General features: G+C 39.6%; 2 protein-coding genes across 4 annotated transcripts; both read right to left on the bottom strand.

Moving 5' to 3' along the window:
• Positions 1-45,151: 45,151 nt before the first annotated feature.
• DHRSX (dehydrogenase/reductase X-linked) lies at positions 45,152-207,812 on the bottom strand. Its single transcript, XM_053934433.1, has 7 exons — positions 207,508-207,812; positions 170,609-170,716; positions 157,871-157,939; positions 105,073-105,174; positions 91,777-91,984; positions 75,473-75,680; positions 45,152-45,613 (listed from the first exon to the last, which is right to left on the bottom strand). Exons 1-7 carry the CDS (start codon positions 207,617-207,619, stop codon positions 45,416-45,418), a joined length of 1,005 nt encoding a protein of 334 aa, XP_053790408.1. The 5' UTR covers positions 207,620-207,812; the 3' UTR covers positions 45,152-45,415.
• ZBED1 (zinc finger BED-type containing 1) lies at positions 198,310-207,594 on the bottom strand. 3 transcript variants are annotated; one of them, XM_053934431.1, is made up of 2 exons: positions 207,508-207,594; positions 198,310-200,667 (listed from the first exon to the last, which is right to left on the bottom strand). In XM_053934431.1, the coding sequence occupies exon 2, from the start codon at positions 200,614-200,616 to the stop codon at positions 198,529-198,531; it is 2,088 nt and encodes a 695-aa protein (XP_053790406.1). In that variant the 5' UTR covers positions 200,617-200,667; positions 207,508-207,594; the 3' UTR covers positions 198,310-198,528. The 3 variants fall into 3 exon arrangements, with proteins under 3 accessions (XP_053790406.1, XP_053790405.1, XP_053790407.1); XM_053934430.1 differs by lacking the exon at positions 207,508-207,594 and adding an exon at positions 206,824-206,946; XM_053934432.1 differs by lacking the exon at positions 207,508-207,594 and adding an exon at positions 201,559-201,622.
• Positions 207,813-288,358: the final 80,546 nt, after the last annotated feature.

The following is a 288,358-nucleotide window of genomic DNA, read 5'->3' on the forward strand; positions in this document are numbered from 1 at the left end:
TGACTGAACCTGAAGTTGATTTAAATTAACTCTAAAGTTAGACTTTGAAAGCATAGAAATGAGATCAGTGACTAACCAAATGCTTAAGCATGTTCCTCTAATTCCATTCAGAGAAATACCACCTGTTTTTTGTTTTTTTTTTTTTGAAAAAGAGGGCATGTACAAATGGAGGGGTGAGGGGAGTCACAAGCTTTTCTCAGCTGGTCTGCTAGTAGCAATTTTGACTTTTCTTTCTTAACAGAACTTTCAGAAGATGAAATGAAAGAACCAGTCCTTGGAAAACTCCAACAAATGTGAAGCATTTTAGAGAATATAAGCTATTTTTGGACAGTCCTTTTTATAGACTGATTGAATTATTCTTAACACAGAGCTGGATTTTCTGGTTTACATAAACAATGATTCATTGTTTTGTGATTTGCAGTTCTGTACGGCTCAATTAAACACTGTTTAGTGGCCAGGCATTGTGAAACTACTTTATATTATACACAGGTGAATTGAAGGTGAACTTAACTCACACATGATGAGAAGAAATGTTGATGACATACTTGATCAACTAACTTCTTGAGCAATTTACAGAAAATAACTACATGAATAAATACAACAGGCTTGCAGGAAGAAAAATGGGCAAGAAACCAGCCTGCCCACCTCAGTTATATAACTTGCACCTAGTATTTTCCAGTCCAGTGTTACAATCTTTTCTAGTCCTTTCTTATGTGCATGTGAAAAGGTGACTGAAAGCTTCCAGAAGGATAACTGGACTGACTTAGGTGCCTCTACTGAGGACCTGAGACCTTCAGAGATGCTTATTCCCCTCTTGTGCCAAAGGAATTGAAGCATTTCAGGGCTTCCTTCCATCTCAGCTCAAAATTTCTGCCTCTGCTATGTGCCTAAGCAACATAATGTTTTATTGATGCTTTATGGCCATGGAGTGGATCACATATTCAAAGTCTTTTTCTGTCCTACAAAATAGCTTTTAAACTTTCATTTTTTGAAAATTTGTCTGCAATTACTCAACCAGTAAAGCAGTGACTCTTGCCTTCCAAAAGTCTTTTTTATCCAGTGTGAAAGCAAAGTATTCAATGAATCCATACTTCCCAAGATGTCTCTTCTGTAACCTCCAATACGTTCTCAGCTCACTTACACAGCCACCAGTATTGCCATCCTTGCACACTGAGAACTAGATTCCAACTGCAAAACCTTTTTGCATTATCACTGGTAGGCTCAGTCACATACTACTCACTTAAGACAAATGTTGATTAACTGTTTGGAGGTCAAACCCCCAAACATTGGTAATTCCAGTTACAAGTCATTCACTATGCAGCAGAGATAGGCTCATTGCGCCTGGACACAGCTGTTTAATTTAAAATTAACTATTTGCTCAGTCAGGGGAAAGATATTTTCATTGGTACTTTTTGAGAAAGGGAGGGAGCACATAAAATCACTGAGATGTTTCACATGTTGGGAGGAGGAGAGAACTGCATTATGAATGAAGCAAAGTAGTCAACCCAACTGTCCTTTCCCCATCAGTTTCAGCTGCCATATAAATTAGGGATGCCCAACTGCTTGGATAAATAAAAATATGCAAAAATTTTCATTATATTTAAGATTTCCTAATTCAGAAATTTAAGGACAAAAAGTCTTTGATTTAGATTGATTTTTTTTAGTTCTGTGAATTTTCTTCAGGCTGTATGATTCTGTGGGAAGTGTATTTTTAGACCTTCATGCTGTGGGGAGTCCTCACCTGGATAAGAATGCATCTACTTACCAGATTATTCTGTGGTTTGCCATTTGTATTGTGAAAGCAGTGGGAAGAGAAGAAGCTAAAGTTAAAGGAGGGAAATCTGAAAACAGGAAGAGTTTTGAAGACATATTCATGATTTGATGGGTTTTTTTCACTCCCTTGAAAATTGTGCCCATCCCTGAAATAATGGAAGGAGATGTACTGTGGAATAGGGTTTGCTGCTGTCCTTGGTCTCTGCTTTTGGCAGAAGATCTTGGTTTCTTTGACATGGGATTGTCAACTTTCTGCAGTTTAAGGGAAGGACTCCCTGTAAAAAGATTTCCAATTTGAAAAATGACAAGGAAGTAGAAGGTGTCAAAGGTGTTAAATTGAGTGCACAGGGTTCATTATTTAAGTAATATACTATATGGAATATAAACTGAAGCTGTGAATAAGTTTGTGCACACACATGATCTTCACATACTTTATCCTCTCATAAAATGACCTTTTTTATATAAGGTAATACTGGTTGCCACTATAGTTGTACATTTCCACAATTTTTGTTTAGGAGAAGGCTGAAAACCCTTTATTTTCAAATATATTTTACTTTTACACTCAGCAATTAGGTTGACATGATTCCACAACAACAACTATGAGAAAAGACTGGATGTATAATTAGGCTGCTGTCTCCTATTTTAAAGCTCTCTTAAAAAAAAAAAACCGCAACTGGCAGGCATAGAGACTTAATGTTAACCTTGGCCAACAACTGAACACCAACCAGCAACTCACTCACTCTCCCATAGAGGGACTGGGGACACAATTTGAAAAGCAAAAGCAAAAGAACCTTAAAGCCTGAGATAAAGACAGTTGAAGTGAAGCAAATGGGGGAGAAAAAATGATGCAAAGACCAACATTTACTGCCTCCTAGTACTAGATCAATGCTCTGTCAGGTTCTGAGCAGCAGCTACCTTGGAAAATATAGTCCCCCTCCCCAGTTTTTACTGAGTTTAACCCAGTTTTTACGCATCCCACAGGGCATGGAATGTCCCTTTAGTCAATTTGGGTCAGGTGTCCTGGCCCACTCCAGATTCTTGCCAAAGCCCAGACTGCTCGCTGGTAGAACAGAGTGAGAAACAGAGAGCGCCTAGAGACAGTGAGTAAGCATTGGTCAGAAACAGCTAAAACATCCATGTGCCATCAACACTGTCTTGGTCCCAAATTCAGAAGAGCACTACAGGAGCTACCAAGAAGAAATTTAGCTCCACTTGCCTAAATTAATACCTGAGTCACACCTATATTTCTTTAGGTTTTCAGCCACTGTTTCACATGTTAAAGCATTCAAAACAATATAAAGTCAGATTGCAGTGTAGAGTGAAAATGGGTTTCGTGTGTTTGATCGCCTCCACTTGTATTGACCAGTTAAGCTCCTATGCTACGTGTTGTTTACCTAGACTTGACTTTCATTTTCACCACGTGGTGTTCTATGTGTTTTTCTAATAACAGATTACCTCTCACGTTCTCTATGCCATTCCAGTTGTCATAGGTCACAACTGCAGCAGATAGAAGCTGAGCCTCCTCTGTAAAGAGGCACAGACAGCCCTCTTATATTTAAGGTTATGTCTCAGACAGAACTTAGAAGATAAATTGCAGCTCGCAGATACTCTTAAACTTGCCAGCTTGGGTTATGACAATAGTGAAGCCAAGACATCAAGTGGCTAAGGATAGACTATAGGACGTATCAAGATCCCAAAATAAATATTTATGCAATCTCTATCAAACTAACTCAAGTATCTTTACAACTCAAAATATTTAAGTGTAGTAGTTTATTTACAGTAGAGAATAAAAAAAGCCATTCTAGCTGATGCCCTGTCATAGTTCTCCTACGTGGGAGGCTGAAACCGTGGGTAGATGTAACAGAAATAAGTTCTGGGAAAATCTTATCTGAGTTATATAGATAATCAAGGTGTTTGGAGTTTTATCTAGGAAAAATCTAGGAGCACAGAGGATCTAAGAAGACACTTTCAAGATGTTGTACTCAATGGATGTCTCCAAAATCTTGAAATCAAGTAGAACAGGAATGATAGGATATATAAAGATGTGGTTTAACAGATAAAAGAGTGTGCTTACAATAGATCCTGTTCTGAAATCCAATATCAAAGGTCCAGAGAACCCAATTAACTTTCCAGTTTTTTCTGTAATTATTTCTGTGAGTTTTCCCAAACAGAACAGGCACTGCATTAGCTTGTTACAATGAGAATAATTTCATTTTATTGAGTTCACTAAAAGACTTTTAATCCAGAGCATACATACTTGAACAGCCATCAGTGGTGTAGGAAACCCACATGCTCATTGCATATTTTGTTCTAAGGGCTGCCCATTAAATTCCACTGCTAATACAAATTTTAATTTCCACTAGCCTATGTTACTGAAACAGCTGGACATCTCCTCTGGAAGAGTTGATCAGGCTCTTTATGTGACCAGTGGACATGGCAGGCATCCCCAGAGCTCCTACATACCCCAGATATATCCAGTAGAATTAACAGGGAGTCCACAGATTCATTTGGACTACGTGCAATAGGCTAGATCTCTTCTCTGTGTGTCATGTTCACATTAACATTAGTCTGCAACATAACAAATCACATTGAAGACCCTGATTTTCCCAGGCCCACCATAGTACATCAGTAACATAAAAAAAATTGCTTCTCTGTCCTGAGTCTTGGCTAGCAGGGAGCTCAGGCCAGGCAGTAGACAAAATCTTAGATGTTTCTGAGGGAGAACTGGACTTCAGATACCTGAAACAAAACCACAGAAATTATAGTGTTAAATGTAAAATAAAGTAATAATGAATGAAGGATCTCTTGTTCTCTTTTGTTCTTTTTTTTTTCTTCTGCAGGTGAAAGAGACTTTTTTTTTACATTTCTTGCTACAAGAAATATTCTAATGAAGGTATCTTTCAAGTCTGTTTTGTTTCTTGTCAGCTCTTTTGGAACTAACAATGTCTTCAATTCTGGCATGACTCACATCTAAATTTTAAAACATATTTTGATTTATAGACGATGAAGGAAATAGTTCTATATACTGCAAGTTTCACAGAACTTTGTTTTTCTTAAGACAGCAGATTTGCTTGAAAAAAACCAGCTCTAATTCACTGAGTATTTAAAGGATGCTGTTGGCACAAATTATGACAAAAAACTAACTCCATTATGGTCCTGCTCTACAAATCAGGCTCTTTTTCCCCATGCTATGCAGAAAAGAATCTGAACAGTCATCTAAATGTTGACACAAAATTTCTTTGTATGTTTTAGACATGCAAGTAGCAATTTGTATATATACTACATTGAATGTTTGCTGTCTATAGCTAACCTTATGAGGGCTGTTTTAGATTTATAAGCTGACAGGCCAATCAAAGCATATATTAGTAAGAAGTTTCTACAGTTTTCTGTGTCAATTATGCTGAAATTGTTGTGAAACTCAAGGGAGTAAATTAGCTCAGGTAAAAACCTGCAGCCTACCCTGGCATTCTTTGCCTTTCTTCTCCTCCAAGGCCATCAAAGACAGCACAGGGATAGCAGCAGCTGCCAGAGCCCATTGTTTGCTGACTGTACAGGTAGAATCCACAAAAAAAAAAAAATCCTCTGCTTTCCACTGCACCAAGGAAACGTGTGTGTGGTGACTTTTCTGAGCTGCCTGTTTTGTCATTCAACAGTGAACTGTCTAAGGGTAAGGGCACAGAAAGCATGGGTTGCCAGGCTTCATTGGCAGAACTCCCACTTGGAGCAGCAGCAGAGCAGGACTCTGAGGACAAGGTTTTGAAGCTCACATCCTAGGAAAGTGGATGTACATCACTGACTCCTGTCCTGAATTTTGCTGTAGTCTTGGTAGTATGTAACATCAACTATATGAAAATGTACCCCTTAGATACAGTCCTTGAGACTTTGCATGCAGAATCACTAGAATTTGGACTGATCTGATGTAGTACACAATGTCAACAGCTTACCCATCATACTGCAAACATCCAGGGTTAGGTTAGGTTTTGCTTGCTAGACAGTGAGAAAAAGAGCCTTCTTCAAAACCTTGCCTCAGCCATTATTGCTGGATGGCCTGAATCTCCATACAACTGCTCTCTGTAGCTGAGAAGGCAGGGTGGTTTAGATGTCTAAAATAGGGATCTAAGTATGCTTTCTACCTACGAAAATATCAAGCATAAACACCTACATGGCTTCCATCCCTGTTCAGTGAAGATCCACTCAGTTCTTTGCAGCCATTTTCCATCTGTGACCCAGGCTGTTAACATCCAAGGAATTTTCTCTAAGTACTTAGCATTAAAGCAAAATTGCAAAGAAAACCCATATATCATGCTTGAGTCACATGGAACACAAGGCATATTTTCCTGATGCTCTGCAGCTTATGTGCAATTGAAAAACAACCTGCTCTTTTTTATTGGTAATAAAATATAGAGCAGAGAAAATGAAGACATATTATAAAAGATTGGAAATAAAGCATCTGTCTCAAAGCTTATCTACTTCTTTAATATATCATTTAAATACACTATTCCCTAGTCTTTGCTTAGATAATTTCATGTGAATAGCTTCAAAACTTTAATTCCAGTTGTCTTCATCAGCTTGCTGTATGGCTCTGTGCATTGTTCTACTGAAATCCCTGTCACACATACAACGAAAAGGGATTTGCCCTGTAGAATTCTTTTGACTTCTTATTGAAAAAAATTAATTTCATTTTTTGTCATTCAAAATAAGGAAACATTCCCTGTCTGTAAAACCAGACACATTCTGTCTTTAGGAATTTGCAGAAGGCTACACCTGAACAGTTTCAGTGGGAACTATCAGCAAAGCATCAGGATATGTTGAAACAAGGGATTAACCTTTTTGAGAATGGGATGCTGTTGCTAGGACTCCCAGCACAATATAATATTTCTCCTTGTGTTCCTTTGCTGTTACCAGAGTTTAAATCTCAAAAAAATACTGTTCATTCTGCATTATGTTGTTGTGGGATTCCAAATACCCCAGAATGATTTCAAACCAGCATACATGAGACTACTATAGAGATAACAATGGTAATTGTACTAAAGAATGTTAATGTTTTCAGTATGATGAACACTTCTGAATACAGTTACCCTTGGTCATAAAAAAACAATTAGAAAAGCATGTGTGATTTCAAGTGACAGCATAATAAAATTATAATGTCCTTATTTTTCAGTTTTATATTTTGCTGTCGTTCCCTCTTCTTTGTATTCATAATCCTCATTCCATTTCTTATGCCTAGTTATGAGCCTAGTTATACGTAGATATGTGTTTAAGCATAGTTATCTCTCCAAGTTCTTAAATCATCCTGTTTGCTGGAACAAAATGAGCTCTACGCAAAACAGCAGATATTTGTGTAAATGCCTGGCATCTGTCAGCCCAGGTGTGAAATCTGTGAAATCCTCTGTGAGTGTGGCCTTCTTTGTAAGAAGGTGAAGCTTCTAAGTGCCAGGTTAAGGGGGTGCCTGCGCCTGGCTCTCAGCGGCCATGGGATGGAGGTTGGCCGGCTCGCTGTCCCGCTGGTGGCCACAGGGCACACACGTGGCCGCCCCAGAGTCTCTGCTGAGACTGTCGCGGGTGGCGGTGATTGCTGCGGCGTGGGTAGCACAGCAGAGGCACAGGGCACAAGGAAACCCAGGCAAAGGAATAAGGGAAGGACACTTGTCTGAATCTCCAAATGTTTAATGTCGAAGTCGGGGCAGATCAGTCTGAACCTGAAGGGGCTGCTTTTATAGGGATGGGGGAGAACACGGGGGGGACACAACCTTTGACCAATAGGAGGGCATTAGGGGAGGGGTGCAGGGTAAGGGCTCCCCAATAGAAGCCAACGTGGGGAGGGAGCAAGCCCCACAACCCAATTCTTCCCTGAGGAAGGGATGAAAGACAGGGAACACTCTAGAACCAAAGGAGTGTGCTATCTTTGACAGACAGGGGTGAGACAGGGAACAAGGAATGTATACAGGTGGATTGGCATGTGGATTGCCATACATTTTGGCGGGGAAAACTGTGGTAAACAACTCAGGACTGAACCATTCAGAAGCCATATGGGGTACATAGACTGAACCATTACAAACTTATAACAAGGAATATTAAAACCTACTACAGAAGAACCAACTGTAAAATAACAGACCACCACAGGTGCCAAATGAGTTACAGAATGTTTCCAGTGATATTGTTAAGGAGTGATCAGCTAAACGTTTGAACATGATTATCATAAACTGTTTCACCAATCAATATTTGCAAGTTCAAGTGGCAAACTGCAATTAGAGGCTAAAGGCCAGGAGTCAGGTGGAATATGATGGCTGTGATGAGCCCTGTACCAGCCATGGCTCAGAGCTGCTAGTCTGTGTTTTTTCAAAAAGCTGGGAAACCTGGGGATAGAAAAGGAAAAGGTTGTTGAGTGACCAAACTCACAAAGTGTTTGGCTGGTGTAGTGTAGGTCTGAATTGCCAATAATGCTTGGCAGCTTAATGGTCCCTCACAGGAGAAATGTGAGTGAATGTACAGTAAAAGGAAAACAAATGCCTCTGGAGTATTTAGTTTAGGTATTTCTGGAATGCTTTCTATTTTATTCTACAAGTAAGAAGAGCTGGAGTTGAAATGTGAACTAATATCACAAAATGAACATCCCTGGGTCCTGCGGTATAAATATGAGCACACACCTGGACATTGCTACTGCTGGCCAAAACCTCTTTTTCCTTTCAGCTCAAGATTCTAAAAACAGGGGAAATTCTAAAACTGTGTAAGTATTTATTTCCTAGAAGGAGCCCTAGATGATTCCAGTATCAAAAGACCTACAGGCGAGTGTGAAGCAGTTGGTAGGATGAAAGGAGCAATTTTCTCTGAGTGGTAAAAAGCTTCTTCCTCTTTCTAGCTATCTCTGTCACTTAACCCATTCTCCTTGGTACACTGCCCCTGCCACTTGCCCTGCCTGGCAGGTTAGTGGTCAGAAGATAATGAGCACTAATGAGTTTCTGCAGTGAATGTTATGACTTGGCTGAGGTTAAATATTACAAGCAGCCACTTGAATAATGAATGATAAAGAACATGAAGGCAACCTGTAGTTAGCACTTTGGCCTTTGAATGTCTGAAGGTGCTTGCTATTAGTTCTGACATTTAGCACAGGTACAGCGAAGCCAGCAGAAATCTGCAGTAAAAGTGAAGTTGTTTCAATATGCAAGCCATTACATGCTTTGAAAACGTCTGTTCTACACTAGTTTAGCTTTTTTTTTTTCCTGATAATGTTATTTAGCTAAATTGTCTGTTTTGACTATTTAAGCTGATAGACTTGTGGGAAGAGCACTTCAAAATGAACTTGTCAGGGTTATTTTTGTTCTGTTCCCCTTCAGGAACAGCTGTGATATTTTTGGATGCAGTATGGAAAATAACATAACTAACAAAAGTGAGTTGTCATGAGCAGAACCTAGTGATTTTGAAGTTTGATACAAAAACACTGTTTAGGCTGATTCAAAGTTATTTTAAAATTCTAGTCAGAGTCTCAAAATAGCTTTGAACAAATAAAATTATATATAAGAAACTTTGAAAGAAACCATCCTGATATGTTCTAAAAGAAGTATCTCAAAAAATTTCAATGCTATTTCAATAAACCTGGAGGCAGAATGGAAGAAGAAATAATAAATATTTATTTGTCAAAGAATGAACTGAAAAGTCATCTAAAATGTTAGAATTCTTCCATGAGAAGTGGGAGGTTTTCATTTCAGTTCATGCTTCCTTTGCTATTAATGAGAAATTTTAAAGCTGCAGTAGAAGAGAATGAAAAAACTTTAACACAGAATCTCATATAGTCCCGCAATGAGGGTGTTCAATGATGGATGTATCGTAAAACTAGCTTTTTGGTTTTCTAAAAGTGTTCTTAGTTAAATATTTTGCCTATCCACACTGTTTTGATTAGATTATTGACAAAATTGTTTGAAGTCAATTTGGGAAAAAATATTTAGAAATTCTTTTTCAGTACCAACCAACCAAAAGCCCATTGTGGTCATAGCCATAACTTGTAAATGTCAAATATTCTTAACAGGGAAGGCATTCTTTTTACTCCCACCAAGAAAGAAGCAGAGCTAACTGTTAGAAGAAACAGGATTTTTTTTTTTTTTTAATTCAGGTGTCTGCCATCTAAATATATTGCTGTTTACCAATGAAAATTTGATTTCTTTGGTTTTCTGCAAGTTCTTGAGCATGGGAAAAAAAGCCAGGGCATCTATTTTACAGTGTTATACATAAATGAAATGTTTTGTGTTCACAGGCACAGCACTAGACAGGATTCACTCCTTTATTACACCACTTTTAAATGTAGACTTGGGGATGTGGGTGTGTGTGGATGCATGTGGTTGGTTGGTTTTATTAACACTGGACTTTTTTATATTGTCTTGGAGGTTTTTCCTCATAACCATTCTAAATTATTAATTAATCTTTATCATCAGAATCATATGAATTTAAAATAATTTTAATTAGACAGTTTTAGGCAAAAAAATATTTCCAAATAACTTTTCTTTAATTGCATGATGTGTTTTTGGGGAGGAGTAGTTAATTGATTGCCATTTCTTCAGGTGAAAATATTGGTTCTATTACCTTGGAGGGGTGGTAGGGGGCCTTCAATTTACTTTTATGTCTATTCATGTTTGTCATCAAAGTCTGACTGATGTCCATGCCTTCCTGCTGTGTTTTCTGTCTGCCTTCTCAATGTTTGTCTGTGGTATTTTGGACCTTTTTAATTCTCTATATCTCATTTGCATGCCAGTACTAAAGAAGGTGTTTCTGTATGGCTTAGTCTCTCTCTTCTGTTTCACTAAAAACAGCACCATTTCTTATTATCCATAAATTAAATATTTCATACCCATTATCTGAATATAAGGTGGTATTTATATATTATCTCTGCTTCTGAGTTATCAATACATCAATTAGCTTCACATCTTACTTTTGCTGTCTCTTTGTTTTGCACACCAGAGAGTGTTAGATTGAAGTGTTTCCATAATATAGCTATTTAAGTTTCCCTAATTATTATCTAATACATTTGCTACCATCATTATATAATATTAATGACAGCCATATTTCTTTCTGGACAGAGGATTATTGTTATTACTGCAACACTTTCTAGTATGATCTTGGCTTGTAGTGGAAAGAAGTAATAACAGTGCAGGAAAGGGCCAAAATGCTTGGTTCCTTGATGTATGCCAAGGAAAATAAATTCATTATTACCTTTCTTTATCAGGTAATCTTAGTGGTGCTGATTGGGGCATAGAGGAAATTGTTCCTCTGCCATGCATTAACAGCTGAAAGAAACCTCAAATACATTCTTATCCCAAGAACCAGAATCCAGAGGTTTAGCTCTTCTGCTTATTTTCAGTATGCTTTCCATGTGAGAGGTACAGATTAAATAGAAGTCCACCTGCCTTACACAGCCTGTTCCATTGAAACACAGACTTAAACATGTGTTTGAAATCTTGGTTTGTTGTATGCCTGCCCAAACTGCTTCTGATGGGGAGATAACACTGCTCTTACAAGTGGTTTAGGTTAACACTGAAAGTTGCATTGCTAACTGAATTTAATCTTTCCACGGCTAACTGATGTTTCTGAGTAAAAAAATCAAAGAAATCAGGTATCATCCATGACTCCCTGGACAAGACCATTAAAGACACTTAACAGTTTCCTTGTTCTCTTTACCCGCTCTGGTAGGTTGAAACAAATGACACCAATTTCCATCATCTCCTTTGCTTCTTATGTGTAAAGAACCCATTCACTTTTGTGAATATCTTTCAGATGTGTAATTGAGCTGACTTCTGGCAATTCTCACCTTCTTCAATCTCAGGTGATAAACATCTAGTAATTAAATCTGTCATTGAAGGCATAAATTTCAGTATTTAGACATATCTACAGTCATAATGTAGAGATCCTTGATCCGTGTATATATTTAACCCTCAGGGTTTTTCAGTGATTCATCAAATTGTCTCAGAAGAAATATTTTAACATCCTTTTCTACATAGTCTCCAACTTCTAATTTGCTACTGAACCCTCATTCATCTGAGCCCTCTTCAGCCAGGTTTTAATACTACAGTGATTCAGAAGTGTCACTTCACTTTTCCTTTCTTCCATTTCCCATTTTTAAGCTATCCACATCACAGCCCAGTATCCCTGACACCTGCATGGTGTCAATCCTTCAAGGTAAACTCTTTTTACCTGCTTGCCTACCTGTTACTGGAAGTCAGTTTTTTTTTCATCATAACCCACTCATGTTGTTTGTTTTTAATTCTTGTTGCTATGCACTTAGATTCCTCTCTCGGGAATGGATGAATTCCAGAGATATTACTTAAACCTTCTCTTCTTTGAACATTTTGGCCTAGTGTAGAAAGTCTTGACCCACTCCCGTGTAAGTTCTTGTCCTGATGCCAAGAACACTCAGTAGAGTCCTCCCTGATATTTTCAAGAACCCTAACCCAATCCAGCTTTTCAGTTTTTGTTTACTTTACATCAGCTTCTGTGATAGGATTTTAATTTTATAGGGTCTTTTCCTGGTACAAGTTCTGGTTTTCTCTACACTGGCTACCAAGAACTCCTTGGCTCTCTATTCCACTTTCTTTGGTGCACTAAATGTGAACATTCTCATTTTCCAATTTATCTTGTGTTCCCACCTCTTCTTTTTTTTTCTTCCATGAAGCAGATCTCTTCTCCAGCTCTGAGTTCTCTCTTTCCCTGTGTTTCCAGATTCTCTTTCTTGTTCTGGAGTTTGCCTTGTAGTTCTTCTATGCAGCACATTTGTTGAACATAAATATGCCCAAAATTCAAGAGATCTACAGCTCAAGCATATTGCCAAGTAATACATCTTTCCTCTCTTGGTCATCCTCAGATCCTGAAATCTGTCACCACCTTTGGTTGTGCCACTTATTTCTCTTCATTTTACTGAATTCCGGATGAAAACAGCCAAAACCAATATGTGTACTTGTATACTGCTGGCAGGAAAAGGCAAGGAAATTATATTTCCAAAGGTTTTAATAAAGTAATTCAGCAGACTTGGTCTTTACTTAGAGACTTTTTTCATGACAAAGGCCTTGTCAATGTCATGAACTCACATGATGTGCTGGAGTCTTGAAACACTTTGAATCATTATAGCACTAATGCATAAGTCTTTAGCTTTAATTTCTAATATGTGTAGGGTAATTTATATTTCTTCATGGGAGAGGGGTTAAAAAGAACTCTGATATATGTAATTTTTTCCCCTGCTTTATTTTCTTTCTTTTTTTTTTATGCTGCAGAAAAGCTAGTATCAGGTTAGGATCTGTGCAGCTATAAACCTTTGCCACTGGCAGGAATCTAGCAGTCACAAACAATTAGTTCTTTCTGTGAATGGTTCAAGGTTAATTTTAGCCTCCTAAACTGTCTCCTGCCAGATCTGATAAGTTTTCTGCTTTAGCTCCAGCTGTCTGGTCCCTGATGGGATTTGGCTACAAGGAGGATGGCATTATCAGCCCATTAACTATCACTAGCAGGAGAACTGTGATGCTGATGAATATTGATCACCTGTTCCACGGGGTTATCAGATGATGCTGAGTGAACCTGACACTTGGTTGTTTCTGTGGGCAGCTTTTATTTTTTACTGGCTGAGGGCACTTCTCTCCCTGCTTCTGCCGGTGGAGGAGAGAGCAGCACAGAGGGCACCTCTGCTTTTGTCACCAGCAGGTTATGTCTGACTGCAGGAAAGGATTGGAGTGAGGGCTTTGCCCCCCTCTCTGTCTCCCTTATCACACAGATGAGCAAAACATTTTTGTTAGTGATAGAGGGAAAGGCCCAGGTGGTTAGAAAGGAGTCTGAACGGGCTTGCAATCACTGGAGGGATCTGTGTGGTGCTCTCTAACTGAGGATGGTTTCTACCACTGTGGTGACTCAGCTGTGTCTAGGGTGGTTGGTGCATTTCTACTGAAGCTGTGCCAGGGAAGGTTTAGGCTCAACATTAGGAAAAGATTCTTGCTGCAGCTGGGCGCTGGAACAGCTCCCCAGGGAAGCAGTCACAGCACCAGCCTGACAGAGCTCAAGAAGTGTTTGAACAATGCACTTGGGCACATGGTGTGATTCTTGGGGCTGTCCTGAGCAGGGCCAGGATGGATTCGATGAACTTCATGGGTCCCTTCCAACTCAGGATATTCTACGATCCCAAAAGATGTGGAAGGTCTATCCAATAGGAGAGCAGTGTGCAACCCAGATTCCTGTGAACACTTGAAATCAGAGGGTGTTCTTGGTTGTTTTGTTTTTCACAGCAGACAATTAGGAAAAAAAAGCCCAAAGCTATATACTGCAAATATTTTCTTCCTAACCAGAGCAATATTTCTTAGGGCTATGTAGGCTAAACATTACTTTGGGGTTTTTTCCTAAACCAGTTTGGAAAAAGTAAATGTTTTATTACTTTTCAAGGCATAGCAATACAAATTCTGGGACTAGAATGAGGAACAATGCATTATTTATTAATAGATAAAATATCCTATCAACTAATATAGTCATAATTTGACAAAAATCCCTTATTTTGTATATTACTTCCCCTTTTATTTCCTTACTCTAGCAGTCACAATTCATTTGAGATGGGGGGAGATGGGAACAAATAATGGTTATCATATTAAGAGAAAAAGTCATAAACAAATATTTCCTAGGAGTAAGCAGTGCTTTGGACTAAAGACAAAAAAAAAAAAACAAAAACAAAAGACTTAGCATTATTTTATCAAAAAGTGGGAAGAAAAAACCTAAAATAGATGGTCTGAAATTTTCTGTGTTTTGAGGTTTTTTGTTTAATCTTGATCCAGTACATGGTAGGAGAGGAGTAGACTTTCTATTCAAGATAACTGAATCTCCTTTTAATCCTAAATGTAATGCTCAACAGATTTTTAAAAATCTTAGTAATAACAGATGCAATTTAGTCTGATAGTTTTAGGGATCATTAGAATAAAGTTGTATTGTTTTCTTTTTTCCTTATGTTTCTTTATACAAGCATCTAAGAAATATTGTCTTCATGTACAAGTATGATTTCTAGTATGAAAATTCTAGTAGCAATCAGCATTTCCTCAACTTTTTTTCCAGCTTAATCACTAAAATGGGTATCAGTTTTAGCATGGGAACATCCATATATGAATGATGGAAGAAAAAGAGATTATAGTGTCTGAAATGGAGATGATTTAAGTGTTGCACCTTTACTTTGGAAAAAAACAATCTGAAAAAAACCTTTCCTAATTTAGAAAGGGAAAAAACATTTCATGGCCTTCAGCAGGTGGAAGCTTTGGAAAGCTTGCAAGCTCCAGGTGCTGCCAACTGGCTGTGACCTGTAGGCAAGGCTTCCCCAGTATCATAGCAAAAGCTTGGCCCCTCCAATGCTCTGCATTTTGAGAAAGAAGGCGTGCCCATCAAAATTGTACCTCTGCTCTACTCAAAACACATCACAACCAACATGCTTTTACCAGTACATTTGTTTTGACACATCAGCCCATTTTATAAATATTTGGGTTTCTGTGAGAAAATGTTTTGTCAAGAGACTCAGGTACTTCAGTGTTTAAACTCAGCAGCATTAGAATGCAGAATGGCTGCTGAGAAATCGGGTGGGAAGAGAAACAAAAAAGAAAGAAAACAGAGTCTGTTGGGGTTTGTGGTTTTTTGTTGTTTTTTTTTAAGTTAGAGATCAATAACACTGAGATGGAAAATGTTTGAGGAAAGCACAGAAATGTAAATTGAAATGCTCAGCCACCAGTTACAAATGTGTTTCTCTTGATGTCAGATTATTTTCATTCCTATAAATCTGCAAACGCTATTTAGTTGGACTTTGCATCTCCCAGATTTTTGGCCATTATTGGCAAAAAAAAACCAACCAAACAACATAACCTTGAAACAAACCAAACGGAAAACCACCATGAAATCAACTAGCACAAAAATACTTGGAGGATGAAATAATTCAAACTCAATTTTTTTTGTGTGATTTCCATCCAAATTCCTGTTCACTACTATCTGCAGTGTTTTTCTTTTTACTAGCTGGGATATCTGCAAGATATAGTTGTGATAACTAAAACTTGAAAATCACAAAAAAATCTTTTTTGATCAAGTCTCACCTGTCATAAGAAGAAGAAATTAGGAAAATAGCAAGTAATTATATTTTTGACAGAAATGTAAAAAAGGAAATCTAATCTTCCTTTCACTTCTTGATTTTTGAAAGTTAATCTCTGATTATATATTGCAGTAACTCCAGTAGGATCCTGTCAAGCTCCATAGTGCCTTTGTAGAGCTTACATATATGTGTTCCTGTGTGAGTTTCCAAAAAGTCAACCTTTCAGGATTGCTAAATGATAGAAAAGTTTAATTCAATTAATACTTCCCTTTTTATGCTTGGAACTGCTCAGACCGGCAGAAACCAATCCACCATGGAAAGGGGGTTTTACCTTCACAAAGCATTTTTGGAGCCCAGAGGAAAAGTGAACAAATAAATTAGAGATCCTTGCTGAGTGGTTAAGGCTGGATACAGGATGTGCTTCCAGACCAAACACATTTGAAGGTGCATATATTTAACCATAAAGGATGGACTACTAGCAGCTCTCAGGAGGAGCAGAGCACCCAATATGCCAATGTCACAGCAATACAGTTCAGTATCACCTCAGGAGACGTGCTGTGACACCCACGAATTGTTCAAGAAAAACTCCAAAAGCAAAGAAGAAAAGAAACAGGAAAAACCAACACACACACACACACACACACACACACACACACACACATACACACACTCACTCTCATTCTTGCTTCACATTACTTTTCCCCTCTGTCTCAGACCATGGCAGAACACATGCTGGTATACGGATGCAGTCAATATTTTCTACAGTTTCTTAGAAACTCTCTGAGGACATCACTCAAATCCAATAGACCAGAACAACCTCTGGAGGTGACTGAGTTCTCTGTGCATTAGAGGACCACTAAATGACACAGACTTGAGCTGTCTCTGGAGAAATGCAAATGTGTCTCCCACACCTCATTAATTGTGTGACTGTGACTGATAAGGGACCTCAGTTAGGGACCTAAACAATAAGGCAGAATTTACTCTCATTCACTGATTTTTCATAGCTCATCTTAAAAAGAAAATAAAAACTGTCACTGTTCTGTTAGTTTCTCTAATAGAAAAGAATGCAACTTCTCTTTGCCTGGCAATACACATTCAAGTGTATTTCTATGCAAAAAAATGGGAATTGTGGCTCCCATGAAAGTATTCATATCTTCCAGAGTGACTTACGCTAATCTGGACTTGGTCCAGCTTCCAGCTGAGCAGGAGCAACTCAGCCATTCTGGAACAGCAGCATCCACCTATGGCATAATTCAGATGCAATAACCGTCCTTTGAATTCATAATTTTTTTTTAAATGTGATTTAGCTTTTAAGTGCAAAGAAGCACTAATCTACATGCAGTCAGGGATAAAAAAAAAAAAAAACCCACGAACAAATTCTAGAGAAATAGGACAGAGAAATATGACAAAAAACATCACAATAACCACACTTCTGGATGTCACCCTGCATTGGAAAAATTCAGGAAAAGTAGTTGATCACAAGTTTGCTTTTGGATAAAAGCTTCTTGAGCCTTTTGAATTCTGTATTTGGAAGCTTTGAAGTTGTTTCATCCTCTCATGCTGAGCTTTGTAAGGGATGGATGTGCATACTGTCTTTCTGGCCTTTGAATCTTCTTAAACCTTATACATGTTTAATGTTTTTTAAAAGCCACCAGAAAGCCCATAAAACACAATAGCTCAAGCCATAGCTATAGAATATACACTTCAATGGGGCATTACACATCAAAGAACTGTGACAGAGCAGGACTATGAAAACACTGATACTGGGACAAGTAAAATACAGTTTTAAAGTAAGACTGTTACTGTGTGACCTCAAAAGTCCTGGTTCAACAGGCAAAAAGAGTATGTGGTGAAGTGATGATTGTAAATGAAAGGCTCAAACATCCAGAAGCATCAATCCATTCATAACCTCTTGAAATGCTTTCTAGAATTTGCAGAATTAGCCCCCTTTTCTGATTAATCATCTGTTCAGGCTCTGCTAGGAGTGGACATATTGGAAACAAGGCACCACCTCTCAAACATGCATACTGATATTAAAGTGCAGAAAAAGGCAGTTCACACTACTTGAGGCTATTGTTGTGCTACCTGTTGTGCTCAGCTAGCCTTTGTTGATGGTTAACCTCAACACAATCAAGTTTGCACATACATCAGGGATCAAAGACACAAGTGAAATGGGCAAGGGGTCATTAATTTCTGTTCATTGATCTTGACATGGTAAAGAGATGGTGATTTTGGAGTTGGATACTGTGCCTGTTTAATGACAGTGTTTCCTACCCCTCCCTGCCCACTCCCTGTTATTGTCTCCCTTTGCTGTGAATATTTGCAGCATTTGTTTTAATTTGGATGCAGCGGCTGGCACTCCAGTGGGGAAGAAGCTGCTTAGGAGCTAGTTATTCCACATAATTCTCTGCCTCTTGGTTTGGTGGGGATTATTTAGCATAGGAGTGATTATGCAGAGAAGAACATTTCTGAGCTGCTGAAATAAAAGCTACTTTTCACAATGTATTAGAGTGCTGGAGGCTGAAAGGGGCGTGCTTAAAATGGTCTCTTCTGAGAAATAAGGAAGGCTCAAAGACAAAATAACTCTTAATAGCATAAAAAACTTTGGCAAACTGACACAGAAAGATAGAGCTCTAGAAATCAGTTCATGCACTAGAAAGGCACTGATAGAAATCACTGACAAATTACTGTGCCCTTAAAAGTTCTGGGAGTCTTGGACAGAGAGTGATTCTGCTGTTCTGTGTATGATGCCATCAGCACCTTGCAGCCACCAGTTTCCTTACCTCAAGTAAGTGCCCTAACCATTTGTCACAGTTACCAGAAGTCCATTCTGTCCTGAGGAATCCTTCTGAAAACATTTAATTGCAACCATATGTTTCCATCAGAAGCTTGAACAAGTCAGCATTTCCTTTGCTTGTCATCAAAGCTTTATCACCCAGCTCTAATTGCCAAATCTATCAGAAGGGGCTGTAGAGACAGCTAAAGGAGTGTATTGCTCATCTGCAATTAAACCTTTGCCTCAAAACTGATTGCAGGTTTGATTACTCTGGCCAAAGCTGCTGTGAGTCCTTCCTACTCAAAGCAAGGCTGATAGGCAAGCTCTGGTGTGGTCAGGGCAGAGGTAAGGAGAGGCCACCTATAAAAGCAAAGTAACACAGGGCATGTGCCCAGGAACTGACTGTTCATTTTTGCCCAAGGGTATGTCACCCACATTTGTTGTTTCTTTAGAAAAGTTGAACTAAGGCAAAAAGGTAGCAAAAAATTTTCTGACAAATTACTGAAACAGCAGAGTTTTAGCTGGCAGAGCAAGGAGAGCTGCCCAATGAGCTGTTGTGAGGACACAGCCGGAAAACATCACAGAGCCAGCCTTAGAGAATGCTGAGGACAGTGACAGATGAAGGTTTGGGGAACAAGATGCACAGGAATGCTTATTTGTAATGAAGGAATTTCTGCTTCTGTTCAGAACACTAACTTAAAATGGTGAGGTTATTTTGTTCACCAGCTCCTATTACAATTATTTCTTTACCCAAATTTGTTTAATTTCTACAGAAAGCAGATGAACATGTTTTGTATTGTTCATTAGATTTGTCCTGAATGATCTAATATTATGCTTATAATAACTGAAATAAAAAATACTAATTGATTCTTTAACCTCATTTCTGACCATTAATGGTACTTGCTTTTCAAAGCCATGTATACTTGTGATAGCTACCCTTGGGAAAGCCCCTGGCTATAGCTGTGCTTTCAGGCTGTACTTCCATCTGCTTAATCCATTTCTCAGACTTTAAAACTGTCACATCTTAATAATCTACTAAACCCCATAAAAGCTGTGCATTGCTTTTGTCTGTAACCACAGAATTTTCCCTCTGCATTAATCATGATCTGCTTGCAACACCAGTAAGGGAAACCTTTGTCAAATGATACTTCACTAATGAAATATGTGATGCTTGCAGAAGAAATAAACACAGAATCACAGAGTATGCCAAGTTGAAAGAGACTCACAAGGATCATTGAGTCCAACTCCTGGCCCTGCACAGCACCATCCCCAAGAGTCCCATCATGTGCCTGAGGGCATTGTCCACGTGCTTCCTGAATTCTGTCAGGCTGGTGCTATGAGCACTTCCCTGGGAAGCTGTTTGAGTACCCAGCCACCCTCTGGGTGAAGAACCTTTTCCTAAAATGTAACTAAACCTCCCCTGACACAACTTCAGGTCATTCCCTTGGGTCCTGTCACTGGTCACCATAGAAAAGAGATAAATGCCTGCACCTCCCGAGGAGGTTGCAGACTATTAAAAGAAAGTTACAGTATCTGCAATAATTAAAACCTTAGAATATTTTAGTAGTGAATAACATCTTTCAGATGATGGTGCTAGATTTATCAATACCAGCATTTTAGAGATTGAATAATGCTTTGATAGAGGGTTTAATGTCACCTGCTTCAACAGGGGTAAATAACTTTATCAAAGAAGTAATGTACTTGTTTTAAGGGCTCCAGGCACTTATTTTATCCTGTTGCAGTTTGCTTTGGAGTCAGATATTTCTACCAGGATAAGATACTGCTGGGCTAATCGTGTCCTGTGCTGCATCAAAAGCAGGGCAGCAGGGCAAGGGAGGGGGTCCTCCCCTTTTATTCTTCTCTCAAGAAACACTGCCTGGAGTGCTACATTCAGCTCTGGGGGTCCCAAATTAAGAAGGACATGGACCTGTTTGATCGAGGTCACAAAGATGATCAGAAGGGCACCTCTCATATGAAGTCAGGTTGAGAGCACTGGTATTGTACAGACTGGGAAATGTAGGCACACAGTTTGTGGTAATTGGGGGTGGGGCTGCAGCCCAGCCTCATCCCCAATGGGCTACAGTGAAAAGCAAATGAACAGTATTGAAAGCAATGAGACCTTCTGAAGAGGTCTGGCATTACTCTGTTTGGGTAAATGCTTAAAGCCTTCTGAAATGTATGGTGATACTTCCTATATTGTGGTTATCTCAACTGCAATAGGGTAAGTGAAGGCTTTGGGAAGAACTTGAACGTCCTTTGGTAGGTCTAGATGAGATATTAGGAAGAAATCCTTTACTATGAGGGGGCCACAGCAATACATTGCCCAAAGAAGCTGCAGAGGCTGCATCCCTGGAAGTGTCCAAATCTAGGCTGGATGTGGCTTTGAGAAACCTAGGCTAGTGAAAGGTGTTCCTGCCTGTTGCAGGGGGCTTAGAACTAGGTGAACTTTAAAGGCCCTTCCAACCTACACAATTTTATGATTCTGTTATATGATTCAGTCTGGTAGGTAATGAAAAACAGCACTTATGACATGACAGCTGTCTGACTGTCAAACTTTTGGCGTTTCAATTGAGGTAAGTTTTGAGAGGAAACTTGCATATGGACAGTGAAGCCACTTTGCAGAGTTTTCTGCCATGCAAAGTGAGAAACACAGGGAAAAAAAAACCAAACCCTTTGGCACATTTCCCAAGATGTAATTTTGAGTATTATGACCTCAGTTTTGGAAAAATATTTGACAGGATAGATAATGGAGATATCAGCCCCTGCCCCCCCCCCCCCCCCATCATGATCTGGGCTCTAAATGCTGCTGCAATAAATGGGGCAAGGGAAGGATGAGAATTTTCTGGAGGTTTAACAGAGAAATAATGTCATGAAATGAGGATGATGAATATGGGGAAGTAAACCCAGATCATGGAAAGGATTTATTGGCAAGGCTGTGAAGATTCAGACAGATAACTTCAGGGCATGTATGCAATGAGAAATCACAAATATCATGGAAGACCTACACTTGTTCTTTTTAAACTTGAACTTTACTACTGCAGAAATGAAAGAACAAGCCTCAGTATTTCTTCTGATTTCATAGATTTTAACTTAGTAACACATGTTTTCCTTATCTTCCTATCTCCCTTTGCCAAGTGAATAACTATAAAATGCTGATATTTTTATTTGGCTGGTAATAAGAAAATAGAAATTCTGAGACAATTGAAAAGAAGGTTAACTGATCCTTGTCCCCTTAATGGGGAAACAGAATAGACAGTATTACCTGTCATCTGATTTATAAGTATAGAATAATACTAAGGTTTCATTTACATCTTATCTCACCACAAATGGTAACTTGTCACAGGAAAAAGGTCCCTGAGGGAATCAAAAGGGTGGGACAAAAGCCTAAAGGGAGCTACTTTGCACCAGGGACTTAAAAACTACCCTCATTAAACACACCTTGTTTTAGTACTATGCACAGGAGAGCAGAAGCACCAAGCCAACTAGCTATAAACTCTCTAAAGATTTCTCACCTGCTCCTATCTGTAGGTTTTTCATTGCCCAGGTATACAAGGGCATGTCTGCTGACCCAAACTAGCCAAAGGGATAGTCCACACCATAGAATGTCATGCTCAGAATATAAGCTGGGGACAGCTGGCTGGGAGCTGCCAATCTCTGCTCAAGGTCAAGCTGGGCATTGGTCAGCAGGTAGCCAGCACTTGCTTTTCTCAGATTCCATTCCTCTCTCATTTTGTTACAATTCTATTACTAGTAGTAGTAGAAGTAACATTTTCATTTTATCTCAAGGATTAAACTGTCCTTATCTTGATCCATGGGTTTACCTTTTTCTCCAATTCTTCTTTCCATCCCACCATGGGGGCATGGCAGAACAGGGGTGTGAGTGAGGAGCCGCATGGGGTTTAGTTGCCACCAGGCTTAAATTAGTCCATCGATGACACTTCCAATGATTTGATGTGAATCAAGATAATGTTCTGTGCTATTTGAGGCCAAAATTAGAAAATTAAATAGCAAGGACATGTAAAAATATCTGGGTTTTTTTTTTTGTTTGTTTGTTTGTTTTATGCACTAGTGCAGCAGTGCAGTTAAAACTAAATGAGAATAACACATCAGACTTGAGGTCTGAGAAGTACTTTTTGTGAGATCTCTATTATGCCCTCTAGGATTCTTGCTTTGCAGATCAACAGCAGTAAGATCACAGGATACGACTTGTTAGATGCATAATTTCCATTTAAAATTAAAATAGTGTCAGTACTGACTAAGTCATTCCTGGAATTTATGTACATTTCCCAACCCAACTGACAACAAACTTCAGCCCTGTTATGCTTCTATGATCTTCCCTTCATTAAAATGTGTAAATAAATGATGTGGTAAATTATCTCATGTCTAACTCTTGTCTTGTTAGTAATCTAGAGGGAGATGAAGTTCTTAGAACAGGGCAGGAAAGACAGAAAATACAAGATGATTAATTTATCTTTTTTTTTTCACTAACAACACAATTTAAAAAAAATAGATGTCTATTCTTTAAAATGTTTTTCTAATTGCAGAGGAGTGATCCTTTTATGACAATCTCTTAGCTTGAAGTGGTAAAGAAAAACACCTTCTAATAGAGATTCCCACAAATTGAAATTAACCCTGAAGGAGTTCTCCAGAACCATTAGAGAAAGCAAAGGATGTTTTTTTTTTTTTACCTGATTATTTGTATTCTGAATAAAAATAGAACCCCTCTATTGCGTACTCTTATATTAAAAAATGCAAATATTATTTATTCATTGCTCATGCAGATGATTGTTGTTGCCAATAGGCAAATAAAATTAAACACTCTGTCCCAAAGAGTTTATAATTCATGTTTGCATTGAATGGATGGGAGAGGGATAAGTAAAATTGAAGAATAATAGCTACAGAAAAAGGTCCCTGTGGGCCCTTTGGTTTATTTTGCATATGTCAAGGTAATATGACAAATAAACATAAATCTGTGTTTGTATGTTGTATGAAGTATGCATAGCATGTAACCCTAGTTATGGTCTGACTAAGGCTGTGAGAAGATGCACCCTCTGCTTGTGGGCAAAGGACTCACAGTCACAGTGGAGAAGCCACAAAAGAGCGGCAATAAAATGCCAGTGGAAAAAAAGCACAAAGTTGCTGGGGAGGAGGAAGGGGGTAAGTGGGAATGGGAATGTCCCAAGAGTTGCTATCACAGGACAGGGAAGACTCATTCCTGCCATGCAATTTAGCTGGAGGAAAATCCATGGGCTGCTCCAGCAGATGTGAATTCCCCAATGATGCTCCCCTTCATGCTGTTGTGGGGAGTGGTCTCACATTCCTCATGCTTCCCCCAAGAGCCCAGAGCTTTCTAATGTTGACAGTACAACAACCTGGTGATGCTGAGCTCAGCTGTGCCAAGGTCCTTTACAGAAAAGGATCTCTTGGAGCTATTGTTAAAGATTCTTTCAGACAGAAGGAATAAATATGTTCTTTATCTATCAATAAAATATCAATTAAATAATATAATAATGGTCAAGTCACACACAGAGCACTCAGTACAATCTTCTTTGATGACTGAAAAATGAACAAAAAATATTCTTTCTGACAAACTAAATGAAAAAGTTAAATACCAGCATATTTTTTTCTATAGCTGCACAGGCTTATTTCTTTAATGAGGATTCCCCCTTTGCTCTCTTATGAAAGAGAGCTCATGAGAGCCAGGAAGCCAAACTTCATTTAAGAAAAATGTTCCTGTATCAGTGAAAAGGATGATTATGAACACAAACCCTGTGAGAAAAAAAAAAAAAAAAAAAAAAAAAAAAAAGAAGAAAGAAAAAAGACAAGAAAAACAAAAAACCTTCCTGGCCATGTTGCCTACAAGAGCAGACATCTGCCTTTGCATTTGAATATGACCAAGTAGTGCCAGTTGGCATTTTAGGTTGGCAAAATGTGCACAAGTAGGGCACAGGCTCAGAGTGGTTATTAGCCCACTGAAAGTGTAATGAAAAATCTGTGCACATGGGTGGCTTAAAGATATTTAAACATGATTAAATGTAAAATTACTGTAGTTTAAGAGTTTGTCTCAGTGGACATATTTAGTCTTGCAAAAATTCCAGAGCAACCAGGCTACTTCCTTAACTGCAGCTGTAGCTGGTTGTGTAGACAACTGAGGGAAGTTTAAACAGGCAACCCAGGATTGCACAGGCAACTGAGCATCAGACCAGGGGAATGGTGTAAATAGAAAAGGTGATTTAGCATTTCTATGCCCACCAGGGAAAGAAGAAATAAATGCCTCTTCTGCTGGGCCAGGAAGGAGGTCTAGAAGCCCTTGCCTGCCTATGATAATAACACAGCTTCTAACGGGGTCTGAAGAAGCAGATTTGTAATTGCTCACCAGGAGCAGAGGGAAGGGACAGGCTTCTGTCCTGGGCATTGGTGCTTCCCTGCCATGCTGAGGTGGGCATCTTTGAGGAACTCTGTGTTTGTGACCTCTACTGCTCTTCAGCCTCTTTGAATAATGGGGGTTTGGGAGAAGGGTCTCGAGAGACAAAAGGGCTCTGGTTGACATGTAGCTGACTCTGTGAAAGGCTGGATAAGGACATGGACAATGGCTGCCTCTCACTCAGGAGCGCAGCAATGGCAGCGTCTGAGCAGGACACACTGTTCTCCAGCTTCCCGTATCCCCAAAGTGGAAGGTATCCCAGAGGGCCAAGGCAGCTGCTTTTCCATACTTTTAGGCAGCCGTGGGATTGTACTTAAGAGATGGGAGAGAGGTGCAAAAGTTAAATATTCCATTGCCTTCAGTTTCCATCAGCCCCTGTTACATGCTTTCCTCACTGTGCTCCTGTTAGAAGACATTTCAGCTTGTTTTCATGGTTCACAGGGAGTGTACAGCAACACCTTCCCCACTGAAATGCAGCTGCTGTTCTGTGCCCTTCCTGCTCTGCTGAGAGCACCAAACCAAACCCAAAGGGATGTCCAGCAGCAGATCCACAAGGGAAGGGATGACCTTCCTTGCACACCTGGGCAAGGGCACTTTTTTTTTCCTGTGTGATGCAATACAGAGCAGAAATACATCTTTGCCCCACAGAATAAATCCTAGAAGGCAAAGGGCTCTGCAGTTTGCAGCCACCCAGAACACTGCAGTCTCTCACTGGTCAGCCAGAGACTTCTGCATTACGTGAAATACTGTAGCAACATCTCTATGAGGTATGGGAGCAATTTACTTAATTATCTAGCTTTTTCTCTTGATTGATGCTAAATTAGTTTATTTTAATGATTTTGAGGCAACACATGCAGAAAACAGTACAATGGTACTTTATAATTAGACTACAATCTTGTGCTTTTCTCCAAGTGCTGCAGCCTATTTCTGAGATGCTGAATAATTTCTGCTTTCAGAGGCCTGAAATTATTTTTCAAGACACAAATCAAAATAATTTTCTCTTTCAGCCTTTCTTGTGCCTAATGTTTTTCAATTTTATGCAATATTATTATAAAGGAATTTATAAAGCTTCTTAGTTTGAACCAGCCCTGCAAAAGCATTTTGGATATTGGATATATTAAAACATATTAAGACATAAAATATTATTAGAAGTGCCCATCAAAGAGCTGATAGAGATGTTTAGCTGTTATGCATAGTATTAATTTCATTGAAAACTGTGAAGTTGCTGATTTATATAAAATTAGTAGAGCAACTAAAATTGAAAACTGAATTTACATAGAAAAGTCATAGTTATGGAATCAAGTGATTGCAGTAAACACCTGAAGAGCAAAAGAACATTCCCCATATAATGTCTGGTATAGCAAATGTTAATTGAGAGGGATTGCCAAAGGATATTTCACTCCTGTAAGTGCCTTTGAAACACATGTTATTTTAAAAAGATCCTTAAAATAAAAGTGATTTCTTTTTCTTTCTGTTTTTAAAAACTCAAATTTTAAAATATATTTGTCTTCAAGCTTTTTCCATTTTTCTTCATTCATTCTTTACAATCTCTGAAGAGAATAGGAGTTGGACTTTGATGATGCTTGTGGATCCTTCAGCTCAGGATATGCTATGATTCTTCAAGAATGCAAAATTCAAAGTCTGAAACATGTAAAAGCAGGAAAAATCACAAGAAAGGCAATTTTAAAAAAACTATTAAAAAAAAGACAATCACACACCAAACCCCCACCTTCTTTCACTTAACTGAGCATGGAGAAAAAAAAAACAACACATTTTGGATGGAAAAAATGAAATTGTTTAAAAAGGAATTAAGGCAGCTAAAAATGTTCATTTCAGGGATTTATTTTTTTTCATAGTGTTTAGAAAGATGATTTTTTACTTTTTTTTCTCTTTTCCTATTGAAATAGTGTAAGAAGCAGATTTTTTTAAACTAGTTTCATTACTTTGTGCTGTAATGGTAAGCTCTGGCCAGCTAATCAGAGCCCTGTTCAGTCAGGCCCTGCATTCATTGGAACAATGTTGCTTAATTTGTAAATCTGACAGTAAAATAAGTTGGGTTTGTTCAGATTGGACAAAAATTATATAAGAAGGACAAAACATGAGTCTTTTGACAGACTCCTGGTAGGCAGTTCAAGGGTAATCCTCTCACTGGCAAATCTAATCATTTAACATCAATCCAGTTTGAATATTAAGAGCAAGCAGTCACTTGTAGGCAAAGAAATTTCTTCATATAAAACATTTACACTGAAAAACAAGAAGTATATTATTGTCCATCCTGTCTGTTTCTAAAAATTCATTGACATGATGTTGCATCAGTTCCCTTGAATTGAGAGATTCTGGTTTTAAGTGACATTGTGACACTTGCAAATGGGTGATGGCTCTGTCACCATTACTGACCTTATCTTCAAAAACCCAAAACCCCCCAAACTTCTCAGTAATGAGTTTGCATCTTATTTTACAAAAGTTCAAGGAATCTAATGGCCATAAAGAATGTGTGGTTCTTAGCCAAGTCTGTCTGTCTGAACAGACTGTTGGCATTGGCATTTTCTGGACGTTCTGTCTACTGGCTGGAATTTAATTGAATTTTAGTTCTAATCGTTATCTAATCATTAATGAAAGAGGGTGGTTGTTGTTTGGGTCTTTTTCCCCTTCTGAGGCTTCTGTAGAAATGAAAGCTGCTGTTGTGCATAGATCATCATAAAGCATATTCCTTACTTTGTATTCTTGGCTTCTATCCCTCTCCTACCCTCTTCTGAGGATTAGCATAAAATTTCATTGATGTGTTGGCTTTCTGCTGATCTTTTCCGTAGGGACAACCTTCCTGAATAAAACTTTTGAAAATACAAGCAGAATTAGTTTCACTTCAGGGATCAATGACAATTCTAAAAAGACCAATAATAAATTCTTTTAGGTTGCTTAACTGCACTAGAGCATATCTGAATCACTGACTCACTCCAGGCTACCACTTTCTGCTGAATAATTTTATATGAAAGTTATTTTAAATGTGACCTACAGTTTCCCAAAGTACCCCAGGCTCATCTGCTTTTATATTATAAACATCCTGTTTCTTGAAGACAACATAGTTATGCAACTTTTGAACAAGGATGAAAAAAAGGTTGAGGCAAACAAGCTGCAAATACAGCTCTTGTGTCACTGAAGGAAACCTTACACAGAACAGGTAGGCCTTATCATGTCAAATGCAAGGCACTTATTTACATGCATGTTTTAAAGGACTAAAATTTGGCAGTGGTAGAAATTGGAAGTGCTATCTTCTCTTTTCTGCCTTTAATATGAAGTATTCTCTAAATAGAAGATTTTAGCATGTTTCTAGCCTCAAGATAATTATAAAGGGGAACTTGGGTATTCACTGCAAATTATTTCCTGACACTGCAAAGGTCTGTGATTTTTTTGGCACCAAAGTACTGCTATGCTACCCTGTGATTTGCCTTTTCCCCTTGGTAATTCATAGTGACAGACTTTTAAACAGAATTACATCCCCCTAAGCAGTTTCCTGTTCTCTGGTAATGGGCAGGACAGCACAAACAATAAGGAAATATGACTGGAATACAGACATGGCTGTCCTTGTTTGGCATCCACACAAGGATAGGTGTTCAGCTTTTTTTTCCAACAATGAAAAAAACCCTTGTGCCCTCCATGCATTTTATTTTGGAGGCAAAATCAGTGTGTTTGGGAACATGCATAAAGAGGGAAAAAAGTTTAGAAAAGAAACCCTGAAGAGACCACTGTTTCTCAAAGGCTGAAGGTTGTTAGTCTCATGAGATCAGACCTTTAAGGCAGCTCAGCTCTTTCACAAACCTATTGTTGATATGCCAGAATGCTCTCATTGTGGACACATATTTTATCCAGTCTCCTCATCCCTTATGTCTGTGCTATGAGTTCATAATTGAGAGGCAATATAGCAACACACCTTTTTAAAGAGCTTCAGAATAGAATGCATTACTGCCACACATGGCTGAAATAGAACAAAAGCCTTTTTGAGCATTGATCTTCCTGTGGGGAAAGTAGGAACCATTGTCTTTTATGCAAAGAATAGTTAACATATAGCCTGGAACGTGCCATAGTAATCTTCCTCCAAAATCAGCACGTCTATAGGGAAGATAACTGAGTATTTTTATGTCGTTATGGCTTTGAGGAGGAAATAAAAGGATAAGCGTGTAGATATCTAGAAGTCCCTGTGGGGCAATCACAGACATTTACTATTAAAGAACCATTACATGTTTCATGTTATTTTGTATATATCTTCTCCATCTTTAACATACCATAAAAACATAAAATAATATCACAGTAACAGATTATGAACTGGTAAAACTTTATCCACTTCTATCTACTTCCATGATAGGATTTACTGTTATAAATTGATAAGACAGGTCTGACTCTAGCCTTAAACCATTTTTTCCACTTTCTCATCTAGAATGAAACAGTTTTTCCATTATGCCAGCCAACTATCTGAGACAGCAGTGAAAACTGCAAGAGAGAATTCATAATTAGTCTCTGTGGCTCTATTGCCAACAACCTTTTAATCATCAGAGATTCTTTCTGAAGAAATTGGTTTTTGCCCTTGTTGCAGAAGAGGAAGGATCTGATTCTGCTCATAAAATTGATAAGACTCTGTCATTAATTTATTTTCCTTTTTCTTACAGTTTTTTCATCCTGCAGCACAAGAGTCAAATGTGAACTTACGGTCAGACACAAACTCCTTATGGATTGCACTGCAATAGTATGGAAAGGTCACATACGGAAGAAAGCAGCAGGATGGGATCAACTGAAGCATTTTCCATGAGAAAAAAAAAAAACTAACAGAAATCTCTTAGGTAGAGCTCTGGTTTTGGATGGAAAACATGGAAGTCAGACTCCCAGGCCCCAGTCTCATCAAAGACCCTGGTGTCTCATGGTCAATTTTGAGGCTCTTGGTCCTCCAAAGCTGAACCCAGGCCTCTAAATAAGTCTCTGTTATAGTCAAAATTTGTTCCCTTACAAAGGGAACTAAAAGGGAAGGTTTGTTTGAGTCTAATGCTCTCTAATAGTTTGCATTAATGAAACTTTGAGCCTCATTTTCCAGGTACTTTATTCAGCTCTGCATTGAGATGTCTCTATTACAGATATGCAGCCTAGAAGACTGTCATAAATGTTAAATGCTGTTACCCTTCACATAAAAATGATGAAAAAGGCACACTGCTAGATTTCTGTGGACAGATCTCCTGTCATAAAGTTTAAGAACCATGGACTATATTTTGCCTGGTTTTAGCATACTTTTCCCCTCATTGCTCCAGGCTGAATGGCCAATTGAAGATGACTGGACCCCAAGCCATGTTTTTCCTGACCCACAGAACTCCTCCCTTCTCCAGGGGGAATCAGGGTGCTCTGCAGTGATATGTGGACCTCATAGTCTTGGTGAGCCCTTCCAAGTGGAAAGGATCTCTACAAGCCACCTGGTCCAACTCTCTGCTTAAAGCAGAATGAATTCTGGCTCAAGAAAACCTTTCTTGGCTTTATCAGTCCCAGGCTAAGATATGTCCAAGCCACTCTGAGCAGTCTGGAGCCTCTCAGAAAGCCACACACTTCCTGGCCCTGTTGAGTTACACCACTTCTGCTCTGAGCCTGCCTCTTTGGCAGGAACACCCAGAGGGAGATTCATCCAGCCTAAAAGCTGGGTATCTGACCAGGACCTCAGAAGGCTTCAGTCTGCCACAAAGAAATAGGTGCCTTTAAAAGGGAATTGTGTGCCAGTTTTCTCCCCTTATTATAGAGCTTGCAGCCTATTTAACTCCTCAGAGAAAAGCTCCTTTCCCAGGCTCAGGGGTTTCAACCTAAGCCAAACAAGAAGAAAACACCAAGCTGGCTTGAGAGCAGAATGTGGGCAGAGACATAATTAAAGCTAGCTGAGGAACTTTTAAGCTATTTTGGTGAAGTAATGTGGTAGCAAATTGGAGGAGTGGATCTCAGGATTACCATTTTGAACTAAAATTGAAATTTGGGAAAAAGACCCAACTAACCCAGCACTGAGTTGTAGTTTGTTTCACCATTTTTAGTTAAATATCTGTTAGTAACTGAAGCTTCACTTTTTCTTTCAGTTTCAGAAGCACAGATCGAGAGAATGTTTGCTTCAGTTCCGTGTTTCAGATTCTATGATGAGATCAGGGCAGTAATTTAAAAGTGGATCAAGCAAACAGAACATGTGAAGATTTTCTTCCAAAACAAACAGGACATGAGGAATAATTAGAGCTTCTCACTCTCTTGCAATAAAATAGTGATAAGCAAAAGGTGTTGCTCTCCAGACAGCAATGTCTGAAGCAGCCTTTCAAGACAAACAGAAGGTTTCTATTTGTTTACTCTGTTTTCTTCAAAGTGCTTAGCTGGGATTGTATTCTCTTTTCTTCTTCAGCTGCCTTCTCCACAGTCTCTTTTATCCTTGGCAGTTTACTTTTTCCTTCATAGATTGCATAATTCATATTTCTTTATCTCACCCTTTCTTAGAAATTTCTGTCCAACCTCTTGTTTTGTTTCTCAGCCAGCATACTTATTTTTTGCTTTTGTTTTCTGCTTTGTCTTTTCCCACTTTCCTATTGCACTTTACCCTTGGTGAGCTCCAGTTACCTAACACAGCCAGACAAGATCTCCCTCTGGGGAACTGCAGACTCCTCTCAGTCTCCACTGACTCTGTGGTGAGCAATGGAGTTACTGGAGTTCAGAGGCTGGTTTCACTAACACCCTGGAATTTAGAAGCGAGCTGGGTGAAGGGAACTAATATTTCTTGTCATACAGACTTTTTGAAGTTTAATCCCTTCATTCTACTATTTTTCACTTGTATCCTCCGGCTTTCTCCAGATTTTTTTTCTCCAACAGTTCCTACATCCCTTTTAAAACTGCCTGCATGGACAGCAAAGCCCCTCTCAAACTTGGATTGGTTTGAACAACTCACATCTGAACATAATACCTTCTTTCTTTGAAGCATTTCTGTTTCAGAGCTTCATTTCTGGCCCTGCAGCAATACTGGGGCACCACAGGAGAGCAAAGCCTCTGAACTCTGCTACAGTTCCCACACAGGAAAAGTAACTTGGATGCAGTAAGAGCATCTCCTTCTCTTTCTGCATTCATATAATGAATATATAATTCAGATACATAAGTGAAGCCTTTAAGTAAAAATGTTGGTCTTTTTTTCTTCTCTCAAATGCCATCTATTTTGCCTACTGTTAGGAATGACCCAAAGTCCCATGTGTTAGTCCATTTTTGAGCTGCAAATCTCTACCCTTTATGCCCACAGAATGTCTTTTTGTCCTACTTCCACTCATAAAAAAGTTAAAAAGGCAAAGGCTGTACCAAAAAAATTATCTCATCTGAACTCATATGATCTATGATGACAAACAACCATCACTCACTACCCTCATCTTTGCACACCTGCAGAAGGTGAGCAGGGACACAGGAGCACCCTGCCAGACCTAGTTTTCAAGAGTCCCTGCTGGCAGCACAGTGTGCTCAGTGCTATCTGCACCTCATCAGTCATATCTGAGAACATAATACCAAGAAAATAACCTACTTGGGAAGTGTGGGAAGGAAAGAGGCATTTCTATATAAACTTAGCCAACAAAAAATTCTCAGAACTGTATGACTGAAGTCAGTAGGAAAGCTGAAGGAGTTTTACCACAGGAGGTTTCCCAATTTCTTGGAATAGAGAGCACCAAGCTTTCACAACATCACATAAGGCTTCTGGGGACCTTCTAATCCCAAAAGAATCACCTATGACGTGATCAGAATATGTCAAAACCTGTATTATGTAGACATGGATTTAAAGCACTCAAAACCAGGATGTGAATTCAAGAGCAGCTAAACCAAATTTTACCAGACCCTACTCCCACCCCTATTCCCTCCCTCTCCTCATGCCCTGAGAAGCCTAATTCAGGCACTTACTGCTTAACTCTTTATGGGTTGTTTACAGGAATAAGGACTGAAAAGTCACCACAGAATAAGACTAGACACTGGTCAAAAGCACCCTTGTATTGTGCCAGAGATGAAGTTCCCTTGGAAAGGGAGGAATCTCAATAATAAAAGTAGAGGATTCCTCTGTTCCCTTGCTGTACTTGGATGCTGAGCTACAGCACAAGCCTCTAATGTGATTTAAAGGCAGAAACATTATTGCTTTCTGAATTACATTTCTAATAGGAGCCTTGTTAATTTCTACTTTCTGTTGCAATTCTAGTCAATGCAAGACATCTTTGCTGGTGGAAGACTTGCCCAGGGCTGTCATTCCTAAAAATCCTTCAACAACTTTCACGAGTAACCAGCATTCACCAGAATGCAAACTGCACTCCAGAAAAGTGTGATGTTAAATATGTCAAAGAATTTAGGTTTGCAAAAAGCCACTCATGTCATCAAGCTCAGGTCCACTGCAGTATATTTAGCCACCTCTGCTCTAATGGGACTCCAGATTTAAAAATACATTTCTTTAATTCCCCAAATCCTGTTAAAATATTCCTGGGACAAAACTCCAGATCATAAGAAAATTTCTACTGCTGTTCAGCCTTATTTATCCATCACTGAATTACTGCTCTTTGTGCCAACACCCCTATCTTTTAGCTTAAATATTCCTTTTCCCTACAGTGTTTACAAATGAGAGCTAGAGTTTCTCTACAAAGAAACAGGCACTGGGCTGTTTCAAAGGGACACTCCTGTACCCAGTGCAGCTGGGATGTGTTTAGACACCTACCATCTGGGTCTCACCTGACACAGATGCTGTTTGTAATTACCTGTATTCATTTGGAGGAAAGAGGGAAGGAGAACACACAGAGAAACAGTGTAATGGCCATCCCTTGCCACAGTTCGGCTTTTGTATTAACTTCATTTTATTTGCCAGGGATGTTTCTTTTGGGTTTGACTGCTCCTTGTGTCTCCTGCAGTTGATTTTCATGTTCTGAACAGGATTTTGGATGCCCAGGGCAGGCAGACACCCTTCAGCCCCCCACCAGCCCTGCACTACTTTCCCGCCAGCAAGCAAAATGATCTGGCTGCTCTATCACTATGCTCCAGTGAAAACAAACCAACCAAACAACCAACCAAAACATCTAAAATAAGATAGGGATGAACACAATAACATCAAAATAACCCACCAAAAATATTCCTGCTCAGGACTTGCCTAAATTTAGGAGTAGTCTAACTCATTAGAAGCCTCCATGTGTCACCTGGGATTCCCTCAGACACCCAGAAATCTGCTAATGTGCATGACAAGGACCTTCTCCATTTTGACTGTTGATGCTCCTCTATGAACTCTTTTACCCAGGAATTAGGCACATCCATGCATAAATCTTCTACAATCTGAGCTATATTCTGAGCTCTTCCAAGTTCTCTTGTAAGGTTTGGATGCCCACAACAAGCACTGGGGCTGTTTTGTTCATAAATTACCAAGCTCACCACCTCCTCAGTGCTAGGGGAGCGAGTTCCCCTTCTTTCCTCACTCTTCCAGTTAACCTCCCTCTTTCCAAGAGCACAGCACAAAAAGCAAAGGATTAGGTGCTCTGGGCAGGTGGACTCCTCTTTCACAGCCAGTGCTGAAGTTCTGCCAGGCTGCAGAACAACACAAAAGCAGGAGAAAACAATGTAGTAAGTCTGAAGCTCTGTAGCCTCCTGAACATGCACTCACCTGCAGCAGGGAGGTGCCAGGCCTGCTGCTTCCTGTTGTCTGGAGCATCATCTCAGCCCACATTTATTTTAAGCTTCTGTTTACTTTCATTGTTACTAAGAGAATTTGCACAGTACCTTACCCACATCTCACCCCACCAGACTCACCAATTTTTTTCTAACATTTACAGAGCAGTTTTCTTAGTTTTTGTTTCATCTCCAGCAACATTCAGGCCACTTAAATCCCATAAAAACTTGTCCTGCTCCTTGGTTACTTCTGTACAAATATCTCCATTCCCTGGGATTGAAAACTCTTGTTTCCTTTTGCCAAGAACATTTCTTCAGGCCCATAGCTGTCAGTAAAGTTTTTTAATTGATTAACATAATGAAGTTAAACTAAGAACAATTAGTCTCAGAATCAGTAATTGTATTTTTTTTAGACCCATAGAAGGCTTTATGAGCTTCAAGCCTGACTGTTTCTCCCCAAAGACATACCAGCTGGTCTGGAGAATGATGTGTACTTCATCTCACTCCTGTTTGTGATCCCGACAGCTATAGTACAGGCTCATCTCAAATACACAATTTTATACTGTGTTTCGTAACTTTATGAGCATTTTTGGGGAGGTGGAGGAAGAGATGGCAAGAGGCAGCTATTATTTTGCCTGGCAGAGAGCAGGTGGAAAGCAGGCCAGCTGCAGGTAGTCAGGGTGGAAAGCTGCTGCTGTGCCATTTTAGAATTGGCAATTTGCAATCGGGAGAGACATTTTTCTATCCTGCCAGCTGGAGGCTCTTGGCAATGTGGTTATGGTTTTAGAAACCAAACAAATCAATCTTTCTTAGTTTTCCCCAGAGTTTTGGATTTTACCTCATGAGATTTGGTCTAAAGCTTTTTATCATATCTGACTAACAAAAGACTTATTAAAAATTAAAGAGGACACAAGAAAAATAGGAGGAAGTACAACTGTTAATCTGTATTCAGCAAATCAACTGCTTTGAACATATGAAAACCAAGTGGTTCTGAATTTATTTTCCATTCACAAAATAAACCATTTCACTCTGGCATACTACGGTTACCACTCCAGTTTAAGTCCCTGTAAAGAAGTGCAGGGGTTTGAGTTGTTTTGTAGTACTGTACATAAAAATTCTATGCCTCTTGTCTTTAGCAAGCTTTGATGTATGGTTTGAACTTATGGTATATGATTATTTGTTCAACAACAGAGCTTTGGTTTTCTATTTTTAAAATATATTTTAATGTCTGTATTGTTTTTCTCTGGAAATTATGCAGACAATTATTTTCTGATTGAAATGGATTGAACTAAAAGGCATAACATTTAAACTTATCTTTTGTTTAGCATTTCTGTTTATGAAAAAACTTTCAAACATGGAGACCATTTGTCTTGGTTTTTATTTCAGAGAAAATTTAGCCCTCTAACTTATACTGTGTATTCTACCTGCTGAGGTGTGATTTCAAACCCTTTTTGTCACCTGTCCCACATTTGTAGCTCAACACACTGTAGCACCAAGTCAGTAAAGCACATGCAGAAATTTGAGCATATGCTTAAAAGGAATTGACTTATTAGAATATGCTCAAGCACATGCTTTTATACTAATGTGCTTTATAATTGCAATGTCCCAAAATATCTACTCTCAGGGCAATTAGGTCATGTAGGTTTATGGAACTTCATGGAAAGGAAAAAATTACAAATTCAGTCTAACCTATTCCCCAGATTTTTTCATGGTCTTTACAAGAATGCAGGATAAAACGGAATTTGTAGGATCAAAACATTGATAAAAATATTTTGCAGATACTCTAGTTCAAAAGCTGTTGTTTAGATGACTGTGGTGCTGTCTCCAGACCTCAAACCCTTTGAAAAAAAGAATTTAATGATTCTGCATGAACTTGTCACTGAATTAAGAGGTTGCTATTTCAAAAAAGAGCAACACCCAGCATTTGACCTTTTCAGCTGTACTGAAAACAGCAGCCACTTCATACTAATAGCTATGGTGAAACAAAGGTGAAGAAGCACAGAAGCCAAGACTCATTTTAAGAGAAGGTAAGTCATACCCTTAACAGATGGGACCAAATTTCCCAATTCTTCTGACCCTGAGAGCTACTCTTCAAGAATATAATCAAAACTGAGATACAGAATCACAGAATCACTTAGGCTGGATAAGACCTCCAAGTTTATCCAACCACAAACCTAATACTGCCAAGTCCACCACTAAACCATGTTCCTATGCCCCACATCTACAAGTCTTTTAAATATCTCCAGGAATGATGACGCAGCCTCTGCAGCCTGTTCCAATGTTTGACAATTCTTTCCATGAAGAATTTTTTTCTGACATCCAGCCTAGAAGAATCCCAGTGAACACATCACTTATATGAAGTACTTAGTCTGATTAAGATTTGGATAACTGCTCTTTTATTTTTGCTCCCTCCAATGGAAGCAAATTGCTACTAATTTCCTTCTCCTGTTTTCATGCAGCCTTCAGACATGAAACAAGTGGAGGTAGAGGAGATGAAAAATCAAGCATATATATTGTGTCCTCCTTTCTGGATCTTCATGGACCCCAGCAGTGTGATGTGGAAGAAAAATTTGAATCTTCTCCTATAGTTTAATTCATCAAGTCATCATTGTCAAAAGAAAAATTTCTTCTAAGTACAATTGCTGAAGATACAGAATTTAATTTTCAGGGCAGAATGAAAGACATGCCTTTCACTAAAGGCCTTTTCCCTGAGCTTAAGAAATAACTTAATTGCAAAATGCTGCACCATCTAAACAAAATATGAGGAACACAGTCATGTTGATCCAGATCACTTCAGACTTGAGTAAAATTTGGAAGATTGAGTATTTTGAGATTTTAGTAATACCATTGCCTTTTCAATCCTATCTGCAGGAAATACCTGCATCTCGGGTTTTTGTTCAGACACAGGATGAGAATTGTACTTTTCAGCATTTCAGACAATGAGCTGATAGTAAAATGGTTTCTGCTCTACAAGAGGATGCAGCAGCAATTGCATATCAAGCAAATGTGGTATGAAATGTGGTTTAGCGTTCCATAAAACAGATGGTAATGCTTCTCTCATAATAAGCAGAGAAGCTGTGAGTTTGCAGCTTGAATTCAGTGTCCAGGAAAAAGACCCAGCAGGGCAAGAGGGAATTACAATACTGCAATCACAACTGCTTTGCCAAGTGACTCCGTAGAACAAAACTTGTTTCCATCAGCTCTGGGAGGAGCCCCCCACCTTTACAGAGGGCCATAAACAGAAGTCACATATGAGAGGAAAACAGAGGTCAGAAAAAAAAGATTAATACTAAATTATAAAAAAGAAAAATCTCTGAGAGCCTAATCTGCTTTTCTAATTTACTGTTAGAACCAATGTTTGTAGCCAAGTTGCTGATGCTCCAGAACTGTGCTGAGGTATTTTGTAATTGCTGGGGGATCTCTTTGCTTCAGAGGTGCAGAGCAATATGCATTTATCCTGCTAGTTCTGTCTGGGATGAGAGAGAAACATCTTCTGGGAGATTCTGTCAGAGTGATAAATAACAAAAATAATTTCTAAATAAAGCAAATTACTGAAATTTGTTATGTTCCAGATAAAGCAAGTCACTGTGCACTGTTTTATCTATGACTTCAGCTGCTGAACTATGGAATGGTTTCATGATGTCAGTGCTCTGACTCTCAGTCCCTGTTGCATCTCCTGACTCAACAGCTCCAGAATTTTCTCAAGCACTCTTTAGTGCAGATTTAGGGCTTTAATGGTGGAAATAAATCACAATAAAAGAAGCATTTAGAGTTCTATTAGATCATGCATCCTGAAACAAATCAAGTGGGCTGTCTTTGCAGTCTGAAAAAGGCTTATAGAATCTCCAAATCTGAGTTCCTCTATGGTGCTTCAGGGAAGGAGGTCCATAAGGTCTTGGGGCATAGGAACAAAAGAAAAAAAAAAGAGAAAAAAAAAAAAGCTGACTAGTGAGGGTACATTAACAGTGTATATCAAAATAAGCTGCTAAAATCTCAAAAACAGGAGGAAAGTTGAAAAATCAGATAAGATTCACAAAGAGATAAGAAGATGGTTGCAAGACGTAAAACGTGACTTCCAATAAAAGATTCAAAGATCAAGCCAGTTTATCAAAAATATGCCAATAGGTGCCTTCTTTGCTGCCTGGCCATCTCCACCAGGATCAGAGCATGTGTTCTTCAGCCCAGCATGTAAAAGTGTAATCATCAAATAGCTGGGAGCTGAAAAGCTAGTCTAATTCAAAAGAGAAATAAAGCTCATTTTTTTTAAGCTGGAAACATTTTGTGGCTGCAAAGAACATACCTAAGGTGCTCAGTTTCACTGGAAAATTTTAAACTTGGGCTGACAACTATCTAGAAGAGATGATCCATCCAGTTTAAATCAGGGTTAGATGATCTTTGTTGTGCAGAAGATCAAACTTACTGTAAATTAGCTATGGTGCCTTTTGAGCTAAGATACTGTGTGGGGAGTAAGTTGAGGAAAGACAAAAAGAAAAAAAAATAGAAAAGAAAAACAACTTTTTCTCAGGTAGTTTTAGTGCATGGAGAGCTGGCTGAGACAACAAGAGCTCACACAAGTCCTATGGGGAGTGGTTGAGGGAGCTGGAGTTGTTTAACCTGGAGAAAAGGAGGCTCAGGGGTGACCTTATCACTCCCTAGAACCACCGGAAAGGAGGCTGTAGCCAGGTGAGAGTTGGTCTCTTCTCCCAGGCAACCAGCGACAGGAGAAGAGGACACAGTCCTAGGCTGTGCCAGGGGAGGATTAGATTGAACATTGGGAACAAGTTCTTCACAGAAAGGGTGATTAGATATTGGAATTGGCTGCCTAGGGAGGAGGTGCAGTCACTGCTCCTGAAGGTATTAAAGAAAAGATTGGACGTGGCACTCAGTGCCATGGTCTGGTTGACAGGGTGGTGTTGGGTTGTAGGTTGGATTTGATGATCTCAAGGGTCTTTTCCAACGTAATTGATTCTGTGATTCTACAATGTACAGGTACTGGGCATTTACCTTAGGCTACTAGTCTGTTTTCCCTCTCTGGACAGCCAGAGATACGGCATCCTGGCTCATTTCCCACTCAAATAGCAGACAGAGGAATTGTCCCATAGGAATATTATACTCACTGACCACAGATGGAGCCTAACTCATAGGCTTAGACCATCTATCCTACTTTTAGATGACTTTAAGTGAGATAAATGCTACTCTTCTCAATACACCATGTCAGTGGAATTTTTAGGTTGCACATTTTTTAGACTAATTTCTTTAAGACAAAGAGAGGATTTTAATATATTAAAATAATATAGTAGAAACATGAAGTATCTTTCACTCCAGAAATAATGTTCTGAGGCATTATCAAATTTAAATGATACAAGGTTTTTATAGCTTCTTCTGCTATTAAGTTACATTTATTTGTACAGTGATTCTGGGATGTCTCATTAACTTCAGCAGAGCTGTGCAATGTAGTTAAGAGAAAAGTTCTGTGCAAATGGTTTACGTTGACTTTCTTGAGCATGGTCTTACTTTTCTTGTACCTGACACTGTCTTCAATGAAAGCTTTTGCTGAGGAAAAAAAAAAAAAAAAAGCAGGATTTGGCCCTTAGCTATCCTGTGCATCTTAAAAAGAATTTATTCTTTTCCTTCAGTATTGTTTAAAAAAAGCCTGAGATACGGTGCACATCTTCAATATATGCAGATAAATGTGGACTAAATAATCAATTCCATAAAAGTGGGCAAGCTGAAATAAATTTTGTTTCTACTTTCAAAACAAGGAAGTGAAAGATTAAATTGATCTGCTTGTTTGCAAACAGGGATGTTACTTGAGCTAGTTTTGAGAGTTCAGCAAATGCCAAGATAGAGGGGAAGGAAATGTTTGTTGATCTGCATTCTTTGGAAAGGACATAAAACTGCTTACCATCTTAACGAATGTGTCTTGCATTCTGACTTTGAAGAGGTGATTTTTACTTTTTCCATTCCAGGATAAGGAAATATTGTACTTTAAAGTGATTGGTTTCAATCTAGACAGTTTGTCTAAATAAATGAGTCAGTGCTACATTTTGACTCTTCTTGATTGCCTGTGTGAAAGGAATTCTTGGCTAAGGTCAATTTCCAAAGGGAGAGAAGCCAACAAGGATTGGTACAGCATGGAAGCCAATAACTATATGTTTTTGGAAACAGCACTCTTGGCCACTGGTCTGTTTTCTTCCTGTTGCCTTCCTTCAGTGTTGCCACAATAGATTGCCAAAACACAGTACATTTGTTTTAAAAAGGAATAAAATTACCTTCAAAGAATTGTTTGTGGCTTACTCATCTTGCCTGGCCTGATGTTGTACAATATATGTTTTGCACTGACTTCCTCAGTTATTGCAGATGGGTTAGTATACTCAGCCTCACCCTCTTAAAATCATGGGAGCTCTATCTTAACTGTGACAGATTTCATGCTAACTTCACTGGAATCTGATTTTTGTCTTTCCATGGCGGCAGCTGAAGTGGAAACCATGTCATAGAATCAACAAGGGCAGCCTAACACCAGAACTGAACAAGAGCCTGTATGTAGAAAATTTATTTAAGATGAGCATTTAAAATCTGCCATGTGTTGTTATATTTAGAGTTATCACTACTGTGCATTTGCAAGAGGCGGCAGCAAACCTGATGTTAAATAACAAAGTCCTTTGTTTCTACAATATCAATTCTCACAGTGTACTAAAGTAACTGATAGCTGTGTAGAGTCAACTATGAAGTCTAAATATTTATAAAATATCATTTCAGAAGTGTGGCTGGTGGCTCCATATCTAGCTCCTAAATTCAGTATTGAACTGGAAGCAAGAATGTAGCTACTTCATTATGTGTAAATAACAGTGTATTCACACATAAATGATAGCATTTACCTTTTCAGTTTACAAGTAGTTTCCCCACAGTTGACAAATAAAATAGTTAATTCTTGAGGAAATTATATTTTTTTCTAAGAAGGTTAGAGCACTTTTGTCATCAAGTTATTTATTTCCTGTACAAATTCTTTGTTTAAATAACATTGCCTTATCAAATTCCTAGACAACTGCATTCATTCTCATAAGATCCATTAATTCCTGTAAGATCTATATTTATTTGAACTATCCTTCATAACCGGAGTCATCTTTTTTTGGTCCTTTTTTAGAGATTTTTTTTTTAATTTGAATTTGTAGTCCTTTTTTATGAGAAAAAAAAATTAGTTTGACATTGTTTCACTTTGCTACCAAAGACAGTAAGCTCAGATCACCTTGGTATTTAGTGGATGCTTCTGTTTATCTCAGACTTGAACTGGAAAATAGATTTTATGAGCCTTTTTGTGCCAAGGTAGAGGGACTTTGATTTCTGAACTAAATATTAGCTTGGGAGGAGTATTGGCAAGGAAATATCCATTTTAGAAGTTGTGAGCAATGGGTCACTCTCATACTAATCAAAATAAGTGCTGTCATTGTGGACGTGAGGGAGAATCTAAGTATGACTTCACTGTGACTGACCTATATTTTTTAAGAGCCTATTTGCCAAGTGTCATTTCAGAGGCATCTTTAAATTATCTTCAGTTATCAGATCTACATGTTCCGATATGAAATCACTCTCAGAGAGGATCTGCTTTCATGTTGGAAGGTTAATTTGTTTACTTTCAATTTACCATTATTGGGGCTTTTTTAGCCTTTCTTTGCAAGGTTAAAGAGCTCTCGGGTATTTTTTCTATACTTATGTACCTACTACAAAGCCACCTCTCAGCCACAAATTCAATGAAGTAAAATACAGCCTTGTCCAGATCTCTGGAAATCCCATGACCTTAAAATGTGAAATTAAATCAGCTCTAACCATTTATCTGTGCAAAAGTAAAATTATTGTCATCTTTTTACATGTCTCATGTATTTTTTCCCTAGATAAATATGTTAAGAACTATTTTGGATTTTTGCAGCAGTATCACGAGTGATTATTCTCATTCACACTGGGAGGGCTTTATAACAACTCTGGTTTTGCTCCAGATAAGCTCTGGAGCAGAAAACAGTTTTCTGCTTTTAGTTCCTGAGATAACAGTTTTGCAACTAGCTCAACTGTATTTTCATGAACTACAATGCTCTAGAAATCCCTGCCCTTAGGACACTTTTTTTCCCCCTCACTCAGCCATATCTGTGTTCTTGGTTCTCACAAACCATGTTTTCAGTGTTTAAAACAGATTTCATTGGATTGAGACAATTAATAAATTGGTTCAGATTACACTGAAAGTATGACTAGCTCTCTTTACTGTTTGATAATTCACTAATCCCTATGCCACTTGAAACTGGTTGGGCAAATATTGTGGAGCTTCGAGAGAGTTAAAACTGATGATAATCTCATCCCATCTAGTTTGAGTAATCCTGGACATGCTGTTAGCAGCAATGATGTTCCATGGGAATGCTATGGCAACATCAAAATGTTGGCTGTCTAGCAGGCTTACTGCATCCTGTGCATGATCCGTGAATAAACAGAGGAATTTAGTTCCTGGAGTGTCAGTCTGGCACATTTTACAAGCACTACATTCACTTACCAAAAAAAAGTCAGCCAGTCATACAGAGAAAGTGCTGGAGTGACTGAGTGATAAATCTCCTGCTGCTAACCCTTGTATATACCAAGTCTAAGAAGATAAAAATAGATCATGCATGGCTTAATTCGGACAGGAAATATGCTCTCCCTCAATTTGTTTTTTATTTTTGTTCCCAGATGCTCTTCTTTGTTCACGCAATTTTTTTTTTGTCAATGCATCTTCTTCCTAGACTCTGGACATATAAGCATGCTTACTTTCACTTAGATGTGATCTTACTCTAAACCAAAGGCTGGAGATAAGGTCACTTGGAGTGAAGTATTAAGTTTGAGCTAAAAAGCCCAAAAGGGATATTAGTCCAAGGTTCAGTGCACAGGAACATGTTCCTACTGTTTCTAGTCTGCTGCAAATGAAAGCACAACACTGTGTTTGCACTTGGTTCTGTCATGCAGTGATTTCCAGCTCCTCAAAATGAATATAAGCTTTATGCCCACCTATTAGTCTCTTTCCCTGTGTATCTTGAAAAAAGGAAATGCAAGGACATTTATAGGATTATGCGGCTTTTTTAGGTGGCACCTAAACTGAACAAGATGGGAATAGGGTAGACTTTATTCCATTAACAATAACACCTCAAGCTCCCTAGATACAGAATCCATGCTTGGAAAGACTCACTGAGAAGAAATCAAAGAATCACAGAATGGTTTGGATCAGAATGGACTTTAAAGAACATCTGTTTCCAACTCCCTGCCATGGGCAGGGACATCTTTCACTAGAAAAAGCCCCATCCAACCTGATCTTGAAAACTTCCATGGATGGGACACCCACAGTTAATGTGGGCAACCTGTTCCAGTACTTCAGCACCCTGACAGTGAAGTATTTCTTCCTAATGTCTAACATAAATCTTCTCTCTTTTAGTTTAGAACTGTTGCCCCTCATTCTATGACTACACTTCCCAAGCCCCTCCCCATCTTTCCTATGCCCTTATAAGTACCCTGAGGCTGCTGTAAGGTCTTCCCAGGCACTCCCAGATGTTTTTGTGGGACTTAGAATCTTGACTGAAACTGTCCAGGGAAGTTTCTTTGCAGATTTGTCTCAGAGACTGTCAAATAAAAAATTAAAATAAAACAGCTGCTAGGAAATTTTAGGAAAGACATACACAGCTAAAGGGAAAATACCCTCTTGCTCCTATGTAAGTCGGATGAATAGACAGGGGCTACTCTTAAAAATGGCAAAGACACAGTTTAGGGAGGATGCACTGTATATCTTCAGAAGGAGGAAAAAGTGGACTGGCATTAATTGCTTTCTCTTCCAAACCATGAACTCTAGTTCTGAAACTAATATGAACTAGGATCAAAACCAATAAAAGGAGGTGATTCTTCATGCAATAGTACATGAGTGATTCTCCTTGTCAAAGAAAATGAATGAAACTGTAGATGCAACATTACAGGGGTTCAGGAGAAAAGGGGACAAGTAAATCTTAGCCCACTGACAAGGCAATAGGCTGACTGCCAAAGCCAGTGTTGCCATTATGATGGTTGATCCCTTCCTCACCTTTATAGGAGAGATGAACTTAAACTGGAAACAAGTGAATTCAATATCCTATTTGAAGAAGACCTTATTTATTTACTTTTTCTTGTTGTTCTGACCTTCAGTTAATACCTCTCGATAAAAGCTGACCTATAAAACTAACCTTAAGACAGAAACAACATCGCAATCATGAATGCCAAATTTCTGCATTAGAACAAGCTGATGAAAGTGTCTTGAAGATTAATGAAGCTTAAGGAAATAAAGCTGCAACTTTAAAAACTGATTTAAAAGAGTAACTTGTATCTACAAAGGTGGTTTAAGTTCAAAACCTCCCCGCACAACATGCTCAAGCATTATTTTTGTTGAACAAAACAATGAAAACTCATCTCTGCACATGTTTAAAGATTGTATTTTAATCACGGACTGAAACAGAATGATTTACAAAACTGATGGTTAGATTTAAAACCAACCACTACACCTTTCTGTGGGAATATTCCCCCCACACCCTAGCAGATTAGGGATTCAAGTGAAGAGCAGAGCTGTTCACATATGCCTTTGGGACTGAACAGTGATTTCCAGGATGATGACTGATGCTGCAAGAATTCAACTAAGATGCTTCTCAATGTGTTTCCTTTACCCAGCTGAAAGTGGCTTCTTCTAGGGAAGCCTGCTGGCTTCATCAGAAATGCCAACCATCTTGCAGCTTTCTGTCCAGAGCCTTCTCTGCAGCTCCTCATCATATGCTACGTCAGCCGATTTTGTCCTTTCCTCATTGTAAAGGTAGCAGCCACCAGCTCCTTCCAGCTCGGGCGATACTGCTGCATAGATGGTTGTAGAGGCTCCTTCTTCTGGGGTCTGCAGAAACAAAAAACCCAAATTCAAGTGAGGCAGGCACAGCAGAAGAATTATATTACCACCATAGGACCTTATCAGTGACAAGCATCTTCCCTAATTTTGCTTTAGACTTCTGGTCCTTATGCAAACCTGAAGCTTGTAATAATAAGAAAGTCACTTATTCAATTGGCAGAGTCCATTTCTTCAATAGTGCTATTTTAAGATAGCTTAAAGCCAGAACAGATATATGGAAAACTCCAGTCTATTTTTTCAAGAGTTAGTCAGATGGAGCATACAAAATAATTGATTTAGCTTTCACAGTGAGAGCTAATAAACCCAAAAGCAAGCACAAATATTAAAATCCTAGTTTAATTATTCATTTTGCAAGGATGAAAGGGTCTGTGCTTTGCCTTAAGAAGATGAAGGCTATGCTGTACATGCAATGTGTTCATTATAACAACAATTGTGACATGAGGAAAGGATCATGGAAACTATGACAGCAAATTAAGATTTTGCAGTTCAGTCCAAGAAGGCAGGTAAATGAGGGAACTATATTTTAGACACAGCATAGTTATCAGGGCTCTGCTCTGTCATAAAGCAAAATGGTGAATGACCTATAATGTCTGATATACCATGACTACTAAATGAAAATTAATAAGTGAATATCTTAGAGTGATAACTCCTTTCATCCTGAGTATATGGAAAAATTTTACATTCTGCATTCAGAAGGATCACACAGGTACAACTGAAATTATTTCCATGGTATTTTTATTCTAATTAAAGGACATATTTAAAACACAACATTTTATATGATTTGCCTTTATCACTGATATAATTATGATCAATGTCTGCTAGATAATAATGTATCATTTTGCAATCCTTACAGTCATTATTTGAGGCATTAACAGTCCTGATGCCACTCAGAGCTTTGACTGCAGGCAAGATATCTTTTCCTGAAGAATTCACTTGATGAATGAGACTGTAGTGAATAGGTTACTAATTGCCTTATAAAAACTAATAAATCTAAGTAATTGGAATATTTTTGTTGCTTGGTTTTTTTAAGAAAATTATTGTACTATGATATTCTGTCTAAAATCACTTAAAAATGCTCATTTACCTTGGTTTAGTATTCTACTGCTATTTCACCCTTCTTTATCCTATGGAAAATAGTGCTGTTCATACTCAGTACATGATGTAAATAATATAAAGGGTCTGCACAATTCATTGCTCATAGAGTGGCTAATATAATGATCAACTGTGAACAGCAGTGTAAAATATCACTATTGTGAAGTAGCAGAACAATGATGAATATGAGCATTCCTACTTTTATACAACTTTTTCTGGATGACAGAGAATAACCAAAAGCTTTTCTATGTACTCTTATGCTCTACTTAAAAAAAGTAGTGACACAGATAAACCATTACTTCATGCAATGGTTCACTGGACTTTATGTTCCTGTGTTTAACAGCTCTCCAGCACAAACAGGCATAAATGTCAATATCATGACTCCCAAATCTTAATGACAACAGCTCAACACTAAAATGCTTTAGAAAAATTTTCTGTGGGTGGAATTTGTGTGATTATGTTCTTATGACCAGGGCTCTCTACCGCCTCAGAGACTGGTCTGTATGGATATTGTTACAGCATCAGAAATACCAGGCTGCCTCTGCTAATTCAATGGTAAGGTTCTCTCTGGATATGCAGATTTTTCAAAATTTCTACTTTTGATGATATGCCAGTTAAGTTCCCAACCAGAGGAGATCTATACCAAGATGTGGTCAAACACTGGAGCTGGCTTCCTAGAGAAGTGGTTGGTTGCCTGTCAGTGGCATTTGAACAGGCATTTGAACAATCCTTTAAGAATGTGCTTTATCATTTGGTCAGTCATGAACTGTTCACTGCTGTTGTCGGTCCCTTTCAACTGAAACAGTCTATTCTATTCTCTTCTATTCAAAATAATATCAAATATTTTGAATAAAGGTTATGCACTACTTGAAAATGTTTACACACCCACACTGTGACTTATAAGCACAGTAACACTGACCATCCATTAAAGTCAGCTTGTGTAACTTTTCATATGATTTATCTTGCTTCTCCAATCCACCATATGCAATACACTGAATTGAAAGTTCTGTGCTAAATTCCTATTTAGCTTCTACTACCTCTTGCTAGAAGCAATTATCTAAACACACAAGGGAAAAACCCAATTACACTATATTAACGAGTTAGCCATCATTTGAAGTGTTTAAGGCCAGGTTGGATGAAGCTCTGAGCAGCCTCATCCAAGGCTAGTGAAAGATGTCTCTTCCCGTGGCAGGGGTTGGAACTAGTTAGACTTTAAAGAGTCTTCCAACCCAAGCCATTCCAGGATTCCAGGATTCTAGATATTATGGAAATATAGTAAGGAAAACAATTTATTCAGTGCAACAGAGAGTGAGGAGAGTGAGTTGTTTGTGTATGACTAATTAATTGTCTTATTCCAGCTTCTGAGTGCTTAATTAATGATGAAAGCTTTATTTTTCCTTTCTTTATAATCTCTTCATTGTTTTGGCATGTTTTCTGCTTTAATGAAAGTAAAAATGAAACCCTGCACCAGGAGCGCCCTGACTTCCCTGCTGGGAGTTTGACGTATTTGTTTTGAGAGGCTGAAGTAAAGAACATTTTGCGATTCTCTCTCTGGATCTTGTCCATGACTACTGTGACAGCAACTGCACATCCACACAAACAGCCAAGACTCTTTCTGGGAAAGCACTGGGTCTACTACACACCCAAAAATCAACTGCAACAAACAAAGACACACAGACACATGCAGACATCCTGTCTGTGCACCAGTGCCTGAGGACCTCTTGGGAAGGATAAAGCTGGCAACAGGCGGCAACCACTGGAGCAATTAATGTGTATCTGGACAAGGATCAGGATGAATTGTTCCAGCAGTGGCAGACTCACTCCTGGTTGCCAACTTTCCTTTGAAGAGCTTTTCCATAGCTTTTCTTTTACCACATGATAGGCCATCAAAATATGAGGAGAAACCACCAAGCTCTTGGAAAAGAAAATGGGCACAAACAGGAGACTACAGTCAAAGCAACACATCTGACCCACCCTTTGATGCCAGTGGCTTTCTAGGAAGGAGAGCACCTGATAAAGGATCAGAGAAATCACCAGCCAATGGATAAATATCTTGACTATAAAACCCCAGGATGTTTGTCATGATACTCTATACAAATATACAATGAAAAAAACCCAACTACACTACATTAAGGAATTAACCACCACTTGAAATTCTCAAGGCCAGGTTGGATGAAGCTTTGAGCAACCTGGTCTATTGGAAGATGTCTCTTTGCATGGCAGGGGGGTTGGAATTAGATGAACTTTAAAATCTCTACCGTGAAGTATTATAACAAGAGTTTCATGTAGACAAGAAGTAATAGCAAGTATAATTCAAATCACAGGGGAGGATTCTCTACACATTGCCAGTGTAAAAAAAGCCAGTAAAAGTAAAATCAAATAACAGTAAAAGAATAATATTCATATATACAGAATCAGTAACATCTTGTTCATTAATTGACTGGACTTGTCGTAAGAGAAGGGGGATGCCTATACATTGCACAATGATTCTTCACTCTTCAGTTACCAACTTATTGGCGTTGAATTTTTTTTTAAATTGGATTTTTGTTTACAAACTGTTATATTATTAGTATCCAAGGAACTGTAATTAATACCTTTGTAATATACAAGTAAAACTGACTTCTGCTTAACTTCTTCCTAATGAAATTCTGAACCTGTATTTCCCTTTTTATGGTATTGATCACAATTTTTACTTTCTTTTTCAATTAACTTTGTTTGTCTTCAACAGTAAATAAAGGTCTGATTGAAAATACACATCTTTGCTCATTAGATGTGTAAGTTGTGGAAGGAGAGAAAAGATAGCCTGTGACCGGGTTATTAAAGCAAAATGTAGCCTACATACATAAAATGACATTTTGGCACTATCTATTCCCAAAGAAAAGGCCTTTTTTCTTTTTACAGGAGCTCTGATATTTCTTTTTTTCCTTAAATATTCATCAATTATAACTCATCGACAAAGAATAATTTTCCCTCAGTATGAAATGGAATATTCTGTTCTATGAAAACTGGGACAAGTGCTAAGAGGGTTTGTATTTTAGTTTTGCTTTTTTAGGACTTGCTAGTTCATGCATTTTGATTAATTGAATTTTGTCGATACTAGGTGTTAAATCTTGCAAAATGTGCTAGCTGACAACAGTCAGTTCCTACAGCCATGTCACCAGGAAATGTTACATCCTTTCCATTTGTCTAAAAGAGGGAGCAACAGCTTAACTCTTTAGAAATCATGTGTCTGCATCAGTTATATGTGATGGCTTGGTGGTGCTTTCTGTGATAATCCATGTACTCATTCACTTCCACCTTCACCTGAACTCATAGCTCAGAGTCCTAGGCAGACAGTGTGTTACGCTCATCAGAAACCACAGAAAACTGGACAGGAAAAAATTTAATATGCTCCTATAATTCCTCCTCTGTAATCACTTTTCTCAGTACCACTTGCAGCAACTACTAGCAAACAGTAACAACTGTTCTATGTGTCTTAAACACTGTGACAAATAGCCTGAATGGACAGCCTGCATATACTTGTATTTGCACTGGCTAACAGAGTTGGCCATATGATTGAAAGGGCAGTAGTGATACAAGCCATGGTATCAGGGGACTTATGACTTTGGGATATCTTTTCCTCATACCACTCAATGAGAAAATTGTGCTTGATTTGTATTTCATGAATTCAGGATTCTGCCCTCTCAAGAGATTATAGGAGAGAAGTTTGGGTGCAGAGGACAGGGAGCTGCTGGCAGAATCACTTATTGACATCACAGTTGAGTTTTGAGAGACATGAACAAGGGGTCAGAGGGATGTGCACACAGCACTGCTTGGTAAGCTGGATGGTCACTTAATGCTGAGAAAAAACATGTTAAAACACCTTTATCCCCATAATTTGTTCTGCAGAATACATCAAGTATTGATGGAATAAGCCTCATCAGCAACATTAGGTAGACTGCTGTAGGAACTTTCATCAAAAGTGGGCTTATAACACTGGTCCTAGCTCATGTACTATTCATTAAATCATGCACTTTTCAGTTCATGTGAGAAATCTACTCATAAGCTGATGAGTTAAATGAGCTTGCAGATATTTTTTGGTTTGGTTTTCTTTTTGCCACAGGTGTTCATGGTGTTCGCTCTGTAGCTTCACTGTTTTAAAAGAGCGAGTTGCATCAGGCCTTTCCTGAGTGGGTAACAAATCCCCTGGTTCCAGCTAGGAAAACACAGAAAGCACTGAACAGGCCATCTTCTGGGCATCAGAACTCGGATACTTTTGCCTGTGTTCCTTCACATTTCTCAATGATAATTATTCTGGTAATATTTTTTTAAATGTTGGCATATTACTGACTTATTTCTGTACTGAAAAAATCTGTATATGCAGAGTTTTCTTCTTTTTCTGTCTTCCTTTGGGAAAGACAATGTTCATCTGTGATACTTGAGCAGTACTCTGCATATACACTGTAGGGATTAGCAACAACAAAGAGAACATGAAATTGCTCTTACTCAGTACAGCAAAGTCTTTCATCTACTTGGTGGCAGCTAGTGGAGGGGTGACATCCAGTCACCCTCAATGCACTGGTTGACTCTCAAGAACAAAGGCAAACACAGAACATGGAATAGTTTGAAAAATTTCAGAAACAGAGGAGCTGGGATTGTGTTCCCATGAATATTAAAGCAAACAAGCTTGTGAGAAGCAAATTACCTGTGTTCTAGGGTGCACTGACTACTATGATCTGTGAACCACTGAATCATTTCAAAGCCAGGTGTCTTGGGAAGACACCAGGTTACTTTCTGGTGCAACAGTCCAAGGTGAAATAACAGCTGCTGCAGAGCCACAGCCTCCAGGTGAACACAGGGGCTATGTGTGTTCAGTGTGCATTGTGTAACTTGCACTGTCTAGACCTCCTAATGTGATTGTTGCTTTGAAAATTCCAGACGAAAAGTAATCCATTGAAATACTGAGTATGAAAACAAAGGCTAGAAAGCAAACCATGACGCAGGTGGATGGACGTGTTCAGCCACCTTTGATCAATAAGGCTGCAGCAGCTGACTTTATATCCTGGTGAGACCAGTGGCCAGGACCGACTGTCAGGTCCCTAGGAAGCCAAAGCTGCCAGAGAAGTGTGTCAGCACAGCTTTTCAGCAATGTCTGCCTTCACTCAAAAGCCCTGGTTTTCATCTGCGTTCTCTCTTGCCTTCTATTCTTTCATATGTAGCTTGCTATTATTGCTATTTCTATCCAATTTCTGCCTTGATAATAGACTAGAAAAAGATATTTTATTGAATATAGTTCTCCCTAGATACCCAGTCAGCACCACCAAATTAATTTCTCTTCAATCCCCAACTTGTAGCAATGAGAATTCTTTAATAAATTCACTCCATAATAAAATTCTTCAGATTTTGTCTTTGGAAATGGCTCAGTTAAATTGTTAAGCCTTTCTCCTGACAATGTTGTGGCCACAGAGAAATAATTTCTCAATCTAAGATTGAGAAATATGTAATAAAAGATGAAACTTTGATGAATTAGGAACACAAAGCAATTTTCACACTAAAAATGAATCAAAATTTGCAAGGAAAGGAGCTTTTATAATCTGAATAATTCATGACTATTTGGAGAAAAAGAGAAGTTTTCCCTGAGCACAAGATACTGAAAGAACAGAAGCAAAGTCAGCTGGCAAAGAGATTCAGAAAGTATTAAATCCGAAATCTCCTTTTCTTTTGAAAGTAACTTCTCTGGGAAGACCTTAAAAAAAAATTCAGGTACACAGACTGGGAAGTCCCATCTTGTCTTCACATCAGCCCCTGCATAGGTGTCTAGGATGCCTGTAGATAAGGCAGGCTATGGAAGAAAGGAAGTGTCCTCAAAAGACTGTCGGGGTCAGCCTGTTGCTCAGGGAGCCCAAGAAGCAGGCACATGCCCAGATCTGAATGCCTCCTTCCTCATGAATCTTTTGATGGAGTTGGTTTTAATTGGTTTTGTGTCATAGATATGCCTTCTGAGAAATCTGTTTTGCTGAAAAATGGCCAAGTAGCTCTACTCTGAAGCCATGGGGTGAGTCTTGTTACAGATTCAAAACACAAGCAAAGTTTTACTGAGGAAGGCAGCTGCCGTGACTCTGAACCCTCTTCTTCTAAAGCAGCTACTTCAGGCTGAGCAGGTATGCTGCTTTTGGCTGGGGCAGAGTTAATTTTCTTCACAGTGGCTGGTATAGGGCTGTGTTTTGGATTTGGGCTGAACAGAGAGTTGATAATAGATAGTTCTGTTATTGCTGAGCACAGTTTGCAAAGAGCCAAGGCCTTTTCTGCTTTTTACTGCCGTGCTGGCAAGGAACTTTGGGGTGTGTGGGAGGTTGGGAGGAGTCACAGGTGGGACAGGTGATCCCAAGTGACCAAAGAGGTATTCCAAACAATATGACATCGTGTTCAGGTTAAAAAGTAGGGGGAAAAAGATGGGGGGACATCCGGAGTGATAGCATTTATCTTCCCAAGTCACCATCACATGTGATGAGGCCCTGCTCTCCTGGAGATGGCTGTTTTCCCATGGGAAACAGAGAATCAATTCCTTGTTTTCCTTTGCCTGTGTGCATGGTTTTTGCTTTCCCTATGAAAGTGTCTTTATCTCAACCCACGAGTTATTAAGGGGTCTCTTACCCCTTCTAGTCTCTCCTCAATCCCACTGGTTAGGAGTGAGTGAGCTGCTGCATGGGGCTTGGTTGATGGCTGGTGTTAAACCACCACAACAGGACATCATGGGTCATGTCAAATAACATGAGATACTTGTGTGCTAAGTAGATGAATGAAGCTCCTCTTGGCTGGCCAGCTTTCTGGGCTATACTGAAGAAATCTCCATCTGTTTCAAGGAGCAGCTCCAACAGTGAACTCAGGTAAATTAGAATAGAATAGAATAGAACAGAATAGAATAGAATATATATTGTAAATAATAATATATGTAAAATAATGAAAATATATTTGGGTTTTAATTTCAAACTGAATGTATCTCAGGTTAGAATTGCAATATAACATTGGTAATATGAGCAGGATTGTTTGTGGATCCATACTTTGCATTTTCTAAGATGTTGAATAGAGTACTAAAAGAATAATGTTCACTTTTAAGCAATTTTGAAACAGAAACAAGAACCCAACTTTATATGACTGAATTTGAGCAGGGACTTGAAACTTTGGGTCAAAGTCATTAATCATGGCTGAGTCCTTTATTCATTTTGTCAAGTGCATTGAGGAATATTACTTTGCCTGGAGGCTGATCCCTAAGCTTGCTCTGCAGCAGACAGAGATGTCTTCAAAGTCAGAACTGAGATATCGCTGCAGCCACTGAAATCACTTTACACTTGTTACCTCGCTCAGCTCAGTAACAGTATGCAAAATTTGACAGATAGGAGCCTGCTGCCCCAGACATTGCATAAACATCCAACCAGAGACACTCACTTGCTGGAACATCCAGTCTAGGAAATAAGACAGGCAATAATAGGCAGAGAGAAATGAGAACGTACGTGTACTTCACAAAATACTGAAGCATCTTCTGTGAGCATAACACTCTGGTTAATGAGCTCTCTGGAAACCAGATGATGTCCTGCAGCTACCTATTGCTCAGGATGCCTGAGTTAAATCACTGGGAATTGTCCTGGATCCTCACATAATCTGAAATTTTCTGCAACACTTCCATTCAGAGACCCATAAGATATATATTGAAGCAAATGTGCAGGTTAGAAGAGGTGAGGAAAGAATGAGTCTCTGAAATCCTAATCCCAATGCTTCATGCACTAGGCTGTAACTCCTGTGTTTGTACAGGAAAACACACCATTTATTTGTTTACTTCCAGCTTAAATTTTCAATGCATTACCTTACATGAGTACATAGGCCAGCCTTAGTTTCTTGAATTCTTTCAAAGATAGATCTTGGCAATCAAAACAACCCAGCAAAGCACACAAAGAAGTATTTGTGTTTGAAGTGGTAGCTGCACTTTTAGCAGCCCCAGAGGATAGGAGATACAGCAAGGCTCAAGGTGCTGAAGATGATGCTCCTGAGTTCATATACCTCTGAACAATTTATTACCTGCCTGCTCACACAAAGTAAAATACCTTTGCTGGCTTTTGGTGAAAACATAAGACTTCAGGAATAATATATATGGCAACTTCTGACTTGTAGCCCCCTACCATCATCTCTACTTTTTTTACTTACTCTTATTTGACAAGTCACGTATCTTGTTTTCCCTTGTTAGAAAATAAAAAGTGAGACATCTCCCACTTCACAACTTTCTCCTAATGACTGCTATTTAATTTTTAATTATCATAAGAACTCAGGATGGGCATGGAACTCCTAAATATTTAAAAGAAAACCACAATATAGAAAGCCTTTAGGAACTATGATGAGATCAAAAAGCAAAAAGACTGTACAGAACACAGACAAAATTAAATAACCCAAAATTACATAAGCCAGCAGCTATTTCACAGCCTGTTCTGTTTTAAATTGCTACAACCCCCGGTTTTGTACCCCAAACAGAAGCAGGACTATTTCCAGCTGTGGGCTCAGCCAGATGGAGGAGGGCTGGGAGATGGTGACACACCAAGTTTTCTACCTTTCCTGCTGGAAGAACCTCCTGAAAACAGACAGTAAAGATGTGAAAGTGCAAATCCTTTCCCAGATCACCAGGTAAGGTCAGCAGAGAACACTTCTTCCCTAGGACTCAGGCAGGCCATATGCCTGCACTGCCAAAGATGAGGACCATAACTAGTGAGGTGCACAAACTAACTCAAAATGACTACAGGGTGCTACATCTGTGCATGAATAGCATGCAGGATGAAAATATGTCTGGGAAGATGGGAGAGATGAAAGCAAAATTCCCCCCAAATTTCTTAGTTCTATATTGCAGTGGCACACTAGCTGAGCTGTAATATATCCTGCTGATGGGTATGCACCACACACAGCTCCTGCATGGAAAAAGACCTTCACCTTGCAGTGCTTAGCCTCACCTTGGGTCTCAGCCTTTGTCTTCTTGTCCCTGAGCTGCCAGGAAAAAAGGAATTTATATCAGGTCACCAAATACCATTGTTGCAGTTCAATTCCAGCTGGCAATTAAGCTACTTACTCCCCTCCCATCCCCCAGTGGGGTAGGGAAGTCAGAAAAATATAAAATCCATGACTGTTCACTACCAACTGACTGAGGCCCCTGAGCAGCAATCAATGGCTCCTGACCAACTCTCCTCAGTTTAAACACTAAGCATGATGCTCTAATGGTATGGAATATCTCTTAGGCCAGTTTAGGTCAGCTGTCCTGGCCATGCTACCCCACAGCTTCTTGTGCATCTTCTCACTGGCAGAACATAGCAAACTGAAAAGGCTTTGGCTTAGCATAAGCTCCACTTAGTGACTGCTACAACTTCAGTGTGTTATCAACATTATTCTCATACTGAATCCAAAACTGTACCAGCTGCTAAGAAGAAAATTAATTCTATCTCAGCCCAAACCAGAACAACCATTTAGGAATGTCCATGTCCCAGCTGATCTGAGTTTCTGGTTTTTATAGAGTTATTGTGCTTAAATTATAGTTTCACAGTATTCCCCAGACTGAGAGGAGAAAGTTCAAACTGGAAGACAGGTAAAAGTGGTGGGGAGGGAAGGAATTTTATTCTGGAAATTTCTTTCACATAATTCCAGTCTGGCAATTTCATCATTTAATCTTGATAAACCAAAAAGATATAAACAAGAAGGTTAATTTATATCTGTCCCTAGTAACATAGCAAAAGATGGAAAACAAAAAGACCAGACTTATTGTCTATAGTTATTTTAGTGGAAGACTAGAATTAGGTGAGAGTGGCTCAGATTTTCTAATCATATTTTTTTAAGAGATAGTTAGTTCAAATAAGTAATTACAGATTTTACATCCTCAATTTTGCCCAATAAGTTCAGAGCTTTTCTATTTAAGCAATAAAACCCTTGAAAAATTACAGTTCTCTTCATTTTAATTAAACTCTATTTTTTCAGGAAGCAGCTTGTAAAACTAAATAATAATGATAAAAAAGTCATCTCGTAAACAGAACTACCATTTCCCATTTCCTATCACAATGCTATCAGATTGCTAAAGTCATGAAATGACGGATAATTCAGAAACCATACTATTATGGACCTGTCCATATAGCTTATCCTTTATTACCCAAGAGAAGTTCTAAGTTTAAAGGCAAAGGCTACATTCAGTTGCAAACTGACATATCTGAATGCTTATTAACCCACCAGAATCAACTTATTTTTAACAAAATAACTAAAAATGAAAATGTAAAGGATGACTGAATCTGATTATTCAAATCAAGTTTTTGTTGTATAGACTGAAAGTGAATTTAAGCTCTGTAACTTAAATCCTTTTGTTTAAGTCAATCAACCCCAGGGCTCTTCACTATCTTCAAAGGAATCTATTGATGGCTTAAATTCAGAAGAGACCCAAAGAACATGGATAATTTTAGACAGGCAAAGAGTGCCATTGATTTCAATGAGATTAGTCTCTAAATCTATGTCAGACAAGATTTGAGGCATCATATCTTTAATTGCAGAGCTCATTAGACAGAGACTAAACACGCAGACCCTCAGCCACACAAATGATTCCCAAGGTTTGAAATGGAAGCAAAATACTTTCTTCTTGAAAACAATTACTCAAGAGTTTAAGCTCATCACATTTCATCAGCTAAATGGTCTGAAAGAAGGGCAGGCTGGTACTCATAATGCAGAGGGGAGTATAAACCTATGGAGAGGTGATACAGCTATTCATTTGCAGGGGCTATAAAGGAAAAACAAGTGTCAGTTCTTGCCAGTGGAACAGAAAAAGGAAAGCATGAAATGGCATGTACTCGTTACATGTAATTGTTAACTACTGGTTAGTAGGAAGACCCAGATCTACTATCCACTGAAGTTGTCAAGTTTAATACCTAGGCTTATTTCTAAAGGTTTTTTGTAAACCTTCATTAAGGTAGTAGATGGAGTAAAAAGAAATTGTGAATCCATTGCAAAAGCCAGGATTGAATTTGGTGACAGATGTGGTCCTTGCCATGTTCTTGCTTCCTTTTCTGTATGACAGAAGTTACAGCAGAGGTGGCACGTTGCTGTACAGGTGACGTGGTGTACCCCATTCCTGTGTGAATGACTACACTGACTGTCCTGGCTTTTGTTGGAGGAAGAATTGGTTCAAATTCCAAAAATGAGATCCATAATGAATGACCAAATCTTGTTAACTGAAACAGGACAATGAAAAATGGGAAAGGAGAAAACCATTTAATCCCTTTCACACCAAACATATTTCCCCAATGAACTATTAAAAAAAAAAAAAAAAAAAAAGAAGGAAAAAAACCCAACAAAAAAGGGGTTGTGAGGCATGAATGTTAAAAATCCCAACAATATTCCTGAAAGTTTTCTTATTCCTTTTATTTCATCTTCAGGTAGCTCCTGTCTCTGCAGTTTCTGACTGGGGTTTTGATACTGGAGTTATTCAGGGCTTACGTAGCCATGGCCCTGAGGCTTGCTCTTGCAGAACTATTGATAGATAAAATAAAACAGTGAGAATTAACCTTTTCTTTTCATTAAGCTCCCCAGGAGAGCTCCTGTTGCACTGGAATTCATAGCACTTTTTGACATAAAGGTTAGAGCAGTTGTTTAGAATGGGAAACAAATACTGTCAGGTTTTGTGGTTTGATGAATACATTTTACTGATTCATATGGTGCTGAAATAATTCACTTTATTTAGGAAGCTCAATATTGAACTATGCTCTTTGATAGTGTCATTTTGCTACACACATCCTTTGGCCCTGATAGTTCAATCAATGAGCCCCCCTACCCCCACTCTCTCACTTGAGGTGATACACTGCAAGCAGCAAAGCTCCAGATGAATAAATTTCTGCTCCCCAGGAAAAATTCCAGCTGAATTAATACAGAACTGTGCTAAGGTTTAAGCAACTACTTTAAACTTGTAAAAGCACAGGCTGAGGTCTGAGCAGAGCTCAGCCTGAGCTGGGTGCTATCCCAGCCCTACCCTCTGCCTCTCCTGCCCGCACAGCCACTTGCTTAAAATTCTGCTCTTCACCTGCAAGTCTGCACAGCTCTGCAGCTGCCTGTTGTTATTTAACACATACTTCACTGTGGAATTGAATTGTTCCAATCAAGATTAGGTTCTGTTTCTCCATGTGGTATGCAAAGCATGTCTGCAGACAAAACTTTTATTCATTTCCCCACCTGCCTTTTCATTGTGCCCCACAACAATCTCACTGAGAGTCCCAGTGCTTTTTCATTCCTTTTTCTTCATGAATTCCTAAATGCCTCTTGCCAGGCCCTCACTGCAAGCTTACCGAGTGTGGCTGCTATATCAGTGTGCCACTTGGCCCACCAGCTCAGATCCCTTTCTGCAGCCTATACGCCATGTGGAGGAGGAAGGGGCTCAGGGTAGGAGGGTTTCCCAGTGCAGCACCAGCACTTGCCTTCCTCAGATTACCCATCCATGTCACCAAGCCCTTTTGAAAACCAAAAAGGGGTAAAAAGCAGACTTCAAAGCATGTGCTCTTGGGGTAGATGGTTTTTACAATCTGTGGTGCAAACAAAGGAGTGAGCCTAAGCCTTATTGTAGTAGAAAAAGGGGAGGAGAATACTAGGTGAAAACTTGTCAATACATTGACCCAGCCAAATCTGACAATTCAGGAGAAATGGTGGGTCCACAGGCAGTGCCAAACCCCTTGAGCAGGTCAGACAACAAGGTTCCTCTTTGAAGCAAAAGAGTGGTGTGACAGGATGTTACACTGCTGGACATGTGGGGTTGCAGTAAAGGATAGCGAGCGAGGCTGGTCCCCAGTCACCAGCATCAGCCACAATCCCTACTGTTGCTGCTTGGCCCTTGCCAGGGCATGGGACACTCCTGCAGCTGGGAGGACAAGCTGCAAAGCCCCCTTTACTCTGCAAATCTGCTGAGCTGATGCGGCTATAAGGGTGCCACAGTCAAAAAGCAAGGGTTTCCAAGCAATGCTATTTTTATATAAAAATAAACTAAATGGTGGGGTTTTATCAATTGCATCAACTCCTTAGTGTCCAAAACATAACTGACCTTTGCTTTTAAATCTGTGTTCAATAAGAGATTGATTTTATTGTGAACTGATTGTGAACTTTGCAAAGTCTGTAACATGGTTCAGGGAAAAATACATTTAATTTCCCTAATAGCTGCTGACAGTCTGTGAAACAAATAGTTTTAATTATTTTCTCCTTGGTGAATTTCAGCTCTCATCATTTAATCAAAAAGTAGCACATTACCAACAATTGAGATTAAATGGAAAGACATACAGTAGGGAAAATAGGAAATTACATTAGCACTAAACAGTGACAAATATGTCCTTCTTATTGCACTCTTGTCCTGATACAGCAGAACATTTATACATTTATAATGCCCTAATAAAAAAAAAAAAACCTTAAAAACCCAAATGAATCCTTTAGACTTTTCCCATTTATCCTGAGACTTTTGACTACTGAAAATGCTGATGTGGTCTCTGCAATAATAAAAAAAAAAGTATATATTTTAAAGACTTATTTCACTTGTTGATAAACAATGTACAGATCTTACACACTGGTGTAAAGTAAGTGTTACTCCTTTTTTTACTGGTGCTACTGATGCATGAAAATAGCTACAGAGCTAATTAATAGGTAATGACTGTATTTCACGAGTAATGCTCTGTTCAGAGGAAAAAAATTACCGCAATTCACAAACAATTATTGACACCATGAAGCACATGAATCAATGCCCACTAGAGATCTGCACGTTATTTAAAATTTCTTCAGCAATATTTGTCTTTGTTCCTTAGTCCCAGTGTAATTTTTTCTGCCTGTTTTACTGTGAATATATTAAAGGTTACTATGAATATATTGATGACAACTAGAATAAAATGTAAAAGCTAGACTTCTGATGGATAAGTCCAACTATTAGCAGTGGTGTTACTACCAGAGCACTGTAGCCATGGGATTCCATGCAAAGCTCTTTCTTGTATAAGACATTCTTTGTCACAGAATGATCAAGACCTCATCTCCTAAAGGTCCAGTATAACTCTGCTGGAATTCAATCTTTTTTAAGTCTTCCCTGTTGCTTTTTCTGCCTGCAATGGTTTACTGCTGAGAGCAAGTGGAAGGACATGAGGTGGGCAGAGCTGGAGATGGTGTGCCTCAGGCTTATTGAAGTGTCCCAAGGAGACAGATTTATCACTGTCTCTCACAGGGAACCAATGAATTCCTATTGGCCTAATTCTCTAATTATAGCCGTTTGCCTTGTTTTTAGCGTTTCTGTGTAGAGCAAAGGAAAATCATGAAACAGTCCAAGGTACAAATCTGAATTCTCATTTGTTAGCACAGGGGAGAGAACAACACCTCTGTTCTTCACTTGCATAAACAAATATCGAAGACGTACAGGGCAGTGAGGAAGACGATTACCACTGGCTCTCACATTTTTCTTTTTGATTCACATGTGGTTTGAGACATGGCTGGTTTACAGCCTGATATGATACTCCTATACTTGAGGTTTTAACTGCAAATCAATTCTGCTTAGCCCAGAACAAACATCTGGTCCTTGCTTAAAAAATGAATTGAAACAACATCATGCTTGCTATGAGAGCACAGCTACTCAAACACCTGACAACAGTTACCAGTAGCACCTGATAGAAGGGACAGATTTTCAAAAGGATAAATGCCCAGCTGTGACTAGAAACATATTTGGGTGTCTTGCTACAGTTCAGCATAAGAAAACAGCAATCATTTTTAATTTACTAATAAAATTAGGAAAAGCACTTTGGCTTTTGAAAAATCAGGGAGATTCCTCTCCTAGTCTAAATTAATATGAAGAAGAATTTACAAATATTTTCAGATGACCACAGCAGAAAAAAAGCACACCAAACAACAAACATAACCACAAAGAGAAATCCAGAGAAAAAATAGTGCTAAGGTACACATCTTTACACAACTAAGGGAAAATAGATACCTGAGCCAAGTATGCTCTTTAACTCCTTTGAAAATATAAACTCATTTCCAAAGAGCTCACCCAGGGTATTTTCTTCATTCTATTTAGGCAAGTATGAGAAATCATAAAATAAGATTAAAAATTATCTCAGCATACACCTCATTTGCAAGTAGTAGATGGCTGCTCAATCTTGTAAAGATCACTTTTATGTTGAAAATGAAATAAAATCTAGACAGTACTCCGGCTGGAGCTAACTGCTGCTACATTAAATAAGTACAAATATAACTATTTCAAAACTATAAACGATGAAGTAGGCTCCATTAAATGGAGATGAGAGCACAGCCCAGAATATATTCACATAATTTAAAAATAAACATTTAAAATGTATTTATGGGGTGATGAGCAGGAAAGGAGCTGCTCTTCCAAAGCTCTGAGCATACAGCCCTACTGGCTCCTGGTTTTCCAGCTTAATTTAGAGAAAAGGTTACAATCATCGATCTCATTCCACGAGTTGTCAGAAGAGCCAGCCCTACGTATTTCATCATTAAGAAGCCCCACGGAAAAGATGTTTTAAACATTTGCAGTGGAGGTTAACTGACCACTTGCCAGCTGCTCTGTAGCTCTGCCCTTTCTTCTAAGTCAGAAGTATATTAACTGGAGGACAATTGCAGATGATCTCATCCATAATCTACAGTGACAATAACAAACAGCAGATCAAATTAAAAGAATCTTGCAGTCTCCCAAAATATTCAGCTTTGCGTTTTGTTAGGATTATTTATCTATCCTTCCTAAAAATTCTTAGGTACTGCAGATAAGTAAGGTTAAGAGTGGAAGAATATTATTGAAAACTACTTAGTAATATCTGTTTAACTTGTAAACCTACAGTAGATAACATTTTTGATTAGTATATTATTAAAAAGGAAATTACATTTTATTAACATAATTTTGTATATTAAGAAGTTCTATACTTGAAAGTAAGTAATATTTTAACATGAAAATTATCTGATCTCCTCAAATTTAAGCAAAGGGACTCCAAAACATGAGAGGTACTCCAATCTCCTGAATTTTAGGTACATCTATTTTTCTGTGATAAAGGCACTAAGTAACCATATGAATACTTGAAAAATTCTGTTAATAAATACCTACTGTCAGGCACTTATTGTTGTTACTTACAGCAATACTAGTTGATAGTGAAAACATGGAAAAACATTAAATAAAATTATATGCACTTGCTTAACAAATATACCTTACACCTACCACACATAAAAATAAAGATTTTTTATGCAAGAAAGATACTTACATGAAGAAATACCTGGTAGCACAAATGACCCAGCAATGTGGTGTTTACCACAGAAACTATGGAGTGCTTAAAAATGCCTTGAAGTGGAAAAAACACATGCATCTCAGTGACATGATTCATTGACAGATATTTCCATCATAAATATAACAGAAACCCTACCGGCCATTGACAGCAATGAAAGGTGAATGAAAGATTACTGAAATACACCTAAATTGCAGGTATCTTGAGACCTATGTTTCAGTTCACCACAACATTTATTTCTTGACAGTTCAAATTTTCTGTATAATCCAAAGGATTTATTTTGAAATCTAGACAGTCATTTATATCAGGGGACAAACTTTTACTCAGTCTTTTGGAGCACTGACACATTTTAGCTCTCACAACAGATCCATGACCACTAGTCTGCAGCAAGTCTATTGCTCTGATTTGAAAGACCCACCCAAGAAAGATCAAGCACTCAGTTTGGACATCCCTATAATATCACATAATGATTTAAATTAAAAAGGCCACAAATCAGAAAATAAATCCAAAAAAAAAGGAAAAAAAATTAAAAATTTTAAAACATGTAGTATAATTTCTCCATAAGAAAAATATGGCAAGTACCAGTGAAAACACAATTCAGGTCAAGGAGAGCTGACATCAAAAATGAGAAATGTAATAACTTTCCTTCCCTTAGAAAAAATACTGAACCAAACTCTGTTCTGGGCATTTTAGAAATGGAAATATTTGCCTTTCTACTCTGGACACTCAGCTGGATTCAACTCCTCAGCTGACTTCCAGCAGGACTACAAGGCTCTCCAACACTAGTAATCTTGAAGGTACTTTAGATGCAAACCAGGCATTTGGGAAGACCTCAGACAATGGCCTTGAGCTGTCCATGGAAACAGGGGAAGCTGTGGTCTCTTATTCAAGGGTCACACTGTGGCCCATGGTTGCCCAGCCTCTCTGCTGAGGGGTCTCTTGAGCATTGACCAAATTGTGAAAAGCACGCAGGTGAGAGATCAACCTCATGACTATGTCAGTTATCTCTACAGCTCCATTTGCAATTTATCTTGGCTACTTTATTTTTTAAGAGCATGAACAGATATTTTGACCAGGATAATAAAAGATCTCATTTTCACTGAAGGCTCTTCAGGCTGATAGACCATTGAACAGTTCAACACAGTTCATAAGCAAACTGGAAGAACTACGGTCAAGAAAGGAAAGGATGGAGGTGAATGCAAGAAATAGCACATATTCACCAAAGGTTTTCCTAAAGAAGAATTTGCTAGGTATTCAACAAGTTCAAAATCAAAATGGACATTTCTTGGAAAATCTTCACTTTTGTACTCTTATACTGGATTCATTTTTTCTTCTCAGCATGGGAGCAAACCAGGTAAAACTAGGACAAAAAAAAGGGGATTCTAAATACGAAAAGAATTCAGAAGCAACTATCTGTCTTGGGACATCTCTGATCTAATTTTGCAGATAACTTATCAGCTGATCTTCTTCTACAAAACCTATTTATACGCCATCATAAAAACACCCTTCTTATAGCTGTCACACTGTGGAAGCCATTCCCAGAGTATGATTACAAAGATTAGAAACAAGTTTCTTCTTTTTTCTTATTTCTTTCTGAGCTTTTCAAAGTAAATACATTTCCAGTAAATACATTTTCACTTCAATTCATTCTTGTCTTGAGTAAGTTGTTTCCCTAAAAGCATTCTTATTTCTGTTTGATTAGAAACTGTTACTAGATATCATGATATAAACTGACAATAAAAAGAAGAAAAAAATATTGCCAAGAGCTTCTACAGAGTCAAACCAAAAGGTTTGATCACAAAAAATGTGTTGTCTTTATGGTTAGAGTGACAGCACTGGTTCCAGCCTTGAGCTGGATGGTACCTGCTCACATCTACAAAGCCTAATGACTCTAATACTGCAAATTCTTTCTAACCAGGAGAGCGTGTGACAGATTGTACATCAAATGTACAAGAGCTGCTTCTGAGCACTGGAGGTACTTTATAATTCCCTCGGCTCCTCTGCATAAACCACTGTGTAGTGACCTGGAGATGACAAATCCAGGTAGCTGAGTACAAATACATTTCATATTTTATCACTTTTTCAAAAAGCTGGAAATAATGACACCAGCAATCTGCCTTTAACCTAGAACTATAACAAATGGGTCAAAGCTCTCATGGGAGAAGTTGTACAGATAAGATATTGGGTTATGGATATATTTTGCAGTGAAAATAGTGCTTGAGGCTTGCCTTACAATAAGGAGAAAAAAAAACCACCAAAATGAAAACCGAGCATTAAGTGTATATAAAATAATATTATGGGGTAATTAAAAAAAAAAACCAAAAAAAACAAAACCCTATGCAAAATGCCCTGCTTTCTTTTTTCCAGATCTTCTTGAATGGATTTCAAGCAACATCAGCTGAACATAGTAGTATAAACATTTGAAGTACTTACTACCTCTGGAGATTTGCAGGCCCTCTAAAGAGATTAGGGTTCAGTGTATCTGTGCCAGCCTTAATCCACTTCCTGAGATAACAGGCATATAAAATAGGACATATGTGCCACAAATCTAAACCAGGCAAGAAAAATAAAAGGCGAGCCCCAGATCAAGGAGAACCTCTAAGGAGCAGGATCAGACATGTCATACATGCTTTACAAAAGAACAGTACTTCACACAGAGTATACGAAATCAAATCAGATAATCCTTGGTAGAAGAATATGCAGTAAGATTCAGACCTAGATTCTTTTATGTTCAGATCTTATTTACTTCTTTAGCAGGTTCTGATCAGCTGCACTTGCATAAAGCCACTGATGAAGTACCACAAACTTCATGAGGATGGAAGTCATCATTTCATGTGAAAAGGAAAATGGGGACCTAAATTCTTGTTACTGGTTATGATGCATGAGAATTGTGATAACTGAACTCCTCTCTGAAAAATTACCAGGCTACATTCACAGCTTGGGCAGTCATAAAAATAGCCTTTGTAACTGGACAATGTACAGCCCTGACAGAAAAACAAGTATACTGCCCCATGCTGTTGAGGCAGGGAAAAGATTAAAAGATTCACATGGTTCAGAAGGCTGAAGAATGTTTATTAGCAGGAAGCAGCGTCCCTTTATAACCAGGATCGCTAAGGTGAAATATGATTGGTCTCAAACTGAAAACCTTTCACACCACTGGTGCACTACAAGTAGCGCACGGTGGTAGAACATGTCTATAAACAACATGAACAGAAAGAGAGATAATAATTGTTTTCATTCCTTCTCCTAACTTTTCCAGGCTAGGTCTAACTTTCCCAGGCTAGAATTCTCTCTTTTCTCTCTGACTGAACTGAGAATATCCATACATAATATCCTTCCTATATAATTTTTAGAATCAAAAAACAGTTTGAATTGGAAGGAGTCTTAAAGATTACCTAGTTCCAACACAATTTCCATGGGCCAGGATACCTTCCACTATCCCAGGTTGCTCAGAGCACCATTCAACCTGGCCTTGAACACTTCCAGGGATGAGGCATCCACAGCTTTTCTGGGCAAAATGTTCCAGCACATCACCACCCTCACAGTAAAGATTTTTTTTCCAAATATCTCATCTAAATGTACTCTTTCAGTTTGAAGAAATTTCCCCTTGTCCTGTCCTTGTAAAGAAAAAGTCTCTGTCTGTCTTTCTTGTAAGCTCAGTTCAGATACTGGAAGGCCACAGGTCACTATGAAGTTTTCTATTTTCCAGGCTGAACTATCCTAATTATCTTTGGCTTTCCTTGTAGGAAACATGCATTTGATCTTCCTGGTGTCCCTTCTCTGAACTTATTGCAACAGCTCAATGCACTTCCTGTGCTGGGGAGCCCAGAGCTGGATGCAGCACTCCAGGTGGGAGGAACCCAAATATACTCACAGTCTGTATAAGCTTATTTTCAACACTCTGAGCTCCAAAAACAACAAGACAGCTTTTCTCTTTCTACATTTTTAATCATCTTAGGATAGTATATGACAAGTGACAGACTGCAGAAGACTAGACTTTGCATCTTAAGTTTGGTAGGCAACAATTCTGAGTAAGTCTCCTCCTGAGAGACAGCCAGCCTCAGCATACTGCTGCTGGCTGCAGGGATGTGACATGGCTGCACTGGGGCTCACAGTGCCTCTCGCAGCAAAGCCCTGGCCAGGCACACAGCACCAACTCTGGCCCCTGCTATTCATTCAAAAAGTAACAGATATACTAAATTGAGCAAAATATTGGTAAGACAGTAAGTCAAGCTTGTAAGTTGGTGGCGGCTAGCAACGACTAGGAGACACGGGGAGCAACTCAGTTTTTCGGCCTAGGACCAGCAGCAGCACCTCCTTCCTATTCCAGTGACAGAAAAGTAGGTCAGCATGATGGGGCCAAATAAATACCACTATAAATCCCATCTCTGATAAGCTGTCCAAGTTCATTCTTGTTTTATTGCACATTGCTCTGGTTTCATCCAAATCCTTTTCTGCATATGTTCTGTATTTCCTGCAGAGTACCTGGTCTGTGGCAATGCAACCCCTGTGGTTACTTCCCCTTTCCCCAGCACTGAGATGGCACCACAAAGATGTAGTCATTTGCCCTGAAGAGATTCACAGACACAATTTAAACAGAATGTTTAAATATGTAATAATGTACACAAACCACTAGTTCTTGAGAGATTGTATTAATGATATGTTTGTGCCACATTTAGGATCAGGCTCCTTCTAGAAAAAATGGGGACTAGAGGCACTAAACCAAAGTCCCTTCTTGTGTTTACCTATTAAAATCCACCAAATTCCAAGTATTTAGTTTAGAACATAATGAGAACAAAAAGAACCACTACATCACGTAGTATCTCAGTAGTCCTTCTAAAATGCAACGCAGAAGTTTGTAGCTTGCAATCATAATCATTATAGTCATTACTAAAGCCAGAGTTACTCATGTGACTTCTGAACTAAAAGTTTTCATAACTCACAAATTGGGTGGCAGATGATCCTGTTATATTAAAAAAGTGTGTTTACTGCTTGCAGTTCATCCTCAAAGAGTAAATGGTGGTTGCTTCCCATGGTTCTCTCTTGTTACAAACATTAGGCTATTATAAATACACACAGAGAGTACACATAACTACCCATGTAAATGCATGGCGATATCTGTGTGATAAACTGTGGAGGCACACCATGAATTGTAAACACTTATGAGAAATGCATTTCATAAGTAACTGGGATTTCCTCACCCAGGGCTGCTGTAGTGAAGGCACACAATAGATTATAAACATATATGAGAAATATATTTCATAAGTAATGGGATTTCCACATCTCTAGCTGCCCACGAGCACATTTCCCATTTATACGGGAAATGGTCTAACACCTGAGAGCTGCCATTTGCAAAACCAGATTGATAGCAGATTACTTGTGCCCCAGTTCTAAGAACAAACCTTTACAGTTCCTATTCTCTCCTGTGCATATCCAAAATCCTACCACCTTCAGGTCATTTTTTAAAAAACGTAGAAAATTAACATTGTGCACCTTTGGAAAGGATTCATCTTAACCAACTTTATACAGCACAGACATCTACAGCTGAACTAGTCACCAGAAGACCCCTTTGTCATTCACAGGGATAAACTGCCACTTGAAGGACTTAATTCAGTGGTCCAGCTGTAGATAGTTATCTTAGGATAAGACAGGTCCTGTAGTAGCAGTGACCATGAAGAAACCACACCTCTGATGCTGGCATTTATATTGCAGAGATTTATGAACCAGGAGACCTGTCAGAGGTGACTTCCAGGCATAAATGTCTTAGACCTCTAGAAAAGGGGATGTTTCCAGCTTCTTGGTAGAACCTGACATTTGATGTCAACCTTTGAAAACTCAGGAAAACCACCAAAAATTGTGTTTGGGTTGTTCATGGAAGAATTTCCTTACTTCACACTGAAAGTTTTTTCAGTCTCCTTCAACTACTGGTAACTTAAAAACTGTCATATTCAGAGAGGGGGAAAGGAGGGCCTGTAGATCTCCAAAATCTCCTAAAATTATATTTCACTGCAGTGGATAGAGTCTTTAGGTAATGGGGCTCTGCAATACAAATCATTTTTTTAGGACACATAACTCACAAATAGCAAAGCATTGAGGAATTTAGATAGACCATATACATATATATGATTATGCAAACATATGAATATATATTAAATATACCTGAATATGCACTCCCCACAAACTACTCCTCTGCATTTTTTATTTTAATTCCAAACTGCTGCTCATCCATAAGCTAATTTGGAGGATTTTCCAAGGGAAGCCAGTGGTTTTTCTCCTTAACTCTGTTTTCCAACTCATTCACATGGAAGAGAGAAACTGCCTGCAACTCCTGTTCCTACTCTTGCTGAATGAGTCATTTAATTGGGGCTGGTGTTGTTTCCTTTCTCTTTTCTTCTTTGAGAGATATACTGATTAGAAAGATTAGTGGCTGCTCTGTATCCTGCTGCCAGTGGGTTCAAGATTCCAAGTAGAGTTATACTAGATGACCATTTTAAGCACATAATGATTGACTTTGTACTTCTCTGATGCATGAGGAGGAATTACAGTAGTGTGATGCTATAACCCATAATTTAAAAGATTGTGCTAATGGTCTAGTGGAAATTTCAAGATTCTCTAATTTCCCAATCTTTCAGGCTCTTTTTTGAGACCTTTACTTTAGAGACATCAAGGAGACTTTCATTTAAACTGAGAGGAAGCGGTCCAGAGTCCCTGATATGTTTTTGATCCACAGCAAAATTATCCTCCTTTTTGTCTTTTCTCAATTTTCAACAAGTTTGACTGGGAATAGATTACCACACAAAGGTATTTATCAAATACTTAGGAAAGTACTGCAAGGAATAGATTGATGGATGGAAAATGTCTTTCCAACTAACTCTGTGGTTTCTGAATATGAAACCAGTTACAGATTACAGAATGATAGGTGTTGATGTGCTAACAGCGGTTAGGCTCATATATTTTCACAATTTCTTAACTGTTTACTTACTCTCACCCCAGTAAAGCAATGGAGGGACTATTTTTCTCACTCTTTTGAATACAAATTTAAATGCTTTCACATAAATAATCTTCCTGAGCTGTCAGGTTAAATCAGCAATCTTCTAACACACCAGAGTTATGGATAAACCCTTTCTTACACAGTAAGACATGCAGCTTCTGACATTTCAGTCACTTACTGAAACGTCCAAAACAATTTCACACAGTGTAAGCATGGGTTTTCACACAGTACACAGTGTAGTTTCAACCTGTTTTCCTTTAGACCATTTCCTGAGCTAAAAAGGGTGAATCCTGTAGGCAGCATTAGACATAGAAACAGTTTTCCTGTCCTGTGAACAATTTTGAAAGATGGAAGACAATCTTCCCATTTCACACTGTGAGAAGGAAAAAAAAGAAAGGGTGCTTATTTTAATTAAACAACTAAAACTGCAGGACAGGATGTGAGATGTATCTCTGTGCACACACTACTTCATTTTTTGCTTCCTCCAAGCCTGTGTTTCAGCCTGTTCCAACTGGCACCCTTCAAGAGGAAGCTTGGGTGTGGTTTGGGGATAAATCACACCAACAGCTGCTCCAAATAAGTTAAAAACAAGAACTTCAACATCCTTTACTCCCTGTGATGCACTGTGACATAATCCCACCCATTTTGTGCTGTCCTCTACAGCAACCATACCTTCCATTGTGTGCCATATGCTGAGGCAATGAACACAAATCCTTCATTTTCCTGCCATCAAAACATTCTGTCACAACTCTCAACGTGTCCCTTCAAATAAATATTTTAATCATTTAGAGCTTAGAAAACATGCAGAATAATAGTGATATCTTGGGATGCAGGGGAGTCACAGGTTCAGTGGAGACCAGGGTCCAAAGGTATTTATGTGTGCACTGAGGGCCAGCCTACCTTAGAGAGGTCTGATCTGACTTGGAACAGACACACAGGGCTCTGTGTTCAGAAGGCTCTGTGCTCAGCAGTTACAATAAATAAAGCAGCCAAGCTCCATCCCCATAACAGGCAGGACCTGGATACTTAACCAAGTACAGAGGTTCACATGCAAGAAAAAAACCCAGATCACCAGGATTTGGGAATTTAACAGTAGATTATTTACTAGCCTTCTCAGGCCAGTTCCCTCATCTTTCCCCATAGAATCATTCTATGGCTGTGCAAATAATAAAACACTTAATAGATGTAAAAAAGACACCTGGCTCTGAAAGCTTAAATCCCTGTACCAATGTGTATAAAAATGGTACCTGCTGCAAGACCAGTGTTACTGGATTCAAGCAGACTGTTTTCTTCTCTATGTTTTTGACCAGAAAAACCTTTTGTAAAAATTAACTGCAAATTATACGTTCCTGCAAGTTTTCATTTTTGTGAGAAAGGCCCAGATTAGCTTTATGTGAGGACCACACACTCTCATGCACAGAAGATGTTGATGCTGATGAATTGCTGCTTTCAGCTGTGGGATTTAATTACTCTCATTCTCTTACAGCTGGTGTTATTGTGTTGTGATGCGTTTGTCTTCTGACACCTGGGGGGTAGGATGAATTAAATTTACTATATTCACAGTGCCAAAGGGACAGTTTGAACAAGAAATGCTGCAATAAGACCTGCATGACTATGTCCTCTGGCATGAATGATGAATCCAGGTCCTTTAGATCTTGTTTTCTAGACATGCTTACTGACTGGAAGCATTTTAAAAAATGTTATAGGAAAATTACACTAATGTTAGGCCTATTTTGACAAGGTGAAGGAAATGAATTAGTTTATATTGACTGATGTCTATCTAGTCTATGCTCCTGAAGCCTTTCCCTTCATTTTTACAGGCTGGCAGGGTCACTAATCCTACTCATTTTCAGTTTGTCAGTCAATAATCACTTATCTGGCACAACGTCTTTGTAAATGACAGCTGAGACAGGATCTGATGCAAAGCCTTCCTTCCACAATGCCTTCCTAAATACCCATCTCAGCTGGCTGAAAGGACCAAATACTCTATATCTGGTAATGACATGTTCACCAAGCTTGTCATAAACAAGGTTTTGGGGAACTTTACAACACTGCTATCTGTCAAACATCTCTACTTTGATGCCATAATGAAGTCATATGAAGCAGTACAGTCCCTGTTATTGGACATTAATGAGAGTCAAGTTTTTTGTTTTGCTCTAAGGCATTTTAACTGTATCACAAGCAGAGACCATCTGGTTTAAGAATGAATATGCAGTATCTGCTGCAGATGCAGAAATACTTGGGAGAGAAATGGTACTTCCTGGTTTCCAGCTTGCACAGTACCCAATGCTAAAGCTGCTGTGTTGCACACTTAGCTAAATTGCAATTTGATGCTCAATGAATGACTTTTCAAGTTATTACTATCTCATTAATTAATGTTTATTAGTTTGGACTTTATCTCTTCAAAAAGAAGATGAATTTATGTTAAAAATTATTAAAGGATAACATACTTCATTGCATTCTGCAGAGGACTGTGTCAGCTCATCAGGCTTTGTTTACTAAGAAGTCATAGGGATAGAATTTTTTTTTTTTTAGTAATACACATAATTTGTCTCTTGTGTGACAGGTGCAGTCCATGTTTATGAAAAATACAGAGAAAACATTTGCAAAGTGCAAATTTAGAATAACACAGCAGACAATAACTTTTCTGAGAAAGAATTGAGCTGAGAAAGAATGAAACCATCATTTCTAAAGGGCAGGCATCAATTTCACAAATTTTATGGCTGTCACCAGAACCTTTAATTTGGCCTATCTTATTTCTACAGGAATGCCTTTCACTGCAACTTCTGGGAGGAAAAACACAAAAATTATTTGGCCAAGGCTTTTCTGAGCCATGTATAAAACCCAGAAGATAATGGTTTGCAATTTTAAGAAAATCAAGCTGTTAATACTTTGAGTAAATTATACATATGTATCATGGCCTATTTACAAGACTGTAGGTCTATTCATTTAAGTACCTAAATATCTTGAGGCAGCTCCAAGGAGGATGTTGAGCCGACAGCCTTGTCTGCCACACTGAGCTGCCTCAAACATGAGCGGCCCAGAGAAGGTGGGGGCCAGGCTGCAATCCCTAAGAGGTATTTAACTTGAGCATAACTGGCACCAGTGCTGGCAATGCATTGAAAAGTAGTGGGGGCTCTGCCAGTTTATTTGGAATTAAATCAAACAAGATGTTGACTCTCTCCTGAGGGAATGCGATGTGATGCATTTCCTCACTGAAGCTCTCTGGGTTGTGCTGGCTCTCAAGAGTGCCATGTTGCAGTGAGTGAAGCAATTTCCAGCACATGTTTAGAACCCACTCTATGTTTAGAATAGTTAGTTAAGTCAATATGATTAGAGAGCTATCACCTCATTTTCACTGCATTACTGCCATAATCCTAGAAGGAAGATTCATATAAGTGCTCAGGAACAAAATTCCAGGGGAGAAAAATCCATACTACCAACTATCAGCTAATATTACCAGACAACTGTATTTTCTTACTTGATTTCTTACTTTTCTCAGGAGAAATATACCCTAATGCACGAGACCAACACAAGACTCACACACACTTGAATGTTGAATATTACAGCCCTCAGTAGAGCACTATTAAAATTGCCAGACAGGCTTTCAATGTGAGCTTGCTGTGGAGCTAAACATCTCCTTGTGATGCCAATCAGGGCACTTCTCTGGGATGAAGCGCTCCCGAACACATACATATATCCTGAGCAATAAGCAAAGAGTAGAAGCTGGAGCTGTAGCTCAGAGGACTAAGGGATGATGTGAAGAGAGAAAGTAAGAATTTCCCTCTCCTCTGGCTTTTGGGAAAAACATATTGAGTGTTAGACAAAAATGTGAAAATCTCAACCTCGATAACTGAAGCATTCAGATATCCAAACCTGAGGTTATTCTGACTCAGAAAGCAATTGATACATTTGCCTTTCAGGCAGTGCAGGCATCACTCTTCCATACAGATCAGTATGTCTGTCTGTCACCTATTTCAAGGCAGAATTTCTTTTGAGCAGTATCACATCCAAAGAAGAAAGAAAGGATCAGGAACTATCAGTGGCAGGACTGTTGGAATTGTAAGAATGGGAATCCCTCTTGTGATAAATCATTTTAAATGCTCAATGACATCCAATTCAGTGTCTAAACATCACCAGTATAATACAAAAATGTCTCCTCGGCGCATCAATAAAACTGGGTGGGAATTGAGCTCTGTAAACAAGAGACTTGAAACTCGCTCTAAGCTGCAAGACTCTAGTCAGAATTTTGTGTCTCCACAGGAAATTCTAAGCACAACCTAAAAATCTACATGAAACTTTTATATTAGCAAGGTGAAGTAAGTCCAGTGAAAAAACACCGCCACTGACTGATATTTAAAATGGCAATCACAAGAGGGAAAACAGGTTTAATGTATATGGTTTGGCAAAGCTGCAGTCTGCTTCTTTAAGAGTGCATTACAGATTATGAGCATTCTTATTACAATTTTATTGCAAGTTTCAAGGGGCACTCAGAAGGATCTATTTTTTTTTTAAATATGGGTTTATTTGTTTGCATCTTATTTTACAGTCACTCTTCCAGCCTCCAGTTCATTTCTAAAATGAAAGCAACTGATATTTCCATATCAAAGTTTAAAATTAATTTGCTTTGTGGGACATGATTCTTGATGTAAAATACTTCATTTTAATTAGGACATTTAATTTTCTCTAATGGAATCAGGTTCCATTTACTTAATCCAAAACTACTTTCTGAAAGAGCTATAAGCAGTACATTTTCTCAGCACAAGCCCTTCAAAGGTCTGTGTGCATGAGGAGATTGCACCTACACAGCTAAACTGATTTCAGCTTAATCTACTTACACCCCTACAAAACATTACCCATAACTGCGTCTGCCCCACTTCTGGATCAGTTTTATTAAACAACTTTTTGTTTCCTAGTGCGGATGAGGATTGGATAACAAAAAACTCAAGCACCATTACAAGTATGTGTTAGAATGAAAAACCTAATTAAAAATTGTCCCACCTCCCTGAGCACAAGTGTCTGGACCTCACATCCTGGAGCACAGCCACCTTCCACTGCCACTTTTGTAAAACTTTCTTCTTCCCTTTGCCCTCCTCTCTGTAACATGTTGCGTACATGTAGACCATGCCAGATCACATCTACTTCTCTTTAAGAGAATGAACAAGTCGTTTCTGAGGAACACTTTGCATATTCTGGCTCCATGTTAGGGTGATGTCCTGCCCCCATGCACGTGGATAGATCAGGGCAGAGATTACCAGTGCATAGGCAAAGACTGTGAAAGGCATTCCCTTTCCCTACTGTGACAGATTGCTCCCTCCATTTAAAATAAATATTTGTTTGCAGGAAAGCCTGCCTTTATTGCTTTTGTACCTCTCATCAGCACAGAGAAATGCAATAAATACCATACACTATTATAAACTCTGAAACACCTTCAGCTTTCACAATGCAGGCGCGCAGCAACAAAATTATTTTAAAATGGAATACCTTGAAAAATAGCCAGGCTGTCATCCATTTAACCACTTTTACAACCCAAAAGACATGCTTGTAGAGCTCAGTATTCACTACTCCAGGGTCTACTACATTAGCAGTCACATGGCTTCCATTTGCAGTCAGAAGATGCTGTAGGCGATAGGTAAATAACACAAGGGCAAGTTTGCTTTGGGCATAGGCTCCATGGGGTGAATACGAACATCTGTACACAGGAGAGAAAAAGAGAGGGAGATGCATGTAAAAATAACCAGAAGGAGAGCAGAATTGCACAAACATCAGATGTACCCCATTTTGCAATATCCAGATATACACTGAGTCGTCAGAAGAAACAGCTTATCACTGGCAGGCGTGTTGTTTACTCAAGTTCTGGTGATTATTGCATCACACACCAAGTCTTATTTATAGCAGGGAAAAATATTAAAATAAAATTACACAATACCTGCCAGAATCTCTCTGTCAGACTCTTTAAACTAGAAATGCTGAGACATCAATCTCTGGGCTATCATCACCTGGAGGCCCTTAAACTTCTCTCCCCTCTTTTGCTCTGCTCTTTCCAAACATACACACCCCACTGCCACCTGTTAAATTCATGACTGATCAAACTACTTCTTGTTGCTAATATTATTTTTACTGCATCAGAACCTACTAGTTGAAGGCTTCTGTGTTGGGAACAGTACAGATGAGCAAGGTACTCATTGCAGCTGCCCTGGTCACACACCAGATTGTGCACAGCTAAGAGATGGATAAAAAGATGGGGCAAGGAGAGCAGCTGCAAGTGTAACCACAGTTTCCAGGCCCTACACCGCCTTTAAAGCACAGATGGCTGGCAAGGTCTGTGCCAAAGAGGTATGACAAAGGCACACAAATTCCAGGAGTTACAGCAAAACATTACCCGCTGAGACTCCTCTCTCATCTGAATGTCAAATGTGCCTTTCTTTCAAGTCAAGCTTTCTAGGAACTTCTGAGTTGAGTTTCATTGCATGCAGGCAGCAGTACTTTCCCCCCCCCCCTTTTTTTTACTAAGCAGGCTAGTTTCAGGCAAATTAGCAGGTATGTCACTTAAAATGCTCTTCCTGACTGGGGCCTCAGCATCACTTCCACAGATTCCTATGCCATAATAATTCACTCCTGTAATTACTCCAGCCTCTCATCTAACCATTTTTGTGCTAAGCAGAACCAAAGGTAAATGGTGGCATTACAGACAGCTCTTAGGCAAAGCAGGCAGGAGTTTAAAGCAGCAGGCTCCTGGGAACACTGGAACCGCTCCAGCCCCCGCTTTGCCTCTGCTAAAGCCTGGGAAGTGATGCTTCATGCTGCAGCTGCTCCCCATGTGGACTCAGGGGTTAGGGCCCATGCAGCAGCAGAACCTTAACCTGTTGGTGAAAGGTGACAGAGGGGCACCCACCCAGGAACAGAACTCTCTTTCCTTGTTCCTTCCTTTCCCCTAGATGTTGTCCTACCTCTGTGATAGCCACAGCTACAGCTCCATCATCTACACCTTCACCCTAAGTGCAAGACATGCCCAGACTAGGGATACTCTTACTCTGCTGGAAAGCCTGCCTGTGATTTCTGTGGCTGTTACTATGTGCAAGTTTTTTATTTTGAATGAATAGTAAACATATGAATTCATTTTGTTATCTCATTCTTGTTGAATATCGTATTTATAATGTCCTGTGCACTTCATCCCTGGATTTTAAGAATCAGGCTGACTCTCTACAGAGGTATAAGGCTACTGAAGCAATTTAACTGTCCATATTATCTGAAAGGACTCAGAAACTTGGAGACACCACAGTAAATAATAGAGCTTAGCCACTGGAAGTAGAAGACAACAACAAAAAACAACACTGAACCTCCAGTGCATCTCTTTACTTTTTTTTCCCACATCTCTTTTTTTGTACAAGCAAATCACAAGCAGTCTACAAAAGCATGATATGAATTGAGAACCAAAAAGGACAGCTGATCACAGGTGGCCCTTGCACCGACCGACCAACAGCCTCAGCTGTACTGTGCTGAATAACCTACCTTCATTATCATAAAGATAGCACCTGCACCTTTGGGCAAAATGGGCTTTTTAAAGAGTAAAGAACAATCACTGCATGAATATAAAAGTGATTTGGTATTAGTCAGGAAATTGCAGTTACATTTTAAATTCAGTAATGTCCGTGCTCTGATCTGAGACTCTCAAAATGTCACCTTATGCTTCATGCATATTCCAACCCCTTTAACTTGAAGGACCAGATCCTCAGCTGCTACAAGCTTCTCCTGTGCACAGCCATGCGGGGCAGAGCTCACACTACCCATGGGAAGCAGCATTCATCCCAAGCCGCCTCCAGCAGCCAGCTGGCAGCTCACCCTGGCACTCCTCCATCAGCGCCACCGTTCCCCCACTGAACGCAAGCTGGGGCACGGGACAAGCCTCCCGAGTTGAACCAGAGTGATCTTGTCTGGCAAGTAGCTCGCAGGGAAGCAGAGCTTGGGACTACTCTGACTTGTTCTGCCTGGATCTAGTCAGGTCTTCAGTAATCTTCATATGCCAGGCAGGAGGATGCTCCCCATGACTCCCCATTCCCACATTTTGTGCGAGCACTGTTTTGACTTATCTTGTGGCAATGAAGCATGAACTACAAGGGCTGGAACCTCCAAAGCCTTGTACTTTGCATAGGTATGTATGTCAGAGAAACATGAGTGCTGAGAAGATATAAAAGCTACCCAATCAATGAGGAAGCCTTTTATATCACAAGTGCAGAGATGCAAATGATCTGCAAGGCAGCCAGGAATCAGACTTCAATAACATAATATAGATATGAAGAATATAAAATTGGATACACAGAGCAAAAACTTTTGGCAGAGGTTCTGCAATGATTAGCTTCTCTCTTCCCAATTTCTGTGTGTATGTTTTTTGCTTTCCAGTAATCTGACATCAACAGACTACATAAGACAGAGGAATAACATGACACAGAACTGATGAGGATTTCTGTTGACCAACTGTTTTTTGTCAGACCCCATTTTATTAGAATCACATTGTTTAAATGTCACACTGAAAAAATAAATCAACACTGGTTATTTGACTTCATTACATCCAGTGTTGACTTTATGTATCAGAAAAATAGGCACCTGAACTTACACCACCATTGCACACACATGTAGAATCACAGAGGGGTTTGGGTTGGAAGTTTAAAGATCAGCTAATTCCTCTAACCTACCATAAGAAGAGACATCTTTCCACTTGACAATATTTCTCGAAGTCCCATCCAACCTGGCTTTGAATGGATGGGACATCCACACTGTTTCTGGACAACCCATTTCTGTACATCACCATCTCCATCATAAAAATTTCTTTATTTTGTCCAATCTAAATCTACCCTCTTTTAGTTTAAAACCATAAAATGTATTCCTCTTACACATGGAATTATCTGGCTTTAAAGCCTATGCATCTAAATCTAGCCTCTCTTGGCACTTTATTCCCTGTATGCACATTTTTCACAATGAATAAAAGTATAATAAGTAAAATAATATTTACATTATGCACTTCCACATTTTCTGAAGGTTCTAAAATATTTCTGAAATCAAAGTGCATACAAGAGGCAAACCATCCAAGCAGAACACAGCTTACCAGCAAACTGTGCCAGCAGAGCAGAGCACTTGAGGTGCCTGTGACAGTTGGACTTTTGCTGCTTTGAGGACACAGGCCATTGATGCTTCACAGCCAGGCAGGAAGACTCTTAAGCAGAGAAACTCTGCCTCCTAACTAGGCAACCAGCCAGGCAAAAGACTGGTAGCTCCCAGCTCCCAGTGGCACATGTGGGTGTTGGTCAGTCAGCAAGAGAGACAAGGAGGCACTGGTGTGCAATGCCCAGGGATACATCCTAATAAATACTGCCCACCCAGCTTGGGCGATGCCAGACAGCATGTGCTGTACACAGTCTGTACACACAGCAAGCCTGTACACAGTCAGCAGCTAGGAAAAGCGGAGCAAGGACTGGGTGGGAAGAAGTTCAGTGGGAAAGCACAGCATGCCTGGCATCAGTAGCTTGGAGGTGTTCATGCTCACTCCCTTGTTTGAGTGGGGCTCACTGTGGACCACTCTTCTTACCAGAGAACACAGTGGCATCCTCCAGGGGATGTTCCTCCATAGCAATTTTGCTGAGTCAATGCTGATAAAACAGGGCAATGCACAACCCACTAAATGAAAAGCACAGAAGGAGTTAAGGTAGGCAGAGTTTTATTCACCGCTTTGAAATCCATCCAAGAGAGCACCAATACACCAAACCTTCTCCTTCCTTTGAAAATAATGTTTTATGGATTCTATGCTGATGAATAAAGGACCAGGATAAAGCAGGTTCTGCATTTTGTGTCCAATTAATTTTTAGCAGAAGTTCTTACTACTGGATCAAGATTTTTTGCAATTTAAGCTACAGGTTTGACTTACTATTACAAAAATCAGGGAGGAGAAAAGAAAGGGATTGTTTTGAATTTTTACAAGAACGAAATAAGTAGGTATTCCATTCTGGAGTGAGTGCCTTGAGGTTTGCTAATTTTTTTTCCTTCTTCTTTTTTTTTTTTTTTTTTTATTTTTTTTTTTTTTAATTTTTTCTTCTTTTTCACCAGAAGCTGATTAGCTGATTTTGCCACTTATCTCCATGGTGCTGTCTCCAGCAGCAGTCTCCCTATGGAATGTATTTTCAAAAAAGTAATGAGAAGCCAATTTCAAACTGAAGCCTGCAGTGGCTAATTAGGTGTTTAAATATGGACTCAGCTGCTATCCCAGTTTGAAAACCGAAATAAGGTTTAGCACAACTCTTAGCAGTCTTGCTTCCCCTCAGGTTGGCTTCAGTTGGTTTGTTTTCTACAGTGGTCTCCCACTTAAATCAAATGATCCCATGTTTAGTAAAGAGCATTAAGTGAGGTCAGGGTACCCACAGAGTAACAAGGGTTCAGCACAGATCACTTCCTTCACCCTCCTGTGCATGGGGCTCTCTTGCTGATCTCAGCTTTGCCACCCTCACTGAGGGCTCCTTTTGCACTGCGCACACACATAACAGACATCATGGACTCACTGACAGCACCCTGTACCCCACCACAGCTTGCTTCAGCAAAAGGCTCAGAGGACCTGTGACCCTCCTGACTGGCACACAGATCAATTTAACCCAGCCAGTGCTAGCACTAAATCTTTCCTGATGTGAACCTTTCACAATTGTCTTGCACATCATCCTCCTTTCACCCATCACCGCTCCCCAATTCCCAGGGTGTTAATTTACCTGGAGGCAGAGTACACCAAGATCAAACTGCAGAAAACCCAGCTGCTATGTGCTCCACTAAAAGACAAGTGATGCAAAACGTGGCTGACACGCTGGGCTTTTTAATGAAAGGCCGCACAAAATTTCAATATATGCCGTAGGATGAATCAGGGAATTAAGCAAAACACAGGCTTGCTGTATTAAAATGACTAAAGCTTCCTAATTATTTATGTATTAATCTTGCAATACATCATCACCATTGCTTAGCCAAGACTATAAAAGTCTATTATTAAACACTCATGAAGCTTTCATAGTCTTAAATTTTCTTTCTTCGGGGAATGCAGCACAAGATTTTTCAAGTTTTGATAGATTTTGCAGCTTAATTTGAGCAGCTAGAGAAATACATTGGAAAATAAACATGTCTTTACTGCTTATCATAAACAGCTTCTTTCTCTTCTCTTATGATAAATCTTGAGTCTTAAATATTGTTTATTAGATTAAAGCAGGCTTCTTGGCAGTACTACATACATTTATCCTGTAAACACATTTTCTGAGTCTCATTAATTGTAATTTTCTCTCAATAAAAACCAACCAATCAACACCAAAAAGAAAACCACCTACCAAACAGAAATACAGACAAGGAGAAAAGACCAAGCTGGAGAAATGAGAATAAGTATATTACCACTGACAACCAGTATTTTACTAATTGAAAGAAAGAAGCATATACATTAGTAAAACAAAGCTCAAATCTAAGGTATTAATTTATCTACTTTTGAGATGTTGCTGAAGTTATGTTTTGTACAGCAGCTGTCCTGTTACCAACTACTACTATAGGCTATTGCACAGTCACTCATCTCATGTACATGACTGGGCATTTTGTGTGCTCCTGAGCAACTTCTCACGTATTTCTTCATGTACGTTTCTGCAGTATATGTGATGTATAAGCTTAAAAAATCAATAGTGACAGTATACTTATAACAGTTAAGGTGGCTGAAGCATAAACCTTGAGTGAATAAGGAATGCAGCGTTAGGGACTCCTGAAGAGCCCTCATGACCCTGTGATGAATTTGTTCGAAAGCATGGCTACCAGAAAAATACATGAAATTAGTGGTTCTACATGAGGTGAAAAGCAAATCCTTCATGTTCTAATTTGTGGCATGGCAGTTACTTAAGCAGTCATAGGCCAGTGGCAGAGCAATCCATCTTGCCTTTCATTCCTTTTCCTGCAGTGAGCTCTTCAGTTCCACATGTTGCTCACACAGAGCTCTGAATAAATCCAGGTTTTGTCTGACATCTTTCAACAGTAGGAGAATAACATTTTTCTTTCTAAAATTAGAATATAAGGGTAAAAGCCCAGAGCTGGGAAAAGCTCTCTCTCTCTAACAGGTAAAATGTTGGTAATGGTCTCAGTAACTGGTATCTCAGCACATCAGTGACCCCTGCCTTGTGCTTAACCTTCAATGCAGTAGAAGCCACAAGCTGGAAGCTGGGTGTTGTTTTGGTTTTGGTTTCTTTTTTAAAGTCAGGGCTTGTCATCCTGGGCGTTATTGTCATCCAGATGGAATCAGAACATTATTTTTCATTTGGCTGATCCCTACTCCTAATGGAAGGAGGTGAGATGCTGAGAGCTATTCTGATCTACTGAGATTGGCTGCGTGCAGCTCAGTTGCTGTGTGCTCAGCATAGCTCTCAAATGCATATAACATGAGCTCAAAGACTGGTCTTCTCAAAGTCTCACCAGAATCAGTACCTTTAAAGAAGTCAAATTTTTCTGTTTGTGTACATTTGGTGTTAATTTCAAATGTTTTGGATTATTTTAAATATCACTGTCAAATTCAAGTTATAATTACTGTAACTCCATTCTTCCAGGAAATATATGTCTTTATTTAGAATTATATAAATTGCCTCTTTTCCACATTCAGGGCATTTGATGTAGTGTTAAGTACATGCTAACACTTGAAGTGGTATTTGAGCATAATAGTATCCCTTCATTCAATTAAAAATCTCCATTAAACAAATGAATGAGAAAATATATGAAAGGAAGCAAGGGTTTGCATTGCTTTACCCAAGAAAAAGATCACGGCTTCAAGACCTACATTCTGTGTCTTTGTGACATTTTGAGAGATGAGGAAACAACAAGGACACACATCTTTTCATATTATCTCTTGGGTAATCTGGATCTCAGGTTATTGAAGATTGTCACACATCTTGTAAGATTATCTATAGGATTATAAATGGGGGAGGTACTCTCCACCCACTTGTGGAGAGTTTCCTACCTCTCCTGCAATAAAGCTTTTAAGTTGAAGGAAGTAATGGGGGGTTTTATGGTTTCTTTGCTTCCACCAGAATGCACATAGGACCACAAAATCCCCAGCAATAACTTGTATAATCTAAGATATTCTTAAAAAGCATCTTGAAACTGGTGTAGACTTTTGCAGATTAGCTGCAAGTTCTGAGCTTTTCATTCTGGGACTCAAAAGAAACTGTAGGGTCTGAATAAGCATAATGGGTGCTGCCATTTCAGATCCAGCACAGTGCACCTACTTGGCTGGCAGATTTACAATAGACTATGTTGGTGTATATGCAAAGATAATTTAAAGTTTAATTGTGGTGGGCTCAACCCACTGCACAGCCTTGGATTTAAGGAGGGGCTGAATGTATTCTGCAAGAGCAAATATTAACCACACTGAAGGACTGGTCTGCCTTACCAGAGGAAATGTGCCTGCAAAATATTTTTTTCCTTTGAGATATCTATAACTACTGTGCAGAAAATGCTATGCCATCAAACAAAAAATTAGCAAGTCTGGCACAACATACTTTTGAAAATCAGTTTCTGCTTGTTGAAACAATTTAACAACTTCTGCTTTTTAGAAGTTTTCTGATGGAGTGAGGATATGAACATCACAGCTTCAATCTGAGTGATAAAAGGGACTAACTCCCAGAGTTAGGACAAGGAACAAACTCATAAAAAAGATAGATATTTGTTAAAAGCCATCACAAGAAGTCTTCTCCTCAGTTGGAAGACCTTCCTAGGTTAAAGAAAAAATACAGCTGAATACCAACAGGTACCAGAGGAATGAAAATGTGGAAGTTTTCTGCATCCATGAAATGACTCACAGTCCAGACACAGCACGAAAGGCTTTTGTTCTTGTGAGACTGTACATCAACACCATCACTCACCCACTGTCAGAAATCAGGTGGGTTTTAAATAAGATTTAAATATGAAAGGAGCCTGTGAAGAGGGAGGGTCTTATCTGAGGAACATAAAAATGCCAACTTCAGCAAACCACAAAAACCTGCAAGAAAGTAGTAAGATGCAAAGCAGTCCACAGACAGCATTGCAAGGGGTTATTTTTAAGTACCATAAAGAACAATGTCAGCAATCACTTTCTGCACCATTTGGCCTTAGAGCTGAGTTTTGGGGTTCGCTTTATAAATTTCCCAACACTGTGTCACCCTGGAATACAGTAAGCAGGGGTCTCTAATGGAAAACCAAGCATTTCATAAGAAGGGGCATGGCATGGCCTGGGACCAGAATGTTTAAGACCTCTACACTTGCAGACATGCCAGAACCTAGTGAAATCTGGCAGGTTTAGCTTTCCAGGAAATGACAAGAAGTTTCATGTCCTGAAAAACCAACACAGTCACAAAGCTGCCCTGCCCCAGCCCTCACTGAGAAAAGAGTGTAAAGAAACTGCTGCTTTGACAGATTGATTGATTGATTTTTTGGTGGCAATTTAGATACTGAACACACCCACTCCTTTAACATCACTGTTAAAAGCTCTTGAGCTTCCCCTAAAGCTACTGTGAGCCACAGTGCTCCTCAGTCTCTGTCCCTCTTCGGAAGCTGAGATTTTGCTGTGTACAGCCCCTCTCCACCTCCCATGGCAAAAAAGGCTGAGCTACCACAACACCCAACACATAATGAGAACAGAAGAAATGGAGCAACAAAGTTACAACTCTATCAGACATTCTGGCAGTATTTAAACTCCTGGGGGCTAAAATATTTTATGTTTACAGAGATTCATTTTATTTAGAAAGCATAGTTTTCACAACACATTTTTTATCACAGGTGTGGGTTTCAACTGCTTGGTCTGCTTTTGAACAGATCAAGTTCTACTTCTCTGAACAAAGAGGTTTAGGACGAGGAATAGAGAAAAGATTAAGAGTTAACAAATCACAGATGCAGAAATCTGCCTTCAGCTCCCTGCACAATACCTCATAATCCTTAATGCTTGTGGCAAGACATGGAATGCATGGCTATGAAGAGCCAGGAGCAACAGCAGGGCTGATCTGAAGGGGGTTTCTGGATGTTGAGCTGATAATTTTGACCATTTCTCTTAACACATTTTTCCAGGGATTTGAAGGCACGTCCACCAGCCTTCCCTAGCTATGCTAGGCAGCCCAAAGGGCAACTCCACTGACAAGATACTGGGTGGATGGTGGTAGTTAAGGCAATGCTTTAAACATTGGAATAATCACCCAGGACCAGAACTTCAAACTTTTAAGGTTCATTTAGCCTTAATGAGTCTTTTTGCTGACAGAAAGATGTTAAACTAACCTTCCCCTCTCAAGGGCAACAAGCTCTCTCTCTGCTCACAGTTCTTCAAGTCTCTTTTGCCCTCTCTATCACATGAATACAATACATTACCTTACAAATGACCACAAAGCCATCTTGCCTCTCTGGAAAACAGCACATCTGTGAGAGCCACTGTCCTGAATGCCATGCAGAGCTGGCTTCTCCCACCCAACCCATGGTGCAGGGAGAGGCTGGGCAGCAGGAGCACCCATATCTCACATACTTCCCAGCATGCTGTGATTTTGAAGTAGTTGTGAAACCTCATGTCCCATTAAACCAATAACAGTTATTAACAATCCTTTATTAAGAACATTAGTTATTTTAGACAAAAAGGAATTTAACATTGTGACAACAAAGTAGCTACACTTAATATCCCCAAATACGTGTAAGTCTGACATTAGCTTTGTGGTATCAGTGTTACACTCTGTTATTGTTCTCCAGAAATCAATCTACCCTAAAAGCATTTTGATTAGACAGAATGAAAATACATTGATGAACACAAAATGAAAGCTTTCTGAAGCTGGCATCCTGACTTAAATATTTCTTTGTCACTGGTTGCAGGAACAGACAAGAATGGATAAAATACTTGATGCATTTAAGCTAAAACTCTGTCTTTTGAATTGATGAATTGGTCTGCTGATACAGTAGCCCATTTGTTTTTTACATTAACTTATAGAATTTGAGATTTGTGCCTTCCCCCGTACACTCATTTTCCAGGCCAGTCAATTTTTGCAATTAATGCTAATCGCTGCAAACACAAGGGATCATTTTGCAAAGCAGCAAATCCTTTTGCATTTATACAAAAAGTATTTGGCAAAGAATGACTTATATGTGTGGAGAAAGCATTTAAAGACTTATCATCTAACTCTATACAGGAAAACTTGATAAACTGCTGCAGGAAGGACATGTCTAAATGAATAAAGCACTGTACTGCAGTTGGCATTTGGTCTTGTGAAGGCAACATGATTTATCTTGCAAATAGAACCAGAATATGCAACAGAAGACATCATGCAGAAGCTGCTTAAACACCAGAACTCAAACAGAACCATATATTCCATGAGTTAAATAAAACCTATGATAATATGTATCTATCTAATTATCTAGAGCAATCTTTTATGATTACTATTGCTGTATTTTTCCCAGCATTTTATTGAACAACAGTCCAGTGACACAGCTCTTTATATGTTACTATGAAATACTTCTGTACTGGCTAAATTGGATTTACAAAAAGGGGGTAATAATGAAAATCTCTCCTACTTCCTTTTTCAAATTTTCCTTTATTATATAAAAAAATAGAAATATACCCAACAGTGCTATGCTACTACTATGCTACACCAGCTTCACGTTTGTTTTTGCTTCAATTTAAGATGTTATACTTCCAGTTCTTCCAATCAGAGACAATTAAGAAAAAAGGCACTGAAGGAACTAACTGGGTGTTTAAAAAATAGAAGCTTTTCATTGGAAAAGAATGTTGACTCAGCAAACCATTCTTAGTAAAAAAAAAAAAAAAAAAAACAACCTATTTTACACAAATGTCCAGCTTAAAAAAAATAGAATAAAAGAATAAGTAATTTGAAACTGATAGAGATAGTTGAAAAGGATGGTTTAGAAATTAAAGGTTGGGAGATTCAGTTTTATTGTCATATTTCAAAATCTGAATACCAATGTACTCATAGGGATAATTAAAAATAAATTTTAAAAATAATTTTAGAACACTGAAATCAAATATTTTGGTTTCAAAAATAGATAAATATTTTCTGAAAGTAATTTAACATCTTAACTTTTAGTTGCTGTTCATGGAAAATATTTTCCAAGATTTCAGTAATGCTGATGGAAAAAAATCCTCAACTTTCTGCCCAAACTTAATACAAAATTTTTAACCAACAAACATCACATACATGGAAGAAGATAAGATGAAGGACACCCCACATCCAAGAATAGGAGAACTCCAGAGAGTTTGCTAGACAGATTTTCCCATCAGTACCTAACACTTCCTGTTACAGTTTTTTGTGAACTGCCTAACAGAGGAGATGAACTGGAGCTGCCTGGTCTCTCCACAATCTTCCTATGTCTAGGGCAAAACTGTTTATCCTATTTTACACCACCTAGGACACACATGTGGCAGCTGGGAATTTTGCAATTCTTTTCATTTAACTTCTATTGTCTCTGACATGATTCATGCACTAGGGCTACAGGGAAAATACAGAAATTATATCTAATATATTATATTCAGCTTGGAGAGTTTCAAAAAAATCAGCTCTTTCTGCAGTTGGAGAGCAGAGGAAAGGGAGCAGAAAAGTGTGACTAACTGTTCTTGAATATACAAGAGATGTGAACCAGAAAAGGAGCTGTGTTACTGTGACTGGGGAGTTCAGAGATCTGTGATTCACAGCATTACAGGGCCCATTTGGTATGCAAAAAGTGAGGATGATGAAAGGAATAGTTAGTCATGGAGAAAAAGCTAGACAAAACACACAAAGATGCTAACCCCTGGGAAAGAAGCATATTTAAGTGTGATCCACAGCCTGGAAAAGAAAATACGGTCTTTTTTTTCTTTATTTTCTTAAAAAATACTTTCTTACTTTGGTAGGTAGAGCACTCAAAGGAGTGTCCTACACCTCAGCCTTGAAAGAGCAGTATGAACTCCAGTGCACTGCTCAAGCTTCTCTCAACCCAAGTGGATGGTACACTATCCTTCAAGCTTTTGCTAAAACCAGACAGCCATATTCTCCCATGACCATACTTTTTTCTCCTCTCAATTTAGAAAGTATCATTTAAGGCAGGCAAAAGAGGAAAGAAGGCCATGTTAGCTGTGCTGCTGGAGCACGCAGTGTACTACCCTCTGCACGGAATTGCTGAAATCACCACTGTGGAAATGCTTGCAGATTGTGTTTCTCTTAAACTTTCACCTCCCTGAAAACAGTCGTGTTCAAAGTAGGGATGAAGGAGAATGATTTGCCTTAGGGATCCCCTTGTCGACTCATGTGATTGCTGTTGAAAATGGGCTGGATCTAAAAGACCACAAAGGCGTTTGATGTTCTTCTTATATATCCTTCAGCAAAAGAACTGGGAGAACAGTCAGTGCTCTTGTGCGTGTGCATTTGCATTTTCAATAACACACATGAAACAAGCTGTGCCCTGCCTGTTTGGAACAAGCTCTATCCTGCCTTGGTGTACCCATGCCATGTCTCTTCCAACGGTGTGTATGTGTGAAGAGGAGGGGCAGGAAGGGAGAGAAATGGCATTCATAGGGAAGAGATAGGAGAGGGGCTAGGGGGAAAAGATAAGAGGCAGATAAATAGAGAGGAGGAGATAAACTGGTGGGTAAAAATAAGACAGCCTCAAAGGAAAAAAAAATAGGGAGGAAAAAGGCAATTTAAACAATAAAAAGCTCAAAAGACACAGATTAAGAAGAAGGCAAGCATGAAGAAAGAGACAATGAAGGAAAGAAAATAATGCAAAATGCAAAAAAACCAAAAATTAACCATCCCACTGAAAAGAGCTAACCAGAGCAACATGGAATAAATCAGGTTGGTAAAATGGCAGGAAACAAACTAAAGAGGAAACATGGAGGACAGTAACACCAGCTTCATTTAACACTGTTCATGGGACAGGCCTTCCAACAATTGTTATGCAGTTGACCTGTGGTCACTGATATGGATGATGTCTGGTTTCAGATCAGATCTCTTAGCAGCAAGTACAAGCAATGAGGAGAAATGGCCACAAATGTGACTGCCACCCCAGAGTCGCCTGGGTGGGAGAAGGATTCCACAGAAAAGTCTGTGGTAAAGCAGAGAACTGAACCTCAGTTTACTGTCTCCTTTAAGTCAAGACAAGTCTTCTGCCCTTCCTTCTCTGCCATGCTTGATGGATGTATCCCTGCTCCAGTACTATCACTCACCTCTAGTCAGGACACTAGCCCTACTAGCATCTAGGAATAAAGGGACAAGAGGATGGTAAAGAATTCAACCTGCTGCCAGCAGTAATTTCCCCAGCACAGAGTACAGCCCCCTTTCTCCAATAATGACTCCAGATGGCTTTTGCTGCTTTCCTGCTAGGTTAGTACTACCAGCCAACCTGGGAACATACACCCAAGTTGTAAAATTAATTATGGCCAACTGGCGCAACTCAAAATAAAGGAAAAAAAAAAAAAAGAGTAGAAAATGATTAGATTATTTCCCATGATTAGAATGATTTCCCATTCACACAAGCAGCAAAAATGAGATATGGCATCACCAGGAAACCGTTCACCACGGGTGTCTTTACCACATACATTAAATATCCTGAATGTTGCTCTCAATCACAAGGCATCTCCAGGGCCCTGTGGAGTAGGCAATGCCTGGGTATGATACCTCCCCAGCAGTCCTCCTGCTAAACCCCCCTGCTCATGCTGTAGGGACACACTCAAACACACAAGTGATCTCACTGGTATTTACAGCACTGTTTATGGTAATGTCAAACTATTTGCCTGAGTGGGGCTTATTGTCAGGCTAAAAAAAAATACCAAAGAGCATCTTTTTACACCTGAACCAAGGAAAGGTTTAGACCTGAATTTACAGCCCACTCTGGGTTTCACCAGTGTGCATATGTGCAGGTACCATTGCTACCTCTGAATGATTCAGAGCATCTGTGTGGGAATGAGCAGGCAAAATCAGTCATCCTTTACAGTCCTTACATCAATAATGTTGAAAGGTAAAGGACATGAAAGCTGCAGGTAAATCTCACTGCTATATTATTATTCTATCAGACTAGTCATGTTCTTGCTCAACTATAACTTTCCAAACCAAAACATTTCTGGTTCCTTTAAAACATGAGTTAATAATGACAAATCAAAGATAGGGATGATCCTAAATTAAAGAGGCACAATACAAGACCTTGCTATACTGTTATCTAGACACATAGAACAGTCACATTTAATTCTGCATTCTGCACTTTAGCCCAAAGAAATACTAATCCCCTTAGCCCCCTCACATGGTGCCATCCAGCACATGGCCATCAGAAACAATGACTACATACATCAAGTGAAGAGTAAGGGTAATTTCCTGTGGTTGTTTTACAAGCAAGAGATTAAATTGTGACTACCCTGCAGAGGTTTAAACAATGGCTTGTAATAAAACTGATGCCATAATATGTAATCAGAAATTTGACATGCCTAATGCAGCATTCATATGTAAAATGTCTGCAGTGGAAACAGCCCAGACCTCTAATTTCAGTCTGTGTTCGGAAATGAAACCTTGGGCCAGGTACCTCTGATCACCTCCTGAAGTCCCTGAAGATCCTGTCAAAGGATGGAGACACAGTTTTACGGAAATGATACAGAAGTCAGACTGGCTCCATGCAGGCAGGCAGAAGCTCTCTGGAGCCCATCAGAAGGGGGAAGGCAGGCTCTGCTTGAGCCTCTTAGTAAGCACATAATTGTCACACATGACTACATGGGGAAATTTTGAAATTTATTTCAGTTATCCTGCCTGTTTCTCTGCTAACTAAACCACTCCACGCGGTTCCTGTATGATATCAGAGACATTTACCACATCATTTGATGTCTTCCTAATGTTAGAAATATCCCACAGACATTCATCCACAATTTTCCTAAATGAAAGCAGGAGGTCAGAAGTCATCCATGCATTTAAGCCCATCTTACTGGATTAAAAACCCAGGGTGGCTACAGTCTGGGTCTCCATAAGCTCTTGGGGAAGCACAGGGGGTGACAGTGACACGAGCCAGGGTCCAGCGTTGGCAGTGAATCGCCAGGCTGATCCAGGTGTGAGAGGGCAGGGACCGTAGGGGTCGGACAGGGACAGGCAGGATGACACAGCCTGGGGCCGGGGGCTGGGTGGGGGGAGCGGGGCTGTGAGGGAAGCCACGGGCGGAGACTGGGATGTCAGGAGCAGAGCAGGACAAGGCGGAGGCAGAGGGAGCTGCGGGGCGCGAAGGAGCAGCGGGCAGCAGAGGGCCGGCACGGCAGCTGTGTGCGAGGCAGCTGGGCAGGGCGGGCCAGCTGCCCCCCCAGAGCCCAGTCAGCATCCCTGCTCGGCGGGCAGCGAGCAGCTACAGGCGGCTGCTGAGCTCATCTGAGAGCTCTGTGCACGCATCCTCACGGGGACGAGGTCTATTAGCATCCACCCAAGCCATTTCAAAACATCCCGGTTACGGAGCGTCTCTCTCTCATTAGGTAGTGGCGAGTCCAGACGCCGCATGCACCGCAAGCATCACCGCAGTATAAGCATCAGAAAGCAAAGTGAGGTTTTCAAAGTCCAGAATAAAAGACGCCGTTCAGAATTTATAAATAATTTGTACCTTTGGCTTAAGGCTGCAAGCTTTGATCAAATGTTAACTATAATAAGCAAGTGCTTGAGAAGCACAATAAATTGTATTAAAAAAAAAAAAAAAAAAAAAACACCTCATAGTCAGTAGCAATTCTCTTGTATTTTAATCTACACAAGATTACTACAGATCAGTGAATACCAAAAAGGGATCGGTACCTGCTTTGTAAGTCGTTTAGGTGCAATTTGCCTACATAATGGGTGGCTGATGAGACAGTGATGATCCTAGCGTTGTGACTGTGCGTTCCTGATTGCTTCAGCGTATCCAAGAGGAGGTTAGTCAACAGGAAGTGCCCCAAGTAGTTCAAGCCGAAGTGCTCCTCAAACCCATCTTCCGTCTTCCTTTCAGGGACCAGCATTACCCCAGCTGGAGGAAAAAGCAGAGGTAAAACCTGTTGATTTATTTCAGAGGAGCAGCAATCTAGAAGGAGTACGGATCTCCAGCCGCAGAGGGTAAACATAGCATTCAGAGCAGTGAGTGACTGGTGATGGCATGTAAAGTCGACACTGATTGATTCTTGACAAGAAAAATGTCTAAACATTCACTTTCGTTTCTTTATCCAGATAACGTGCTGATTGACTCTCTCTCCCTCCCTGCCGGACTGTGAGTCCATTTGTGAAAAGTGTTTTCAAGAGGTGGGAGCTGGGCGATCCCAGTAACATTCCCTCCATCAAAGCTCTGAGCAGTGGAGACAAGACCAGGCTAAGCAGCAGACCTGCCCTCCCAGACAGCTTTCTCCTGGGTCCTGGCTGGAGTTTAAAGCTCTGGTGAGTCTACAGCTGAAATCTGCAACTTCTCTCTCACTGGTGTGGGTAAATTTACCCAATATATCTTAATTACCATGCTTACAAGCAGCTGCATATTGAAATTAGGTTTTCAATGCTTATTTTGGCAATATTTTTACATAAATTTCCACAAACCACAATTTTCAAACTCAGTGTCTAAAATAAGTATCCACATCCCCATCATGCGATGTTGATTTCAGCATCTTGCAGAGAATTCTGAGCTCATGCATAAATTATATCATGTATTGAGGCTGTGTGAGAGATAGTTACCCTGCTCAGTTATAGCATTAACTTGAATGCTATAAATTTTTCTTATTTTATTAAAATTTAATTACTGTACAATTGGACATGACCTTTGTCATTTAAATGTAGATGGACATAACTCATGGAGAATCCTGTTATAGGATGCTTCTCTCTAACATCCATAAATATGATGTAGCAGAAAGGCCACCTCTGCACACAAGACATGAGAGGGTGTCAGCTTAATCCTCATGCTACTTCATGTGCCCACTAAAAAGCCTTTAACATCCCATTTCCTGATGTCAGCCTGACCTGATGATTGCACATTAAATGACCATTTTAAATTGCACATGCTATGCATCTAGGTCACTGCTTTGGGGGTTCCTGCCACCTGACAGCCCTGCTTTGTTTCTTCCTCTTGAGCCAAAGGAGAGATATTTTTGGAATCTTTTTTAGTATGGAAAACACCCATAGGGATTCACCTATGGCTTCCTGCTCTTTAATAGGGCAACTGGAGAAGCAGTGAGAGGGGAAGAAACTCAAGAAGACCACAAAGAAAACAAAAAGGTTGGGTGGAACGCAGCATACCTGCAAATGAAGAACTTAAGACTGAACATGAGAGATGCTGACTGGTGGTACAGTGAAAGAAACACAACACAAATTACATGAAGAGGCTCCACAAAAGCTTTGATTAGCATCTCCCTATGTCATTTACTTCTGTAAACTCTGTATAATCACATCTGTAACAGTGGCTGGGACTGAGAACTGCCGTGAAGGTTATGGACAGATGCAAATGCGAGACAAGCCCAGCTGTGACTTTTTCTTGTTTTCTGGGAAGAAGGAAAGGATGGGAATGGCTTGGGGATGGAACAAACCCCAAGCTCCCAGACTAAGTCTCTGCCTGCTACAGTGCAAGTTTTAGCACAGACAGAGCTCAGCATGAGCTGTTGGAGGGCACATGGAAACATTGCTGCATCTCTGAGCACCAGGGCTAGTACAAGGAAATGATTTGCATATCTCCGAGGCCATCATGCCCTCCAAAGCTCTGACACTTGGAAAAGGTGAAAGGCAGCAATTTGCCAGAGTTCTGTTTGCAGCAACGCCAGTAAAATACAAGCCCAAGAAAGGCAGCCAATATAAAAGAGCTCCAAATGCTGCTTCTGCATCTGCTGGGATTGCTGCAGGGCTCGATACAGGACCCCTCCATGCACGGACACACTTCTGTTGGTTGAGTCAGATGGATGGATGGAGAAATTTGTCCTGTGTGTCAGACACAAGTGTGTTCCACAGCTGCTACAGCCGTTCAGCTTTGCATCATGAACAGCAGGCAAACCCAGGGAGGCAAACCCAGGGAGGCTGGCGTCGCTCACATTAGCCCCGAGGATGCCTGTGCCACTGCAACTTCACCCTCGACCTCCAGAGAGGCACAGGATTTCAAGAATACATAGAGGCTTTGCCCTCCACCCCAATTAGTCTCCACCATCTGTGCTGTACATCCTGGAAGCAAAAAAAACAGATCTGAGCTCAGATCAGGAGACAGAAAAAAAAAATCATTTATGCAATGCACAACTGTAAAGATACGTGCTCCCTAATATTCTTTAGTTCATTCTTCAAGAGCATCCCCTGAGTAGAAATTCTGGTCAAGTCTTTGAGCAGGTACAATCACCTCTGCCTGCATCTGATGCTACTACAATTCCCTTTCTGTCTTTACGAGCTGCTCAAATAATGTTAAGCCAAAACACCATTGAAAGACATTTTTTTGGTTTTTTTTAAAGGCTCCCATCTTTAAGGTAGTTCATATCAAGGCTGTCAAAAAAAATCTTGCCCTGTAGTCTGAGGGCAGTTTCTCTTATTTGAGGAAAAGCCATTTTTAATTTACTAAAAGTGAACATACAAAGGAATACCCAACAGGCAACTGAACCTGTCTCCTTCCTTAACAAAAGGGAGAACCTTGTAAGTGTAGCAGCAAGCTCTCTTTCTTAAATTATTAACTACCTAACATTCAGTAGATACTATAAGTGGCATGTTATTGATTTTCTCTTGTCCAGAAACATCATCAGCTTTACTTAAGGGTCCCAAATGTTAACTCAAAAATAAAAGCTGGTTCTACTTTTAATTCTTTGAATTGATCCAATACTACTTGAAACATTAACAAATGCCTTATCTTTTCATTGTAAACTAAGAATGACTGTGCTTTTTCTTCCAGTATGGAATCCAAACAACTCTGTATCTTTCTGTTTTTAATTATCAATAGTCAGTCTTATAATTTTTCAGAGTGTATGTGAAATTTGAAGTGGCAGCACACAAACCATTAATGCCAAACACCTCAGTTCTGATATAACCTTCTTATATGTTTTTCCCCTTGATTTAGCTGGATTGTCTCCAGAAGATTCAGTTTTAAAATATCACTGATAACATCATGACATAAGTAATTAATTAACAAGTAAACTGAACATAAGCTTCTACTTTGTAATTGATTAGCTGTTGCTGAAATATTCTGGCAAAAGACTGATAGCATGGGAACAAAAAAACTGACTAAACAAAACATGGATGTGTGATTTTGCAGAGGTAGTAATAAATTAGAATAAGGAAAATATTTTTCTGCAAAACTATGGTGAACAACTGTTCTTATAGATATAGTAATACATTCCAGTGTGCTGCAGTTCTGCATTTATTGTAATATGTTCAAGTTATACACATTTTTAATTAGCTTTAATGAATAACAAAAAATATATTCTTTTTTAATTCCATAACGAAGCAATCAATAATTGTATTTCTCACTCAAAGAATGAATACACTTCAAGAGAGCTGTCTTTGTAAGCAGGAATTTATGATGATTTTCTATAAAAGTCTGTAATGAAACTCTTGGTTTCTGATCCATCTTATGTAATTTAAATAACAAAATGGATCTGCATGTAATTCATGGTAGTTATAGGCCATACCCCATTTTTATTGAGTTATACAGGAGAATTTGCACTATGCTTGCTCATACTGCAGATGATGACAAATATTGCTCTAACTCCCATACCGCCCACTGCAAAGACATCCTCCATCTCCATTGTAAAATGTGTTTTAAGAGCTGTAAAAATACAAGTATTTTACTCATCTGGGTTTATTTACAGTGAGCTACTTAGAGATTTTTAAAGTCAGTGCTCTCAAACTCACTACAAAGGAAAAATTTAAAATCTCTTTCATGTACAGAACAAAATGTCTGCCTTCCCAGCCGGGCTCACAGAAGAGGGTTTGGAGGCAGATTCTGCCTCACACAAGTTCTTTTATCTCCAGACAGCCAAAGGCTGGGCAGATAAAGGAATAGGTCAGCCACAAACACACAAAACACCTTCACAGCAGGAGGGGAACCTTTATAATCACATTCACCCAATTCTTGCTATTTACAAGGAAGAGACGCATACTGTACCAAAAAAGTTCCCAAGAGGGAAAAATTAGGAGACAGTTACTTCCAGTAAAAGCACAAAGCCCTTCCTCCATACAGGCTTTGCACTGTCTTAGCTGATGCCTTTAGCAGCATTTCCAACCCCACGAGTGCAATGCACCCCCGCTTCACAGAATGTCAGAACTCCTCTGTTCTGCACACCCATGCAATGAAACACCTCTGGGTGTATCTACATGTAAAATAGCATAGCCCACTTCTCACCTGAACAGAAGAACCATACAGCAGCATTTAGCCCTGGCTAAGCTGCCTGTACCAGATTGCTTGTTCCACCTAGCTCCATTGGGCTGTGCAATCCCAGAGTACACCTGCCCTGTGGGTCTCTCCTGGCTAGTGAGCAACGAGAAACATGCAATGCCTTATTGTAAGAATTGCCCCCAGAAGTGCTTACTGGAGGCACAGCCGTGCTCATATGACTGCTTCTTACAGGTACTGCTTCTTACTGCCCCATCTGGGCTGAAGAACAGTGAATTTACAGTGCTGCTCTAAAAGCTGTGACATGGCTGCTTACTAAGCTACATCCCTAATCCAGAGACCAGTGCTACAGGTAGGCCATATGCCTCTTGGTATCCCAGGAATGTGTTCTGAGTCTCAGCAGGACTACACACAGAAGCCAGATTAACAGTGCATGAGAACTGAAAAGATAAAAATCCTAACAGTTTAGAAGAAAAACACAAAAGCACAGATGAAACTTGGTGCAGCTTTCCAATGTTATTGTCTTCCTCCCTGTCTCCCCATAGGGAGCTTAGACTCTTGCATTTCCTAATGTCTTTTTGAGTTTTTATATGTGTGTATGCAATTTTCCAAAGCCAAATGGGAGGAAAATGAAGCAAAGCAAGGACTTTTACCCCATGGCATAACAATGACACCTGGATGACACATAGATACCACACCAGTGCATTTGACCACTGGGGAGATGCAAAGACACCTGTTAGTCTGTCTGGCATCTCTGCTGGAACAATGCCCTGTGTATGGACCTTTCCAGGAAGGTACTGGCCACTGTGAAAACAGGTTTGATAAGGAAACGGACCAAGCCTGGGCTTGTGGAGAAGAACCATCTCCAGAGGATTAGGTCTCTCCTGCTTCATCCCGAAACAACTTCCCCATAGGAGTTTGCCTGAGCCTCTGTTCCAGCACTGAACAAGTTCCTGTGAGCTCTCACCTCCTGCTCCCTCCTCCCAAGATGCTCTGCATCATCCATTGCCTTTTCTGATTACCTTTCCTGACAGCTTCCCCAATTCCCTGTGCCAGGCAAAATGCATGGCCATGATGAACCAATGACAGTGTTCTGCTTCCCAGCCTCCCCTCCTTCCTTACCACCCATGCTGATCTTATCAAGGAACTGCATGTGTTCAGGAAGGAGGGGAGAGGCTCAGCTCCAGACATACATATCAGCTCCATCTACCTCTTTGCTTCCCTGTAAACAGTAAGTTCCTTCTCTTGCCCAGCCACTGTAGCTCTTTTGTGTCTCAATCCCACATCACACACCTGCAAGCATCTGCCTGTCACACACCTGGCTCACCCTACCCTCACTGCTGAGTCTTGTTTACTCCTGGAGCCATGATTGGTGCCTCTGAGGCTTCTCCTACCTTTTCCATCCCTGCTTCAGTATCAGCCAGATGTGACTAAGTTACAAGTGTCCACCCTATCGGGCAGGAGAGAGGTTCCAATTCCTTCTCCACCAGGAGTGATAATTCTCATCTCTGTTAAATATCATTAAACTTGCAAGTAAGAGATCTGTCAAGAATGCCTTCATAGAGAAAAGATTCAATCACTTAGTACCCAACACAGACTCCAGTCCACAAGGTTAAAGACTTGATCCTTGTGAATTATATGGATTTCCAACCTCTGACTGAGACATCTCCTACAGTTCAGACATGCCTAATGACTGCCTTTGTCCCCACTACCCACCCCAGCTCTACCTCAGTACTTGCTCTCTTATTAATTTTCTGATATTTAACAAGAATATATGCTATGTTCTTAGTTTAATTCTCTATAAAAGTCTTTTAATCAGAAAATTCAGATGTTTTGCAATCAAGGTTTTTGTTATCCTGATGGTTCCCAGCTAACTGTCCTGTTCCTCCCACCCATCAACTTTTCACAGTCTATTTTTCATGGGACAGCAACTTGTCATAAAGACCATGGAAGACTGAGGCCACCAGTCTGGACAGTGGAGAGACTGGAGGAGCCTGAAATGAGACCCTGTGCTCATCTCCACCAAGCTCAGAGGCAGCCAGGAAGAGCAGATTGGATGCCCAGTCTCAGTGCTGGTGCATTTGCTTGCATGCAGCACCTCCCACCATGGCTCAGGTTTGTAATTTGGGCAAAAAGACCTGCTCAGGCTCTACTTGGGACATGCTTGGTATAGGTAAAATATTCAGAGAGGAATACATAAAAGGTGGCTCACAAAGTGCAGTGCTTAGCAGGCTTCTGACTTGACCCATCAGGGGAATATTCCATATGTGGCAAAAGATGCAGCCACCGCTGACACAAAGGCAAGATCTTGTCTGCATTCAATTCCTCACTGTGTGATAACACCACAGCCTTTATTACCTATAATGTTCACAAGGGAGATGTGCACTGTATTAGTCGTGCCAAAGAAGATAAAGCAATGTGTCTTTCCAGAAAAAAATCAGTTCTTACTTTCTCAATAAGTTAAAGAGAAGAAAAGGAAAAAATGCAGACAATCCACATTCAAAGACTGTGAGAACAACCAAATCTTGGTAGGTTCAGAACATGACCAAACTGGCTGTAATACCTCTGTAAGAACAGATTCACATTCTGAATCAAGGTCACACTGCTACACGTGAACACAGCACAAGCTAGATCCTTGGAAAATGTGTCAGTTAAAAAAAGTAAATGCATTCCATAACCAAGGTTTTGATTTTACACTAAAATAAATCAGAGCATTCCTAATTAGGTCTGGTTCAAAAAAATGCTGTGTTTCCTAAAAATATGCTCAGTAACTGTTTGGTTATTTGGCACAATGGTGAGTTAGCCCACTCACAATCAGAAAATAGGAAAGTCAGTCACAGCTTTCTAATTCAATAGGATATTCTCTCAGAAGTAAAATATCTCAGTTTGCAATTTGTATAAAAATATTTTTACCTAAAAGCTATGAAAGGATTAAGTAAAAATAAAACATGGCTCACTCCTGCCTTTCAGAAAAGCCAATGGCAAATGTTCCACACACTTAAGTAGAACTGGTTGGGTTTCCTAATCCATCAATAGCTGAATTTTGTATCTGTCTTCCACTGATAAAATGTTCACATTCAAGACATAAAAGCAAATGGGTCAAAAACCTGCAGCATGTGGAGCCTGAGATATTTCCCCTTTCACAAAGTATTTGATATCACAGACAGAAAAAAAAAAAAAAAAGCTTTGGAAATAATCAGAAAGAGAAAGATAATATCAAACAAAAGTCAGGATTTTCATGAATGAAATCCTTACTCTTTGAAAGCCAGAAGAGTAGGTTACCCCTCTAACTTATTAGTTCTTCCAATAAAAAATAAACCTTTTATAGGAAATCTGACATCTTTTTATAAGATACATATAATTCTGGCAGACAAAAGTGCTATCCAAGTATAACAAAATCTGTAGCTGACAACTGCTGCTAAAAGCTCATATGCCAGATAAACGTGGGCATTGCACAACCCTCATTTCCTGTGAATGAGCCAGGCTGGATACTGCCAGCAGTGTCATGGTGCTCTGACACATGTGCCCAGACAAGTTACTCACTATACTCAAGGCATCTAATACCTGTGAAGAGCAGTGTGTGAGCAGCCAGCCAGCCTCCCCACAGTCAGCTCTCCAAAAAGATGATCTCTTCTGAAAAATCAGAGAAGGTGGCACCTGTCATGCACTGAACTTCATCACAAAAATATGGCTCTGGGAGCCTCTTCTCATTTTAGAAGAGTGCATGTTAATACTGCATGTTAATACTGCATGTTAAGGTCCTTATGAATCTTCCAGGTTTTCCCACCATACATGGAAGATCCATTGTAAGCTGATCCCTCCACCACCTCAAATTAGCTCTTCCAGGTAAAACCATTCCCAAAGGCCCAGCTCTCCCATGAAGTCTAGTACTTATCATCCATTACATACAGGTAAAGGCTATTTACTCTTCTGCTCATCCCCTTCTCTTTTTGTCCCTATCCCTCTATACCTTTTCCATCCCAGCTTTGCTTGGATATTGCTCTAATTTGTCTTCCAGGAAGGATAAAGATGAAACATGATGTTGTAAGCAAGACACTGGAAGAACTTTAATGAGATATCATATCCTGAGTTCACCACAGCTTTCCTGTGTGGCTGGAAGAGAAGCATTAATTTCAAGGAAATCCAAGTTTCACTGGAGTAACAGCAACCCTCCTCACTAACTTTCCCTCAAGGCCTTTTCCAGTGAATTTCCACATCTCTGAGGTTTCTTTCCTTTTCATCAGAGCAGTCAGTGTAGCCTGCAGCTGCTACAGGCAAGGGAGCTGCCTCTTACCTAATCCAGTGGGGCAGGATCTTTTCATAGATCCCACCGTGATGATTTCAAACAATTTAACTATTAGTAAATTCAATTTATATTTATAAGTAGGTAAGTATGTATAGAATTGTTTGCATTTGATACATGCCCTTGTTCCCAGCCCTCGAATTTCACTTTTCTTCTGAAGATCTGATCCTGCAAATACTCAAATGCAGGAATAATTTAATATATGATCAACCATGACAGCATCTATGGGATTATTCAAAGGACTCCTGGCAAAGGATTATGGCTGACCTGCACATGGCTGCATTGTGTGTAGGTAACACAAGGAAATATATATATTTCATATACTCAGCTACTGATACAGCTTTTAAAGTGCTTTAGAAACTGAAGAGGTAAGCTTATACAGACTTATTCATTCTATCAAGAGACTGATGATTTCTCAGATGATACACAAAATACCAAATATGATCATCTGATTAGCTAACAGTTCAGGGATATTGATTTTAAATTGGCTTAGATAGGCTTCAACCTGAAATATATTAACTGTAATCTGCCTTCAATAGGCTAATAATAGCCTGAAATCTCTAAGATGGCATTTCATTGTTAATGAGCTAGACAGTGCATGTTTGTTGGCATCCAGAGTTATTCTGGTGTCCCTAAATATCTTGTGATGTTTGTGTTGGCTCTGTTGGTTTCAAGATCATTAGGTACTGTAAACAACATACAAGCAAACATATTAACTACAATGTGCTAAGAAACAGTTCTAGCACACAGAGAAAATGACTGCCTTCAAGGCTAGAAAAAAAACATCTCTGGCATGAAACAGTGACTGCTAGTCATGGAATTTTACAAAGTATTTTAGTATCGGTCCCTTTTTCAACCACAAGAAGACAGCAGACTTTCTAATGCATTTTAACAGCAATGCCATTTTTAGGAATATATTAAATAATTAACACTAGTGTACATGCTGTAATTTGCTAAATGCTTTTTAGCTGTACAGAGACACAGTTCTTTCCAAAACAAAACTAAAAATTAGCACCCAAATGCTAATTATCAGACTAGAAGACACATTCTTCTGACCTTCTGTCAGATAAAGCTTTCTTCACTGCTTGTTCTGCATCCCTCTTTCTGTGGCTTACAGTTCAACCATTTAGCTTACTTCTTGTTTTCTACAGAAAATGAATTTGTTTTCTATGTCATAGCATTTTTGTCTTTTTAGCATTAGCACATTATATTTTTTAAAAAGTTTATATAATACTCTATTTGCGTTTTTAATATGTTTTGTTTATTTTAAAAACCAAGAGCTGAGCCTGCACATTACTGATGCAGAAAGCATAGTAATGGAAAAACAAACCCTTATTTGTCAGCTGAAATAATGCGTGCATTCAACCAAATTTTTCCTTTTAAATTAGAAATTAGAAAGTTAAATGTACATGCCAAAATAACCTATAACAAAAAGAGGAGGTGACTACTGCTCTAATCTCCATTTAGCTGGATACCTAAACCCTCCCATGATTATTTTGGGACCTGGATGTTTAGCTCTAGGAGAATACTTTGAAACTCAGGATTTTAGTATTAATTTAATTTCCAACTAAACCTTTGAGTTAGGTAAGGGATAGAGAGCAATTGATGAAGAGACATTAAAAAAAAAAAATCACCAGTGACCTTAAAAACTGCTGAATTTTATAACAATCTTAGGTCAGACATGTAGTATTGATTAATTATTTAGGACAGTAATTCACATTAAAGGGAATTTACATTCCATGTTTTTAATAATATTTAAATGTTAATTTCATAGCTTGCATTCTTGTAAAATGTTGGAACTTTTATCAAGTCATCTTCAAATGTTTGTTTTTTTGGCTTTTTGACAGGTTTGCAAAAGTCCTCAATGAATATCGTATACCTTCACATACATACAGGATACATATCCATGGAGATAGTATGTGGAAAGTTCACTAACATATACACATGTTTATATCCATCAATTTAAAAGATCTAGATTTACGGAATTAAATAATACTAGTATGTAGTGCAAAAATTTCAATGTAACAGTTCTTGCATTTTTACACTAAATGTAAGAGAAGAGTACAGCCCTGATAATACAGCTTGATCCTATGAAGGCAGAAATAAAAAATTTTACTAGCTTGCTGATAGTTTGATTCAGAAGTCAGGGGATATATATGAAGTCTGATTCTCAAAACCTGTGGGAAAGGTAGTGGAACAGGCAACTGTGATGAGGCTTTTGAGAGAGTGGTGCTTCCAGTTTTGCAGTCCATGATGGACTGAATCATCCTCCTTAGTGCATTCAAGCAAACAAACAAACAAACAAAAAAAAAAAGAGGAAAGAGGAAGGGAAAGGAAAAAAGAAAAGCCAACCAGATAGCCCAAATGTCAGAGCATTGTCTTCACTGTGCTCAGTACTGTTGGTTTTTGCATCAGGCCACTTCTCCATAAGGTATGTCCATTTTCCTCTTATGTAGCAAGGAAACATTTGGGCTTTCACTATGAAACAAAAGTTACTAGTGAAAGTGCACTTTCACTAGTAACAAAACTAAATGTTACAGATTATTTACAAAGGCAAATAAAAAGGACCATAAAAAAAAGAAAAAAAAATGTGGGAAAGAGCATTCAGAAGTAGAGTCATTGCCAGGCAATGGCCAGAGACTAACCTAATTCTCTGGAATTCTTTACCTGTGCTTTGGACATGATTCTGTTAAGGCAAAAAAAATGACTTGGACCATTCATTTCATTGTAGATTCTAAAAGGATTTTATCAAACAACAGATTTCTCTTGCCAACTGTATTTGGTAAAAAAGCAGAAGTGAAATCAAATGGCTTTCTTGCAAGTTACAAATACATAGACTGAAGCAGGCAAATTTTAGTTTCAAACTCCTTTCTTAAAAGAAGTTTTGGGCTTACACTCTTTGGTCTTATAACATATTAAGAACATTAGGAGATCCATTTTCATACAACTTTGTTTCTTGAATAAGGAAACACATTTAATTTTCATCCAACCCAATTCAGCATCAGCTAGGGCAGGAAAAAATCCTCTATTCCTGAGGGCTTCCCAGTTGCTTCAGCCTCATAATTTTTCCCCCAACTGGCCTCCAAGACCCTGCTGACAATGCTGGCTTTGCTCATGCTGAAAACTGATGCAGGGCGGGGGATGCTTGATGGGTACATACAATTAAAAACCCCTTTTCCCATAAAATGCTGTTTTTTCAAATAGTGTTGTTCCCATCTGTGTAACAGTTTTTATTCTGCATGTTTAAAAGTAAATCTGGAAAGACTTTGTAACTAGGCTTAAATACTCACTAATTAACTATAACTATAACTAGGCTTATACATCCACCTCTAATTATTGCATGATTAAAATAATAATGGTAGGCTTTTTTGACTAATCAAAGAAAAATGAATGTTTAACTGAACATTTCACAAATGTTTCATATCAATCAGCAAATAAAAAACACTTGAATTTTTATTGCAGTATTTACTTGTGTTACTGAGAGCTCTTTAAGGCATCAATGAATATAACGAACCCATTTATTTACAGTATGTTTGCTCTCACTAGGATGGAAATGTGCACAGGAAAACGGAAAATGTTCTCTGGGTTGTCTTAATAGAAAAATATGTAAATAGTTGGGAAAACAAGAACAGCAGCATATAACAGCAGCAAGCTTCTAAAAGAAACCTAAATTGTTGCTAGCAGGTTTTTCCCCTATTTGAATAGACAGGTGAAAATTCCCCTTTAGGACAGTGCATGCAGAGCATGCATGGTTTCTGAAAGAAAATTATTGTACAGGCTGGCTTCCAAAAATACTGTGGCTATAGTACAAAATTAGATAGCAAGTATGTGAATAACAAATCCCTAAAAATAATTAGATTCATTTGATAGTTGTATGAATGCAAGATAAATATTGTCCTTTTATTTGTGCTCTGACCACTGAGGATGCAGTTTTAAGAACAGTTTTCCAGTAGCACCTGGATCTATGCAGTGATTTCTCTGAGGTTGCTGGATAATTTGCCAGATTATATTTCAGGTGGATTAAACCCCCAGCCAAGATCATCAGTCACCCACAGTCAACAAGTGTTGATACAGGGAAAAACATAAGGGGAGAGAAAGTAAATGAAGGTGAAAAGACAGATTTTATACTGGCATAAAGTATAGCTTCTCTTTCCTTTCTTATTTTTCTTAGAGATGCTCAGATTCCTGTATAACTGCATTCTTTTTCATGCTGGAGAGCTAAAAAATCACTGCAAAGGAACCAGACTTGCAATAACAACATGAGCAGGCATGGCATTGAAGTGTTCAGACTCCTCACCTAACAATCTCTCAAAAAAATGCAATTTAACTCTAGAAAGACATACCAGTTAATGCAGCCTTATGGTAACCTGCTGTATGGTTCAGATAATCTATTTGAAATCTGAAGTGATAGACAAGACCTCCATTTGTCACATCTTCCCCTGCAGATATAAAAAAACCCCAACAACAAAACAGAACTCACCATTATTCACCAGGACATGGAGTGGACAATTCTTTGCTCTAAACTGCTGCACAAATTGCCGTACAGACTTCATGGAAGCCAAATCACAGTATAAAAACTCCACTGGGAGAGAAGAGGAGATAAAAACAAAGAGAGTTAAGTAAGTTACAATGATATAAAAACACTTAGACATCAACGAGGACTCCTGTGATAATGTCACTAGTAGAGTAAAAGTTTTAAAAAGAAAACAGACTTTTCAAAATCATGGGTGAAGCTGGTCTCAGGTTCTTCCTTTCTCCTTCTTCCCTTCATTTCTATTTTTAAACTACTGATTCTTCACAGAGCAAATAGGGGAAAAGTGGCTGTCAGGAGGTGAAGGAGGGCATCAAATGAAGCAAATATGCACCAGCCCTACTGTTCTTGCTACTGCTACCATTTAGGGAGAGGAGCTACAGTGCTGCAGCACCGAGATGATCAGGACATGGCAGCTGGAAATCAAATGGGGAGAGGAGAAGGCACATCAGACACTGCAAAGTTTCCCTGTGTTCCTGGTGCAAATATGCTGTCCTTTGTTTTTTCCCAGATTATCTCCTAAGTAGCTGTGGTTGGAATAGTTTATAAAACAAAGCTTTATTGCCAGTAGGAGAGACAAGCAGCAGCACACCCCAAACACAGCAACTCCACTGATCACTAAAAGCAAATAGAGCATTATAAGTAATGCCGTGGCTCCTATGGGCATCCAGGGACATTTGGTATCCAGGTCACCTGGGAGCAATAACCAGCCATGAAAATGCCATTTAAATGTGGATAAGAGTCTTGCTGACCCTTGGCTTTGGCAATGGCAGTGTGATTTGAGAGGAACATAGCTCACACGAATATTGTGGGTGGCATCCTGCCTATGCTGCTGATGTCAGTCAAAGGGCAGGGTGGCAGGGGGCTGGAAATCTGACTGCACCAACGAGATTGCTCAAGGGGCAGGGTGTCAGTGTGTCAAAATATATTTGATACCAGTATGTATTTATTGCCAAGAAAGCACATATCAAACAGGTATCTGTCCTCTTGTCCAAAGTGTTACTCAGCCATTGACCTGCACTAGAATGCTAGAAAATTAATTAGTCAAAATAAAAAATATTACTTAAAACCCCCAGAAGCTTTAAACCCATGAGTTCTTAAAATTCTCCTACTGCAGTTGTTCAGCTTTCAACCCTGGGCTCTCACAACACTGCCTCATCAATTGCCTTGCCTTGCATGAAGCCATGACCAGAGTTATGAGCCCCCAAACTATTAAAAATGGGACCACACTCCCGGTAGTAAAAGTGATTTCAGCATTTATTGTAATAAGAAAGAAAGGCCTAAAGCAAGGGGGCCCGCGGGCTGAGCAGGAGCATTCCCGTCGAGGATGCTGCAGCGCCAGTGCTGGGTCTTCTAAGCAGTGATGTCCTCGATGTTCCAGGTGGAGTGGCACAGGTTCAATGGGTCAGAAGCCCCCTTTTTATCCTATTTTTTTGTTCCTTTGGATTGGTTTCTTTTTGGATCCTTCATTTACATGAAGGTTTAAGGCACTTGATTGGCCCATTACAGTTCTGTCCAGGCTGGCTCATTTCACTTGGGGGGTGGTGCACCTTACTTAGGTGTATTATGGTACATAGAGTACCGTATTTCTGACAACTACCCCTTTAAACCCCTTTTACCATAACCAAGCTAACAGAACATGCTGAACAACGATCAACTATTTTACAATAGTTTCTAACCTATTTTTAACAATTATGAAGTGAAAAGAAGCAGTGCCCCCTGCCAACAGCAGTAGCTGCCCCCACACAAACAATCCAAATTCTTTAGAAGCTCTGTGAAGGGGAAAAAGAAAGAAAATTATGACCTTGTCCAACGGTTTTAGCCTTTTAGAAAGTATATATTGCATGCCAGGCTTTTGGTTTGTTCCAGCAGTAGCTATGTTTTAAGGAAGAATATATGATGCTCTACCACAGAGCATCTCTTCTGGTTTCCTACTTGTCACTGTGGGAACTCAAGTCAGCCAACTGTTGTCAACTCCACCCTACCAAGACACTAGGGCTCTGAGGTGGATTTGCTTGAACCTCCTCCATAAAGTTACTTTTCCAAGGAAGAGCAAAAGGTGTTTCAAATTGAGAAAGTCAAACAATACTGAGCAACCTTCTGTGACTAGGCCCATCAGAGAGAAAGGCAAAGGCTCTACAAAGCATCTCCCCCGGTTCACTGTGTCCTTGCAGGGTGAGCCCTTACTGTCCTATTTCATTTCAGTGAGCTCCCAGATTTGCCAAGCTGTGGCAACCTCTGCACAGATGCTCAGTCTCCACGATGGTTTTGGCCACCACATCAAAGGACTGGGGTTTCAGAGGTTCATCATGTTTTTCCCCCCTCCCTGCTGCCCTCTCTCCTCCTGGCCCCAGGGCTGCTGCCCTGTGGTCCACAGGAAGGAACAGCCACCCCCTTCCCTGAAAATGGGTTCCCCCACCTCTTCTGATGAAAGAATCAGCCTTTGAAAGAAGGGGAAATTAAAGAGATACAGTTCTTCAAAAATGTCTTTCTAATAGGAGAATTAAACTATTGGATAAATAGGCTCCAGTGCAGGCTGTAATAAGAGACCTTTCCTCTTACTCTCTTTCCTGGTCCATCAGGGATGTTCATCCTGTCCCTACCAAGGCTTTGAGCTATAATGCCTCTTTATAGCATGTCACTACAGTAAGAAATTAGGAAGGCCTGCAGGCACAACAAAAAGATAAATAAAAAAATATATTCACAACTGTTATTTAATTTCTTTCCAGGAGAACAGTTTCCTTAGTTCCTTTAATATGAAGCTTTAATAATCCTTATCTATTTGGAACCTAGACAGTATTAGTCCTCTGAAATTGTCATAGTGAATGTATACAAATTATTCAGTGGCCTTTTTCATTAAAAACAAACAAACAAACAAGAATTCTTAGATTCCACTTATAAGATAGTGTAAATACATTTTTTTCAAAGTGTCTCTAAAGTAATACCATTTCAACCACACTGTCCCATGAATAGAAGTGGACAATTTCTTGATCTCTTTGCAGACCTTTAGGCGCCCAGCAATTTTCTTTAATTTCACTGAAGCCCTACACCTGGAGATGGTAAGGAAATGTAGAAGTTATTAACTTCTGTCAGTGTTGCTCAGGCCATTCCTTCTGTGGCCTAGCTGCATAAAACAGCATGAATGGCACTGTAATTGCTCAGATATCCAAAACCTGGTCATAATAAATTATTGATAATTAGTGCAACAATGAGTGAAGACCTAGATGAAGCTTTATCCTGACTCTGCTGTTGTTCTACTTCATTAGGCAGCTCATCAAAGAAAGAGATTAGGGAAAGCATGATCCACTTCTTAGGAGGCAGTCACACTGCCAATGGAGGAGTCACTTTCAATACAAAAATATTTATCTTGGTACAGGAGACATTAAGCCTTCATCAGCTGCGGTATTTTGTGGCACAATGCAGGCTCCAACCACTTCTCCATCACCAGTATGGACTCTGACAATATTATTGACTATTGGCACTACATATGCAAGAAAAGCAGACCTCTGAGGACATCCACTAATCTAAATTTTAATCTCTTTCCTTATCTGACCTTGCATTGCCAACAAGAATGGTGGTTAGACAATGTATGCCAAGAGAGTGCTTTTTAGCCTGACCAATGCAGTCTCATCCTTCCTGATAATTAACTTTTTGCTGCAGCTGTCTGATCTCCCCTCCCTTAATTTTCCAGTTCTGCACAACAAATGCTGTCCTTCATTATGACTGTACAGTGCCCAGACTAATGGCACACTAGGCCAAGGCTATCATTACTAAACTTATTTACTTGCTTACTTGGGAAGCATGTCATCATATTCAGTATTTGTAAAGCACGTGCCATCAAAAGATCAGAACATGCTTCGGAAAGGAGAACAAACAAACAAACCAACCCCCAAACTTTTCTTTCTGTTCACAGGGCCAGAGTCCTTGTTGGTGCTTATTTGTGCGTGGTGGCTCTTTGCCAGGGAGGCGGATCCGCTGGCGCAGCACCGTGCTGACCGAGGTGCCGTTCCCCTCGAGAAACTGTGCCAAAATGTGGCTCCAAGCCGTGTGCTGACTCATAGGCAGGGCCTTGAGCAGAAACCCAAGTTTCTTCTTCATCCCATGGTGAATTTTTTTTATCAGGATACTGGAGAATTACAAATTGAGAAGCTAAGTACAGTGGTAAGTTTTTAGACTATTTTGAAGCATGCACAAATATACTAAGCACAACAATTTTTTCAATGCCTTAGTTAATAAAGACCAGTGTTTAATAATGTGAGCAAATGACCAAACTGGATTGTGAACTAGGAATATAACTAGAATTACTCCAAGAAAGCAAAAATGCCAATATTTTTCCATATAAGATAGGTATAAGCAAAAAGATGTGCATTAACAGCAAGAAAACTGAAACATGCCAAAATTCTTGTCTTTTACCACAATAGTGGCCTTTCTGCTTTAGAGTTTAATAATATAATAAGTTTTCAAAACTACCTAGTTCTGTTCATTTTCTATATACTATTAAGTACAAAAATGAAGAGTAGAAGCTACATACAGAGTAAGCTACATACAGAATATCTGCAGCTAATGCTACTGAAATACTCAAATTTCTACCTCTACCCCATTTTATCTCTCCTTTTCCTGTACTACTTGCTTTCAGGTACTTCTGTAGTGACAGACGTGCCTGTATTTCTTTCTTCACACACCCTGGATGTGTCCCATGTTCTTATCTAAATAATTTTTCCAATTAAAAGAAGTGCATCCATAATTGTCAGACACTGGCTAAAATTTTCACTCTTAAAAATATTTTTCTATTCTTTTATTGTAATTTGATGACTCAGTTGTCAGAGAATTATTAGCTAATGAAATACAGAAGGAGCAAAATTTCCCAAAAGACAGCTAGGATTACTTATGCTATTAACCACATATGAATAGATATGTATATGATGGTGCTGCAATTGCTGCTTTCCCTAATTGCTCTCTTTCAAACATGTATCTGCCTGGTGCAGCAACTTTTCAGCCACAGGGAAGTCAGCACAATGTTTTCTGGCTGCACCTCACAAGGCCAAAACAGACCCCACAAAGCCATGCTGGCTGCCACGTGGGACACCGCTGAGATTGTGTGCAGTGCTTGTTCCTGCATTTTACTCCCCTTGCTTTCTTGGTCATGGTAACTAAAATGAGAGAGCCTCAATGAATGGCATCTGGTAGCTCCTGGAGAGCTTTCTGACGCCCTGAACCCCATGAAATCCAGGAGGAGGCCCAGCGTTAGGAGAGCCTGACACAACCCCTGAGTGCTCACACTCCCCTGAGTTTCCCCCTCAGGGTCAACTTCCCCATTTCTGTCTGCCTGCTTCTTCACACTATTACCACTCCTTTCTTCACATACAGAGTTCCCCTTCTTTGCTTTCCACACCAGCACAGCTGACTGTGACTGCATATTTCCTCTGTGTCTGTATCACAGGGCATAAAAAGCATGAAAGGGGAATTTCAGTCTGCTATGGAAGGAAAATTCAGAAGCAAAAAAGAATGGATAGATATTTCAATGAACAATCAGGGATTGTAACTTCTGAGATGTTTACTGATCATTTGAACACTGGAAAATGCAATGTTTTGATTCCCTCAAAGACTACACCGCTTAGGCTTGGTTTAGATCAGATAAGATGAGATAAGGCCACCTACCAACTACCACCTTTTATGCATTCAGCTCTAACTCACCATGTTGAAATTTTTATGGACAGCTACAGCTCTGCTTCAGCAGAAATCATAAGTCAAAGTCTACTTGCGTTTACTACTTATGCCACAGAAGTTTTCTATTATGCTCTCAATGCCTTTGTGTTAAAAACCTGTGCAGGGCATACATTCTAAGGAAAGCTGCAAGTCTGCCTAGAACTACAGGGAGCTGAGGACTACAGAAAGGACTGCTTTGCCTGTTCCTGCTTGCCACCCATCTATCCAGTGTCTGAAGACAGCAGAAGGAAGAGTTACTTCAGCAAGGAACAAGGAATGCTTCCTAGACAAGATAATAAAAAATGGTGTTCAGTAGTCAGGTAATTCATCTTCAAAAAAGCATCTCACAGGTACATCTCATTCTGGTTTCTGTATCTCCACAGAGGGTTATACTTTGGAGAGAAATATACTATTTCTCTTACAACAGCAACAAGAAGAAATGCTGTCCTGCTCATAAACCACTGAGCATGATTCTGAGAATCTGCACCCCAGTGCCATGGGGATGTTTATCAGAAAGGACCCTTCATGAGTCAAAAACCTACCATCTGCTAGATGCTGCACTCAGAGCTAGGGAAGCTCTGTCAGCAAGGTGGCAGGTGAAAATGAAATGCAGCAAACCTCAGGAAAGACAAAGCATGAGCTGTGAGGAGAAGAAGACATAAAGCAGTACTGACTAGAGTCTACTTGCCTTTTTTGATCACTCTGTCTTTACTGCAAGTGGAAAATGCAAAAGTGGTTCTACATTGCTAACACAAACTTGTGGTTTATCATTCTGCCAGTTGGGTATGTGCAGCAGCACACAAAGTCCCCATCTACAAAACATAACTCCCATTAACAGATTTTTCCTACATTGTCTGGGACTCACACAGGGGCTGTGATGCAAGTTCTGCTCAGACATGCATGATGACAGAACACTGTATGCTACTCAGGACCATAAAATGCTTACTTTGAAAGAACTTCTCAGTAAACAAAACCAAACAAAATCCTTCAGGTAAATAAGGCCTGTGCCAGCCAACTGCATTTTGAGGAAAATGAGAGACAGCCAACATAAATGCAACAAGCACAGTGTCTCATGATTATGCCATGCTCCTGCCTTCATGCACTTGATGACCTCTATGGCCTCTACACCACAGGCACTATATAATCTCCTCCATTCTGTACTAGCAGCCAAGACTCACGGGGTAAAACATTAAAATGACTAACACACAGAAATTCCTAGTATGTGCAGTCCTGCCCATGACACTGGTTGATGCTTAATTCCAGTTGTGGTTATGGTGACAATTTGTAGAATTTTGATTCCTAGTCCTTCAAATTATTATAAACATGTGACCTTAGACCAACACCTGCTGGGCATTTTATAAGTTCTTCCCAGTATTATTCTCTGTCTTTTATTAGCCTAAATAATTTTGTGGCCCTTTATCAGACCACTGATCTTTCACAGACTATTAACAGAAATAATAAAGCTCTAGAGCAGCTTTACTGCTCAAGCTGACACTTGTGATATACCACTGAAGAAGAAGACAAATGGAAGACATCCATCTGTCAAAGTGTGTGAGTGCAGTGGCACAGATCAAAATAGTGAGCATATTTAAAGATATACCATTTGACTACTTTTATATTAAATGATACACTCACAATTTAAGGCAGCCTAGTTTGTCTACAGCCTTTCAGCAGGCAAGCAAGCACTCAAATTCAGCTGCTTCTTCTCTGAGTCATCCATTCTAGCACCTCTAACTTTAAAGGCAGTATAAAGAGATGAACTTCCTGTGCCTAATGTCAGCCTTTGTAAACAGCCTCCATGTGTCATCCTCCAGCCAGTTCAGGGAAACAAGAGCTCTGTATCAGTCTTACAGCATAAAGAGAAATAAATCAGGCAAATATTAGAAATTAATGCTTTTTTGTTTGTTTGTTTCTTCATGAAAGTTTGAACTTTTTCTGCTCAAAGAGCTACTACAAAATAAAGGCGCTTTGTGGTTTCATTTCTTAACCATAGAGATTTATTCCATTGTACTAAGATAAATGGGAGAAAACATCTGCATCTAGGAGCTGTTTTCTTTCTCAGAGGTGGAAGAGTAAAATAAAGAAAGGAATTTGCTTTCAGAAACTGAACAATATGCCTTAGCTACTTCCAGCTTCCACAAGGGAAGTGTGTGGCCTAGTACAGTGATCCTTTTACTTGTTACACTCAAGAAACACCCCAGTAGCTCTTGTGGACTGATTAATCAAAATGGACAAAATTTAAGGAAAAGAACAATGTTCCAGTTCCATCGCTACCAGTAGCTCCCATTACTGCTAAAATGTCAGCTCATCACAGGAGAGACCCCTGAACAGCCTCACAAAGCACATTGCCAGAGTACTTGGACCTGACAGCAGTACAAAAGGGAGGGAGTCAATCTAAAGCAACACAAATACCCAAGTGTGACTCTGGTGGTTGCAGCACCAGGTGAGATGTAATTTAGACATGTTATTATTTTATCACCGTTCATACAGGCATGGCGTGCTCTAGGTTTTCCAAATATGCAAGCAGTGCTTTGCTGTATATTATCTGACATTTTCTGTTCAGTGGGGCCAGAGCTTGAAAAGAAGTAAGCTGCCATCAGCTTGTCAGAAAAGTAACCTTGGTAGGCGATGGCAGCAGTGGGATCTACAACCAGCTCTCAGGATGAGAAAGGTTATCTCAGCTTCCCGTGGATAAAATTTCCTCCAGATTATTCACTGGAGAGGCTTAGCTTTTTTAGAATAGCAAATATCAATAGTAGACATATATATCTGAAGTTTCCTCACGTGCTTCCTCCTCATGAGTTCAGGTGTTCATCACCCAGGTTTCTGACTGTAGGGAGACAAAGTCCTCTGCTATCCTCCCCTGTTGCTATGGGAAGACTTTGTTTTCACCCCTCTGAAGAACTGTGTCGAGAGCTCCTTCTGTCACAATTTTGAGTACCTATGGGTGTACCTTCACATAAGGTGAAAGGAAACATGACTTTGGCTCTTCATAGGACCATTTAGAGCCCTGTGAAGAAATGGTGAGAAAATGCCATGGCCACATGAATTTCAGTCTGAGCCAAATATTCAGAAGGAAAAAAAATGTGTTGCAGTGAAAATGCTTCTCATATCTGTTTCTGAGGATTGAGGAAGGCAGTCTTCCTCCTGTTAACAGCTAAGCATGCATTCTTCCCTCCAGAAGGATCAAAACCAAAAGGACGTGCCCAGGTAAAGTCCCTCTGCTTCACAGGGACAGAAGAGCTCACAGTGAGGTTCTGAAGATTCATCATATATGGACAGAAGAGAAGATGGTTTAGAATAACTTCTTTACTATTATTACCCTCATTGCAGGGGGATTGGTCTGGATGATCTTTAAGAGTCCCTTCCAACCCATACTAATCTCTGATTCTGTTTACTTTTAGACATATTTTTCTCTTGCTCCCTAGTGAACAGATTTTTATATTAAATTTCATTGCTGTCTTTTGTGAATTGCAGATATGGGTTTTTTTTTTTTTTTTCTTCTCAGGTGGCATTTACTCCTTGGAATGGCTTAACTCTACACTGTGACTTACATCTCATTTAAAAACTAAAAATACATGGCACATATGCAATGCACACAACACATTGTCCTGTATTGACACTCTCTGTCGGGACTGAAACTCAAGTGAAGAGCTTTTTGGATGTAATACAGAGTCAAGCTGTTAATGAAGATGAAAGTCAGCAAGGCTTACACAAGATGACAAAAGGAGAATGTACTTCAGTGAAAGCTAGGATCATGATTCTTCCTAGAGAGTATGCTGAGCCCTCAACTGATTTAAACTGGTGTAGTTTTGCCAGGTATACAGAGCTGTCATTTGTTTCCAGATTCTCAACTTTGGATTTGTACATTCCCAATGCATCTTGGGTTGCAAAGCTTTAAAGTTAAAATATCAAATCACTTGCACAAGGATGCACACAAGCATATGAAAGAGAGATGGCAAAAAAAGGGCCAGAGACATTTTGCTGGTAGTCTTCTCCTTCAGAATATTTTATTAGATGAGTATCCTGACTACAACAAGCATCAGCACTCATCTTGAGCTGTTTCTGTCTCAACTTGCAGAATTTTTTTCTCCATGAACAGTTTACTTTTCACAAGAAATTTAAATTTATTTATTTATTCAAAATGTTTTCTCCAAGCTAGCCAAATTCTACCAAATTCAATCCAGCTTCAAATTAGAAACCTTGCGCATATCTGTACACCCCTAAATCTTGATTCCTTCAACCTCCCTAATTTATTTAACTTTTAGTGTGAAAGGAGTCCTCACATTCCCAATGCATACATTTTTGGAGGGAGAATTAACATGAGCTTCTGTGAAAAACAGGCTGTTCAGAAAGTGAGGGGTTTGCTAAAACAGGGCCTTAATTACAGACACTCATAGAGCCATAATGTCTGTAGAACTGACTTTTTGTTTTAGTTGCTACAATAACAAACTTCCAAATCCAATAAGACTGCTTTTGGACTGAAACAGCTTAGTGCTGATGATACCCCACTTCCCACAGTAGGACTAAGCTGGGCCACTTTGTCATTGTTGGTGCAGGTCTGGCTTCTGTCATGGATGTAATTGTCAAGAGATGTGAACTGACTTGTAACCTTCAGTCCTGTAAATTTTACCTGCCATTCCAGATTTAAGTATCAAATGTTTCAGTCAAAATTCAGAATGCAACCAGCATGTCCTACTCTGTCATGCAGGAGTTCTTTCCATAGGCCAATATCACGTATACACTTGGAGATCTGAAATAAATCACTTCTAGTAGGACATTTGTTAGTCTGCCTAGATATTTCATAGATAACATCAAATTTTGATTCCTGGCCAGACTTTAATACCAGAGAATCATTATGTGATGGCAAAACAGATCTCCTATTGGCTACATTTCCTGAAAAGAACATACATTTTCTGAGAATATTTACTTACCTTTTCAAAACCACAGAAAGAAAAAGCTCTGGTGTGAAGAAACATGTTTGTAATAAGCTTCGGTATTACCACAAAAACACCTCAGCAAATATTCTGTTTCACACCCTCTGAGGTACCACAGAGAGGCTGATAATGTCTCTGCTTTGTAGTACTTCAAGGATAGAAACCTTGCAGGGTCAAAGAAAATAAAAAAGAAGGGAATAATATTTCCAAGCTCCAGGCAAGAACAACTTGGAGTTGTCAAAAATAAAACATCTAGACATGAGAACTATCCATAAAACATATTTCGACAAAAACTACCTTCCTTTTTCCCAGAGGTTTTCTGCTTTTCCCTCTCATGTCAGTCCTAGTTCTCATGAGGCAAGCTTGAGGGCTCTCAGATCCAGCTTCAATCCATTTTCTTGTCTTTTTTTTTCTCTTTATTTGGAGATACTCTTTGCATGGATAATCAAGTCACTGCTCCCCTGTGGCAGCTGAGGTAGCAAATGTGGCAGAGAGGAGGCAACAGGAGAAGGTAGCAGGGGTGGGGGAGCTGTAAAAGGCCAGGGCTACCCCTTCAGATTTAGGGCCAGGTTAATCACAGCTCAACGGGTTACATCCAGTGGTGTGGCTGCTCTCCCCTCACAGTCTTGCCCACTTCATTCTACCCACACAGGTCTGCTGGTGCAGCTGCTTCTCCTGGTTCATGCCTACCTATACCTGGGGCGTTATCTGGGTTATGGTAAGGCAATATCAATAAACTTGCATAGCAATGCTGTCATACTTTCCCACTCCTCCAAGAATCAAGATACATAGGCTTCCTTTTCCTTTTTCTTCAGCTCTGACATGAGACTCTTTCATGCTTAAGCAAGCTTAGGTCTGTAGAGGGCTTCTAAGATATGATTCATCTGACCTGTTTCACAAATCTAGTTTAAGATGAGATGAATCATGTCTTACAACTATTTATTCCTCTCCACAGACTGCAAAAGAAGCTTGGGGACACTGACTCAGATTAAAACCCCTGCATCACAAACTTCAAAAGTTAGTTGATTTCAATCCTAGTGTTCAGTTTCAACTACTAATGAACAAACAGAAAAGAGGTGAAAAAATCAGAGATCAGGGAATGTGTGCAGATGACTCAGTGTTATTCACCATACTCAAGCTTTGGGAAAAAAAAAAGAGTGAGAACTTCCAGAAGAACCTTGCCAAAGGCTCATAGATAGCTGTAACACAAAGAAAATTCATGCTGGAAAAAGATAAGAAGTCTTGCAGGGTGTGTTTAAATTCTTCCCTTATTGTGAATGCCTCTGAAATAACTGTGACTTCACAACAGAAAATTTGAGATACTGTTGCACACTCTAATTGACAAACACATCCCAAGAGTCAAAGACGGTAAAGATAATTGTAGTGGCTGGTTTTGGTGAAATTGTGTATGTACATGCATGTAACTGAGACTGAGCTTAAGCAAACTGCAAGGCATCATAATTTTATAATAATGACACTATAGCTATGCATCCCAGGTGAGAACTGGCAGCTTTGCTGCTACTCTATAAATCACACACCTCTCACAGCTACTAATCTGCTGCAGAGATCTTTCAGGCTAGCAAAGTGACAGGAAAAAGAAGTGCAGAAGAATAAAATGCTAAGAATAGAACCAGTCTCTTGATTGCTGCTTCACAGGCTGCCCTGTACACTGGATCCCACCTCCTTTCTCTTTTTACTTCTATACACATAGGTATTTCTTATTCTTTATGAATGTATTTGTATAAAAAAGGCTTTAGTTTTTTTTTCTTTGAGATGGATTCATCTTTAGGAAACTTTAGATCTCTCCCCTCACCCCATCCTGTTTTGTTGCTTTGTTATTCTTCTCATCTCACCTCCCCTGCTGGTCCTCCAGAACTTTTAACATGATCACTCTAATGTGGTGTCCCTAGTCAGTAATGGGGCTTTAAAGCAATTATCTTTCATAGCACTTCACTGCTAATGCTGACCTGGAATTTCAGGCAATGTCAGCCAGAGCCACTGAGCAAGGAGCCACAGGGTTCTTCTCCTCCATCTCAATGTTCAGTGCTTCTGGTATTTTCATTCTTCTTGAAGGCAAACTGACTTTTGGACATCTGTATGTTTCTTGCCTTTAGAAATATGCATCCTGTCTATTGTTCAGTATTGGCTCATGCTGATAAGTACTTTCATTAGACATGTTGTGAAAATTCTTCCTATTGTTAGAAAAAATAACCCTGGGAAGGCTACGTCTGGCTGTAAAAGGTATTCTAATTTGGGAACTATTTAGGAAAGAAACAGAGACTTTTAACTGCCTAAACCCCCCTTTCTTTTCAAGAAAAACAAAACAAACTATTTTTTCTAAAGGTGCATCTTGGGGGAGGTACCAGGTGAACAAAAAGAGGATACTGAAGTCTTTCTTCTATTCAAAAATCCAACTTGCGCATGACAGTCTTTTTCCACTGCCCTTTACACCAGCTTTAGGGAAAGAACTACTTGTACAGGTAAACCTTTGCATTCCCATCCAGTCTCTGGACTTTTAGAGAGATACTTCATTAGCTAAACTAATTTTTCAAAGATGTTGGTGAGATAGTTCTCCGGGTCTGAATTTCTTGCCTTCAGAAGGGACACAAGGTATGGATCAACATGTCAGTCATACTACAGTGAAGGCAACCAAGCTTGCTGAATTGGTGAAAAGAGATGTATAGCACAGTTAGACGCATAAGAAGTGCAAGAATCTATTTCTATGCACACCTGCTCTCTCCTTAGCGGGGAGGAGACCAGCATCAGAATGGTCTGTCTTTTAAAAGGCAAAGTCACAGCACTGTTTTTTCCCTTTGGTGCACACCCTTCAGGGAAAAGCCTTTAAGAGAGGCGAGGGAGAAAACGGATTCTTATCTCTCTGCTTATTCCCAAGTATAACTCCATACAGTTAAAATGGATTTTCCTCCATTCTCTAACCTAAGAAAAATAAATGCAGAAAAACAAACCTCTTTTAAATTTTGCATCCTCTGCAGGGAATTAATAATGTATGAAATTATTCTTCCTATGCTTTCTGATGTATTATTGGCATTTGCTTAATGAAAACGCTAGAAATTCTCCTCACCATAGACTACTATTCCTAATTCACTGAAAACTGTGATCCTGACACTATGAAGAAGGGAATTAGAGACCTGGCAGGATCCTGGATCTGAGAACATAAAGGTTTTGGATTTCTGCATATTGATAAACTAGCATTTTTGGGGAAGATAACCTCACACACACGTATTGGGGAAAAACATCAGATAATAACTTCTATTCATTTGAGCATGAGATTCTAGCAGACAACCTTTAACAGCAGGTCTGGATCTGAATGGTACTGTTTGAACACATTTTCAATTGCTGCAGAGCTCCAGATTAATAGTGCTGCAAGATCAAAAGTCTGTGATGCAAAATTTTAGTGTTGCAAGTCATAACATAAAACCCACACTGCCTGCTTTCAGCTGATTCTCACCCACCAAAGTGCCTCCATAAGCCTCTGTTTATGGTTCAGGTCTACATCTGTACAAGGCTGAATTTGGTCTCCAGTGCCATAGGAGACATCATACAACCCACTCTAGTGCTAGGAAGGGTGGTGGGTCTCCTTCCTGCCCTCCCTCTCCTATCCAGGAAAGGGCAGAGCAGATGAACTAATGCCCACTTGGGAAAACATGCCAGCTCTGCCTGGGAAAAACGGGGAGTGGGGCTACTGTAAGACCTGGAGCAACCACCCAGCCCTGGCGTCACTTGTGCTTCCTCTGGTTACTTCATAGGAGTGACACAGATTCCCTCAGCTGTTATTTTGGGGGGGCCATGTATAAAGCTCTGGAACAGCACATTTCTAATAGGTAGGTAGAGTGCTAATTTAATGGTAAATTATATATTTGGGTTAGCAGCTTGGCTGCTTTGTTGTTTGGTTCTTTCAGACAACTTGGATGGCGGCCATCAGCTCTCTGTGATTTATCTCTATTTAATTTTTCCACTTTTTCAGACCTTTGGCTGTTAGTAATTCAATTTCTGGCAACTGCAGACCTTCACTCCCTATTATAAGTTACACCCCAAGGCAGACATACTGCCATCTGCACTGCAATGGTGGTGGTAGCTAGTGGATGCAAGGAGGCAAGGGTCCAGATGCCACCTGGGTTCTGAAATAGCCTTAATATACAAATGACTGTTTGGATTAGAAATATTATTTAAATCCAAATATGCGCCCCTCAAAAACATTAGGATACTCTCCCAAGGGATCACTCCACTCTGTACCCCACTTTTGCATTTTGCTTGTCCTGACAGCTTTCATGGGTAAGGAAAACTAAGTATTTTCCTTTGCTCAACCTCCAAAGTCATCAAAGGAGGAACTAATCCCCATCCAGTCATCCATCATACACACTCACTTCACTTCCCACATCTTCCCTGATCCTCTCCTCCCAGTCTCCATGCTCTCCATAAAAAAACTTCTTTTGGGAGATTTGTGTTTACAGCAAATCATCAGCTGCTTCTTTCCTGAGAAATATATCTTGTTCCCAGCTACTGGCAGCAGCTCTCCACAGGTGGCAGGCACAGAGTAGTGCCACAAGGTGCTGCTGCACTTAATAGCGGGTAGACATCATCCCCTGTCCAGCAAGCCTGAAAATGATACTAACCTTGGCCTGAATTAAAGTGGGATGATTATATTATATTATTATCTCAAAATCTTTCTAAAAAGCTCAAAAAGATATTACCTACTGTGAGGTGGGAAGACAATTCAGGAATGCTCAGATCAGCACTGATATAGCCAATCTTTCTGACCTCCTGCATGACACAGGGTCTGATCCCACGCTCACTCACTCCTGAGTCAAACCCATAACTTCTCAATGAGCTATGGCACAGCTTGATGAGCTACTAGCAAGAAACAAGGATGCTGCTGCTGCTCCATGAGCTGATTATCCTGAGATGTAGAAAGCCTGTGTGACCATCGTTACATCTTCCTTGTCCTCTGATGAGAAAGGGGAACTACAGTAGTTATCCTGCATGATAACCAACAGGGTGGAGAATTGCTCATGATACCACTGGAGAATTCCTTTTTTTCTTTTTATGTCTCCTTGAAAAAATATTTTAATGTACAAACTGCAGGTTTATTGGCGTCTCCTAAGCAGAGATCCACCTGATATTATCCAGTCAGTGTTTCAGCTGTCTCTACCCAAAGGCTTCAGTATCTGTTTGATAATGTATCTCTAAACTTTTTGGACTTCACAGTGAGAATGTGAACATTCCATTTGCTCCCTGTGGATAGGCACAGCTATCTATAATACACGTGCCACAGCCTATGTGGGCAAAAGCCCACCATACTCAGCCTTCATGTCTGTTTTAGGGCTACCTTCCCAAAGAGAACAGGTGAAGTGAGAATAGGAGAGTCAGGCTCTCTAACACCCATCCTCTGATAAACTGTTCTGAAAATCATGACAAAAAAGGTAAATCAATCATGAGTATTTCCTATTAAAAAAAAAAAAAAATCCATTCTTGTTCTTTAAAGACACCTTTGCTGTTGCCTCAGTGAAGTTAATGAAAATGAAGCCTGAGCCAGAGAGAACAGAGAACAATTTAAAGACATTTTGGGCAACGTGGAATTAAATTCTGCTGGAGGGCAATATTCGCTTTCCACATAATTTTGTTTTTGTGGAATAAAAGACTTGTTACAGTTTGGCAATGCTTTTTAAGAGATCTAAATTTCTAACATAAAACAAACTCTTTAAGATGCTAGACTTGCATTGTTCCAAATTATTACATTCTTTAGCTCTAGACAAGATGGTTTTGATATTTTAATATCTATTTTATTAACATAAGCAAAAGTTGCATTGTGTCTGCATAAAGTGTGACTCAAAGCAATGATTTTATACTGCTTTAATGTAGGAGTGTTTTCAAAAATTTATCAAAAAACCTGTAAAAGCAATTTGTACCTCAGCAAAGATTTTCAAAAAATGAAGAAATCAAGAAGAAAAAGGTTTTAAAAAAGTACTTTACTCAATATCATTCTACTTACAGAAGCAGCGGGTAAAGTACCAATATTGTCCAAACTTATCACATTTGTATTTTACTAAGACTTTGAAACACTCAGAAAGTGAAGCACAGACTGCAGAGCCTTAAAAGACACAGCTCTAGAAAAGCCACTAGTCATGGAAAACCTTGATCTAAGTATTCAGGTGAGCTAGCAAAGATTAATGTGCAATATGGTTTATATACTTGAAACACCACAAGATTAGAAAAACAATAGAAAAAGGTGAGATTGCTTTCTACAAATAGCGAGAATCCTGTAGGCCCTTGCTGCAGTTACAGTTTAGTGGGATCCCTTTGAAGCCAAAGGATAAGCTATCCTGTGTGAGAACATCAAAGTACTCAAATAATGACAGATTGGTGTGGCAAACGCTATGGCTTTCCCTTATTTGCTCACAGCTCTGCATTTCTGCAGGGCAATGTGGAGAGCATACCAACGTGCACAGGGATGGCCGACAGAGATGAATACTCGTCCGTGATGATAACAAATGGTACAATTATCAGATTCACAACAAAGCATGGAACTGAAAAATTACTTAATTCAGTGTACATATCACATTACCCAATCTACCTGAAAAGAATGCAGTGGGAAAAACTGTTATGAATTCTGAAAAAGTGTTAAAAATTCATCAGACCATGCAAAAGACATCTCCCTAACCTATGAGCCGTTTCCTGGCCACTTACCACATTTATTGCAGCAGTCTGTGGGATCGATCCGTTAAAATGTACCATTAGCTGGGGAAGGTATTCAGTGCTATCTGAATGTTTGAGAATTCCTTGAATCCAAGATTTCAAACAGCTTTCTAAGCAAAAGTGACAGTGTTTATCAGAAGGGTAAAATATAGGAAAATAATTATATACACTTGTAGTTAATTATTTCACTATTGAAATGCAAAAATTGATCTGTGAAAAATAATTATTAAGAACTCTTAAGAATGAAAATACAATAGTATTTTTCTAAATTAATTTAACAGTTGACTTACTTTAATTAGTGATAAATTGTTTATTGCAAGTTTCTTTAATCACCTTCTATTTACGCATGGGACCCCCAATCTTGGTTGAGTTATAGAAATCATTGTAGTAATAAACAATGCAAGATATTATCTAATCCTTATGGGTTTGTGTCTGTTTGTGGAAGAGACAGCAAAAGGATTGGAAGACTTATTTTTATCTTACCTTATTAAGTTATGTGTAAACCACCTATTTTAATTTAAAGTTAGGGAGCATGGAGTGAACAGACATTTTCAAATCATGGGCAGATCCACATGTCCTGTGTCATATCCCATCAAAAAATCACCAACTTCTACTTGAAATATATATTTTCTTGCAGTATTATGGGAAGCCTAAATCATAATTTCACTTATCCAGCTGATGGGAAAATAACTTCTAACCTTCTAACCTTCATGGCTAGTTTACACCTCATTGGTTTTGTAAATTGCCTTTTACTATGAATGTGCTTCTACTGGTTTCATTATTTGTCCTAGTGACATATCCATGAGCAGCTTCTCGCACATTTAATTATTTTTGGACAAAACCAGCCAAGTTTACTTAGTCCTCTTTTGTTAAAGCAGATTCTGTTTACCTCAGAAAGTCTGCTCCATTTCAGTTTGAGTTCATTTTACTGAACTCGAAGACCAGGACAGCACTTCGTATTTTAGATGGAATGCAATGTAAGTTGAAAATTTCCTAATTTCCTTTGGGTACCCACCACCAAATACATCTTAGGATCATTTGTCTTCTCCAGAGGTATGAAAGTCCAAACTGCTACAGATATGGCTTCTCTTTGTCACCTTTAATCATCCTAATAACATTGAACACACAGATGTATCCTTTTCCTCAGCTATTTTTAGCAGATAAGCCTTGAGTTTATAGCTAAAATCTTATTTTATGTTACAGCTCAGGGAAGACTTTTGATACCAGACAGACAAAAAATTATCTCAGTATTAATATTTTGCAGCTTATTAGCCCAGCATACTTCTGCTGAATTTCATTGCACCACACAGAGCTTCATTTGAGATTATTAAATTTTAATATCAAGATGTTCAACTAAGCTATGCTGGAAAATTTGCCATTAAAATTCGTTTAAGTTTCACCACACCAATCCATGGAAAAATCAACTATGACAGGCTCAGGAAAGTTCATATTTAAATAATGCTCTTTATACCCATACAGATCACATAGAAAAAGTCAGCACCAAATACCACAGCAACTTTTCAACACACTACACCTTCTTTGCTCGATCTTTAGGGGTGTATGGGAAGAAAAGTGGGAGAGCAGAAGAAAGGACAGTGCTCCAAGGTAAAGGTTTCTGATCTCATTGAATGGAAAAACACCAGATAAAACATGTCAAGAATGCAAATGAAAATGAAGACTGATTCCACAATGTATAATGAGCTGTAGTAATGTGAGTAATAAAACTGCAGGAGTTATTTTGGCTTGAATTTCTGTTGGAAGGAGATAAATTAAACAGCAACGTTTAGAACAACTTTTTTTCTCAAACATGTCTGGTGACCATGAGGAACTGTTAGAAAAGATAAGCATGAAGATGGTTGGAGTTTGGGGTATTATTATTTTTTTTTTTTTGGCTAGACTTGGGGCAACAGGGGTTCCTTTCTTTGGTGATGTTTTTGGTTTTGTTGTTATTGTTGTTATTTTGGGTTTTGGTTAGATGTTTTGGGGAGGCAGATGCTTGTTTGTGGGTTTTTCTTCTATTTTTTTATGGTAATAATTTATTTTAAAACTTTTTTCCAGTTTTATCAACAGTACTTAGCTCTTGGAGGGCTGCATCTCTATTTTTGACTTGCATTCTAATCCGAGGAATCAAAGTGCTCCAGACACACTGTCCCAGTCACAATCAGCAGACCTGCAGCTACTCTGGCCTGGCTGAGTTCCTGGCAAGCAAATTCCAGTTCTGGAACTACATAGCCATAAGAATAAACTTTACTTTCCTGACAGCTAACTTCTTTAATATTTTTTGATTATTCCCTCCCTCCTGTTTGATAAACTGTATTAACACAAGCAATATTGATTTTTTACATATTTTTTGTATTCCCTGTGTCATTATTGTACATTGTCCTACCAATGTGTATGTCCTATCACAATTTTCATTAATACATCATATCTCTTTTGATTCATGACTTTTTTTTTTTCTAATGTCAAATCATATCCCTCTTTACCATGTTTTTAGTTATAATGGGAGAGGGAATCAGTGATTCAAAGCTTCTTTTCATTATTCCTTCATATGTTGCACCTGCCACAGAAAGAATTGCTTTTTCCCAGTGTACAGATAGCTCTTGCACTTGTGCTCTGTGCAAGCTGTGGTGGGTAATTGAAATCCATCTGCTCATGAGTGATTGCTACATCCAAACGAACAACTCGCTAACTTGTCTCCTGCTTCCTGCAGCTCCCTGTGGGGTCAGATGTCCCTCTTTTGGCCCAAGTTGCTGTCCTGTTATTTAAACATACACCTCACTGTCCATTCCTTCTCCAGCACAGACCAGACCTGGGGGATCCCAGAGCAATCAGCAGAACATAAAAGAGGTTGTTTTTGTTCCATCAGACCTGTGACCGGGGTCAGGATAGACAAGCTTCCTCTAACCCTCCTCTGTCAAAGCTTGTGAATCCAACCCTGACATCGCACAGGATTCACTACACACCAGTGCTGTCACTTGTGAACATATTCTTACTCTGGCCCCATGCTTATGGATTAGAAAATGCATGGCATGTCTAAGCACATGGACAGTAAATAGGTTGTGTGTCATCTTTGTTTTCTATTTTTTCCTTAAAGAAATTCCATTATGTTGAAAAGAATTTTAATGAAATGCATGCAAGAAACAAGCAGAAACTGTTTTAAAATTAGATTTAATTATACCTTAACTGAGAGTCTTGTATGCAATGACCTGATACAGTACTTAACATGTTTATCATTAGAAATTTAATGATAAAAACAACCAAAAATGCTTTTGGTCCCTCTAACAGTTGGATAAAAGCATAATTTAATTGTCTTATTAATGGGTAGAAAGTCAGAGGATCCAGGAATGTGACTCTCTGCCTAGAGGATTAGAATAAACAACTATGATGAGAAAACAAAAATGTTTGTATTTCCACTTTTTCAGATAATAAGTTTTAGCAGTTATATAGGATATAAATACTAAGAAAGTAAATTACTTCCCCAGTGTTACATTTGTCAAAAGTATCTCAAATAATGGTAGCTGGAGCTATTTTGTGATGTTCCTGTTTGCTGCAAAAGTCAGTGTCCAAATATAATAATCATCCATGAGAGACTGCATTCTTTGTGCATTCTACTTCTACAATGACACTGAAAAATGAAACTGATTTGCCTGCTTATCTATTCCAGCTTTTGTTCTTTTGCTAAGAATCCATTGACCCACATAACTATTTTCTTATTCACCTCATAACAGTTTTCTCAGAGAGTTGGTGAGCTCATTAATTTAAAGGAAAGCTATTTTGATCTAAGACTAGACAAGATGAAAAATTTACCTGTTCTGGAAATTTTTTATTTCATTTATTTTGTTTTATCAGCCTTGTTATTAAACCAGATTTCTCATTTGACCTTATCTGCCTTTAACTGAGGCACATGCATCCAATGACACCCTCCCTATTCAAATTCTTCAATCCAATTCTAGTTTTCACAGGACACCAAATATTACACAATCACTGCTATAGCCATCCAAAATGTTGTATTACAACTGTTTTTCAGCTCTCCCTAACATATTCTTTGTTGCTTTTGTTGTGCCTTTTATTTTTCCCACTGCTGCAAACAGCCCTTTAGTTTTAGTACCTTTTGCATTTTTCTCTTAAAATTTATGACAAGGGACTGTGCTATTCCAAGGAAAATCTACACGGTCAGGCAGAAACTCAACACAGATTTTTTGCCTGGGGTGTAAACTGGCAGGATGTAAGCTGGCTATGGTCTGGAATTTGATGTAGAGTTGTGCATAAGCAAATACACTTGGCCAATACTTGAATCCAATAGCTAATTTTCCCTTTAAGGCACTTTCTACAGTTCTTCAGTAATTTCCTTGTGTGTGTATGCATACATGTATGTATGTACACACATACATATATTTTTGTAGCAAGTCTGATACTTGAAGTATCATTTCAGGGACTTAAAGTGCTTCTCCTTTCTTTGATTTTGCAGAGCACTTCACAGAGTAAGTATTCTTGATGTCCTTATATTTTTGATCCACTGTTGGTTTAGGGTTGTTTTCCTTTCTTTCTTTTTTTTTTTTTTTTCCCTAGGAAAAAAGAGATTGATGCGTACAATTATCAGGAGCACAGAGAAAATGAGTTAAGGCAAATTCTTGACTTGCCTATTTTTGTGTGGCCTATGGTTATCCCAACTTATTAAGGTTAACAGTGAAATTACTCTAAAGCAAAGCAAGTAATTTAACAGGTATGTAATTTGAGGGGTGGGATTTCATTCTTTCTCTTCCAGGCCAAACTGTAATTCTGCCAATTGGAGCCACCTCACTCTGCCCCCATTAACCAACCACTTCCAATGAAACATCAGCAGAGAACATTTTGTAGCCAATACATTGTATAAACATTGTTCATGCAGCTGAGAAGCAGCTGGCCAGATTTTAATTGAACTTTTCCAAGTAATGGACCTCAGCATGGGATCAAGCACAAAGAAGATATGAAGCAACTGAAAAGGAGAGGAGGTGAAGGTGACAGACATTCAAATGGTAAATGAAGCAACAGTAGCTGCTGTGGGCAGGTGTCTCAGAGATCTGCAGCAAATTTCAGTCTGGAATGCCTGGATGATACCTCCTTCACACCTGGCCTCCTGAGGTTACTAACAATCCTTCTGGAATGTTTTCTCCCCGTAGTGGTTCCCGCACCTGTGCCAAGGATGCCGTCTGCACGCTGGGGCTCGAGCACCCACGGCTTCGCTCCTCACTGTGCTGCCCATTGGGGCTGTATCCCGTGGTGCCTGTTGGGCAAGCACCCTCCTCCTGCTGCAAAGAACCCCTTGCTCCTTGTGTCAGCACCACCAAACATGCTGACGGTCTCCTTTGCCCTTAAGATACCCAAACCATGGAAGACTGATGGAGGCTGTAGTGCAATTCAGACCCAAATCATTTTGGAAACACTGTGCTGTGATGAAACAGTGCAAGAAACTCATCTTCTAGGAAAAAAAATCCTCATTAGATGAAAAATACATGGAAACAGCTACAAAAAAAATATGTCAGAGCTGTACTGCAGGGTTTCAGTATCATTTGCTTCATACTCATTACTGAAATTAATTTGCGAGACTTGCCATGATATGCTGATAGGATACAGGTGTAATACTTTAAGCTGTTTTTAAGAATTCAAAACATGACAATCAGAACAGTTCTCTTTATATGCAATGAGAACATTCATTTGCTTGTTCATCGCAAAATTAGGTAGTAGAAGCAACCAGAAGCTGGGAAAGCAGCCAGGCAATAAAATTGATTGAGTGCCCAAACACATAAAAATCATATCCACAGCTTTCAAACAATCTCTCAAAAGCAGAAAATCAGCTCTTCAGCATTACCAAACAACCTGATTAGACAGGATGGCAAACCACTGTTATATGGAAGACCAAGTTTGTCTGGGAGGTGTAGCTTACACAATTACTGGTTGCTCAAAATAGTGTGCACCTCCAAACGTCTGTCTCTGTTTAAACAAATAACCAGAAATTATTCAGGAATTCCATTTTTCTTTATTCCTCAGTTACATAGACATACAGCTGTGTGTTGAGGGAAAACATACCTCACATGACCTATGGGTTTTTTTTCCGAAAAGATGCACTCGTTTTACTTTTCAACTGCTTCTTTCGTAAGGCTACAGACCACTTCCCCACAGCACATCAGTTTTCTTTGGTTCACACATTACAATCAAAGTGGATCAATCCTTATAATCAAAGGATCCAGATTTCAAATTATATCCATCTCTCCTGGACTGTCACATTATTCTCTCAAAGTCAACATTGTCTAAACCAAGTATTAAACAAGCATTTATAGTACAAATGGGGTATAAAATGCAGAAATGAAAGCAAGTTTGGTATATTCACAGGCAGATTTTTCAGTGAAAGGATGGTATATTCAACCTCTAGGTTTCATCACAAGAATAAGAACTATTCAAAACTGGGCAAACAATTCAACTAAAGGTATTTTAATTAAGCAAATTAGCTGCTTTTTCATTGAAAGAAATCCCAATAGGAAATCTGAATTGAGCCTCGGAGAAGGTGCTGAATACAACTCCCTGTGTTCTAGACAAAGTCATCTCAAAACTGTTTCTGATCCTCACTAAGTGAATCAAGGCCACAGCTGTGCATTCAAAATTCACATTGGCTTTCATTATTATTATGTGTGACAGCTTTAGTCAATATGAAGGATCATGGCACAGAGCATTCTGAAGGACTCAGTGCCTCACCCTGGCAGAAGCTATTGAAAATCCGAGCCTTTTCAGGCTCTGATCAAGAGAAAAATTATTGCTGACAGGTCCAAAAACTTCTTGAAATACTTTTCATAGGAGAAGTTGCTTATGAGACAAAAATCTAGCAAATATATGGCAATAAATATCTTCAAAGACTTTTGTAAGTATTAACTAACAAAAATTAATTTCACTAAAGCTTCTACTTGACTCTTAAGTGGTTGGTTAAACAAAACACCCAAACAAACCTACCTGCATGCTTAAACTAGAGCTTCTGAAACAGATTTGATTCACATTAATTACTAAAAATAATACAGCATCATGAATTTTACCTACATATATTGAATGGACATTACTCAGCAATCTCTGAGCTGTAAGAGTTGCAATAGTCCTTTTGGTTTTTAAATTGTGGTTCAGTTTTCCATATCATTGTAATTACTGCAGCTGTACTGTTGCCAGCAAAATCCTAGACTCAAGCTCTTGGCTATGACAGCACATCTAAGTAATCACCATGGGATACTAGGCTAAACTCAAACAGGTTTCCTTTTATGAGCTATATACATGAGCAAAAGCTAGAGCATGTTTAAACAAAGCAAATCAATTCAAGTAAAGCCTCTCTACCTAATAGATTCACACAGCTTATTAAGAAGAACAAACATGCCTCGATGAAGAACATCTTCTAAATGAGAGAAATAAGGCTTTGGTTCTCCTATCCAGGCAGGGCAGGGCATAGCCCCACTTTCAGAATGTCTCAGTGCTCAGAGAAGCAAATCCATTATGAAATGAGTTTAATGTGGATTTTTCATCCTTTGTCTATTGCTTGTTGTCCTACTTTGCAACCTAGCAGAGCTGTTTTGATTAGCTGATGACTCCTTTGCAGGATAGCGGAGTCATGGCTAAAGTGACTTCTTATTCAGCTGGGCTTGTCAAATGACAGGACATCTTCTTCCACTTCCCCTTCTAGAAAATCCCTAAGTACTTCAGAAACTTGTAAGGTGTAAACAAATACTTGCTCTAAAGAAATATTTAGAGTAATGTTCTTAGTCAGTTGAAACTACCTGCACCATTTCCTATAATGAAAACTCTCCCTTTCACATATTTTATTCCATTCCTAGTAAAACTTGAAGAAATTGTCAATGTAAGTTGGTCAACAACTGTGTCATCCTTGACTGTGACACCTCAGATGCTACAAGCTTTTTCCACTGACTTGTCCATTCTAGGAAACAACTGTAATAGCTCTAACTTGTCTGTGAGGCAGCCATTGCCACGCTAGGGGCTGTGAGCGATGAATGCCACACTACAAACATTCTGTTTAAAAGGTACTCAGACAGACAGATATGGAGGCAACAGCTCCAAACCAAGAAACTCTACTCTCCTTAGATTATACCATACTTGGGTAGGAAGGTAGCCAGCATATTACAAATTACATCTTTGAGAAGACACTGTTGGTCTGAATTTGCCCCAGCAGCTGTAAGTATGGCAATAGAAGTGTGAAAAAAAAGCTATTATTTTAATTTGTAGCACTTAGCAACTCCTTAGCCATGGTGAATTTGTCCAGATGAGTGACTAGAATGAAAAGGACTGGAAGGCTGAAAAGCTCCAGAACAGGAATTGATTAGCTGAGACTCTCTTATCAGAGGCACTGGGCGTGGTTCCCTGGTTCATATACACAGACACAAATCACATTCAGAAATTGACTGCTTAGTTCATTATGTAAATTTTTTACAGCTAATTACAAAATACATGCTAAGGAGTGCTTCATATTCCAAGGGATTTTGATCTCTATAAAAATGACTAAATATAGAATTGGTAACTAGATTAATCACTTAATAAAAATTTTTAAAGGAAAATATAGGAAAATTAAAACAATTACTATAAACCGCTGTGACTTCATGCAGAATTAATTCAGAATTTCAAATAGAAAATCCAGTTTTCTTGGAGGTTTTCCTGTTCATCATGTTTTTAAAACTGTCTATCTGACATCATCATTTACTTTGCACAGTACATCTTGCAGTCATTTCTATTCTCTCTCTGGTTGTGTAACCTCTCTGACTAAACAACCTGAAAATACGTGGTTACTTATGAAGAGAATTCAAATTGATAAAATGCTAATATAAGTGGTATTGAATAGAATTAGAAATCTCACCAACATTACTGAACAGATTAAATCAGCATTCTTCTACAAGATTAAGACTCTGTCACAGAATGCAGCTCAGAGCACATGCCTTTCTCTATCTTTTATTCAAATTAATGCCTGGCATTTCCTTATTTTGTGGCTTTATAGTAATGGAGAATTATGATGGAACACTCAGTTGCTGCCCATGTACAATAGTAAAATAGTACTCACAGGAGTCCCAAACCCCACCAGGCAGTCAAAACATACATTGAATAAATAATGTGGTATATGCCACATGAATATCTGGTTCTGTCATGAACAGAAATATTTTAATACTTTCTTTTAATACTTTCTCCCCTCATCAGTCAGGAGATACTCTCATGAGCTGCAGATACTTGTAGTTTTGTGGTTAGAGCAGTATTTCCTCATTATCTACTACATGTAATACATGCATAGGGCCTGAAAAGAGAACTTTTCATACACAAGGATTGAATTCTGCAGCAAGGTGCAGAGATGCTATGTGTTAGCTAAGGCACAAAACCAGGTTCAACCTGTTTTATTGAAACAGAGATATGTCACACCATGGCACCACGAAACTTACAGTTCAAGCATTTTAATACAGCATTTAATCACAATTGTTAACATTTAAGAAGAACCACCCTGTTTTTCCTTGATATATGTTTTCCTCTAGGCCTCCAACTTCAAGTAGATTTCAACAGAAAAGTAGCTTTTTCCTCACTGACAGAAGTGTACATGGATAAGCTCAATGCCATCTTGACCTGTTTCTCTTGTCTGGATTTTTTCCCTATCTTGACTTACATTTCTTTTTCAGACAGGGAATTCTATGTAATTGCCTTTATGATTCTGTGCAACAGTGGGACTATTAAAGAAATACATGTTCACAGGCCAGAGGAATCCATCTGTTTCCAGATATTTCATGCAAAACAACATCCTCCCTCCTGTGAAAACATGAAAGCTGCAATATCACAGTCTGTCTTAGGTGTTTCCAAGGTGGGATCTCTTCTGCAATTCTATCTGTAGTGGATTCTTTCAGAATAATTATTTCAATATACTACAGTTAATGTACGATATCTGAACTGCAAATTCCGCATCTCTGGTATACTGGAATTTCTTCCATGACATAAAATTCAAGTCCTCACTGAAAATTCATGGTGTTACAATGATGCTTTATGGTGGGAAAAAATCCCAAGGAAACCAAACAAAAGCCCTAACTGAAAAGTTCTGCATTATGAATTTTCATTCTTTTATAAATTTTCACTGTCTACCCTCTGATCTACCCTCTTTGTACTGAGTATCCATGAATAAGCTGAGGAGAGAAGTAGCCTGCTTGATAAGAAGTATTTACAAAGCAAATCTCAAACTGTTTCAGCAGTCCTGCAGTGATGCATGTGGAGCTTGATATTCTTTGTGCTGAAGTCAGATACATTTACATCAGTGGGAGGCTTTAGTGAAACAAACTGAAAAAAGGAAGGATAATGATCAAGACCGTTGAAGTCCTAGGGGAAGTTGTGCATATTGACCCAGACTAAGGCTAGGTAACATACCATGATGTAAGAAACTAGGGCTTATAGGAGGAGGAGATCAAGCAGGCTGATGGAAGAACAGATAACTGAAGGGAATTATCAGAAGACTTTACATCACAAAAGCTGAAAATAGAGGCAAATATGACCAGTAACTTGGAAAAAAACCATGATGGTGATGATCAGCAATTTAGATTAGCCTGAGGCAAGATAAGGCACAAGACTTGGAGATGAAATGATTGATATCTTAAGCATGGGAAAAAAACAAAAGGGGGGAAAAAACACCAAGAGAAGTCTCGATATTACCCTATTTCTAAGCAGAATACTTCTTACTCCCTTAGGGTAACATGAAGCTTCTAGAATACTTGTAAATTTTTTAGACATGACTGAATGTAGCCAAATCAGAAAGAATCTGATACAAAAATTTCAAAAAAAGAAAAAAAAAGATAATTTGAAAAAGCTTCTGCAATAAAGCCTCCTGCTGAAAGACATGAAACAGAACATAGAAAAACACTTAACAGATAATGTTTCTGCAGGTTTACAATCATCTGTTTCAGAGAAGTCAGGATACTTTGCCATTCTATCGTGTCAGTCAGTCTGTGAGGCTGAGAATGAGCAATCTGAATCTACTGGAATCTAAAGTTCAAGTAAGAACTTTACTGGAAACAACAGAAGATTAAAGGAGATGAACAATTGCATTGAGTGTCTGCTTCAGAATTGCAACTGGAGAAGGAATACTGCTGTGGAAAAAGAGACCAGAGGAAAAACAGAAGGATTCTATTCTGGACTATCAAGGACAGAAACCAAGAATGCACTAATCTCCCATTAGAGAGTCCCAGGACAGATCTACTGTGCATAGTTTCATCAAAAGGAAACTTCAGTGCTGACCAATACCTAGCATTTCCTGTAGGGAGGGAGAATAAAAGTATATTTGAGCTAGGAAGAAAAGTATTAATAACTTCAGTGAGAATTACATATATTTACACCCAGCTTGTGATGTCCTTTGGAGAGCTGTAAATATGAGGGGCCTGTAGGAAGATGGAAGTTATGACTAGGAAGAAACAAGATGAACTAGATTTATGCAGAAGTAGCTATGAGAAGCCACATAGGTGTAGGCTGTATGATAGCCCACTCAAAAGTAATGCACAAGACATAAATCAGTGACTATAAAGAAGAAACACATACACTATCTCTAGATTTAAAGTAAATGACAATGGAATCACCTCCATTGGTGCTGAAAATTCTACTGGCTTATAGCTACTTTTGCATGTCACTTCTGCATTTTCCCAGAGCTCTGAGCTGGGTTCTGCATTGTGTCTGCAAGGGAAATAAATAATTTCTGAAAGGAGCAATGGGAAGGGCTCCCCTGTATCTATAACAACCACCTTCATTTTAGCTGCAGGTAATGTTTAGAGGAAAAAACACAGAAGTGATTAGATCATTTAGAGAAAGTGCATTTGCCTCACTTGATGAAATCTATTTTCTGGATTTTGCCCAAAAGGGAATAAAGGGTGGCTTAGTCAATGAGCACTTCTGTTTCTAGAACAGACTGTTTGGAGTTGATTAATATACTTGACATCGCTGGAGAAGGAAATTATTAGAAAATTATATTTGAAATATTATCTTGAAGTTTTAAGCATATGTTCCAATAATCTGAGATGAAATAATTCAGCTCTCTAGGTATTATTGACTCAGAGTAAGGATACTAAAGTTTAATCAGAATTGTGCTTCTCTTTCAAACTATACTACTTTCACAAAACATATACCATAGTTCAAAGGAAAACCATACATTTGTTATGATTGTGTTAATGTTAGGCAGAGTTACAACACATTACAAAAAGGATTTAGTTAAAAGTAATGTACAGCAAAACTACTAAAGAAAATTCACCAGCACAGATGATCTTAAAAATGCATAGTGAGGTAACTCTTCTTTGTAGATAATACAGCATATTGTGTATTTATACTTCTACTGAAAATTTGCTCTTATTTCTTCTTCTATCATCTGTTAAAATCTGAAGCTCTATTCTGTCATTAACATTCAATGAATCTACTCACATTGACTTAATGAACAAAAAAGTACCGAAATTACTATTCAACCAATATGGACACTGAGTACATCATTTTCAAGAGGGATCAGACTTCCTGAATTCATGTTTCTTCTTTCATCTTCATACAAGAGTGCTGTTGTCATAAATGCAGAGTATTGAAGGATACAGTCAATCCTAATCTAAAAGAGTATTAGGAATATTGGGTATTTATTAATTGAATCATTTAGTTATGTAAAAGGAATAATGGAATTATGTAAAAGGAATAAGGATAGGCCATCCTTTGGATCCAAAGACCTTGTACACAATACATGCAAAATTTCTCCAAGGCTGAGTTTCCAGGCTCTGTGTATTACCAGAATAAAAGAAGGGAAAAATAGAAGCTAGAGGCATTTGAAAAGCATGGCAGCTCAGAGAAATCATCTGCATATCATCTATATGACACAACTAGAATAAGTCCAGTAGTGTTCACCCAGCTGCAGCCTAAGGGATCTGTCACGCAGCCAGCTGCTGCTGTTATTTGACATCTGGGATCTGTAACTGGCATTGAAAAGGAAAAAAAAAAAAAAAAGAAAAAAAAGAGGGAAAAGAACTGAAGAGTTATGTGAGGTTAACAACAACAAAAACAAAATTCCCTATCTCTTCCAGCACTAAAGGCAGAAAGTAAATTTTGTTGCCGTGGATGGAGCTTCCGTGCGCTGCATGCATACAGCACACAAATGAAAGGTCAAACAACTCCTGGCAAATGAGTGAAATGAGTGTATCACAATGAAACTCTAGAGAAACACATTCATACTGCTAAGAGCAGCACTGTGTGCCCATATCTGACCAGCAGTTTTGTTACTTACAGCTCCACTTGCAAAGATTACCATGGCTAATTCATGCCGTGGGGCTGAGAGCTCCTGGTTAAGGCTGACTCAGTGGTCTCAAGCATTATACCAGGGGTATCCAATTCTCCACACAGAGAAAACCTCAGCCTGATTTCCCCTGCCTGCTTAACAGTGCTTACTGGGCATAGAGAGAAGTTTCAGTCAGTGATGTGACTTCCCTGAGAATCAGCAGAGCTGGGGAAGAAAAAAACATCCTGCCAAAAAATGCCCCTTTCACAAACACCTGGATCCTCCTACCACACCAGGGACCGTGTGCACAGCATCTATGGGGTACTGCAGATGTGTGTGTTCTGGGTTTCAGTGTTTTGCAAATCTTTATGAAAGACAATAAAACTGTTAATCAGTATTTCCAGATTACTGCACAAGTTGCAGACAGCTTCCCTGTCTGTGGCCTGAGCACTTCATCAAAGGTTACTCTCTCTGTCTGAAGAGCTTCTCATCTCATATGACCCCCTCTTCCTCTCATGACTGAGAGCACTTGATATACACATGATTCGTGCCTACATGAAATCCCAAAAGCTTTACTAAGTGTAATTTTATAGAAGCAAATTGCCTGCTTCCCTAAGCTGGATCAGCAATGTTTCCCTGTCAACCCACAATGCTAGTGAAGCTTTGAACTGCCGCAGTGACTGTGAGAGAGAGAGAGACCTCGCTGGCAAAGATCATGGGTGGAAAAAAAAAGACTTCTATGCCCCTGCACGTGTTTTTGTGGCAGTTTCTATATTTACATCTTTAGGGAACTAACTCTGGGCCAGATTTTGTCACTTCTATTCAGACTGAAGAGTATCCCACTGTACAAATAGTCCCGAGGGACTATACTGAGGCAATCTGGATCATGTTGAAGAGCTCTTTCCACTCTGAGAGGTTTATTTTTCTGTCTGGCTTAAAGATGGCTCCAGCTGAACTATTCGTAGCATTCATAGTGGTGGCAGCCTGCGACCATTATATGGGAAGGAACATATCTGCCAAGGGTCCTCTGCTCATGGAAGGGACAGATGGCACTGCTTTGAGCTTGGAGATTCTGCATGAAATAGGGAATGAGAAAGGTAAAGCATATCTGCATTGCACTGATGCTATTCACAGGCACCTCGCCAGCAAGTACAGACACAGCACTGTGCAAATCTCTGCAGAACAGACAAAACATTCCAGACAATGAAGACTTGGCCTTTGCTCTTGACATCAAACAACTTGCAGCATTGTGCTAGCCTGGAAATTACAAATTTGGAAGCTATGGAACTGACAGCTGTATCTAACATGTATAGATGTTGATACTGAGTACATGTACTAGAAGTGTGCTTCTGTATGAGGCTTGGATGTGGAGTTGTGGCCATCACACCAGCAGTCTTTCACAGAGGTCAGAGTTTCTTCCTGAGGCAGTAAGGAAAATCCCACTGCACGAGGTAAATGCACAAACATGCATAAGGTATGACTAGGCATATTCATAGATAACAGATAGAGGAATAGATCAACCACAAAAGTAACACCTAATATTTTTGTATTTTCCTTTCAGCATACCTACATTTCTCTGCAATCTTGCATAGCAAAGAATCTCATTGATAAATAACTACTATTTGACACAACTAGAAGGTAGTTTGGGTGCCTAGAGATTTTACTGTGTCTCTAGCTTAAACAACAAGACACAGGCAGAGGAAGTGAAATAGGGAAAAATATCAGTTGTTCATGCTTGGCCTTAAGGCACAACCATCAAATAAAATTTTGGAGCCTCAACGCAGATTTTAACTCACATATCATGTACTCTGGCACATTTACACTAATCAACATCATAGAGAAAAGTTCCACCACTGGCTCAATTCAGAAGACCCATGGAGACTTAGAACTGTTCACCAGAAACACAGAGAAGTATATAAAAATGCACTGTGTAATTCCAGGGTATTCAGGAACAAAAATCCCTGAACACAGTGATGTATTCCTGTTACAAAGATTTATAACTGGCTAGGCTATTGAAAAATTCTGATGTGTCCTTATCTAAACTATTTATTCCATAAATGGCACAAATCATTTCATGGCCTTTACTGTTTCATTCAGTGATCCAAGTTCCCCCTGGCCCCCAAAGTAAAACTAAAACTAGAGAAAGAACAAACTTTTAGCATTGCAAAGGTTAAGCCTTCCCTTCTGTGCCTGTGATCAATAATGGTCATGCTCTGGCTGTGTTTAGGCTGGACTCAAATCCTGCTGACACATTTTGAGTCCGTACAAATTTCATCCAGGCTGGAGGATAAGGGACTGGGTGAGGGCTGGCACACACAGAAACTGTAGAAAAGGAAAACTCTGTGGGTTCAGGGGTGCAAAAAAAAATCTGCTAGGTTGGTTTTGGGTGAGGGCAGGGGGTGGCTGGTAAACTTAACCTAGGACCAGGTTCTGGCCTTTCCTTTGTGGGTCCTCAAATACTCCAGCCCAATAGGCTAAATGGATCAAAACACAAGATCAATGCCTTCAAAAGAATAAGGAGGAGCTAAGCAGGTTTCCTTTTGTTAAGGGTTACCCACGTCTAATGGCTTTGCTGGACTGAGGCCAGCTATCCCAGCATACATCTCTTTTGAGTTTGTCTGGAAGTGGTAGGTGTATATTCATTAAATTACTCTTCCTTATCTCATATAAAAAAAAAAAAGCATATATATTTCCCTACAAAGAGACATAAATCAAATTGTTTTGTAGCAGATTGAAATACTTTTATATATATATATATATATATATATATATATATATATATATATATATATATATATATATATATATATATCTGGGAGCCTTTAATCTCTTCTTTCCCCAATTTCAACAAACACTTGCCCTCCCTGTAAAGAAAGAATTGAATTATGCATGGCAGCAAGCAAAGGTTCAGAAAGAAAGGAGGCGATCATTAGCTAGAGTTGCCTAAATGTCAGCTGTCCAGTTCCATCTAGCCACTTAGGCTGCCATCCTTAAAAGAGCTGTCTAAGGTGCAGAAAATCACCTTTTAGATGTGCCAGTCTCTCTCCTGTTAGTAGTGAAGTGTTTGGGTAAAGAGCTTGAAGGACTCAAACAGTTCTCAAATGGCTGATGCTGGTGAGGAGTTCTGTAGGCCCAGGGGACACAGAGCAGGACCATAAGAGCCTGAGTTCAAGCTCCCAAAATCATCCTCACCAGCAGCACCAATTGTTGGTTTCTTTTATTTCTTCTGCCAAAGGGCCATGGCTCCTTGGGCCAAACTCCAGTTCCCCAGGACCAGTTCAGGTGTGTTTTGTCCTACAATCAACTGCAGCAAACATGTGCGAGGCACAGCGACACAGCTGAGCTGCTTCTTACACAGTGGTTGCTGCTGAAACTGAGCAGGAGGAGGGCTTGTCCAGCCCACCAGCTACTAATGCTTCCCACAGCACTTCCCATCAGCTCCTAGGCACTGGTGGTTTAGACATGCTTACTGCCCAAGCTGTGCCTCAGAGACACTTCAGCAAGTGAGAAGACCACAAGTTACTCAAGACAGTCCACAAAGGCTTTCTCAGACACCAAGTTTAAGCAACAGCATAGATGAGGTTAGACAGACTGACGATAGCAAGCCCAACATTAGCTATGCCAAAGGACTGTTTCTAAAGGGGATATCATGCTGAGTAATGAAAGGCCTTGCCTCTTTCACGGAATAAAAAATGCATGAAGTACGCCTGAGTTCCTTCCTCACAAAGGCGTTTGTTGCTGCGTGAATGAGGAAAGATACATGCTTGCTGTCTCCTTATATCTTCAGAAAAATATACCTAAAACCTGTATCTGGAAGAACTTCTTTGTACCAGATGAGGTCTTTACACCAGACGAAACAGGTTTTGATTCAGTGGGGTGGACGAGATGCCTCATACAAACCTCTAGGATATATATCTCCTCTAAACCCACATTGCTAGCTCTTGAAATCTCCAACTCTCCTAATGCTGAAATATGATTTTATCCCTCAATCACTTTGATCAGAAATTCAAGAATCTCAGTATTTCATACAACATACATTCACCATATTCTATCCCATTCCCTGTGGAATATTTTAAAAAACACCAATATCCCTAATGGTTTTGACTTGACGGTCACTTACGATTCAAATAATTTAGTGGGAGCATGTTGTACTGTACCCTAGTTATCCAGAACTGAGTAGCTTTCCATAGTTTCCAGATTTTCTCTCTGGAGAAACAAAGATTACAGTTGGCATTGATATGTGCCACTGTCTTACCCTGCCTGATATGGGATGCAGATGCCACCAGTCAGAAGCACCTTCGTGGTCATTTAGTTTACACATAGCTCTTCAGGAACAATTGAGACCAGTTTATATTCCTCAGCCTCAGAAAACCATGTGGCTATATCACCCAAAATCATGACATAGGCAGGTACTATATAACAGGCACCTTAACTGAGCCTATTACAATCTCAACATTCCTAAATAGGTCCAAGGCTCTTTGAACTGAGAGATGAAAGAACAACATGATTCAAAAATATAAGTTAGGCACTTCAAACAGCTAAAGTTAGGCCCTGCAACAGCAGGCAATTTTTTTAATAATGGTAACTAATAAGCTGCATGTGATATATTCTTCCTAAGTTGCATCAGATGTAGTCTTGTGGCCTCTTTTTCTTCCCATAAAGATCTAAGAAAAGGTCTGCTGACCATCTTATCTTACATCTCACTGGATTCATCTTTTTCAGTATATTACATTTTTTTTTTCTTAAATAACCTTGAGACTTAATAGTTTGCTTATAGCATACATGAAAATTTAAACGAACATTTCAAATAATGCATTTATTATTAAACTATTTCACTGACACAACTGCACAACTGCATTTTTTCCTGTGCTTTGCTGGTGCCCATGTTTTCCTTCCTGCAGAGCAAAAATAGCTAAACCCTCACTTCTGCCTATTTTAACATTTCTCAGCTTCTGTCTGATCTATCACAACTGCACACTTTGAATGACTTTACTCAGAAACTGCATTTGAGCTAAAAACCAAACCACTATTTAGGCAAGCATCTGTACTTTTCTCTCTGTAACTAGAGGGACAATACATAAGGACATAGAAGTTCTAAAGCATTCTAAGGTCTCTTATTTCCCATTTCCTCCAGACCCCTGCCTGTCAAAGTCTTTCTGCAAGTCTGAAGGAAACAAGGCAAGGAAGAACACTTTTTATGGGGCAATGTTTCTATGGAATCTGCATAAAAACATTGCACCTTTGTTCTGGAGCTCCACCACAAAGAATTGTTCTAACATGGCAAAGATGATTAATATGCTGCAACATCTTAGGCAGAAAAGCTTATCCTACAGGTGGATCAAGGAGTCCAGGTGTTTGGAAGACTGTCCCCTGCCTCGTCCAAGGATTCCAGAATCACATACTATTTCTGGAGCTTTTTCAAACCACCTTGTTAAAACACCTGGGCTCTCTCAGCTCCTTCTGCTTGATATTGCCACGTGGGAGCATTACATATTACTCATGTGCACCTTGATATAACTCACAAAAATAAGTGATCAATGACAATGAGAGCACAGCATTCTCAATTAAGATCATATCAGCCCATAAAATAGATTTTTTTCTTTTATGCCTGCCAATTCTTAATTAAAACAGGTAACATAAACATGTAAGTGCTAGAATTGAATTTGGAAAGGCTGAAATTGCCAAAGACAAGTTGTTATGGACACGTTACAGAAGAAACATGAGAACAGAAGAACTTTATGAGTTTTCACTGTTGGCTTACATAAAAAAGATTAATATCTAGCCAAAATAAGACTCAATTTATAATTCTCCCTATACTCACACAGTGAAATGAAGCTTTTACATCTTCACTGTAATGATAAATAGCACATAAAAAAAAAAAAAAAAGTCCAAAGAACAAAGCATACTCATGAATTCAGAGGCTGAGCTGACTGTAATTAAAAAGTCCAACACTCCTGTATCTCATCCACACTGCTTTGCTTTCTGAGACTTTCACAAAATGAGCCAGGATACTGAAATGACCATTTAGTCAGCAATTTATATCACTCTGGAAACTGAATATGGAGATTCAATACCAGCTGCTGTTTATTTATTGTGTTAAAAAATGTGAAGGATCCCTGTGCATACTGTTAATGTGTCCAATATAGTCACCAGCTCTCCAGTTGCAGTTGAATTCATAGTCATCCCTCAGGAATTGCTAACTCTTCCACCATTATTATTGCATCCCTAGGCTTGGATCTGTTTCTTGAAACTCTCCCTTGTGAGATAAAAATCCTCTACATCATGAAAGAACAACTCAAAAAATCTTACACTTATCTAGTCGTTTACCTTCATGCTAGTACCTGCATCCCTTTCAGGTCAATATATCTAGGTTAAAGGTACATGTCGCGGTGTTCACAAAAACCTTTACAAAGCCTTTTGATGCTCTTGCCGGCAGCTCATATTTTCCTGACTCCTTCTCTCACTCCAACAAAAGGGAAATAAAGTCTCCAAATTTATCCAACGTTTTCCTACATATTTCCTTGCTGCATTCACTTAAAATTGGCTTCACTTTCCAGACATGGTTTCCAATCAGTGGACACAGCATTCCCATTGCTCTGTGTCTAACCGCTTGCTCTTCCATCGTCTCAGTGGATTTACACCCACACACTGAGGTAGGTAATATGCAGGAGAACTCCTGAATAAAATATACTCTTTCCAAAGATGCTACACAGGAGCAGCTTGCATCCTAGTGTGCTGCCTGCTTGGTGACTTCTGCTCCTTGCTTTTGCAACCTGCAAGCTTCATTCTTCAATCCCACAGAATTTAGTACAACTGCTATTATAAGATGGCGTTGATTTGAGGCAAAGGCACTGGCTATTTCCAAATCATGCTTGTTTGGTTTATTTGAGCATTTGCTGTTCTGTACACACACCACTGGACAAAGATCCAACCAACCAAACAAAAATCCCAGCCCAGGTTTTCAGTGTCAGGTTTGTTTGGACCCCAAGGAGAACTTTTCCCTATGCACCTGACTCTAAGGCTGGCTGATGGTCCTGTTCACCAGGAGCAGTCATTGCCTCTACTTGCTGCCAGTTCTGAGCACCCCCCAATGAAATGTAGTGGTTTCATTTGCTTCACACCCAAACAAGTGCTAGGTGCCAGCTGTTAAGAATTTTCTGTAAAGCAGGCTGAATAGACAGGTGGTGAAAGTTGCTGACAACACAGAAATATTTAGCTTAACAGAGGCTTGGGAGGATCATTAGGAGCTTCCTGAAAGATGGAGCAAAAGTGTGCAATTAGACAACACTTAACAGGGGAATGATTGCAGATCCATGCAAGGTGCTGCTCCCAAGCAGAGAAAAACAAACAATGCTCTGGAAGAGTGTGACCTCTTCGGAATAAGGAGCTCATTAAAGGAAGGACTGCAAAATGCCTGCAACTGTGTGTGTATGGGAGGGTGTATAGTATAAAGCAACTGACATCTTTGATTTGTTGCCTGTAACTACCATGAATAAAAGAAAACAGCAGTTACAGAGACTGTTTTTGGCTTGATTTCTTCCTTAATAAAGAAAAGACTGGTTCAGCCTCATTGCACTGGAATGCAAGCTGTTGGGAATGCACAAGAATCCAGCTGCTTGTCAGGCAATGTGTAGACAAAAGGTGATTGAAACCAGCTAATAGCCATCCATTGCAGGCTACTCTCCCTGCAAATTAGTCCAATGCTATGCAGCGCTTTCTAAGCAGTCAGACTGATTAGCATATATGAACTCTGGCATATACAGAAATCACACCACTATTCAGCACTGTACAGGCTAAATAAGGGTTTAGAAGCTTTCAAAATAATCCTTGCAATTAACTGTAAATTCATTGGAAACAAAAATATTACAAGACACGCATTTTAAAATATGTAGCTGAATTACAGTTCTTACTGACTGAAGAAATAGAGAAATTTAGTTTGTGGGTCTTTTAGTAGAAAATGTGTACATGGGTGGGAATAACAGTTGCCTGCACACTTATTATGATTCAGATTTGAAGAGCCATGAGACCCACCTCCCAGAACAAATTTATGGCCAGCTAGGATCAAAATTCTGGCCTTTCTGGAGTACCTCTTAGTAACTGTCCAGATGAATTGCTGGAATTGTCACTTCCCCAATAAATCTGATGCAAGTTTCTAATTAAGGCAGTACGTTTGAAATGATGAGGTAGAATCCCTGATTAGGTTAAAGTCAATTGTAAGTTTACTATTGTTTTCAAGAAAACATGGAATTGCAGCCCTAAACTCCATTATTTAGAAGGCTATAATAATCCCCCCACAAAGGTTAGAAATATGTGGATGCAACACTCAAATAGCTTTGTGAGTCATGTTTATTGAATGTAATCATACAAACTGTTAGGTACAGAATGCTTGACAGCTCTTCTTAGTCTTGCATAAACAAGTTCTTTTCTGATCATAATATGATATCTATTTTCCTTTAATGTTCACTTTTTAAGGAGTTAAGGAGTTACTTGGCCCCTAGGAGGGAAGAATACAGGTCAACTTAAAAGGAAAAACAAACAAACAAAAAACCAATAAAGGAAAAGTAAAATTAACGGGTTTTTTTTCCTCATTCTATCTTCCTAAAGCTCCACTGTGGTTTCACAGGTTTCTACCTGCTTGCTGTTCATTTCCAGAATGAACATAAAACTACTAAAACAGCTTCCCAGATTTTAATAATGCTTGAGAATTGGGTCAGTATATGCTCCTAGAAGCACTTCAAATGCACCTACCACAAAAGAGAGGGGAAAGAATGAACAGGGCTTCTAACCTCAGTAGTGGTGATCTGTAATGCCCTTTCAGCCTCTATTGTACAAAACACATAGAGCAGTGTGAGTCTCCAGTCCCTAGACAGCAGGGGGAAGCTCTGTGCCTCCATGCCATGGATGGAGGCTTTGGATGTCCTTCTTCATAGTATAACTCAGGGGCTTTCCTTGCTAACATAGAGAAGGAGGAAATGTTTGAATTCATCTGTGCAAAGGGATGACTAAAACGCTCCCATGTCAAAGGCAAAAGAGAGCCACACTGACAAGGAAGTGGTTGGGGGCAATGAGGAAAATACACAGATGGATAAGTAGAGGTTAAGTTCCTGCCTTTAAATTTCTGTGTCTGCCCACTGATACCTATTTCTGCCTCGCCTTTGGCAGCCAAACCCAGAATTTGTAGTTCCAAGATATAAAAAAAAAGGAAGCTAGAAATATTTAGAAACACATACAGGGCTTGAGAAGGAAGGTTTGGGAAAAGGACAGAGGGATGTTTCAGTGGGAATGGAGATGCCAGGGAGCCATTGAAATGAAGAGGGAAGAAACACAAGAAGAGAGGAAAACCCATCAACAGCTATTTAATCCCCTTCGGAGAAAATTAGCTTAATGATTCAGTCACTCTTTTCTGCTTTTCAGTTGAATAATAATGGAAGCTATCTTTCAGGCTTATCCCAAGGCTAGCATGATACTTCTTCCTAGGACAAAAACACCCACTGGACATAACATGTCACTCTTACTCCACGTTTTTTAATTTGACAGCTTTGAAATGAATTTAACAAAATAGTTGCCAGAGAAAAGATATCATGAAACCCATATCATTAATATGTACTCTTCCAATCCTATATAAAATCAATGAAGAGCCTTGTTTTTCCTGGTTGGGCAGCAGTATGTCTCCATCTCAGAAGCCAGCCAAAGAGAAACTAAAAAACTTAGCATAGTGGATAAAATATGGAGAATAGAAAATCACATTGTTCCATTTTAAAATGTGCAATTTTTCTGACTGTACAAGTACCATTAATCTGTGATATTTTTTTTAAAATTGAAAATGAAAAAGCACAATAAAACTACAAGTTGTTTCCATTGATTTGTAATGCTGGCTTGCAGTATGCAAACCACAGAACTCAAAGCAACTCCTATGAGTACACAAGTACTATCTTAAACATAATATGAAACAGGCAGATATGTGTTACAAAGATGTATTTTCCATTCTGTATTTTTTTAAGTAAGATGGAAAAGAGAGATAGAGTAAGGAAAGAAGAGAAAGAATGAGGAAGAGAGAAAGGGAAAAGAGTGACAGAGACAGAGATGGAAATACAAATGTGCCAGGAATGCTGAACACTTTAGAAGATCTTCAGAGAAGACAAGGAAAGTTAAGTATGCAGAATGGAAAGGAAAACACACAATTTTCCTTGATGGAGCATTAGGGGGGAATATGCAAGCTGAGGGCTAGAATAAAGCCTGTACCCTCAGACATCCTGCCTGGGGAGTTAAACAAGCCTTGTGTGCACTGTGCTAGGCCAGCTCATCCCTGCAAGCAGGTACAGCTGTGAAAGCTGCGTCACTGCTGACTGGGACATGACTTTCTGAGAGTTTCTCTAACACCTTAGTGTAATAAATGCAACTTCCAGCAATGAAATCCTGATCTATGGAGTGACTCCAATTCTTTATTCAGGGACCATCTACTCAAAAGTCTATTTAGCATAAACGCTAAAGAAACAGTCAGGCCCTGCACATAATATTTTCTGGGCATGATCTTATGCTCCTTCAAGTTTATGTGGCAGCAACCTCATTCCAGTTTCTTCTTTCTCTCTGTTTTCATATGCTTTTTCATCTTTGTCTATTCCTTCTATTGGTTTTCTCCTTAGTCTCCCTTTCCTCTCAGCCTTTAGGATCTCTCCATTTTGTTGGGCTTATTAACGTGCACACTAGAGTCTTAACTGTCTACTTTGGATTTAATTTAAAACTACATTTAAAAACATGACCATTCAAAAAGAAAATGGAACATGAAATGTGGAATTCATGTTGTGGGGTTTATTTTCTCCTATCATTCTGCTATCTGTTTTCCTTTTTGCACCCATTTTCTCCCATTTTATGTGTCTGATTCAGTTGCTCTTTGAACACATTGGTACATATGCCTTTTATAGCATTCATTGCAGTAGAAGGCTGATTTTTATTTAACTCAAAGACTAGACTATATTAAAAAAAATATTCACTGAAATGAATCTGCAAAATCTGAAATTAACCTGCAAAAAAAAGAGAAATTCTTTAAAAAAATGTTTTAAAAATAAAAAGGTCAATAAAAAAATCTATTTTTCAAGTAAAAGAATAATGTAGTGCTGGTAGCATAAATTTATACCATCCCTCTGAGACAGAATACTCCTTATATCATCAGTGACATATAATCTCACCTGGTGTTAAAAAGGAACTGAAGGAAAAACATCACTAATTTTTAGCACCAGAAGATGGTGTGTTTTAAAAGGTTGCTGCAATGGCAGCTTGTGGAAGGTGCAGAGAACAGACCAAGGCTGGGACCCACAGCTACAGTTTCCTTTCAGCCCCCACCTTTCCTTACACAGCTGTCCCCCATGACTCACCACACTGCACCGGACCCAAACTCCCAAGAGCATGAGCTTCTTACTGTAGGCTGAAAAAAAATGAATTAAATCCCCTGTTTTTTCCTCATTTTACTGCCTTACAAATCCCTAAAATTTGGGATTTGGGGCTGGCAGATAGCACTTTTCCAGCTGAAATGAAGGATTAGCCATATTTCATCCAGCTTCTGAAAAATAACCCCCATGGAAACACTTTGGAAGCACAAAAGAATGGCTTTATTTCAAAACATTATCTTCAGAAAATAAGGTAAAATTACTTTTAAGAGACTAAGGATATAGATGCTAAATTTTCACACAGCCTAAGAATGGCATTTCTGGACTATCCTTGAGGAAGTACCTTTGGCACCAGTAATTTACATTACCTGATGAGCTCTTTTTCATCTAAACAAAAAAAAAAAAAAAAAAAAAAAAAAAAAAAAAAAAAAAAAAAAAAAAAAACCTACTAAGATCTCTGTCTCAGACTCCCCTAAAGACTGTGCACCCACTGCACAAGGCTGAGATGCTGGGCTCTGCCCCAGACTTCTGCCTGGACAGCCAGGCCACAAGAAGACAGAAGCAGACCTCAGAGATCAAAGGGGTGGAAGGATCTCTCAGCTCAGCTGGTCAGTTCCCCAAAGCTGCTGCAGCCACATGTGCTGCCCATCCCCTCAGGTACACACACTGCCAGCACCCTGGGGCCCAGTGCTTACCAATAAATGCAAACATGGCCATAAATGCTCTGCTTCTGATTGCACTAAGATGAAGAAAAGGTTAATTGGATATGGGAACACTGCAACAAATTGTTCTCTTTTGCAAGCAAAGGCAAACATACTATTTTACCCCGCTGGGTGGAAACACAGAAATGGGTACTGCTTTCTGACTAGCATGTTTCTAGAGGTATGACTCAAGCAAATTAAAAACAAACAAACTAACAAACAATATTCTGTCTGTAGGACTGACTGAAAGGGCATGTGGAGAGGCAAACACAATATAGTTATATATCATTGGTAGTCAAGGTAACTGCAGTATTATGATTCCAGACTAAAATCTTGTTTCATGTATTTTCTGATATAGTAGTCTTCTTCCAATCACTTGAGATCATCTCAGCTGGAGGAAGAACCTAAGATTCTCAGGAGAACTGCTCAGTATATCAGCACTGTTCTATCCCAAATAAGCACTGGAGCATTTTTGACATCTCCCTCTATTATCTATAGCTAGTACTACAAAGTATAGGCCTTCATGGCACTGGAGATGCACTTTTTCTTCAACTTTCAGAAACAAAGTCTTTAAGGAAATCCCGTTTGAAGACTTCACTTATCCAGGGAACAATTAACTTTTGCATCAGATCAAAGAAAAAAAAAAAAAAAAAAAAAAAAAAAAAAATAACCCAAACCAAAACAAATAGACAAATGGAAAGAGGGTTCAGACTCACACAAAAGAAGTTTTTTCCATAGGATATTTTCATTTTGTGTCAATTTTTATACAAAATCTTTTTTTAAAACAAACTTTTACAAAATTTTCTTGTTAAAAAACCCGAATAATTTTTAGTGTACATTTTCAATTCAACATAAAGCATTGATAAGCTGAAGTTTATTAATTCAAGAAGATTTTAAGGTCTAGATTCTAAAACAAATATTGTCTTTTATAGCACAGCAGTCTGGGACATAAGAAACACAGTCAGGATGAAAAGCCTTTGATCTGGATCATCAGGCTGAACACAAACTGCTACTTTTCAAGTTAATCCCTTCTACAGAGATTGTGCACTTTCTCAGTGTTATTTTGTAGATATGAGTGTAAAAGTGTTTCTTTCTGTCTTTTGCCAATAAATACTGCCATTCAAACGGACATATCTCTTGGAAAAATTCTGTCTTCACAAAAAATTGTTCTAACTAGGACTATGGAATTTTTGCATGGACTGACATTCAAGTGTTGAGTATAAGCCAGAAGAAAGCCTGCAATATTTTAGGTTGGAAAATCAGCTTGCTACAAACCTCCAGTTAGAAGCCCCCAACTGCCATGACAAAGTTTTGAAAAGGAGAAATTGCTTTTTGCCTTATATTATTTTTCCTTCCTTTTATTTTCCCTCTCATATGCCATCAAATTTTTAAAGAGACAGAAGTACAGACACTATATCATTTAAATGAGATACATGTTCCAGGAAGTTTAGTTGTTGTAAATTACTTCTTGAAAAAGCACAAGTGAGCATAAGTGAGATTGGAGTAAAATGAGAGGAAATGCAGAACAACAGCAAATCTTGCCCAGAGCCATGAAGATCTCTCTCCAACCACAGGCCCACGTTTTTCATGCTTGGGAGCTAAAACGTTGGCAAGGATTATTTTTCAACTAGGTCAAAGTAAATGTTGGAAAGATGATTTGATTTATTTTGTCTCTTCAAGTCACATCAGTTGTGAAGAGCTACTCCTGCCAAGCAATCTGAAGTCAACAGTAATCTTGGTAAGAGAAGTCAGTGGCAGACATAATGTTAAAATCAAATAAGGAATGAAACACAGCTGAGCATTATCTTGGGGAAATTAATCAGGTGGTGGAAACAGTTCACATCACCTTGTCCAGAAAAAGTGCCTCAATATATGAAGAGAAATCCAAACTGAGACATTATTAGGCTTGTAATGATTATCATGTTAGATGTTTGGCTTAATTGAAGAGTCTATAAGTATCTTTAGAAATATTTTTTTTTCTTCTTACAAGCAAGGATTTCTAGCACCAGGTATCAGAAAAGACCATTAAAACATGCTGGCATTAGACACTTTCTGCAAGACTTTAGGCTAAGAAGGGTTTCAAAGTGTACATGAGCATAATAATTTACAGTCAGATGATGAAAATGTGGCAGAGATGACACACATAATGTAATCTTGAACACATAAAATTTGAAAACTTGTCTTAAAAAAATTAAAAAAAAAATTAGTCTATGCCCTGCACAAAAATTTTCAAAACCAAACAAAAATCAAGAAGAAAACAAAAACCAACCAAACAAAACACACAAAAAAACACCCAAACAAACAAAACACAGTCAAACAACAGCAACACAAACAACAACTGTAACAACAATAAAACAAACCAAAATCCAAAACACCAAAAGAAACAAGAATATCAAGAGTCATTCTTATTCTAAACGTCAGCATTTCTACACTTCTTCCCTTTGTTTCCACAGAATGTTTTTTTCACTTGCACAGATGTGATTTTTTACATTGCTATAAAGTTCTTTTCAAATATCTGCTTCTCAAGACTGTATTATGTTCGAATTATTGCTATTCCTATCACTATATGCAATTAAATCTTAATATTCTCACTGTATGAACACTGATACAGTTTCTGGAAGGCTCTGAAGTCCTGGAACCTGTGTATGTTACAGTACCTGTATTTAGGTCTGGTCACACAAAGCAGACAGGGTTTCATGTGGGTTTGGCAGCTAAAATTTGCTAGACTTACAGAGTTACAGGGTGGCTGAGGCTGGAAGGAGATTGTCCCTTCTCATGCTGGGCCACCTGGAGGTGGCTGCCCAGGACTGTGTTCAGATGGCCCTTGAATATCTCTCAAGATGGAGAATCTACAAACTCTCTGGGCAACCTGTGCCAATACCCAAAATCTCAAATGTTAAAAAAAGAAAAAAAAAATAAAAAGAGATAAAGTTTTTCTATTTTTTAATTGAATTTATTGCATTTTAGGTTGTGCCCATTGCCTCTGGTCCTGTCACTGGGCACTGCTGAGGAGCGACTGGCTCATAACTCATTTAAGAACTGGAACATCTATTCAGAGCTTCAATTCTTTGCCACAAAAAATAGTCCTTGTAGAACAATTTAAGCATGGGCACAGTGACATTGGTCCTTTGTGGTGCAGAGGCTCCTCTCCAGCAGTGCTTCCTCTGGAGCTTTGCCATACTGCTGCAAGGAGGGAGCTGACAAGGAAAGACTGGCAGTGCTCAGTGCTGAGCAGCATCTGTTGTTTGATGTGCAGCTCATACCTGGGAGGTTGCTCACACAGCATACAGGCTCTGCTTATTCCACATTTACTTCAGCCCACAAGTTCTCCACACTCTTGGCAGCTGGACCTCCAGTACATAAGCCAATGGCGTTTCCACAGAAACTTGTTATAAGCAAATTAACTTCTAAAGCCCTACACGTAACCCACAGAAGATAGGTCTACAGAATGTAGTTCTTGGAAGAGATTCTTGGAAGAGAAATATGAAAGCATTCCAGAGAGAACATAAATTGCTTTATTCATGGCTTTGTCTTTCAGTAGATGCTGGCAATTTTCTTTAAAACAGAAAAGGTCTAGAAATAGCTCACACAACCTGCCTGCAACTACTGATCGAGACGGAAAAAATAATGGCATATTAAAGAATGTGACAAACCCAGGAGCACCTTTATTCAGTCACTGCACAACATCATGACTCTACAAGTGCATACGAGAGGATCAAAATCCTGTAAAAGTCTGAAATGGAAGCTTTTTCCAGCCCTGAAGAGGCAATTTTAATTTGAAACTCCATTTCTCAAGATTGCCTTCAGTAGGGCAGCACAATCAGCAAAATGCTAACCTCAGAGCTTTGGTGCCATTAGTCACACAAAGCTTTGGTGATTTACAGTCAGAAAATCATTTCAAGACATCTGACAGGACTTTGTTATTCTGCCTACAGCTACACCTGTGCACTTCTTTGTCTCTGAGTTTCAATTAGAGATAATTTAAATAAGAGAAAATCACATTTCCTAGTGGCAGAGCCTGTTAATGAAATGTGTTTCACATTTCCAATGGAAATGGGAATTCAGGAAACCAACAGGCAGAGCTTGTGCCTGCATTATGAATACATTTCACATTTGAAAGACTTTATCTCCCTCTCAGTATCCAGATATGCAACTCATCTTCAGCTATGTGAACCATATTCATATTGCTCTTAATTTCTGATTTGCCACGCTGTTAACGTGACCACTCAATTTCCAAAGTGTTTTAAGAAACCTAAAAAATAGGGGTTTCTGTATTGTTTTAAGTATCTGTAAGAACTGAAAGGGGAAAATTTTGTATCATGTTACACTGGAAGTCAAAAGGAAAGCAAGAAAAGACATAAGCAAACAGGCTTAATAAATTTAACCATGGTTTTACATCAAAGAATTATGTAAAACAAACAGAAAAGCAGGACAATTGATTTGAAAACTTTTCACCTAAGTGATTTTATCAGAGGGCTTTAGATACACTTTTCTGTGGATTCAAATCTTCCTTGCTTAATATGAAGCAAAAAGTCACCAGCTTTGCTGGATAAGGGACATAAGTGCTATGAGCACAGAGCAGTATTAGGCCATGCATTACTTTCTTGGTCTCTAGAAAAGAGTCTTCCATTCTTGTGCATGGGGAGGATCCAGTCACAAATATAGATTAAGTTCAACACATCCAATATTTTTCAATATTCAAATATGTTCATATGGCTTGAATATACCTAATATAACCTCAGATGAGACTATGGAAGGAAAATAAATCTTAATGTTTAGGCAAGGTTCTTATACCTGTCATCAAGTGACAAAGCAGAAAAACTCTGCAGTTCCACACAGGGTCCTGCAAAGTGGCACACTGTCAGACTGAGACTTCTCTACTCCCATTCATATCACCACCTTGGCTTTCAAGATGTCTTCATGAGCCTGATGTTCAGCTGTACAACTCCAACTGAGGGCAGTCATTCACCTGCCAAAGTCAAGTACTGGAGATAATGCACCAGCACAAGAAAAGAAACCAGGTAGGTGGAAACTGCGTTGTCATTATCAGGAAGCTCTTTAAACCAATCCTACAGGTCTTTCAGCATCAGCAGTGAGAGAAAGGATATTCCAATAGGATGTGGTAGAAGAGACAAAGTAACCACATTAGGTCTAGCCACAAGTCCAGGATGTGATGTTTTTACAACTCAAAACAGCACCAAAAAGAAAAAAAAAGAAGTGATACAAGCAAGCATAAAGTCACACATGCTTATGCACACTTCTACAAGATATGTCTCAAATACAAGTATTTTCCACTATTTTTAGCTGGTTGGATGACCACTTCCATAATGGCATCTTTGACATGCCATGCAAAAGAAAAAGTCCTGGCAGACACTTTTTGCACATACTAACAAGGCATCAGTCCTTGCTGAACTGAACTCTTTGCTGAAGACAACTCTAATATCGCTAACACGACAGGAATACCACTATCATGTTTAAAAGTCTGTGAATTTGGGAACTCAACAGATTAATTCCTCTAGCCTGCAGGGAAAGCAAACAACAAGCTCTCTGGTACAGAGCAGAAAAAGCTGGACTGCTCTGTTAAAAATGTTGCCTGATACAGCAAACATTGGTGGAGAAACCAGCCACAAGTTATTCTGTAATTACACGTGGTACGTATCGGCTACATTAGCCCATCTTCCTTCACGTCAATTCTTCAATCTCAGATCTCTAATACCAAGGAAAAATTCCTTACTTATTAGCAAGTTATATAACAAAAGGGAGAAAGAGACCTTGTCATCTCCTTATTCCCTGGCTGAGCCACATGTAGCATAAACATATCTAGAGAAAGGTCTGGGAAAAAGCCAGCCTTGTTAAACGCACGCGAATTTTTTTAAGACAATTCATCCTGCTATTTGGCCCACGCTGTCTTGATGTGGGTCAGACTGTAAATGATACAATTTGGTTGCCAGTATGCTAACCTCTGCATTCCTCTGACTCTGAGGGAGAAAGTCTCTTCTTCCTTTCTCACCTGACTTCAAATGGAAGTTTCATGAACTCTGTGAATTTAGCTTGTAGTTTTATAATTGTGGTTTTATTTGAATTGCCGCAAAAATGTTGGGTGAGATTAAATGCAGGCTTCTCCTTTTGAAGAGGTCTATGCTTAATATGACTTTTACACCCTCTTTTCTCACTAAATGATAATTTTTTCTCCTTTGACTCTAGTTGCAACTCCAGCTCCTACACTCCAGTTGTGAGAGCCTTCCCTTGGTACTGTGCTATGTGGTATTTATGCATAAAGTTTTTTTAATTGCTGATTCCATCAGCATTCATGAACCTTTGCTGGAATGAATGAAGTTTTCATTCATGTTTATATATGAGTTTCCAACATTTGTATATTTGTAATCATCAGGCTAAAATCAGCTTTCATTTGCAGAGACATAAGCTGAGGGTAACTGAGTCAGGAGTTATAACTCTGTCATGTAAATTGAGAGATTCTTTTCCAGTACCATTGAGAGCTGAGTTTATCACAGAAACCTCCCATTTCCTCAGCTCAATGAAGTTTGTTCACGACTGGTAACTATGGTTATGGCTGCACTAACAAGCAGTTTGGATGAACAGAAATCCATTTCTGGAGTCATTTTGTGCTGGGCACCTGACATAGGCACTTGCTGCAGGTCTGTGGAAGGCTTAGTTCAGATAAACTCTGAAGCTGCTCCCATGCAGTAATGCTCTGTTACTGCTGCAACTCACCTCCCAGGCTAGTCCTGTCCAAAGGGAATCCAGGCCAAGACCTGCAGTGCTCTTCTTGATAGGAACCTGGGCTCAGCAAACAGCCAAGAGCTGAGGGTTGCCTGGAAAGCACCCAACTGATCTAAGGAACACACTAACACAGACACACCCTATGTGCAAATTATAGAGATTTATCCAATTAGAATAGCTCTGTGGCAATCCTGAGCCATCAACGATTTTCCCAGCCATATAATTGCTACTATTAACAACACAAGTTCCCAATTTAACAAATGGAAGCAAGATAAATGTCCACATCATCCTGGCTTCTCCCAGCTTTATGATTCACGGTGTAGCAATGTGTTGCCCTTGGTCTTTTGGAAATAGTGCCCGTGTGAGAATTTTAATGACAATGCAGCACTACTTCTGGCCTGTTTTGGATATCTGAGGGCTGTGATTTCTTTATCATGGAGGAGGTTCTGATGGTTAAGTTAACTGGGTCTATCATGCCCCGAGGACTTGTAGCTTATTTACTTCCACTCAACTGCCCATGTATGTCCTCCCTCGCACTTTGTAACAGGTTACCCAGAACCCAGACCCAAAACCAAGGAGGACACTTAAACAGTCTGGAATCAGCAGGGAGAGGAACCAAGAAGGTTTCTGAGGCAGCGCCAGGGGAGAGGGTGGGTGGAAGGAAAAGGTGAAGAGCTACATTGTTTAGATTTTCTGAGTCCTTTAGTGTCACTGCTTTGTTGCAAATGGTCACAACTGCTTTCATCTCCAGGTCTCTACTCTCTTTTGGCATTGGCTCTGCTTTCCATACCTCCAGCATGGGAAATCAGGCTTCCTGCCTCCCTGTACTCAGAAGTTTTGTCCATCCTTTTTTCATGTCTTGCCATACTTTTACAAATAAAAAGAAAAAAAAAATCCCTTCACCTGCATGCATAGCCTTTTTATTACTACCCTTTATCCTCCACTGCAACTGTTAGCACATTATTGCTCCTCATCTGCTTCATAGGAATTACTTATGTACATGCTTTTGAATCTCACTTGTCCCAGAAGTAAGTACAGATTATGTCAAGTAAAACTACTTACCCTTAGATATCAGACAGAGCCCCAGACAGACAAGGCCAAGACACAGAAGGATGACAGTGCCTTAAAAACATTGTAATTACTTGCATTCAATAAGCCTGGCATTTTCCCAGAGCAGTCTCTGGGGATGTTTGTGCTATGTATGGCTCAGCCAGTCAACAAGGAGAGGACAAGGTCTTTTGCTCCCTTTTGCTGTCTAACCTGATAGAAAGAAGGATATTTTCATTGTTCTGAGAAATCTGAGATCTATATAACAAACTGATGGCATCTACTCATGTTGTTTGTCCAAAACAGCTATATTGTCCCAATCCTTGACCACACTGGCTGCCCAAAAATACTATTTTGAGTAGTTCTTCTTCAAGAGTCTGATGTTCCTGATGGGATCGGTTTCTGAAAAGCAGTGTTTTCATATGGGCCATGAAAAATGCTCAAAGAAAAAGCAGGGGAAAAGGGTCAAGACAACCAATAACGTTTTTATGCAGTGACTAAACAGATCTTGAACTGTATCTTTTGAAAAGGTAATATTCTTGCATATCCCTGTCTTGGTCACAGTATCTACACACACATCCTATTAAATGCAAAGTGCAGATACATTGATAAACAGTAACACAGGAGTAGCACTCAGTTCTGCACAAGTCTTTTGTACAGGACATCACACTTGTAAATACAAATTTCCCTCCATCAGCGAGAAATTCTGAAAAGACAATACTCTTCCAATTTATTTTTAGGCCAAATCTATCAGGGCCTGAGATTACTTAAGCCTCAGTAAAAATAATTACAACAAATAACAACTTCAGGAAACTTTAAATACTCTTTCAGCTTCCTCAAACTGTCATCTTTGTTTTAACAGTTTATAACTGAGCACTATAACTGACTTTACTTAGAAAAAGCAAGAAAGACTGGAGTGCTAGAAAAGCCTGTGATCACACAGAGCGAGAAAATAAGACAGACCCTTGTTTATTCAGCTTCATGCAAGTCACATGACTTAATTAATTCCAACTGGTTTTGGTCTCTGTACAGAAACTTCCAGCAAAAGACTTTAATGATGTAATAATTACCTTTTTCCTTTCATGATCCTTCTAACTATGCCTTAATTTATGATGATTGTAACTAGCATACATGTATCCTGAGGCTATAATGGATGCACATTTATTTCAGTCAAAAGATAAATCATAATGGAAGGGTTTTTTAACACAATAATTAACATGTATTTTGATCATCATAACAGTAATTATTAGAGGCACAAAAACAGAATCAGATCTCAGAAGAAGACATGAAGATCCTAAATAGGTTGGACTAGCAACACTGCCCTATTATTTTGCCAAGAAATTATACGTCGAAGTGGCAGGAATGAATCATCATGCACCATTAGGAACTACACCCAGTGACACCCAGGGACAAAAATATGAGCTGCACTAACCTCCACCATAAACTGCAAATTACAATCACAGAGCAGGTAGTGTGGAACGTGCCTTTTCTCTTAGTTATCAAGCTATGCTGTCCTTATACCTCTACAAACATGATAGGTCATCGGATAAAGAAAATAAGATAAGAATCACAAAAAGCAGGCATTTAGGCTTGATATGAAAGGTCCATTTATATTTAAGAAAACTGATTTTTTTTGCGAAGTATTATAAGCTCTTAACACGTGTCAAATGACCCAATCAAACAGCCCTGATCTTTCAAAAACCTGTTAGTTCCTAAAACAAGGAAAGTAAAAGACCACACACTCTTACCTGCTGTCATCCTCTCCTTAGCAAAAACTACTGGTATTCTGAATTTTTTCTCATCTATTAAATCATACACATACGCCAGCAGACTGTAACTTGCAGGCAACCCTTTTTCAACGACAAACAGTAAAGTCAAACAAGGTGGAAAACATTTTTAAAAATAACCTATGCATTTTACCCCCGAGTCAGATTTATTTCAGGAATTCAGTTCATAGAATCACAGAACCATTTGGGTTAGAAGAGACCTTAAAGAGCACCTAGTTCCAAAACTATTGCCATAGGCAGGGACACCTTCCACTAGACCAGTTTTTTCAGAGCTCCATCCAATCTGACCATGAACACTTCCAGGGAGGAGGCATCTACAACTGCTCTGGGAAAACTGTTCTAGTGTCTCAGTTTAAAAAAAAAAAAAAATAGCAACACACAAGGGGACCTCATATAAAAGGAGATGACAGCAAAAAGAGAGGAAAAAAGGTTTCTTAAAGGAAATTTTATAATATGGTACCTTTTCCAGTCAAAGTTTCTTCTTTTATTTTCCTCACCACTTCTTGGCCATCACTTTCACTGTTTCCAGCTGTTAAAGGACAGAAAATGAAAAATTAGCAATTCAATCAATTTAAAGATTGGCTCCTGTGAAGTGCCAACTCATACTGGTTTTACAGTGTAAAACCAGTATGAAGTTTTAGGTGGAAAGGGGTGCTGCAGAGGCTTTCAAAGAGGGCTGCACAAATGCACTGTGATTCCCACAAGTTCTGATGGTTTATCTCATTTATTCATATAAAATAGGACTATCTACTGGACCAGCAGACTTGAGATTTGAGTCTGTGAGATAAGTGAAATGTATCACAACCAGATTCTGCAAAATCTTCACTACAGGTTAGAGTAGACTTCCCCTTGCTCTTTTTCCAAGATGAAGACTTCCACAGTTGGAGGAAAGTCCTGACTACCCTGTCTCAAATGCTCATGAGAGGATTTATTAGTGCTAACATAAAATGTGATTAAGCATCACATAAATGTCTTTTGTGCCATTCAGCTTAGGTAGGTGGTTACCAATTGTCTGACATTTGTTTGGCAATTTTTTTATAACATGTCAAAGGGAAATACATAAGCACAAGAGATATAGGAATTGTTAACACAAGTCAAATTTTTACAATTAACATTCAATTTATCCATCCACAAATATTTTCCATAGTATGAAAAATCAAATTACCTATTGTTTATTATCTAAGTTGGATAAATATACTGATATCTCTTATGAACTTCATGAACTTGCCTTTTTCTTTACTTCATTATATAAAATTCTGCCAAAGTTTCTATACAGATTTTTTTTCGTGTGCCAGCCTACAAGTATCCTGTTCTCTCTTTCATAGCACCACAGAGTAAGGTGAAGCTGGGAGAGACCTCAGGAGATATCTGGTTCAGCCCCTTGTTCACATTAGCTGGTACATGCTTGTATGTACTCTAAGATGCATTCTTTCGAGAATGGAGTTTTAGCTGTGCATCTGCAGTAAAAAAGGACTTAAACACATCTTTGTTTTCATGATGTGCAAGCAAACCCAACATTTACATAAATTGAGCCAAAATTAATACATTTAGCATTCCAGATACTGGAGAGAAAAGGAAGGAAGGAAGGAAGGAAGGAAGGAAGGAAGGAAGGAAGGAAGGAAGGAAGGAAGGGAAGGAAGGAAGGAAGGAAGGAAGGAAGGAAGGAAGGAAGGAAGGAAGGAAGGAAGGAAGGAAGGAAGGAAGGAAGGAAGGAAGGAAGGAAGGAAGGAAGGAAGGAAGGAAGGAAGGAAGGAAGGAAGGAAGGAAGGAAGGAAGGAAGGAAGGAAGGAAGGAAGGAAGGAAGGAAGGAAGGAAGGAAGGAAGGAAGGAAGGAAGGAAGAAGGAAGGAAGGAAGGAAGGAAGGAAGGAAGGAAGGAAGGAAGGAAGGAAGGAAGGAAGGAAGGAAGGAAGGAAGGAAGGAAGGAAGGAAGGAAGGAAGGAAGGAAGGAAGGAAGGAAGGAAGGAAGGAAGGAAGGAAGGAAGGAAGGAAGGAAGGAAGGAAGGAAGGAAGGAAGGAAGGAAGGAAGGAAGGAAGGAAGGAAGGAAGGAAGGAAGGAAGGAAGGAAGGAAGGAAGGAAGGAAGGAAGGAAGGAAGGAAGGAAGGAAGGAAGGAAGGAAGGAAGGAAGGAAGGAAGGAAGGAAGGAAGGAAGGAAGGAAGGAAGGAAGGAAGGAAGGAAGGAAGGAAGGAAGGAAGGAAGGAAGGAAGGAAGGAAGGAAGGAAGGAAGGAAGGAAGGAAGGAAGGAAGGAAGGAAGGAAGGAAGGAAGGAAGGAAGGAAGGAAGGAAGGAAGGAAGGAAGGAAGGAAGGAAGGAAGGAAGGAAGGAAGGAAGGAAGGAAGGAAGGAAGGAAGGAAGGAAGGAAGGAAGGAAGGAAGGAAGGAAGGAAGGAAGGAAGGAAGGAAGGAAGGAAGGCCCAAAACAACAAAGCAGATATTTGCAGTATTTTCTTCTTGCTGTTTTTCCCCCTTTAAAACCATCCAGCCTTGTAGAGAAGAAAAACATTCAGTTTGATGCTAATTTCCAGATATAGATGCACTTTCAACAAACAAACTCTCCAGTGCAACTGCCATTTCTGGGGAAATTTGTGCACAGGGTTTATGGGCAACAGATAAATTTTCCTCACTGTTTCACCTCAAGTAATGTACTAGAGTAGGATTTCAAACTCAGTGTGTTGTTATTAGGCTGGATAGTGTTATGTTAGAAATAAGAATACTTATGTGCCAATTCTGTGAACACCTTATTTGATTTGTCATTTATTCAGCACCTCTCGTGCAGAGATCAGGCTTATTAAAGCCTCTAGTGTCTTGATGTAACTCTCAGTATGTTCATTTATTTGTTCTTTTAAAAGAGCTTGTGTTCACAACAAATTTTAATTTGCTTTATTTTGCTTTATATAAATAGTTATTCACTAAAACTCAGTGCCTTCCAAATGAGCTCATTTTATTAATATTTGCATATTTTTTTACTCTAGACCACTGGGAAAAAAAATTATTATTTTGCTAAACAGTCACTTAAGGTGTCTGTTTCCAGCCTGACTCAACAGAGTTTGACAACCAGATGCTGAAGGCTGGAATATTGCAGAATTGAAATAGCTTCAGTGAAAACTGCCACAATAACAGAGGTTTTCAAAATCCTTCTTTCAAAGAAAATCCTGTAAGAAAGTATAAAGACACTGAACAAATGACCAAAATCCTTACAAAAAATTCAAAGACACTTGGATCAGAAGGATACCATGAAACTGGGAGGCTAATCTAGGCTTCTGAGTTAGGTTAAGGAGATCAGCACCCCCTTGCCAAGGGTGGGTGGGAGAGGAAAGGGACATTGCACTTTTGCACTGCTTCCCTTCTACTATGTCCTTCTGGGATCTTCTAAGCAAAGTGAGTGGTAGGCATCAAAAAGATCAACCTCTTTTAAGTGCTATATTAAATATTCAACATTTAAAGAAAATGCTTTTTAAGTCATCTAAGTAACACAGTCAGCTTTGGGTTGGGAAAAATCAAAACTAATCTGCATCTTCTTGATGAAGTTGGGTCACTAAAGGGCACAGTCTTCAAGTGCACTGAACAGATACACAGCACCCTAAATTCAAGACGGTTTACTAGATGAGGGTAAAATTCTTACTGCTGTCAGCTGGTTTAAATCCTCAGTATCATATTTGCCATGATTATTTTAAAAAAATTTTGATACACAAAATATCCTCTGGCTGGACATTTTTTCAATGATTCACCATCATTTCCATATATTCCATATACCAGAATTTATCCATTTTAAGTGTTATAGCATCTGTAGTGTAAGATCTGCCTACTCTGAATTCAAGTGGTTTGAAGGGAAGGGTAGAAAGGGAAGAGAGATCATGTATTTTACACAGTGAGGGAATCTTAGAAAAAGCTTTGAGAAAGAGGGATTCATTGTCTTGGGAGCTTAGATCATCAAAGTACCCAAAACCATAATAATCTTGCTTTTCATGCTAATTTAAAATGTCTACTGGGAACTCAAAATAGATATAGTTGTCTCAAGAACTGTTTATGCAAGCAGTTCAGTGCCTTACCTGATGGGTTTTTTTCCACTTAGTCCACACAGAATAGTGAAGAATTTGGGTGAGACTTATTCAATAACAATGCTGACTAAAATAAATTTTGAAAAAAAATCCTAATAATATTAAAATAAATTCATTCTAAACAGATGCACCTGTATAAAATCAGATATCATTTCAATGGCATAAAAAATACAATTCTTAATAAAATACTGAAAAAAAGGAAAACTTATTTAAATACAACTTTTAGTCTAAGAAATTTACACATCTCCTCCACATTTACTTACACAAACACCACAAGTCAAAGCAAGTTGATATGAAGCCACCAGAGAAGTACATATTAAAATTCTTATCAGCACCAATAGGCTATGGATCTTATCCTAAATGTCAGGCTCTGTCATCTTAGTTGCTTAAGTAGATCTTAACAGTGAAAGTTATTTTGGGGATTTCGACAGAATTATCACAAAGATTGGTCAGTTTGAAAAAGCACGGCCCTTAGAAAGACAGCATAGGCTAAAACCACATTATCACTAGTTAAGGGGTTCTGATACATCTATATGTATTTTTTATACAATATTTTTAATTTCTTTGAATGTCATTATCTCTTCAAAACATTAATTGCCACTCACACACTGAATTTATGTACAAGACTGATCCTGATATAGAAAGCAAGAGCTTTTCCAAATGGCATTTTGCAAAACTAAGAATTTGCAATCTTGATGCTTCAAGGAAATGTACTTCAGGGCATTATAAAAAAATTTTAAATAATCTATGATCAACAACAGAGCCTGTAAAGCTTAAGGTTGCCTGGAGAGAATAAACCCACAAATCCAAAAAGCCCTTGCTTATCTAAGATTGTCAAGGGAAAAAAAATTCTCACTTTCAGTAAGATAGCACAAAATGAAGACTAATAAAAACTTTTGAAGATGAACACCAAGAAGATTCAAGGCAACCAGCATGTGGTGTCCAGAGAAAGACCTGACCCCTCCAGCTTGGAGCCTGAGAGCCACCTTGTGCACAAGGTATCCCTCAGCCTGTGATAAACCCAGAGCAGGGAACCCCAGGGGGGAAGGCAGGAGTGAGAGCTGCCCAGTGGCAGGGCAGCCGTGCTGGCACATTGCCTCCCAGCTCTCCCCACACACCCCAGCTGCTGGCAAGTGTGACCCCCTCATTCACTAGTGCCTGGGGAACCTGAGATAATGCTCATCCCCTGACTTATGGAGCCATAATTACAGATCAGTTACTCCCTGAAACAATGGATAATTTTCCAGGGTGTGCAGCATGCCCCATGGCCCTTCCCTCTCTCCTCTTCTGACTTCAAGCAACCCAATTTCAGAAGTGGTGCCCATAAACTCTTACATATTTACCAGGAGAAGCTTGGTGGCACAGTAATCAATTCTGTGTATGTGTATACCATCTGATTTAGGAATTGCAAAGGATAATGGTTAGATGCCTTTGTGCAACAGAATATAAAGGTCTCCAAATGGAAATTTGAATCAAAATGCCTCCTCGGAGCAGCATAATCCTCATTATGATCGAAGGGGAACTGATTTCTTTGAAGCACTAGCCTGAAGACAGGGCTTGTGAGGGCACTCAATACCTCAAGAGAAAAACAAAATCCTATCAGCTGGTACACAAAAAATAGAATATGCCTAAAAGAAAGGAATGATTGCCCCCAAAACTGCCAAGGCTGAGGAATTTGAACTCAAGTAAGATTTTAAGGAATTTTTAAGGTTTCTTTTAAAAGAATTTATAAAATCTTCAATAAAAGTAATACAGATCTTTGATCTCATCTGTAAAATATTTAAGGTATGGTTTTCAATAAGGCTAGGTGTAAGGATGTGCCCAGCTATAAAAAGTAAATTGTGAACATGATACAAACTTCCTTGTGTCTAGAGATATCACATGTCTTTTGTCATTGAGTTCATCACATAGCAGTTACAATTAAATACATGCCTTTCTTGTATGAAAGGTGAAAATATTGTTGTAAGTGTTCCTTTGAGAAAAGAAGCAAAAATGAGCAAGGAAGAGAATGTCGATTTGCAAAGAGAAAAGAAATTATCATTATTGCCTTAGGTTTCAGCTACCCACCTGTTCCAACAAGAGGTTAAGAATGACCCTTTTTATCAAACCCAAAATACATCTAGACAAGTGCCCTCTTTCCAACAATAACCTGTAGCAGATACTCAAGGAAAAGACATGATGGCAAAGAGTCCTGGGACAGCAGGCTCCACGATTTAATGACAAATTTAATTACATTCAAAAGGCTGCACTTCAGTAGCTTGTTTTTTGTTGTATTTTTTATTTTGTTGATGCTCTCTACTTTGTGTACAATAATACAGGGAATGACCACTTCTCGTTAACTTTCTACAGCATCCACAACTGTATGATACTATACCTCAGTCATCTGTTTGGAAGCAGAAGGACCTTTTTTCTGTGCCCCACCTTCTACAAAGCCATCCTCTACTCCTAACCATCACTCTTTAGTTTTTTCCAGTTCAACCAGACTCCTTTTGAGTATGCACAACAGGATGATCCAATGGTTTCTATAAAGGAAGAGGGACGCTTTCTGTCCTGTTTTCATCTTCTTTCCTGCTAGTAATTTTATTTGCCTTTATGACTTGCACAAAATATCGATGATGTTGTACGTAGAACTTCCAACAGTAAATCACAATATTTATTTAACTCTTTGACTAGCAGTTAATTTAGGTCCTATTCTTGTAAATACATAGGTGTGGCTGTTTTTTCTCATATTCTGTATTTGCATTTACTAACACTCTGTATTTATCCATCCCTTCATAACATAGTCATTCACTATTGGGAGATTATTTCCTATTCTTCCTAGTAGTTAAGATTTCACAAGGCATCTCTAGACACCACCCAGTCCCACCCTCTGCTACAATTGGTGGCCTAGGACCATGTCCAGTCAGATCTCAGGTATTTCCAAGGATAAAGACTCCTCAACCAGTCTTGGCAACCTGTGCCAGTGTTTGATCACCCACAATGTAAAAAAAAAAAAAAAAAAAAAAAGGTTTTTTTTTTTTTTTTTTCCATTAGGTATTTCTACAGTGGAAAAGATCCCCCTAACCCTTCTCTCCTTTTCAGGCTCAGTACAGCTCTCTCAGCCTCTCCTTACATGTCAGAAACTCAAATCCTTTAATTATCAGAGTCAAATAATTTTGAATATCCTAAACACATTTAAACAAAATGCATCATCTCACTCTTCACCCTGTATTCTGTATCTATCTTTTATAAATGTACTGAACATCTGTCTATGAGGCCATGAGTATCTTTGCTCCAGCTCAAAGCTGATAAATTATTTCTCAATATTGCTTTCTGCCGCCTAATCTATTACTAAACTACAAGAGATCTTTCTCTTATCTCAAGACAAGCCAGCCACTTTAAATCTTTTGGCATGAATCTTAACAAAAGCTTTTGAAAACCAGGATTAAATTAATTCATACACTCATTGAATATTTCAAAGCATTAAGCATAAATGCTTAATGAATAAACATCTAGAAAAACTGCACTAATCTTCCAAAATTCCAATAACACATATTTGACTATACATTTTTTTTAATGCCTGAGTTATTTTTCAATATAAAAACCACACTTACTGGACTATACATAATTTTCTTCCCCGAACTGCCCAGCACTGTATTTATCCACCTTACACTTCTTTACCAAGGATGATTTAAGGTTTTAGGCAGCAGATACTAGTCCAGAAATACTTTTACACTGCTGATGGATTTTGGTTTTAATCACAGTGACCTGTTTTAGATGGTTTTAATTTTTTTTATGTCTAATACTATGTTTATACTGAGTTTGTAACAGTCTTGATACTATTTTAAGCTCTGGATCTTTTTAGCTGCTCATTTTATAGGCTTCAGAGACAGTGAACAGATTGAAGACTTCAAGCCCATTTTGTTGCTCCTCATAAGGTTGCCTTTCCATCCCCCTAATAAAACTTGTTTTCCTCTAAACCCTTTAAAACCATTCTGAAATAGGCAGACCAGAACACAACACAGTATTTAAGGTTCTGGCCCACAAAGGATTCATACAGTTGAATCAACTCATATAGTCTGCTTAGTTTGTTCATTTTCTAACAATTTCTAATATTTGTTTTGATTTTTGCACCCTATGGAGCACCACTGAATTTCACAGAATGATCTATTTTGACCCTGAGATCTACTTCCAAAGTGATGATGGTCGACACCGTGTCTTTTTTTGGCATTAAAATTTTTCCACATGTCCATCACTCCATATTGATCAACACTGAGCTGTACATGCCTTTTAACATTCAGCTTCTTATGGTCTTCTTGTAATTCTTCACACATCCCTGGCTTTTATCACCTTGAATATTTTGATACAATTAGAAGCACTTGTCACTTCATTATGTGCTCTTCCTATAAAATTATTTGTTGAAAGCACCATATGTTAAAACAAGCACAGACGTGACAGTCTTCCAACAGAAGTTAGGGACTAAAGTGTTTGACAAAATTTGTACATATTTGGAAAACTCTGTGTGGCTGTGTGCACATGTATGGTGCATAATTAACAGTACTGTAAACAGAGATTTTTCATAACCCTGATTACAGTGCACTGGTATGATAAAACCTGAACTGAATTACAATTATAAAGGAATCTGCATGCATTTCCTTTATACTCATACAGAAAAAAACAAATCATCATCCACTTTTTATTGATTGGTAAAATTTTGACACTTCCTGACTAACTCTATAACTCATTCAGGCCTAAAAAAACCTGGCTGAAATTAGGAAGATAAATACTTTTTAAGAAAAAAAATATAACCCAAGCATCTCATAGATCCATGTATATTAAAGAAAGACTATCAAAGTAACCCATAGAAATTTTCACCAACTGAAATTGAATCAAACTGTCTTTGAAAATGACCAATTGCACCATCTTGGTAGGATTTAATTATCACTCTAAAGTTACTTTGTAGTATTATACAATATAAGAATTGTCTGATTCATGGTACAGAGAATCCAGCTTGAAAATTGGAAACTAATGGGAATTGAAAGAGGTGACAGAAATATCTCTTGCTTAGTCTCCTGCAGAGCTTACCGAGATCACACATAAGTGCTGGATCTGGTGATGGAACTACATTTATTTATGCCAAAACTGCAGGGCTCAAGCCAAAACTGCATAGCTCAAATAAGTCACCTGAATATACATATATAATGAGATTGCTTCCTTCAAAGTGTGAGCCTGTATTAGAAACTTGTGACAGTGATATACTCAGACATTAAAGACTGATTACACTGTCCTGAACCTGGAGTTTTATACCAAACAGCATAAGTGTAACATTGTAAAGGTGCAAATCTTTTGATTTTCATTCATTCTGTTTTCAGATAGAATTATCAAAACTTCCACATTAGATATTATCACACATTATCTCAGACTTCTTTTATTAATGTACTGAGGGCAAAAAAAAAGAAAGAATCAAATAGAGGCTCTCCTTTTTTGAGTCAACAATTTTAACATGCAAATACAGAATCCTCATAAAATTAAACAGCTGTGAACAAGCTATGAATAGTTTATGCTTTTTTAGCACTCTAAATTGAGACTCACAAAACTGCGGCAAACACCTTGAACCAGAGCTGAATGTACTGGGTTTTATGCCCTGGGTGGGCTGGGGGAGGTCATAGAATTGACCAGGATATCCTGATTTCCAATGTCCTCATTGTGAAGAGCATATTTATTTGTAAGTGCACACAAAACACTACCTTCAATATTAGTCACTGCTGAGCACAGTGTGTCATTTACCTTCTCTTTCTGAAAATGAAATTGCAAGTTTATCTATCAACTAGTAAATTGCATAGGAGGGAGCAGGAGCTCCCTGTTTGGCTTGATTCTGAAGATAAGTCACAGCCATCAGTTTTCCCTACCAGGGGTTTGCTGTCTGCCATGATATTTTCCTGAAGTAAAAGCCCTGCTGCCTGGCAGAAAGCCTCAATGAAATCTACCAAACAAATATACAAATACACAGAAAATTACTTTCATCATTTCAGCATTTGTCAAAACCTCTTTCCCAGGGAGAGGCTGAGGGCAGGGTGATCAGCACCTGCAGAGGGAAACTATCAGTGGGGGATGGAGTCTTGTGGACCAGTGCTGGGACTGGAAAGGAAGGAAGTTTGAAAGAACTATGAAACCGCTTGCTGTAAAGGCTCTGAGTGAACATACTGCCTCTTCATACAGTGCATACTCAAGCTCCACAAGGTAACATGCTTTCTATTTATTTGCTTTCCTCATTCCATTGGTTGATTGGATTTAAAAGTAGGTTGCTTCAAATATTTACTCCTCTAAAATGTCAAACTGAATCAAAATCATATCCATCACAAATGGTGAATCATTTTTCACATCAGACATTCAGGCTTGACTCATTTGTCTACTGCAGGGATATCATCCTTTATTGCTACAGTTCCTATAATGCGAAACAAGCATTCAGTGATTGAGCATGATTGACTGCAAGCTACATGTGAGTCTCTCTTGCAAGCCCAAGTTCACTTAACATCCACACCTTTTTCACAGAGGTTCATGTCTATATACAAACATAGGGTGAAAACATTTCTAGAGGAGAAAACTTGAGTGCACTTGCTGTCTTATTTGAGCCTTGTGTGGCCCGAAGCAGAATGTGCTAATGCATGCCAATGTGCCAGCAGATATTTCAAACATACTCTGGACACTTGGGCCCAACAGTTATGAGCAAGGATGGAAGGTCATTGCATTTAATGTGCTTTTGAGACTGTTATGATCTTGCAGCTGGAAAAGCGCCTGGGACTATCCATTCTACTGACAGGGCTGCTTTGGTCTGAAGAGTTTCACAGGCAAAGAAGATGGCTGTGACTCATAGAGCTCAGTGTTTAGGTCAGAGTTTGCTCGGAAGAAATGAATCAGCTGGAAGACTTACTCATCAAATGCTTCTTATAATTAATTTCATTAATTCAAATTTGTAGGGATTCATAATGAAAATAGTAAGATTGATAAAATTGTAGAGTGAATGGAAGTGTGTGTGTTTGTAGGCACCAAAAGAAAGAGCAAAGTGTTAAAAGAATGCCCTTTATTGACAAACAAAAGACATGTTTAGAAGATACTGTTCCTATGCTGTGCATGTGAAGGCCACAGCACAAAAGATTGGCAGCAGATGACCACGCACTCTGCTATCAGGAGGATAATATCTCCAGGTTGCAGCTTATTACCCATACCATTACTTTTCCGGTTAGCCCAGCCTAAAAATAGGCTATAGACAGAGCCTATATATTGCAGACAAGGAAAAATGTACTGAGAGCTGCTGAGCAATATAAAAGATCACCCAATAATAGTGGTTGGAAGGGAGCTCTGTCCAATCCCCCTGCTAATGCAGTTTCACCCAGAACAAGTAACACAGGGCACATCCAGATGAATTGTTAATACATCCAGAGAAGAAGGCTGCACAACTTCTGTGGCAGATCTGACCATAAAATAACCTGTCACTTCTAATCAAGAAGAACCACAGAAACAGGATAAGGACTGTCAGTTGGCATGACCTTTTCCCATGCTCAGGTGATTCTCACAAGATCACATGAGCTCACACGTCTGGGTGCTTATGAGAGTATGGGTGTGAGGGTGAGTGAATGAGGGAGTGACTATGAGTTGAAAAAAACCAGCTTATTCAGAGATTCTGCACCTAAACCTCACCTTCCCATTCCCAAAACTCTCACACTGAATTTTGTTACATGTATCACTTAAAGTGATACAAAATAAATCTTAAAAAAAAAAAAAAAGAATGTTCTATGCTTCTATGACCCTATGCAAAGAGAAGAAAATTACCCTTTTTGTTTTCCTTGAGTATATATATAAAAATATACTGAGTATATTTTTGCAGTCCACCTTAAAGATAGAAAGCAATTTTATTGAAATATTAATGCTGACATCATTAGCTACATCTAGCTACATTAGCAACATCTAGCATTTAGCTACATAAAGAAGCAGCTACTTGCATTTTGCAGACGCTTGGGTTTGACACATCCATTAAAACATGTATGAGTAAGTGGTGTCCCACGTCACACCTGTATGATTCCAGGACAACTCCATTAATGTTACTGACTGCACTACACTAAAAGTACATGGCTATTGTGCTCTTGTCTATTGTTTGGAGTGGGTTTGATATGTGTACAGAACCTTAGAGGGAGCAAAATCTCTATAAAATTTGAACAAAATGGCATTACCAGCTTGATAGTGTACATTCAAACAGCAATCTTCAGTGACTCTATGGAATAAAAGTTATAGTGGTTTAGGTAAAAATCTAGTTAAGGAAAGATGAAGTGAGAAAATGTAGCATTTTAAACATAAAAGTATTCATTATACTACATTCTGACTTAATAGAAATATTACGGCATAAATATATATTTATAGTAGAGGAAGCTTCAAAAAAATAAGAAATCTCCTAAATACCGTCTGTGGTAGAAAGAAGAAATGGTGCACACAGAACAGTTTTTGAGTTTGTAGAGAAATTCACCTAACTTCAAATGTCTCACTCTAACACAGGCACCTTATCAACTCTTTATTATCAATGGAAAGAAACAGGCACCTCCAGAAGGTGAATTGCCCAGTCTGTCTTAGACTGACACCACTGAATCTCTAGGTATTTATTTTCTTGTCTTGTCTACGGAGGCCTCTTACAGAGACAAATTGAGAAGTAAATGTGCAGTTTTTACATAGATGAAGCTATAAGGGCTTCGACTGTCCTCATAACACAGATCATCCCCCACTAATCACTGTAATGCTCCTTCAACTCTTTAATTTGTTTTCCTCTTAATTAACATGTACATCCTAATGCTGATGCATAATCCATCCCCAGTAGCAACGGACTAAAATATTTTTGTAATATTCATATTTTTAAGGTTTTTTTATTGTTTACTTTTTATCTAAGGTAGTACAATTCTTCCAAATACTACAGAAAAAATCCCACCCACTTTTTTTTTTTTTTAATATCGCAAAGCAAAATATAAATCAATCTTTATTTGTGCTAAATACTAGCAAAATATTCTCCTACATTCCCCTGACATATCCTTACTCATGCTGGAAAGAAAACACACCTTAAAAGAAAAAAAATCCCTGACTTTATGAAACAAAAAGTATATTAAGAAAATAATGACTTACCTATTATCACATGCATGCCAAGTCTTGCCAAATGCTTCACAGTTTGGTAACCAATTCCTTTAGTGCCTCCAGTCACTATAGCAACCTTTCCATTTTGTGTAGGGAAAACTATATGAGAAAAAAGAAATAACACAAGGTTAGTTCACAATAGTAACACAATTAACAAGTTAAGATGTATTTTAAAGAGTGTACAGTTAACAGACTGCTCAAGCCAGGTCAGTAAACAATCTCAGGAGCAAACTCTGTATGGAAATAAAAACTATGAAACATCCACCATTATTTACTGCACTATAATTTTCCAGTGTTAACAGTTCACAAAAGACCGAGGTTGACGACACGAAAGGCAAAACAACCACTAAGAAGTTTTCTCATGTCTATTTGCATGCGTTTCATCATCCTGCAGTCATCTGACCTTTAAAATTTCCACCATAACTTTGTTAATGAGCAAGGTGGAGGCAGCTACATCAGCTCAGGGATGGCTTATTCTACGTGTACAGGGAAAAAAAATTCAATTGGCAACATGATACCCTGAAAATTTCTTGAATGACAAAAGACGGGCCTCTGCCAGTAACATGGAGGAAAGATCTCAGTCAAAGGTGAGCCATCAAAAGTACACTGGCTGACCCAATTTCCCTGCATAACTGAGCACTTTCCCTTCTGAAATCACAAGGCCCTGAGCCCCAAAGAAAGGAGGAAGCAATTTTCTTGCATGAAAGCCCCCATCTGCTTTTCCCACCTACACCAGCTCTGTCCCACAGAAACCAGCATCCCCAATACCTGCTGTCAGCCTCACTTTGCCCCCACTCCAAGTGCTCCTTGACCCACACAAAGCCTGGCAGGCAGGGAATGCTCCCAAACTCCCTCTGCTACAGGGGTGGCTTAGACACATCCTGTATCTCCTGCTTCCGCGGGCAGCCCTTAGCCTGCCAAGTGAGCCAAGAGCATCTGGGATGGCCCTTGCAGAGCAGCTGCCATTCCAGCTACAAGCTCTCACAGTGGCTGCAGGTTGCACAGCGCATCACCCTGCCATGGAGGGAGCCCTGCAGCCAAAGCAGAGCAAAGGCATTATCATTCAACTGCTTGGGAAAGTAATTAATTAGGTCTAATATCAACTACAATTTTTTTGGGTGAAGAATGTTTCATGTGAAGCACCATGTGGTCCTTAGATGACCAAGGTGAATTTCTAATTTGCTTTGGAGTTGAAGCTGTGAGGTATTTGCACAAGAAAAATAGTATTGAATACTTCATTTTGCTGTGGTGCAGTGTCTGTAGGCAATGCTATAGATAAAAAATGTTAAAAAGATGCCAAGTTTCATCTATCAAAGGACTTTCTATTTTGATTTCTAGGTTTTTAGGAGATTGCTTTGTTGTACAACACTAACTCATATTTTACATAGTTATGAAACACAGACTAGCACTGAAACAAGCTTCTTTCTTCACAGCAACTTCAAAAAGGATCTACATTTCACCTTTTCTGAAACACATAGTTCTTTCTGTCATGATTCAACATGAATTTCTGTTCTCTTCAGGTGACAACTCAGTTCTTCCCATCCATGAAAAACAGGAATTGTTTGCAGTTCTTTGAAGGTTAACTCCAATTACAGGGATGTGCATGCTCATAGGTGTCCTGACATATATAAATCAAGCTAAATAAGACTTCCCCAAGAGCCTTCTTAAGGGGCTTCAATTTAGATAAATTGCAGCCCTGCAATTTCCACCAAAAATACGTCTAATCACAAATTCTAAACAAAATGCCCACAGGTCCAAATCTTGTCAAGAGAAAATGCATTATTTTGGGCCTAAGTACTTTCTCTTCCCCTTCTGCCTCCCCATGCCTCCCTTGCTTCCTGGCCTCTCACCACATTGTTACCTGACATTTGGATTTCATATGCTGCATACAGGTGCTGTCACTCATTTCCATCACTGAACCACTATACCTACCTATTGAATAATAAGTGATATTTTAATGCATAATTCACTTAGAAGAAAATTAATGAAAGAAAAGGAGAAAAAGAAGTCAGGACTGGGAAAGGGGCAATGACATGAAGTGAAAATGGAAAGTCAGAAGAGCAAAGAGTTAACAGGTTGTTCTAAGCAGAGATGTGATGAAGTGGTTCTTAGCAGAGAACACGATTTAGAAGATGAAAGAAGACGTCCAGTCCTGCCCTGTCCATGGTGACTGCAAAGAAAAGGACAATTTTTTGGTCCTAATGGCACTTAAGGACTCCCCTGTAAAAATGCATTCTGTGCAATCCTATATTACAGGCCTGCTTGTAGCAACTAGCTCCAAGGACCTAAGAAAGCAGACAGGGAGGGAGAAATGAGGGCTGCAGATACACAGATAAATGGTCATTATCTGTTTTATTTCCAAGAGGTACAGCTTCCACATAACATGGTTTTGTATAGACACAACACTGCATGGCACAACTCAGTCTATCCACTCACTTCAGTCAAAATGGGAAATGCAAAGGGAAAAACTGAAATAAATCAGGGAGGGGAGAGGGACAGAAAGAAAAGAAATTCCCCAATTAATTCTTAATTGTTATTAATTTTAAAAATATGCACAGTTTCCATCAAGTCAGATGTCTTAATGTAAAATGAATCTCCATTTAAATGAGACACAGCTAGTATTTATTTCAACAAAAGTGGCTAAGATCAAATACAGGCTCTGTGTGTATCCAGGGGCAACTCCGCTGAAAGGCAGTTTATTAGTGCCCTGTTCCCTCTAGAACTCCAACTTCATGTGGAACTTGCAGTACACCCAACTTTCGGTGTTAAAACACTACTTCCATGATGAAACTCAGCATGAAATTTTCAAAGCAGACCTGGGCTCAGCCTGGTTTTCAGCAGATACTAGTTTATTTTGTGTGAGAGATTGAGCTGAGTGCAGCTGGAGCTTCACAGCCGCCCCAGGCAGGAGGCAGTGGAGACCCACCAGCTTTGCAATGCCCAAAGAAGTTCCCTCTGGCACTTCTTGCAACTCGTTTAAACCACTCCAGTTCTCTCTCTCCCTCTGCTCCTGGTAAGGAGGTAGATACTGATCTCAAGTTCAGAGGAATAATGCCAGCGATATCTCCGTGGAACATGAGAACGGTACAGCCCAGTGCTAATGAAATCCCCTGACCAAGCAGTAGCTTTTAATTTCACTTTGTGTTCAAAGAAACCAGCCTGTAGTCCTTAGGTGGTTCTTTATCACACCAATGACTGAGAGAAGCTTCTCTCAAGCTGCAGGTTCTGTCTGCATTCCAATGTATTTGGATGACATAAGCCTGTTTACCTTGCAAGTGGATAACCTTAAAACAGGAAAATAAGGCAGATTTATTATGTCCTGATATGAGGCTATTTAAAAATAATTATTTTCCTTTTAAATAGACTTGTCCTTAACCAGAAATAAATTCCATGTACATAGACATCCTCACACAAATTCAATACTCCAAATAACATAAGGCAATTCTGTAATTTTAAAAAATATTAATTTTCAAGGGACTCTAAAACAGGGCTGTCAGGATGCCCTTGCAACTGCCAAAACCACAGAGAAATAAGACAGTTTGCAGACCCATATCAATGACCAATTCTATATCAATGACCATTTCCTGCCAGCAAAGTCTCAACTCTGGAGCAGGGATGAGGGTCATTGAAGTAGCCAAATCAAAATAAAAGCATTACATTTTCTCTTTTTTTCTTTTTTTTTTTCAGAAATATACCAAGTGAACATGGACAATGCAAACCTCAGAAGAAGAGATTCCCTTGAGAGTAGCTTGCTTTGGTATTCTGAAACCTTTACAGTACATTGTGCATGAGGCCAAGGGAAAAAAGAAGAAAAAAGTATTAGAAGTTTATTTAAAGCAAATTGCATCAAATTTTTACAAAGTTCCATCTCCTACCTTACTAATCCAGCATCTGCATTGTGGGACATTATGGGTCATGTGGACATTAAAATATAATTTCTTTATATTAATTTCCTCATTAACTTTCTTTTTAAGACCTTGAAGCCAAGGGTAGAATTTAGATTGTCTGAATCAGTCACCTGTACTTATCAAGCAAGATTTGAGCACAGCTGAAGGCATCCAAAAAAAGTTGGTCAGTGTCCACCTGTGAGGTGCCACGCTGGGACCTGCCTGCACCTCCTAACTGGCCACATAGTGCAGGAACTTTGGTGGTATATGTGCTGGAGAGATCCCTACAGACAAATCTCAACAGTTTCTTGCTTTTTTTCATTCCTCCTGTGACTGAATAATTTACATGCAAATATTAGGCCTGAAGGTAACTGGCAGAAGAACAGATGGAAAAAAATAAAAAGAAAAGAACTAACAATGAATATTTAGTTTCATGACTGAATAACGAGATCCAAGTTTGGAGCCATTCCTGTATAGCAACACTGAGTGAGAAAAGAAGGCAAACTGTAATTTCCAGTCCTCATCTAACACCACAGGACAAGTCATGATCAAGTTCTTCTAGATGGATTAAAGAAATCATATAGCTCAGTCTACCGCAGAATTATTGAGTAGTTTTTCCTAGTGCAAAATATTCTGACTCTTTTTCTCTGATTTATACCATGGCGATGTTGAGATAATAGCCATTAAGCAGATGTAGAAAAAGAATTCATTTTCCACTCTGAGAGGCAATCAGTAAACTGCTGGGGAACCCATGAAGCTTTTAGCAAGAGCTTTTTTTGTGTGCCTTACAGAAACCTCTCTGTAAAATTCTGGTTTGGCAGAAACCAGGCAACAGGGTCTGGATTCAAGTGTCATTCCAGGACTATCCCAACAGGAGACAATTTAGGTACTCAAATCCTGACAGATAAGCCAGACAAACCGTGTGTGCCTCAAGCCTGTCCTAAGCCTGTGCAGATGATTTTTCTAATGCAAACTGTCTTCCCAAATTTGCACACCAAAATCTTTTCTGCTTCCAATCACTTTCCTAATGAACATCAATATGCAATCAAGATTGCAGGCCTTTAAGGCTGGAAACCAGGTAGGTGGCAACCGGCCTGACTAGTCCTTCTGTGAAAAGGCATCCCGCTGGTTTCAGCAGTTGAGGCCATTGGGCCTTCTGCTGATGAACAACTGTCATGCACACATGCAGGTCCACAGGCACATGGCCAACAGGTCCAACATACCTCAGAGGGCTGGATGCATCGTGTAAGGGAGACTTATCTGTCCGGGGACAGCATTTGTTTCTAAACACAGCTGGAGTTTTGCATCAGACAGGTGACAAGCCTCCCAGCTTTTGTTAAGAATCATGAGGAAATGGAGGTATTGGAGAGGCTGGCCCTGGAGTTACTCATGGGAAGAGAAAGGTGTTGAAGAACCAGAACAGCAGGAGAAACCAAACCATGGAAATGTGTCCCTTGCCCTACAAACTCATAGGTATCTCAAGATGCTATTAATGGAACAGCAGGCCGTAAGAATTTCAGCAGCCAGGGGAAGACCTAATTTAATAAGGCTCCCACGCAGCCACTGACAGGGAATACGACTGGTAACGACTGCTCACAAAACCACAGCAAAACCCCTGGCACACATAAGTTTCTTGTTTAACCGATGAGCAAGACACACACGGAGCCTGAAATGCTGCATGCCAGTGAAACAGCAAACAACAACTCACACTCACCAATTCTAGAAGCTCACAGAAGTTCCATCCCTGTATTTCAGGGGAATGCACACTCAGCCTGTGCCCCATGAAGTGGACATTTCCACAACACAGCAGAGCTCCCACACAGCAGAAGCAATTTGTCTGGGCTGCCGGAACACCTGGGAACCCAACCAGTGCCGTAACCCCAGCCAAGGCACCACATATCCAGAAAGCCTGGACAAATGGCCAAAGTGCAGCAAGGCAGCAAATGACACAAAAGGAGAGGAGTTGGCAGATATGCCAACTAGAGAAGCAGAGCGCTCAGCCAGCTAAGGAGATAACGTGTTTACTCAACCCTTCCTGACATTGTCAACAGAGGAACAAGTGACATTTCTTCAGAGTTAGCAACAAACATCTGCTGAGCCAGACTAATGATTTTTTTTTAATTGCCAATGAAAACAACTTTAAAAAAACCAACCAAACTTAAGGCTGCTTAAATTTATAACATTTGTTTAGCTTTTTGATAAGCATGCCAGCTTGCTTACAGGAATGAAGTGATTACATTTGCAGGCAAGATGACAACCCCTTCACAGCAGGCTGAGATACAAGCTCCCAAAATCCACTACAGGACTTGTTCCTTGATATCTAATTTAACACATGCACAAGTCATACTACAAATGAGCAGAACAGCTCATTTTCCTCTTGTTTTTTCAACTCATGAACACACTGTGGAACCTTGGGGAGTATTAGAGAGCAACAGGTATTATTAGAGTCTAATATCACAGGTTTGGAGCATGAGTATCCACAAGAAGACCTAACTATAGTTTAAAAAGCCCCCACATAATAGAAAATATGTAAGATAAACTGGTGCAATAGTGAGATGAAAGTTACGATGCCGGCATTACAGTTCTGAAAGAAATATTTTTTACTAAAGAAAAATAACAATACCCTAAATAAGGCAGCTGTTCAGAGCAAGAGTTTTTGGCACTCAAAAATACAAGACCTGTGGAAAGACATCTCTTTAACAGTGGGAAGGGGAGTAGAAAGCTAAACTAAAAATTTCATTTGCATGACACACCTATCTGCATTTCTTCTAGTGATTCTTGGAAAGACAGCATAAATGCAGATAAAGGGAGAAGCAAGTGTGGAAAGCGTGGTGTGGAAGAGGAAGCAGAAGGAAGTGTTAGACTTTCAAATGAGACATAGGAAGAAGTTTTTTGGTCAAGATGAAGTCATTTTCAAGTGCTCCGTTCCCCTTTCCCCTCTCTTCACCTTCCCCCCACTTCCAGGTATTTAGGTGAAAGAGATACAGCTCTAAGCAATTAAATACACCTGAATCATAAATCTCTGCATGGTGATATTGTCCTCAAAGCCAAAAAAGGACCCCAGTGAGGACACTGGCACTGCTACTTACAGATGCAAATCAACCATGGTTTGGCAGGGTGAGTCAAGGCACTGATCCACAGACTGCTAGAAAAGTAAGCTACAGCTATTGCCAAAGTAATGAAAAATATTTCCTCTCCACTTGGACATGAATTTTCAGTGCCCTGTTTTTCAGAGCATATGACTGGTGTGTTTGCAAGTGAAGAAGTTGTGCCTGGTTACAAGAGCCAAGGGAAGATGCATTTTCATATATCCTTCTACTGGAGCCTGAGTGCTTTTGGTTTATTTGTCTAATAGGATGCTCAGTAATGTTAGTCTTGGACTCTGTGATGCTGCTAGACTTGGCAGAAGGGCTGCATGGAGAAAAAGATAGTTGGAGTTTTCAAAAATTATATAGATGGTAATTTTCCAAACTGATTTATGCTGTCTTCACTCTGTATGTGAAGAACCTCTTCGTCCAGGAAACCCTATGCAGACCTTCTGCATCAGGATCATTGATCATACACAGCAAAAAAGCTGGATGTTGCTACCTCTTCCCCAAGAAAGAGGAGGATGAGAATGGAGAAAACTAGAGGACTTTTAATTTGGGAATTTGTCTTGATATTTCAGAATTGCCTTTCTCTCAAACAATGGGAAATAAGGCTGCATTGAAAAATGGTTTGGTGAAGCATATATATGAGCTTTTTACAATACAAGTTCAGGCTGATTTTGACAGAGATATTAGGAAATCTGATCCTAAAAAATATGGAGCTGCCCTAAGGTAAAAGAAAGCAAAAGCAGATGAGAGGGTGCAGTTCCCAAGTCCCAGATCTCACTTCTGGCCATGTTTGCCATTCCTGAGTACTTTGTTCCTTTTGCCAAAATTCATCTGAAGATAAGATATTTGAATTTTATTTTTTTTATGAGTGCCAAATAGATAGATTGAACGCACCATTATACAAATCAGTTAGATGGAAAATACCACAATGCAGCATTAAAATCTGCTAAAAATTAATCAGGAATTCAAGTTTGCCCACAATCTGCTCTTGGGAGTAAAGTTCCTAACCAAATGTGTAGAAAAGGAGAGCATTTGATCCCTGGGAGGGGTATGGGGTGATAAATAAGGAATCAAGAGATGGAAAAGTTGCCTTACATCTACAAATACAAATTATATTAGTGAAATTATGACTCTGCAAGTTCCCAACAGATGTCAAGCAACTTCTGCCATCACACGTTAGTCCTTGTCTTACACTTTCTTGCTATTCCTGGCTTAAGCCAGTGTTTGTTTGTTTGTTTGTTTGTTTTTCTGGAGAAACACTAGTCTTATTTCAGATAAAGGCTGATAATACATTTGACAAACTTGTGCAAAAATATCTGGCACCTGACTACCCACTGGCATTACACCACACATGGCATGTTTTGCTTCACTGTGCAATCATTTTGTGTTGGGACAGATGCCAGATGGGGACTTGGATGAGGCCATGAAACATTGCCTTCGCTTGGAAGGAGAGGTGTAGGGGACAGCACTGCCACTGGCAGGTCACGGCACTAACTCAGCTCAGTGACAGTGAGCAGTTCCAGCCTCAGTCATAAAAGGCAATTCACAAAAATATAACATTGGGTTTTGTGAAATAAGTGCAGAATGGTTGTTGCAATAATATGAAGAAATCCCACTAATTCCTTACACTGCACTGAACAGACACAGCCTGCATATGAAAGATTACTGGATTTGTTAAAAATATCATGAGAAGAAACATGATGCAAGCTCCAAGAAAAAATTAATCTTTCCTACATATGCATATATTTAAAGGCTCCGTTTACCCATATCATTTTTTACATGGGAAAATACTATCCCAAGTATAGAAAAGGAGATTTTTCCATTTGTATTCTCTGCTCTGCTTATCTTTCATTCCTTTTATATATTTACCTATTAAGTCTTACTCTTTGGCTTTCTTCTCTTTCACTCCAGTCACACTAAAGATAGGGAAGTTATAAACAGGTGTACCTTTAAATCAAGAAAAAGCATCTGATTATCTTTTGAACAGATTTACTGATGCTTATTCCCATACTCCCTCCCTCTGGGCAAATGTAATTCTGCAATACCTTGGGCAATGTCATTTTATGTAAAACTTCCCAATGCTTTTCAAGTCATGTCACCATGTAATTATACTTTTTTCCTCTTGTGAAATGAGAGATGAAAAAGAGAAGCTTATCCTAGGATATTTAAATAGGGACAATGGAAATAGCTCTGCATAGTCTAGTAGCTGCAGAATGCATTTTCCCATCCTGCAAAAGTTTGAGACATTAGAATTAATTTTTCATTCTCTACCAGGAACCAAAGATTGTCTAGGCTCCAAGATTTCCCCAACAGCTAACAAGTAGATGCAGCTGCATCTGACAATGCTTTACATCCCTCAGGATGCAAGAAACCATTTCAAGTCCTTGCTCTCAGACATACTCCTGAGCATACAAAAGCCTTCCCAAGTGCAATTCCCTATTTCCAAGTGCTATTTCCCTACAGTGAAAGTTTCATTTTAACCAAACATTTGACACTTAAAGACACTTTTCCTGCTCACTAAAGTCCCAAATAAATGTAGATTTCTCCAAATCATGTTCAGAAATCCAGTGAAGAAGCCATAAATAACAACCAAAATGAAATGTGAGTAATCTCAGAAAAGTCTTCCCTAGGAAAGACCACATCCCATATATCTCAAAAAACTTGACAGTTATCTGCATGAAATGTGGCACAGAATTCTTAAGGTCTTAAAATTTCATGTCTAACTATGAAAAAATAGCATTTGGGTTACAGTTTTGACCAAAAACCAGGGTAATGGCAGTGAGTTTGAAATGCTGAAGAAAATATGAATCAGCAAAGCATGATGCTGCTGTCACACCACTACAGACTGAGTAAATGTCATAACTGACTGCAGAGCAGAAACCTCATATCAGAAAACTGTAAATGATGGTTATTTCACAACGAAGAGAATTAAAAGGAAAAGGAAAAGGAAAAGGAAAGCAAAATTGGAGGAGAAGGAGAAGAAAGAGAAGAGTAGAAAGAGAAGAAGAAGGAGAAGAAGAAAAGCACAGCTGATATTCTTGATTTAATCCCAAATACTGTAGAAATAAACCTAAGCAGGCAAGTCCCCATACCTTGCATGGAAGAAAGGTTCCATCATAAACCTTCAAGTCTGGAGAACATTTTAACTGCCCAAAGCTCAGAAAATGTGGAAAGTCAGATATTAAGCTTCTGCTGAAACTCAGAATGCTGAAACTCAGCACTCTCCTGGAGAAACTGGCTGCTCATGTCTTGGACAGACATGCTGCTTGCTATGTAAAATCCTGGCTGGATGGCCATGATGTGGTCATGAGTGTGCCATGAGTGTGCCATGATGGCCATGAGTGTGGTGGTGAATGGAGATACATCTAGCTGGTAGCCGGTAACAAGTGAGGTTTCCCAGGGCTCAGGATTTGCATCAGTCCTGTTTAACATCTTTATCAATGGTCTGGATGAAGTGACCGAGTGCACCTTCAGCCAGTTTTCAGATGACACCAAGCTGGGCAGGAGTGTCAAACTGATGGAGGGCAGAAAGGCTCTACATAGGGAGAGCTTGCCCAACTGGATTGCTGGGGATTGAAAGGGTATGAGATTCAAAAAGGCCAGCGTCTAGATCCTGAGTTTGGGTCACAACAACCCCATGCAGTGCTACAGGCTGGGGGCAGCGTGGCTGGAAAGCTGCCCAGTGGAAAAGGACCTTGTGGTTCTGGTTGACAGCATCTGAACATGAGCCAGTGCGTGTCCAGATGGCCAAGAAGAACAATGAGCATCCTGGCCTGTATCAGCAATAGTGTGGCCAGCAGGACCATTGTCCCCCTGTGCTCAGCACTGATGAGGCCACACCTCGAATCCTGCGCTTGGTTCTGAGCCCCTCATGACAAGAAAGACATTGAGAGGCTGGAGCACGTCCAGATAAAGGCAAGGGAGCTGGTGAAGAGGCTGGAGCACAAGTTGGATGTAGAGCAGCTGAGGGGGCTGGGGGTCCTTATCCTGGAGGAAAGGAGGCTCAGGGGTGACCTTATTGCTTTCTAGAACTACCTGAAAGCAAGGAGAGGGTATGCCTTATCTACATTTTAGCAAGGAGAGGGTGTATCTTTTCTCCCATGTAATAAGTGACAAGACAAGAGGAAATGGCCTTAAGCTGTGCCAGAGGAGGTTTAGATTGGATACCAGGAAAAAATTTCTTCCCTGAAAGTAGTTATCAAACATTTGAACAGAGTATCCAGGGATGTGGTTGAGTCACCACCCCAAAGGTATTTAAAGGACATGTAGATGTGGCACTTAGGGACATGGTTTGGTCATGGACTTGGCAGTGTGGGTTAAATATTGGAATTTTCCAACCTGAATGATTCGATGATTCTATGATTCATCAGCACTTTCATATGCAGAAATTGAAGCAAAGAGTGATCTCATTACTTATGGTCAGACTGGAAAGACTGATCGACTTATGGCCAAACTAGAAATCCAAACCAAAAGCAAAATATTGCCACCTGCATTTTAGCATCTCACCAGAAGAATTAAAAAGACAACAGAAAACAATTTATACTTTGCACTATGATCTATACCTTTCAAAAGACAAAATATTTTAATTTTTATTTTCAAGATAATATTGACTGTATCATCATATTCCTAGATAGTACAGGATATATTGTATCACAATACCCAATATCATCTTTACAGCTTCTACTTTTACTGCTTGTGAATTCCAACATCTATTATTCTGACCACATGCTATTAAAAGATTGAATTAATCATTTCATCTTGCTCACAGCACAGATGGAGAGATACAGTTGGGCAACCAATACATTGGGCAAGTCGATTCTTTAAATATTCCCTTACTATGTTATATTATATTATATTCTGGGAATATGAGGGGTGTATGTGTGTGAAGGAAAAAAACATTGGAAAGATCATTAAGAGTAGTTTAAACTGCATCTCCTCTCTTCCCAGAGATTGTAATTTCCATATCCCAATCAAGCTTAAGAGCATCCAGCTGAAGGTCACATTCTGATCTGCCTCCTCCAGCCGACAAAAATGCTCTGCTGCCACTCAAACAGTCTCCTCTGCTTCCCATGGCTTCAGGGTGACAGTATTTCCATCAAATAAGTAAGCAGAAGTCACGAGTTGGTATACAGAATTTAAAAGGTAATTGAAAGTTTCTGGAGTAGTTCACTTCAAAACACTGCAATCACTTGTGAACTGAAGTGCTTGTTATCACATACAAAGCTCTAGTAATTAGAATCAGGAAGAGAGGTACAAGGTGATTAGAGAATATTGGGAAAAATCTAGTTAACAGGAAACATAGCACATAAACCAATCAGTACTAAAAATTTCCCTGAGATATCTGCAATTTATTAAAATACAAAATGCTGAAAAGCACATTTCCATATTCTTAAAAAATTTTGAGGCCAATCAGAAGCCATTACAGCATTGACATTAATGTGAGATTAACCTCAGATGCTACTGACTTAACAAAAACACAGAAGATAGTCTCACATCCCTTCCTCTCCCTCTCTGCCCTGCTTCCACATCCTTCAAAACCACTCCTGGCCAGCACATTTATGTCTTCGTCTGGCCGACACCTGGTGAAGAGTTGGGGCAGGGGCAGAAGCTGTCTGTGGATTGTCACTCCTAGAGGTGCCTCTCGGTGTACAGCCCAAAGCAGTGGCCCCAGGGAAAGCAGGGCTCATGTGGCCTGTCTGGAAGGAGAGCAAGTCAGTGAGGGGGACACTCACAGCTGCACAGCTCCAGAGGTGCTGCCTTTGCAGGGCAGTACCCAAGCTTGATGTTCTAGCTGCACCGGGCTGCCCAACCTCTGCTGCCACCCTCCCAGGGCCATCACCCAACCTCCAGCAGGAAGAATCCCTGATGGAACTTTGTGGGTTTTTTTAGTTTATATTTTTTTAAAGATAGTTTTACTGAAGCCCCCTGAGCTTCTGGATGGAGCTCAATTTCGTACTCAAAACTACTTAAAAATTAGTTCTAACTTGGAATGACAAAGTACAAAGAGCATGCACATATTTTGTCTTCAAGACAGCTACAAAATTTGTGTTCCAAATATAGAATTTCATTAATTTTTCTCTTCTTTGATAATACAAGCAGGTCATGGGTTTCAAATGGAGTATGAATATGCAAGTACAGAAAAATCTAGACTATACTATATATGAAATTTCCTGATTGTCTCATAACAGTCCTTTACTAGGGAAAAACTGATTTCTTTTCAAAATCCTCTTTTTCAACACATCTTGGAGTGATCTCACACTCATGGATTTTCTTTCCAATTTCATCTTTCTTGTTCCTCATAAAATATGTACTGAACTTTTCACAGGAAAACAACTACTTTGCAATAAAGACAGCTAACTGTTTTGAATTTTTTTAATGAGATGTTTTTATTCTTCAGTGAAAAACTTAATTTTGAATGAAATTTTATAGCCCATTAATCTAGTGCTGATTCATGAGACTTAGGGAATTAGTTAACTTAGAAAAACAGCTATTGTGCATGCTCTATAATTGCTCTTCATCAAAATTGTCAAAGATTTTTAATATGCAGTTACCACACAGATTAAAAGCTGTTAAAGTATGTCTCCATTTAAGCAGCCATCATTCCACAGTGTCATTATCTGCTATTAATATTTCAATTAGAGAGCATCACATGCTCCTTTGAAGAAATGTGCAACTACTCACAAAACAAGTCCCATTATTGATAATGCTCCAGGAGTGTGACACAAACATCCTATTTTTGTTCCTACGTTTAATTACCTTCTATAAATATCTTGCCAAAATTTTAAGGGATTAGCTCCTTTCATATAGAAATATGCATTTGTGTTGACGAACATCTTCTAACTGTTTGCTTCTAAGAAGGGAATTATGCTGGCCCTTCTGCAGAGCCACTTTACAACCTCACTCTTCAACCAGGTGTTCAAACAGGCAGATATATCATAGTCAGTCCTTCTCAGGACATCAGCCAGAACTACCAGCACTTTTCAGGCATCACTGGTAGCATAAACAGGCTTCACACCTGCTTTTTTTTTTACACCTGACCAGAGGATTTAGCTCAAATGTTATGGCTCTGCAACAGCCAATTTGGTGTGCAATATTTTTCAAGACACAATTTCTTTCTCTTTTCTGAGAATAAGAAAAACCAAAACACTTTATTTACTATAACAGATCTTATAGTCCTATTTTCATCATGCCAAGATGATCATCAGTTTCCAGTAAATCTTATACTTGGAGCTACTTCCCAAGGTAGGTCTAGCCAGGTAACAGTGACAGGACCAAATAAAATGGCCTGACATTTTGCCAGGGGAGGATTAGATTACGTATTAGGAACAGTTTCTTCACTGAAATGGTGAAGGCATTGGAAGAAGATGCCCAGAGAATTGCTCAAAGAACATGGGGATGTGGCACTTAGAGACATGGTTTGCTGGTAAACATGGTGGTGCTGGGTTTATGTTTGGACTTGATGATCTTGTAGGTCTCTTCCAACCTAAATGATCCCATGATTTTAAGCCAATAGATAGCACTTTCATTCCACCTCACACTCAACAGCAAAAAGTTATAGCTGTGTTTAATTTCTGTTGGGTGCTAAATAATTAAAATAATTTTAATTAAGCTTTCTTTTTAAGAAGCATAAAGGAACTTAGCAATGTAAACATATCAAGGGGAGGAAAAAAAAAAAAAAGAGAACTTGAGGAATAAAAGCCCAAGAGCTTGCACTGGCTTGTTTGGCAGCTCTCTGCTGTTTCAAATACTTTTCTCTCTAGGCCTTTTTCCATAAATATACAAGGCATTTGAAATGCATGCGTTACACTGTGCACTGACTTCTAGGTGATTTGAAGAATATGACCCTAAAATGCAATTTGTATTCCAGACTCCGGCCTTACATCTCCATTAGCCCCCTGTAACACACGGTGTAAACAGCCAGCCCACTCACACTCGGTTCTCTGGTGGGGCCTTGCCACCAGTTAGCACCTCTCCCAGAAAAAAATCCTGGTGATATAAAAGGTAAAAGGTGAACAGTTCCTTGCAAGAAGAGAAAAGTGAGCCCCTGCCAACTCTGCAAGCTGCACCAGCAGCTTCTTACATCAGCATTTCTTTTGTTATTGCACTTGAAGCTTTGCAACTATCCACACAGAAAATCCAGCAGTGCTGAGGGTCACACCACCTTCATTTCAGCCACAGTACTACCTCCCTCCCAAGGTTTGCTAAGACATCTGGCCAACCTGTCTGTGTCCTCATGCAGTCTGTGACAGTGCTGCTCTCCCAGCAAAGCCCAAACTCTGCTTCAGGCAGTTAGGAGCATTCCCTGTTTTGCTTGGGGAAATAGGAAACATTATCTTACTGAATAAGTTGTTCTGCAAGTGCTGCCCTGCTAATCTTTGTGGCAACTTTACAGGGGAGTGCTTTGCCCAGCATGGAGTACACCAGCGCAGCCAGCTCCATGCAGGTTTATACTGGAGGAGAGAAGCGTTCAAACTAAAAACCAGTAGTTGCAGTCAAACGTGAGCACATGGGAGCACTGTCAGAACAAAGAGGGACATCCAGAACAACTCACCAGGATGACATCACCTACACTCCTGACAGCAGTGACATTTCTCTAGGGAGCACAGGCACTTTGGCAGCCCTTTATTTACTCAGCCCTTTTTGTAGTTAAAAAAATGTCAGAGACTGGGCAGGAAGAAGAGGTCTCAGCACCTCCCCCTCCAAGCTGCCATATGCCAAGCCAGAGGAGCATGCTATGAAGCCACTTCGACACAGACCCTGATGCCTTTGCAAGGAATAAATGATGCCTGCAGAGAGGCTGGTGGCAGAACATGCTGCCCACTGAGCCACCCAGCCTCGGTCCCTGTCCCCAAAGCCCTCAGCAAAACCACGTGCTGGCTGTCAGGCAGAACCAAACTTGCAAAGATGACTTTGTCCTTTACAGCCAAGGGTGGCAGCTTGGAAGAATCTGGACTGAAAAAAACTGGACTTCATTGCTAAATTGCAATCATTTTCTCTATACATAAGTATATGTATATGTTTTTTCTTCTGTATGTATATATTTTTTCTTAAGGAAAGAAAACAAATACTTTGATACTTGGATTAGAATACTGGGAAAATATCATGGTTTTCACTTCTGCCTCACTAGAATACTTTATGACTAGTATTAATGAGTAAATATTGAAAATAAAAACCCAAATCACTCTGAAAATTGATGTGGAAGAGATGGATAGAAGATACAATAAAGGTCATTATATTAGAGCATAAACTATTAAGTCCATATGCCACTGTAGTACAATCTTAACAGAGCTATGCTTAAGCTGAAGTCCAGGCCTCAACATTGCCCACCTATTTTGTTGTTTTACATCCTTTTTTGCATCTTCAAATATCCTTTTCCTCCTTGGAGTACTGGATGACTACACATAATGTCTTTAATAGATTGACTCCAAAAAGGAACCCATGAGGACCACAGGAAGAATACATGCCTACAACCAAGTGCAAAGAACACTGCTAGCACCTACTAAACACTACTAATGGCAGCATTTGCAGATCTTGACACTTGCTTCTGACTCAAATTAGTTGCTCTTCAAATACCTTTATCATATAATTAGGAAGTACAGCATCATCAAGAGAACATGGATTTTGCATTTCTTGACCTTTTTCCTACTAATTTTCAGCAGACTATTTAATGTTAAAATTATACACTGTAAAATGCGGCAATTCCAGCTAGGAATGCACAAGTAAGACTGGCATATATAGGTAGTGTTCTTAATTAATATGAGAACACTCCAGCCAGCAGACTAGGTGATATCTGTATTCACCTGGATAACTTTATTCATTTAACAAGATGTTATTTTGGAAAAATATGTCCAAGAAAAGTCCTTGTACCTCAGCTATAAGAAGTGTCTCATAGCAGAAATGTCCCATTTCTAGTTTCCAGTTAGTTATCTAGTCAGTTCTAGATTATATCCCATTGCTAGAAAAACAACAGTTACTGCTCTGCAGGCACTCTGTTCACTGGGATACATTCAGTAAAAAAATTACAAGCTTCATCATTGACTCAGTCCTGGTCTGCAGAAAGTATAGTGCCAGTAACATTTTGTTTATGAAGTCCTTTCATTCTGTGTAATTCTTAGACTGTTGCAGATTTCATAAGCCATTTGCAGTGGTACCACTGAACATTTTTTAAATAATGAGGTCTGACTCCAACTCCTCTAATTTCCTTAGTCAGGACTGATTGACATGCTTGTTAAAAAATACTGTTATACAGAACTATCTGTTTCTGTTTTCAAAATAACCTTCCTAGAACAGAGCACACCTTGTGGGTTGGCTTTGTAAAGAACATGGCCTCGGGGCCCTATTCAGCAGTTTTGGTACAAATGGCTAACATGGAGCATCACCTGCCTCCTGCTGCAGCACATCCCACCTGGGCAGCCAAAGCTGGCAATCAAACCCTTGCCCACAGCATAGCAGATTAAAAACTTAATCCCAAATTCATTGAACACTCATAAGGTTCATTAACTTCAGTCCCTGGTTTGTACACAAGAGAAACACCATCATGAGATGTGAGGTTAGGAGGTGGCAGGGCTTTGCTTTGATTTGGTGTGACTTCGTTTCCTCATGCCAGTGAAGTTCATGTTAGAGAGTAACTCGGTGCAGAGCTTGCCAGGTGTTTAGGTATATCAACCACACTACCAGTGTTACCAGTGTGTCAAGAAGAAGAAAAAGAAAGGTTTTAACTGTTCCCTCAAACGCCTCCTTCAGAAACAAGTTCAGTGCATTGTTTTGGTCCAACTTTCCTTTTTTTTTCTTTACCTCTCCAGGATAATTTAAAATATTGAGCAATGTTAGCAATCAAGGATAGGCATTCCCTCAGACAGCAAAATGACCATGACCTGGAAAGTACACTCTGATAGAAAACAGGCATACAACAAAAAGCAGAAATGTATTAGAGCCAAGCACTCTAATTGAGCTTGACACAACTCAGAAGATATATATAGGATGAGAGATGTCATTTTCTTGCCCAATTAATATTCTGTGAAGTATCAAAGCTCTCCTAGCAGAGCACAAATATGATGAAATGAAAACAAATGTCATTATTTTATTACAAAACTATGTCACTTCCTTTTTTCTTAAAAGTAATCCTGATGTGAAACCTTCCTTGGTTTTTTGGTTATCTGCTTTGGGAACTGCAGCTCTCAAACATTTTCTTTCCTTACTGGCAATATGCCCATTTGAATCTTGTTTTATTCCACTACGTCTGCAGCTTTAATGCAGTAATTTGTACAGTATGACAAAGCCACAAACCCAAAATCACTGTCTGTAATGACATCTGTAATTTAGAAACTTTGAGGATAGAAAGCTTGAAACTGGCAGGCGACAGTTTCTGCATATACCAAGAGAGGACTGTATATGTCTGCGGATATGTCACATTTTTCACTCTTAACTGCACAAATCTTGATCATTGCCCTGTCTGTACGGCAAAGCATACATAATCTTAGTGTCATGGGTATCAAAGTATTTCCTAAGAATGCATTTGTTCAATGCATTAAAGGTTTTACCACAACTGAGTTGTATCAAGAATCACACATCAGTGCCCATGGAACTTCAACACTACTCTAGCACTGTGCAAGGGAGCTCCGAGTAAAGCATTCGTGGTACCTATATGGTCCAAGAAAACTGACTTATTACTTAGCTACTACAAAAATATCTCTAAAAATAATAATAATGGGGTCCATTACTTCCACCTCCCTTCCAGCCATGCAAAATGTTAGCAGGCTGCTTCAGCACTCACATCTAAACCAAACAAGACAAGGTTGTTGCACAAGGTTGTGCAACTTGTCCTACACAGGCAGACTCACAGGTGGAGTCCACACAAGGTCCTACATGATTCAAGACCTTAATCCACCCAACTGCCCTGTCAGTAAAGCTTTTACATTCCTCAGCTGAGTTTCTACAACCTCCCGTGCCTTCAGCTGAAGCATGGCTAAGTGAAATTTTGTTAAACCACTCTTTTTATGATGTAAAAGAACAATTACATTTTCTAGCTCCTTTTCTTGAGTTGCAGCATCTCATCATTAGCACCAGAGATGCTACAGCTAGCAGAGTTTGCTCTATAACCTAAACAAGAAGATCTTAGGCCAAATAGCCCCAAAACTGCAGACATTAAGAGACTGCAGAAGCTCGAATTTGCACAACCAGACATTGCTTGGCAGAGTGCTGACTTGAAGACAAAGACCATACATCCTTTGCAAAGATACCATCTGCCCATTGTTAGATTCATGCACAGATGGAATCCATCACTTGGCTCTGCCATCCATCACTGCTTCAGCTGCATGAGCAAAAAGCAAACACCCAACCTTCCACCTAATAGTGTACCCCCATTTGCCTCCTTTCCTCTGTTCTACATTAACAAAGGAGTGTAAGTTCCTGTTTACTGAGGAAGGAAGATCCACGCAATAGAAATGCTCATTCACATCTGCTGGAAGTGTTGATTTTATGCTTGTTATGACTAAATCATTGAAACTGAAACATCTCACAAGCAGAATAATGACTAAGTAGAAGAGGGTTGTGCTTTCACTTGTACCCTTGAATATAACCATATTATATAACTTGAATATAAACATGGGTCTGGTTCTATATTGCTATGATGCAGGTAAGGGCACAAAATGAGGTGCTTACATTTAAGCCTTTTACTCAGAATTTTACCTAAAATGTAAATATTTACACTTCACATTCTCCCATATTTGGGCAAAATGCAGCTACAATTGCCTCTTTCAACAACAGAATACTTAAGCCTTCCAGCTTATGAATTATGGGGGAGAATATTTCTCTTCTGAAGCTCACCTATATTTGCAACCTGAAGTGTTCCAGTAGCTTTTTTAGACAGAATAATTCTATAGATACTAACTTCTGAAGCACAATGGAAGACAAAATGGACACATGTAAAACAAAAAATTGTGGTTTGCATTTCATATACAGTCCACCTAAAAAAATAATTATTTGAAAGATATTAAAAGAGACACACTTGTGTTGCCAGCATTTTTATAGGGTCTGAAGGCAGAGCATGCAAAATGGATTGCTTTTGGAGATCAGGCCCCTAAATCTGTATTTAGACACCTAAGTCAAGGAGTTAGTGCATAAACTCTGCAGACTCCTTTTACAGCTGCATTTTGTATCATTTTAATCTTAGCCTAAATATAAAATGAACAAATCCTTTTGTACTCTTGGTGTTTGCAAACTTATCACCCAGCAGTGTCACCTTCTGCACAATCTTCTTCTAGGGGTGGCCAATCAGCTCAGAGAAGAAGCAGAATCACGGCAAAAGCCATGGCCCATCCCCTTCCTTCAGGCATGTGCAGACCAGAAAGCAGCCTCAGCAACACAAAAACACAGGGAAAACACTCTGGAGGAATCTGGTTTTCCCTCTGCAGAGCACAGCAACCTTCCTAAACAGCCTAGAGAAAAGGCAGAAGTGCAGCCAACAGATCAACTTTATGGACTGAGCTGATCCCCTCACTGCAGGGAAGAGCCGACTCTGGGATAAAATAAGAATGTTATCTTCCATCAGCTCTAGCATGCATTGCCAAAAAAGGCACAAAAAGCATATTGCAATGGTCTTAACAACTGACAAATAGTTTAATGTATTATCTCTGAATTTATCTCTCTAAAAAGAACTGTGAAATCTTTGTGAACATTGATGAAGGGGAGGTGGGGTGGTGTGGGCAGAGCATGCACAAGGTGGTTTGTCTGCAAGACTACAGCAGGACTTGTTCATGTGAGCACTTTAAGCCCACTTGGGCGTTGAATCATACCTTCAGATACAACACACACAAGGTTGTGCTTTTCTCACTTCACTTCTCTGAGCAGGTACACAGGAATCTCTGAGCAGCAACACCAGTCTCGCATTCTCAAGACCACGGGGCAAACACCATTATCCTCAACCCACTGCTCATTCAAACCAGGCAGTAAATCATGAACTGAAGTGCAGGTGAACCTCTGCCTACATTCACCAAAGCTTGAAATCATGCAGGTCACATTCTCCTATTCTTACACTTGGAATACAAGCAGCACACACCAAATAACACAGCAAAGAGCAGCACCAATGTACTTGCTGCCTGCAAAGGAAATAAAGTGGGGCTTAGAATGAGGGACAAAAAGGATACATGCTCCACTCATCCACAAGACTGGCTTTCTCACCACAGTGCTCACTCCCTTGGGACCTGACAGATTTATGATCAGTGACAAGTTCTTGGACTGCATGTAAATGTTTATCTATGTAGATCAATGTGTCAAAATATCATCAAGAAACAGTCCCTTCAGCCCACATTCCCACAGGCTGGAGGCCAGGTCACAATAAGAGCTTTAATCTCCCTTCTTCTCCAATACCTCATTAATGAGAACTTCTCCCTGGCCATTTGGGAGTGCAGAAGTTTTTTGAAGTTAACAGAGCTCATTGTCAGCAGCATGTGAACACCAAGAAGTTTGTAAAACAATTGTTTTACAGCGTTCTTAAATGTCAGACTACAGGAAGGTTAGTCATTTAGCATTTTTAAATGCTATCAGGATTTTTGGACAGGAATTGGAGACTCCTGATAAAATTTCAGTGTTTTCCCTAGATGGACACACTTCCTATCTGTTCCCATAAGTAAAGCATTTTCCACATTTGTTATTAAATTCCTTCTGTTCATATAAGTTCTGCTGTGTGCTCAAGAAACTTTTATTTAGTGCCAAACCACTGAGTGCATCCCAGAGCACAAACTCACACCAAACTGCACTAATACCCATGACACATAACTGTGCGTTGCTTGCAAAACACTTCATTTTTCTCTCACACACACACATCAGAAGGTCCTATTTGAGAAGATGAAGGTTTCCCTTGGAGCACTACATTCACAATATGGGATGGGATGTTTCTGGCATGAGCTCTCCTGATGCTGACTTGACATCTTTCTTGTTATGACTACAAATTCCTATCACTGTAATGACTCATGAGAAAAAAAAGCAAACAAAAAAAGTGAAAAGAAAGAAAGGGAGAATGAAACCCTTTCAATTGCAGTGTCTGTAAAGACACATTGATCCACAAAATGTTTCAAATTTAAAAGCATAGCAGTATCCACTGGAGAAATAAAAAATGAATCTTTCATTCCTAACTGCAAGTATCTGGGGACAATGAACAGACAGAATACTGTATGCAATCAAAGAAACTGCCTTTTTAAAAATAACCTTATTCTGCATTGTTTGGGGAAGCACTATTGAACATGACACCATGCACATGCAGCTATGGACAAATACAGCCATATTTTCAGTGAACTAAGCAAAAAAAAGAGGATTAATTCTCTACAGATATATCTTAATTCTGAGGCTATCACAAACATGTACAGATGCATTTTAATTATCTCCTTCCTAAGAGTGTTAAAAAAAGACAGCATTTCTGACTTATTTCAAATGGAAGTATCCCCTCCTGTCTCTTTTACTTACAAACAGGACTGTCCTACTGCTTCTGATAGCTGAATCTTGGTGTACTTCTGACCATGGCATTTATTCCAGGAAAACCACTCAAAATGTTACCCCCAAAATATCTATCAAATAGAAATGGAAGCTTTACTGTCTATATAAAATATTTATTTAAATGTCTCAGAACACTCTTTCCTATGTCAGTATTAAACACATGACTATTTGAATAATGACAAAATTTCCCAGGCAGAGCTTCAGCTTAGAGCACAAACCAGTATCTTATTATGGTATTTACCTTAAGCCCCTATCTAAGGGAAGCAGCACAGAAATTATTTCTACCCTGACATGCTTATTATGCCTTTGGCTCTGAATGTAGTTCCTTAGCTGTGCTGAGCTCAATTCCCCAGCATATTCCCCTCACAGGCAATTTTGGTCCAATTGAGCCATGTGTTCCAGTGTACAACACTGTGGGGAGAGGAAGCACCAGCTCTGCCTTTTCACACCACGGCACATGTGTTGTAGACCCCATGGACTGGAATACAAACCTAGTTTAAGCTCTTTTTAAACTGAATTGTATCTGATCTCAAAGAAGTTCCTCTGTAAGAGAAGCTGGAGTTTGCCTCCCTACTGCTTCCACCCAGCATTCTGCCCAGGCATGAGCAGGAAGAGAAGACAGGACGGAGGATTTGGCAAACTCGAGTCACTGGAAATAAGTAATAGTGATGCAAGGAAACCAGCACATGTGTGCAGCAGGTAGTAGTCTTTTCAAAACCTCTGAAAAAAAGTTACATCTGATCATCATTTCAAAGCACTGCAGATGGCAGCATCACTTCCGTGATCTTCTGGCAGCAAGAGAAATCAATACCACTCAGTGTGTGTGGAAATGTCAGCAGAAATGCTCAAAAATATTAATATTTTAACAATTCCAAGTTCTGAGACTCTTATTTGAAAATAGTTGCTCAAACAGCCTTTGAATTTTTAAAAGCATATAAATGGAATTATGTTTTTAGAACACATGGTAAGATCAAAGACAGTGGTTAGTTTTTCATTTTTTCCATTTTTTTTAATGCTAAACTCAACTCCCTTGTGGCATTTTAACTCAACTGCAGGGGCACTGAAAGGGCACTGCAACAACAGCAAAAATATATTTAATTGATTTTTGATGTTTAATCTAAAGGAAATTCTTTTGTACTTAAAAACAACAGCATTATAAACTGAAACTGCAGAGATGTTTTGAAATTACAGTTTAAATAATATTAAGGCATGCTTTACCGATGTGCTCTTAAAAGAGACATAAAATTAAGCTGTATCTTCAAATTCCCTCTACACTATCAAATGTTACTAAAAAAGCAAAACCAACTTCCACAATTTCCCTATGTTCCCTAAAAAGAGAACATTACATTACTTTCGAGGAGATAAGGCAAGACAGACCACATACTCTGGTCCAAAGGGGAAAAAAAACCCGCAAAACTTAAGAGACCATAAGAGTCCTTCCAGCAGAGCTAAAAAGGCAGTCTAGACTAGATGAAACCACCAGAACCACAATCATGAGATCTTCAGAAGGACACTCAGAAATGGAGACTATGAAAAGGAGGATGGTGTGCAGACACTAAAATGTAATTTTTCCAGCATAAAGCTTCCTTTACCCAGTTGTCATGGAGTGTGTAAAATACACTACTTCTGTGTTCACATACATGCATTTCCCCTCCTTCAGAAATAATGTCCTCAGGCAGCCCCTTCTCTTTAAGCTGGAAGAAAATCAAGAACTACATGTCATTTTCAAGTATTCAGAAGTCCCATAAAATATTACAAATAACCAATTTGTGTTTCTTTTGCTTTTAATATTTCTGCCTGCTTACAAATGCTCCTGTAATGCTAATTGGACACCATGACATTGGTTAAAGAAAATGCTTGAAATTAATCTAACAGACTGCTGCAATAGAAACTTAAAAACATACACCCTTTCCATAAATAATACAGAACTTTATTGCCCTCCTTTAAACCAAAGCACTTCAGACAATGTTTGCTGGAAAAAAATCGCCTTTTCAGTATGGTTCAGGCTTTTCTCTTTGTCTTCACATAATCCCTGATGACAAAGGGCAGTGAAATTTGTGCAAGAGTTGGTCAGAAACACAAAACTCCCTTCAGTTATATTGTTACCCCAAAAACCTCACCTAGCCCACTGAGTTTTAACCCTGAATTGGCAATACCTAGTTGGTGACAAGGGCAATTCTTCTTTTGACACAGAGTACATACTTTGACAGCCTGCTCAAAAATTCACTTTTTCAGCATGAAAGTACTCAAAAGCTGAAGTTCATTCCTCTATTGCCCCTCCAAAAAGATGTCTCTGCTGTACTGAAGAGAAAAGGAAACGTTAGAGGCTGTAGATTCAAAGAAGCTGTCAAGAAGCAAAAACATTAAGTTGACTTAATAGCATTATTGGGAAATTGTTCTGGGCCCACTCTTGGCAGCAAAATGAGGGTTAACTCAAGTTGTAGCAATATTTAAAATAGCTCTGCAATCTTCCTTCTCCACCCAACTAAGCAACAGAAAATCGTGTCAATAAATGAAAAACACCACACGTATTTAAGTGAGAGAAACCATCTAAACTTCCAACATTTTTTATCCTCATTTTTTTTAATCCAAAAGATTTGTACAGCATTTTTAAAAAATAACTTACAGGATCAAAAGGAAAATAAATGCATAGCTTTAAATCCTTAGAATACAACCTCCCCCTACTGTGGAAGAGCTCAAAGTCATAAAGTGCTGCAGATATGACCACACATCAGACAAATTATCTAGGAACTAACTTATTTTTCTGGTTTATTTAACAATATTCCAGGCTTAGAACATTAAATTAAAAAAATCTCACAGACAATGAGTAAGACTAACAATGGTTTTGCTTTTTTTTTTTTTCTCCTTTTTTTCAAAGAATGCTGAGACACGTCAATTGAACCAACTACAATTTTATTTTGGATACCAAAAAATAAAAAGAAGCTGGAAGGAAGAGAGTAGTGCATTGCACTGATCTCAGTAAAACTCCTGGTAAGCATCACTGTTTATGTTCAGCCCTAGTAGGATGAAGATGGACACAATGCTGCCAACAGGGGAAGGCCAAGTGCAGACCAAAGGTGCTCTGGGCTTTGCCTTGATTGTGAGGGCACAGCTTTAAATTATGCTCATGTAAAACAAGATCCACACGCTTCAGCATTTGCGCAGGTCCTGGAGGGAGGGCTTGCAGTGGTGGTAACAGCTGCTGCAAGTGATGACCACAAAAACCAAGAGCTCTATCTGGCAGACTGCTGGGGTGTTACAGGAGCTCAAGTATCTCAGTCCCTTCCATAATTTCATTTTGTTGCCCTCCCAGATAGCCTATATACTTGTGGAATTTTACACCAAGCCTGTGTTTTGCACCTTGGGCAAACATATACACCTCTCCAGTGGACATGGAGAGTAGCAACATTTGACAGGATGCACAGTGCATGTACTTTGTACAAGTGCAAATCACTTTTCAGGGGCTGGAAAGTGAAACCCCAGGCTTACTAACAGCCAAACACAGGCCACACCACTTGCTAACTGCATTTTTCCCAGGCTTAAACATTTTTGCTTATGCAATTGCAATTACTTACTTCACTGTTCCTTCAGCCTAACTTCTGTCCTTTCTCCTCGCTCACCCATCCCTTCCCACCACCTACAAAGAACGCAGAGGCCTCAAACTTCCAAAATCTATTAAACCAAACCATAAACAAACCATTTGGCAATAGATTCAATTCCATCACCATTCCCATTATTGTATGTTCCTGCTGTCTGTGCTCTTTTTACAACCAATGTCCAAGGGTGCCATCGTGATGAAAAACCCCAACTTTCTTTGTCCGGAAAGTAACAAGACAGATACTGCTCATTGTAGACTAACACCAATGTGGGGGGGTGAGACACCAATAACAGAAATAAAACCCCAAGCAAACTTTGACTGTAAGTGGAAAATGCTAGGAGTCCTCCACTGCACCTCAGGAAAAAAAAGCTGGTGCATCCATTGTGTCTAGCGTGAACTCTGATCCCGTTTATGACCTGCAGTATTTCATAAGAGATGGGGGTGGGGGGGTCCTCAGGTTGGTTTCCTTTCTTTTTTCTTGTTTGTCAAGTTCTCAAAAGGGTTTAAAACACTTATGCTTGGAGACACAAAGGGAGTAGCTACAATACACAACTCATTGAAAACAGTACTCAAACATTAGACTGAACAGGACTGAAGTCCACTCTACAAACTGAATTAAAGAGACAGGTGAAGAAAGTTTTTAAGTGCTAACATAACAAAAAACAATTTTAAAGATTCACTAAGTATATGTGAGGAAATTGAGGGGTCCCCTTCTTTTAAATATATTTACATAATATTAAAGCTTTTTATTTTGCTTTTCTTGCCAACAAAATTTTCTAGCTCCCCTGGGCAAAGTCCCCATTAAATGAAGAGGTTAAGGATTTTCTAGCATAGACAAACCGTTAGACCCGTGGCCTGTAGACATCTCCCTGCCCTCTCCTTCCCTCTCTCCCTCCCTCCCTTACCAAAGGGCTGTTGCCTTGCCTGCTACACACCATGTGGCATCAGCCATGGCATCGGCACAAGGCGAAGGTAACACAACACTGCCTCGAACCCACACTTGGTTCCCACTTTGCAAAAGCACAAGAGACTACAATCAGGTCTTGCTTAGACACAAAGCAAAACAAACAAAAAAATAATTTTGCCATTTAGCTGCAGTCAAATGGTAAAACTGGACTAATGTGGACACAGCAATACCAGTTTAAGTGTTTATACCATTTACATTGCAGTGGAAAGGAAAATAAATTATCCTGGTATAAATGCATCCACACTACAGCCTATGCCAGCACAGTATCAGTTAAAATAATAACACATCAGTTCCCTAACCAACATAATTATACCGGCTGAACTTTACTAGCATAGACCAGACCTAAGACATGAGGTAGTGAAAATCAGGCTCAAGATCTTTTTTCATTCCATAGCAACAATATATTCTAAAAATATTCACTGCTCAGATCTATGGATTTTAAAAACATTTTAAAATCCAAAATTTAAAGCTAGCATCCTGAGTCACACAGGATTTACAAATGGAGGCATAAATTTAAAAAAACTTCCTCAAGGTCCTAACTCAGGAAAATAATTTTATGATAGAAAGCACATAAGCATGTGTTTGTCTCCCACTGAAACAAGTGGAAAGGAAGCACATGGATAAGTGCTTTCTGAAATCTGGGCCACAGTCAGAAATCATGGTCTTTGTAGAATTTATTTCCTCATTCATTTCAGTGCTGTTTGATCACAAGTCATTCATGTTTTAAGTGGGAAAAACACAGACAATGGAAGCTAAATCAAGTTTGTTACAACTGTTCAATATTTACAGCATTCATAGCATAAAACAGAAGAATTTTTGGTAACTTAAGACAAATACCTCTTTTCTTTGTCATTAAATGTACCACAGCAGTCCTGTTAAACAAACCCACTGTCTCGAATATTAAAGAAACTGTTGTTTATGTTTACTGAGTCATTTAAATTAAAAATCTGTTCCTGTTCCAAACCCCACTCTCCTTCATCTTCGTCCTCCGGTTCTGCCTCAGACCCATTGCGACTGTTTTCATACAAAAAGATCTGCTCATCCACGTGAGCCGGGGCTAACCGGTTTCTCTTCGCACTCACAACATTAGCAGAAGAACCAAAAAGGCGTTCAGGGAAGACCCTTGTGGCCAGAATACACCAGTATTTTTGAAGAACCTTTGGTAAAACTGGAAACAGTGCTAGTCTGTCAGACCACCACTTCAACGGGTCTTCATTCAAACCGAGGACCTTTTGTGACTTGAAGTTGCTCAACTCCTCAACGATTTGAGCATGCCATTCCTCCTGGTCTTCCACGCCTCCTGTTTGGCAAAAGATCTCTGCGAGCATGTTGTTGATGACACTGGTAGGAGGAGGAGTAGAGGAGATGATGATTTTTTTCATAGGGGGCTCTTCTGAAACAGTGAAGAATTTCTCCTCAGTTCTAAAACTATTTTCTTTTACTTTCTCCAGCAGGCTTTTTGCTTCTTCCACCACTCTGTTTTCCACCTGCTGCCTCTCAAAGGCTGAAAGAAAAGGCAGTTTTTTGTAGCGGGGATCCAAGAAAGTTGCAACATTGAGAAACATGTCTATCTCAGGTGTGTGCTGGTAGGTGGTTGACAACTCTTTAGCAATCACCTCCTTTGCCATGCTGATTTCTTTCAAATCATTCTCTTTGATGTTCAGAGTGGTATTCAGAAGCATGTGGAGAAGTGGCTTCACCATACTTATCGTCGGGTACTTTGAAGCAGACATCATCTCTGCAACCTGCTTGAAAGGCTGGAGCAGCTCCACCAGCCCTTCGATTGTATTCCACTCACTGGATTCCAGCATGAGGTGGTGGTTGTTGCTGTCCTCCACGAGAACAGCCGCAATGACAAACTGCTGCTCCTTGAGGCGCTGCAGCATAGCGAGCGTGCTTCCCCACCAGGAAACACGGTCACTTACCAGCATGCAGTGGAGAATATTCTGCTGCTTCTGCTTTTCACTCAGCATGTACATTGCGACCGTAGACTGCTGAAAATACTCCACCAGTTTTCGGCACCTGGCAAGAAGGTTGCACAGTTTGGGGAGCTGAAAAGCTTGTTGTATTCCTGCGTTAAAAGTGTGCCCCAAACAAGGCATCTGTACGGGAATATCTAAGAGAGAGCAAGCTTTTACAATGTCTTTACTGTAATCTGTTGTAGCACCAAAGACTTTTGTATTGATCCCCCACTCAATGAATGTTTCATAAAGGACTCGTGTAATGGTCTCTGCAGTGTTATCCTCCGGTACTTCGAATGTTTTCAAACACCGCGAGTTCACAGCCAGGCAGTTGGCAGGACTGCTGCTGAGAAAATGAACTGCCACAGTTACATACGACCTGTTCTGGTTTTCGCTCCTCCACATGTCTGTGGATATGCCACACCACAGAACCTCAGTGAGCTCTTTCAGCACAATTTCTCTAATAGCACTGTACTTTTCAGGAATTGCTTTTGTACAGAAGTACTTCCGGCTTGGAAGTTCATACCTGGGGTCCGCTGTTCTCAAGAGGGCCTTGAAGGTAGGTTCATCGACAATGGAGGCTGGATACATGCCCTCGCAAATTAAGCTGATGACTGCAGATGTCAGTTCCTGATGTTTTTTGTTTTCATAGTTCTGGTAGGTCTTCATGATGAGGCTATCTTGAACAACCTGCTGCGATGACTCCGGCTTGATTTTTGAAAATGCTGTGGCAAAGGCTTCCCTCATTTGCTCAGTGTTACTTTTCACAAACTCACAGAATTCATCAGGATGATTTTTCTCAAGGTGGTAGGAAAGGTTGGACGTGTTCCCTGAATAGGCAATCTGTGCCATGCAAATACGGCAGTAGATCTTCTTCCACTGTAATATGCATCCTTCTGCATTTGTATCAAACCCAAAGTACTTCCACACTTTACTCTTTGCTCTCGGATGAGCCACTAACTTTAGGTCTGATGGGGAACCTTCTAAACTTTTATTCTCCATTGCTTCTTGGCCACCGTCCCACCTTTTGATCCTTCACTCATTAATGAGTACCTGATAAAGGCAGTAAGATAAAGATACAATGAGAAAGCACAAGTTTGACCACACTCAACTACGTGAAATCAGCATTTCTGTGAATGCATCAAGAAACCTACTCACTAATTACATTTGCGAATTTAAAGACGAAATTTATAGGAAGTATGACCTATAAGAAGCCCACTGTATTGTCAAAAATTAAAAGGGGTTTTAATATATCCCATTCTACTGTGAAACTGAGCTAGAAGACCTGAGTAAATATTTTTTTCTGGAATTTCATAATTTTGGGTAGAGAAACCATAAGTACCACCATAGACTTGATAAATTACTGTCACAAGAATTGGTCATCTGCTATAGTATTTTCCTGCATCTTAAGTTTGAACTAGACCAACATCCTCTTGCCAAAGAATTACTGAACTTTGCTGTTAACATTTATTTCAACTGAAACCTGATACTGAAGGAGCAAAGGTTTTCTTGTTTGTTTATTTTGAAAGAAGTTTTGTAAGCTTGATCTAACTCTTCCAGATTTTGCTTTAAAAAAAAAAAATCTGTGATGCAAATTATGGCAATAATCTGCTCCTCTCAAATGTAAAGATGTTTTGTGACTGAAATAAAAGGAAAAGGAGTTTGAACCTACATGCAGATCAACAATACATGTCTGACACCTTTCCTGTCCTTCTCTTTCTGAAATCAAAGTCATCTCCTAAAGTACCAGTTCACATTTGTGGCTCCTGGAATAACAGTACATTATAATCACAGGAAAAGCAGACAGGGAAGCACTAATAATTGTTATTATCCACATCAGCTGGAAAATAATTTTGCAGCATTTTCTTCAAAAGGCTACAGGAGTTGGGAGGGGATGACACTTGAGATGAGTATGGTGATAAGGCAAGACTTGGCAATCTGTACCTTGTATCTGCACAGGAAAACGCTTCTTGCGCAGTCACATGCAAGTGCTACTTGAGGCTTACAGTGCCTCTGTGAACAGTGCTGGCAGCTGGCACCCACCAGAGCTGATCTCACTACACCAAAAAGCCAAGTCACAGAACAGCACAATTGCACTGACACGTCTCTATTTCTTCCACACCACGGTGACAACAACAAGCACTGGGAAGGAGAAGGAAGACATTAGTTAGACACAGATGCAGCTTCCTTCACAAAAATCCAGAGAAAGAGAACAGGAGAACATAAGGAGCATCAGACTGAAAACAATGGCATTGCTACTTCTCTGCTGCTCAGGAGCTGCACCTGTGCCCAAGCCTAGAAATCCTCAGGTGGTAAGACTGGCTGGTTAGGGCAGGAAGAAACAATCTGACTTTTTCACATTGCTGCAAGGGAATATTTAAAAAAAAAACTAAGCCTGTGTGCAAGCTTCGCTGGGGTGCTTTCTACTGTTGGAGAACATTCACAAGAAAAGACAGTTTTCTCTCTGAACTACAGCTGGTATTTCGCAACATTTTCTGAATGTCTTGAATGGAAAACCAAAGACAGGTTAACCGATACTAAACACGCTTATCTAAACACAGCTGTTTGTTGAGAAGCAGAATGAGAGATGCAGGGCAAGCAATTTATTGGATTTGTTCTGAAGATTTACTTCTGGGTGTAGACACTTTGCATTTTTTCCTGAGGGAGGGGCAAAGTTCTGCCTACTAGCATGCCTTGTACTGTGATTCATTCAGTGCCTTTAAGTTGCCAGGATAAACTATTGATTCAACATGGTAATGCTGCCTAATTCCAAACATGTGCATATCAACAGCACCAAGGTATGCAATCCCACAAAAACGAATCATTTTGAAAGACCAAGTGGTGTAATGTGTAATGAGGTAACCCTGCCATGCCATCAGATAGTGCACTGTCATATCATATTGATATATATTATCATAGCTTTGAGATTCTTCTGTTTCAATCCATGACATGGTGTCTCAAGGAAGCACAGAGGCTCATGGCATTTCATTAAGTCTTACAGTTTTCCCTGCAGTTACCTGGCAATTCCTGAAAGAAAGGAGAAAGGCGCTGAAATAAAAGAGTTGATGCATCTTTAATGTTTGAAATTAGTATGACACACCTTGGATCATAAAAAGTTCATCACCAACTTACAAACTAGAAGTTATTTCAGAGTATGAGTGTTACAGACTCACCCCACTCTTCATTCTTACGTATGTTACAGCTTTGCCTTCACTTTGTGATGTATCAGGCACTTGGCAATAGTGGCCCAGAGTAGCACTGTCACAGCTAAGGATATGCCAGTGTAATACAGCCTTTAGTAACAGCTCAAATATAAACTGCTCATCATGCCTGCCTCTCATCGAGTGTTATACAGCATAACTAGCATTACAAACACAAACCCAAACCCCGTACCTCTCATTTTACTCCAGGAAGAGGTAAACTTCTCCACTTTCAGAAAAACAGTGCTCAGTCTAGTCCTGGCAAAAACAACAGCAATCCTGAATTCCCACCCACAGGAGAGCACCTTTGGAGCAGCAGCTGCTTCTTTCCCTTGCCTTCTCCACACAGCTGGCCAACACCACCAGCCAGTACCGGGACTGAGGCTTCTAAGAGCTTGCAGAGAGGATCCTCTGCTGGCTTTGTAGCGAACTCTGCTGCCACAGGAGGCGGAAGAGTCCATCCAGACTTTCTGGCCCTAGCTCCTCATCCCTGCTGCTCTTGGGGCAGGCTGTACTGTCTCCTCACACCTCTCAGACTCCCTGTCTCATTCTCCTAACACAAGCACATGACTTCCCTCTCCAGGGCAGGCCTTGGGCCAAAATATAAATGCTAGTGACGGCTTGTGTCATGATGGCTAGTGAAAGCAGCTGTGCTACCCTTGCAGGCAGGGCTCGGTTTCCCCACTGGCAAAGAAAATTGGTTCAAAACCTGCACTACAGTCACTTGGATTGTGAAACCAAGCACAGGGATGTGAGGAAATGTGCGGTGTGCAGACACCCTGCAACCTTAGCTCTGCCTCTCTGTGCATGCACAGCAATGGCACCCTGTGGGTATCCTTGTCCCACAACCTTTGCCTCAGTCACCAGAGGGGCATCCATAAAGCAAGTGATTCCTCATTCTGAAACTAACTTAATGACTCTTTTAGGGGCATGCGTGGAGAGAGGGTTTAACTGCTTGATGTAACTGCATTTTTGCCTGCCATCAATTCTTTCTACCTGGTCATTTCTCTACCCACCTCTGGATGATTTACAATCTGGAGCTCACACAGCTTTGAGCAGGAAGTGCTCAGGCTCCCACCAGACTTTACTCTTATAAAGTAAGAGACCTCAAAATATGAATCAAAATTAAGAGATACATGATCCTAAATCAATATTTCACAATTAACTGTAAACAAACTTGATACAAATGTAGATACTGAGTAAGTAAAAACTGAGGAAACTTAAAAAATGTATGAAATTTCAATCACTTTTAAGAAGAATAGGAGTCACCTTTAAGGTCTCCTTAACTTATTCCACATAACCACATTCTTCAGATACAGTTTTCTACACATTACAGGTTCCAAATTTATCTACAAAGACTTCAAAACTACTATGTAACGCTCAAGATTTAGGTTTCCCCTACTAAATTTCAATGAAATATGTACCGTAGAAGAAAAAACGCAGGAGAAAGATGCCAAATAAATTCCTTGAGAAACTTTTAATTATATGAACCATTTTTCTTATCAGTAGAATGACTTTTGGTGACCACATTTCCACTGGTAATATCCTGGTTGTCACCATTAATATTGGTTTCTCTTTTATCAATCCACTGATTAGATTTTGTGTTTTTAAAAAGCTGTTTTAATCAAGAACTTTAGTCATGCAGGGCTTTTTTCCTCCCTCCAATTAATTAAGATTAAGCACTGTAAAGAAGTCCAAGCAGTAGTTTGTAAGAAAACTATTAATAGTTTAAATCACTGAACACTAAAACTACATATTAGCAGTTATACTGTTTATGCAGTTAGTACTTGGAGAAGTATTTTTAAGTTTAACTTAAGTTCCCCTTTATTTCTGCACTTTCCTCTATGTTGATTTTAGTTAGCAAAGCAATTGCTGACTGCACAACATGTTTGTAGTCTCAGCTCTGTATTTTCCTTCTCTGAGCTACAAGATCAGAATTTCAGGTCGACTTCCCTACTCAGTGTAGAGGTGGGGGGCAATCACTTGAATAGAGAATGTTATTATTTTTTCAGTTTTCAACTCAAAACAATTACCAGATTTTTGCACTGAACCTAGATTTCAGAGCTCAAACTCCTTCCCCAAAAAATGACTTGAATTCCATCTATAAAAATCGGATGAACTCCAGTAGGATGTAAAAGAACACAGGGGTCACTTTTAAAAGCACATGTGCCAAGAGCACACAACTCTTAAATTAGGGTAAGGAAAAATAAAAGTGAAACTAGTTTTGTTTACTTGGATTAAAATCCTTCACAACAAGGATAAGAAAGCAACCTTTTCTTGGAAAATTCAGAGGCAGAAGGGCTGTACTGAGACTAGAACTTTTCACTCATCCACAGAGCTAAAGGACAAGCCAGCAGACATCTCTCTCTTTTAAATCATCCAAGCAAGATCGGGAGCACTGCTGCACAGAGTGGGAACTCTGATATGGAAACTGGGACCAAGGAAGACAGGATCAGAGGAATGCCTCCCGGTCCTGTCCTTCCCAGCTCCCCTTTGCGATTCCAAGCTCTCCCAACGAAGGCATCCTGACAATAAAATGCCTGTACTTGCGAGAGTTATGGACACCCCTTAGAAAAGATACAGAAAATTTTAAACATACAGACCTTTCTAGACTACCATCTGAAAAAGGTATTCAGGGTTTTCTTACAGGAACTGTAGTTTACTGATCCAAGCTTGTTCTAACAACACTTTTGCTTTTTGTTACACTGACATCACTATTTTGAAGTTATTATGGAAACAAGGTTCATCTGGGTAAAAAGGTTCCAGTTGTTAAGGTGAATCACTTCTTTAAGCAATGGCTGGACACAGTGAGTGAAAGCAAGGCAGCAGGTAACTGCCAAGAGGGAACTGCGTGCAAACAACTAGCTGAGGAGGAAACCACTTGTTCTTGGAAAAAAACCATCACAAGTTAGGGCTCAAAGAAAACTTTTCACATCTGTCAAATCTGCCTTGGTCCCACTTAGGTAAGTGACATTTCCTAGATTGGATCTTCATTGCCTTGCTTTGGCATTTCCAAATTCAACGCTTTTTTTTTCAATAGCAGCAAAGAGCAGAGTGCAAAAAAACACTGGGTCACATTTTCGTCATGCTGTTTCTCTGTGGTTCAAAAAAAGATTTGGAAAGTGTTACACACCCTAGGCAAAATACGCAAATTTCCTCTGCCAAGAAACACTAATGCTAGAAAAATGCTCAGATTACTTCAAACCATATGCACATCTGCCCTTTTTGTGTCACCAGCGTCTTCTCATTTGTTTGACGGTTTCACTGCTGCCTTTTGAGAATGAGGAAGGGAATCCCAGCAGAAGAATCAGGAATGGATAAAAAGTACATAAAACACTACCCAAGGATGCAATGTGTGAAAAGATGAACAAATAGGCTCCTATGGTGCGGTGTACTTGTTCCATCTCCTTCCCAGTACTTCAGATACTGTCTATACCAATATCCTCAGCTGCCCGAATTTCTTACTGAAACACTAGGCCCTCTCAATATTACGTTTTTTACTGTTCCTCTGGTTAAAACTATCAACAGGGCCACAAAGCCTCACTTGCTGATAAGGAAAGAAAGTTACAAGGCATTGACTTCAATGCAGCTGTATGGTCAGCTCTGATGATAACCTACACATTTGCCCGAACTCATAGCTTGCTCTAAGTTTATAAACTTAGAAGCATTTTGTTTTTTTCTGATAAACTCAAAGTTTCCCCTAAGTCAGAATGTTGATGCAAATCAGAAAAGTGCAAAAACCTAACTTCTTAAACAAACGACTAACCTGAAGTCCCTTAGAAAAAACCTACAAGTGTCACTCACTTGTCAGTTTAAAAGCTGTCAGCGAGTGTCAGCCAGTATCAAATACTAAGCTTTTGGATCACAGGTACGTTCACCTCCTGGAGCAGCCGAGACAGGGAAGCCGAAAGCGGTGGTCCCGGCCGCCCCGGTGGGGTGGGGGCACAGGGGGCAGGAGAGCCGGGGCCGGAGGAGGCTGCCCGCCGCTACCCGCCTTCTAAGCACCTACCTGGGTTGAGGGAGGGAACGCCCGCGCGGCTCTGAGCTGAGGTCTCAGGAGACACTGTCAGAGAGCCAAAGATAGGAAGAAGAGAAGCGGGGACCCCCGGACCACGGAACCCCCACACCGCCACCCGAGGCCACAAGTCAGGCCGGCGTGCAGCCAGGCGCCCGTCCCGGGCCCGTCCCCCTGCCCCGCCCCGCGTCCGGGGCGGCCGCGGCCCGGGGGCCGGACGGGGCGGTGGGGCCGGGGCCTGGCGCCGGCAGCGAGGGTGGGGTGCGGCGGGGGCGGGGAGGGCGGCCCGCCAGTAGCAGCCCCCCCGGGGCCGCTGGCTTCGGGCAGCTCGGCGGGTCCTGCTCGGCCGCCGAAGGGGAGTAGGGGAGGAGTCGGGCGGCGGCGCCCGTGCCGGGGCCGTCGCGGTGCCTCAGCCCCTGCCCCGCTTCGGGGGATGCGGCACGGCCCGGGCACCCCACGCTATAGCCAAGGTCGCGGCTGCTCTGCCCTGTTCTCTCTTTCCCTTCCCTGTCCAGCCGCTCCCGGCTGGGCCGCGCGGTCTCGGCCCCAGGGCCCCAAACTGCCGCCTGCCCGTGGTGGGTGGGGGGAGGCGCGGCAAACTTTCCCCTCTCCGCGGCGGGGGCTGCCGCCCCCCGGCCCGGAGCCGCCCCGCCCCGCGGCGCTGGCTGCGGTGCTCACCTGAGGCCGGGGCGCACCGCGGCTGGAAGCGGCGGCGCAGCTGGTGCAGGATGACGCGAAGGCCGATGCAGTACACCCGGAGCAAGGGCACCAGCGCAGACAATAGCGACATGGCCGCCTCCCGCCCCGCGGCGGCAGCGGGCTCGGGGAGCGGCGGGCAAGACACTGGGCGAACAGGCGGCCGGCGCAGTGTTTCCGCCGGGCCGGGCCGGGGGGCGCGGTGCGGCTCCCACCCACCCACGGAAGGGAAAGCGCCGCCGCTGTCACAGCAGCGCTCGGGCTCGCCGCGGCTCCCGCCCTTCTGGGCATGTGCGGTGGCGGGGGAAGGGAAGGGAAGGGGCGGCGGCGGGCGGACCGGCCTCGGCGGCGGCGGCAGCGGCGACAACGCGGCGGCTCAGCCCCCGCCGGGACGCCCGAGCAGCTGGGTAGGGGGAGACGGAGAGGGGCGGCGTGCGCGACGCAGCAGCGAGGGGGGAGGCGGTAGCGGCGTGACAGCCCGCCCGGTGAGGCCGCCGGGGTTGGGGCGCAGAGACTCTTGCTGCCACAGCTGTGACAGCTACAGGCCAGTCAGTGCCTAGGCGGAGTGAGGCACACGGCGTTGCATCAGGATCCCGTGGCTGAAGGCACTCATCGAGTTGTCTCACCATTTCCCTTCACTCTGGCACAAATGAGGGGCTGCTGCGGATTCCCACAGCGTCGCTGGGTCTGGGCACGACCCCTCTCACCTCGGGCATCCCTCAGGCTCACTCCTCTAGAGGTCTCAGTTGCAGGTACCGATTTCTCCAAATGCAGCTCAGTGTACGGAACTTTCCTACCTCAGGAGCCGGGACTTTACATCTGTCTGACGAATGCCTTCTTTACAATGATAACTGGTATATCGCCTGCTATATCGTGTTGGCAGTTTTCAATGCTCAGCCTTAGTCTGAGTACTCGGGATAGAAAAGTGGGTCCTGCCTACCAGTTCTTCTGGTAGGTGGCTGGTTTCGGCTACAGGAAATAGAGCGTCTAGTCCTAATGCCGTGGTTTTCATTCACAGAACCGGTAGGTTTTAAAAAATGCAGATGAGCCTCAGTATCGATACAAACCAAAATCAGTCATTGCACAATAGGAAACGTTGGCCCATATATTCAGTTTCAAATCTTTAGGTAACTTTTTGTGTCTGAGAAAGATGGGAAGCCATACAAAGTTCTGGAAGTGTATTTGAAATGCAATCTCCTAGCCTGTAAAAAAACCCCACTCCATACTTTCCAAAAAATAATGCAATTAACAACATACTTTTTCACTATCAGATTACATTGCTCAGCAGAACTGACTTCATGTCTTCTGTTAGAAATACACATAAAGTAAAAGCATAGTGTGTAGTTGCTCCAGGACAAAACCAACCATTTAATTTTATGTATCTCTGATGATTTTTTTTTTTATTAACACAGAGAATTAGACAAACATAAATCATAGACATCATTAAGTCACATCAATGAGGGATTCATTCTTAATGTATATTTTTTGCAACCATGCATGAAGTAGTAGAAAGAGCAACACATAAAACAACATGAAAGAAGAAACACATTTACTAAAGGTGAATTATTCTTTCAACTTATCTCATCAAATCCCAACTCTTTTATGTTGCTTTACATCCTTTTCTCAGAGCTACACCATTAATGAAAGCCCTTTCAACATTAAACTGAAACTTGCCTACAGTGTATTTACACAATCTGTATATAAATAAACCATACTTTCTCAGGTTTTCTAGTATAATAAAATCAATTGATGCATATTCAAGCTACTGCAATAAATACTCCTCTGTCTTTTTTCAGACAATGCTATCCAAGGAATGAGACTTAAGCGAGGGAAAACTGATGGGTTAACATTACAGTCTTATTGGACCCACTACTTTTTCTCAGCTTGTTACAATGATTTTCAGCCCTCCCTGGTTCATGAGTACAGTGTCACAGAAAAGATGAGAGTTTTTTTTTTCCAACCATATATTAAATTTTTTTTTTCTAAATGCTAATGGGGCATGGAGAAGGAATGGAAATAATTACAAAAGGCTGTAGTCTTTGATTCTTTTCAAATAGTCTTCTAATACATGCTTATTTTAATCAATACTTTCTTTTCTTTGGTTTTCAACAGCTTGCATCTTATTATTGACACTTTGGTTTTTCTTGCAATCATTTACTCCAAAGCCCCAAGTATTCAGTATGGAATCTCATCCATCTACTTTAGATACCTCACTGAAACATTATTACCTCAATGAAATTTTAGGTGTCTTAGCTCTGGAAGGGACAAAAGGAGCAATCTAATTCCTCAGCTTTGCTGTGTGGGCAGAGGACACAGAGAGAGGCACTTCTGAAGACCTGCAGAAAATGACAGCTTTCTTTGAGGCACTTAGAGTGCCTACTTCTTTCTACTGACTGCAACTGAACTCACAGTGCCAGTGGGCAAAGCCAGCCTGCAGCTAGAACACTGATATCCTCCTGGAAACTCATCTGAAACACTCTTAACACTCCATTGACATAGGATCCAGCCTCTCTATCCCCACTGCAGGACTGACGTTAATGAGATCACAGTGCTTCCACCCACATTTTGCATAAAGATGCAAAAACTTGTAAGAAAGGAAGTGGGTGATGTTTTTAGACTCTAATTAAGCCCTGAGCTCCAACTTCCCAGCAGAATGGCATAACCAGCAGCCATCAGGTAGTGTGGATGGTAGGTGTTGCAGCTGAGCGCCTGTGCAGCCTGGAACACATGAGGCACAGGGCTACATCAGAGAAGACAAAAGCAAACCCAAGGTTGCCTAGGAGTCCAGATGCTCTCTGACACAGGGTGGAGAGTTAAAAGGTTATGCTTTGTTTTTCTTGTCTCCTGTATGACATGTCTTTTCTTCATGTGAGTTTTTTTCTCGTTTTTTTTTTTTTTTTTCTCTTGAGATGAGAACTAGAGCCAACAACTCCTTGTATCCACACACAGGAGGAGAGCTTGATGCTTTCTGCCCAAGCATGGTGTAATAGTTGGGGTAGTCTTGTAAAATGTCAGTGACGCATCAGTCCCTCTCTGATGGTAAAATGTACACTTGCACTCCTGTGCTTAGCTCAAGTCGTGCTCTCAGTCTTATACACTTGTGTGGAAGCTGATGGCCCATGTCGGAAAAAGCCAGACATAATTCTGACTGCTGCTAATTTTTCAGGCTTGTAAAAGGGATTTAAATGCCTGTCTTCCTAAGCTGGATTGTACTGGGACTTGAGGCAAGAGATAAGTGCCTATCTTCCTAGAACAGCACCTCCTTAACGTGTGGGTGAATATAGTTAAATTCCTGAGGAGCTTTCAGGTTCAGTAGGGAGTTGCTCACAGTAATAGGCAGTGCTGGGAAACAGTCAGTTGGGATTGCATCTGGAATTCATGGTAGGGGTTTTTGCATCTGCAGACAATTTTGACAGGCTGCCTTTTTTTTTTTTTTTCCCTTCCTCTATGCAAGAAGAGTAATTTTAGGTACCCTCAAACTAGACATCATCTTGCATAATATTGGACACTTGAGCATAGCAGGTCTATATGGAGCAGTAAGCTCTTAGGCAGCCTTCGTAGTAGCTTGGGGAGGGTCATTTTCTAAGAAACTTTGCCAAAGGGAGAGGTGTCTGCAAGCTACACAGTAGAAAGTCCTGGGGACTGAGAGCAGGCTCCTCTGCAGTGGGCAATCATCTGATGGGACATACTTACTGTTCTTCAATAACACTGGGGAAGATAGACAGTAGATTGTTCTAAGATCCACCTTCTGTGTAACAGAATGCTACAGCATTTTCCCATGAAGGGGGAGTGGCTTTTGGTCCCTCTCAGCCTTTTTCAGATATTTCACTTTTCAATAAAATGGTCTCATTGGGGAAAAAAAAAATTACCTTTGCCACTGTGGCTATAAGGAGGTGACACCCAGGAACACAGTAAAAAAAAAAGAAATCTGAGGGTTTCTTAACCTAGCATTTAAGTTCATGGAAATGAGGCAACAGTGTTCAAATTCACATTCCCTGAAGAATCTACACTTTTTAGACTAGAGAAGAACAGGATGAAATATGGACTAATAAGTGCAGTGGAGTCTTGGAATGGAGACAACTTCCCCTCTTCCACAAAATGCTCAAACCACTCAGCTATTATGCAAGAAGTATAGTGTGCTGATTGTTCCTTCTGAGTTGTTGTTTCTTTGTTTTTTTTAATCAACCATCTCTGCAGCAACTGTTGTATTTTTGCATCTAAGTATTCAGTGTGTGTCACACTTTCAGGATCTATCTGGTCTGAAAAGCCTGAAGCATGAGTAGTTTGGTCTGGTTTGCATTCCCCTTCCCTCATGCATCTTCTCCATATCAGGTAGGTTCTGAGCATCACCCCTGAAGCTCAGTCAAGACTCAGAGGCCAAAGAGTTAGAAGAAGGTATGCAGAAAAAAAGCAATTACAAAAATAAAAATATTTTTTAAAAATCTCCAAACATATGTTTACCCACAAAACTTGCAGGGAGACAAAAATATAAAGCAGGCGAGCTGCTAACAAAAATACACAAGCTTTTGTTAAAAACTTCTATCATAAAACACTTAAAAATGCTACATATATTTAGAATTGAGCAGGGGTATTAACAGGTTTCAAACTGTACATGGCAACTTGACTTGGCTGAAAGAAGAACAAGTCATATGGAAATTCTAGATGTAACCAGCATTATTTCAGCAATGGAAATCAGTTCTTATGTAATTCCTGGATTTATTGGAAAATGTCTGTAAGTAGATTAACTGATTGATTAACATACATGAAGTTTCAAAAGCCCTTTGACAAAATCCTGTGCACAAGGGATGATAAGCACTCAGGGGATAAGAACCAGCATATATGTGAAACAGAAGAATAGAAACAAAACCCCACAGAGAGTGAAACAAAGGGATTGATTTTCATCAGAAAATCACAGCAAAGGAAGACCAGGGTGTCAAGGATGCATTGAACATCCAACTCTGGCTAATATATTCCTTAATGCCTCAAATGGGGTAAGGGAAAAGCTGTTGCATTATAATGGCACAATGTTATTTGTGTTAGTCAGGACAGGAGAGGAGCAGAGGAATTTCAGACATTTAAACAAGCAGGTGAACTGGCAATATTCTAACACCAAGAAAATAATGCTATTAAATAAAAAAAGATTAATTATGCCCACTCTAGTGGGCATCACTTTGTTGATGGTAAGTTCATTTCTGTTAAAAAATATCTAGTGTCAATAACTGCCATGTGATTATTTCAGTGTTTGCAAGCACCTGTGGCATTCCCTATGCAACACTGCCCAACCCATAGCTAAGAGTATTTTGTTAGGGTTCAGCAAATGGACAGAAAATTATTATGGTCCAAAGCAAGAGTTTTCCATGACACCCAGGTCCACCTCATGTCTTTGATCTTTTCCTTAGCAATCCTGTAAGACAAACACATCTTTCATCAGAAGTGTGGCTAGCACCATCCTAATATGAAGGAATTAATAAAGCAGAATCATCCCTCAAAAACTGGGCATTGTGAGTTGATCTGCACCTTTATTTTTGTTGCATCTGCTTGCAAGAATACTTGAGTGCCACATAAAATAATACTACTCATACTGCTCAAGGCAAGGTTTGTGGGCAGAACATAGCAGACCAGCTTTCAGGTACATGTAATCCTGCCCATCCCCTTATCCAAACAGGGTTATGACAACACTGCTGCTGTTGGTCTTGAAGGTTTGGAAGCAGAGTGCACTGTTCTCATCTGTGCTGTTTATGGGCACTTCCCTGAAGACTACACTCACTGCTGTTGCAGCTGGCCAGTCAACTTCAGGAAGCAGTGGGATTGAATCCTTTGAGGACATGAGAGTCTTGGTTTTGGGCATATCAGCTATAGATAAGCAGGTGACTCCATGCCACAAGCAGGGTGTCCTCACACTGATGATAGATGGGTGACCAGGCCAAGGAAGCTGAGAGATGGAGTTTGAATGTCAAGATCTTCAGAGTGAGTTGGACAGAATTGGCCAAAGTGGCAAGCATTGTGCCCCATGCACATGCATGTGAGGTTGGGGCTGTGACTGATGTTTTAGACAGTCAGTGGAGGCACCTGCTGCTGCCAGAAGAGGGCAATTCTTACCTGTTGTGAGCTTTTCATACAGCTTTTCATACAGCTTGAAGTGACCTGGCTTTGTTCCACAGTCCATCTGTGTGTACCTCACATCAGTATGAAGATACTTTTCCACATCTATTCCTGTTTCAGCAATTAACTTCTTAGATTGGATTATTACATGTTGTCTTTAGGACCCACACTGCTTTTGCACTTGGCTCCTTGGGGGCAGGTTCTGACCTCAGTGCTCCCCCAAGCATGGGAAGAGCATTTCTTATTTTTGTTGGTGTTTCTAAAGACTGCCTGGGTGTTTACAGCTGCCTGTCTCTAAAATTGTGACATATGAGAGGGCAAATGCAGTGATGGGTAAAGAGATGTGTAAAACAAGCTGGAGGGAAGATCAGGCCAAAATATGATGCAAAGGAAGACATGCAGGTGACAGAAGATAGAAGCTGTGAGACAGCCTAGAGGTTGATTCACTTTGGTTTAACTTTGCTAAAAAATGGTCCAGCTCACTGCTAACCTAGATCATGTCATGCAGTGGGAAGGATGAAGATGGGCAACCTTCTGGTCTCTAGGATGAGGATGCTTGAAAGCAAGTGGAGCTGAAAAGCCTGGTGCAGTAAAATCATCTATCTTGTGGCAGTGCTGGCGCAAGGGGCAGCTGCCTCTCCCTAACCCCAGGCAGAGGTGTGCTGAGAGGTGGACCAAAACCAGAAGGGATGCAATGGTGACCTGATCTGGGATGTGTCCAGGGTGCCTTATCTTTCTCCCTTCTGTATCAAATACTCTGGGGGATTACTGAGAGTAGGAAATGGTCTGGCAGTTCTTTAAGCCCACTTTACCCTTCTTTTTATCCCTTCCCTCTGGCACAGATGCTTCCCACTACTCTTTGTCAATGGGCCCTGTCTCCTTAATCTCCCTAGACACTTGTTACTGCTGCAGCTTGTTCGTCTAACCCCTTCAGCAATCTCTGCACTATTACTTCTCTTTGTCCTGGGACAGCCAATGCTCTCTCCCATTTTTCCCAATTCCATCTCACTTTACTTTCTAATCACCCAGACAAACCTGTCTCTCTATCTGCCTACAATCACTGGATTCTCTGGTCTCTTGATCACACCTGCCTGTCAGTTGTCCAAAAAGATTACATATGCCTTGAATTTTCCACTTACTTTAATAAATGAATGATTGCAGTGTTATATAACTTGTTTATGTTTGGCTTGTGCACTACTGGTTTGGATTTTGGCTATTCTATAGCATTACATTAATTTACCAAGCACAAAGGAACTGTGTGAAAAGCTCATATGGCCAAGAAATTAACAGACTCAACATTTCGGATTTGAAGGGAAAAGTTAAACAAAAGAATAAGTAAGTTCTGCTATTCTTGAGGGCACATTCACATATGGCATAGACAAGGTAAGAGGAAACATCTGATGTCTGAGGAGTTATTTCTCATTCCTTGTCCTTGAGATGATCCAAGTCTTGGTAAACACTGAGCTTTATTTTTCTTTCTTCATCTCATTTTTCTCAGTGTAAAAGCAAATCATAGAGTGATCAATGCCAAATTGCCTTAAGAACAACTGCAGAGAATAATTCAGCAGGGTTCATACCTGACACTTTCTCCAATATTTGTCTGTGAGGAAGTGCAAAATGTTCCAGAATTGTAGTTTGACCTCCTAGAATGTATGCCCTAGAAATTATCAAAGAAAATTCATTCTGCTTATAAAAATAATTTAAAGGATGGAAAAAGCCAAGAGCTCATCCTGACAGCTGTTAAGAACACACTTTCAGTTTTGATTGATCACTGGAACATGCTCCCCAGGGAAGTAGTCATGGCACCAAGCCTGCCAGAGTTCAGGAAGCATCTGGACAATGCTCTTAGTCACATGGTTTATTTTTGGGCAGTCCTGCGAGAAGCAGGGAGCTGCAATCAATAATCCTTTCGGGCCCTTCCAACTTGAAATATTCTATGACTCTACGTCTGATTCCAATTTTACATATGATATTAGTCTTCATATTTTTTAAAGGTCATAAACTATTTTGATTATATGTAATCCATTACTTATGATAATTTAATTTTAAAGTCTATTAAGATGGCAGTTTAATTCGACATCATCATCACATCCCAGTCTGCTGAGACAGTACAGCATGAAATATTGGCCATTTTTTAAAATCTCTCACTAGATATTCTCAAATATGTAACAAAGTGGGTAATTCTTAGTCCTTTGGCTTCCCTGAGAGCTGAAATTGCTCGAGCCTGATAGATGAAATTCAGATTCCCATGAGGTGCAGTGGTTAGAAATTATGTGTTTCAGATTCTGGATTAGTCTTGGCTTCATATTACTTTCTAATCTGCTGCTGCTGTTTCAGTAATATCAGCCATTTACATTCAGTACTTAATGATAATAAGCCTAACCTAAAGGACTCAGCTATTGCTGCTTGTATATATGTTAAATTCTTAGTGTCTGAGTTCAGGAATTTTGTGTGTTTGTATGTCTAAGAGCATGTGTTTAAGTACTAGCAGTATATTATAAAATGACATAGGTATTTTACATGAATATGAAGCTTTTAAAACACTTTTATAACAAGTATTTTTCATCAAGTAAAAGGCCTTAATCCAAACAAACCAACTATTAAAGAGATGAGTTGCAATCTGTAAACCTACTCCTTAAAACTAGGCTATTTGTTTTCTAGAAACTTGCAAAAATACTATCACTCAGTCAGAACTGTCATTCTAACTGTTAATTGATAAGTATAAGATAAGCTGCTTTAGCAATACAGAACATTTTATTCCATAATCCCAGCTAGAAGATGTATTCCTACCCCCTGACTTCACTTCAAAGCAGATTTATCTAAAGTCTAGATTACTAAAGTGAGTTTAGACTACTTCATTAATAAAAAAAAGTATATACATATTCATTGTAAATGTATATGCACATTTATGTGTACAGAGAGTAAAATAACATTTTCAAATTGTATTCAGCCTGTGAATGACAAAGGGTATTTCTTGCATCCAGGAGTGAATAGAGAAGTGTTTTAAGGTATTGGCTTATGCTGTAACTTCTTTACTCAAAAGAGTAGGGATTTTTGTATATAAATCACATTACAGCATTGTTACTACTTTGAATAAAGGAGTTATATTGGTTATAACACTGAGTAGCTACAAAAAACTAGTGATGGAATCCAAATTCTCCTGATAACCATATACTCAAGTTGCAAGCCCTAGGAAACAAGTTTTTATTCATCAAAATTATAAATCCAGAAGCCTTTCCCACTATTTCAGATTAAAGAAGAATAAGCAACAAAACCCATACATTATGTATAGGATGAGTGGCTTTATGCTCCCAGTTTCACTAGCTAGGTTTCTAATTGCAAAACAAGGGGGTTTCCTGCAACTTGCATGTTGGGTCTCGCACCCATCTCACTTCCCTTGGTTTTTGTTTGTCATGATATCAGTATCGCCCTTGTTTTGCATTGTCTTGCAACGAATTGTTTACAGTATGTAAAAGCAGTCAAGGATCTGTTTCTGTCTTTCTTGTTGTTGAATTAATAGGGAAAGTATGAAGTGAAAGAGAACTTTACTGCTTCATCAAAATACAGTTTATTTACAGAAAAGGGCACAAATTTGTCTGTAATCAGACTCAAAGAAATGGCCTCTTTTTTTACCTGCAGGTTGCATTTTTTCCTCTATTTAATTATTAGCTGTTCCTACTGCTAATCCAAAAAGTTAGTTTAAATCATGATGTTATGAAAAAAAATTTTACTCAGCTTCAGAAATGCATATGGAAGAATGCATGATCTGTAGTTCAGGGACAGGATCAGGCACTGAAGAGCCACACTGGATGAGATGGAAAATCAGCACAGATTTGTATATATCTGTTACAGCAGCCAGGATCAGGTATCTCAGAGGGAAGTTTAAAATCTTCTCAGCAAACTACCTCCTACATGGTAATCTCTACTTTCCTTCTCCACTTATTATACTGCTATTTAGTAATGGTTGTTATGCTAAGATTCTGAAGATTTTATATCCTTTTATTTTGTCCTATTGTCATTAATTTTTTAATATATATTTGATATGTAGATGATACTCCAAAATTATTTTTTTAATTTTATTGTCTCTTCTAGGTGTGGTGAATTTTATTTATACTATTATATATATCATGTCACAAAATATTTTACTATCTTATAATTTACCACTTTCTGATTTCATTGCATAGCCCTTTACTTCTGTACAAGGCAGGAAAGAAAAATTCTCAGTCTATCTTTAAACAATTTATTTTTTAAACTGCTTTTTTGTCTTTTTCATTTCCTGTTTACTGTAAAAGGTCTTCCATGTCTCTTCAGAGGGAATTCACAATTCAGCACAATCTGTTGATTTTTATTTAGACAGACCCTGTTCAAACTGTACAATGGAGTGTATACTGTAACTGAGACTTAAACACGGAAAGAGGTGTTGATATAAAGGGTATTTCATATATTTATAGAGTAAAACTGCAAGTGTAAACAAGGCAGAGACTAAAGGATGAGTAATAAGTGAACCACTGACAAGGGATGTTCTTGTTAAGGCCTGCACAGAATCAGCTAGTCATTCCAGGCTGCTGTCTACCCTGTGTTGTACTGCAAGGTCATATGAAAATACAGGTGACAACTGCTCTGATGTTTTTCTAAAATTCTGCTCCTGGGCTCTCAGGCTGTCTCCAGCACTGTGCACCTCATTACAGCCATGCAGCCCTGGCATTAGAGGGTGAAATCTCTTCACATGCTGGGAGTGATGAGATCGGTACTGCCGATGGAGATGAGCCAGGATATCTAATGCTGCAAAATGCCTTTGAGAGCATCTGCCCTTTCATCAGCACACACAACTGCTCTCCATCTATGCCATTCTCCATACTCTGGGACTGCATCACCCCTTCACCAATTAGGCCATTATGATGCTAAGGACAATTTGTAAGTAATATTTTTGGTGCACTTTGTTTTTCCAATTACGTTGGTTTGCCACGTAAAAGAAAAAGTGAGAGTGGGAAAAGAAAGAAAAGAAAGGTATTGGCAATGGGTTCTTGAAACAGTTTAAATAGAAGGCTTCGTCTCAACTTCTCCTCTTTAATTATCTGCTTCTGCTACTTGGAATTTTCAGGGCTGTTTGAGCCCTGTAATAACTTGTATGATTTATAGTTATAATGATTTATTCCTGCTGGGGGGGGGGGAAATCATGCTGATTACTTCTCTCTTGTTTTTGCTGTGTCATTCCCTATGCTCACAGTATGTATTGCAATGGGTTTTCTAAAAAGACAAAAAACCCCAATCCATGTAATTTTCTGAAAGCAAATGCTTGATGTACACATTGATACACAAGCTGCTAACTGTATCATAGGTGAAAATAAACACACCTGTTGAGTGTTTGTATAGATGCTTCACATTTTTTCCCAGAAAAAAAAAAAAGTGATTTTCCATATATCAAGAATCAGGTGTGTTCCCTGCTATTTTCTTCCTTACACAGACCAATCTACTGCAATCTATTACCTCTGGGCTTTTTACTATGCACTAGACTGATAGTTTCAAAGATTTTCCCTTAATAACTTCAAGCCATTTTTCTGATCATTGCACTAGATGATGGGCCCACTTAGTACACATACTTAAGCTTGGTAGTCGGTTGGGTTTTTTTTTACTCCCAGACCAACCAGTTTATATTTATGCAAACTATAATAATTCCAGTAGAAAATAAAAACGACTGGATGTGGCATTATGTGGCTGGTTTGTGTACTTTGACTGTAATTCATTCACACCTTTAGAGAGAGACAAGAAGTACATAATTTTGAGTGCTCAGGAGGTGATTTTTGGTGCATTCAGGCCTCCTGCACAAAGGGGAACTTTGTTCTTCTTTCAGTATTAGCATTGTGCCTGCAAATAGAAATCATATTACTTTCAATTATGTTTACTATGCATCAGTGACACACTACTCATTTCAGGTTTGTTCTGCATTTATGAGAGGAGAATAGGTTTCACTACCCGGAAGATACATTTCTTGATAAGTTCTAGCCATCAGTAAAAAACTAACATAAATTATTAGTGACTAAAACCCATATGTATTTGAAGTGTGGAGTGGTTCTGTCACCTCTGTCCGGTGACTCCAGAAATTATCATAGGAAATATTTTTATCAGGGGAAAAACAAATGAGCAGGTAGAGATGGTGCACACCAGCTCTATGGTCTGCTGCACATTAATTAATTTTCTTGTCTAGGAATCACTCCACAAATTGACTAGTTTTATTTATCAGCCTTCCTAGACAGAGTTTGGAAATGAGAAAAAAGTGTGTTACATTTACTTATTATATTGTTTTCTTGCTTCAGTCCATTCTCTGCAAAGCTTCTATTTATTTTTCTTTGTTACCTTGTACCTGCACTTGGAGCTTGAGGCTGCTGCCTCTGACCTTTTTACAGAGAAACCCAAACCCACGCTCTCATGTTGTGACTCTTCTGAGGAGCTGGCTGTTAGGGGAGGAGGATCACTACCAGAATACCAAGCACTCCCAAGTGCCACCCAGATCCAGCAGTCTTGGAAGCAGAAGAAATCCTCCTGTATTTTTGATACTTAGTGGATTTGCAAAATCTTAGGCTTTGCCTATTTTTCAGTGTCCTTTTCCATTTGTCTATGGAATAAACCAATTGAAAATATTCAAACTAAGAAATAAGACCTGTTGTGTGCCTGGAAAGAAATATATCTGTTAAGATCAGTGGCAATTACATGACAAACCCCTATGGAGTAATTAGTAGAGTCAGCAAACAAACACTGGTTTCCTAACAGAGATTTCTTTTTTTGGGATTCATTTTTCCCCTCTGATAATCTGCCAGCTCCTCAACCATATTTCTTCACCTCCTAATATTTTGAAAGGCACAGTCTCTGTCTCCTGCATCTTTAGCACCCACCAATTCCAATCAAAATATCAGCAATGAAGATGGATATCCCTGTCAGGCATCACTTCACCTCCTGGTAGAGCAAGGAAGGCAAAGCCAGTATCATAAATCACTTTCCTTCAAGGGTATAGTCAAGTGATATGAGAAAGTTGAAGGTTTAAAATGAAGTTTCAACTTCACCTGTCACTTCCTCTGTCACAGAATGACAAAATCCCAGTGGATACAGTCCAGCTCAAGGAAGGAGAGACAGGCTGCATGGTCTTATGGTCCATATTGCCAGCTATCTCCTGGCCCAGTACTAGTCATGATCCTTGGAAATGTTCAATGTGATTCTATTTTTCTATGGCTAGGAAAAGCCAATTTGCAGATGTTAGTATCTTTTCAACAGTTATATAAATTCCTTAGGCTGAGAATTTTCTCTGGTAATGCAAGAAGGGCAAGAATCAGAGCCCAGCAAGTCCATGGATTGCATCTCAGTAGGCTTCAATTCTCTTTGGACATGATACCCAGCTGCAAAATGAAAGGGCAGAGCTGCACAGAATATTCAAGAATATTGTAGAAAGGAGGATAGGGACGGAGGGCTGGCTGGAAATAACCAGCACTTTTTCAGGTCTTTTTCAGGTAAAAACAGATGACAAACAGAAAATAAAGCAGCAGCGAGAATGACCTTCCAACACAAAATGTTTCCCTCCATCAATCCGAACAAAAAGGCCTTGTAGTAGCCTCCAGTTGTCTCTTTGAGCAAGCCAGGAGCCAATCCTTCATCTTCTAAATCATTGGGGACTTTTTTGCAGCCCTAAGAATGGCCAGTCTGCTTTTGGGGTTGGTTTCCCAAGAGTGGAAAAAAAACAGTGATAACTGAAATGTAAATGCTGTAGAAAATCTATTATCCAAGCTGTGACTCTTCTGCTTTATCACTAGTCACTGCAACACTGCCTTTGAGTCTCAAATTTATTTACTGACCATAAGGCCCACGTAATTAAGCCATGATTTTGTTCCAGGAAGTGACCCTAGATTAAAAAAATAAATAAATAAGGGAAATAAAGGCATCACATGATTCCACATAACTGCAAATAATATCCTCAACTAACCTCAAACAATGTCATGAATCATCAGTGGGATTGCAGGGATCTGGAAGGTGGATTTGGATTGCAGAACCATAAATCCTATGGGACAGCAGCTAGAAAAACACCAGTCAACTTGCGCAGCCCAAGCCAAGCTGCAGAGCTGATACCACGCTGTAAATGTATAAAGTGAAAAAATGTTCCAGATGGTGTGTTCTTCCCCTTAAATCCTCTCAGATCTCACCTGGGGATATGTGTATCTTTAGACATAATCATAAAAAAAGAGGCAATACCTAAGAAAAGAAGTCTAGTGTATATATATATATATATATATATATAAAGAGCTCATACTTGAGTAGTTTACTGGAAAAATCTTAAACTTTCCATACATATTTTTCTTTGGTTATCAATAGCCTATTTTTCTCTAATTTCGTAACCTAAGCAAGAAGGGAACAGATCAAAAAAATATTGTTATAAAAAGTCAAAGACATCTTATGCTTTGTAAAGATCCCATTGCTGAAATGTCTGATGTTAGAAAGATAGAGCAAAAGATTAAATGATTAACAGCTATTTTAGAATAAATGTGTCTTGCATAAGTTGCATACACAGTAAGGAAATAAAAAATAAGGAAAATTGCTCAAATAAAAAGCATAATATGTGAATTTCAATAGATTACAACATGTAGGCCAGCATATTCTAGCTGCTATTGCTCTATTTGGCTTCAGAAACAAAAGTATTTAGGATAATTATAATTACAACCAGTAAGAATTACCACGCTTGAGGAAACATTAATATTTCAACATTTGTTTTCATGCTGAATCAGAATTTTAAAAATCAAATTCTTCTCAGAGGAAAATCCTGAAAAATTATGCTTTTAGGTATTCCATATAGATACTGTCAAAACACTGCCCTACGTATATCAATATCTGCAGCATTTAGTAGAAACATAGCATTTAATTAATTATTCCAATACAATTACAAAGTCAACATGAAAGGAATAGGAAAATTTAAATCTTTCAACTCACAAAACAGAGTATTTTGATGCTGAACAAGAATGTTGTGGAGGAGATCCTAAGCACTGTGGAAATGTCTGCATATAGCTAAGTTTTAACGCCTTACAGCTCCACTTCTCTTTGATAATATCCTGATCAGGAAGTCTGTCTTTCCTTCTTGTTTCTTTCCTTCCTTTCCTTTTTTTTTTTTTCATATGATGATAAAACAATAAATATGATTATGATAAAGCAATTTTACTAGTGTATGTGGATTTTTTTTCAATTTATTTTTCTTTCAATGCCTTTCTAGAAGTCTTCACATCTTAGGACTAATGTGCAAAATTGAATCCTCATAAAACTAGGCAAGGCAAGTAAGCAGATAAAATTATGAACAAAGAGAGATGTGCATTTCAGAGGAGAGCTAGGATTAGAAGCAGTGTAGCCCTGGGTTTTAGGCTGGGCTTCAGAATGTCATGCTTCTGGAAAAACAGCTCAGTGCATCAGTTCACAGAAGAGATTGGCCAGCTAAAGTGCTGTGCATAACCTCAACTTTTATGTCTATTTCTGACCACAAAATTGATGCCTGTGGGAGTGCAGGTAGTGGGTGGTGCACCTGCAGGAGTCTGTTAGTTCAGATCCAGGCACACTCTTCTTGAGGCAGAGCTCCTGCCTGTCCCAGCAGCCGGCCCGGCTTGCACCCCGGAGACATCTGGGCTACAGAAGGGGCTCTTCATGAGACACTCCTGGGTGTGCAGGTGTTCAGGCCACACCATGGACTCGGTCCAAATACCCCTGGAGCACCAAATCCCTTTTCCTCCAGTCTGCTTCTGCTAAGCTAGTGCAGACATAGCCATAAAATTCCACACGCCATCCACCAAATTTAGAATATTCCTGCAACTCCTTAGTTGAGATTGGACCTTTTGAAAGTATTTGTGAAGCATGATCCTTAAGAAATGTGGTAAAGATGCTATGGAAACATACATGTCTTATGGCAAACCACAACACAGGTGCACCTGTGTTGCCTACCCATGTAGGTGATGCTTATTCTGCACTCCTTGACCTGTCTCTGCAGCCCCTTAGTCTGCTTCTCCATGTCTGGAAACTGGGTAGTCCTGTGACACACTCACAGTAGATGCGTCAGCTGCACTGGGAGGGGACAAGCTCTCCTGAACATACTCACAAATGCCTAGTTCACTGAAAACCCAAGCTGCAGCATACAATAACCTGCTGTTCTCCTTCTGACAGGCAACTGCATCAAAAGCTTTGCTGGAAGTAGGGGAAAATAATGCTTGGTGATGACATGTGTCTCACCCCACAGCAAGAGCCGCAGTTCCACAGCCCAGTTCAACCTGTCCCTGCCCTGCACAGGCTGGGCTCCCCAGCCCTGACCTACGTGGTCCCCAGGGGGTATGCTGCAGTGTCTCCTTGTGCAACTCTCGGGCACCTCTGCCACTGCTTCAAGTGGCCTGCCTGTGTGTTGGACAAGCAAAGGATTTCCACAGAGCAGCCTCCACATCCAGGCATCTGCAGGTGGTGCCTAAAGATGGGCACTTCAGGGATTTGCTCTTCACTTTTCTTTTCAATAAACTGTCTCCAATAATTGCCTTGGCTTTAGAGCTGAAGGCCTCTGGAGTAATGAACAACTGTTATTTCTAGTACAATGGATCGTTGCCTGTAATGTTATCCCTTAATTGCTACTGCGGTGCAAATTATGAAAAGCAAGAATATCCAAATATAGAGACACTTGGCCCTTGTGACAGGAAATTAAGGTCTCTTCTCTGGCACTGCTGCATGCCCTGAACTCCCACTCAAGTCAAAATGAATTACATACATTCAATATTTTGAAAAACAAACTCTTAACCTCTACAAACGAGCTTATATAGTTCATATCAAGTGTGTTCTGGCTATCCCTATAAATGTCCAATTCTTTTTCAAATCCTACTAATCTCCTGGGCATCCTTGTACCTTCAGATTTAATGCTAAAACTTGGCTGAAAAGGATGAAGTGTATTTAAAAAAAAATAAATCTGTGGATGTATTATCTTTTGAAGTTTTAGTGGTTTGGATTGATTAATTGGGTTTTTTTGTGGTAAGAAAAAGGCAAGCAAATGTTTCCATATCATCCACAATATAAAATCTCCTATCTTCCTATTTTTGACACCTTGAGAGTCTACCATTTTCAGCATCTTGGATAGAAGATTTTCCATACCTGTTCATGGCTTACTATGGTGCTGTACTCTTAGAAGCACTAATGACCAGAACAAAGACTTCTGAGAATGAGTGTTATCTCTACACTGCCTTTTTAATATTTCAGGAATTAAGAGTCTAAATGTTTAATCTCTACTGTGAAGTGTCTGAAAAGCATGGTATCGTCAAACAAAAGCAGTAAACTGCTGAGGAAAGTTCCAATCTTTCTCTTACTCATGTCAGTGGGAATTTTGCCAGGAAGCTCAGCATGATAAGGGTATAGACCAAAGTAATCAGTTCTACAGATGATTACATGAAAAGCCCTTCATTATAGCATGATGATTAAGTATTATTACAGTCATAAGACACAGACATCTTCTGGAACCAAAACCACGAAAGAGAATGTATTAAGGCTATTCCTCCTCCGAGTTGGGCCTGTTTGGCAGTGGCCTTTCATCAGATGACTTTTCACATGTTAGCACAGCTACTTTGGTTTTGGCCACAGCCTGATACGCACAGTGAAATGAGCCCAGATTTCCTGCTCCACAGTTCCTCTCTGCTAAAGGTCTCTCAGCCCATGAAAGCTGTGTCCTTTGGTAAATAAAATATTTTTGGCAAACTCAGGAACATTACACTTAGTTGTCCATCTTCTCACTTCGGTTCAAGTTCAGTCTTGCTCCACAGCTGCCTCTTCCAGGCTGGAGAAGGGCAAGTGGTTAACGCTCGTGTGTGATGGCTGATGTCTTGACGAAGGGACACTGTGGCACAGACCCCCAGAGCCAGATGCCCACTTCTGCAGCCTCACCCAGCCTGCCCAGTGCTGGAGCTGATAGCAGGAGGCTATGGCCATGAATTGGGCACTGAGGGCACGAATGATGTGTGCAAGCTAACAGGGTGCCCTTGCAAACACGTTCAGGATCTTCATGGTTCTTCAGGGAGCATTTGTTAGGCAGATACATTGATGTAGTTTTGAACAGTTCATCCAAGAAAGTGAAGTTGCACAGTACCCTGCAAAAGCAAAGTCTGTATGAAGATGGGAATATACTAGAGTTTGTATAAACCTTGGATTAAAGTGTTTTATTATTACTCATGTGTAAGGAAGTTAATTTTGTCTCTTTTACTTGGGGGTCAAACAGAAGCCTGGGTTCCCTGAAATCAGTGCTTTTCAGCTTAGCAAAATCTGTATTAATAAAGACAAAATGTAAATATTTATAAAACATGCATAGTCACATCATTCAGTGTTACTAAATCATTAATAGTGTCTGGTTCTGATTTGTATTGTCATAGTCACAGGAAGCTGCAGTGGTGACAGTAGGAAAATACACATCCACAGCAAGTTTTACATACATTTTAGGGAGGATTTTCTTCACTACCTTACTTCTAATGGTGCATTTTAATTTATTTTCCACATGTGTATGTTGCTTACATTTCTTATCTGAAAGGAATTGTTAAACTCTCCCACTGCTTCTTGCCTGAAACTGCTCTCTGGATTGCAATTCTAATTTCTCTGACATGATACATGTTGTCAGGCTTTGTCTCCTCTTGAAATTATCATTAAAATGGTACACTGGCAAAAAAACATTTGTTATGGTTGGAGGTTCTGAAATATTTTCTGTTATTTTCATAGTAGCAGTTAATAATTCCCTGAAGCTATGCATTCTATTAAATACCTTTTCTTTCTGCAATCCTCTGAAACAGTGGTAAAAAATCACTGCTGTTTCATTTTAACCACTCAAGTGATGGGCAAAAATCAGTTGCCTAGCAAGCAGAAGTACTATTGTTTGTGCTAAAAGGTCAAGACAAAAATGTGCTGAAAACTTTCTGGATACTTATATAAAGAGATGAGTTATGACTTGGGAGTTATTTATTGCACAAAAGAGTCTGTATTTGACCCTCTGCATCCTGCTTTATGTCACTTTAAGGAGAGGAATAACTATTTCTCAAACAAACATTCTGATATTACAGAAAGATAACAGCTACCTTTCAGTTTAGATGAACTCAGAAATGTGCCTAGAAAATAGTTTTTCATCTGCTATAGAAACGTCAGAGTTCCAGCTTAAGCAAGAGCAGTATGAAATCCTCTTCTCTCTTTGACCGTGTACTAAAGCAAATGAAAAGCTATTGTGTTTATTTTCTATGGGCAACTACCACATAATAATGTGGTAATACTTTTCATGGAAATCCATCACACAATATACATATTACAGTTCAGAATATACCATCTACTCTAACCTATAATATGCTGCAGTTTTTGAGATCTTTGTACTGAGCAGCTCACATGTTACATGTTACAAACATGCTGCACCTCTCAGTTGGGTGGATGTATTTCTGGGGTGCTTCAAGTTCAATTAGAGTGCAACATTAATTTCATACAGAAACCTTTGGAAGTGAGAGCTCAGTCTGGGTTTAGGCTTTGTGCAGATCATAGTGGGAGGGTATAAAGAGAATTTATGTGTTTTACACAAACAGATTTGGCACACCTATAGTTCCTATGGTCTGGAAGTGCAATTAAACTGCCTATCACCAGCAGTAAAACCAACAGTTTTGGGGGGGGTGGGGCGTGTAGATGGTGTAGATGGAACCTCAGCTATCTTTCTTGTGGTTTTTAAGACACAGGAAAAATTTCTAGGTAAAACAAGAGAGAGCACAGCACCTCTGTCACGTATTGTGCAAAGCTGTCCTGTTAGGCACACAGTACACTAGAAGGCATCACTGCATCCTGTGTCTCCTACAGCATAACAAGAAAGTCTGACAGACAGAGCGTTCACTTTACTCTCACACCAAGTGAGAGATCTGTCAGGACTAGGCAATCAAGGTGAAGCAAAATGCTTTCCCTTTCCTTATCTGCTGCTATGGATGCATAGGAAGTGGAATGCACATGAAAACATGAGGAGAGAGAAAGAAGCCTTCTTATCTTTATTAAACTCTCAAACTTTGCCACAAATTCAAAATACTTTATTTTTCTGCCTCATCTGTCTCAACTCAGACCACCAGCGAATTCCTATCTGGGTCCTGCAGTGAGCTCAGCTGGGCTGGCACAGCCTCTGGCAGCAGCTGAAGTTCAGGCAGGTTCAGCATCCCACCTGCAGGGACTCTGGCAGGGTCAGGACTGTGGCAACTGATCCAGAAATCTAAGTGGCTATGAAAATGTTTACAGAAGCATTAAAATAAAATTTCCTTTGTGTTATTAATTCTTCTTTCCCTCCAACTGTATTGTTTGTATCAACCATTTCTGAAATTACTGTTCTGGAAGCAAATGCACTTGCATTCTCGCAGGCTGGTTTTTTTAATTGATGATCTTTCTCAAAATCATAGAATCACAGAATCTTAGAATGGTTTGAGTTGGAAGGACCTTAAAGATCGTCTAGTTCCAACCCTCCTGCCATGGCCAGGAACACCTTCCACTATACCAGGTTGTTCAGGGCCACCATCCTATGTGGTCTTGGATACCTCCAGGGATGAGACATTCACAAGCTGCCAACTGACATTCACTTCACTGGGCAACCTGTTTCAGTGCCTTGCTACCCTTATAGCAAAGAATTTATTCCAAGTATCTAATCTAAACTTGCCCTCTTTCAGTTTAAAGCTCCTTGTCCTATCACTACAAGCCCTTGTAGAAAGTCCCTTCCCAGTTCTTTTGTAGGCCTTCTTTAGGTATTGGAAGTTGCTATAAGGTTTCCCCAGACCTTTCTCTTCTCTAGGCTGAACAACCCCAACATTCTTACCCTGTCTTAAGAGGAGAAATACTTTTCAACACCTTAAAAAAAATGGAAGAGGTGGAAAGCTGTTTATGATGTAATATCCTTCCTAATAACCACAGTAACCTGAATCTTCTAAAGAAAATTAGTATTTGTCTCTTCCCTGGTGTAAATCATTCTAGCCCACTTTCCCAATTTGCCTGATAGTGAAGTATTGCTAAGCAACACCACACTTGCAGGTCAGCTGTCACTTCATGACTATGCCAATGTCAATTTTTTTAAGGCCCACACTGTATTTTTTTCAAAGATTATGTTGCCATTTAGGGGCATTTAAAACTACTTAGCTAATCTTCCTACTGTAATATTAGCTCTTGCTTAGTTTAAAGCTACGTTGCTATGGATGAATATTGCTTGGAGTGTCTAAATATTTGGAAGTAAAACCAGCCATTTTCTTCAGTGGTATAATGAAGTATGGTATAAGATCAAGCCTGATTTTAATTATAAGTTGTCCTTTCTCTTACTCTGCCTGCATTCCCTGTTTTTCATGCCAACAGCAACTGTTTAATTTGACTTAAAGGAAAGCTAAACAGTTAGCCTCAAGTAGCAGATGAATCATTCTAATATCTGATAACTTTTCCAAATAAAGGCCTCTCTCTCCAGGAGCAAATGTCAGTCTCCATCACTTAACAAGCTTATCTGAGCCCATGTAGTGAGCAGGGACATGCTCACACTGCACAGCTAATGGTGGGATTTTCAGTGTATTGCCAAACTGCTGAGTAGTACAGTGATATAGCTGATTTCCAGACAAAGTTCAGCTCACAGCCTGTGCTTGAGCAAGCGCTGAAAGTAACAGGTATAGGACATATTGCAAAAGTTCCAAACCACACAACCCCCAAAAGTGTAAGGTGCTCCTCAGTGGGCCTCCACTGGTGCTGAGGCATCTCCTGCTCTTGCTCTGCTCAGGTGTTCCAGAGGTGCCCTTCCTCTGGGAAGCCCTAGCATTGCCCTTACAGTTTGATCCAGACGCTCACCGACTTCGAAGTGCCAACTAAACATGGGTTTTCAGAAAAGTAAGCATTTGGATACAGCACAGAGACCTTTTTAATGCCAAGTATCTCATTAAATTGTCAACATCCTTGCAAGCGGCACTCAGAATAGCAAGCACAAGCATGGCAGATAAAATTCTCCAGTGACCTATGCTGGTAAACCAGGACTTCCAGAGCCAAGTGCTCAGGGCCGTGAGTTCAAGCAGTGCTTGGCTTGCACCCAAGACCCAGGAGCCCAGGGAAGCCAAGGCAGAGCCATGGAGCAGGCGCCTCTCTACACCCTGGTGGCAGGTTCGCTGGGCAGCATCTCCCTCTGGAGGCTCTCCCCACATCCTGCTTCCCATCACCAGCCCCAGCTGGGCAGGAGAGTCCACCCCAGACCACCATCTGAATGTGAGGCTTGGGTGAACCTGACTTCTCTTGGTGCATTTTAACAGATGTCTGGCTCAAAATAGTATCTTCAGACTAAAAGAGCATTCTCTAAAATTAGAATTTTAGGAATTGTTTTTCTAATCTGTTACTGAGTCTATGAACCTTTCAAGATGGTAAAATGCTACTTTTTTTCTCCAATCCTGATCATTAGACACACACTTTCCTAAAAGTATGGGGAGGCTAGTGGAATCAGATGAAATTAGAAAGTCAAAGTTGAGGATTCTAAGAACAGAATCTAATCAAACACAAACATGACAATTTCATCATTGTCACAGTATTTACAGCAATTTTTCTGTTCAATTATTCATGTGTTTTCACCATCACAGAGGTTAGTAATTCAAGCCATTTTAATTATATTTTTATATCTCTGTCTCATTTTTATTAGTTTGGATTTCTTGTTTACTGGATCTTTGATGGAATCCATACATACTGCTCATACTACGTACCAATACTGCTCTGAAGCTACATTTGAATTATCACAACCTTCAAAAACTCGAAGATGATTTGAGGAAAATTGAAAAGATGGAACCAGAGTTTTCACAGAGATCCAGTGACTCCAGTAAACCCCTACAGAGTCCCAGGATCTCCCTCATCACAGGGACAGCAACATGCTCCCTGATTTTTTCTTTTTTTTTTATGGAAACCACAGAGCACTCACATGCATTCAGCATGATAAAGACTGAAAGTGAAAAATTTCTATCCAGCTTCTAGAATGTCAAGCAAAATGTCAGGTAGCACAGTAATAAAAAAGGAACACCTAACATAAAATAGGAGTAGTCTGATTAGCACGTTGCTTTCTAATGAATGTCACACATTCAGCAAAACCACTGGGCTTCAGAAGTAATGAAGTAGTGACTGGATAAAAAAAAACATAACAGTTCACCAGTAACTTCCAGAAAAGCTCCTTTATGAAGTGAATCTTTCTTTGGATACTTCTGTAATTGGACACATCTTAGAATCAAATTCTCTCATTAAAGGATAGATATTAAGGGATAGATCCACTAGAGGCAGTGGATCTTTATAGATCTAAGAAGAATCCTCTAGGATTTCCTCTGGTGTTCCTCTAGGGAGAAAGGAGAGTAAAAAAAAAAAAAAAAGTTTTAATTAATGGTGTTCATGGAGCTGATGGAGAATGACAGACCTTTCTAGAGATAGTGATCCAAGGTAATTAAATTAAACGATGGAGACATCTCTTGCTGCCACTCAAGACAGAAGATCCGAGGAAGAGTGGCCATCTTACAAATAATTATTTATGAATCCCACAAAATAGGTCCAGTGGAATAGGCTCCTGAACATTACAGGAAATGAACCCGAACTAAATCCTGCACAACAAAATTTGTCTAGCAAATGGGGAAGTGAAATTTGCAGAACACATGCTTGATTTTTTCAATTATTATTATTTCAATAATTATTATTTTTCAATTATTATTATTATTACCACTCTGCAACCTGAGGGAAGTCTACTATCAGTGAAACACAAGATCAAGGATACTTCTAGCCAAAGGAATCTGTACTCAAAGCAGACCACTCATGAGATGTGAAATAAACTATGCCTTGCAATTTTTTTTCATCTATCTCACTGCACATGTTCCTGTCTACCTCCTAACAACTGCCACCTTTAACACAGTCCTCCAGTAAGCTGTTTGTCAATGTTAGTACAAGTGTTTAATGTACCAAAATCAGTCTTCTCTTTTTCAACACAGTGCTTTGAGAGACACAATGTACAATGTTTTATTACCCTCTAGACATTTTACGATGTCTAGTAATTTTATTTTTTTCCCTCAGAAAAATGTGGCACTAACTGATATGATTTTATATTTGTAAATTCATGTGTGTTGCTCCTCATTCACTCATACTTCAGATATTCAAAGACATCCTTTTCCACCATTTGTATCAGTAATTAACCATAGCTAAACAGGCAACTTACTGAATGGCAATGGTGGGATTCCTTGCTTCAACATATTTAAGAATTGCATCCTTTCTCCCCTACATATTTATTGTCTATTTACAGATGTATTGTCTCTTTAGCTAGCTACACAGGTGTTTTTCTTCAGCTGTTTCTCAACTGGTTACAAATACCCAAAATTCTTTATTATAGCATCAGACCATTATTCTGACCTAAGGATCATGTGTAGACCTTTTTACATTTTTTTTTTAATAACTGATAGAGTTTGTATGTAGTTCTGTTATTACACGGTTATCCCACTTGTTTTTGACAGCCTCTGTACACATCCCATTTGAATTCCCAATAATTTGGCGTTTATTGCTATCCTTTTACTGTCCATTTTATTGGAATGCCTAAAAAGTCCTGACGTTTTTTGGACTCAGCTTCCTTTGAAGTTCAACAGGATATAAACACCTACTGTTCTTTGCATCTTTTCACACCCACAGAATATTGTGCATTTATAATATGAAAAGAATCACTTGGCAGAATAACAGCAACCCAGAGGGCCAAGTATATAATTGCTTAATAGATCAGAGCTATGGGCTCATAAAGAACAGAACTGTAGAATTAGCTACATCTAAAATGACACAAATTCTCAAATTATAAAACCACAAAATTTGAACAGCTTAGTATTTTCCTGATACTAGCCATAATTAAATTAGATTTTACACCTATTGCTATACACTTCTAGAACTAAAAAATACTATCAAATACAGGATGTTGCTAGATAAAGAATAGTCATTAAATATGAAATACCCATGATGGAGAGCTTCAGCTGCTGATACACAAGGCTGCCCAAATGTCATGAGACTGAGTTTACAGATGCAGTTTCTGGACTCCACCAATCATTGCTTCATACAGCTGAAAATCCTACAAAACATGGGAAAAATCACTTTTGTGGATTCAATCCTAACCAACATTGTGGAGTAAGCTCAGAGGTAGATAGAGGCTGAAGCACTTAAAGTTGGAGCTTCTGGAAAGTTCTGTAGCTTCCAAAAGACATCCATATTTTTCTGGTAGCTGTGTGTGACCAGTATCACTAGTAAACAACAACTGGAGCACATCAGGAGAGCTTCTAGACTGCACTCTGTGCTGCTGAAAGAGAAGGCCTCTCACACTCACTGGGAAATTGGTGTGTGATGTGACCCAAGGTCTGCAAAATGGCAATAACCAGCAGTCTCATTTTAAATACATGCTCTTGATCCAAATCAAAACACTTAATGTAGGTGCTTTCCATTAATCCCATGGACTGGTAGTTAAGTCCTATTACAGGTTTGCAATGCTGTTGCTGTGTCATGGTGCTCATTCTTGACACATTTTATCTTCAGTAAATAAAATAAAATTAAGATTTAGAAAAAATACTGCTTGATAGTGGGTCAGATGAGTACCCTGAAAGTGTAATTCAGCTTTCTGGGCTTTTGGTTTAAAAGGAGGTTTTTCCTAAAGTAAGCAAAGCAGGAACCTTTGAAACTGAACTCAAGCATTTCAAAGACCTTGAGAAAGACTCTGTCAGTAAAGAACTGCCACCTGTAGATAAACAGAGATGGGGAAGGCAAGAGAAAGGAAGCCAAATCCAGCCAAGCCAAGCTAAGCCAAGCTAAGAAAATGGAAAGCAAAGCAAGGCAAGGAAAGGGCAGAGAAAGCGTATCATAGATTGCTGTGAATTCTGTGATATTTGTTATCTCAACACGTTTGGTATCATAAAGCTGCCAAGTGCAAGATAACTTTCACAGATCTCTCAGGCAGCTGTGTTACAAGCCCTGCCTCCTCATGTCCAGGACTCGGCTGGGCTGCAGCCAGAGCTCCTTCAATCTCCTTAGAGACTGCTGGAGGAAGGTAGGTATGTTGCTAAAGCCATATAATCTCAAAATTCACTAGGGCCAAATGTAGATCTGATCAATGAGAGAAATGGGCACAGTAGTGTCCACTTCCCTGTGTCCTAGCATTCCTGCATGCTCTTAAGGTGCACTCTGAATCTCTAGATTTGCTGCCTCCTTGGAACAGCTCTCTCTGTGCAATGTTCTTTTGCCTCCCAACAGTCTTCTCCATTTCTTCCATGCATCTCCCCTGCTCCCATACTTTAATACAGCAGTGGGTACCCTACTGTATCACTTTGTCACTGGTGTAAATATCAATTAAAAATATTTGAGTGGTAATTTTCAACAGCAACAAATGAGTTGTCATAGACAAGTATAGAAATAAAAGATAAAAATCCTCAGAATATTTATTACCTTTTCACATTAAAAGCAAACCTTGGTTAGATACTATAAACCAGATTTTGCAATTGAGAGTCTAATAATTAAAAAAAAAATGGCGTAAGAGAACGTACATGCAACATACAGGCATAAAGATTTTCTATGTCACGCTTCTGTAGGTTTCCACATATATTTTTGTACAAATAATGAATGTAAAAGAGGCTCATTTCCCCACAAAATACAAAAATGCTTGCTGTAAAAATGCAGACAAAGAAGTTTAGTCAGGAGATAACTCTAGTTTAGGATGGATTAATTTGTTCATTATTATTCTTTATAAACTTTGCAGGAAGCCTGACAGATAAAAACTGGTCCAAGATCTGTATTTTCACAGTCAGTGATGTTTGTGCAAAATCAAAAAAGAATATATATCTTGGCACAACAGTAAGGTACCAATAGCCCAAGGCTATTCCTTTTCTACACAGATTTCAATGTGAAAATGGTAGGAAAACCAAAATAATTTTCAAGCTGCTAGAGGGTACTGTCAACTGTGAAAAACAGAAAGACAACTATAAACATAATTATTCAAGTGCACCCTCTGAACTAACAGGAAGATTTTGAAGGACTAGCACAGAATTTTTAAAACGTGCTAAGCAAGACAGAGAGATAGTAAATTATTATGGTGGTTTCCTCCTTTGTAAAATACTTTACAAAAGAGATATTAAGCAGATTGATTTGGTTCCCAGCAGAATGCATGTGAAGGGTAAGACCTGATGCAGTTTTTAACTCCATTTCTTCAGCATCCCTGTTAGATAGCATAGCAGTACCTTCTGAACAAATTTGCTTGGGATCAAACTCTAAGTATCAATTAAGACTTCACTGGAAAATCTACAGGACCGAAGAATGAATATTTGGTTCTTAGGCGTGTAAATGAAGAGGTCATATTTGAAGTATTTTTCCTTTTGTAACATGAAAGAGAAGATTCCCAAAGGATCACTTGTGTGCTGTCACTGGTCTGTGAGCCCCTTCAAAAGGCACGTGCCCTGGAAGAAAAAGGTACCCATTGCTGTGGTGGCACCTGTTACTGCATCTGCTGCTCTTCCAGGTACATGGCAAAAGAGGGCAGTGGAGCACTGTACATTTCCACAGATTAAACTAATGATCCCTGCAGGTCTTTTCTCTACATTTCTTTGCTGCAAAAATTATTACAATACCTGAAAAAGCAATCATGTTGTATTAATAATATCCAGACAGTTTAAACAGAACATCTCTTTTGCTTTCACTGAAAATGGCATTTCTCTCCCAGCGAGCCTTATAATCGATTGAATGAAATTTCATTACTTCCAAATCTCCAGTCACAGGAAGTATTGCATTTTCACCCACTTACAGGATTCTCCATGTTGGCTTCTTTTGCATTATCTCTTTCACATGCTTTCCAAGGAAGTTTGCATTCCTGTCTGTAACACATCTCTTCAAGTTTAAAACAGCCAACAGTAGCCGAAGTGTCATCTCATGGAATGGGTTTTGTTTCCACTTGTGTGTCACTAACAAGAAACCATGTTGGTTTTAGCCAATGTACCATGGCCAGTCATTGCTTATGCTGGGTTCTTTCTTAATTTATTAGGCAGTTCTACCTTTTGAATCCTTCCTTAGTATTTCTAGACTTTGTCTGAACTACATCCATTTCAAAATGTGTTCGTTCATGCAACTTTAAACATTTAGCAATCCATTTCAAAATGTGATCATTCATGCAATTTTAAACACTTTGCAACATAATTTGTTGTTCCCATATTTAACGAAAGAGCTTGAAGGTCAAAGGTATCTTCAAACATTACTATTTTTACACGGTAATATAACCAAATCTGCAGTTTAGGGTTGCTTTGGTTTTTCAGTTGGAGTCCAGGATGATGCTTCCTTTTGCTGAAAGTGGAAGTTCCCACTTCAGTGCAAGCTGACATATATAATATGTTGTTAAAAATAATGACATATTATTTAAGAGGAATGGTCACAGTAAAGAACCCTGGCCTCTCTACCAAACAACCCCCTTTCATCTTGTCAAAAACAACCTTTAGTCTTCCTTTAAAATGACAAAGGTTTACAGTGTCAATACACTCCTTGGGATGGGCAGTGTTCTAACCAGATTTATTATCAAAGCTCTTACTTTACCATTATAAGCCAAACTCTGGTACTTAAATGTCATTCATTACAAAATCTCACTTTTTATTTAATGGCTATAACACGTCAGCACTGTCTTCAGTGTTCCTTTGATGCAGAAAGACAAGGGGATATGGCAAGATAGACTTTGATATGCCACATCCGACCTGAAGTTTGAATTATTTATAAATGCTTGGAAAATTACATAAAATGATAGTGTACGATATACAATCCATTACTACTACATTCTCAGATCAAAACACAGTAATCACCAACATCATTATCTTGTTTCAGAGCAGTTTCAAGGGCAGCTCACTGGACTGGGATTACAGAGTCAGTTTATAGGTCTAGTTCTTCTATAGTCCAAGAAGCAAATTCAAGAAGTGCCCCCAGCCTCCTCAGCCTCAGTTTCCTCTCCTTTATTAGCAGGGGGACTAACACCCTTCTTTTCTGTAAAGTGTTTGGACATCATGGTGTACACAGTTTTTGTATTTACAGCATAGAGGCTGGATATTATTTCTGTTATTGCAATTTTTATTCTATTTTTACAGGAATATTATATTATTCCTACTGCTATAGTTTTCTGCCTCCAGGGTGCTGGGTCTTGAGCAAACTCAAATGCAGGCTGGTCAAAGTCGACTGCTGTTTACATTTGAAAAATATTTTAGAAGTGTAAGACCTTCCTTTCCACGCCAGTGCACTTAAATGTACAGAAAAATCAATAATTTTCTCTACAACTGACTAGGCTTTTTCCAGTAGGTCTTGCACAGTTAAAACGGCATAAACCACCCTGAAATATAAACAGAAAAAACTTGCAATAGCGCTAACTGCGCAAAAGTGAAATTTTTTTGGTGAGATGTTTACAGAAATACTTTTATGCTTCGGTTAACTCTCTGAGACAGAAAACCTTTCTTAAAGGAAGAAATATTATTTAGTCTTTACTTTCATTTATTCATTTTGTCCTTAACTAAGTAATAAAGCAATATTGTATTTCAGAGATGTACCTAACAAGCAATTTAAAACTAACTCTTCCTTTCTCCTTAATTTTTGCTGATTTCCTAATATAGGTTTCTGTACACATATGTATTTAGATTGCTTTTTAATATAAAAACTATAGATTAATATTTTATAATTTGCATTTTATATCAAATTATAAAATTTATATAAAGATAGATGATAGATGGATAGATGATAGGTGGTAGATAGATATACACACATTCAAAAAGCTAAGAGCTGAGCAAGTTCAAGTCAGGTGAAAATCAAGTGACTTTCCAAATCTCAGTGTTGGTTACAACACCACAGAGTTTCTATGGTGCTTCAGCACCAAAATAAGGGCATTCCACATACGAAAGCTGAGGATTGTCTTGAAGGAGAGAATCCTTTACCCAAGGTGCTGAGTAGAAAAGGAGACAGGCCTGGGTAGACCACCATCTTGACCAGAGATAAAGCCCATCCAGAAAGTTAATTCAGAAGTGCCTTTAATTTGTAAAGGGGTTTATTTTCATTCTCACTCCTGTTGGCATAAGTGTAATGAAAAGCAATAGAAACTCCACTATGTCAGGAGTTCCAGGAGCTGCTTTTGAAAACTGAGTGGTTTCACCCTTCATTTCTGGGGCACCGACCCAGCTCATAAATTGCATAACAGACTGTAATAAACTGTGACCTAAAGTCACAAAAAAATGAGTTTGGTGGTAATAGGGAAATGAAGTGACCACTTGCAATTCAAGCATCACTGGTAATAAATGTGTGCACATATGTGTGTTTGTGTAACATCTCTTTAAATTCCTGATAATAAATCCTCTTGGTGCAAACCTTAATGTAACAGATACTGCACAGAATCTTTGAAAACCAGAATCATTATAATTGGTAAAAAAGAACCAGAAAAATGAAGGTAAGTAGAAGGATTTACATGTGGGTTTAAATTTTTTAAAAACTGACTTATTGACTTTTTACACATAGGAAAAAACAAAATTAAGCTTTCCTTAGCAAGGACCATTATTCAAAGGACAAATTATTCTGGTCCACAAGTACCATCTGCTACTATTACAGCAAGGGAAAGAAAAATGTAATCACTTTCTGCTTTGAAAGTGCTTATTCTCCTCTCTTGTGACGCTTGGATGTGATGATAATTTTGCATTTTTCAGTCTGCCCCCCATCAGGGCACAAAACCTGCTGCCTACACAGGAGAAAGGAAATCCAGCACAGGTTTCTAGCAGAACAGCTCTGGTGGGAGGAAGATGAGGCTGATAGGTGGCTATAGGGCTGCATGTTAGGATAAAAAAAGCATGAAGAGATTGTGCTGGAACTGAAATCAAGCAGTAGACACCATCCAGCCAGTTGCAAAAGCAACATTACACTCTTACAACAAAAGAGCTCTGCAACTACCTGCTAACTGAAATGGTAAGAGAAAAATAAATGGATTTCACAGTTCAAGCAACTGCTCTACTCATACAAATGTAGGTCAAAAAGAAATTAAGTTACAGTTCTAGTGCAGAAATCATGGGCTATAAAAGAAAGGTTATTCACAAGCTTAATTCAAACAACAGCTATCTTAAAAATGGCAAATTAAGAAATGCATTTTACTACACAGACCAAAATTATTTAATTAAATATCCCATGAACAGATAGCTACATGCCTATGCAGGGTCACAACATCATGTTGTTTGATAAGGCACATCACTCTAAACATCGTATTGTGCATCTGAGCTTGTTTTCCAGACTGCACCAAAGAGTGACTACCACAATACAGCATGTCCTGATGTCACAGCTCTGCAGCTCCACTCCTCACCAGACGCTGGAGAGCCTCTGTCAGGGTAGACTCTTCTGTCTTCAAAGTGCCTCTCCACATGAGAAATGCACCTGAGAAATGCCACTCCCCAGAGGATTTGCCTGACATCCATCCATCCATCCATCCATCCATCCATCCATCCATCCATCCATCCATGCCATACTGTATATTAATCTTTTCTTCCAGCTACTAGTGAGGTATCCTGCAAAACTTTTCCCACCCCACACAGCGCAGCTACCACTGGTACATCCATCCAGGATGCTGCCTTTCAGTGAACCCTCTCCTTGCTGAATTTAAAGAGGCTTTAAGTTATTTTTACAGTTATCACAAGAGCCATTTAATTTCTCTAGTCATCCAGAGGACCACAGTGTGTATAAGAAGTTTAGATTGCCCAGCTGACATTCATAAAATAGTAGCAGAATATCCATAAGCTTATCCAAGAGTGACTCCATTTTGGTTCATACAGAGGTTTTCAGGAGTCCTGATTCTTTCACTTTCTTTCATGAAATCTGCTGAACCAAAAGCACATAGCTTTACATATAGCATTACATAGCTATATTTTTCAACCATATATCATGAACATATCTATTTCATGAGATAAGAGTTTGCCTTTTAATTTAGCAGCATTTCGTATAGAATACACACATTAATAGATGTTACCAGTTTTAAGATCTGTGTATTATATCAATCATTGCCAAATCAGCTCAGAAAAAGTCCTTGGCTATGCAGGCTGAAGAGTGACAAAGGTGGCTGGATGTCATCCTAGCTGCATCCCTTACTTGGCTGCTACTTTCTGCAGCCTGAAGAAGGACTCCAACTGTTTATTAACGCATATATGTATCCTCAGAACCAACGCCTGTGCTAACAGAAATTGGCACCACTCCACTGAAGTCAGCTGAATGTTTGTAACAAATGAACAGCTCCTCCACAGCAAGCAAAATTCTGCCTTCCTTTATGTATCATCCCACATGCCCATAGGATTTTGCCTTCGTGATTAAAAGAGAATGACTCACAATAGTGGCTGCAGTGTCTTCCAAGCCAGTCCCAGCTTTGTCTGTTGTTCTCTACCCTCCTTCCAGCTGACCTTGTTTGTGTGGCCAAAAGAGAAGAAACCCTTGGCTGATTGTGGGAAATGGATAATAGATAGTATAATAGCAATAGTAATAGTAATAGTATAGATAATACTATTTCATAATACCATCACACGTTTATCCTTAGATTCACAGCACTTCCAACACACAGAGTCAATCTAAATGAATTTGGTGTCAATGTCTTGTTCCTGGGACAGGAACAGTCAAAACATTTAATTCCTAAAGTCAGCAGCAGGTTCATAGAAGTCTGGAATAAACAGATTACATATACTATCTATTCACCTGAATACTGTATAAAATTTTAAAAAGGGAATTGTCATGTGAATTTAATATACAATATAGAACCGTACTGCTTCATACATAATTTACTTTTAGAACTAAGAGAGCTTTCATGAACTCAAGTAAAAAGCAAGTTTTCTCTTCCACTTTTAATTTAAAATCTCTCCAGGCTTGTAAGCCCACATGAGAGGAAAAATTAACGTCACTTCAGAATTCTCAAAAATAGCAGTTTATACATTCAAATATGTACGTTTTTTTCCTAGGCTCAAAATGTTTTCATCATTTTTTGATACATCTCCAAGCAAAAAAATAACAACTGAAGTATAGAAATGTGGCTTTTCGTGTGTTTAACAAAGTGGGGGGTGGCAGTGAGTATATGTTAATACTCATATTAACATGAGAGAATCACTGTTTAAAGCCCTGACAACAGATGCACTGCAGCTCTCATTCATCTTGGATTTGCACTGAAAATAATTACTCTTGATAGCTCCATCTTGTAAATTAGGATTACACTTAGGTGTATAATGAAATGTCAGAATAAAGGGGACCCACTATCACCTTGTGCAGATTCCCTGAGTCTGCCCACCATCCAGACAGGCAGGTGGGTACCGCAGCACAGCTCTAAGCACTAAGGAAAACGCTTTTTCTACCTGGGAAGAAAAAGTACAATAGCTTTTTGCATTAAGTGCCTTTTTCTCTAGTTAGTAATCTGCTTTCCACCTAAATATAAGCTGTGAGTAGCCTTTGTATGAGATGACAGGTTTGGTGTTGAAGCATGCCATTCCCATGAGATTGCTTTTTTCTTCAAAGCCACAGTTCGTATTTAAGCCAGGCACTACCTGAAAATCCTACAGTACCAACTACCTGTATGGCCATGACAGTTAATGTGACAGGCTTTGTACAGCTGAAGACAAACATAAAGATAAAAACTGGACCAGATTACAGAAAAAATTACACTACACAAGAGTATGCCCAGCATGATTATATTATGGTCAGAGCAATGTAACTGAATTAATTTCTGGTTCCTAGAAATGTGCTGGAGTCCCCACAGAGGCATAAGAATTAAACAGGCTATAAGTATATTGCAATTTTTGTCTTCCACCTTCAGGCCACTGTGATCTGTGAAGGCTTCATCCTCCATGTATGAGCACAGTGATCATTCTGCTCTGGTGGTGCACTGCCAGGTACCACTTCAGCTCCACACCTCACCATATCCAGGAGTATTTTGTATATTTGTTCCTATCCTATACAAGGATGTAAAATGTAAGGATGATTAGGATTACTGGGAACAGATTCTCACTCAGATCCAGTCCCAGTTCTGTGCCTCTGTCCTTTTGGTTTACCTGTCTAACACATATTACAAGTTAAGGAAAGAGTGCATAACAACAAGCCAGCCAGTGCTCATCCCTATAGAAGACTCTCAAGAATACATGCTTGATAGGATCATACAATCCTAGGATAGTTCAAGTTAGAAGGTACCTCAGAAGATCTCAGGAAGTAGGGCCAGCTTTGAGGTCAGACCATGTTGCTCAAGAGGCCTTAAAAACCCCCAAGGACTAAGACTATTCAACTCCAGCTCTCAGTGCAGAAAAGACATGGACCTGTTGGAGCAGGTCCAGAGGAGGGGACACAGGAATGACCAGGGGAATGGGGAGCATATCACCTCTGCTATAACAGATTGAGAGATGGGCTTTTCAGCCTGGAGAAGAGAAGCTTCTGGGGAGAGTTTATAGTAGTTTTCCAGTACCTAAAGGGGGCTACAAGAAAGCTGGAGAGGGACTTTTTCAAGGCATGCAGTGATAGGAAAAGGCTTCAAACTGAAAGACGTTTAGATTTAGAAATACTTATATTAGATTTTAGGAATAAATTCTTGACTGTGAAGATGGTGAAAAGACTGCAATTGCTTGTCCAGAGGAACTGTGGATACCCCATTCCTTGAAGTATTCATGGAGAGGCTGGACGGGGCTTTGTGTAATCTGGTCTAGTGGAAGGAGCTTCTGAACAAATTCAAACACAAAAAAGGAAGCCCCCAGAGGAAGCAAGGACATGAGCACATTGCCAACTCAAGTATCTAACAAGAACGTTACAGCGTTCCTCACTTTTCCCATGTCCTGGGAAACCACCTTCTAAAGAAGAGCCCTAGTCTTTCTTTTATAACCCACATACCCTTAAAGATGGGGATTTTCTTGCCCTTGATGTTCCTGCCCAGATGCAATTCTACCAGGGCTTTACCTTTCCTAACCCTATCCCCAGCTGCTTGGGAAATCTCACTGTATTCCTCTCAAGCTGTCTATCCTTGCTTCCATTCTCTGTAGGCTTCCTTTTTGTGTCTGAGTTTGTCCAGGGGCTCCTTGTTCATCCATATAAGCTATGAGGCATTTCTGCCTGACTTCTTTTTCAGGACACGTTGTTCTTGGTCTTGGAAGAGGCAATCCTTGAGTATCAACCAGTTTTCTTGGGCCCCTCTTCCCTCCAGGGCTTTATCCCACAGTACTCTACCTAGCAGATCCCTGAGGACACCAATGTCAGCTCTCCTGACAAGCAGGGTAGAGACCTTGCCGTGCTCCCTTCTCACTGACCTAAGGATCTTAAACTTGACTGTTTCATGGTCACTGCAGCCAAGTTGAATTATGGTGTATCAGTCACTAGAAACACATACTTAGGTCCTTCTGTGTGCTCAGTGTCTCCCTTTTATCTTCACTGATACCAAGATTTCATTAAACTCCCATTCAGTTATCGTACCTCTTAAGCGTGTCAGAATGGTGTTGCAGTAGAAAATAAAAACAAGTCATTAGAATGAAGATTAGTGGCAAACTCATTTTAAGCCCATTTATATACACGTATCTCACAAGGGAAGTGACGATAGTATGTTCAGGAATGCATTAATCATAAGAGCTATATAAGAAACATGCAGCGCAGGTTACCTAACTATGTCACATATAGTGTCCATGAAGAGCACAACTTAATGAAGACCTTGTTTAATTTTTGCTGTAGGTATCACGATGACTTTGCTGGGTATCCATTTAATAGGGTTCACAGCAGTCACCACTGAAATGGATACTGAATAGCAAATAAAATTTTCTCCATGAGTTCAGCTTTACCCCAATATTCAATAAATACAGAAGAGGCTATTCATACAAAAAGCGCTTTTCCCCCCTAGCCCTTGGTAATACATTGCTGTATTTCATGCAAACCAAAACATTTTCTTACTCAGGTGATACATAAAATATCATAATACCCAAAAAGCATCTTTATTCTGCAGCAGGTTTCACTGTGAATAAGTTTTAACACTCATAACTTCAGGAGGATTCTTTCATCTTTTGCACTTAAAAAACATAAATACAGAAGATTTATTACATCAAAGAGTTGTACATTTGTACTTTTGCAAGAAGATGTTAGCTATTACTGGTTTGAGCCAACATATTACAGTTCTGCTATCTTTTCTCTGAGATGTTCTTTTCTCACATATATTTCTTGGTCATAATAGGTTAATTACCTAATAGGATTTTTCCCTGTTAAGTAGTGACTTCGTCTCTTTGAGGTCAATGGAAAACACAAGACATAAAATCTATTTGTGACTACTGTATTTCTTCCAGCCCACATAACCAGAATTTTTTTTTTCCAAAGTGAACAGAGCAGTAGCATTTTCTTTATAAAATGGTTCATTTATGACCCCAGTATTCAACATCACTCATCTTTGATCATTGAGTCCTCAAGAAAGCATCTGCAACACTGGTTTTCAAGTAAATTCCTACTGGGCATTAATAGAGTCAAGTTTCAAGGAAAAAGGGAAAAAAAAACCATTCATGTAAAGATTCTCAGCTTGCTCTAGAGTTGTAAGTTTCTAATTTGATCACATAGACTGTGCAAATGTATATACATATACAGGCATATGTATGCATGTATACTTATATGTACATATAGTTTCTGTACAGGAAAGTGGCAATTTTTGTGCTCTGAGCTTCTCATTTTACTTCACATTAGCTTCACTTTCTAAAATTTGAACACACTGCAGTCTCTCTTCTACTGTCTTGATATAACACTCTTCTTTCTTTACCCAAACCTTTGTCTTTCTTCATTAGTCACAAGCAATTTTTCCACATCTTTTTCGCAACTGTAATCCACATTCAAACTATGCTCTACAATGAAATACAGAATGTCTGAATGTCACCTTATTGGTATCCTTTACATATGATTTAATGACTTGTGAAAACACCAGTAAATATCTTTAGTATTCCAAAGTAATATATCAAAACATTCAAAATAAGAATGCAATTCTCAACAGCAGACTGTGTTACGAGCCCCTCCAAGCTACAGTTCACATTTTCTCACTTGGATAAAATTTTAAAAGTTATCAGAATGCCTCTAAGAAGAGCAGATGCTGCTATGCAACTACATGTACCATACCAGCAATGCATATTAAAAGTAACCAGTAATTTTTTTTAAAGCTATTTTAATAGATATTAGGATATTTCATAAAAAAACAAACTAGCTTAATGTAGAACAACAAATAAGCAAGTGTGTGCTGCTTTCCAATACACTCATCATTTGGTCAGCCCATTTCAGGAAAATCAATCCATGCAGTTTGTCTACAAACCGCATTACGCACTAAGTCACAGTTCAGAGAATTAACGCTCAGAAGAAAAAGGAGAAAACACTCATGCATCAAAGAAAAAGTGGGGGAAAAGTCATCCATTGAGAAATGGCAGTGGAACTTTCCTGTATGTTTGAATGTCCAATTGCAGCCCTGACACGGTGCCATGCAGCAGGGAAGGAGCAGCCAGGCGAGCATCTAACAGCACATCATACCCGGAGCAGAGATGGATCTTTAGGTAAGGAGCAAATATGCCTTGTTTTTCATTAGTCCCTTACACCACCTTTTCGATAACTCTTTACACACAGAGTTTGTATGAACATTACCAAAGCAAGACTGTTATTTTAGCCAAGCAAGAAGCAAGATATGGCTTGCTCACACTGCAGGTTTAATACACTTGTTACAGTGACACTGTATTCCCTAATACTGCCCCCAAATTTTTCATTTAAAGGGCCCTGCCAGTTTCAAGTGTTAGAATCGTGGCATCAATTGTACAACTAATCCCAACCATCCCACCTCCGAGCTGTCTATAAACACACAAATTGAGCCAAATGCTTGTCACATTACCAATAATCTAAGGCTCACAGATTTTAAGACTACAAGGAACAACTACAAAATCATCACCTTGCATAGAAAAGACAGTAGAAAATCAGTCCTAGACTGGGCCCGCCAACAAATGGGGCTGGAGCTGCATAGGGCAGATCTACGTGTCCTGCCTTACAGCAGGCTCTCTACTTTACACTCACCTAGCGGGGGGGGGGGAATGTGCAGCTGAGCACTTGTATGACACAAGGACATCTCGAGGATGCAGCACTGTCCATCCCTGGACCTCGGCTAACCTTTCATCTCCGCGGAGACCCTCCTATACTGGAATCATCTTCAATGCTCATTTTAAGCCTGTTTTAGGGAAATGGTACAAGATGCACAGAGGGCATACCATGAAGACACTGATTCTTATTAATCCATTTTATAAGGAAGAAAATAGAAAATAAGCAAATCTGTGATTTTTATTGCCCAGTTACTCTTCTTACATGCCACGCACAGAAAATATTTAATAAATCTGCAGGGAATTTGCCTGACTAGGAATTGAGTAAAGAATGACTTAGTCAGTAACATACTGCATGTTTAAGTCTGATGTGACAAGATTCCTAGGACCATGATATAGCACGCTACCTTGCAGTAGGAATTAATCCATAAAATTCATTACATTTCTGCTGATGAAGCAGTGGTAACTTTACAGTTTTTTTTCCACACACAAAAAAAAAAAGGCAAAGATTTGAAATATCATTTAACACAGTTTTTGAGCAGGCTATTAAATAGCTTTTGGACTAAAACCATACTTTCAGACCATGAAATTACTAGTTTTTTAATACGGTAAAAAATTTCTCTTGGCTTAAGTAGAAACACAATAACAAGTTGTCTTTGCTTTAAACAAAAGCACAACTCATAATGTTACAACATGTCTTATCGCAAAAAACACTTACAGGTGATCTATATATCTACCTGATGCACTGCATCTCAGTCACAGGTGATATCACAGAGTTCACCTTTGAAACACTCCCATACATTAAGTGAGAGCAAGATAGTGAAAACTGTTGAGTTGGGGCATGAGCACAAACTCCAAAGAAAAATAAATTCACCACCAAACTTCTGAGCAAACAAGTAAATAATTTCGAAAATAAGGTCTCTGGGTATTCCACGGTAATCAATTCTATCATTTTTACTGTTTTAATATCTCAACTTTACTAACATCATCCTGTTACAAATTCACATGCTAATCTGTCAATATATTTCTGATTCTGTCAAAACCAACTGCAAAATTCTACACACAGCTGAGCAAGGCCAGGCTATCATTCCCTTCTATGAGACACTGCAGCAATAGGAAAAGGTGCGTTTCAGATCTTTAGGGTTTTACATTTGCTAATACACGATAATGAACACACAGAGTATCGAACTAAAGCCAGCACATCTGTGACTACAACTACAAATCAAATCCAATACAGCTAGTCATTGTTCTGCTTATTTTTCAGTTCTGTCAGGCTGGAAAATACCCATTTGATTGTATACAAATTTTATATGTATACTTATATATAAATACATATATATTCACCTAATTTAGAATAAAACCAGGTATTGAAAAAAAACCTCTACATCTTGTCTCCTAAAAACAGTATGCTTAAAATAATAATGAGCCAGCTGGGAACACTAATGATCAGACAATAACTGAAGGGACTGTTTCATGCTTTCTACAATTATTAAGTTGATTAATGTCAGTTATGATGGGTAGTGCAAAATATGTTTGGTCATATCAACACTTCAGATATTTAATCACCCGCACATATATATCTCTTGATATTTAAAGATTTCTGAAAACCACATTAATTTGCCACATTTCATCCAGTTCTATAAATAACAGTTTGGTTTACTATGAAATAATTAACACTAAATGGCAAAGCCTCTATAACTGTCTCACCCACTACCTCCTGCCAGCTGGGAGAGGGGCAGAAGGTGTGCACTGCTGTTAATTTGGCAGGGAATATGTGACATAACCTGACATGTAAAAGTGTGAAGAGATTTTTGCCACTTTGGTAAAAAAAAGTGTACTGACTGGAGGGAAAAAAAAAATGAAAGGGACTTGGGGGTTGTTTTATTTCCACATCATTATATGCATAAGGGAATCAGAGCTATAGCCATTTTTAAATGTCTGTAAGAGTTTCCCCCTCCTCCTCCCTCTTCCCTTGCTGTTCAGAGCTGTTGAGTAACAGACATTTCAGAGCGTGCATGAGGGAAGTAAACAAATGCATTGCTGCTGTAGTTGCAGGGCAAGGAAACATTGATGTCACTGCTGTTATAATCACATTAGTAGTGTGTGTTAACAGTAATGTCATATTTGATCAACTAGTCAGGTCAAAAGCCCTTCAAAATACAGTCTGAACAGAAGCACAAACCAAAATGGCAAAAGAATCGCCTTCCGAACAGTTTCCTCTGCATACAGACCCCTGTTGCAAAAGTGAGCTTCGGTCACCAATACTCAATGTCAAATCACCCTGGATCACACGATTGCACTTTACAGTTGGCTGGGTCCCTGTTCCCCCACTTGAAACGTGAATTTGATTTTTCTCCTCTTCCCCACTGCGTTCATGCGCCCACACCCTGCGGCACCCGAATACATCCCGCCAGGGATAACGCACACAGCTGGAGTTTGCTCCCCTCCCTGACAGCTCGCCTGTCAAGGACAGAAACAGTTACAGCCCAACTGTTTGGGACCATTTTTCTTTCAGCAGGTATTTTCCACTTTAAACATGATGTGTTGCTGTCTCTCAGCTTCAGCACAGGGTGTTCAATACAACCGAACAGTAAGAGCAGAAATAGCCAACAACAAATTCTCTCAGGTGGGAAAACGGCTGGGCAGGTATATCCCCTCTTGTGTCCCAACAAGCCAGCATGTACATGTTTGTCAATTGTGTACTTTTTATCAACATTTTCTGAAATTGCTCAGCTTGAGCATGTGGTAAACCGTTGAGTGTTAACCCTTTTAGAGAGAGTAGCACATAGGAAATGCAATGTCAGTGAGACCAGACACGGAGTGCTACCATCCAGAACTTCCCATGCACATTTTTCTGTCATCTCCCCCACTTCCTTCCATCAGCCTGACCCTAGAAAGGAGAAACTCATCCTGCTACACATCCCCTCCCTCAAGTCTGCCTGCTGGCACTAGCTGGATACCTGACATCTTCCCTTCATTTTCCCTAACTTCCCGATTTGCCCCTCTACTGATGAAGCATTGACTTTCCCCCATCCCCTGGGCTCACCTTTTAGGTCTGCCTGGCGGCGCAGCCACCGCCTGCATACCAATGTGGGGCCGCAAAGGCAGCGCGGCGGCCGCCCTCCGGCACCCGCACCCGCGCCCGGCCGCTCCCGCGGGCGCGCTGCCTTCTGCGCGTTGTCACCTCGAAAAATTTAAAGCGTGGGGACACGGGGACGGTGGCAGGCACAATTTCTCCCGGCCAGCAGGACGGGTCCTGCTTGTCCCCAAGGGACACGCATGCCTGCGTGCAGCAGGCGCTCAGGCACGCACATCCACGGTTGTGTGTGTGTACGCGGCGTGTGTATGGGGCGTCTGTGCCACATCCATGTGCGTGCGTGTGCGAGTGTGTGTGTTTGTGTGTGTGTGTGCGAGGGGAGGGAAGCGGAGCGGGAAAGGAGCGGAGCGGGAGGGAGGGAGGCAGACCCGCCGCACCCGCGCATCCCCCGCGCCGCGGAGAGCGGAGACTCACCAGGTCACCCTGGTCTCTGAAGGTCAAGCTCAGGTTGGTTTCTTGATCGCAGTTGTCCTCTAGGCTCTTTCGGCTCGGTCCTTCGCTCGCTTTTTTTTTTTTTTTTTTCCTCTTTTCTTTCCTTCCCCTTCTCTTCCTCTGCTCGGCCGCGGTGGCGGCGGCTGCCGCCCGGAGGGGCTCCCGCTGCCGCTCCCGGCCCCGCGGGGTGAATCCCGGCTCCTAAGCCCTGGCCCCGCGGCGCCGCTCAGATCCCATGGTCGCAATCCACATCGCGGCAGATGTACCACAGAATCACGTAGAGGATCAGCAGGATGGCGAAGATGAACAAAGCCACCAGGATAGCCTTGGTCACCGGAGAGATGAGGGACTGCATGTCACCCGCGGACCGCCGCCGAGGACAGACGACACGAGAACTACACGGGGGCAGCGAGCGCGGACGGATCCCGCGGCCCCGCCGCCGCCCCCGCCGCCGCCGCCGCCAGCGACCCGGCGGGCACCGGCGGCTGGCGCCGAGCCGGTGGCGGAGTACCGGGGGCTGCCTCGCTCAGCGCCCCCGCTGCGGCGCTCGGGCGGGCGCGGCGGCTCCCGGGCGGGCGGGACGGGGCGGCGCGCACGGACACCTCGGCGCGGCGGGGCGCCCGGCCATGGGCACCGCGGCCCCGCCGCGGCTTCAAGCCCGCCCTGCGGCGGCGGCGGAGTGCGGCCGGGCGCCGGCAAACTTAGGTGCGGGGGCGGCCCATGGGGGACAGGTGTCAAGCGCCCGGTTGCCCTGCAGGTCTCCGACGAAAGCCATCCACGGTGGAGGGAAAGTTGCGGGCGGGACGCGGCGGGCGCCGCCGCCCCCGGCCCCAGAGGGAGCGTGCGGGGGCAGTGGGAGCCGCGGGCAGCGCGGGCAGACTGGCCGCGGCAGCCTGGGACCGCGCCGGCCGGCGTGTTCCGCCCAGCCGAGGTGTTCCCTCCCCTCCCAGCCGCTCGCCCCCTCCTCCCTCCTCCTCCTCCTTCTCCTCCTCACCGCCCCCTGCGGTCCCCCCGCCTCCCGCCGCCGCCGCGTCGCGGGGGAGCCCCGCCGGCCAGGTCTGTGCTATGGTTATAACTGTAGTGGGGTGCGAGGAAACGGGATTTCCTTTCCCTGTCCCCCTCGTCCGCCTGCACTTGGCATCTTCATCACCCACATTCCCCATCAGAGACCGACCTGGAACGGGGGCCGGCGGCGGGGAGTACGGCTGAGGCTTGTCTCCGTTTTCTAAGCAGAAAGGTCACTCCTTCCCACCTCCGAAAAAAAATAAAGGCTTTTTTTAATTCAGGCAGGTCGGCATGGGTCACAGCCTGCCAAGCTTCCCTCAGTGGCTCTGTGGCCTTTGGCATATGCACCAAAGGTGCACCAGGACAGATAGCACGAAAATAGGACAGGAAGATGGAAATTGGATGAAAGAGCATCACTTGTATATTCACCCCCAGCAGCAGGTCTGGTTTAGCTTTCAACTCACCCCCGAATTCTGCAGCGCCAGAACTGCCCATGTAGCGGCACATCACATGCACACCAACCTTGGCACTCAGCACCTGAAGTGTGTCCAGACACCTGCCTGCCTGCCCGGCACAGCTGATCAGGACCAGGCTTCCAGGCGAGGAGCCAGGTGCCCCAAGACCAGCCCTGCGCTGCGAGGTGACCAGAGATGCAGGAACCCTCCTTCAGGTCACCCAAGCAGGTGGCTGGTGAGGGCACCCTTGGTGGGACACAGGCTACTCATATGGAGTGAGCTGCTTCTGGTACAATGCAAGGAGTTGCCACCTTTGATCTCTAGTGGGGACAGACCAGGTGTATCTTCACAGAAGGTTCTTGCTGGATTTCAGTTCTGAGTGCAGTTGTATCGAAAATACAAGAACACAGAAGAACATAATCAAACCATGTAAGCAAGAAAGGGCTGAAAGAAATCATCATCCCCCAAGAAGGACAAGAGCAACTTTATCAAGAGGGAGAAAGAAAGACTTAAACTTCAATATATAAAAAGCAGATAAATTCAAGAGGAAGAAGGTAAGATACTGCTATATAGGTGTTCCAGGCACAAATACTCTAGAGGAAAAGCTGTTATTAATGCCAAGCATGGGGATTTAAGATGGAATGGAAAGAAAAATATTAGGAAATATTAGGAAAGAGAAATATTAGGCCCTTAAATAAGAAGGCCTCCAATGCAGTGGAATGTCTAAAGGGTATGAGATAATATCTCAAGAGAACATGTTGCAGGACACATTACACAGCTTTTCGAAAAAGCTGAGCTTTTTTGTGCAGAAGGGATGGTTAGCTCTTTAGGGATACCCACCACACCACCTCTATCTCTAATGCTTAGTTCCTCATCTGCGGTACGCAGAAGGCCATTTTTCCCACCTTTTTCCTTTGGTATGACCATCTTGCTCTACAAAATTTTCACTGAACCTGTTTTGTCTTTTGAAATGATTGCATCTTGTTTAGAGCTGTCTTGCCACCAGGGTGCCAGTATCAAGTTCATACACCGCAGCTTGGACTCCAAACAGCAACTGTGCTCATCAGTTTATCGTTTCCAGTTCAAAGGAGTGCTAGATTCTGGAGGCAGAAGGCTGGGTACTCATGTCTTATTCTTCACAACAAATGTTTTCTATTCCACTTGCTGGACATTAGTATTTCCTTTGTAGGAAGGTGTCATTCCATGTAGAGTAGTTGTTCAGCTGATTGTCACACTCAATGGTTTGTGCATTGCCATCAGCCTTCCTTGGTTTGGCAGCTCTTGATAAAGTGGTACCAAACCTGGCAGTGCCAGACACAGCAGTAGGAATGGCAAGGCATGGCTGATAACCTTGGTACTTGTCAGCAGGAGAAGCAAAATAATGCACCATCGTTTCTGAAACCAAAATGTGATTGTGTAATGTGCAATCTGTTCTGAACTGGTTTTGAAATCCGTTTGTTTAATTTGCATATACTTATGCACAAGGGCATTCCTGAGTAATTAAAAATATATAGTCTCTCTGAGTTTGATGTTCTGTCACTGGTGGAGCCTAAGCCAACACAGAAATCACAAGTTAAGCAACAGATACATTGCCAAAGCTGTCCTTAGTTAAGATAGCTGATTTAAACAAGGAAGTAAACATAAAAACCATCTTAGTTTTCAGATGTCTTATTAGTAAGCAGCAGGGAAGAAGGAAATCAATCTTTGCCAAGTGAAGAGAGATAATAGTGACAGAAAAATCATTTTAATTTCCACCTAGTAAGCTGATATTAAATTAAACAGGAATACTAATACATGTAGCTTTTAGTTTTCTCTTTCTTGATTCCCTTTGAAGATGTGCTGCATCAAATGTACATTTGCAAGGAAGAACATGCAGAAAAGATGGGTAAAAAGACCCACAGTCACAACGTAATGCAGGCAGCTTTAAATGCCCAAATTAAATCCCATGCTAATGTAAGGGATGCTTGTGCAACGTAGATGGTGCAAGGAGACCGGGCTGTTTCTCGTTAATTTCACTGGCCATCTTAGCCAAAATGAAGTTATCCTTGCTCCCTGTCAGCTCTCCAGTCCTCCTGCCAGGATGTTTATTTAGACCTGCTAAAATCTATTGGAAAGACAGGGTCAGTTTTAAATTCTGCAGGCTTGGACAGTCTATGTCACCCTGGATTCCACTACTGGGAGCAAATCCTGAGGACTCATGGTGCGTCCCTGGCTTGGGAGGGGATCCAAAGCCATCGGATCCCTGAGAGTCGGCTGCGGTGTTTGACAAGGAAACAGTCAGTGGTGTGTGCTGGTGGATAAGGCTTGTACAGCAGAGATTGCTGCTCAGAGAAGTTGTAGCAGTTAGTATTCTTTCTCCATAACCCCAAAATTGGCAGCAATGCAAAACCAATGTGTTTCCCTCTTTCAGTAAAGACAGAGGCAGACTGGGGAGGACACTGATGAGTTGAGGTTGAAATAAATCACTTTTTAAAATTCCTTTATCAATGAAAACATCTAACCAGACTAATACCTATTTTTTTTTTAAGGCAGTTGTTTTTGCATATAATTTCAGGGGTGTCAGTGAAAGGCTTGTGATTTACATTGGTGTTAGCTAGAGGCAGTTCTGGTACAGATAATCAAACACAGACTGATCATTTCTAAATATGATCTCTCATTGCATGCCCAGTTTCCAATGGCTTTGTGGGCATTTTAAATCCAAGAAAAATATAAGAAGACATTTTCTGGTTTATTAGAATGACTTTCAGACTTATAGCACAACTCCTTGGAGAATGAGTGTCAGAAACATGTATAAGATGCCCAGTGAATGCACATGGCCAACTGTTCCTGGAATGTGTCTGCATTGAAGAGGGTCACACATGTTAGAAACACTAAAGGCAATTGTGAACAAACAAGCTTGAGTGCAGCAGTTTGTCTGAGATTGCTGCATAGTGCTCAATGCATGTTAATTTACTCCAACTCTCAGTCTATTATCTTAAAAATGGATATATTCAGTAGTTTTTTGCTGTAAAAGTTTTATTACTCACTGACTTCAACAAAACCAGCATTTTACCTAATTACAAGAAAGTACAGTTAATTAGTGAAAAATTGAGTCTAATCGACTAAAATAATACTTGAATGTGAGCTGAAACAACAGAAAACACATTTTTAAAGGGACTGATGTTGCTTATCAGAGCCTTCCAACTCTATAGCATCTTTCAAATAATTTCCAAGACAAAAGTGATGGAATGACTGCCTGGCAGCTACCTCTGTAGCTTTAGTGATTTTTCTGAGTGGATGCATGTCTATATCATAAAAACACTGATGGAAGTGGCAGTAATTAGATTGGACAAATCCATAGATTACATGTCAGGCTTCAAGTACCGCTTTTTGGGCCAAAATGCACTGTTGCCGAGACAGTGTCTGTTCTGTGAATTAGAAGAGAATTATCAGCCATCTCACATTTCATGATGATGGACACAACATAAAAGCCTGGGTAGACATGAACACGCAGCATGAAGAGCAATCAAACAAACAGAACATATCTGCCTCTCAAAAGAGTGAGCCAGAAAACAAGATCTGAGTTATCAGATACGCTAATTAATGGACCTCCCTATGGTCAGCTATTTGGATGAACCAAAGTAATGAGAAAAATCATAGGAGTTCATAATCCACATACAATATTCAGAAGATGCAGTTTAATGTAAGGGGGTGTAAGAGTTTACATTTTGGAGAAATTCACAGCAAGGAGAGGTATAAAGTAATGGTCATTTATGGGGAGAAGAAAAAGCTCCTATTGGCCACAGCAAAGAACAGATTAACTGAGTTTTAGGCACAATGCAGCTTTGAAAAAAAAGTTCTTTATAGAATACTTGAGAGTTGAAATGCAGGATGGAGAAAGGAGTTACATATTGTCAGGCTGCATCATGTCAGTAATACCCTCCTGGGGGAGTACTGGAGTTCCACTTCCCAGGTTAGAGTGTTTGGGAAAAGAAAGGCAAGAAAAAGTAACTAAAATAACTTAAGGCTGTAAGAATTGAATCTTTATCAAATCAAAGCTTCAAATTGGGGCAGAAAATCAGGTAGGTCTACTTTCCCAGACTCTCTTGAAGCTACAGATACAAGCCCTCCTATGTTTTCAGGGGAAATAACAGCAGAGGATGGACGGATCTGTTTGCCTTTGTGTTTACTTGGAGGCCCTCTGGGTCTCTCTCAGGGCATCTGGCCTATGGCACAGGCAATAACATTTGGGGTAGTCTTTGTGCTATTGCCTCACACACTGCTGGGCCTGTCCTTGTTCTGCTCCTGATCCAAACCTGACACCTCATCCAAGAAAAAGAGGCAAGATGGTTTGTGTGATGATGCAGGAACTGGTATGGCCTGGCCATAGGGACCATATTCGCTGTATTCCCCAGGCTGAATTTCATCCTGTACCTAGCTGAGACTATGTTTGATGCCAGCTGGATTTATTCTTGATATCAGTATCTTCTAGAGTGACTTGGGGTTTCTAAGATGCCATGAAAGCAAGTTATATGTCCCTTTGGTTTTACAGTGGGGTTGATACTTGGGAAAGCTCCTGCCTGTGGCACTGCTTCACTATCCAGGTTTGGATGATTTACTTAATTCTTCTGTCCAGGAGGAGTAGCAAGTGGATGTGATTGCATTGCTGCATTGTTGTGAATGTAACTGTGAAATACTGCACGTTCTTGAATATCATCCTTTTTTCAGGTATCAACCAACTGTTACTGGGTCTTAGGAGAGGAACATGTGATTTGACAGATACACTTCCCTGACGAGAAAAGTCAAGCTGTTTAGAGAAATGAAGGTACTGCTAAAATTGCCACTTACACAAACTCCAGATGCAATTTTGTTCTTCAATTTTATCAACAGGAATTTGAAAACCTGGAATAAACTCAGCAAGCAAGTTAAGAAAAAGGATGTTCAAAGGAGTTATCTCTGACCTAATTGTCTGTGAACACTTTTGATACATGTCTTTTGGCTTTGAGGGCAGAAGAGAGCTTATGTTGGGCACATATTCATCCTAACAAATAGCTAATATGGCTCAGCTATGTTTCCATCAGATTTCAAAAGAGAAATCTGATGAAATTTTAATGCCTTCTCCTCCCTACCTGGTACAATGGTGGAGAAGTCTATAATTTTTTTGTTTGTTGTTTGACTCTTTAAATATGCTAATGTAGTCATTTTTTCAGTTAGTGCAGGGAGAGAGAAGTATACAAATTAATCAGACCCTTCCCTTCCCTTCCCTTCCCTTCCCTTCCCTTCCCTTCCCTTCCCTTCCCTTCCCTTCCCTTCCCTTCCCTTCCCTTCCCTTCCCTTCCCTTCCCTTCCCTTCCCTTCCCTTCCCTTCCCTTCCCTTCCCTTCCCTTCCCTTCCCTTCCCTTCCCTTCCCTTCCCTTCCCTTCCCTTCCCTTCCCTTCCCTTCCCTTCCCTTCCCTTCCCTTCCCTTCCCTTCCCTTCCCTTCCCCTTAACTCATCCTACACGAACTTTTTTATGAATACCTTGGGTTATAGATTTTTTATTTGCACTTAAATAAAATCAGTCCTTTTATATCATACATTTAGAATGAAAAATATCTATTGAAAATCAAACCCAAGGTGAACTATTTAGAAAACATGTAGGAGTTGCCTGACATCATATTGAGTTCAGTGGAAGAAGAGCAGGTGGAGAAGCTTTCTTTAGTTTTTGCATGCCCCTTTAGAGAATCCCTAATGAGTTAAAGATTTGGATATTGAACATCAAAACAGAATCCTTTCAACTTTAAATAATTTTCTCTAGCCAGTGACCACAGAACTGTACTTTGGGACTAATAGCTCCATTCACCCAGCAAGTAGATAGATACACAGTTTCGCTGTGATGGAGATTGGCTCCAACAATCAAGCTGTCATTTAAAGAGCAGGAAGATGTCCTGAAAAAAAAATGATAGCTCATGTGCAGTGTGAAAGAGATCGATATGCTTAACAAAAGGCTCTATCCTGGGTTTGTTTGAAAGATGAGGAACAATGTATTCTTCAGGGAGTGAACTGGTTTTGTCTTCTATCTGTCTCTTGATAGTAGTAAGAGAGGTTAGACATGGTCACTATTAAATGCTGTTATCCTTTAATGGCATTTGTATTTTCTTCTATAGATTTTTCTTTTTGTAGGAGTCACATGTTTATGTTCAACTTGCTCCTCTGTTTCCGTGCCATAAGTCAAACTGGCCAGCTAAGAGAAATGAATCCCAAGCTTGCTTGAGGAGCAGGTTTGATGGGTGCTGGCAATATATTGTACTTTTTTTCTCTGTGCAGCAGAGTGGTGTTGGTGTCCCCTCATCGGGATCCATTTTGCTTTGAGCATTTTTACTAAGAGATAGCAAAAGGCAGCCCGTGTTTAGAGTATAGTCAGTGGAAAGCCAAAATGTGTGCAGCAAATAAGGCATTGGGAAAAGTAGGTCAGGGCTGGTCATGAGAGAACCACTTGTTTAAACAAATGTGCAGGATTACCAGGTTTGAACAGATCAGTTCTGAGTGAAACATGTAACTCGGCTGGGAAGCTTTGTTTATCACGGCATCTCAGGAGCCTCTCAAAGTACCTTGTTTACTAGCAGATGCACCAGCCACTGACAGGATGAGGCTTTGACGAAGTTTAGGACAAGGAGGGGACTGCTTCTAAATAAGTGACTGAATTTATTCAGAGCAAATAAAAACTTGGTTTAAGAAGTATAATGAGTTCAGATAATTCAACTTATTCACACTAGCAGAAATTTCTAACATTCCAATAACCTATTGTGAGACTGGGAGAAAATATTTTTTGGACGGTCCGAAGAAGCCTTTCAGATTCAAGTTTGACCCAAGTATAGCACTCAGAATGCAAGATTTGTCTTTAAGGATTTTATTATTTTTCCTCTTCATTGCTATAGGCTGCACTGTGCTGCAGTAGGGGTGTGTTTTCTGAAACAGATATTCAAAAAGATAGGCAAAGAAGTCAAGAAAAGTGGATTTATGCTTGCTTCAAAGCATCATGCCAGATTATCAGGTGAAGAAAATAAAGATAACAGTGCAGCATGATCAGTAACAGATGAGTATTTTGGCTGTGTAAATGTTATTTTCCTATCAAGATCACACTGTTTCCCTTCTGAGCCCAGAGCATGTGCACTGGCTGTGTTCTCAGACTCTCAAAGGAGCAGCTCAGCTTCGGGTGCATGGGTCAGATGCAAGCTGAGGAGATCCATCCAGAAGGTTTGTGTGCCTGCAGCCTCCTGAGAAGTAACAATCTGCCATTCCTCACCAGCATTTTGTGAAAGAAGCACGATTTGCTGCACAGCACAACTTATCACCCAGATTTTGACAAAGCTAGTCACAATAGCTTGGCACTTTTAATTTAACTTTATGGAAATCCTGGTAGTTAAGTTTGCCTGTCTGTCTTTTAACCATGCTGTATTTTAGGGAAATACCGAATAATGGAAAAGTGAACGTTCTCACCCCTTCAAGGACATGGACACTGGAAAGCAGGAGGGAAATTAAGGGGGCATATAGTGGATTGTTGAGAATTTTGTTCTGAAAAAAAATTCCAAGAAAAAATATTCATCTCCTAAAAACAAGCTCTTGGTAGAAAAATTTCAGATTTGGAAAGAGCATTTTGGTTTACACTGGGAAAATGGGCGTGTTGGTTCTGCCATGCCTAGCCAGATAAATCTTACCAGCTGTGCTCTCTGCCTATATCAAGGCTCACTGTGGGGTACCAAAATGCTTCAGGTCTGCACCATCTTTGCCTTTCTTCTGTTTACATCTCTGGAATCTAGGCAAGTGGGGTAAGACTGCCATAACCTACATTCCCACACTTAAAGTTTAAATCAGACCTGCACTCATCTCTGTGTAACGTCACCTTATCTTGCAGTGTAGTTCAATGAGCAGAGCTGGAATGCATCAGAATTGGGGTCAGTTTCCTACTCTGCCCTGGGCTCCATGGAAAATGCTAAAGAAATCAAGGAGCCTGAAGGCATAAAATAGGGATTACGATAATTCCCTCCATTAGAGGTAAGGATCTCAGGAGAAGTACAGTAGTGACTATGAGTAGCCATATATGACCAAGAATGGAGCATATCAAAGCACAGATATGTATTGTCATCAGAAAGGGGAACAGATTCAGTGAAAAGAGCTTGAAAACTGCCTACCCATGCTGTAGTCATTAAAGCCATCCTGAAGGCAGGCAAGGGAAAGTTAAAAATTAGATGTGCTCCTGATGCTTTGGCTATTTGTGCCTTCTGCATTTGAAACAAGTTATGGAAGCTACAAGGCACCAGAAGCAGTATTCTTTGCCCAGTATGACCAGAACAATCCTGCTCCATGTCGTCTGTGCCAAGAAGGAAAGGTCAGATCTGACCTTTGATCCCTTTCTAATGTCAGTGGCAGGTGCCCATGGGAAAAATTAAAAGCTTAAAAGATACTCCTTGTCGCAAAACATTCTTCTGAGGAATTGTGCAGAGCAGAAGATGGAAGTGAGGGAGAAAGCTTCAGTGTTGGGGAAAGACACCCTTCCTACATTGCAGCAGACTGTAATACTAAGGGAAGATTTCTTTTGATGTTAGTGAAGAAAATCTAGAATAATGTGTAAAAGTAAAGTCTGCCAAATATTGAGGCCAACTGATTTCAACACAGAAATGAAGTTGCTAGTTTTCATGTCTCATGGGCATTGTATATTTTTTATTTTAGTACAATGTGCTAAAAGGTGGTTTTGGTACAATAGAGTACAAATTTTAAAAAGTCTGAAAATGGAACAGACTTCTAGACTGCTCAAGTGGCCACAGAATATTTTGCTGCAAAATCTGGACATGATATTCAAACACAAAATACAAACCACCGTCCAGCATCATACCTCAGAAGTCATTAAATGATCATATTTTTGTATCAAGGATAAATTTAGGAGACAGGCTAAGCTTTACTGAAATTGTCGGTTACAAATGTGTTCTGTTTGTCTTCATAAAAGATAAAACTAGCAAGATTTGATTACAGTTAAATTGATTCAATTAAGTTAATCATTTCTCTTAACTAAGGTGTAGAATCTAATAGGAAACAGTTCGGACTCTTTCCTTCCATGTATTTCTGGACAATCTCTGCTAATTTCTGTTAATTCAGATAATATTCTTTATAATATTGTTTATGTTTTTCTAGTTTTGTCAAAAGCAGGAATTTATTAGGCAAAAATATTGACATTTCTAACTTACTGCACATAACAAGCAAGTAGTATAAGAGCCAATAGTCTTGAAAATATGCATCCAGCATTCTGTCCTTTGCTCATACAGTGCTTTAAACAGGATTATTTTCATCCTTCCCCTTGTGCAGGAATTGGGAGAGCTTGTCCAAAACTTTTCAAGAATGTATGTATTAAGTATGAGATCAAAATAAGAGTAGAAACTAGAATGGGAAAGAAGCAGAAAATCACATAGCAAACACTTTGCCATTTTTGTTTGATTTATGCCCTTCCATTTGCATGGCAACATTTTCAGCCGAATCCTGCACCATTAATGTCAGTGAACTTCTATCATTAATGGTCAATAACCTGCTAGATTGTTCTGGTTTTTATAAATTGCTCTTTTATTTTTATCTGCTCTTCTTCCCTGTTCCATAGCTATTTCTTTGTCGGTCTGGTTATTTATGTTGAGACCAATGATGCAACCTGCAGCTACAGATCAAAGTTTGCACCTTGATCACAAAAATGTCTTGAGCTAATGAAAACCTAGTTGTAGAGGCAGATTGCTGAATAAAGGCAGTTTTGAAAGCATGTAACAAGATTTCTAATTGGATAAAAATTAATTCTATCAAGAAAAGAGAGCTTTGGCAGGGAAAAATACCCGCATAGTACGGGTACTAATAATTCCTAAGGGTGCCTCTGCTGGGTTGGTTTTTTTCATTCATTTTTTTCTTGTCTGAGAGCTCCACCTAATGGAATCAAAAGGAAGGTATCAGCCTTTCAGATTTTCCACTAAAATCCTTCTCTGTGCTTTCATGCCGGTGTTTGCGTGTCACCAGGATGGAGTGTGGGAGGAGGTGCATCCTTTGACTTTTGGAGTAAAGGACAATTAGTGAACAGGAATTTTATATTATGCAATCTCCTTTTTCAGTAGTGCAGGATTTGAAATTACTGCAATTTCTGTAAAGGCAAATTTAATATAGATAAACTAAATGTCTCTGAATTTTTGCACTCAGTTTTCTTAGCTGCAAGATCTGTCATCTTGCACAGTCAGGGCTTCTTACCTGTGCATACCACTACTGCATATCACTGCAGCACTTTTCAGGGGTAGCTTTCAAGATCAAGGTCTGAATCTGCAGACAGAATAAATGAGACCATAGGACTACTCATATTTACACAAACTCAGGAGAGAATGCTATTGTTACTGCTCTAAAGTCTTTGGTGGCAAAGCATTCCCAAAGATGAAATTTCCACCATCAGTATTACCCCTACAAACATTCAGAAATAATTAATGACTGTCCCTTCCCTCTGCCCTCATCAAAGTCATGTATAATCATAAAAATCATGAGCCCACCTTTTATATTACATTGATTCCAGATTTTTTTTTAATTGTTGCTGCAATAATGTTTTCAAGGTTTTCTTTGCAATAGGGAGGGGTAGATATTTCCCCTTTGTGCAGTGAAATATGAGATTCTCACAGTAAGCAAGATCGTTCAGTATCCAAGACCTGAGGGACATGATGTAGAACATCATTAAACCCGCAGCCTATAAAAACCAAGACAATTGTGTGTAATATTTTTAATAGCTTAATCCCATTACTGAAACGGTGTTATTTTGCCTCAGCACAGAGAGTTAAACCAAATGGAAGATGCAACAGGGCCAGCAAGAAAAGCAAAACAGCATGAATCCTTGAAAATTCAATGAGGATGTTGTTTGTTGAGGAATATGGCTTCCTGATATCTGTCAGACTAGGAGCATTTTACTCTTCAAAGTCTAAGTATAATCCAAAGGATGCTGCATTAGAAAGAGGGCTGTGGGTGCTGAGAGGTGTCTAAGGAAATAGAGAGGAAAGGCCATCAGCAGACAGGCAGTTTCTGCTGGTGTAGAAAGAGAGCAGCTGAGTCAGATACTCTGTGTTCAAGGTTGCAATGAATGGTTGGAGGTCAGGGAAAGGGAAATATATCCAGACAATTGTGATGCTTTAAATACCATATCAGTATGCCAGGACTCATACAGTAGTGTTATTATTGCATTGATATTGTTACAAATATTGTATTATAAGCCATGGTAAACTGACTCAATTCAAAAAGGAAAGAACTCAAATAAAATCCCTGCGTGATATGGTAGAAAAGGTAAGGAGGTCACACTATTGCAAATTTCAACTTATGAATGAAATTACTGGATTCTGAGGATGTACGAGAGGGAATAGACTGTGGAAAATGATAAACTCACTGTAGGAAGATGACTGGGCTGAAATTAGAGAAAACTGGGAAGTTGTATTTAAATTCTAATGAAAGTTATAACAGTACAGAAGTTATAGGGTAAAATGCAATTGCTGCTTCCTGGAATGAATGTGGTTGGCATGCATGAAACCTATTCCACAGTGATTCCCCACACATTCAACCTGCAACCTTAAGCACATGTTGAGAGGGATGAAATGGAGGGTAGAGCATAGTGGAGACGTCTCAGCCAGGCTCTGCTGCAATCCTTGCAGGGAGGGGAACTCGATGGTATCATGTAGCCAATGAAGAGCATAGCACCTGCCAGCCAGGGGAGACGGGAGCAGATGTACTGCAGCTGAACCAGCAACTGTGGCAAAATCACTCTCCTCGGGTGAACTTGGTTCATTATAACCTAACTGTAATATTAACACACACCTCCCAGGTGTGCCTGCCTCCAAGGTACAACCACCCCTCACTGGGCATGTGCTGAATATTTTCCTGACCATAGAGCATGGTGCTAATAACACCAAGGCCGTGGGTTTGAGCCCCGTATGTGTAAGAGCTACCCTTGATGATCTGTCTGGGTCACTTCCAACTCAGAATATTCTGGGATTCTGGGATTTAAGAGCAAAGCAAGAGAATTTTACAGCTGTCAGTAACAAAAGTATGTATGACTGAAGTCACTTAAGGTCCGGCAAATTTAAAGAAATAGTGTGAAAGTTAAGAATGGGAAGAAATTATGGAAGACTCCATCATAACTTTTGGGATCAGACAAGGCCGTACCTGTCTTCTCCTCTATAGGAACGCCTATTGGATGAGAAGAAACTTACTCTATGTATGCTGAACCATTATCTCAAAATAGCTTTCATTGGTGATTACAGCTTGTCTGTCTATTGCTTTAAATTTGGTTTTTGCTACCAAATGCAATCTTCTAAACTTAGCTTTTCACAATTTTCTATTATCAGACTGCTTATTGATAAAGTGTGTTATTCCATAAACTATTTAGTGTGTGTCCTTCAAGGGTGCTAGCAGTCATACTTGATAAAAGTGGGGCGATGCAGGAGGAGGTTCCCATTCCTAAATTTTTATAAAGTATTCAATTCTGAAAGATTGTTAGCGCATGTACTTGAGCAAGTCAGCTGAACTGCCCTTCAATATAGCACACTGATCAGTGCAGTCCCTGTAATGGGACACTGGCATACTGGGCAGGCACGAGGGTCTCAGCTTTCCTGGGGCACCCACAAACCAAACAAATATAAATGGTTCAAGGAAACCCCCCTTTTATGCAACATTCACATACTTGCCCTACAGAATATCTCATGCTGCCACTGCTGTAGTCAGAATAATGGTTCCAGGGACCACTGGGGTGATCTAGATAGGTATTTCTACATCCCTTTTAAATCTTGTGGTTTGTGTCTATCTGTGGATAAGTGCAGAAATAAGGCTTTGTTCTGTAGGCCTTCCTTACACGTCACTGTAAATTTGTTCTGCTCTGGGAAACTCAGAAATGACACATATGGCCATGCTTACACTTCTAATGTGGTGAAGAAAAAACATGAGGGTGTGAGTCTCCCAGAACACCACTGTTCAAGACTGCTTCTTGCCTCAGGCTGGAGCTAGGAAAGGCTGCTCCCAAAAAGCTGTGAGGAAGCAAAAGGCTACAGGTACTATAAGCTTTCTTCTTGGCAAGGAGGCTTAGCTGAGTCCTAGAAACAAGCAAGCTGACACATACTTCTAGCAACAGACAAATTTTAAGTAATCCTGTGCCTAAAGTCTACGTAACATCTCATGTTTTGGTTGTGGTACATCCTGATTTGTCAAGTGGACACTCAAGAGCAATACTACAAATAATAATATTTCATTCAACAGTGTTTTCTATATTAAATAGAAACTGAAACATGTTGTGGAAAATGGAATTTTTTTAAATTAAACTTTGTATTCAGCTACATCTTGGACTGTGATAGTCTAATTTCTGGATTATTTTATTCCTTATATATAGGAACAATTACTGATCTTCACCTCATTAACTTTATGTGTCTACAGTCTTGTGACCGTGTCTGAAGCACATCTGAACTCCCTTTGCTATCAATGGAGGGAAACAAGCACTTTCTAGTGTACTATTCATTTCAGAAAGCAACTTGAGCATGAAGCGTGTCACTTTGTAGGAACAGCCTTTTCATTATATGATAAATGGAGTCTAGACAGCTAATTCAGATATATATGTCCAGCCTTGGTCTGATGAATAATGCTCCTGATGCCTAGACTAGATTGCCATATACATTTGGAAGACAGCATGACTGTTCCAGGTGCCTGACTTTCCACTGGATATTACTGAGAAGCCATGGGTTAAAGCAGTCTCTGCTTAGGAGGAAAAAAAAGTGAGAGGTCTGGAAAGAAGGGATGGTGAATAAAATTTGCTGACATTTACTTCTCAGTTGTTCCACCACCCAGCCCCATGACTTCTACTGGCAACAACAACTGCTTCATGAGGCACCACAGTCAGGCCGATCCTTTTGCTCTGGCCTAAAAGTTCCCCAAGATGCCATGAAGTTTTTATCCTGTCAGCTCTCTGTGGTTTCCCCTCAAGTGGAATATGGAGAGAAGTTTTTGTGAGAAAGAGTGTGGTTGACTGCAGTATGATGCTGATTCAGTGCTCCAGCTGAAGTCCCATAGGACATATGTTAAAATTGGCAGATGATGCAGAACTCATTTCATGTGATTCCTGTCATAGCTAATGCTTCAAAGTAGCTGATTTCAGCTATGTTGTATGCCATGCTTTTCATGCATTTCCTGCTTCCCTCCTTTTCCCTGCCCCAGCTCCTCCTTGCCTCAACATCTGCTTTTCCTCACTGTACTGTTTCACTGCCTGGTCTGTGCATCATTTATGTGGCGGCTGTGTCTTTTGGGGTAGTGCTGCAATAGAGAGACAGCATCTGAAAAATGAGCATCAGCAGCAGTGCAAAGATACAGTTTTATGGATCTCAAAGAAAAAATGGTGTAAGATGCACTCATCTTTTAACCTGCTTTTATTCTGCTAAGGATCTAAAATCAGTAAATGCTGCAACCATTACTTAAGAGGAAATTAATACAAGTGTGAAGTCAACTGAATTGTAAAGATCAGGCTCATTCTTTCATCTTTGTGAAAATTGTTCATGCACTGTTGATTGACATGAAAATTAGTTTAGCTGTACTGCTGCCTCTTAAGCTTCAGCTACACTAGTAAGTTAAATATGCAGGGGACTGTTCTCTGGCAGGGGCCAACTGACCCCAAAAACCTGCACCTTTTGAGCTCGCAGACACCGACAGCAGCATGAGCACGGTTGCTTGCACAAAGTGTATTTGGACCTGTCAATGGCCCATGCTGATCCCTGAGCCATGCCTGCAAATTCTCTGGGCATCTGGTCAGGCTAAAACCGTGACCTGAAACATTTTTAAGTTTAGCAACACATTTCCAAGGTGTGTTTAGTGTGAACAGCCTGTATGTGGCCTCGATGTCCAACCTAGTCTGTCTAAGTGCTCTAGACTGTCACCTAAGTGCTCTACTGCAGGGTCTGGTGGTAAAGGGGTGCTTGTCCACCCCTTTAATAAGCAGTCATGGGGAAAATAAAACTGTGTATAAACTATGCTGAATCCTGAAAGTGACTGTTATTGCTACTATTTTAATCTTGGTATTCAGCTCATGACTTACATTAATTCAAAATTTATGAAGGTTGAAACTTTATAAAATAGTGACACCTCGAAATGGAGAACAAATTGTGAACATTTCTTTTGAGTGATCAGTTTTATCAAATCTTTAATCCTAAAAATCTATTAAAGTAATAAAATTTATAAAAATATGGGAATATCTGCAACAAACTATGAACAATTGGTAGATTGTTCTGCCAATTATTTATCGAAACTTGTATTCCATAAATATGGAAGTATGTTTGGTATTATAAATCTGTCCAGCTGAGTATTTTTTGCATAAACTTAGAATTGGAAAAATTTTGTGATTAAACTTATTAAAAGTAACATTACTGCAACATACTTTGTTAAAATAATTTCTTTTTTCTAAGTCAATAGCTCATAGTCTGATCTTTTTATTTCTTTAGGGAGTATCAACTGTGCCAAAGACAAAAATTGTCTGCTCTGAGAAGTTAAATTATTTCCCTGGCTGCAATCCAGAGACAATATTGTTCTGTTTGAAATATGCAGGCAAATTGGCAAGATCTATGCACCACCCCTCTTTAACTGTACACTGTGAACATCTCTATGGAGAGGTCCAAAGGTTTTTGCATGTGAAAAGAGGGAGGGGGTAGTCCTACATACTATCCCATGCGGACTGAAGAAGTGATTTTGGAACTATATGCTGTCTCTGTCAAATCTGACTTATAATACATTTCAGAAGGTCACCTGTGAAAGAGTTCAAAGAAGGAAAATGCAAACAAACCACAGACAAGACCAAATAAATAGGGATAAAACTGAGGATTCTCCTGCTCCCTGCCAAATTAAAACCTGAGAAAAAAATTCTTCTGTCTGGTCAAATGAAACAGCTTTCATTTAGAAGAAAATAGTTCATTTGTTTCTGTGACATTTCTGGGGGAAACAAAGGGGTTTTTGTTAAAGACAGAAGTAAACTTCAAAACCATCAATTTAAGGTACTATATTGCATGCAACTTGACATTAACTGAGCACAGAAGTCATTGAATGAATCAGGTGATTTGTCCTTGTGGGGATTATTAAAATTCATAAGGTCTAGCATTCTTTCCATGCTGCAGTGTAGGTTACTTTGAAGTTTCTTAAATTTCAGACCCACTCCCATGTATTTCTTAACCAGAAGCAAATCTGTTCTTTGAGATAAGCCTCTATGATTCTGTGAAATCGATGTTTCTTTTCCTGCCACTGTAGCACATTTGGAAACACCACTGTAGATCCCACTTTACTACCAATACCTTCAGAAGCATGTCTTCCACTGACTTTACTGATAGCAAGGTGGGCTGTTGCTACAGAATACAGCATTTTCCTGTGAAACCAAGATCTGTGCTGACTTCAGTGGAAAATTTTCTGCTAATGGCGCATAGGATTAAGTACGGTGATTGTATTTTTCACCTCAATGAAAACAAAAATCATGCAGTTGCTTTCCTTAGCTCATCTTTTGTAAATAATTAGCTATACTGCAGTGATATTCACTCTGGAAGCATAATTTCATAGGCCAGAAATTGTGAAATGTAAATATTAGAGCTTAACAGTCTGATTTAGTTTGAAAATATGACAGCAATTGGCCAAGTTCTTCCAACCCCCTGGACACACCAGCAGTGCTTTTGCTTAAACTTAGTCTTTAAAATAAAAAAACAAGTCTGTCTAATTTTGTAGGGATACGATTTGAGTAGTAAGAAAATTATTAGATATTATTCATGCCATCATTTGAATCATTCTTAGCTTGAGGGTAAGATTATGAGTTCATGTTCTGTCTTTGTTCTTGAAAGTTATTTGTTACTATTTTATTTTTACTAATAGACCAATAAGAAATTCTGTACTATGCACTTGTGGTGTGGTGTTCTTAGAAGAGGTTTTGGATTAGACATGGTGCAAATATTTCTCGTTCCTTCTGGAACATTAAAGTGAACAGCAGAATTTGGGGAAAAAAAACCCAAAAAAAACCACTGATAATGGATCAACCCTGCATGGTATGTGGTCCTCTACTGTAGAAACTTTCAAGAAGAGAATTCATAGACAAACTAGTGAGATTTTAGTAGTGACTTTAATAGATTTGAAGAAAAGCCAACAGTAAACCTGGTGGAAGACACAGAGAGGGGAGCCCAGGCAACTTCATCAGAGTCGGCCATCATGTCTCCCCCTGCTCCCAGCACCTGCTGGAGGTAGAACTTTTGAGGTGCTGGTCAATCATAAACAGCATCTCAAGCCAGACAGAGAAGGTAGAGCTCCAGAGTCCAGCTCCCCAGTGTGCTGCTGACCTGGGTGGCACATTGCCCAGCAGAAACAGAGCCCCTTTCCCTCCCAGGGGGACACTTCGGTCAGAGCAGCTCCTGCAGTAGAGTCCCTCTGGCTGCAGCAGCATCACTGCATAGAGCAGCTGCTGCACGTGTTGGTGGTAATCCAGTTCTGCAGAAGACTGGTCTTAACCAAACTATTTTTGCAATCTATGCACTGGCTCTAAATTAAAGATGGCTGTGGCTTTGCTGCAGTGGATGGCAACATAGTGGATGCCAACACAGAGGAGGGTTTCTGTGTTTCTGGGACTGTGTTTCAGGGTCACGGATTTTCAGCTTCAGCCCAGCTGGGCATTCTAGTTTTAATGCAAAAGCACTTAGATTCAATTAGGCCAAACTATAGGAAATCATTAAGAGCTCAAAGATTTCTAAATTAGATCTAGCTGAAGGGTAAAATGTACATTTTCACATAGCAGGCTTAGTGTCTGCCAGGGGAGGTCTGTCAGGGCCGTTCCAGCTCCCTCCTAGTAACTCCCTTCTGACAGAAGGAAAAGAACTTTAGCCTGCTTGAGGCATTATATAAAATCAAAAATAGGGTTAGAATGAAATTACAATTACAAAGTGCTAATTGAATCATGGGCACAGTGACTACTGGAGCTAATTAGAACGGGACAGGGATGTCAGTGTACCAGTCCCTCACTCAGGAAGGGATTTGCCCCAGTTCAGGTTCTTCATATCACTTGATTTCCACTCAAAGCAGTTACTGGCAGACAGAGAGGTGTTTGGCTAATACAATTTTCCATCTTGGCATTTTAACATAGAACACTTCAAGGAGACAAGGGCTTAACTGCATGCAGTATTCTCCCATGACAGATTATTCCATTTAAAACTCTGATTTACTGCAATTTAGTGCCAGGTGAATGCGAATTGTCCTGTAATCGACATAGGCATGTCAAAGCTTGAATGCTTCTAAGAAAAACAAAACACAAAGCAAAAACTTGTTGGCCAACAAAATTCAACAATGTTGTCAGTTATATCCAGTATAAAGAATTAAGTTTCCCTTCTTTATTTTATATATTTATTAGGTATTAATTCCGTTCCATATAGTGCAGTATACCTTGAACAACAGAATAAAAAAACACTGGAAAACTCTTTTTTTTCTGAAGCTTTTTGTGTTTTTATGCTTCTTATAATGTAGATACTGTGAAAGATAATCATATGCTATTATAGATTATTTATTCATACATTGTTCTTTAAAAAGGGAAAAAATGGCTGTGTTATCATAGCAATTTTTGGCTTTTTTTGCTATTCTTCTACATTTGTCATTTTATCATGAAGTAGAGCAGACAAAGTCACGTGCTAAATAACAGCACCTCTCTCTCATAAAAGCAGGAAATAGGAGGAAGGAGAGCTTGCATTAGAGGGCTGGCTACTAAAGAAAAAATAAATCACAGCACAACTTCACCCCCTGTTACTCAGTGTGAAATAAAAGTAAAATCCTTCACCATTTCCTGGCTTCAGAAATATGCATACCTACTTAAGTATTATGTGTACTTAGGTATGCACAAAACTGAAGCATGTGTTATGTGTCACTGTCTGAGACCTACAGAAATCAATGGATATTGACACTGACTTGGAATGGGATGAAAGTGGGAGGAATTTTGCCCACTGGTACCATTAAATCCTTTGAGTTTTCCAGTTTAGTAATGTAAAAAATGTTAGATAGAGCAGGAACAGATTACATACTTATTAACCATTTATACAATTAATTTGCTCCCTAGTATCACAGCTCAAGTGGGTTTTTTTAGTGTGTTAGCCATAATTATAATTGATTTTCATCACCCCTTCTGTAAATCATGCTCACAAAAAATAAAGGAACTTACTGTTATCTTCATGTTGAAGTTATGTAAGTGGAGATTGCTGCTAAAAGGGGTGCTAGGAATTAATGAGAGGGACAATAAAATGACAGAATTACATTGATACGTTTGCAAACTTAGTTTTTACTTCCGTTGGTACTTGTAAATATCAAATATATATAAATTGTTAAGTCAATATTGTAGAGAAAAAAATACTGTGCAGTTCCAGGCAAAATGAGAACAGTTTCTATCATTGTCTAATTTAACATAGAACCAGACTATGGCAGCTCTTCCCAGGAAAAGAATGTGATATCATGATGCATAAGAGACATAAGCAGAATGAAGTCTTCCAGACAGGCATCTTTAACAGCACTGAGGAGCCAAGCCATAGACTGAACTGTGACTTAGGAGCTGAATAGAGTTTGAAGACTGTTCCTAACCCAAAGAATTTAGGAAATGTATATGGTAGAGGAGATACAGCAAGGCTATTGGACTCAAACAGACTTTTTAAGCAATGCCTTGTGAGACTGGTTATGTGGAAGATACAGTTTTTTGACCATGTTAGGCCAAAAAGAGATGACAAAGGAACATGCAAGTCTGAGAAGATAGGGATGGTGTAAGGAACAGATGCTGCTTTCTGCAGGAGAAAGGAACCTGGCCTGCATATATGGCTCCATGCCTGAAGACTGAAGAGCTGCTCCAAAATGCACAGGCCATTTTGAGTGTTTCTTACAAGAATTTTAGGTGTCTTTCTAAAAGAATAAAAACAAAACACATTTTCTTTAGCGAGTTTATCTTGGGAAATTAAATAATGGTAGAAATTCAAGCATCATCAAAGTAGATCAGCATAATTAGCTGCCTTGAGACCTTCAGAATTTATTTGCTTGCCTATCACAATTTCCAGAAAGATAGGAGAAAAAACAGACTTCTCTAGGCTGACTCAAGCAATGCTAAGTAAAGGAAATGTTAGACAGAAGTGCAATTATGGACTTGATCATATTACTCCAAATATATATTGATTAAAATATATATAAAGTTAGAACAGGAGATCAAACCAGGCCAGCAAAATGAAACAAAACTTGCTAATTTCATTTCTTTAACTCCTTGTAAGTGTTAAAGATTTCCTTTCTGCCCTATCAGAGAAAAAAAATTCTTAATTGATTTAATCGCTAGATTTATATGTTAGAATTTTAAAGCTCATAATTTTTCTCTCAAGCTGATCAAGGGATTGTTGATTTTATGGACCTAGTTAGTTTGTATCCTGCCATAATCTCTTGTCAATTTATTTTCCTATAATTTTAATGTCACCCTATGAACTCCAAGCAGTGTGCTCAGTAGCTGTAGCAAGATCCTGGAGCATTATCCTATAGGTGCAGAATTTTCCAGTTGGAATTTTGAGGGCAGATGAGGTTATCAATCTTGGATGAGGTTTTACTGAGCTCCCCTAGATGGCACTCAGTATGGATACAACTAAAACTGCTGCAGTAAATCTTTCTCCACTTCAGCTTTATGTATTTTGTTAACCAATTACTCCAAAGTCATTGTAAAGTGAGAGTGAAAATACAATTTCAATCTTCAGAAGCAATAAGAAATGAAGCAATAAGAGATAAAGCCAAGGGGGAAAAAGTAATATTCACAGTGCTTTGCACACCAAATCGGGTTGGAAGGTTCTGCTTCTAAGATCATAATCACATCATCACACATTATTCTTTTATGGTTTTTTTATCTTTGTTTATTTACAGGCGATACTTTCTATAGAGTAACTTGCCACTGGCATAACTACAATGTGTGTGACTCTGGTTTTTTGCATCTCACAAGGTGGAAGAAAGCAACTCACTAACAGAAATTTCATGCCACTTGAAGACACTTTCATGTGTCTTCTTTTGTGTGGAATGATAACATTAATAGAGAGGAATACTTGATTTCTTGTTTCTGATACTTCACCAGCTCCAGGTGGGATTTTTTCATCGATGGTGAAGGTGCTAGATTTCTAAAAATCCCCTGTTCTTCATTTTTCTACCATCCTCTGAGTGCCTAGCTTGCAAGTGGCATGCCAGCGCAGCATACTTCCAGCCTAAAGGATTAAAAGGGGGAGTGTATTTTTGTGTTCAGCCTGAATTTTGAGCACAACCTAGAGGAATATGTGTGGGACTGCAAATGCATCCTCATGCCCACTTGGCTGTACCTCCTGGTGCCTGAGTACATACCCTGAATATGCTGGCTATTAGGGGACAGATGGGCTGCAGGATGAAGTGCTGCCCTCAAAACCCTTGCTCGAAAAAGTGTAGTCTGCAAAATCCTTTAATAGCTCATAAAACACAGCTTGCTCTTGATTAAAAGTTTGTAGCCAGACACAGCACATAAATTTTTAGGCTTACTTTCATTAGCATGTTCTGTGAAAACAAAATTGAATGGTTACGCCCAGTGCCTGCTTTGTCTTTTATTCAAAATAGGACACAACAATTGATGAGAAAAGGAAGGAAATAGAGCTACCATATCTGGGAAAAATCTAAACAAATCCTAATTTGCAAATAACTTACACTCAATTTCTGTGTACTAGAAAGAAACACAACAGAAGAGAAAGCAACAATATACAGTCACAGAGTCATCAATGCTGGAAGAGACCTTTAAGATCATCAAGTCCAGCTATCAACCCAGCCATATCACTGCAGCCCCTAAACCACTAAACCATCATCCAGCACCAGACCCAGACATCTCTTAAGCACCTCCAGGGATGGTGATTCCGCCACGTGCCTGGACAGCCTATTGCAATGCCTGTCTCAGCCCAATGCCATTTCCACTGCTCCTCTCACTGCAGGCACAGTAGAACAGACATACTCTCTAGTCCTTTCATAAGCCTTGCTGCCCTTTGCTGGACACACTCTGTCACCTCAGTGTCCTTTTTTACAGTGAGGGGCCCAGAACTGAATGTTCTATTTCAGGTGTGGCTTCACCAATGCTGAGACTAGGGGGATGATCCCTTCCTTAGTCCTGCTGGCTACACTCTTGGTACAAATGTGAGTTTGTATCAGCAAAAATTATTTGTCATAATCTTGAAAATAAAGGTGCTAGAAGGAGAATCCCATTATGAAAGAATGAACAGTATAGGCCAGTTTGAATTTTTAAGCCACTGTCAACAATTTCACCAAAACAAGAAAAAAAAAAATTGCTGCCTCAAGGCCTGAGCAGAGTCTCTAGGAGTCCAGAGAGCTGACACACATGTCTGAGATTGGGTTCATGATGGCAAGGTGCCTGACTTCTGGTCCTCTGACTAGAACTCTTCATTGTCCAGGGGACTGTTAGCTATCGTGAGGTATTCTGAAATGGATTTTTCATAGTTGTTTGTACACAAAAAGGACAAGTCTTTCTAATTTCCCAAGGAATTGCTGACTATCTTTTAAAAACTTTTCCACTTGCAGCTCCTGACACTTAGAACCACTAGGAATCATCAAAGGCTTTTGCCAAAATGGGGAAGGAATACAACAAAAGACAATAGGGTCTGAGGTACACATAGTTACACAAGCAAGGCCCTTTAAGACAAAGAAATGAAAAAAAAAAAAAAAACCAAAAAAAAACAAAAAAAAAACCCCCAAAAAAACCAAAAAAAAAAAAAAAAAAAAAAAAAAAAAAAAAAACAAAACAAAAAAAAAAAAAAAAAAAAGGAAAAAAAACCAAACCAAACCAAAACAAAACAAAAACACCAAAACCCACCACCAAAAAAACCCAGCATGGATAATACTGTCATTCTATAATCCCTCCCAGATATAAAGGTTTGCCCTCAGCTGTTTGAATCAATAAACAGGCTCTCAGCATCAAGCCACTGAAAACAAAGACTAGTGCAGTGATGTGTTTAAAAGCAGCCTGTGCATTGCTCTTGATCAGCATATTTTTCCTCTTTATCACTTGCGGAAAGCCTGACTGCTGTCTCTTGAGAGGCAAATAATTTAGACTGTGTCTAGGAGAGCTGTGATCTAAGATAAATAGCTATCAGAGTGATAGAGTGGCACATACATGCCACATCCATAGTACTCATGGAACCTCATGATGGCAGTCTGATTGCTAGTTTGGAGTCTTGTATTATCTGTGCTAGCATAAGAACAAATTTCTATAAATATGTGGTAGAAAGGAAGCGATTTGTTCTTCATATAATACCTGTTTTATGCTATAGTGGAGCCAACTGAGCCACTGAAGTATCAGCACACTGTTACAATGCTTTTTAAAATAAATATTCTCACAGAATCTGAAATTCTGTATGTCACTAATTGTGTTATCATCAAAATTTGTAAGTGAGTATTAGCACCCTGCTTCTTGCAAACTGCAGATTAAACCTAAGTGATAATATAGGGTGCTCTCAAAAAATCAGGCTGCAGAGGATTCAGGCTGGACTTTCCAAAACAGTGGGAAGATTTTCCCTGGGTTCCTCTGCATCTCAGTTGCTTCTTGCTTAAATGTGAAGGGTACAATCTCCCTCTCCTATGGGAGCAATGTGATGGTGAATTCATTCAGTTTCTTGAAGCACCTATATCGTGGAACATAGAAAGAGTCATGGAAAACAGATACATCACACAAGCTGGGCTGAGCAGTGAACAAGGCAAGAAACTTCCCACAAAGCAGCATACTGACAAAACTGCTCAGGAAATTATTCATTCCCCCCTGGGCACAGAGTGGTATACCAGGACCAGTGGGAAATACTCCAATCTTTTTAAGACTTACATCACACTACAGATTCCCAAATGGTACAAGACAGCATTTAACAGCTGCAAAATGTGCACCCCCAGTATATCTTTACTTTTGAGATAGTAATTTTGTAATTTTGCCAAAGTACCATTAACAATTTGATTAACGTTACTGAACACCTCTGTTCACACAACCTTGAAAAAGTAAAAGCTGGAGTCTTCTACAAAGATCACCCTGGTTAAAACAAACTTCTCAGCTGTGCTTACTCTTGCAAGTCCAAAACTGTGCATTTTCCCCTGTTGGAAAGATGCTCACAGCTTTGCACTAGAAAAGCTGAGCACTGCCTTGTGCTGCTCTATCAGTATTAATATAAGGTTATGAAGACTTGGACTACTTCTGTAGGAAAATTTGATAAACACGTTGAGAATTTATTCAGCCAGCTCCCAACCTTTATCATGTGCTTTCCCACAGTGAGTGACTAAGGGTCCCTTTTCTGTCTTGTAGCAAGGTCCAGTGGGAATTACATTTCACAAAGGATAAAAGAGCCTAAACTGTGGGTGTCACTGCAACAGGAGACGTGTGTTATATACAGCTCTGTCCTGCTAATTGTGACATTAGAGATCCTGAACACCTTTGTCACATTTTCATTGACAAGGGACACTGAAGCACACTGTATTCTTATTGCTTTTACTAACTAATATTATGCAAAGAAGTATCCTGCTTTGATATTCTTACAAATTGCTCTATTGAACAGTAGGGAAAGAAACATTCACATGGAGAACTTAGCATAATGCTCAGTGCTGCCTGTGCAGCTCTCCCAACAAGTCCCAACAAGCTTCAGAGAGAATAAGGCACTTTGTGGTGCCACAGATGCCAGTGTTCAAAGTAGAAACATAAAATGAGCTTTGTCTACAGGGAGATGCAGGCAACTTCCTAACTCTGTGTGGAATCTGCAGATATTGTTTTGCTTTAGCTAGAAAGGCCTTAGTTGTTTTTCAAAGAAGGGTGAGTATGAGGTCCCCTTCTTCATGTCTTCTATATCAAGTCACTTGATATAGAGAGAGCTCAAGTCCAAACATCCTCCTCACAGCACTAATATCCCAGGAGTACCTCATGGCCTGTGAGATATGCTCCTGTGAGGTTCTCTAAAGCTATTTTGCTAAAGTTTATTTTAAATTTCACTGGATAAAATTAAGAATCAGAGGTACAGTAATGCAGAAGGCTGCACACTGCACCTGCAGGAGGCATGCTGTCTTTTCTGAAGACAAGGAACTTTAATAATTTTATATGAAGTAAAAACCCACACCAAAATTTGAAAGATGGCAATGAGAGTGTTACTATGAAAGGATAGCCTCCTGCTTACTGATGAGAATTTTACAATGCAGGTTTTAAATGTTGGTTAGGGTTCCTTTGGTCTTCTTTAGACTTCCTCATATGTAAAGTTAGAGAAGGAATAACCACTGGGGTTTTTTTTGTTTGTTTTTTGTTTTTTTTTTTTTTTTTTTTTTTGTCAGGTTTTCAGCATATGACAAATGCTCTATTTCTGGTAGACAGCTTTTTTTGCTTTTCCTTTTTGTTTGGCCCATACTTTCTTTGCTTGCCTGGCATATGCTGAAAGGCCAGAACAGCTTTTCTACTTCAGTTCCTGGATCTGTGTCTGGTTTCATCAAACAACAGCAGATTTACTGTGCCTCATCTTCTCCATGTAAACACTATCTTGAGATACCATTAGCTGAAAAGTATGAAGAAAAGAATGAGGATACAGGAAGTGTGGAGAGCTGGCAGGACTGTATTTCTGGAAATTTTGTTTTAAATCATTATTAAAAAAACTTGTCAGTGTGTACAATGTATTGGTAGCCCAAAGGCATACTCAGGAAAAGAGAGATTTTTTTTAAATGGAATCTAAACTGTGAGGCCAGGGAGAAAGGCATCATAGTGTATTTTTAACAATGACAAAGAAGGGATGGGGAAAGAAAGCACTGCTGATATGACACTTAGAGTATTAAGTTATATTGCTTGCACTGGCCTAGGTATACTTTCTTCTTTCTGCTGTAACTAAAATAATTCTTCAAAATTCACCAGTTTTCCAGCTGGAAGCAGGTGGAGTTTATAACACTGGAAAAATTAATTTTGGAAGAAAGAACTGTGAGTCTTTGCATGAAGCCAGTTACAGTTTGGAAAGCAGAGGCTGAGTTATGGAGGAAATGGTTTTTCTGCTGGTTTTGGCTGGTGTTTGGGGTTGGTTTTTTGTTTGTTTTTAATCAGAGCAGCTACCACTCAAAAAATCTCCCTTAAAAGATGGACAGGACTGTATAAGTCCTTTGGATGTTGACATCAGCTTCCCCTGCTAAGTTTCTATTTTGCAACCTCATCATAAAATTTCACACTGGGTTAAATTTTGGCTTGATTTGGAAGAAGATGAGCCAGGAATTAATGAAGAGGAAGATTCAACAACATGATAAGCAGAAGCTAATGCTACTAATGCTTGAAAAACTGGGGTAGGGGAAAAAGGAGAAAGGGAAACATTATGAGCAGAAGATATTTGATATTCTTCATTTATTTATAATCTATTCCTTTTAACTTCAGTTCTCCGAAGAGATATTTTTATCAATCCTTATTGTTAGCAACATCAGTTGCTTCTGTGATGTCCTTACAGGCTAGTTATCAAAAATTTGTGAAGTTGTTGAATATCAACTGCTATCTAGAGCCAAGTTTTACTTATAAAGCCAGTTAGATGAAAATGCCAGATTCAAAGGCTGAATACAGAAGAATTTGTATAATTGTAAGTTGAGCTCATCCATAACAAATGTTAGTAGAGCAGATCTTTTATTTCCCCAGCCATCAGAGGCATCAGAGGCATTCACCTCTGTTAAGCTGTCTTGCTACATCTCTGCTACCACTGCATAGTAAAAAAAAAAAAAAAAAAATCTTATAAAAAAATCCAGCAATTATTTCCTTGGGAATATGAATGCATTACAGTGATTGTATAGTCTCTGACTGTGTGTCCTTTTGCTCTTTACTTGCTCTCCAAGGAGTTGGGATTAGTGTTAACATGACATCCCAGCTAGCTCAGCAAATAGTCCTTTATTACAGGTTCTACTCTGCATCTGAGATGAGACTGCATGTCTTATTAAGCACTGGCCTTGTGATGCATGCTAGTGAAGTCATACTTTTGTATTTATAAAAGAAGGAACAAATTATCTTGTCCTGGAGTTTTCTCATAACAAGATTCTGCCGTACAAAATTCGAAGTAGTTTCCTCCTTCCATCACTCTTCTTAAGTCTCACCTAAACGGCCACTAAAGTGATTTATTAAAGGCTTGTTAACAGCTGTTCCCTTCCTGTGACTTTCCCCTCGTGGCTGTTGTGTGAAATAATTTCTGTAAGAGAAAAGCAAATGAATCATGATTATTTTTCAATGCACCCTCACTCATCATATGAGCCATCAGTGTTTATCATGTAGACCCTACAATCACTAGTGATGACAAATGCAAAGACAACGAAGTCATCACCTAATTTTGAGGCCCATTTACCTCTTTATCTCTAGGAAAAATTACCTGGCTGAAAATAGAGGGATTTTTCATTTTATACATAAGTCAGGCAATTGTAGCTGAGGTACAACAGAGCCTTGGGAAGCATACAAACATGGGTTATTTGTTCCCTCTCATGATGTTCTAACACTTAAGTAATACAAGGTAACAAGTGAACATTTCTGCATACCCAGTGCTGCAGGAAAAGTGTTTGCAGAACTAGTGGTTTTCATCAGGATCTTAAATACTCAGTCTCTGCCTGTTCAGGTTGTTACAAACTGCTTTGTAAATGGTTGGGTTGTGTGACCTCTGTACCATGGTTGGTTGCTTTTTTCCCCAACAGAATGTCTTTGTTATCTTCAACATTCTTAAGAGTGTTTCCTGATTAGAGACCCAACATGGCCAGCTGCATCTTCCTGATAACCTCAGTATGCTCTGGGGTCACTGAACAGGTCACATGCACATTTTAGGTATCCACAGCTTACTAATAAAATTAATGTCTGTACTGCTTTTGGCAGCATCTTTTATTAATATATATATATTAATATATATTAATATACATTAATATACTATTAAAAATATGCTAGTAGTGATCTCTTCAAGTTGGAGTTCAGAGGTAACCATAAGTACATAGTGTGACCACAAAGGTAGGGGCTCTTCAAGACATCCCTTGGGGAGATGTGGGAGAGAAGGAGTGAGAAGTAGTCTCCTACTCTGCCCCTCCACTGTCTGCTCTCTGAGAAAAGGTGTGCTGGAAAAGAAACTGAAGCCACCCCTCCTGTCAGTGGCTTGCCATGTCCCACCACTATGTCAAAAGTCACCATCTGCACCTCTAGCTCAGACACATCACATGGCTCCACAAATGCCAGCCTCTACAGTGACCAGAGGCCCCTTCCTTCCCACCCCTGAGACCCAGCAGCTGCGTATTCATTTAAAAGGGAGATCAGTGAGTGGTTTGTATGCAGGTTGCTCTCATGTGAGGGTTGCTTTGCTTGGAACAGGGTGTTGTGCCATAGCCAACTATCCTCCCATTGCAACAGCAGAGATGTGAAGTGCTGGTGGGTCAGCTCCTGAACAGCTGCAATTTGCAGCATGGATTTTTCTGTTTATAACCAAGATCTGTCACAGTTTTCAGGTTTGTAAAGGACAATATGGGTTCAATCCACCAACTGTATCCAACTGCAAGCTGTCTGATGAGAGAAAAGGACACGAGCAGCTCACTAATCTTTCTCTCAGGCTTCTGCATCCATTATGTTCCTTCCAGTTAGATGGAAACAAGATGAAACTTTGAAAGACTCAAGTGGTATTGAAAAGAGAAGCAGGGCAGGAGCACTGCCCAGAGGAAAAATGATGGAAGCACCCCTAGAACAGGGAGATGAAGAAAAGGAACTTTGCTTAGCTTTCTTTCTCCTTTCTGAGAGGCTTCAAGAACCTTACTCGAGATTTACATCTCTTGGACAAGTTATTCTTAACAGGAAAATTGATGAACCCACTCCAGGAATTAGGTCATACATTCCAGCTTCCTGGCAATAAATAATGGAAAAGGATCTGAATGAAGGTATCCGTCAACACATAGGTGTGTTTTCTTCCTTAAAGCCAGGAAGCCCAGTCTGTATTTTCTACTGCACTGCTGTCATAGTGTAACCACAGACACTAACAAGGTACCACACAGCCAGTGGCTCTGTCCCCACCCCCAGTGGGATGGGGAAGAGAATCGGAAAAAGATGAAACCCATCAGTTTAAATAAGAACAGTTTAATAATTTCAGTAAAATATTATTAGTAATAATCATCATAGAAGTCATAACGGAGAGAAAAGGAGAGAGAAAGAGAGGGAGGAATAAAACCGAAGAAAGACAAATGATGCACAGTACAATTGTCAGCACCTGCTGACTGATGCCCAGCCCATCCCCAACAAGGGATCAGCCCCTCTTGCCCAACTCCCCCAGTTTATATACTGATATTCTGTGGTATGGAATATCCCTTTGGCCAGTTTGGATCAGTTGTCCTTGCCATGCTCCTTCTCTGCTGCTTCTGTACCTGCACACTGGCAGGGAAGATGAGAGCCTGAAAAGTTCTTGACTTAGACTAAGCACTACTGAGCAAAAAAGTCCAAAACACAGCACTGTAACTTAATTTTGTCCCAGCCAAACCCAGGATGCCTGTTCTTGTGATTTGAAGTATCATGACTCCTTCAGAAACACTGGGAGGTTGTCTTTTAATTTCACTTGGCAGATCACAAACTTTATAATAAAATTTGTTTAGTAAAATTGACAATTTCTCTTTTTTTTAGTGTTTGTTGATTATAATTTCTAATTTATTGATTTTGTGTTTCTTGATTATAATTTCTATTTTTCCCCTGTTCATTCAACTCTGACACGGTTGTGTCTTTTGATCAATATCCGCTTTCTAGTAGCTAATCAACTTTTACTTGCAAAGTTCATATTTTATCAATTGGCTTTTATATGGTTATTTTCAAGAAAAATAAAAAGAACAAAAACATTTCAACACATAGTTTTAATACAAAACCAAACACTCCAAAACCAAATCCAAATTAACCTCAGCAATCCTGATCACCATGTAATATTAATTACTTGGTGGCCATTATTCTTATTTTTATCTGGACTTTGCACCCCTGCCCCATGTGCTTTTGCTCAGCACAGAAGCCTCTAGAGGTTATGTAGCTCTACACTACGCTTATGGATGGGAGGGCTGCCAGTACCAGTGCAAAGAGAATACTCAGCAGTGCAGTAGTCCTGTAACAGAGCTACAGAGAAAATAAGAATATAGCAGATCTCTCACAACTCTCTCAGTATTATGGAGTTAGGCATTAGAGCAAGGGTTCTACTTGAAAAAAACTCAAGTCAGACGAAAAAACACAGAAAATCAGATTTTAAAAGAGGAAGCTTTTAGAAGAAGATATATTTCTCTAAACCAAGCCCAAGATAAGGCCCTGTATCTGCAAATAAATAGGAATAGAAAATAACCTACCAGAAGTAGACCCATTCTTGGTAAAAAACTTCCTCTAGGTCATCTTGTAAAGGTCAGATCACGTTTACTTCAATAAGCCACAAAAAGCCATTTTCAAGGTCAATAGCATCTTGTTGAATAGGACCCTTGATTGATGCCTACTAGTAGTTGGCAATATGATGTGAGATGAAGGAATTCATAGTACCCATGGGAAATTTTAAAACAGTGTCAGCTTTCTCAGAAGTGACATAGTATGCTTGTAGAAAAGCTAGAGGGGCAAAAAATCAATTACCCCTATTGACCCCTGCAGCCAAACCAAGCCCATCAGAGGATCTTTGAAAAAAAACCAACCACCAACCAGGCAAAAAATTTTCTGGCTCTACTTGTTCATTAATTTTAAGAAACCAACCTCTTTGGATCCTTTGAAAATCCTACATACATTGTGCCTGTGACATTACCCACGTGAGTAGGAAAAAGTCTCCCATCTCCAGGACCTTTATGGAGTACTTAAATGAGTAACACATGTTATTTTAAAAACAAACAAACAACCTCAGGGTGGGGGAGATGTAAAAAAGGAGGGTGAAAGGAGAGTTATGACAAACAGGAGATGGGGATGAATCACTGAAAGTTCTGTGATGGAAATGCAAATGACATAAGAAAGAATTTGAAGCTTCTAGAAGAGGAAAGCAAAGAATGCTTATGACTATTTGCAGATTTCAAAATAATTCATCAACATTTTCCTCTCCTTTGCTGTTTTTGAAACAATACTTGCCAAGAACAAGTGGAATGGCTCTTTAGTTAAAAAGTCATGATAGTAGCTGAGATCAGCTGTGGCTTCTTCCTAAAACAGTTGCTAGTTTTCATTCCTGAGATGAGCAAAGCCTGAGGAAGTTCTTGATTATAAAATACACTATTTTCACACTACAGAGACTTAATTCATATCCACTGCTCTGTTCAAGGGCTGGATGTTAGTTGTAGATTCTATATAGCTTTGTGTGGAGTCTAGAACAGCAGTGACATGCTGTTTGCATAATTAAAAAATCTCTGTACTTTTTTTTTGGTCCTAAAATTTCAGCTCTTGGAATCATGTGATTAACAGACCTTTTTGTTTTCTCAATTACAACCCTTCACTGTCACAGTTTCAGAGAGTTACAAACAGGAACCGTGAATGTTAAGTACAGAATCTGCTAAGACAAAGTACATGATTTTAATAAACTACTGTAGTTTTTTAATAATCCAGTATAATTTAATGATCAGTATGAGATTTGTCCTGAGCAGCTTGCTCTGGCTGACCTTGCTTCAGATGGGGGGTTGACTAGATGATTTCAAGAGATGCCTTCTGACTTCAATGATTCTGTGATTCTGTGTTTGCAATGTCAGACACTTCATTATGATTGTAGAAGGGTTCAACTTATAAATAGCAAAAAAGACCTATTGTTTTCTGTTGTTATGTGCCAGTCATTTCCCAAATGTTTCTCCCTGTAGTACCCTCACATACACACACAAAAATAGATGGTCCTTGCTTTTATCTACTCTGTATAAATAATGACGTGGGTATATGTCCTGGTTCAGGGCAAATTTGGGAGAGAACTTTTAAAGGGGTTCTTCTAGGAAGTAAATTCAATTGGCTCCTCTCCCCAACTGGTTTGGGAAAAATACTTTTTTGGAGAAAACTGGAAAAAAATTTGTTTATTAAACAAGAAAACTCAAAAAATATTAAACAATAAAACTTCTTGCTGCTCTAAAAGAGAGACAAACTTAGAAAAATCCCCCCTTCCTGGGTTGCAGCTCGGCTCACTCAGTCTCTTATCAGTTCCTCTGGCGCTGGAAATGCCGCGGCCCAGGCTGGGCCCGGTGGGCTATAGGTGTGAGCTGTCGGTGTTCTTCTGGGTGTTCAGTCTAGAGCAGGTGTGAGCAGGTCTAAATAAAAGGAAAAGCTACAGTCTAGGGAACTTCTTTGCTTCAGCTAGCTAAAACTAACTAAGAGTAAAGGAGAGCTCTGTCCTGTTGTCTGTCTGCATGCAGACAACTTAGTTTAGTAGTAGGAATGTGGAGGAGTGAGTGCAGTTTTTGAAAACAAACTCCATGCTTCTCTTCCTCTTTTACTCTTGGAACAAGTCTTAAAGGTGTAAAGCTTATTATTCAGACTGGGGATAAAAGCATCATACTTTGGACATTCTACCCCTTATCCTCATATCATCAGCTTACTACTAAAACTAATATATATATTTTAACTCTACAAACACATACATTATACATCCAATATACAGCTATACACAGACAATGGCAGTAACATTCAGTAAACAGTGATATTTACACATAGTTTTCACTTAACAATCAGATCTCTTTGAGGTACACATTGTGTTCTTCTATTTTTCTGCATTATCCATTCTGTGTAACTTGGTCTCTGAGCAAAGACAACCCTATAAATGGGTTTGTCAATCAATTCTACTTGAGGTAGAATTGATCTACATTGTTTTCTTTAACAAACTTTTGACATGTACTACTGGGACTTTGTTTCTATCTACTATATGTAAAGGCTCAGATTGGGCAGGGCTTATTCGATTGGTAGAGTTTCAGGTGTTAACTAACTAGGTGGCTTTTGCTAGATGTTGTTCTTAATTTTTGAAAGATCTTTTACTTATTGTTTTTAAGGTGGTTTTTAAAAGTCTATAGTATTTTTCTGTTTTGCTTGTAGCTGGTGCGTGGTAGGGGATATGATACATCTACTTAATGCTATGTTCTTTAGTCCAGGTGTTGATAAGGCTGTTCTTGAAATGAGTTTTATTATCTGATTCAATATTTTCAGCTCTAGTGAAACTGTAAACAATAAGTCCAGCATGTACCACTAGTTTTAGAGCAGCTCTTTCCAGCATTTACTTTCTGCTCTGAGCACTGCAGGACTAAAGAGAGTAGTCTATTTGCCTTTTATTAGTCAGATTTCATGTATTTTACCAGCAAGACTCAAAATCTTTTTTTAAGATAAAAGTGTGGAGAATTGTTCTTGAATGCAAATGCCTCTACGAAGCATGCTTGAGACTGTAATGTACTTTTGGAAGACAGTGGAAATGAAATCTTATTAATAGACAGTTTTTTAAAAAAGTTTTCCTTCATTAAAAGCTGTTACAATATGTTCAATATACTGACTGCACAGCAAAGAAATCCTGCAGGAGAGAGAACAATAAATCCAATTACCATAGATTTGGAGCTCAGAATCCATAGGTACCATGGTCCATAGGTACCAAAAGTCAAGCTGCTACACAATACTCTGAGAGAATAGAATACATTAATTGAAGTTGTTTTTACCCTCTTTTTATGGAAATCCTAGGCTATTACAAAACTAGTCCTATTTGTAAAACAACTGAGTGTCAAGGGCACACTAATATAATCACTCTGCCAGAACTGATGCCTAGAGAGACTGATCTGGAACAGAGACTAGACAGAGTTAAAGGAACACAGTAGGTATTTATTAAAAGCATCAGAACCACAAACCTCAGGAATGGATGGCTTGCAGGGAGGGGGAAGCAGTAATCACAAAGCTGTGAAGATTATTTTGCATTTGCTGATCATCTTTAATGGATGTATTTTACCCCTTCTCTTATTCAAAATGAAGGATGTTATTTCAAATTCTCAAGTTCAACTAAATAACATCACAGAAGGAAAGGTCACAAGCTGAGAACAAATGTCAGTTTCCATCAGCATTCTCACTAGCAGTTCTCCTTATCTGAAAAGCTACCCAAATTGTTTCACACAGCTGCTTGCACTAATAATTACTTATGTCCTTGCTGTGTTAGTTTAAATGCTTATTGCAGTTGGCCACAAAAACCTTACGTCTATGGCTAAACAAAACAGTCCTTAGCTTATGGACTGTTTGCAAACGAATGTGTATCTGAGACATCAACTCTAACATTTCCTTCATGTATTACACTCTGCATTGCTGAGCTTCAGCATGGAGAGTATACAAAACTGACTTAGCTGGTACTTCAGTAGCAAGTCTGTGGCTGGAAATGCTACTTCTCTGAACCTTCCAATAAATTTTTCATATTTAGCATGTGTAACAGCATCAACTTCATCTGGCTCTTCCAATACAAATCCAGCAAGGTGAATGCAGTGATCTCTTTGAAAACCATCATCAAATGGTAGGTTGTTTTTCTTGACACATTCAATCTATCTGTATGGAAAGTTTTGCACAATGACACCTTCCTAATTTTCCACTCATCTAGTGGGAATGTTCATGCATTATCATTTTACTGAAAAACAGAGCAGTTATTCTAGCTGCAAGGATAACCTTGTCCTCTAAACTGCTTAAACTCTTTTTGTGTGTCCTTCTGCATTCCGGAAACAAAGTAGAGTAAATGAAAAAGGACCACAACATTAAACAGAACAAAGTTTGTCTCTTTTCAGTGATATTAATCAAGTGCTAACAATGCACTTGTAGTAAATATTTATAAAATGTTTTCTCTTGTGTTTTGGGAACACATTCTAATTGCTGATACAAGCCAGGAAGGATGTCACTGGCCTTCTTGGTCATCTAGGCACACTGCTGGCTCATGTCCAGCCAGTTGTCAACACAAACACACAGCTTCTTTTCTGCTGGGCAGCTTTCCAGCTACTCTGCCCCCAGCCTGTAGCACTGCTTGTGCTTGTTGTGACCCAGGTGAAAGACCCAGCACTTTGCCTTGTTGAACCTCACACCACCCATCAACTCAGATCCCTCTGCAGAGCCTTCATATACTCTTGTAGATCCAACACTCCAGCCCAACTTGGTGTCGTCTGCAAACTGAGGGCACACTTGATCCCCTCATTCAGATCACTGTCGAAGATATGAAACAGGACTGGCCCCAGCACTGAGCCGTGGGGAGCAGCACCAGTGACCGTCGGCCAGCCTGATGGAACTCCAGTCACCACCACTCTCTGGGCCCAGCCATCCAGCCAGTTTTTATGAAGTGAACAGTGCACGTGTCCAAGCCAGGCACCACTAGTTTCCCCAGGAGAATCATGTGGGAAATTATGTGAAAAGTTTTACTAAATTCCAGGCAGACAACATCTACAGCATTTCCTTCATCCACTAAGTCACTCTGTCATAGAAGGAGATCAGGTTGGTCAACCAGAACATGCCTTTCCTAAACCCATTCTGGCTGGGCCTGATCCCTGGTTGTCCTGTATGCGCTCACAATGGCACTCAAAATTATCTGCTCCATGACCTTTCCCATCGTTGAGGTGTGGCTGATAGGTCTGTAACTTCCTAAATCCTGCTTCTGACCCTTTTTGTAGATGGGTCTTCCTGCACACTTGTCCTTCACACTTGCTAAGGTCCAGTCAACTGGGACCTCCCTAGTGTGTCAAGACTGCTGGTAAATGATGGAAAGTGGCTCAGTGAGCTCTTTCACCAGCTCCCTCACCTGTATCCTGGTGGTGACAGACAATGAGGAACAGCAGATATATCGTGTCTTACTACTCCTGAATGATTCTGAAAGCATCACAGAGGCAATGGACAGAAAAAGATAAAAGATAAGAAAGTAAGCATACTTTTTGACTTTGCTTCCTTCCTTAACTAGTTAGCAAATTACATCCATTTTATTTTCGCTAGAATGAATTTTCTGCACAGGAATCAAAATTAACTCTAAAAGAAGGTAGCTACACTCTAATTGTAAAAACTTCTTTTTCAGGGCAGGCAGGAAGCAGGATGATTTCCGGACATCTGTGAGTCATAGCATGCAAACAGAAGACAGATGGGCATGCTTACTCGGCAGAACGTTTTTAGAATTCAGTGTAACTATTCTTTTAGCTTTTTCCTTAATTACATTTACATGAGGTGAAAAGAATAACAGGTCCTAGGATGTTTGACTTGGATTTGCCCGATTTGTACAAATATAACAGACAAATATTTCAGGATTCCAGAGGCTAGGACCAGATAAAGCCAGAGATTTAAATAGGCCCATGTTTAGTACTCCATTTCTATGAATAACATTTACAAAACATTACATTGAAAAGGGGACTAGAAAAGCTTGGACTCTGTGCTGTTAGTACTAAAAATCTGCTAAAACCCTGTCTGTCGTTGTAGCTTTAAAACATATTTTTAGTACTGTGTTTCACTAGCCTTGACAGTATCAATCCACCAGAAAGCCATGCATGCTGGAGGCCCAGGAATAAGGTTTAAATGTTATGATTTTCCATGAGCTGAAAGGATCTGACCAGTTCAACTACAGTGGAAATAGTTTGCTACTGCCTAACCCTGCCCCAAGCAGCAAGTTTTTGGCTTGCAAGTGCTTCCAAGAACCTAGGCTGATACTTAATATCCTATTATCTAAGAGCAGTATTTTTGTATTCAGCTCAGTGTGCTGCATGCTCCTCCCAGAAACACAAAACTAGCTTAGCTCCAATTTGAGAGAAGAAAGGCTGGAACATCCAATAAAAAGTCCACTGGGCAACAGATCCCCTTCCTCTCTTTGCAAGTCCACACCTAGACAGAGATGCTTTGATTTTCTTCTGAACCCAGTATCTATGATGAAAAAAACCCAAACAAACAACAAAGTCAAACTACCTATGATTTTTCTATGCTATCAGGTAGTAATAAATTCATTTTGTTATCTGGATGATGTCTGGGAACAATGAAAATAGGAAGCCTCTGGGCTGCAGCTGTGCTGATCTTCATCTCTCTTCAGAGACCATCTATTGCAGCAGGGCTAGAGATTTAAATAGTAAAGATTCTTCACAAACCACAGGTGATGTAGCAATTAGAGTTTTGACATACATAAATACTGCAGAAGAGAAAGAAATAGTACCTGTACCTTGGCTAACTTTCTGGGATAGACTTATTTATTCTGAGTTTGTTGAGTATGCAGTCTTAAATGGATGGCCCATGAATTCCTGTTATCTGTTTTTTTAGTCTCTATGAATAAATAAACTGCAACCTATGAAAAGATTAGCAGTGTTTTCTCATTGTTGATAAGTCAGAATCCAGTCAACCAGTGTAGTACTCCAGGTTTCTGCTGATTAAAAGACTGTCAAAGACTTAACTGATAGAAATTTAAAGTCTCATAGTTTCACAATGGAGCAAATATCCTTCTGAGGGGATGATAAGATAAACAGTAGTTCTTGGTATCGTGCCATTCAGCAGACATTTAGTCAGTACAGGCTAAGACTTGGAAAACAGTCAGTCTTCACTGAGGTTTTGAGGTTTTGCTCTGAAGTATTTTACCAAATCCAGAGTATGCAGAACTCCCATGAGAAGTCAGCTCCTCCACCCTGTCAGTAGAACATATACCCCACAGCTGCTCTATTGCTGA

Source organism: Vidua chalybeata, chromosome 2 (assembly GCF_026979565.1).
Source record: "Vidua chalybeata isolate OUT-0048 chromosome 2, bVidCha1 merged haplotype, whole genome shotgun sequence".
In the NCBI taxonomy this organism is placed as follows: Eukaryota; Metazoa; Chordata; class Aves; order Passeriformes; family Viduidae; genus Vidua; species Vidua chalybeata.

Bases quoted from the DNA above. Each gene is read 5' to 3' on its own strand.
- ZBED1 (XM_053934431.1), bottom strand. From the start codon at position 200,616: ATGGAGAATAAAAGTTTAGAAGGTTCCCCATCAGACCTAAAGTTAGTG.
- DHRSX (XM_053934433.1), bottom strand. From the start codon at position 207,619: ATGTCGCTATTGTCTGCGCTGGTGCCCTTGCTCCGGGTGTACTGCATC. The intron at 157,940-170,608 runs GTAAGTCATTAT...GTCCTTTAACAG, and splicing joins TGGCATGCATGTGATAATAG to CTGGAAACAGTGAAAGTGAT. The intron at 105,175-157,870 runs GTACCATATTAT...CTTCTCTCCCAG, and splicing joins AGAAACTTTGACTGGAAAAG to TGGAGTTTTTATACTGTGAT.